The 247,027-nt window shown below is 48.9% G+C and overlaps 3 protein-coding genes, 2 long non-coding RNA genes and 1 pseudogene across 8 annotated transcripts; 2 read left to right on the top strand and 4 right to left on the bottom strand.

Moving 5' to 3' along the window:
- Positions 1-18,230: 18,230 nt before the first annotated feature.
- Positions 18,231-20,962, bottom strand: LOC149350998 (uncharacterized). Its single transcript, XR_016289479.1, has 5 exons — positions 20,676-20,962; positions 19,840-19,987; positions 19,578-19,727; positions 19,296-19,461; positions 18,231-18,927 (listed from the first exon to the last, which is right to left on the bottom strand). It is a non-coding gene; the product is annotated as an uncharacterized LOC149350998 (long non-coding RNA).
- Positions 20,963-28,374: 7,412 nt separating this feature from the next.
- Mcr (macroglobulin complement-related) lies at positions 28,375-219,660 on the bottom strand. 3 transcript variants are annotated; one of them, XM_089580182.1, is made up of 35 exons: positions 219,367-219,660; positions 85,961-86,083; positions 83,292-83,475; positions 82,330-82,498; positions 81,319-81,441; positions 81,168-81,241; positions 81,030-81,069; positions 80,841-80,925; positions 80,618-80,738; positions 80,096-80,320; positions 79,279-79,527; positions 75,273-75,386; positions 73,183-73,245; positions 70,584-70,772; positions 70,079-70,228; positions 69,358-69,498; positions 69,059-69,107; positions 67,477-67,590; positions 67,282-67,387; positions 64,042-64,159; positions 63,830-63,943; positions 61,809-61,925; positions 60,542-60,670; positions 60,291-60,459; positions 58,461-58,649; positions 58,293-58,371; positions 56,004-56,184; positions 55,799-55,891; positions 55,415-55,601; positions 46,012-46,241; positions 45,160-45,321; positions 44,436-44,632; positions 39,531-39,705; positions 39,349-39,454; positions 28,375-30,169 (listed from the first exon to the last, which is right to left on the bottom strand). In XM_089580182.1, exons 2-35 carry the CDS (start codon positions 86,074-86,076, stop codon positions 29,973-29,975), a joined length of 4,755 nt encoding a protein of 1,584 aa, XP_089436308.1. In that variant the 5' UTR covers positions 86,077-86,083; positions 219,367-219,660; the 3' UTR covers positions 28,375-29,972. The 3 variants fall into 3 exon arrangements, with proteins under 3 accessions (XP_089436308.1, XP_089436310.1, XP_089436309.1); XM_089580184.1 differs by lacking the exon at positions 219,367-219,660 and adding an exon at positions 219,151-219,174; XM_089580183.1 differs by lacking the exon at positions 219,367-219,660 and adding an exon at positions 172,708-172,994.
- Positions 185,565-186,266, top strand: LOC149350997 (uncharacterized). Its single transcript, XM_089575586.1, has one exon. It carries the CDS (start codon positions 185,565-185,567, stop codon positions 186,264-186,266), a length of 702 nt encoding a protein of 233 aa, XP_089431712.1.
- A 751-nt stretch (positions 219,661-220,411) lies between the features above and the next one.
- LOC149350995 (uncharacterized) lies at positions 220,412-221,738 on the top strand. The gene is made up of 2 exons (XR_016289478.1): positions 220,412-221,103; positions 221,525-221,738. It is a non-coding gene; the product is annotated as an uncharacterized LOC149350995 (long non-coding RNA).
- Positions 221,739-226,585: 4,847 nt separating this feature from the next.
- Aprt (adenine phosphoribosyltransferase) lies at positions 226,586-234,804 on the bottom strand. 2 transcript variants are annotated; one of them, XM_089580180.1, is made up of 4 exons: positions 234,598-234,804; positions 231,452-231,689; positions 229,303-229,381; positions 226,586-227,468 (listed from the first exon to the last, which is right to left on the bottom strand). In XM_089580180.1, exons 1-4 carry the CDS (start codon positions 234,672-234,674, stop codon positions 227,317-227,319), a joined length of 546 nt encoding a protein of 181 aa, XP_089436306.1. In that variant the 5' UTR covers positions 234,675-234,804; the 3' UTR covers positions 226,586-227,316. The 2 variants fall into 2 exon arrangements, with proteins under 2 accessions (XP_089436306.1, XP_089436307.1); XM_089580181.1 differs by lacking the exon at positions 234,598-234,804 and adding an exon at positions 233,734-234,558.
- A 3,143-nt stretch (positions 234,805-237,947) lies between these two features.
- Positions 237,948-240,065, bottom strand: LOC149350993 (uncharacterized; annotated as a pseudogene).
- Between the last annotated feature and the right edge of the window lie 6,962 nt (positions 240,066-247,027).

Below are 247,027 nucleotides of genomic sequence, written 5' to 3'. Positions count from 1 at the left end.
TAGTAGTAGTAGTAGTAGTAGTAGTAGTAGTAGTAGTAGTAGTAGTAGTAGTAGTAGTAGTAGTAGTAGTAGTAGTAGTAGTAGTAGTAGTAGTAGTAGTAGTAGTAGTAGTAGTAGTAGTAGTAGTAGTAGTAGTAGTAGTAGTAGTAGTAGTAGTAGTAGTAGTAGTAGTAGTAGTAGTAGTAGTAGTAGTAGTAGTAGTAGTAGTAGTAGTAGTAGTAGTAGTAGTAGTAGTAGTAGTAGTAGTAGTAGTAGTAGTAGTAGTAGTAGTAGTAGTAGTAGTAGTAGTAGTAGTAGTACCTTGTAGTAGTAGTAGTAGTAGTAGTAGAGCAAGTAGTAGTGTCGTACCGCGTAGTAGAGTAGTAGTAGACCTTTGTTCTTGGGCGACCAGACCTCACCTTCAGCGGCAAGCCAGTCGAGCCAGGTGGTGATGGATAGAGAAAGTGGGGGGTAGGAACCCGACTGCTGAGCAGCCGGGCAATAGAAGAGGCAGTGGGCCAGGTCCGCATAGATACAGGGGCAGTTGAGACAGGAAGGGTCCGATCGATAGCGATAGAGAAAGAGGCGGGACGGGGTGATGACTGCATTCATCTGGATGTGCCGAAGAAGGCGAGCCTCCGGCACCGTGAGTGATGGATGAGGAGGAGTGCCGAAGAAGGCGAGCCTCCGGCACCGTGAGTGATGGATGAGGAGGAGAATAAAGGCGTTTTCCGAGGCGGAGCTCGCGGTAGACCTCTTTTATGGTGCGACGAAGGGTAAGTCTCCCACCGTCCTCCGAGGGCTTGGGCCAGGTTATAAACGGTGCCCGGAAAAAAGTGTCGCGGGCGAGCTGGTGGGCCATCGCAATGCCGTAAATCCCTGAATGCCCAGGGACCCAGCGGAAGAACACGATGGAAGGCTGCAATGCGGAGACCGCTCGTTCGACCTCCTGTTGGAGAGAAGGGGAGAGGGTGCGTTTCTGTATGTGGGGTATAGCGGCTTGTGAGTCTGAATAGACTGTGTACTCTTGGAGAGAGGGAGGGAGGTTAAATGACTGGAGGGCATGCGCAATGGCGAGGACCTCTAGGGACAATGCGTCCGGAGGGCGTAGATACGGCCCGCTGGTGTGGGTTTAGGGAGCGGGGAGGCGGGGATGGTACAGGGCGTAGCCGCAGAAACCTCAAGGAGCCACGAAGGAGGCATACGTGTAGGCTACACCCTGGGTATCAAAGAGAGGGAAATGGTGCTGCGAGGCCGCATGACGACGGCCGGCGTGCAGGACGGGGGGCATGTTGGTCGGGAGGGGGAGGATACGAAGATTGGGAGCCGGGGTGGGAATAGGAGAGGTAAACGGGGAGATTGGAATGGGCGAGATACCCGCTTGAGTCAATAACCACTGACCCTGACGGGTAAGGGAAAGCCGGACAAGCTGTGAGTCACGATGGAGAGTGAGAAGAGAACGGAGAAGATCGAACAGGCCTGTGGCAAAGAGCTTAGCGGCAGAGGTAGTGATAGGGAGGTTGAGAGCTGCCTTGTAGAGGCCCACAAAGGCAGTCTCGAGAGCGTTAAGTTGAGTCTGAGTGAAAGAAGCGTAGGGTGCAAAGTACAAGACCTTGTTGAAGGCTAGCGCGTGGCAACGCATGAGCCTCGTGGAGACCTGAGCGTCGAGTGACCACGCACCGCAGGAGGTGAGTTACCGAGTGGCAGGTGGTGACAGCGTGGTGGAGGGCTTGCACATTTTTGACCGCATGCAAAGGGAAGCCAAGAAATTTGCACTGCGTGACGACAGGAATGGAAGAGCCAGAAAGGTGGAGAGAGGTGGTGAGCGCTGGTAAGAGGAATGGTTGAGAAGGAGAAGCTCGGATTTCTCGGGAGCAGCAGAGAGGCCAGCGGTGGTGAGAAATGAGTCGATGAGATCTAGGCCACGTTTCAGGGTGTCCTGTACGTGACCGGGAGAACCAGACGAACACCAGAGAGAGGCCCACAAAGCGTCATCGGCGTAAAATGTATGATGCAGGTCGGGAATTTCAGCTAGCTGTGAGGCGAGAGGTGCCATTGCGAGATTGAAAATGGTAGGAGAGAGAACAGCACCTTGAGGAGTGCCACGCGTGAGGTGGTGTGGGTCGGACAGATGGGTTTCTACTCGAAAGCTAGCCACACGTTTAGAAAGGAATGAACGGATGTAAGAGTACATGCGGGAGCCACAGTCCAATTAGGCGAGTTGAGAAAGGATGTGGTCGTAGCAAACACCGTCGAAGGCCTTGCGAACATCGACGGTCACAAGTGCGTGAACTTGAGTGGGAGTAGGTGACAGGAAGGTGTGCTGGAGAATCAGAAACATGTCCCGTGCACAGACGCGGCGTCGGAAGCCAATGAGAGAATGAGGGAAGAATTTCCTCGCCTCAAGAAAATTAGAGAGGCGAGTCAGAGCCATTCGCTCAAGGGTCTTACCAACGCACGACGCCAGGGAGATTGGGCGGAGGTTAGAGAGAGAGGGAGGTTTGCCCGGCTTTGGAATCATAGAAATGAGGGAGGAGGTTCAGGAGCTCGGCAGGCAGCCGCTGTCCCAGGCCTCATTGTAGGTTTGAAGGAGGAATTATTTGGCGCAGTCAGGAAGGTTGAGAAGTGTGGTGTATGTAATGGCATCCTCAATGGGAGCCGAACGTGTAGCATTAGCAGCCAGAGCCGATTCGAGCTCCCGGAGAGTGAAGGGGTGGTCCAGATCGGGGTTAGGTCCGCCCGAGTACACCGGGTAGGAGGGCGGGAGGTAGAGAGAGGCCAGTTGATCAAAATCATCGGAGGGAGTCCCCTGAGTGAGGGTTTTAGCTAGAGCGGGAGCAAGGGCAGGCTTAGTGCCAAGGAAGGATTTAAAGAGAGACCATGCGGATCGCGTGTGCAATGCAGAGTCAAGGCCATCACAAAGAGCACTCCAACGAGAGTGTTCGAGGAAGGCGCAGTGGGCGAAGATCTCGGCCCGCAGAGAAGTGATCCGGGAGGAAAGTTGGTCATTGTGGGATTGGGAGCGAAAGGAGCGTTGAAGACGTTAACGGCGACGCCATAAACGGAGAAGGTGAGGATCTGGGTCTGCGATTGGGTGACGAGAGCGAACGCGACAGCTACTGGACATTTCTGCAGCGCTCACGTATTCTGTCATTAATAAAATACAGAAACGGGATTACCACTAAATATATTACCACGACCATGAGAGAGTGCGGCAATCAATCCAATCCAAGACGAAGCGGCGTCGCGGTGCACATGGTATTTTTTTGACAGGCAGTATGTCAAGCTTGCAGAATCTGAGCGAAGTTAAAAAGGGTATATTGTCAAGGATGAACGAACAAAACTTTTACCCATATGAGTCAACTTCACATAAACGCGGTCGCGACAGCCAAAGTGATGACGAGAGGACGAGAGTAGCGACGATCCCGACGATTTTCGCCGCGCGGTGACAAACATGGCGGCGCCCTTCGAAGCCGGACCCTTCGCTTCGGTAGCTTCGGACTGAATTCTCGTTGTTGCTGCCTTTTTCGGTGCGTTCAGTGGCCATAAAGAGGCATCGGGCTTTCGCTTCGTCTCACCTTGCCTATAAGAAACGTATAAGTGATAATTTTGCTATATATTTTTTTTTAAATTAGTGACGATTCTGCCGCTTCTAGGCTTAATAGGAGAGTCGGTTTGTTTACAATGATGGTTCCCGTCCTGAGAACCAGATGGCGCCACAATAGGCTGAGTTTATTTTTGCGTCTTTCCTAGCTAGCATATGCTGAGCTAAAAGTGGGAATGCGCCTGCGTTTAGCGTACGGAAGCATGCATACGCTTACAGTACGTAGACAGCGCAAATCTATGCTGTTTTCTCACTGTATCTATGTACGCCGCGAGTGGCGACGTGGTGTGCAAAAGTGAGAAACAGCAGCGGCGCAGCGGTACCGCCTCGCCCGGGCGTCAACAGACGAGAACAGGTCCTAGTTTTTGCGGCGAGCGAATCCGCTTCGCTCACCGGATTGTTGGACAAGTGTGAACGCGCCCTTATAGCAGACATAGAGACGGAAATGCCAATGCAAGCGTAGCGACGGCGTCCGTGAGGCCCTTCTTTTTTTCAAAAATGCTTTTAAATAATTATTAAGCAAAGTTGAACTATAAATATTCATGTGATTTGCAGAAAAATCGAGCGGTACGCCTCCTACAGTTTACTAGAACAAAACGTACGTTTCTGTGACATTGGAGCGTACTAACGGTACGTACTATATTCACTTCTGCTTCTGCAAAAGAAAGTCTTCCACCAGCTGCAACAAAAAGAACGCTTGGGGCCGCCACAATGCATTTTTACGCGACTTTCAACACCAAATTAAAATATAAATTCTTGCCTAAACCGCGAGCAGTTCCCTCGTTATTGATGTTATAGAGTGCCAACTACCAGAATATGCCATTATTTATACACTCATCTCCATGAGTACACTGGCCCTTTAAGCCCCATCAATCCAAATCAAAATCGTGGGGGACGCAAATCTACGAGCGTAGCCTCGACTAACGTATGTCCCCTTTTCGATAAGTGCTCAGTTCCGTGTAGACGCTATACATTTTATTTTTTTAGATTAGCGCAGCACGCTGCTAAACAGTTGCTAATGGCGGCAGCTGAGTTTCAGTTCACCACACACACACACACTATATATCGCAGGACGATGTTGTGCATGAAAAACTCTGCGACTTCTGAAGCTGTGCCACGAGGGATCGCCTTGGTCTCGGCGTAGCGAGTCAAATAGTCGGTAGCAACTATGATCCACTTATTGCCGCCCTGCGACAAGGGGAAAGGGCCGAGGAGGTCCATGCCGATCTGGTCGAACGGAGCGCGAGGGGCAGTAACGGGCTTGAGAAAACCCGCCGGCTTAAGTGGGGGCGTTTTCCGGCGCTGGCATTCTCGGCAGCTTTTAACGTATCGTTTGACATCAGCAGAAAGTCCAGGCCAGTAATACATGTTCCGCACTCTGGCGAGCGTACGTGAAAAGCCCAAGTGGCCAGACGTGGGCTCATCGTGGCAGGCGAAAAGAACGTCAGACCGGAGGTCGGCTGGAATGACGAGAAGGCAAGGTCTATCGTTGCCTCTCGAGTTCTTCTTGTACAAGAGACCTTGCCGCAAACAGAAGGAGCCAAGACGTCGAGAGAAGTGGCGAGGTATAGCCGTATCACTACCTTCAAGGGCGTCAATGAGAGGGCGAAGGTCCGAGTCCGCCCTCTGCCGAGTCAGTAGGTCGGAGGCGGTGAGAGTACCAAGGAAGCCGCTGTCGTCATCGGGCGCTGCGTCGGCAGCACCAACTGGTGCACGCGACAGTGTGTCGGCGTCTTCGTGTCTGCGGCCGGACTTGTAGACAATTGTAATGTCAAATTCCTGGAGCCGTAAGCTCCAGCGTGCCAGGCGTCCAGATGGGTCTCGCAAATTTGCCAGCCAGCATAGGCAGTGGTGATCGGTGACCACTTTGAATGGGCGGCCGTAAAGATAAGGGCGAAACTTCATGGTGGCCCACACGACCGCAAGACATTCTTTTTCAGACGTGGAGTAATTGCTCTCGGCGCGGGAGAGAGTACGGCTAGCATAGGCGATAACCCTCTCAAGGCCCTCTTGGTGTTGAACAAGGACCGCGCCAAGACCGATGTTACTGGCGTCGGTGTGGACCTCGGTATCGGCATCTTCGTCGAAGTGCGCAAGAACGGGAGGTGTTTGAAGGCGCTGGCGGAGCGTAGAGAAAGCGGTCTGTTGCTCAGTGGTCCAGACAAAGGAGGTGGTATTCCTGGTGAGGCGCGTCAACGGCTCAGCAATCGTGGAAAAGTCCGCAATAAAGCGCCGATAATACGCACAGAGACCCAGGAAGCGCTGGACAGCTTTCTTGTCGGTCGGAACGGGAAAACGTGCGACGGCGGCAGTCTTTTCGGGGTCCGGCCGCACTCCCTCAGCGCTCACAACGTGACCAAGAAATTTGAGCTCTTCGTAACCGAAATGACACTTCTGGGGCTTCAGGGTAAGGTCTGCCGAGCGGAGGGCTTCGAGGACAGCCCGCAGGCGCTGGAGATGTTGGTCAAATGTTTCCGAAAAAACTACGACGTCGTCCAAGTAAACAAGACAGCTTTGCCACTTGAGGCCTGTGAGGACGGTGTCCATCATCCGTTGGAACGTAGCCGGGGCGGAGCACAAACCGAAAGGAAGCACTTTAAATTCATAGAGGCCATCTGGAGTCACAAAGGCGGTTTTTTTCGCGGTCCCGTTCGTCTACTTCAATTTGCCAATATCCGCTCTTTAAGTCAATGGATGAGAAGTACTTAGCGCGCCGTAATCTATCCAGCGAGTCGTCAATGCGCGGCAACGGGTAGACGTCCTTTTTAGTCACACTGTTCAGTTTGCGATAGTCGACACAAAACCGGAGAGTACCGTCCTTCTTCTTAACAAGGACTACAGGTGAAGACCACGGGCTTTGGGAAGGTTGAACAACGCCATCGTCAAGCATTTCCTGAACCTGAGTTTGGATAACCGCCCGTTCTTTAGCAGAAACACGATAAGGCTGCTGTCGTATAGGGCGAGCGTCGTCATAGGTGATGATGCGGTGCTGCGTGATGGGTGTTTGACGAACCTTCGAGGAGGAAGCGAAGCACGACTTGTATTCCTTAAGCAGCTGTTCCAAAGCCAGGCGTTGCTCCCGAGACAGGTGGCAGTTTATGTCGACGTTTTCAAGGGAAGGTTCGTCAGTGCCGGCTGCCGCGGACGCAAAACAAACGGGAATATCGGTAACAGGTTCGGCAGAAGCGATAGCAGTACCTGCAAAAAGGTGCCGGTACTCATTAGAAAAATTAGTGACCAGGACCGCAGACCGGCCACCACGAAGCGTCAGTAGACTGCGAGCGGCGCAGATGCCTTGAGTATGCAGGAGTGAACGGTTAGCCTCGGCGACTGCTTCTGCGTCATGCAAGTCGTTGCAAGTGACTTCAACCAAAACACTGCTCCGTGGCGGCAACGTGACACTGTCTGCAGAAACACGAAGGGCGGCACTGCGGTGTCAAGTTTCGGCGAGGTGGGTCGCTTTACTGGTCGAAAAGGTGATGATTCGTTGGCGGAGGTCGATGACAGCACCATACTCCCGCAGAAAGTCAATGCCGATAATGAGATCGCGGGAGCAATTGCACAGAACTACACAACTGACGACGAACGTAAATCCCTGAATCTGAACGCGAGCCGTGCAAATAAATACCCTTTGGAGTAACGAGATGACCACCGGCAGTACGGAGATGCACTACAGAACAAGGCGTAAGGACTTTTTTTAGAAGAGTCGCCAATTTATCACTCATAATTGAATAGTCGGCCCCGGTGTCCACTAATGCACTGACTCTGTGACCGTCGAGAAGAACAGGTATGTCCAAGGAAACGCAGCTGTCTCGGTCAGATGACGGTGCTATCTGCTCACGGTCGGAGCGTAGCGGCGGCGGCGGGAGGTCTTCAGCGCAGCGACTCCCAGCGACCTCGCCCCCGAAGGTCGCTGGTCTCAGTTTTCCCGGCGAGGGCTCGGCGAGCGACCCTGTACTAGAGCTGTGCACGGGCTCGGGCCGGCCCGAAAGCCCGTACCCGGCCCGGCCCGCGGGCCGGGCTCGGGCCTTGCGGAAGTCTATTCACCCGGCCCCGGGCCGGGCTCGGGCCACGGTATATTTGTCTCGGACGGGCCGGCCGGGTTTCGCGATCGCGATTGCTCCTGCGTGGCTCCAGCCCCCTTGCTCAGAGCTTGATCTATCACAGTTTTGGAGAAGCAAGGCAGCGACGTACCCAAAGCTTTCTCTTCTTGCCAAGAAAGTGTTAGCCATTCCGGCTACCAGTTCAAGCACCGAGAGAAATTTCAGCGCTGCCGGGTTCATTATCCAGGAGCGCCGCACTTGCCTCAAGCCGTCATCAATGGACGATTTGTTGTTTTTGCATAATAACTTGGAGTGATAACTCTCTACATGTGGCGTGTTTGCATATACTCACTAATTTTCATCTGGACCATGAGAGCCGAGCATTTTAAAAACATTGAAATAAACTGATTTTCCTTCAATTATCTCTTTCTGTTTCGTCGTCACTTCAATTTCAATTTTGCAGGTCAGGCCGTGCCCGGGCCGGGCCTTAACTCGGGCCGGGCCCGGGCGGGCTTAGGTTTCTTGATTGTCGGGCCGGGCCGGGCCTCCGTCAGTAGTGTAGGGCTCGGGCCGGGCGCGGGCTGAAATTTGCGGCCCGTGCACAGCTCTACCCTGTACTGCTCGCGAGGAGCTGTGCGGGTTCGGGGAAGAGCGTCTCGGAGAAGATGAGCGCGGCTGATGCGGCGCACGGGCTGAAAGTCGCTGTTCCGCGAGGAAGTCTTCAATGGCTGGAGGCCGGTGGCCAAACCGGGGTCTGGGCGAATCGGCTCGAAATCCCTGCAGACCGAGGCGTCGATAAGAGCAATTGCGGTAGAGATGGCCTGGTTCTCCGCAGTGAAAACAGAGTGGCCGGTTGCCAGATGTGCGCCAGACATCGGCCTTCCGCAAGTGCGCTCGGCGATCGTCGAAATACGGGACTGGTGGAACTGGGGACAGCGGTGCAGGAGGCGTTACTGGAATCGGCGATGGCGAAGCTGCAGCCGGGCGTCTCGCAACTTCGGCATAGGTAGTCTCCCGGCAGAGGTGGTGTTTCGACGGTAGGACCCCTGAACGCCTGTTGCACCTCCTCGCGAACAAGAGCGGAAATCGAGCCAAGTGCAGACTGCGAAGGGCTGCAAAACTTGAGGACCTCTTCACGCACGATGGTGCGAATCAGTTCGCGCAAATCGTCAGGGTGGCTCCCGGCGGTGGCAAACGATTCGGTGACTGCAGCAGCATGCACGGGCCGGTTGTAAGTCGCAGAACGTTGTTGAAGAACCTTTTCCATCGTCGCGGCCTCGGCAAGGAATGCAGCGACGGTCGATGGCGGGCTGCGCACGAGGCCTGCAAAGAGCTGTTCTTTGACGCCACGCATCAAATGCCGGACTTTCTTTTCTTCTGGCATGGCCGGATCAGCTCTTCTAAAGAGGCGCGTCATGTCCTCGACGTACATCTGAACGCTTTCGTTCGGCAGCTGGATGCGGGATTGTAGCGCACGCTCAGCTCGTTCGCGACGATCAGCGCTTGTGTAGGCCTCCAGCAGCCGACGACGGAACTCATGCCACGAGATTAGAACGTCCTCTCGGTTCTCAAACCAGGTGCGAGCACTATCCTCGAGGCTGAAGTAAACGTTCCGGAGTTTGGCTGCGTCGTCCCATTGGTTAAACGCAACTACGCGTTCAAAGTGAAGGAGCCAGTCCTCCACATCCTCAAAAAGTTCCCCACGGAACGTCTTGGGAATCCGCGGAGTCTGCAAGGTGTAGTGGGATGGCGCGGCAGCAGCGGTTTGCAGAGGAGGAAGAGCGGCTGTCGCCATGGCGCCGCTCTCTAATGGTCCAACCTCCGATGGCAGTTCCTGGATCCTCCGGCTGAAGCGATGTACCGGGGTGTCAAGCGGTACAGGGCTGGCTCGACGGCTGCCTGGAGGGGTCTCTTGCATGGGCTCACGGGTACCCAGCACCTCCACCAGACTGTAACGTACTTGCTGACGAAGGGGGGCTTTATTAGCAGGCACGAAAGGGAAGGCCAGGCAAGCTGGGGCAACAACAGCGACAGACTCCACACGGCGCGAGCTCTACTTCGTCGTCGTCGCCCTACTTCGTATGCGCCACCTGGCAAGACTAGGTGGCAATATATATAAGCAAACAAGGGAAGGGGATGAGGGGCTCGTTATAAATATGACAGAAGCCAACAGCCACAGAAACCAAGGGGCACAGGGGATTTTTTTTAAGTTATTTATTTTGTGGTGTTGATCAATTTAGAATATTACTGAATATGTTATCGTTTAAAGATAACTGATTAGAAAAGCAGAAGAAAAAACAACCACCTGCCGCCGGTGGGATCCGAACCCACGACCTCCGAATTACGCGTCCGGTGCTCTACCTCTGAGCTACGGCGACGGCTGTCAATTCTTCTGCTTTCGGGGGTATTTATGTTTACAAGTAACCTAACCTTGAGAGTGTTCATCAGCGCCACCCGCGTTCACAAGCGGCGGACGTAGAACGTCCTGAGTTACCGCAGGTGTGACGTAGAACGTCATCGAACGGAGAGGGTGGAAGCTGCGTGAGAACCCTCTTATGCTTCCTAAGGCGTCAAGGCTGCCAGAATCGAGGCCCTCGCTAAGCAATTAAGCAAACAAGGGAAGGGGATGAGGGGCTCGTTATAAATATGACAGAAGCCAACAGCCACAGAAACCAAGGGGCACAGGGGATTTTTTTTAAGTTATTTATTTTGTGGTGTTGATCAATTTAGAATTCGGAGGTCGTGGGTTCGGATCCCACCGGCGGCAGGTGGTTGTTTTTTCTTCTGCTTTTCTAATCAGTTATCTTTAAACGATAACATATTCAGTAATATTTAAACTATTAAACTATTTATCAAGCATTCTTTCTCCCATCACTGACTTACTGTCTCACAGTTTGGAGAACGACGACCCAGCACAACATATCCAAACTAATAACAGTACAAAAGCGGGCAATTAGACTCATAGCAAACGTATCGAGGCAGACCCACACACATCCATACTTCATTAAATTTGGCATTCTAAAGTTCACTTCTTTGTTTCCTTTCAGATTGCTATCAATGTACAAAACTGCGGTTTTTACTAACAATGAAACAACTCTCTCACTTCTAAAAATGTCTCGCTATTCAACCGTCTACGATACCCGCTCTCATTTTCCTTGGTCACTGCCTCTTTGTCGGACCAAATACGGTATGCAATCTTTATCTTTTATTCTGTCGAAATACCTAAACATTTTAGAAAATAACAACATATCGCTAAAATGCATCACGGTAAAGAGCTTAAAAACCATTTTGTATCTTTTTGAGGACATTTAATTACAACTTGTTCCGAACTGTGATTAAAGCTGTAACACGTGTGAATTCTGCTGTTGTACACCTGGTTGATGTGATGCTTTTGGTTTTTTGAGTATTTATGACGCTTTTTGTTGTGATTGTGATACTAATGTTTAAGTGCCACTGTAGATATTATATTCATGTTGATACTTTATTTATTGTTTTCGAGTGCCTCACCTGTAGCTGTCTTGTAAACTAACAACTGAGGCAATACGTTGCCTCAGCAGTGTGGGCGCAGGGTGCCTCTCAAGCTGCATTCAAGCAGCTTTTTTCCCTGCGTCCTCTCTCTCCCAGTAATACTTGTACTTGTACCACTGTAATACTTGTAATACTCTAATACTGTAAGTAATACTGGTACCACTGAGAGCGAGAAATAAACTTCAACTTCAACTTCAACAATATTCTAAATTGATCAACACCACAAAATAAATAACTTAAAAAAAATCCCCTGTGCCCCTTGGTTTCTGTGGCTGTTGGCTTCTGTCATATTTATAACGAGCCCCTCATCCCCTTCCCTTGTTTGCTTAATTGCTTAGCGAGGGCCTCGATTCTGGCAGCCTTGACGCCTTAGGAAGCATAAGAGGGTTCTCACGCAGCTTCCACCCTCTCCGTTCGATGACGTTCTACGTCACACCTGCGGTAACTCAGGACGTTCTACGTCCGCCGCTTGTGAACGCGGGCGGCGCTGATGAACACTCTCAAGGTTAGGTTACTTGTAAACATAAATACCCCCGAAAGCAGAATTGACAGCCGTCGCCGTAGCTCAGAGGTAGAGCACCGGACGCGTAATTCGGAGGTCGTGGGTTCGGATCCCACCGGCGGCAGGTGGTTGTTTTTTCTTCTGCTTTTCTAATCAGTTATCTTTAAACGATAACATATTCAGTAATATTCTAAATTGATCAACACCACAAAATAAATAACTTTAAAAAAATCCCCTGTGCCCCTTGGTTTCTGTGGCTGTTGGCTTCTGTCATATATATATATATATATATATATATATATATATATATATATATATATATATATACAGGGTGTTTCACCTAAGACTTTCTGCAATTTTTAAAAATAAGCTATTTGAATTAGATGCGCGCTTTTTCTGGCATAGCATTGTCAGTGGTGTAGTACATCATACTGCAGCTAAGACGTGCTAACTAGCAGGCTTGTTAACCAATATTTAATAGTTAACTTTTAAACTATTACCGTTGGGCTCCTTAATTATTGAGAGGCATGCAGCCCACCGTAAGTAATGTCCATATCCATTTTTAGAATTTCGAGGACGCGATTATCCTCGGCGCTGTGGCCCAACAAATTTCGCCTACATCGCGCCAAAATACATGCGGTATGAGAAGCTTGCAGGCAAAGCAACCTCTCCAGTGAACCTAACTCGTCGAAATAGCCAAAATTTGTTGGGCCACAGCGCCGAGGATAATCCTGTTCTCGAAATTCTAAAAACGGATATGGACATTACTTACGGTCGGCTACATGCCTCTCAATATTTAAGGAGCCCAACAGTAATAGTTTAAAAGTTAACTATGAAATATTGGTTAACAAGCCTGCTAGTTAGCACGTCTTAGCTGCATTATGATGTATTACACCACTGACAATGCTATGACAGAAAAAGCGCGCATCTAATTCAAATAGCTTATTTTTAAAAATTGCAGAAAGTCTTAGGTGCGACACCCTGTGTGTGTGTGTGTGTGTGTGTGTGTGTGTGTGTGTGTGTGTGTGTGTGTGTGTGTGTGTGTGTGTGTGTGTGTGTGTGTGTGTGCGTGCGCGTGCGTGCGTGTGCGTGTGCGCGTGTGTGTGCGTGCGTGTGCGTGTGTGTGTGTGTGTGTGTGTGTGTGTGTGTGTGTGTGTGTGTGTGTGTGTGTGTGTGTGTGTGTGTGTGTGTGTGTGTGTGTGCGCGCGCGCGCGCGCATTTTAGCGGAACTAAAGCCTCGCAGGTGCCATCGTATGGTTGGTCATTGTAAGAAAAATTTGCTCGCGACTCGCGAAGTGCAACCCCGAATAGGTGTCCAACTGCGTCCTTTTTGCGTACGAATCGAAATGCTCAATGTGACGCTGCCCGAAGACACGCGGGTGATAAAAATGTCTGAAAATATTTTTTTTTTCGGTAGTTGTCATCGGCTTACACTTTTTTTCAGAGCCAGGGACTCTGAGCCTTTTTTATCGGGAGGGGGCAAAACCAGGAGGTATTTTTCTATTTATGTTTTTCTATGTATTAGTTAATTATGTACTTTTGTTGACAGGAAGACTTACAGGAAGACACCTTTCCAATCAAAAATCCGCGTTCACACATTGCGTTTGCACTTCCTGCTCTGCCCACAAAAGGGTTAGCGCGAGGGTAGATGCGTCAACCGCCCTCCATTGTATTACTTTTTTGAAAAGAAGAGCACGGCGGTTGTCATCAGCTTTCAAGATCGCGTGTAAAGGGCAATTGTTGAAACAATGGCGCCTTCCCTCCTCGACTTGCTCCTCTGGCTCTGAACACATGAAGGGAAAGCGCGAGATTTGAGGCTCTTACATTTTTCTTTTTGCTTTATTGTGGATAAGCTACAAACCAGTGTTGTTGAGTGGGACACAACTGTGCCTTAGATTCAGTGAAAATTTCGGATTCATTGGAAAGACTGTTAGGGACTCTGTTGGGCCCTTTCGACAACTTCCCTCATAGGCAGATTTAGGGGTATCTAGTAGTAGATTATAATTGAAAAAATACAAAATGAAGCATATGATGTTGCCAGCCGCTGCAATTGCTATTTAATAAGTTAGGCACCCGAGCTGCGGCCGGCGGAAATAAAGGGACAGGGAGAGGACAGCAAGGAGAAGTACGGAGGGGAGCGATAGCGACAAGGGACAGGGGGGAGCGTTACACACTATTACAATATTTGCAAAAATAAAAACCACTTGCTTTCGCTAAAAAATATGCGGGAATGCCACATGTAAAGGAGAAATCTTGGTTGGGAAACATTCTTGTCGAGAGGCTTACTTACAGAATTTTGCGTTTTCCACAGGGGAGAATGTGAGTTCGAATGTTGTGAATTGAGGGAAGCCAGAAAGTTCACATTTTCCTGGAGCAAAATAAACCTAGCACGCACATAGTAAGCCCTTTTGTCTGGGCGAGTTGGTTCATAACAGCAACTATAGGAATAAACTTGCACAAAGGGATTGAAGAAGGAAACACAAGAAACGTGAGGACAGGACAGAGCAGAACGCCTCTCTCGTTTTCTTCGTCAATCCTTCTGCGCAGTTTTATTCCTTTAAACGGATATAGTACGTGCCAATACATTTACAAAAACAAATCTCATCTTTAAGTACTTCTCAGAGGGACGTCATCGAATGAGCTGTAAGGGCTGCTAAGAGCGGCCAAAATTTGCTATTCCACATTTGTCAAGCCGAACTCCTTTATAACAACGTATAATCACAGTTACGCGATTCTCTTCCACCTGTCATGTTTCGCCCTTCGGCAGCCAGCAAATGTGGGCTCCACTCTAATCAACTGCTACATTCTGACAGGTAGTTCAATCGGGAGGAGATAAAAATATGAGCAGTTTCACATCAAGCATGCCTGCAGGCTCTATCGTCGTAACTGTTCATGAGTTGGAGCTTCTTTGACGTCTTTGAAATACCTAACACTTTTGGTTCACACCAGCCTTTGTTGCAGCTGCTTTTGTACGGCGCCATAAGTCTGAACAGGTGGCATGGACATAGTGCACGAAAAACCTCTGCTGTTTTGTCTGGGCCCGTGTGACATTCCCGCCTTTCAAGATTTTACCTCAACACAACCGACTGGGTTGCGTAGCGGTGGGCCGTGCTGACGTGCGGAAAGAGGAGCTAATTACAGCGGCCAAACATACACCATTAAGGGAAGCTAAAAACCTGCTCAACACTGGCTGGGCTGAAGGCTACATCTACGTCTGGTTGTTGGTTGATTCGTTTCAGTCGCTCGTGGCTTGCCTGTGATACCGCAAGCGTAACGAATCCGCAACCCGCTGGTGTGAACATAACATTACATGCGCTGGAGGTTTACGGATTTTCGCGCATTTTATGTCATGAGTCATGTGGTAAGCTCCCCACTTTCAGCCATTGGTCACATAGACGAAGGGGGCATCTCCAAGCACGTTCCTCCATCTCGCTTGCCCACTGGGTGTTCCCCACCGTGAGAGGAAAACGCTTTGTCCGGAAGAACCACATTTGGACTAGCTCGTTTTTATAATTTAGGTGTCTGATCTATCACAAAAGGAAAAGTGCTTTGCGTTTATTCTCAAAAGGGCGCTCCATCTTTCGACAGCACCCTGGCCACCGCTCTCTCACTTCACTGCTCCTCCCCTTGTCTGACCGATTAGCCGAACATTGTTATGTCTATTTACAGCCTCCCACAGTTCAGTGTGCAAAACTGTAGTGCGCACCGATGCTATTTACGAGCGCCACAGGGTCACTGCAGTGCTCGATTGTAAATGCGCTTTTGCATGAATTATAGCTTATGATATAGTGAACAGGCAGTGCCAAGTCAATTTTATTTCCCTTTAGTGTTGAAAAGAGGGCCTTGCGCTACTTAGGAGCCAGCGCAATGCTTTTTTATTTCTTGCCTGCTGTATTTGATCCACAAAAAATAGTTTTGATGTGTGTCCGAGGCTGGTTCTCCTGCCGACGGGTGTAGGAAAAAATGACCCCGGAAGATACGTCCTCGAAAAAAAAAAAAAGTCCCCTGAGCTAGCGCCCACTGAGAAGAAATGTCACCAAGGGAAAAATTACCAAAAGAATGAATTCTTCGGCAACCCACTTGAAAAAAGTTGCCCTCTTTATTGAACTCTTCCTTGACTTTGAAAATAGATGTAAACATGAAGTATTTTGCAGTGCCACATCACACTATGTTCATGTAGTGCAGGTCGTGCCAGGAAAAGCCACACAAAGCACTTCTACCGGTGACTTCGCTGGAGCGCCCACGATGCACTTGCCCTCGGCAACAGCCTTTCCGCCACCATAAGTTTCTCTTTTGTCGACGGCCCACAGTGGGTTGTGGTGGTGTCAGTGATGTACAGGAGGCATTAGACTTAATGGCCGACAGGCATTAGTACGCCTGTCGGCAATTTCTCCGCCTGAGTCACTGATTTAAATGATTGTAGCTCTACCACTGTTCCATAAGACGAGTGTTCTCTAAAAACTTCAAAAGTGATTGTGACACTGATCGACGGCTTAGCTCAGGACCCCACAGGGTGCTAGATGACAGCTATTACGTTTGTCACAGCACCAGCAGGGGGATGAACGCCCGGACTCTGTTTGTTGTTCAATCACTTCTATGCCGATGGGTGTAACCACTGTAGCGTTCAGTGTAGCGCAGTGCATGCCGGTACTGCACATAACGTAAGATAAGCTGGGCACCAGGCCAGGGTAAAGCTTGTGCCCATTATAAAACCGGCAGGTACCCGGTGGCACTGGGTTTCGACCCCCCCACCTCCGGCATGCGAGACGGATGCTCAAATCGCAGGGGTTTACGGGACCTTTGGTGGCACCCGTTTGGGGACGCTTTTTCTTACTTTGAAAATGGAGTCCCTGGACATAGCTACATTCGTTTGCCACAAATTTCGCAAACCCACCGTTTTTGCATTTGTCTGACACACTAACCGGTACATATCCAGATGTTGAATGCGCTGGCTCGTGAGCTCCTGTACACTGAATTTTGCGGCCGGTTTTAATGGCAAGCGTCTCAGCACCGAAATGCAACAAAATGCACCTTTTTTGCCAGGTTCTAAATACATGGCATAAGCGTCTCAAACACCACGGAGCTCCTAAAAAAGGGACAACTGCATCCAGCAACCAATACCCATCGCGCACCATACGTGCTCCGACGCAGTTTCACAAAGACGGTGTGCCCTATTTCGCACCTTTTACGCGCGCTCCTGCAATAAAAAGCAATAAAAACCAACAAATATACGCTTTCTTCCTCGGTTTTTCTCACACCAGGATAATGTGCGTCGACGCCTACAGAAAGTGACTTCCATGAGAAGCAATGACAGAAGCAGCCAAACTTCGCTATAACTAAAAAATTGACATATCTATTGAGGTTGGACTTTTCGGTCTACAGCGGAAAAAAATGGGAGGAGACACTTAAGCCCCGCCTTAAAGGTATGACGCGATAGCTAATGGGTTAATTGGCCATCCTCTACTTCACATTCATAGATCCTGGGAGTCCTCGTACCACTCCTGGTGCCACTGCCCTGCAATGGCAGGTGCTGCCACCGGTGGGGCTTGTGCGATCCAGGTTGCTCTCTCCGAGCAACCTCTCACGACTAATCATGATTTTAACCTGCTGCAGTGGGTAGTTTATACACTATCCGGAGGGCAGGTTAGGTTACATGACCTATGTGGATAACATGACGGGGGGGAAGGCGGAGGGGGCGCCCCCCCCCCCCCCCAAAAGCCTTTGCACATCTTCCCGAACGTCCGTTTTCGGGCTCTCACAGGGCGAGTTGTGATTTTCGACGTAGAAATGGAAAGCTTTTTCGTCTGTGATGAGTCAAGCAGTCCCCCGCTTTGTACGTTCACCGTGTTCGCGGATGTCTTATTTCACACAATTCTACATTCTACGGTTTGGTATTTATACAATTCGTAGTAGTTGTCGAGGTATCATGGTCCTGCCGTCTGTTCGCTTACCTGTAGCTTAACTTGTCGTTTCTATCTGCTGAAAGTGACGAGTTACTACTGCACCTAGCGGAATGAATGCACACTGCGTTGCTGCGAAAGGGCTAGACGTCTTGGCATTCGAAGCAGCGCTACGTAGCAACAATCAAAACTGCAAAACATTCTCGCTAAGTCTACCGTTCGTGCTGCGAGCGCATGAAAGTATTTGTTTGACCGCTCTGTCCTGTAAATAAGGCAGCTATGACGCTTTGCCTTTCTGTTGAAACACCGCCTGTGAAGCTTCAGCAGTTGGCTGACTACAGCCGCTTTCCGCGAATCTTTGTAGCGTTCGTTTGTAGCGTTTCTTTGTTCATGCTTCAAGGCTACCGACACGCCGCTTTATCGCTTCGTTTGTGACGCAAGACGCGCCTAGATTTATCTCGATTGATCGCATCCAGACGGAGCCGATTCTACTTTGTGCCAGAATGTTCTAGTAACTTCTCAAGCTTTACCTCGAATGTTCGCTCAGCTTTAAAAAGAGCACGGCCGACAGCGGCGGGGATTCTGTTCGACGACCGCCCACGAAACACAAAAAGCGCTAATAGACGTCTAAAAAAAGTCTCGAAAAAAAAGCTTGACATCTAGAAGAAGTTTCATCTAAGCAGTTTTTTAGACTTAGACGTTTACTAGCCCTCTATTAGCTCTGCTAACGCTACGCTTGTATACGGCTAGAAAACTTCTGAGGTAGAACTTTTCTAGAATTTTTTTAGACGTTCCTTTTTTTTCCGAAATGGGTGCCTGTAATATCTTACGCATTTCAAGAATGATTTTTAGTGCTGCCTTTAAACCCTCTAAAGCTTTAAAAATGTTATAGTTCATTTTTCTGGTATACACCACTCAAAAATGAACTCAAAGCTGATTTGCAATGACCCGAACAATGAGCCCACATTACAAGGGATGTATGTCTGTAGTAATGAGCCATAAATGCATGTGCTAGCACACTTTTCAGTCACTGCGTTACTCTTTATTGAATCCAGTGCATACACCCACACAAAAAAAAAGGGACCAGGAAATTCATGTTAGAAGCCATGGAGGAGGTAGCTTCACTGGTTTGGCAGACATTACAATGGTAAGCACTTGGATGGCGGGAAAGTGTCGAACAGCAACCAATTGTTAAATCAAAAATTCATTCGGCCCCAGGCCTTGTTCACAACGGATGCGTTGATGATCAAGTTGCTGTGATGTGGACGCCAGTGAAGAGCTCGCTAGGTGTTCCAAACATCGCTTTTCTTGCAAGGAGTATGCCAACTAGACGGTAACAAGGGGAAGTCAAATCCAGTTCTGTTCAGCAGCCTGCAGAAGTGAAAAAATTAGAGTAACCAAAAAGCACAGTCAGTCAGGCGCATGTAGAAGGGCCAATGAGGAGTCGGAAGCAAATAAGACCAGAAAATGGCAAGGAGTGACAGTACAGGCAATAAAATAAGCTAACCAAAAACATATGCATATGATGTCATTACAAGCGGCATTTCAGCAGAGTGCAACGGCTCACCATAAACTCAAGAAGTCAATCACTGTGGAGGCCTTTAACAGATGCAAAATTCAAACAGCATGCATGTACACTGAAAGCCAAGCAGTCAATAGCAAGTGCACTGCCTTACTGTGATGCACACTGAAATCACAGAACCTCCTAAGCTGCATCTTGCAAACAGGCTTTCTCTTACCTGCAAGATGTGGCTGAATCAAAAGTGGTTGATGGTTGACATCTTGCACCGTCGCACGAAAACATAGCAGAGATGCTGCTGTCCTGGTAATACCTGTATCACTTCAGTGTACACCAGACATGGGTTAAATCTTGGACCTTTCCTTGACAGCCACACAGGGGCACATCTGAAAGATAAGACAAATAAAAGTGCGTGTGTATAAGGTTCCTAACACTGCATTGCCAAAGAAGCCCTTTGTAATCTGTACGATGAAGCTCAAACAGTGGGCAAGGGATTACTTACACCACTGCACAAGAGCATTAGTCCAGATTCCCACCTCAGAACTGAAACAATCTCCAGGCCAAGTCGTCTGAACAACCAAGTACAAGGTGCTGCTATTAATTTGCGTGAAACTAGACCAGGTCCTTGCTCCTCCGGCCAACAGTTGGGGTTCTAAAGGACAAACAAATAATGGGGCTTGTGGAATGAACATGAGCAAACAGCCTAGACCTATACAAGAAATCATGTACTGAAAGAAAAGGTGTCAGCTGCAAAGCGTGCTTACCAAAACTTGAGAAGTTGAGCAGGCAAGGAGGTCCTCTGAAAACCTCTGTTGAACAGCCTGTACCCAAAACGAAGTGCACACACTGAAGCAGGGACAACGCCAGCTGTGCACGGCGCAATGGTTTTCCAAAAAATAAAAGCTGCCATGCCTGCAAAGAGCCGTACCGTAGTACTTCACTGCACTGTCAAACAGGCTGCACACATACAGAGCAGCACCACTGAGTAAACTACCTTTGTGCCGGGGCTCTCAATCGTAATGAAATAAAAGCTTGACGCAGTTAAGATAACCAAAAACTGAAGGCACAGCGCACGATGGACAGGACAGGTCCTTCGTGCGCTGTGCCTTCAGTTTTAACAATGTACCGACTAGCCCAAACAAATACCATAGTGAAGATAACCAAAGCGTTTTTAACGCGAGATTCACTGACGGCAATCACAGCAAGGAGAATTGGAGCACACAGGTGGCGAGATGAGAGTCCTTGGCAAGAATAAAACCCTGCCAGAATGCAATAGAGCACAGACTTTAATCAATGTCTAGGAAAAAAATCGCGCCTTATCAACGTACGCTTAAACAAAGCTGGTTGGTTTGAAGCTTTGTCACGTTCACCTTCACCGCCTTGGTAAAGAAAGCAACTCGCATGCGAGAGCAGCCTAGCTGTATCCACTTAACAAAAGCTCAAATAGCACTTTAGTATGTAAAGCACTGGCTGATACTGTTTTGTAATTTGTAAACCAAAGGAGTGACACACTAGCCGACCGTTCAATCAGGCGCGTTAGAGGCTTAGCTAAAGCAAGGCCGACACTATCACCACAGAAAAGAAATGGAAGGTTACTCACTTTTGCGGAAAACGAGGCTCACATCTCAGTGCAACACTGGCAGTAAACGATACTGCAGAAAAAAGGGGAAACTGCGAACTGCAGCGGCGTGAAGTGCCAACCAGCGCGGAAAAAAGTGCGTAGCGAAACGTACAAGGTACGCAGCATCCACTTCGCGCGCGTAGCTATCGCTAGCCTCTGCAACGCTAAATGGCCAAATGAAGTACTAAATTTCTAAACGTAAAAATAAACAAATCATCAAAGAACCAAAAACAAATTGAATCTAATACTTTCATGTAAAACTAAGCACTTGCAGCGATTTCTTTCTGCTTGAAACGGTTAAAACCACTTTGGCAAACTAGCCTGCATCGCCACCGTGCGGAGCGATACCAAGCAGTAAGCTGCGGCGTGACTCAAGAAAGATTACCTCCAAGATACGCCGCCACGAAAGGATAGCACGCGGGTGATCTGCGCGATAAACCGCGCGAGCGAGTACGGCAAAGGCGGCGAAGGCAGCGTGCGCTGCGCCTGTCAATCCGCATGCTGCCGCCAGCTAGCCGAGGCGTAACAGAGGCGTTCGCAACATGAAGCAAATTTTTTCACTCGCGTAACTACCGTCGGCTTTCAGGGCCATTATATGTTACCTAAATCCAGCCTTACGAGTGGCGGGTTAGGTGCACTCGATGTGGAACGTGATTCGGGCTCCGTAGGAGAAAACGCGCTTTCTGTGTTCGAATACTATGAGCGGTCTTTGCACCGGCGCGCCTGCTCTTCGAAACGTCAAGCAGGAGAGCCATCTAATTTATGTTCCGTGATTTACAGCATGTTTAATCCACGGTGGCAACTCTCTGCTGATTGCTGGCGCATCTCCTTGACGTGGTCTCAAGTTCCACGTTAGAAACAAGTCTAGAAAACATCTGACTACAGATGTTTCACAGAAGTTTCACAGCAAACGTCTGACTGCAGCTGTTTAAGAGACGTCGCAGAGGAAACTTCTTCTTGTCGACATCTATGAGACGTTTGAACACAGCGCAAGACGTTTGTAGTCATTTGAAGCTGTTCCGAGACGTTCGTAAGACGTTTTGTGTTTCGTGGGCGCCGAGCACGCTTGTTGCTACGCCGCCGCCGAGTGATTCAGTTCTTTGCGGGCGCAAGTCAGCCCAAAAGAGTTCCGTTTCGAAGACATCCTCGTTGTTTTCCTGTTCGCCGGACATGCAGTGGTTTGGTCTTCGCTTCGTCAGCAAACTGATGAGCACTTGCCAAAGCATTGCAAGAGCTGCCCAGGTTGCTTTCCCTCTTTGAACCGCACGAAGATCTTAGGAAGGGGTAATGATCAATTGGCGAGGGAAATCTTGGAAGCTCATGAAATATCACAGCGCGGTAGTGACACTTACGTGCATTAGCGCGCCATCTATTTATCTAATGGAAAAAGAAATAAACTTTCTAAGACGCACTTAACGTTTGTAAACAGTCTTCATGACCGGTGGCTATTCCTCCCCTTTTCGTCTCTTTTTCTTTTACCGGATTTTTCTAGATTATCACAGTTTTGCCATTCTTTCAAGTTTTCGCATGCGTGTCTTTGCTCGAGAAGGGATGCGTCTTTCGTTTATCGATTTCATTCAGTTGTAAGTTGTAGCCCCGTCCTGTCTTCATCTTTTGTGTGTCCTGTTTAAACGCTACGTTTGTTCGTTCAGATTATGTATGACCAACTGGCGCCCCACAGTGTACTCTGTTAAACTCCATTGGTTCTAGCAACACTGTTTTGTCCTATGACGTCTTCGCGCTTGTACTTGCGAGTTTGGCCTGTGGCGGCGATACCTGTATTTTGGTTCTTGCTCATTTCTACGTTACAAGAGCTTTGTTGTCAGTATGAGTGGCGTTTTTGTAATCAGGAGCTGGTATTCTGTCAATACAAGCCAACTTCAAATTCTCCTCAGTGTCCCTTTAAGTTACAAGACGAGTTTTAACAACGACTACTCTTTGGTCGAAGATGAATTTCGTGTGGCGGGTCCTGAAGAAATGCAAGCTTATCCGACTCTAGTTCCCGCACTCGGACACAGAAAAAAAGACAGCACAGCGCCGAGCCTTACAGCCACGCTATACTCCAAACTTTGATTTGAATTTAACATATTTCAGTTCCATCTCTTAGGGGAAAAAATTAGTGCCTGCGGTGCAAAAGTGACCCTGAAATGAGCTTGCTCGTCACATTCTAAAGCAAATCTGTTGAGGTGGACTTGGTGAGTATTCGAGTCAAATTTAAAATAATTTAAATAAGGCTTTAACGATATGACTCGATAGCATCAATGGGTTAATACTTATATGCAGAATTGGTCATTCTCTACTTCACATTCATAGATCGCTGGGAGTCCTGGTGCAGCAGTGGGTGCCTTGATGTCCACTCATCTGAGACCCAGGGTGCTCTTCCCGAGCCTCTCGCGACCAATCATTTTTTTTAACTTCCACCTGCCACGGTGGGCAGTTTGCTCACAATCCGGAGGGCAGGTTACGAGACGTCACAAGGTCATGTCATCTAGGTGACCCACCTGCCACCTAAGTTGCTTCTCAGGATTTTTCGCTCACGGCCAGCGACGTGTTTGCCATGGCGAAAAAATTGGCAGTGGCTTAGCTCAGCTATGCCAGGATATACATAGCGAGAGGTGCGGTATATCCCTAGTTACGGCATCACCGCATCACCATCATCTCTCGGTCGGAGGCGAGCGGCACCGGCAGCTGTGACGTCATTCGGCTGCTCCTCTCGGTTGGAGGCCAGCTGCGCGGCTGTGACGTCACTCGGCTCCCCGCGCATGCGCACAAGTGGTGCCGAAGGCTCACAGCGAAACGGCGAATGTAGCTCTCGCTAGAAAAAATTCCCTGTGGTTTAACTCTGGTTGACCTAAAGGAATGCGAAAGCACGTTGCTTCTTCCTCGCCTCCGTCTGTCTTCTTGCTCTCTCCTTCCACAGCGAGACTGTTCAGCCGTGTGTTGCGACTGAGAGAAGAATGAAAAGGAAATTGCACGGGCCTGCCAACTGGCTCCAGCCGAGCCACCACCGCTGCCACGTGCAAATAGGGGACCGCAGCTTCGCAGGGGGGCGCTGCAGACGCCACTGAAAAGCGCCCTTTCCGACCGACTCCGCACTTTTGACCGGGCAAACCGGTCTCCCTCCCATTGAGTAGCTGCGCGAGCAGCGCGCTTTCTCCTAAAAAAAAAAGCCAGTTCTGCACGTACTTTGCACGTGTTGGCCAGCCTGCAAATCTCTTTGTGCAGTCGCGAGCTTTTTCCCTCGTGCTTGAACGCTGACGAGCTTCAGAGGATTAGCAAAATGTACAGGGGCGCTAGAAAAAAATGCGGACAGCACGGCGCCCACGCGCTGCGCAGTCGGAATTTATCTTCAATACGTTTTTATCTCGGTAGTAACAAAAAGACGCTAGAGTGGTACATTACTGTATCACGGATGTCTCTAGCGTATTTGTGTTGCGAGCCAAGTATAAGCGTGACGAAAATAAATTCCAACAGCGGAGCGCCTAGGCACTGCGTTGTTTGCATTTCTTTCTGTCGCGGCAGTACGCTCTGAGATGTAGGTTAAAAGAAATAGTGGACAGTGAATTTTTTTTTCGCTGCGCAGACTTGAAACATGAACTGCTAGTGGATCAGGCCCATTACGTGAAGCAGATTGTTGACGAAAAAGCCGGTACCGTAACGGCGAAATGTGTATCGCAAGTAAATGACGAGGTCATTTAAGACGTGGAATTCGAGGTAAATACCATTTTTTTTGGCGCGGCCATCTTCGCAAGATGCTTAATTTCGTTGGGTGGCTGAGCAGTTAGGTGCATGCAGGTTTGTTGGCCAAATAATAAGGATTTTGTTACGTGTTTCGCTGAATAATAAAGGAAATAATTTTTATTTTAACTTAAAATAAACTGGCCTTAAGGCGACACGCGAGGCTGAGGAGAAAAACGAAAACACTCACGAAATGCGCCTACCAGCTCCTTGCTATATACGGCAAAGAGAAAAAATGCTCTAGTTTGGTCAATCGCTACAACGGAGATAAGCGGTTGGTATATTTATTTTAATGCCGATTACAGCGCACGCGCATCCCCGAAACAATTTATTTGCAGAGCCATCGCTGATATGCAAACGCTCATTCATGTGCAAGCAAACATTTTGATTATTTTGTTTTTAGAAATTTTGTACATGTAAAGCAACCTAGAAAATTGAGCCAGGCGTCACAAGTCGGAACATTGAGGCGATCACTGACCTTGCCTCACACGCGTCTGCATAATGCCGCTAGCTGTTGTCAGTCTCCAAAATAAAGAAATGGCAAAAGAAATGAGTTTCGTTAGCGCGAACTTTACTAAACACTGCATGCTTAGTGAATTACAGCAAAAACTGCTCAGAAATAATATTACGCGTGCAACATACCAAACGTGTTTAGCAACAGGAAAAAGCTTACTTCACCCTGCCCATGGCAGTTATCGAGGCCTGCCGTTTCTCGTTCTCATCCATTTCATACCCAACAATTCCGGACAAAAACATTTTTTAATAGGAAAAAGTGTATGAACGCATTTTTTTTTCATATAGTGTAAGATGTCACTATAGCAATCTCCCATCGATAGGCTTGCATTTTTTTTCGTAATAACGTTTTTCCTATCGTCAACTGCTCGATACGAGCGATGAAAAATATTTAAGATTTTGCTGCATATAGAAAGGGTGGACCATTACCTTCAATATTTCCGTTACTGTACGTTACAATTTTCCAATATTAAATTTTTTTCCCCAAAGAATGTAGGACATCTCCAGGAAATCTGTAGAATTCCACGGGCAGTCCTTGGCCGTCGATGTTCAGAGAACTATTGTGACAGCCCCAGACACAACAAGTTTCTCCACTCTTAGAACGTCGCGGAATTCACAGCGAGCGGCAACAACACTTTTGTGCGCCCGCGAGCAGGACGGCGCGTGCTCACAATGAAAGAGAGAGTGTCAGCTGCGCGAGCAGCACGCGCGTACCAGTCGACAGGCTGCTGGCTAAATGCGGTCCGCCGGCGACGTGCCCGGACAGGAACGCCAAAATGACCGGCAGGGGAGAAGTGGCGCTGGTGCAGTGGGAGCAAACTTCAGGTGCGCTTCCCTATAGAGGAGAGTTAAAAGATAAGAGGAAAAAGCGAAAGAAAAGACGCGCGTCGCAGCAACAACCGCGTCCGCCGGAGCGGACGCTGGCTGAAAAAACAGATAAGCCGTAGCCGCGATTCGTCACCTGCCGAAGCGCACCGAGGCATCACCTCCTCTCCCGGAGCGAGCGCTGGCGAGCGGCAACAGCGAGAGGGGGAGGGGGGGTGCGAGCGCGCGCTGTCGCGTTGCTGGGCAAGGGCGCGCCGTCTGCTAGGCGCGGCGGCGGCTCAAGCTATAATCCGCGAAGAAACCCAAAGTAATTTTTATTTCTCTTTTTTGGGAACGCCGTAAGCAATTATTTGATAAAACCGCTACATATCTGTGGTTCAGAGAACATATGGCCGAAATAAAAGCCCGCGCAGCAAGCGAACTATGTTTACTCCTCGTCTGCTGCCGCGGGGGTGAGGCGCCCGACCGTGTGCTCCGGCAGAAAATACACCTTTAGCATACCGTGTTATCGTTAAAAACCGATTCACACGACGGTCCGTTCGCCCGCGGCCCGCGTACCACGTGTTCATGCGGGTAAGTTCTTCGTTGCCTTCGACTCGCACCCGGAAAATCGGCGGTTCGCAAGGGTGCAATCCCGGCAAGCATTGCGCGACCCGTGCTGCGGACAAGCCGCCTTTAGCCGTACACGGTGGCCCATACTATCTGCTCGTGTATGCGCACAGACTCACGCGATGGAGCAGATAATACGGATGATTGCCGCTATTGATGAACTGCTGTCAAGTTCGTCTGATAGCGAAGATGACATGACAGTCGACTTGATGGCCTAAACACTGCGATGAACGACCGAAAATTCGTTTATCGGGTCGTCAGGCGCCTCGCCGATACCGGAGTGAGCGTGTTTACATTGCACTGCTTGGCATATATAGCTGCAGTGTGCATGGCCTTTGACATGTGAAATGTGTGATTATTTGCAGTTCCGAAAGCATTTTCAGGTGAGCAGGAGCGTGTGACCAGTGTTGTGGTTTACAATCAAATGTACGCGCCAGAAGAAACGCACCCTAAAGGCGGCGCTGCATGCACTGGGTGCAGCTTGTCCTCGATGTTGACCCTTGCCGGTGCGCCACCACCGCGGTGCGCAGGGAACCGCGCTGGTTTCGGGGCGCACCTGGTGCGAGGTGATCGAGGACGCAGACTACTAATTTCCTGTTCACAACAACACTTAAACCGGCCTGCTTCATAAACTGGAATGACAACAAACAACGTATCAGCTGAAGGTCAACTACACGTAGCCCAATCGTTCAGTTGATGTGTTAGGAAGAAATTCAGTTATAAAATATTTAGCGGTCGTAGGCGCATAACACATGGTGGTCAGTGTATATTAAAGGAGCACTGACACCCATGCATGTTTTCTGGTTTGTAATGATGCGTAAGGCATTAGTATATATGAATTACTACCTGGAATTCTCCTACAACTGCTATTTATAATTTATAAATTACATTTTATAAACAATTAATAAATATTTATAATTTACAATCAAATTTCTTTCTCGAGACGTTTCGGTTTCGGCATCAACAGCCTAATGAGGACTATGGCTTCGAAGTGTGGTCGTAGGTCATGTGAGGCATGAAAAAACTGCAATATAATCACTGCTTTCACATTCGTTGAAATTCCAGCTCTTGAGGAAGGCTGGCTTCAGCACTGTAGCGAATTAAAACAATGAAGCAGTGAATATAATGGCGTTTTTCTCTGGCGTTTTGAGCCTCTTTCGTGGCTGTCAGTAAAAACGGTAGTAAATGCACAGTTCATGTTTTCCTCTCTCTTGTTTACCCCCACGTAAAAACACAACGTTATCCCATTTGTGTGACACATATCTGCCTTTTGTCTTCTCTCATTTAACAACAATAATCTTTATGATACACCTCTCTTGGGATGTGTGTACAAAATTCTAATATGTTCTAAACATTATTTTGCAGCATAAATCTGTCACGCCCAGCCTTGAAGTAATCACTATAGTGGCACAGCCATCCATACCTTTCCAACCTGGGCGTCGCCATACTGCCAACTCGACTGCTGCATGCAGCTGGCACTACTAACTTGCTTGCACCAGGTGCATACAGCTGTCTAGTGAGCAACTATGGTGATACCCAGGTTGAAAAGGTCTACAGCCCAGCCAATGGGGCACACACGTCTGCTGTACTGTTAACATCCTACAAAAAGGACAGCTGCACTCCATAGCTACCTGACATGTTCCCCTCAAACATGTCAACATATCAACATGTTAACTGCATTCACAAAATAGCCGTTAGTCTATGTTAACAAAAAGATAATACATTTCTTCAAACTTTTTTCATTCACCAGGTTTGTATGTTTATGAAGCAATACAATTTTTTTTCTCACAAAGGCCTTGACTTGTTTTATTGAATAGTTAATAAAAAAACGTTCAACTGCTTCAAATGTGTTATGAATAGATTGGGAAACTACACATATTACTCACAACCTGCTTTCAGAGTCGCAGCATGGCTGCTTCAATACTGGAATGCACACCAATTCCTTATGAAGCAACTCGCACAACTGCAAGTCCCGAGGTTTCACCCAAAGGCATTTACAAGAACATTTTATGTCTAAGTATTTACAGTTTTTGGCAAGACAGCAAGATAAATAGTCCAGAGCAATGTGTTTTGGCCTTAGTAAAAACCACTCTATATTATTGCTCTCACGTTCTTCTTGCAGCACTTGAACGTTGCACACGACATAAAAAAGTGAACTGAATATATGTACCTTGTTCCAGGTGCCGAATACAATGTTAGCAACAGTACGGCAGTGATGCAACGCTTGCTTTCACTGCAATATAGTATGTCATTCAACTTCTTTTTCAGCAAGATGCACTTATCTGACATCAATAACAGGTGAGCAAGTTGGCGGCAGAGTTTTTGTGCCTGGAAGCTTACAACTGTGAAAAAGCTGAGGGCATTGAAAGACTGTCTTTTACAATGAAAGCAGAAAAAAAAAAAAACCTTAAAAAGCCTAGGGATCGTAAAGGGTTATGATTATTTAAGTAGTCTTCTCAGTGTGCCATTTGTTTCATGTTTGCTGGAGAGCTTTGAAAAACTGCTTTCAAACAGCAGTGAATCAGCCATACACTAATCCTTGCAACGGGTTGCTACTAATCTGAATAAAAAGTTACGATTCCTTCAGGTAAGCTCTCAAAGTAATTTTTAACCATATACATACCTTTACAACATATGAGCAGGCCTTGCAGAGTAGTTTAGCAATAAAAAAACTGTGTGTGGCAATAATTTACTTCACATAAAACGTCATACAAATTGGGGGCAGTACATCTGACTTGCCTCCAGTGAACATTTTACCTCTTTAATCACAGTGCCTTCCTGTGACATTCAACTGTTTTCACATGATGAATGAGAACTATTGCTTTCAGATTTTCAGTAAAAAAAAAATATGAAATAGGTGAAGAAAGCTCGCAATAAACAGTATTCATCATCTCTTCTTTCAGATGGGATGTTCGACAACACTGCTGATAGCTCATGATCATACAAAATGCAGCATATGAAAGAATGCGAAAGTAAACAAGCACTCAACACATACACACAACACAACTCTTGCTTAGATATGTCAAACTCTAGATGACTACTACTAGATGTTCATAACAGATGAATACCAAACTAAGAATCAGCTCTGATGATCCAGTGGGAAAATTGCTGCAGCTGAGCTGAAAATGAACTCTTCATTAAATTTATAAACCCAAAAATCATGTGCACTTCTCAATTCGTGCACAAGGCCAAATGAAAGGTGCACACTAAAAACCAGTACTCTAGAAAAATGCACAAAAAGGAAAGGCGCCTAAACTCTGTTGACTGACAGGTGCCTTCTTCCCAGGGCAGCTATGCTGAGCCAGGCAGTAATGCCGTCCTCTGTTGCAATAGCAAAGTGGAACAGCTCCACACCACGATTCAGTGCCGAAAGCAAGCATTGAACCTGCCTCCAAACGGAATGTTCCAGGCAGGTACTGAAAGAAAAATTGGAGGCTGCAGCTCTGCAGAGCCAGCCCAAATAGGGAACATGTAACGTGCTGCACAATTGAGTCTTGACTGAAGCAGACTGCACAGCTGCTGTGGCATTGTCCTCAGAAAAGTTTGTTCTTGTTGTTTGAGAAAATAACTGTCACAGCACCACAACTGCTGCTAGCCTTTGGAGAGGTGCCTCCAGAGCAATATTAGAAGCACAGTCAGGGGCAGCAGTGCTTGCCGTTGGTTCAGGTGCAAAAAAGAGGGCGCTTCGTTGAACACTGGGCAGAACGGGCACTGGTAGGAGCCACAGACGTGACAGATGCTGAGTGCGTACAGGTTGTACACTTCAAACATTGACTCGTTGAACCGCTCTGCAAGCAAAAGATAAAATAGGGCATATCAGATGCAAAAGAATACATAAGGTAAAAAAAAAAAAGCATTTTAAAAAGGAATGGGCATAATGCTTCCATTAAACCCTGAAGACGAATAAAAGTTGGCCTATCTCACCCGGATGTCCCGTTCTAATGACAAAGATGCTACTTTCACTGAAAACAGAGCTTTTATAAGCTAAAAAAGACTAAATAATTAAATACTTGCATTGCTGCCACCCGTCATTTTCACAAGCAACTGTGATGATGTCAAGTGCTTGTTTTGTTTGCAGATTTCTGAGGTGCGACCACACTGCAATCCATTTACATTCGGCAATCATGGAGTCTGACTATTTATATCAGGAGTTTGAACTGAGTGCTGGGAAAGAGTACCACATTTTTGAATGCAAATTTCTCAGCAATTAATGCATCTTTCTTCGTGGAGCAAATGCTAAAGAGCCAAAGGGCTAAACTATCAAATTTTACTGAAAACAGAAATTGGGTGGGACTGCCTTTAGTGTCCCGTTAAAAGATTGGCATATTTCACTAACTTCAAACATGCCTGAGAAACCTCTTGAAAATATGGTGAATGCTGCATAGCTGAGTGGCAAAATTTACAAAAAAGAATACACACAAGTAAAAACCAATCCCTATGAATGCACAAGTGAATATTCAATTTGATTACAACACTGGCAGCCAGCACCTTACATTACTGACAGTTTTTAAGGTAAGAGTTGTCAAGCTGGCATAAGCTGTAATGAGGCTGGGTACTTTCTGCTTTTAACTGAAAAACTCCGATAAACACCTGCAGGTAAAAATATATGGAATTGGTTAAAACTCAAAAACACCAGTCTCTGGGCATGTTAAGGCTAGCTGACGGCCATTTTACCCGATAAACTTTCCTGCTCCCTTCCTTTTCAAATGCAGAAATGCTGAAAGAGTGTACTGGACATGGCCGAGCACCTAAGCGCAGGCAGCAGACTAGATTCTAAGGAAATTTTTTGCCATTAGTAATGAAGTTTACTGCTCGATGCGCGGAGCTATTCTTACTTTATGTATGGCAAATAAAGCTCGAATTCAGCCAAGCTCATGGGCAAAAGAATTGGCCACCTCGGCGAAGAGAACTGGACCGTGGCTCTCATGAAGAACTGCCAGGAATTACGATGGAAGTTCAATACTGTCTATAATTTAGTAGGTCTTGAATAAAAGCCACATGATGGTTTCCTTTCAGGCTCCTGCTGATGTTGTGAAGCATTAGCACTTAATTTTGAAACTACCAGATAGGGGGGGGGGGGCCAAAAGCTCAAAACCCTTGCCTTAGAGAGCAGAAAGTTGGGCTAGTTGGTTGATATGCATACTGAAAAAATTGCACAGAAACACGAGGACTACGCATACAACCTTACGATGAATAAATTAGAGAATACAAAAAACATTTGACCGCCACCAGCCAGTTCTTGAGACATCAGGCAAAATAGCGAATTTATTCCCAATTTGACGCATTAAGAGCGCCGCTAACAAGTGAATAGAAGCTCTACAAGCATTGATAATCGTTCGGATATTGTGGTAAATAAAATGTAACCACGTTCAGTGAGTGCTAAATGCAATTTCTGACAGCTACTATTTCTAAGAGGCAGTAATAAGCAATTCTAGAAAACAAAAACATGAACTCAGTTTTGTGTTTATTTTTGTAATTTAAAACAATATAATGCAACACTTTTTTGATCCCTTAAAATTATGAAGTATTGAGGATTATTCAGGCACATTTTAACAAAATTCGATGTTTTTTTTAAAAACCCAAATCAAAGTTGTTACTTTCCTGACATTTTTGAACTCTGGCCAATTTTGAGGCCATATTGAAAAATATCTGTCAAGTCTAGAGCTGCAGAACTTGCCTAAGGCGAGCAAAAGTAGCTGAAAAATACTGGGAAAAATATTCAGCGGGGAGATCTTTAGGCATCTTGCCCTAAGGCTGCCCTGAAAAGTGCTTTTGCACCGCTTAGCTCCAGAAGCTAAGTTTGCAGTTTTTTACTCAGAAGGTAGCAACAGCAAGAAAATATTTATTTTTTTGTATTGTACAAGTTGCAAAGAGTTTCTGAAAAAATGCTGATGTGCGCAAAAAATTTATTGTGCATGCAGTAAGGCTTCAAACTTGCAACTATGCGAAGTGCCAAAAATGACAATCTACACCTCTTGTGACACGCGATTTTTTTCCGAGAAAGTAACGGCCGCAAGCTAAAGGAAACAAATTTTAGCATCGGACGTGATTATTCGCTTGCTGTCCGTAACAAACGCCGCCAGCTGCTGCAGTTCTCAAAAACGATTAAAAAATATGGTGACCGTGTGCGCTTGGCTTTCGATAAATTGCATATCAATAAGGATACGTATCTGTGGGATGTCGCCAGTGGCCGAGCGGTGCCATTTAGTCTTTCCACGACCGACTGACCGGTTCCAACAGCCACCTCATCTTTTCCAGCGTCTTCATGCTCGTTGAACACTAGTCTTAATTCAGTGAATAGCAGTAGTTTCCTTTTCACTAATATCCGAAGTGTACTTTCAAAATCTGTTGCCCTTTCTTCCCTCGTAGATTCAACGTGCGCTTCACTTCTGATATTAACTGAAACTTGGTTGGACGATACTATACCGGATGCTAACATTCTTCTCAGTGAATCCGAATTTTGCTTTTTTCGTTGTGATAGGAAAAATAGAAAAGGGGGTGGCGTCCTTATTGCTACAAAGAAACAAATATCTGCTGTCCCGATCACTGTCACTACTTTTCTTGAATGTGTTTGGATACGATGCAAAATTGGTATTGCTGATGTTGTTATTGCTGCCTTCTACCGACCGCCAGATATGACTGCCACATTTTCAGGTGAATTTCATAGAATATTGAGTGACTTATACGTGCGTTTTCCTAACTCCATTTTCCTTGTATTTGGTGATTTTAACTTCCCAAACATTGATTGGCCTAATCTTACGGTTAACCCCAGTGACCAGGAAGCCCACATGTTCCTTCATACCTGCTTAGATTTTTCGCTTGTTCAACTTATCACTGATCCTACCCGCCGCTCCGCCACAACGGCAAATATTCTTGATCTTGTCCTAACAAATAACCCTGAGGTTTGTTCCGATATCTTGCATTTACAAGGCCTATCCGATCATAACATCATCACCGGGTACATCACTCGTCCATTCGGTAGAAAGAAAACATCCACTAAGTGAATTCATTGCTACAACCGCGCTAATTTCGATGGGATTAACTCTGCACTGCAATCATTTTCGGAGGACTTCCTAGCTTACTCTTCATCTCGCTCAGTCGAAACAAATTGGAAATCACTTAAAGACACATTGACTAATCTTGTTGACAAATTTGTGCCAGTCATCACCATCAGATATCATAAAAATGCACCATGGTTCACAAATCGCCTTCGTCGTCTTAATAATAAGAAAAAACGCTTGTACCGCCAAGCAGTCAAAATAGGTCTTCCATCATCATGGACAAAGTACAGACATTGCGATCACGAATATCAGTCACTGCTTAAAACAACTCGTCATCATTTCTTCAGTCACGACCTGTCCACCATGTTAACCAATAACTCTCATAGATTCTGGCGCGTCATCAATCCGAGTTACCACCCCGAAATCGTACTAACTAATCCTGATGGTGATCCAGTAACTGAAACTGAGTGTGCACAGCTTCTTAACGACGCATTCGTCTCAGTGTTCACCCATGAAGACACCACTTCCTCGCCCATGTTACAGTCATCTTCCGTCACTTCCATGCCAGAAATTATCATTAATGAATCAGGCATTCTTGCCCTTTTGAATAACCTCAAAGTTACTACTAGCTCTGATCACCTTGGATTTAATAACAAAATACTAAAGAATGCCTCTCTAAACCTCTATCAAGTATTGACATCACTTTTTTCACAATCATTATCATCTGGTACAATTCCTGACGACTGGCATACAGCGAAAGTAATACCCATTTTCAAATCCGGAGACCGCACCATTCCACTTAACTATCGCCCTATCTCATTAACCAGCAACATCTGTAAACTCCTGGAACACATAATTCATACTCAAGTAATTAATTATCTAGAGGAGCACAATATCATTTTCAAATACCAGCACGGTTTTCGCAGGGGTTATTCATGCGACACACAACTCGCTGGATTTACTAACGACATATTTTCCGCAGTAGACGCTGGCCTACAGGTTGACGCAGTATTTTTAGACTATTCTAAAGCTTTTGATCGCGTTCCCCATCACAGGCTCCTAACCAAATTGACAAACTTAAATCTCCATCCCAACGTTATTTCATGGATAAAACAAATCCTCGATAACAGAAAACAATTCACCTCTGTCAACGGCTTTAACTCGTCTTCTGTCCCCGTAACATCTGGAGTCCCCCAGGGAAGTGTACTTGGCCCTCTGCTTTTTTAAATTTTTATTAACGATCTACCCAAGTGTGTATCGTCTCAAATTAGGTTATTCGCGGATGATTGTGTAATATATCGTAATATTACTAATGAAACCGACCGCCATTCACTTCAAACTGATCTTGACGCTGTAACGGCTTGGTGTTCTTCCTGGCTAATGTCTCTAAATGAATCTAAAACAAAGTTAATGTCGTTTACTAACCGTTCCACTGAATTGCTACAACCTACTTCCTCAATAACGATAGAGTTGAACTTACAACAACTTACAAGTACCTAGGAGTTCACTTTCAGTCTGACCTAACTTGGCATTACCATATCAACACAATCTTAGCATTAGCAAATCGCGCACTCGGCCTTCTTAGGCATAATCTCAAACACGCGCCTTCACACTTAAAAAAACTTGCTTACATCACGCTAATCCGCCCGAAAGTTGAGTATGCTTCTGCCATATGGGACCCTCATCAAGCTTACATCATAAACAACCTTGAATCCCTGCAAAACCGCGCTGTTCGCTTCATCTTTTCAGATTATTCACGCTTCACCAGTGTCACAGCATTAAAACAATGTGCCGAGTTGGAACCGCTATCATGTCGATGCCATTTCGCTCGCCTAACCTTGCTTCACAAACTGTATCACCATTCCACCCTCCACGACGACTTCTTTTTGCCACACCCTGCAGTCTTTCCTCGCCGTGACCACGTTAACAAAATAAAACGCATCACATGCCGTTCATTGCTCTACACGAAATCATTCACTCCTCGCACTACAATAGATTGGAATAACTTGCCATCACACATAGCTACTGAGGTTAACCCACAATCGTTTCAGGATTCGCTAAAGCAAACCATGGACTAACAGATTTGGTATTTTTGTTGTATTATGTGCATTTACTGAGTATTTTATTCTGCGTTGTTTGTTGTTATTATTTGTGTACATTACTAGTTTTAATTCATTATTACGTGTATTTTGTTCATATTCCTGTGCCATATTTTTATGCTTGTTTTATTCTTTATGCTTATTTTATGCTTATTTATTTTATGCTTATTTTTATGCTTTTATTGCTCTCATGATTCGGATCTGCGGCCACTACCTGACCTAAGTAGACATATTCCCTTACCACTTCCAGCATCTCGCTACCAAATGTAAATTGCTGTTCCCTTCCGAGACTGTTGAACATTACCTTAGTTTTCTGCATATAAAGTTTTAGACCTGCTCTGCCTGTATAAATCATTGATCACGCTTTGCAGTTCATCGCCTGAGTGACTCAGCAAGGCAATGTCATCAGCGAATCGCAGATTACTAAGGTATTCTCCATTAACTCTTATCCCCAACTGTTCCCAATCCAGGCCTCTGAATACCTTCTGTAAACAGGCGGTGAATAGCATTAGCGAGAGTGTATCTCCCTGCCTGACACCCTTTCTTACTGATATTTTATCACTGACTTTATCAAGGACTATGGTAGCTGTGCACCCGCTACAGATATCTTCCAGTGTTTTTACATAAGGTTCTTTTCCACCCTGATTCTGCAATGCCTGCATGACTGCTGAGGTTTCGACTGAGTCAAATGTTTTCTCGTAGCCTTCAAAGGCTATATATAGGGTTTGGTTACACTGTGTGCATTTCTCTATCACCTGATCAACAGTGTGAATATAATTTATTGTCGAGTACCCTTTACGAAAGCCTGTCTGATCATTAGGCTGACTGAAGTCTAAGGTAGCCGTGCCTCTATTAGCGATTACCTCAGTAAATACCTTAAAGGCAATGTACAGTAAGCTTCTGTAATGTTTCAAGTCCTTGACATCTCCTTTCTTATGGATTAAGATGATGTTAGTGTTCTTCCAAGCTTCTGGTACACTCAAGGTCATAAGGCATTGTGTATACAGGGTGGCTAGTTTTTCCAGCACAATCTCCCCTTCGTCCTTCAACAGATCTGCTGTTACCTCATCCTCAGCAGCTGCCTCCCCCTTTTCATTACTCTTAAAGCTATCTTTACTTCCTCTTTCGTTACTGGCAGGATGTCCCAGTGCTGTGCGCTACAGCCTCTCTCATTAACATCCTGATTAAAGTGGCTACTGTGTAGATTTGTGTAGAACTACTCAGCTAGTTTAACTATCTTATTTATATTGCTAATGACATTGCCCTCCTAGTCTCTTAACGAATACATCTAGTTTTTGCCTACGCCTAGTCTCCTCTTCACTGCTTTCAGGCTACCTCCGTTCTTTAGAGCATGCTCGATTCTCTCCATATTCAATTTCCATATGTCAGCTACCTTGCACTTATTGATTAACTTTGACAGCTCCTCTGCCAGTTCTACTCTGTCTGTGGGGTTAGACGTCTTCATGCTTTGGTGTTTCTTAATCAGATCTTTCATCTCCTGAGACGGCTTCCCGGTATCCTGTCGAACCAACCTAAAACTAGAGGAATTCAGGATGTCATTGCAGAACAGATATTCAGCTTTAACTTAGAATGACGACATTAATGCTCATGTAATGAACGATACTCTCACAGCTATCACTACGGAATGCGCAGTAGAAGCAGCCAGAGGTCAAAACTTGCAGCCATGTAGGGCCAGTATTGTTGTTGCTCCATTGTTTTGAAAGCTACATGCGTACAACTAGCCCATATTGCCCCAGCGTTTTTGAACATATGAGGTACTAACGTTGACTGAGCATTTTCGAACTTGAGTGCTGTCAACAAAAGCATCCTAACACAATCGAGTCTCAACAAGAGCTACAACAACAAACTGCATAACATGTGTACCAATGAAGTAAAAAAATTGAAGCTCTTTGCTTCTATCATCCCCTTTGTAAACTTTCGAGAATTTTTTTTCCCCCAATATATGGGAAACAACCTTTCCCAGTTCCACTTCCCAGTTGGAACCAAATGGGAATTCACTTGGTCCCAGATGGAACCAACTGGGAATAAACCAATTAGACTGGATTTTCACCAGGGATATATTACTAGCATTTGCACTATACAACTAATTGAAAAATAGCAGATGACTAAGTGTGGAATATCGTGCAGTAGCACTAGTTACGGTGGGCCCTTAAGGTCATTACGTGCCGTGAATGCAAAAGTGTCCTTTGACCAAAAGGTCTTTACCATAAAGGCCTTTGGTCTAAAGGACTTTACCCGGAAGGAATTTACCAAGAAGACCTTCACCAAGGCGAAGGCCTGCCAGGTGCGTACACCCGGCAGGTTGCCCACAACCCAGTAGCCAGGTGGGCCGCCTGCGACAAAGCAGGCTTCAGGGACGTATGTATGCCCAAAATCGGAAAGTGAGCCCAGTGGTATCACTACACTAAAACACTGATTCTCCAAAAAGAAATGAATGCCAAAAAGCACCCACTGATTTTTCTCGCAAATAAACACCAGAAAGCCCATGGCCTAGCTGCAACAAGCACCAAGTATCTGACTGCATATACAGTCAAGCCTATTTATAATGAACCTGACGGTCATACAGATTGCATTCACTGTATCAGAGGTTCGCATTAAGCGGACTTCTCATTTTACAGCTGGAAAATACAAAGTCCAATAAAACTGGCATATATTGCTCACAAAAATACACCAGGGTCCTTGCAGTATATTCAGAGTCATTATACTTTATGGAGGAAGAATAACAGAGTTGTGAACAGCATCGCCTCTCTACGGGGTGCAAGTGGCGGGAGCTTTGCATCATCCGCCGAGAGATGGCACAACTTTTTGGTGACTGTGGGGCCATAGGCCATCTCAAAAAGCACACATTAAACGCTGCCTTTCACTGTCACGTTGTGCATTGTTTGCTCAGTTTTTTCTATTGCAATGCATTGTTAATTTGAGGGATGTGCGAAAAGAAGTCCTGTGACAAGAATTTTCGGTTTCATTTCCTAATGCCTTAGACCACTCGACTATCGCTGCAACCTCTCATGCTCCTGCTTAATTTGTTGTCTTCGTCATATTTCATCCGTTAGTTCTGCACTTCAAAATGCCAAAGCCAACGATGCACTGTTCAGGCGGGTGAAGGCAGTGGCCCATCCATCAGCCAAAGGACCTAACAAATAATACCACAGTGCAGCTACCACCAAGTGTGAACCATCCTAGAATGTACTATGCCTTTACTGCAATGCAATGCAATGCATTCAATGCTCACACCTACACTCAACGATGAGAGAGACTACACATTTTTGATGAGCCATGCCATGCTTAGCGCTTGCATATAGGTTTCACTGTAGTGTAAGCCTTATGAGGTGGTCAGAAATGCTATCTCATTGCAACGAGGATCAGTGCAATGATGTTGACAGCAATTTTATTTAACAAAATGCCTCTGTTCAGTACTCCACCAACTCCTGGCAGGTTACCATGCATACCTTGAATATGCAAAGTGTTGGGACGCAAAGGTGGTGTACGTGGTATATGCATTTAACCCAATTTTTAATGTTATAAGAATAGCGGTTTTTGAATACTTGCCATCTAGTGGAATTTACAACACAGTAAAGCTGCTGTGACACATATGAAGAAAGTTTCCATTTCCAGGTGGATTATGGAACCAGAAATCATGTCCAGCTGGAACTTTTCTTGCTTCCAGCTAGAAAAATTCTACTTCCAGCTAGCTCCAGCTGGAATCTTCCACTTCCAGCTCCAGCAGAAATGTCCCTCCAGCTGGAAATTCAGCTGGAAAGTGCTTTTCCACATGGGATGGGTGCTCTGACAGAAGCCTGCCATATCTCCATTTTCATGGGGGATTGACATAATAATGACACTTACCCGGTGCATAATAGTCATAGACACGAATTGAAATAAACCGTGTCATGTTGGCAACAGGATACCAGCGCTGGGCAGTAAAGTTGACACAGATGGGTGATGTATCAAGCTGGAAGCAACAATGAAAACTTAATAAGCACATATCCTGCATCCATAAAATTAAAAGTTTTCGTAACAGTACATACATAGTCAAAGTAGATTTCAGCCTTCTTCTCCTCATAACGAGCTTCCCGGAGGTTTCGCACAGCTCCAGATTGCACATATGCATCCAGAGTCTGCTGCTGAATGTAGTAACCTGATGGCAAATTTACTTCCAGCACTGCCATGCCACTCCGGGGACTTTCATCAGTACGGATCCAGCTGCATTGAACCAGACACATTTGTCAGCAGGAAACATCCTTTTAATGTTTTACATCTGGCATATATGTTCACTGCACAGACACAAAAAAAAAAAGTATCAACATCATCAGCTGCTATAGTTAAACGGGCTCTGAAAGGGGCTCTAATAAAGTTGTGGTATGCTTGTGATGTTAAAGGACATCGCTTCACGAATATCCTCCAGCAAGAATTTTTTTGATGCTCTTTGTAGAAGCAGAGATATCTGTAGTCAAAACTTCAATTTCAGCGTCTTCGTGCCTTTCCCTCTCCTCTCGTCACTTTTTAGATGCTGAAAGGTCGGCGCTCCTCTGCCAGCCCCACCGCCGGGGGCAGAGCTTCTCGACTCACCGAAGCTATGCTGCTTACTGGCCGCGGCCATGGTAACTGCCTGATGTTTGAAAGAATCAAACCTATAGCCAACTCTGAACTGGTATACGCAGGAGCAGTGCGACGGAGGAGGGTGCAAGCACGAAAATGTTGCTGGAAAGGGCTCAGCAACTTTCGCGCGTGATTGCGGGTTCTTTGCTGCACATGTGTAGAAGTGTATTATTTGGCTCAGGTGTTCATGATAACACAATGCAGTATTTGAGCAAGGTGATGTGCTCTCCTCGAAAAGAGTTCCTTCAAGTGTGCTGCAGAACTAAAACCCTTCCTAGTGATCTCCGGCTATCACACCTGTCTTGCACTGGCTGCAGCGGTGTAGTATCACTTATCATTTTTTGGCTGCCTGAAGGGTAAAATGGCTGAGAGCTTCTCTTTGTAATTAAGGAAGGTCATTCATAAAGAAATGTTGCATTCACCAAGCTCCTTGATGAATATGATCTACTTCCAAATAGCCCTTACAAGAATGAGACTGTTAACATGCTCTAACGCAGCCCTGGGTCTATTAAAAAGTGCATAAATGAATGTCTTGCACACAAGAGACAGTGAATTATGAGGGCTGCAATTATTTAAGTCTTTGGCATCACTTCCTTGTGAATAAATAGTACTATGTTACATTTTTCTATGTCTGCGGTGTATCTGAGATCATGAAGAGTTGTGTACACATGACAAAATGATATATCTGCTCTCTTTCAGTAGATAAAGAGTCCCATGATCTTCCCCTGCTGCATTTCCTTTATTCGCTGTTTGTAAAGTTTTTCTTACTTCTTTAGCTACAACCATAACTTATATTTTTTTTAGTGCTGATGCCTCTTAAAACCGCTTCATGGTTGATTTTCCAATAGCTTACTGTATTTACTCACGTAATCTGCACACTTTTTTTTTTCAAAATAGGGCTTAAAAAAAAGGGGTGCGCAAATTACGTGCCCGCTATACCCAGCAAACCAGAAACCTCTTAAAGACGTCTAGCTAGACGTCTCTGAGAGGTTTCTGGTTTGCTGAGTATACATACTGTGTGTTGCCATCTGTATGTCGACCCCCCAACTCGCACCTCTCGCTGACCAGAGAAAAGCTGACTCAAAATATAGGATGCATACCCCCTCTTGCCCCGCCCTATGTTATGTAGTTCCCTGTGGGATGGTGTGATGGCGCGTGCGCAGCTCAAAGCAATAAACGTGCAGCGATACAATCGCAGAGCCAGCAGTCAGAGGCAAATGGAGATAATGGGCGATAAACTTCGCCCTCACATGTGGTCTGGCCACCCAGCTGACCAGTGGCAAAACGAACAGTAAACGGTTTGACAGTTGCAGATTCCTGCGCGCGCCGGCGGTTACCGGAAGTTTGCTCTAACAGTTCCACTGTTTGTCCGGGAAAATGACCGTCAGCACGAGCAAGCCGGGCAAATGGCACTCACACCTTTCACAGCTGAGCGCAGCAAACCGGCTGCGCCGATCTTCCCAAGCCTGCCTTGTGTACACCTGCGTGCACGCTGGTGCTCTGGTGCAGCAGGGAACATATAATGTGCAAGTAAAAGTCTTTTTTTTTTTTAAAACTTGGGTGATAAATTAGGGGTGCGCAAATTAAGTGTGCATGCAAATTACTCATGTAAATACGGTAATTCAGTACAGAATTCCTCAGCTAGCTCAAATACTTTATTCAAGTTTTTACATGCACATCTAGCTTCTTCTGCCTTTCTACAATTTGTGTTTTCTCCTTTCAGGTTTCTTCTCTCCTTCCCTCAATAATCTCCATATTAACTGTTTCCAAACATTGCCTTTTGATCAATTTTGACACTTTTGCTAATTAATTGTTATCCTTGGTGTTCCCCAAAAGAGCTCACAAATATCCTCCTTAACTTCCTGTCACAAAATTCATGTGTCTGCTACAGCCCTCCTCCAAGCTTTCTCTCCTCGTTGCACCCTAATTCTGGAAACGAACATTTTTGGAAGATGGCCACTCAGCATTCGGCGGACAGGACAGGTTTTCTGTCAGTTTGGGGAATGGTACAGTGGGTGCTACATGGGGTCGGAAGCACTCATCGGCAAATGAGAGCTGAGCAGATGGCTTCAGAGAGTTGGTGAGTGAGTATATGTGGTCAGTCGAGAAGTAGTTGAAAAGCACGCCCCCGGCGAAGGCCAGCCATGTCAAATGTACTTATTTTGTGACCCTGAATAGTAAATGCATGGCCCATGCTCACCTATGTCGACACCGCATCCACCCCACAGCAAGCAACTGGAAGCTTGACACTCTTCGGATCGACCATACCATGCTGGAGCTAAGTTGCCGCCACCCCTGCTCTCTCAAACTCTCTTCTTTACCTCATCATATATCTTGTCTTGTACTTTTGTGTTCTTACGCTGTATTGTGCAAGAATTTTGTAAATTATTATCCTGTTTGTCTCTTAGTTTGCAGTTAACTTCTCATGTATGAGATCATCTTTCTGTGCATTGCCTGTATTTTTATTACTTTTATTTTTGCCCATTCCTTGTCATGCAATTGTTCTTAATACCTTTTTTCGCTGCGTGCAGTCCTCAGATCTTTAGCTGCTCACTCTAAAGGAAAGCTATTTTGTTGCTGACTCTGCCATATATGCCTAAAGGCAGCGGTTAATCAGGTGTGGCTGCTATCGCCAGTTGGTTGTCTGAGCCTCCCCTTTGCACGCAGGGTGGTGTTGTTTGTTGCTGCACCCCGTCCAAAACTCAGAACAGTGCAGCAGTAGTGGCACCAATCAACCTCTAGCCCACCATAGTTTGACACTTCCCCACTGCCTACCTGAACTGGACACACGATTATTTTTGTCATGTTGTTTGTTTGCTGCCTCTACAATATACTCATCATTTTGTTTGGGTAAATTAGAACATCTGTTCTCATGCAACAGAATGAACTGTGCCACAGTTTTCCTCACTGCTAACTGGTTGACCTGCTTCTTTCTGACACCTTTCCTTGGCTCTCTTCGCATCAGGATAAACCAAAAACTTATGATCTCAAGGTCGCCCCTGTCCAGCTTGCCCAGTGAATCTATTTCCTGCATGATGCCTATTCTATTAATTTTTAGTTTCTGCGTTCTAACTTCTCCTTGCCTATGAGTTCTTGCATTCTTCCCTTTTGCTATATTGAAACCATGCATCAATATACGAGAAGTGAACATTCCAAAGCTGCACATGGGCTATGAGGCCTGCCATAGTGGACAGCTGCAGATTAATTCAACCACCTGATGACCTTTCACAAGTACTGAAACTGCACAACACATGGGTGCTTTTGCCTACAGAGGCTACAGCGGCCAAATGCTGTGGCCACTGTGCTACTGCAACGGGTCACCAATATAAATTACTGCATTTTTTTTTTTATTAATCACTGGATCAACATTCTTCAAGCCCATCAGCCATTCAGCAAACCCATCAGCCATCTTGACACCATCACTGGGTGTTGGAGGATAGGCCTTCACTGCCTTCCATTTGCATCCCCAGGATGATGACACACATCCTCTTGCTAATGCTGAGGAATTCATTACTGCCCCTTGCTATATCGTTTATCCTCTCCAGTAAACTTCTAAAACTAAAGATGTATCTGCTCTTCAACAGTATAAATTCCTCACCAGTCCTCTTAACCTCGCAAAACCCCATGATGTCAAATTTAACGCCTGCTGGCACTTGAAAAGGCCTAGACGGTTGTGTTCCTTGTGTGCCTATTGACACTACTTCTTCAGCTGGCTAAAAATTTCCAGCCAGCTAAAGAAAGCAGCGAAAAATTTTGAGCCAATCTGTTAGCTGTAGCAAAAAAAATACCAAATGTAACTAGCATTACAAAATGTTTAACATTCACAAAAGAGCTTGCAAGCTGTGCATCATTATGATTTACATTCTCTCTTTTGCTCCAGATGCTGGCTACCACAAGGTTGACAAATATGTTGCCTACATGTCGCAAGCTCCTAACGTATGTCTGTACTTTGCACCACCCTTAAGATGGTCCTTCTGCATTCTGCTGGTGTCTCTTTTCTGCGCATATGCACGATATCACACCCAGTCCTCAAAGGCTCCTTATGAGCACTTGCAAAATGGTTCCCTTAAGACATTTCTTTCATGGCACCTTAGCAAGTACCTAGATATTTTTTCTCAGTAACAGTGAAGGACATTCAACCACTGACTCGGTGCCTAACTTGCTATCCAGCACTAACTTATCAAGGTGCCCAAATTCCTCAGAAAAATGCTAAACATGGCTGCCAGACTAAGACTCAGTCTGTTAAAACTGTTCAGCCACAAACAGTATGTGCCACTTGATGAAACTGCTGAAGGGAGACAATCACATTTGAGTAAAGAAAATGAATAGCTTGCCTTTGGCACGACCTAAATGAAACATGAGAGCTGTTCCTTCCATATGAATACTGTCGTATGTTGAGTGCGAATGCAGGCACTGGTGGAGGCGTGACCAGATGTTTCCATGTGTCAACATTGTACTCCATGTGCAGCTGGACTATGGCCAGTCCTGTTCCTTGAGCTTTCACAATGATCACACCCCATGCGTTGGGAATCTGAAAAGATATGATGAAGCCGAGGCACATTATCTTGTTTGAAATGATATTTCATTACTCTTCTTAAATCTTCAATTCTGAAATACTTTACTGGAATTTTGACGCAAAGCTGCAAGGCAAAAATTTATCAACTGCAAATTTTTGTTTTTTATACTTTTCAGCCATTTGTTTTAAAATATGCCTTTATCTACTTCTACACAACCTCACTAGTAGTCATTCGATGTGCCAGTGCTTATTTTCACTGGCGTCTTGTTCATTTAATAATGACAGAAGTCATAAACATGCAACTGCACTGTTCACAAGCGTGTGTTTCAGACAAGTATAACAGCAATGTTTAAAGTCTCCATGAGCCAAAAGGCCTTTTTCGTAACTCTCTTAAAGGTATGTGGTGAGTTAGCACTTTGACTATGATGGTTATACACACTCATAATCCAGCAGCAGCAGCAATTATAAAAAGTGATACCCACTGCCTATGACACACTAATATCTGGAATAAAAAAATAAATAGTATGTATTTAAAAACTCACAGACAGTGTCTGTAGCTTGGACAAGTTTTCAGGCCCAATGTGAAGCTCCCTGGTGAAACCTGGTGTTGAAGGAGCCTCCACGGTCACTTTGATGTCAGTGACGTCGCGTGAGCGAGAGGTGATCGAGAACTCTAGCAGTGCTTCCATCGCCAGCAGTGTGTCCTGGAGAAAAGCAAAAGCAACATTTGGTACACAGTAAACACAGAATACGGCACGCATGTAGCATAATCTATCCTCAGCATAAGGATATCAGAATGACTACGCCTAAAACTAGCAGTACTTATGAAATGCAAGACATCCAAGATATTCATGTGCGAGCAACAACAACACTCCACTTAATTTAGTTCTATTTGCAAAAACCACAAAGAATGATAGATGATTAGAGCACTACTGTACAGACTGTCACTGGCAGCAACAAAAAGAATGAAATAGGCAGCTGCCGCAGCAATCATGTTTGCAACACAGGGATGGGCATGATCATTGCAATAAGTGAAGCTATGCTGTTGTTATACTCCATGAGTACTGCTAAACCATCTGTTAGAGAAAGAACAATTAGTGCTTTAGAAAAACTGCCTATTGCTGCACAGCTACACAAAAGCTCACCAAAAGAGATAACAATTAAACGCACTGAAAGCTTGCCTACTCTATGCTGACACCTGATGAGTAAATTCACTGTGCCGAATAAACTACCTTGCAGCCAGTGGATGTAGACTGATGAATACTGCCATTATAATTTGCAGCTGTTTCATGCACAAGTTTTATTTTCTGGACTCTATCACACTCTCTGAACCCCCTGAAATGTTCACATGGTGTGCCAATTATAAACAAAAAGTAAGAAATATTGCTCCTTACCTGAGTTGATGCCCATCCACCATATGAGAGGCGCTGTGTATTCAGCCATTCTACAATTTCCTTCTGAACAACTGCCTGGCGTTTCACATGCACCAACAGCCCATAAGCAGTAGTCTCCACATTGGATGCATCATAAATGTAAGGAAGTCGTGGGTGCAGATAAGGTTTGTTGTTTTCAATCACCACTGTTGGGGCTGGCAGATCAGTGCGAGACCAGTACCTCATGCCACCTGCAAATAAAAACCTAGTTAAGAAACACTGCAGAAACAAGAAAGTCACTTCCTGCACCTGTAGATACATTCTCATATGCCTGCGTAACACAGCCACTTTTAATATTGCAGCCTGCTATATTTTTTGTAGTTTCACACCTCTATGGAACTTGGAAGCGGACTGTAGCAGCATTGAAAGAACTGCCTCCTGCTGTGTCCTTTTGCCACACTATTTCTAAGATATAAATTTTATTTTACGCATAAAATACAGTATAACTATGTTGACATGTTCCTGGTTCATGCGTGCAAAATCCTGAACAATCAAAATATCCCTCTGAGTTACACTAATTTTCTTTGAATTAATATGTTCCTGGATAACATGATTTCCTAGTGAAAAAGCTGGTAATTTTGCCAAATTCTGTCCATATGACATGTTTAGCACGTACAATGCGTGCTAACACACAAGTGGGCTGTGCAATGGAGCGCAGCACATGACCAGCAGGAGCACAGCTGTAGTCGGCAACCCCAGCGACTTCTCCACGGTACTCCATCTGGCATACAAATGCCGGTACAAGGAGCGAATAGTCTGAAAACAATGATCCAGGACACTGCTATTTTCATGCAGGCCGTCGCCAGACTGGATGCATTCCCAAGTTTCTTCCGTATTAACGACAACACAAATGCGGATCCTTCCTGAGTCGTATTTTTTAAAGAGCTAAATAGATTTGGATCACGTTTGCCTAGGTAATACCGTGTTTACTGGCGTAATTTGTGCACCTCTAATTTATTACCTGGGTTAATAAAAGAAAGCTTAAACTCTCATATTTTATGCTCCCTGGGGCCGTATTACACACCACTCTCAATACTAAAATGGAACTAAAATGCTCACAGTGCCGCCATATGCAAACTCCTACTGGTCGGCCTTGGCTGGCACACATAATGAATTTTTGCGTCACCAGCGGCTGCTATTTACGTAGTGAACACGGCTGAAGTGATGACGTTGCACAACTAATTATACGGGATGAAACTTGAGAGCAAAAAAGGTAGCCCATAAACCGCTCACAACCTTTGCGAGTGAAAATGGCAGCTGTTCCGCGCGAGCAACGGTGTAGGAGGGTGCATGAAGATGGTTTTGACGTGCGAGATGAGTTGTTTCGATGCTTTAAGGAGACTGCACAATGGCTGTGCGACGACCTCGCCGTTGAACAGGGAGTGTGCAGGTGAGTGCGCTGCCGGTGGAGCGGCAGGTGCTGTGCACGCTGCGCTTCTCCACAACCAGTGGGTTTCAAGGCACCGTAGGAAATGAAGCAAACAATGGCATAGCCCAGCTGACTGTGAGCAAGTGTTTGCGGCAGATGGCAGAGACCATTGTCAACACTAGGTCGCAGAAGGGGGTGTGTTCGCTTTCTGGCGAGACCTGAAAAGAAGGTGGCGGCAAAGGAGGGCTTCCTTCGCTTAAAATTTTGCTGCGGCAGTCTCCCCGGTTTCGTCGGGTGTGTCAATGACACACTCGTCGCCATCAAGGAGCCGTGGGGCAGTGCTGCGAGCAAGTTGCAAGGGGCTGCGCACATGAGTGAGTAAGCCTCAGCCACTGTTTTTGACCGCATGAGTTCGGCAACAAGTGCGGGCCTCGGCAACGACCTCAGATCTGTGGCGCAAACATGCGTATTCTGGCTGTGGACGTGCGCTGACCTGGATCCTTCCACGACACGGTCATCTGGCAGCACTCCGAGGCGGAGGAACGCCTGCTAGACGATGGTGAGTTTTTTCTGGGTAAGCAGTAAAAAAGGCCCTGTCAACCGTCGGGCAATCTCAATCACATATACTGAGCTCCAGCACACCACGATTGCCCGGATCTGCTAAAGCTACAAGAATGAGCCTGGCTAGTTACACTAGTGCAGACACTTTACAGTATGATACAGTGTATTTTCACCCTTTTTTTACCATATAAACACGTGTAAGGGCCACACCCGTGTATGGGCCGCATTCCCTTTTCCCAAAGGAAATGTTTAAAAAAAATAAATCCGTGTAAGGGCCGCACCCCAACTTTCCATGACCCAGGCGGGAATAGCCTTCTAAATGCATGCGCGTGGCCTCCGTGATCAGCTCCGGCTGCGAGCAACAGTGCACTTGATCGCAGAGCGCTTGATCACGGAGGCCACGCACGCACACAGGAGCTTCCAAGTGCCATCATGGATGGCACCCGAGGCCGCGGTCACCATCATCATCGTCAACTTTTTTTCCTCCGCGACCTCCTGCTATCCACATCGCCATCAGTATCGCCAGCTCCGGCCTTGTACAGTGCCTGTACTTTCCGGCTTTGTACAGTGCCTGTGGTCATTACCCGTGTGATGAACATGCATAAAACCAAAAGTGTGGTGCTGAGTTAAGGCACTAAATGTTCGTGATGGTTGTTGATATCAGAAAGTACCACCAGTGCTTTTTTTTTTTTAGTGCAACATACAATCAGTAAGTGCGTTAATTTTTTTAGCCACAGTATTTCACATGACTGTTCTCATTGCAAAAGAAGCAGTGCATATATACAAGCATGCTTTACTTTGATGTACAGTGATCATATGGCATTTTCAAGTGCAATTAGGAAAAAAATTTGGAGTTCAAGGTGCCTGTTTTCTTTCATACAGAGGCTGCCTGTACAATAAGTACTGCATGGTACAGTGTACATAATGCATTTCAGGACTAGAAAACATTTTAGCACATATAAAATGCGTAAATACCAAAGATAAGCTTTTAGCTTAATGGTATATGGCTAGGGATTTTCCTCTGTGCTAAAAGATAACTACAGCAAGAAGAATGCTGTAGAACAATTCATAATAAATATTGTAAGGTGCAGTGGCTACAATGAATGCTGAATGACTAGAAAATCCTCACTGATAGACAAGATGTGTAAACATCACAGATATATCATTGAGCAGATGGTGTGTGAGTAGAGGTTATTTTACAGTAACAAAACATGCAACACCATTACTGGGAATGCTCCACAGCTCGAAGTATGTACAGGCAGCTCCATTATGGAAAAGTTTGAGCACTCAGTGATTGCCGCCACAACTGATGCCTAGCTTGGTTTGCGATAGGGCAAGGCTATGAAGCCTTGTCCATGATGACACGAGACTGTGACACTGCCAAATGGCCCGACAAGCCCCTTATGCTGTCGCATAATCCGTGCAACAAGTACACCTTTAACTGCTTTCAAGCTACTTTTCCTCTTGGTATTTAATATCCTTTTTCAACTTTAAAGCTTGGTCTTTTGTACAGACTGGTTGTTCCCTTTTCTATTGGAGGGGCCTATACATAGCGTGCCTCAGCTAAGATGGACCAAGATGTTTAAAAAAATCTAAGTGTTCTTTTGAGCCGAAAGGAAGTGCATGTTGTTAGAAGCTATGACAAGTATATTATTCCTTTTTGTATTGGAGGGGCCTGTATACAGCGTGCCTCAGCTACGAGGGGCCAAGATTTAAAAAGCCTAAGTGTTCTGAGCTGAAAGAAAGTGCATGTTAGAAGCTATGAGATGTATGTAAAGCTCTTCAAACACTGTCCTCACCAAACCCAGCGATACCAACACGATCACTCTGCCTGCTCTGCAAAATGCAATAACATATTGCACACCACTGCACTGTCTTACCTGTATTGCCACCGCATTACCTCACTGCCCTTGATCACATGCAAACTTGAACATTGCCTCTACACAGTCATTGTGGAAAATTCAGGTTGCTGTTACCAGCAAACCCTCAATCTGCTTAACTTTCTGCCCTGTTGCAATTAGCCTTTACACAAGCCATACAAGCAACCTACTTCTTCCTTGGTTGACCCCTGATAAGTTAGAAGATCAGCAAATGACCTTGGAACATCACAATTTCTGCATCTCGCACAGGCACAAAAAAAAAAAAAAATACCGCAGCAACTGAACATCAACCGAACGGAACAGCCACAACACCAACGGAACACCAAGCGCTTAGCCCGATGTGAGCAGCATCACTTGGTTACAAGGCAGATGAGCGATTGTTGCCACAGTGGCCAGGCGTGTCGGCTCTCATTTCCCGCACTGAGATTGTAAGCTCTGTCTGCTCCCGTCTATCGGCAGTTGCTGCAGTGTGATGATTCATGGTTGTCTGGTATTTTCTAAACAAAAATACACAGAACCAAAAGTCACCCATAGAGCACATTTGTCATCGATAGTAGGCGCCGACCGAGAACAGGGGACTAAAGTTGTCTTTGTCGATTTTCGAGATGAGCACTCCTTGCAAGTCGATCTTCGCAAACCTGCGGCAATCACTCCCTTCAAACAGATTTTTCCGCACACTTCAGACATCCGGTCAGTACCTTGATTCTAGACGACGTGTAAAAAAGCTGCAGAGCCGTGGAATCGGGTGTTTTTCTTTCTGGCCCCCATGTTCACGATGGATGGATAAGGCTGAATCCTTTGAATTGGGCGGCAGTTTGTGCCATCCAGCCGACGCTTTTCCGCCATCAGCGCACCCTCGTGGCAGCAAAAGTGACTGAAGAGCAAACTTAATTGCAAACCTAAGGAAGGTTCTTGTTTTGCTTAGAGTTGTTCAGTTTGAAACACAGCTTGTTAGCAAAATAAAACATTGTTCATTTTATTCACTGCGTCTTTACAGCAAAATGTTAGCCTACGGTTCCTTCTCGTGCAAATAAATGCATCTGGGACGGAGCCCTGCTACTAGCCACTGCAACCTTGCTGCAAATTGGTTGATTCCGCGGTCGGCGTCTCGCGGTGTCGTCATTTTGATGTCACACTCTCAAACTTGAGAGCGATATTGAGAGCAGTACATAATACGGCCACTGCTGCGCCAGACCACCAGTATGCACGTGGGTGTGAGCAATGCCTGGCAGGCTTGGGAAGATTGGTGTGACCACGTTGCTGTGTGCGGCTGAGAGTGCAAGTGGAGAAGGAGTGAATTGCACGCCGTTTATCAGGCTTGCTCATGCTGACGGTTACTTTCCCAAACAAATAAACAGTTGAGAGTAAAAACTTCTGGCAACATTCGGCATGCGCTGGAATCCAAAATTATCATTCATTGTGTTTGCCACTGGTCAGCCAAACCCGCATGCGAGGGTGCCATTTTATCGCCTTTTATCTTCATTTGCCTCTCACTGCTGCTTTGCAATTGTATCGTTGCGCGTTTATTGCTTTGAGCTGCACATGCACTGTCAACCCATCCCACGGGGAACTACGCAATGTGGGCCAGGCTGGGGCAGGAGGGCGTACACACCTTAAATTTAGAGTCAAATTTTTTTTGGTCTGGGAGGGATGCGAGCCGGGGGGGGGTTGGTGGCAATATACAGTATATATTGTGAGTTATGGCCAATTCAGAGTTTTTTAGGATGTGTTCGCAAAATCTTCGTGCAATTTGCACACCCCCTTTTTGAAGCTTCAATTTTTAATAAAAAGTGCACAAATTACGCAAGTAATTATGGTATGTTTCAGCCTGCATTTCTTTTAAGAAATGCATCAACTTGGTTCGATTGCCATTTTTGTAGTCGGCTTGCTTGGAACAGTTGCTTGGAATATGCGTTTGGAATTGTGCCATGCTTGGGCTTAACCCACTGGCTGCCAAAGCCATCAGAGTGATGACCATGGGAAGCAGGCCATACTACCAAAGCTGTCGAAACAACAGCCTGCAGCTTTTAACTGTTTTTATACCCCTCCTAATCCTTAGGTGGCGAGCTATAAGAGATTGCTGATTGGATGCCGGATACTTTTTTTATTATAGACAGTAGCAGATGTTCCACTTTTCCGAAGTATTTTTGTTTGCTCTAGTTGAGTATTTACTTGGCTGCTTTCTGGTGTACAAGCTTACAGCCACATAGCAAATGTGGCCCCTCCAAAAAGGAAATTATGCATGTTCTTTTAGGCAGTGAGGATAACACTGAGTGAAGCAACAAAAGCAACTTTTCAGCACATTCTTCTGATAAGGCAAACAACATCAGTGATGTAAAGCCGCCAAATATTTACCCTGAAGATGCAATGTAACCACAGTAGCAACTTAGCATCCACAACACTCGTGGATATGCTTTCAGAGCACAAATAAACATCTTTTTTCAGTATTCTTAACAATTCTTTTTTTAAATGGATATTTTTGGAGCAGACCAAGCATTTATTGTGTACCCATGCTACAGGTGTAAAACTTTTTCTTCCTGTTTTCAAAATATATTTAGTTAAATTTCAGGATATATTAATTAGCACCCATATTATAAAAATGTAACTGAAGCCTAATTAGTTAAATTCTTATGGGTCGTTAAGGCACTTTCTTTATTTTTTGGTTTCGATAGAAATGGAGCTGCAGCCACAGACCTGCCATCTGCAGCTATGCTAATTATATTGTTGTTGAAGTACATCATCATACAGAAATGTTAAATTTTGTCCAAGCGCCATAATTATGAAGTATAGGTATTCAATGGTATAATATTAATTTAAACTGCACCATAACAACATAATAAAAACTTCCGTAAGGCTAGTCATGTTGGCAAAAGACGCAAAGCTGAGAAAATTGCATTTGAAGTGCATGCGCCAGCCATTCGGAGGTCGTTGTAGAGGCCTCAAAAAAAACAGCGGAATGCGAACATTCCAAAAATGTTTTACAGTAGTGAGTAATACCAGGGGAAGGCGCCCAGCTTTCAAACAAAACCAAGATGGTGGCCATCGAGGACATCATCGTGGGAAGTGAAGGGCGCAAAATCCTGCCACATTTCACTCCGAAATTGCCATTTCTGGGTTTCGTAGGCATGAAATATATATGTATATTCTAATGCTTGGAGGTCAAATTTAGACCTTGGAACTTTTTGGACTGGAACTTCAGAGTGTAGTGATCCCGAATACGCCATTTTTTCGAAGTCGAAATTTTCGCATTTTTTAAGCATTTTTAGACCCGCGTCTCCCCTTAAAGGGACCATGCAAAGAATTAAAAGCCGCTTGTAAATGCTAGAAGTGATGCTCAGAAGCATTGACACCAAGTATGAGTCTTCGGAACTGAGGCGGCAATTTATTATGAATTTTTAAAAATCGTATTTTTTAAAATTCACGGGCCGTTTGGTGTCTTCGTAGGGAGCCATTTTGGAACCAAAATCGGGAAAACAGACGTCACTAGTCCCATGACGTCGGCAGGCCACCACACGCTGTCATTCGCTCGAGCCGCGGCAGCTACGACGTCACGGGCACACTTCCGGTAGCGGTGAAAATCGTCTGCTCGAGCCGCCGCGCGACCCCCTCGGGCAAGCGCGAGCCAGGCATTGCCTTCGCGCGTGTGGTTTCAATTTACCTCTGCCGCCTCTTTCTGTCGGGAGTTCGGGAGCCAAGAAAGCGCAGAGACCGGAGAGACGCTGCCGACGCACACTGCTCCTCGGGAGTGCGACAACCGAAAGTCGTAAACCGAACGTCAGCGAATGACGTATTCATGAGCGGAGCCCAGTCCCGGAGCTGTTTTCTTTATTTTTTTATGGTGCCCCGCGCGTACGAGTTGAGGGGGGAGAGGAGGAGCGTGATTTTTAATCGTCTACAACTTCGTTGTTATTGATGCTAGCTCAAAAATTCTTGCGCTGGGGTGACGAGTGATGGATTGCCTATCTTTACGTAATCTCAATAAATTTATTTCATAGTCCCTTTAAATTGGCACAGAATGCCCAGCAGCTGCCCTCGAAAAATAAAAAACGGAAATCAGTGAGTTATCATTCCGTAACTAACACACAATTAACTGATTTCTGACTCAACAGCTTTTGGAGCCAGTCATATCATCATTATGATCAGCCTAGCTATAGATAATGCAGGACTAAGACCCCCTTTGATCTCCAGTTAACCATGTCCTGCGCCAGCTGTGGCTACACAATGCCCACACATTTCCTAATCTTATCTGCCCACCTGACTACCACCCCCTACTACATTTACATTCTCTTGAAATCCACTTTTTACACTAAGAGACTATCTGTAATCTGTTCTCCATATTATATGCCATATCCTGCCCTGCCCATGTCATTTTAACTTGCATTTCTCTTCTAACCCAACTTGTGTTTCGCTGTCTGTAAGCGTTACCCCTACCATTTTCCTTTCCATAGCTTGCTGTGTTGTCTACTAGTTAATAGCAAGCTTTTTCATTAGCCTCCAAATTTCTAACCTGAAGCTGAGTACCGGCAAGATACAACTATTACACAGCTTTGTCTTGAGAGATGTTGTAATCTGTTCTTCATGACCTGTGAGTACCTGCCCAGTGCACTCATTCTCCTAGCTATTTCGCTCTTATGGTCTCGATCTGTGGTCACTGCTGGCCCTAGGCAGATGCATTCCTTTTCCAGAGTCAATACCTCAGTGCCTATCATAAACTGTTGTTCCATTCAGAGACAGCTAAACATTATGTAATTTAATTTTCTTTATATTAATTTTTAATCTTACTTTTCAGGTGTGAGTGTTCAGACCCTCAATCATTCACTGCAATCCTTCTACAAATTACTTAGCATAGCAATGTCATCAGCAAACTGGGAGTTATGAAGAAGGTCTCAATTCACTTTTATCTAAACCCGTTTTCTTTCCAATTAAGCCCCATGAACACCTCCAGTAAGCATGAAGTGAATAGCAGCGCAGAGGTTGAATCACCTTGCCTGACACTATTCCGGAATAGTATTGAAATCAATTTTACTATGGGGCAATGCTGCCGTTGGTGGCTACTTTGCACCGAATTGGCTACTTTATGACGCCATCTGGCGGTGAAAATTTCAGGTTGGCTCCCTGGCAACTTTGAACTTCTATTTTGGTGCATTTACTAGCCAAGCAACCCTCGCAAACTAGCATCACGAAATAGCATCAAAATTCTCTGCTCCTAGGCAGCCCACTTTTGGATAAATGCAGAACACTAAAAAATACAACCACATAAAAGCTCAACCTCTGCATATGTGTGTGTGGTATGGCCAACTCTCTTGGAGCAGAATGTAAGCAGCTGTGTTCTCAAACAGGCATACCCAAACTGGTTTGAAATGCAATAAGTAACAAGTCTTATAAGACCGAAGCTTCCCATAGTATGAACAGTTTAAGAATATTTATAAATTATATCATGTAGCATTTCCTAGTCTATATGTGAAGGATGGCATGCTGTCAAACTCTGCACAGCAGCACTTGCTTCCGGACCAAAGGCAACGCCCAAGTAAGCATATAACTGAAGCATACGCACTTGTCTCCCTCATCTTTTCGTCAAGGAGGTTGAAGGCCATCTCCCCGTCAGCGCTGTTGACCAGTGTGAGCGCATACGCTACAATGGCCAATTCGTAGGGGTCCTCCAACTTCTGAATGAGGTGCAGCATGCGCTCCAGGTACCGAGCAGCAGCAGCACGAGCTGTGGCTGCACGCGATCCGATCTCCTGCAGTCCAAAACACCCTGGTCATTCACAATACCTCCTCCAAAGTACCAGACCCCAAAAGCAATACATAAAATAGAGCAAAATTACCATCAACTGAGCAACTGAGGCAAGCTTAGAAAACAACCAACACCGAGTAAGACGTTCACATCCTTATGAAAAAAAAAAAAAAAATATAGACAAAGTAATGAACAACTTACACCTCTGATATCCCTAACTTCGGCCAATGTGATGAGCACGTGGGCGGTTAGAGACACATTGCGAAACCGCACCGGGTCTTCTGGCCTCTCAGACTGAAAGAAGTGTGATGGGCATAAAGAAGAGGTCTTGCCATGGTTTATACGTTCTCTCCTCTCGGTATTCGAAAAGCAAAATGAACCTTAAATGAAATTTCGGTGAACTTACCGGAAGAGACATTTTGCGGTCATAAGCATAGAAAGATGTCTCGTGAAAGGAGCCTTCGGGAGACTGTCTGTCTAGCAACCATGAAATGGCCTTTTGAATGACAGTGGGATCGATGTATAAGAACTGCTCCCATTCCTGAAACGTTGCCTTGTGGAACACACGTGCACAAAATGCCGTCAGCCTGCAACAACAAAGGGAAATTACAAGACCAACTTAGATCTTCTACTCTCTAATCAATTACCTTTTAAGCATAAAATTATTACGCTACTAATTTTCCATTGATCAACACCACAAATTAAAAAATAAAAACCAAAAAGAACATATTCCCCTATACGCTCCTTGGTTTCGGTGACTGTTGGCTGGTTGTAGAACTTTGTACTACAAAAACTACCAAAGGCACCTAAATGAGACACCAAGGATGTTCCTTCAATATATCGTTTCTTGGCTAGCTATATATCAGTGATGATGTAACAGCAACAGAGTAGCTATACTTCCAGGTAAAAAAAAGCCTTAACTAGAAATTCATCTAGTATCGGGTGGTACTAGCAAGGTTAATTTGGAGCCACCCACTTTCTTTAACAGGAAATCTACCAGTCTCAGCTAAATTCAATAAACAATTTTAACTAGGGCCTCTTGGTTTCAGTTTTATATCTCCACCCCAGTCAACAAAAACATCGGCATAAAGAATTCTGCATTTGAGTTTGTTGAATCAAAGCACCATCCCTTGTTTTGAAAGATGTTGGCTACCGAAACATAGCTCGTTTCGTTCGAAGCACTATGCTTGGGAACAGCTTTCTGTGGCTATGCAGTGGAAGCTACGAGCCCAAAACACCGGCTTCCACAAGTGTGCTTGTGCACGTTATATTTGCACGCCTCATGTTATTCTTCACATTATATCCTTCATACTATTTACTGGTGCCACCTAGGAACCTTCACTAGAACAACACACCTTAATGCACTCGATGCATCCATGTTTGAGAAAAATGCCTTATATTTTATATTTGTAAAAAGGACTGTTGACATTACAAAACTCGGGAGCCCGGCAAAATACATTGAGTCTGGTACAAAGCTTAGCGGAAAATCGAAAAGAAGAGGGAAATGACGGTGAAACTCCGGTCACTTTTCATCATATTAACTTTTGTGAATGCCTCCTCGATTCACATGATTCTGTCTTCGCACTCGCAAAGGACGGCTCTCTTAAATACAGCATGTGATAAGCGATGATGCCGGCTTCACTCAAAGTGGATGTGCAATGCCCGAGCCCGTGAACGCACGGAAACAGACGGGTCTGCACTGTGCCGAGGCTGTGTTCTGCAGTGAAGTCACAGTAGGGGGCAACCATGACCAGTGCTGTGGCGCTCAACTTCAAAATTTTTTCTTGACTAAAACAAAAAAGATGTCGATAAAAATTGCTGACCAAAATTACAATAGAACGAGATATTAGAGGAACAGTATTTTGCATTTTTTCAGTGAGTATCTCAGTACAATATTTTCATCTGAATACGCAGCACAGTGCACTTCTTTGTAACTTTGGCATTTTTTTTTTCTGAACGTTATTCAGTTTAATTTTTTTCATGCAGTACATGTTATGGCAAGCCAGTGAAAGCTTTATATTGCTCACGAATGTTGCGTGAACTTTCTAAGAAAAGTTCCAAAATGGAGCGTTTTGAGTTAAAAAAACGAACTGAAGAAATGCAAAAACCTTGTGCAGGCCATGTCTTGACATATGATAAAAAAATACAACTCATATACATTGTCTACAAAAAATTTAGAGGGCAAAAAGAAAATAAACATTTTATTATGAATTTTTCACAGAGACCTAGTTTTGCCCAGGTCTGGAAAATTCGAAGGGCTGTCACATGATGGGCAAACTTTTTTCCCGCTAGATATGAAAGGAAATCACTTTTGACGGTTCAATAAAAAGCCATAAATTATGTCAACGAAACCGAAGAGGGTCGAGCGCAAACAATGGAGCGTTTGGCATGGAATGACCCATGAGGTGTTTGTGTTCATATATGTCACAAAGAGGTAATCATGTAAACGATGTGCCATGCAACAGGATACACACACACACACACACACACACTGAAAACCAAGCTGGAATAAATTCTAGGACCAACTTCCATCACGCCTCTTTCTGACCAGCTCAAATGGTACCATTCTAACTGGGAGCCTTTCTGAGTGGGACCAGCTCAAGTGGATTGTTCAAACTGAAAGCAGTGTAAAAACGACTTTCAGTGTGACCATCTGATTTCCTGTTCATTTCTTTTCACCTTGGCTACTACGTACCAAACACTTGGCTGACTGTGCCATCGAAACACCTGGAAGCTTCCATCCTCATTCTGATAAGTCAGCTGCCTTTGGTATCCTGCAAGAAAAGGTTGTTATGTCTTGCGCCATTTCAAACATTAGGTCAGTGACAAACAGTACATATACAAGTGTCAAATAGAAACTTACCCAAGTTCAGATATTTGAATGCCTGTCTTTCCAAATGCATGTCACGTTGGTTTGTCTGTCGTAGATAGTGCACTGTGAACAAATTTGCCCCGAAGCTGAACATGTTTTGTTCCCCACAGTAAAACGGCTTTGACAACAGGCTGCTGGCATTGACAGGCATAGTTGGGAATGCTGGGCCAAACACATCACCTGAAATGTAATCAGTAACATCAATGTACACTGCTCTTCTCAGAAAAAGAGAGAAAGAGGGGGAACAATGCACAAGAGCATGACTCCCTGCGTATGCTACATCGACAAGAGCTTTTTCTAGCTGGGTGGACATGATTCGCTTATCAACATGGGAATATGATATTAATATATGGCAAGTCTGCCATGAAGCAACATCAACTTCAATAACCGCTGATCAGGCGTCACATGGGAGACAATGTACAGATTCTAACATTGTGCATAAACAGTATCTAATGGTATAAATAAAATTTCAATGCATTTTTAATAACTACCTCATATTGCATCAAACAGATGGTAAAGATTTTACACCTGCTGAAAATACTGCAATTATTTAAAGCCATAAATTACAAGCTGAGAGACAAAAGTGTCGAGAAAGATGCTGCCCATTGTTCCAGCTTAATGTGCCCCGATCACAAAAGTTGCAGCACTATTGCATTTTCTAATAATTTGTTTAATTAAAGTTGCAGAACCTTCTTGTCTTGTTGAACACATTACGTCCATGTAGCCTTGTAACATCGCTAAGTGTGTGTATACTCGTTCCAAATGTTTTCTGTCTTCAACGTGCTGTGTACACTTAACTTAGCCCTGTCATATAGTACGAGTGCACACATGCTATATTGTGCATTAAAGCTGAATCAGCAAAACGCCTTCAAAGAAGTAAAAAGACAAGACTGGCAATGTGCCATTCACGTCCGAAACCAAGCGCAAGCTGGCTTCAGCTAGCTGGCTGATGCAAGGCCAAAAGCCACTATAGTTGCCACCGGTTGGTGGCAGCGTGGTGACGAAATTCAGAAAGAAAAACTATGCCGATGGACTGTTTGTCAATTTAATGAAGAGAGCCCTCTGACCATCATGCCTGCTGTTGCGGGAGCAACAGTGGACCACGCAATTAAAGCTTGAGGAGGGATAATTAAACGACTGCTTGCTGAACTGGTCATGCCACAACACGGCCTTCTTGGGGATTTCAGCCGTCTGAATAACCAATGAGAGCCCAAGTCTGACACCATCAACATACACAGGCAATTGCCAGGAACACACAAGCAGTCCGAAGTATCCAGATTCCCGCATTAACGGAGATCAAATGAGCAAGGTTTTACTGTATTGCAATGCTCTGAGGTCTTGAGAAAGGATGCAATAAAAGTGCCTTGAAATGCGAAATAATAAACATGTGGAGTTGCACGATGACAACGCACTGTATTTTTTCTCTCACACCACTTGAACTTCCTGACTAAGCCCCTTGCAAGTATTTTCCATTCGTGAAAAATGAACAACGTTGACAGAAAAAAAAGTTTTGGTGTAAGAGGAAGGATACAGGACACATTCAACAACTTGGTTGAAGATAAATTCAGTGACTACTTCCTATCATTAAAAATTGCAATGAGGCCGTTTTCAATACACATATTCTGAAGACTCTTTCTTGGCTTCTACCTTGTATACAGTAAGCTTGAATACCACTCAGAAAGACCTGCCAGTTTTGCTATGCACACAATAAATGCCCTGTTTTATTAAACGATTTTACAATTTTGGTGTAATTTGAACATAGGTACCAAAACCTCATTCAAGGAAGTAAAGTTAGTCCTTATAAATGCTGGTTGTACTCACCAACCACAGATAAAGTGGCCTTATTACTGCCGAACACATACAAGCGATCTTGTCGGAAAGGCAAGATGGGCGACTCAGTAATGTTTGTGTCGAGGTACTTAATCAAGTAGGCGCCCTGAGTGAGGTCCAGAACCATGGATGTGTGACGGTGTTGAGGAATGCCATCAGGCTGAAAAAAGAGAACAAAAAGCTCAGGGCACTTGCAAACACTCGTACTTGCAGCTATGCTCCAGGTAAAAAGGACCACTCACCTCAACAAGAAGCGAACGTGTCACCATGTCCTTTGCAATCTGCGTCTTGGCAAGAACAGTGACTTCAATTGTTCCAGTGCGTACAGCTACGATAGGCATGTAAACAACAGCAGATTTTCCAGGCTTGATCTGAAATGGGATTTTTGCTTTTAGCCTTATGAAATCAGCTCTACAGTTGCCAAACAGGGCAACTGTTCATGCAGTTGCATCTGTCCACTGAACAAACAGTAGGATAATTTACACACTTCTGAAAGTGGAAATTTGATTAATTTCATAAACTTTCTTACATGATGCACGTTATTATAACCTATAACTGAAATCCCACTTAAAGAATTTTTGCATGACTGCTCCAAATCACTGTACTATCTGATGATCTTATCTCTCTACTTCTCTCTCCCTGGACTGGATACTCACACATGGAATACGACATGTTAAGCAGCTTTCTATGCAGTATCACTTTTTGTGTTATACGCAACACATTCTATGTACATAGGTTTACACTGTTAGCAACAAGACAGCAGGTACTATGCGTGGCAAGTAAAGTTCTTTTAAGGCCCTTCATTTTCAGTCAAAATGCGATTTTTCCCATTATTTGGACCACAAGCACATTTAATGAAAATTAGTTCAAATACAAATGTTGCTTTCTTAAAAATCACTGAATGAAATGTATACAAACCAGAGATACTTTAAACAAACTCTAGAAAGAAAGATATACTTAATTTTTTATGCCTCTAAGCCAGTTCTAGCTCTTAAAATTCATCAAGACATGGGTTTACTTCAAGAAGAGTTGGACTACTAAAAAAAAAAATCAATATTTTTTACTTCTTCCAGGAAAGATAAAATATGCTGTTGTCATGCAAGTATACACGAAGCACATTATTTATTTCACTATCACAAAATATTTTCCTCACTCACTTAATTTCATTTGTAGATACAGAATTTTATGCCACAACATTGTTAGAAGTTGAGTAATGGTAATGTGAGGAACCTTAGCAACTTTTTAGGTTTCTCAGCATTTTGATATGCATCGTACAAAGCGTAAACAAAACATTCAACTTCCAACCCTACACACAGTTTTGCCTTTTTTGATGAGGTTTCCATTATTATTAAGTATACAGAAATTCCTTCCACTCACAGGTGGTGCAACATAACATTTATAGAAACTCAAGTATGCACAGCCCATGCACCTGAGACATTAGCCAACCTCAAGTATACAGCTGCAGTTGCTTTGTGTGGCTCAGGCATGAACGTAGTAAACCTCACTTACAAAAATCAGGTGTTGGTGTTCTCCAGAAGAAGTATCTGGTGCATAGGAATTCACCCGGCCTAGAGGTCCCACCAAGACAAATCTGTAATCCGGGGAGCTAGCCAGTGTGATAAGTACCTGTAAAAGTCATCACATTTTGCTTCAGGACCAAGGCACCAATAGGATAGCATTAACAATGCAGTAGCTTCTGTTCACTTTCACATAACTACTATTAAGTGCAAGCTACACCAGTATCTGCAGGCTTTCCCCAAAAAAGCTGCAGCATTCCTTATAAGATAAAACTTATAAGTTCCACAAACATTTATGTGCATGCCGAAATGAACAGTCTCCAAGGCTTGAAACTGAAAGGTTGTGCACAACGCCACCATGGTTGAGTTCTGCTTTTACTCTTAAGTGCAGATTTAGACCTCCAATTCTTGGAAATGTTAGGTGGAATTATGCTCACAGTGACAGTGTGGTATAGCCAGGTATAGTACTCAAAACATAGCTACGATATATCAGCTCAGTCCATAAAAGTTACCGTTGAAATAATTTTGTTTACACTATAGTTATTCACAAAATGACAGAAAAAGGGATGATGAATATTATTTGTATTACAGTAGTAAAACAGCCCATAAAAAGCTATCGTTCTTGTGCTACCACAACAAAAGAAAAAGAAAAAAAATCTGACACCTCACTGTGCACCCTTATTGTACCATGCAAGCTGCAAAGAGCTCTGGTTTGAAGTTCTAATGCAGTGAAGTCCATTTAATGAAACACATGAACACATGTTCCAGGACTTGTTTTTTTCTGTCCACTGACAACTGTTTTATCAGCCTGGCACAGCATCACTACTAAGCAGAATACACAACCTGAAAGTATGTGCTTAATCAGGTCATAGAAGTATATACCATACCATCTGCGTTGTCACTTCATAAGACACTGCACATTTAAACTAAATTTCTGCCCCAGCTCCAGCTCCTTACACAGTAAGGAAGACTGTTTCTCCTGTTGTTACACACGACTACAAAACATCAGCAGCTCCCGTAGTGCACCACAGTACAGCCCTGAAACAACTTAGCAGGCACATTCAGGAACCTGTACACTCAATTAACACTGAATTCACATTAACTTCTTTTTTGGGCAGAAGGTTCCAATAGATTCTAAGGCGCTATTTACAACCCTGGATATGTCGGTGCTAACTCATCCAGTGAAGCATCCAATAATATTAATGTGCATGGACACAGCATTAGCAATAAAAGCCACAGCTAACCATAAAATTCACCATGATAGCTCTTTGACAAAGTGAAACACACAAGCAAGGCTGTAACCTGTCTTGATAGGTAATTTTCATCAAAAACAGTACTACGGCTCACTTTTTGAACCGAAAAATATGAAATAAATGGTTCGTGCCTTTCATGGCTTTTTAAAAGTATACCATGTGAAAAACTGACAGGCCCGTCATGGTTTATTTATAAACCTTGGAAACAATATGCGCTCCCAGTTAAAAACAAGGAAACGAATCTTCCAAAAACAGTGTTAGAACCACCTGGAAATGCTCCCTGTTAAAAACAAGGAAATGAATCTTCCAAAAGCAGTGTTTAGAACCAACTGAAAATAAACTGCAACCAACTACAATGCAGCTGGTTCCAACTGCGTTTTTTAGGTTCCAACTGGTCCTTTTTGAGGGGTATAAAATGTAATGATCGTATTAATGTGTAAATCTTACATATGCCCTGTACAGGCTCACTCATTCTGACAAGTGGACATACAACCTTCATTACGTCTGTGAAAACAGAGCGGCATATGTTTTATGCCTCGGAACATTCTACTAGCTGAGATACCAGGTATGTGGTGTAAGACTGACAATGACATCTCAACATGATATATAGCCCTTTTGCCAGAATAGATCTTGTATTCATTAAATGTAACACTGTTGTGCTTGTTCTGCATTATTTTTATACTTACTTTTATGACTGACAAGCCAGTTAATGAATGAAGACAGAATAAAAATTTATAACAAATGGTAAAAGTAGCCTTGCCTCAGTTTCATAGAGCCTGTAGTTGAAGACTGTGACACGTATACCAAGCTGCTCTCCAAGACGAATTTTTGTTGGCATTTCTACATTCATGTAGAATGGCTTTGCACTCGAAAACTGAAAAAAAAAGAAAAAAAAGAGATACAGACGCTTGAGCTCATGCTGACAACAGATATGACTTCCAAAAGATGGCTCTCTGAAATGTGGTGGCTCACTGAGATGCTCTTTGACAAAATTCCAAATCCACTGGACTCGTCCATTCCAAATGCACTGATCATCCATTCTGTTGGCACATCAGGAACTGGGATGTTGAAGATGTAGTAACCCAATGGTCTGGGGGGAAAAAAAATAAATAAAAGGATGCATATCAGGGCTATTCAGGACAAACAAATTACAATAGAACCCTGATGATATGTTCCTCACTCCTGTGTTTTCCTGGCTGTTATGCCGTTTTTATCTGGTCCTGGCACAGCTCCCATAGGATACCATGTAATGAACCCCACTATGGAAATGCTCCCTCATGATACGCCGCAACCTAGCACCCCGAACCTGCCCAGGCAACGCGCGCCAACTGTCATTTTGACTCTTGACGAGTGTTGGCCAGGCTTGGCTACAGAAGTGGCTGCAAGAAGCTGCTCGCGAATTGAACAGGCTGTCACTAGATTACCATACGCCTCGTGAACGTTGAACTTATAACCCCTATCCTTGTCATGCTTTGATGGCGTAGCGCAAGCGGAAGGCGCTTCCCCTTGAGGAAACGCTGGATGTACTAAACACAGTCATCAGGCAGCCAGCGCAGCTTATGTGGAGCAGCGCGGAGAGCAGCCTATGACCATTTCAGTACTTGACGCTATGCAGTATGTGGCTGCTGCATGGACTGCAGTGAGCGCAGCGCTGCTTCGCGCATTGTGGCTTTTGCATGGACGGGGAAGTGGAAACTGCTGCGGAAGCTGAAGAGTCAGAAACAGCCTCTTGTGAGCAACAGCTAACTGAGGCTATGAATGCGCTGGGTACCACGGGAGTCACATATGACAACTACGTCGCTGTGGATGTTGCCGTTGTGATTTCGGAGTGCCAAAGCACTGCGGAGATCGTTGTGAACTCAGTCGCGAGTGAAGCCACTGACTGTGATGACGACGAGGAGCACGAACCGCATGATTCCAAGGAGTTGGATGATTCGAGCTTAGGAGAAGCTGTCGCAGCTCTGGAGAAGCTGTCGTGGCTCTGGACCTCCTCTGCAGGTACGTCGCACCTCAAAGCGATACTGACAGCAACGCGGCCTTCCAGGCTATTGAGAAATGCATGGTGCTGTCCAGCGAGCGAAAGAAATGGCAACCCATCTATCTCGATTTTTGAAAGCCCTAAGCTCACTTTGCGGAAATAATTGGTTTTAAGTTTAAGCTGCATTATTTTTGTTCATTTTTGGAGCTTTCCTCACTGTTGCGTTTTCCCAGCTGTTAAGGCTTTTTTTCTCACTCCGGTGAAAAAAATATGAATGGAGTTCCACTGTAATAGGCATGAATAGAAAAAAAGACGTGTAAACTACCTTAAAGCTATTTTAAAGGGGCCCTGAAGCACATTATTGCTGATGGTAAGAAAAAAACATGGAGTGGGCAGAGTACATCATAAGCCACAACAACTCGAGAGAATTTTTTCTCAGTGCCCAAAAGAGGGAATTCAAGCCCTAACAAGGGCTGTTGCAGGAGAGGACATATACTAAACCTCGAAGATACAAACAAAACTATAAGGCACCAAACACAAAAAAAAAGCAACAGAGTTGAAAACAGAAAACACTAGACAAACTGAGTATGTGGGGAACAGTAAGCAAAGAAATAAAGAGGTTATCAATCAGTTACGGTATGCATAAAGCTGTCTATTAGGAGGGAACGCACTGGACCAGGCAATGTATTCCAATGTTCAATGGTACACGGAAAAGAAACTGCATTTAAACACACTAGAGCGAGCAAAGTAAGGTTAGAGATTAAGTCTGTGATGACTTCTTGTTTAAGTTGGTTTGGCACTCATGATGTAACTCTCATTTGAGAATCGGTACAGTGGTCAGACCACACAGTGCAAAAATTTTACCAATTCCAATTGCTGGCGAAAGGCGAGAGTAGTCCATCGTAATCATTTAAGAACAGAAGAGGGTGAAAAATCACGGCGATAGTTATTACTTATGAAGCGAATTTATTTCCTTTGGATAATCCAATTTTCTTAATGTCTGTTAGCTTGTAAGGGTTTCATATAGAAGAACCATAGACAAGAACTTGACAGATTAGGGATTTATATATTAGTAACCTGGTTTTCTTTGGAATGCTCGTTTCAGATATCCTAATTTTTTAGGGCTCTATCATAAATTATATGTTCAGACCATGATAAGCTGGAGGTTAAAATAATTCCTAGGTCCTTATACTCAGATGCCCTTTGAAGAGGTATATCATGAAAAGAGTAACCAAAAATCAATCAGGAGGAACTATTACTGAATGTCATAACTACAGTTTTTCAGAAATAAATATTCATCTGCCAGCTTTCATGCCATCTGTGAAAGCTAGAAAATTATTCATGAATGTGAGAAATCATCTGAAGAGTGAATAATGTCATACAAACACAATCATCAGCATACGTGTGAATGCTCGAGGTGGTGTTGCAAGCCAGGTCATTAATATACAACAGAAATAATAAAGGTCTCAAGACCGAGCCTTGCGGCACACCAGATGCTATAGGGCAACAAAAGACAGGGCGAAAATGTAGTTTACAAACTGTGAACACTGAACACTCACAGAGGAAATTAGAGATCCAAGTCAGTAAAGATGAATTCTTTAGTTAATGAATTTAGCTGAAATTCATCAATTACCTTTCATATCAAAAGATATATGTAACAAGCTTTGAGCAGAATATTTTAGATGCCGCAAAAAACGTAAAAGGTTGGATGCTTGAGAAAGTTTTCTGCTGTTGCAAACATAACGTGAGAAACCCCAAAAGGAGCACTAAATTGTGGCAGCCCATGCACCCTGACAATGACTGATGCTGTGCCAACTTGGATGTGCCATAGCAACAGCTATTGGCCCAGAGTAACCAAGCATAGAATTTTCGAACCCAGTGCGTATGCCGCAGTCAGTTTGATTTTTTCACACCTTCTTTGCAGACTTAAAAAAAAAAGCCTGCAATCAATAATTCAATGTAGGTGCCATCAATGCATCACTGTAGGTGAGAATTATTCTGAAATAAAAAGGAAATCTGTTGCTTTTAATGACGCAGCACATGTGATTCTTTGGGTGCACTGACCTCTGCCAAAAAAAAAAAGACATGTTACTTCTAAACACATTTTTCTGTCTACCCTCATCGATTTCAAAGATTATAAATGTGTTAATGGCAACTGAAGCATAAAAACTTCATTCAGATTTGTCTTCTGTGAGCTCCAGGGCTTAATAAAAGGAAAAACAAATCAAACCAACCCAATGTTGATGTCTTTCCAAAGCCATGAATTGGTATATAGCCGCTGATATCTGTTTGTTCTATACATTTCAAACCTAGGAATGCTGAACCGCTGTTCGTCGTCACCTGCATAAAAAATGAAAATAATTTTATGTCACTAGTGAGGTTATAAGCACAGTGCTTACTAATGCCATATCATGAGACAATGTGCTTACATCTTGTTTCGTCAGAGCCGTCCTCACAGTCAAAGTAGCCATCACACTGTCGCTCAAGGCGGTAGCAAGCACCATCATAGCAAGTGCCGTAACCAGCTGTTAAATTGCAGTCATCTAATTTTGGAAGAGAACAAGAAAAAAAACTCTTAGTGTTGTGTTACAACAAAGTTACCTCTCTCTTTATAATTTAAAAAGAAACCACTGCCGCAGTGGCTCAGTGGTTACAGCGTTCTGCTGCTGACCCGAAAGACGCAGGTCAGACCCCGGCTGCGGCAGTCGAATTTCGATGGAGGCGAAAATCTAGAGGCTTGTGTACTGTGCGATGTCAGTCCACGTTAAAGAAACCCCAGGTGGTCGAAATTTCCGGAAGCCTTCACTATGAAGTCTCTCATAGCCTGAGTCAATTGAGACGTTAAACCCCATAAACCAACCAACCAATCATTTCGCAAAATCCAAAAGCACAGAAAAAAATTCCTTTTGCCATTTAAGAACTTCTCCCCTTCATTTTGACAAAAAGCCATCGCAAATTTAATTTTCAAAGCTAGCCACTGGCGTACTACCTATATGAGGAAAACCACAAACCATTTTCTCAAGTGCTGCAAAACAGAGCCCAATAGAAAAAAAAAAAAAACACTTTATGTACAGCTATGCTGCCTACTTACGATTATATGTAGTAGCAAAAAATTAAAAGATCCTCATTATTCTCTACAGTTTATTAACACCAACTCAGACTTCACACTAAAAAACAGTTAACCCTGGTTATAACAAAGTTGAAGGGGCACTCTAATTTCTTCACTATTACTACCAACAGACATATCAACAGACACGACCTAGGCCTGAGTTGCCTTACACCAGAAGAGCACCACTGGCAAAGGTAGGCCAACATACCAATGAGGCTGATAACCTACAGACAGCAGGCATAAAATTTTGAAAACCTCACTTATATCATGTGCACAAGAAAAGAACATGTGAGAAATTATTGTAGTACAGATAACTGCACCTTGACAGTTATCATGCAGGGCATTGGAGGTATGAACGTCTACATTGTTGACATTTTTCAGCATTTCAAGGCAAACATGCAACACAGTACTGCCTGTTTTGTTCAGTTTGAAACCAAAATGATTTGCAACATTATCCCCTCATCGGGATAAACAGTGTGATGTTAAACATCTCAATCCTGCACTTTGGCTGCAAGACATGCTGCACTGGACGGCTCCAGATTATTCTGACCACCTGGGGATGTTTCATGTGCGCAGACATTGTACACTTAATGGCCATTTTTGCATTTCACCTCCACCAAAATGCATCAGCCACGGGCAAGATTTGATCCTGTGACCTTGGGCTCAGCAGCTGAACACCAAAGCTACTAAGCCACCACGATGAGTACCTACTCATTTAAAGTGATGTGCTTTGAGAAACACACTGGCTCCACTGGGGGCCTTCAAAAGAGTATATTATTTTGCTACACACAAGTTGTACACTATTTCATTGTAACAAAATTTAATTGCACTAGTGTGTAATAAATGTGAAAGATGTACATGCATAGCACAGAAGCAAAGCAAGTAGTTATGGGGTCGCTTACCTCTCATGCGGGTGACGTTAGAATCACTGAAGACCAACAATCCAGTAAACTGAAATCAATACTCAACTGTCAGAACAGAAGAGAAGCTGATCATTGAGAAAACAGAAACCACACATGAAATGCTTGAAAACTAGAATAATGCGCATTCAGTGCATTTCAGTCTTCAGGCCACTGCGACATTCCATCAAAATATGCATGAATGAAGCATCCAAAGGCTTCAAACTCTCAAGCACTCAGTATATACTAAGGCACTTTTATAGACAAGGCCCATAACCAGAAAACTTGGGGATCCAGCTTACCTCAAAAGTTCTGTTTGAGTCGAGGCCATATGTTGATGATGGGAAACATGCATAGCTGTAGATAATACCGTCCCTTGAGAACCACTCCTGAGTTAATGTACCATTGATGATAGTGTCGAACGAATTCATCTTCCTAAGCACCTGAAATATAAACTAGGATTAGTCCTGTAGGCTGTAACGAAAACAACTGCTGTAACAATCAATCCAAATCCCACAAGCTTATAAAAGTAAGTATGCGTAAAGGTTCGCTGATCTACTGAAATCGAGCAGTGAACGATGATGATTTATTTAGGCATCCTCATCTATCATTACATACCGTTTTATGCCCTGAGACAATCAACATCGCATTAAAAAAAAAAAAATGCAAATTCGGCTAGGGATCACTAGGCAATCCTCAGTAGGTCGAACTGCAAACACATGTGCATGATAATTCATGACAAATTAGTTACCTGCTTTCCTTATCACATGAGCACAATGTAAAGCAACATTAAGGCTCGTCTACATGCATCCATATGTGTAAATTCAGCAAAAGTTTCACAAAAATTTTGATTCATGTGTAATCATGCTTCCTATATTACAGGCAGCATCATAAGAGGTTTATTTCAGGAAAAGATGTTTTTCCCCAAAAAAATATATGTCGACATCACAAAATGTTTGATCAAATAGATCTCATGCCCAAGTGCTCTGAACATAAATAAATGGTTCGGTTCAGATATGTTACCTCAGAGTAGCTAATCTCTGTGCCTGCTTGCATTCTGTACAAGGTGATATCAACTGCGGACAATGCCACATATGTTCCTGGATCTCCATAGATAGCCACTTCAATTGTGTCTCCTGTTTTGTCCTTGCGGTTGTTGAGACTCACGTTGAACTGGAATGCAATGCAATCCTGGTCACAAAGGTCTCAACACAGTGCGATCAACAACAAACGATTGATGTGTGCCCAGCCATCTCCCACATAAAAATTAATTGTCAAACAGCATGTGTGTGCCTTTGGCCATCATCTACAGACAAGATTCACAACCAACAATACATTCAAAGACTCAGCTAAGGTAATAAACTGTCATTCGACAGATTTAAGTGAAGATAATTCTCAACTGCATTTACAAGATTATTGTCTTGACACATACATAATATGAGCCTGAAAAGTAGGCTTGGTGCAAGAGAGAACCTTTAAAAACCATTATAACCATTGTAAAGGCATAGTTCTGAAATTCCATGATTACCTTGTCAATGGATATGCCATCTACTGGAAAAGTCAAGCTTTCAGCAACAACCTCACTGCCTCGTGCCAAATCGTAGATAACCACTGTAGCTGTAGGCGCCATCTCAGGGGACAAAGTTACTGCGAAGGTCTTGATGCTCGAAGTCATCTTTTCTTGACCAGAAAGCAAAATGATGCCCTTTGCAATGATCTGTAAGGTGCAATAAACTTTTGTTATTTACAGTCACCAAATCAATCACACATAAAGCATCTGCAGGAGACCCAAACATAAAGTAGCGGGCAAAAAACACACAAAATGGCACTTGGTTAATTTGTACACATTTAAAATTTGTTACAGTTTAAACACTGTCATGGCAAATCCCCGACTTTGTGCTGCCATTGAAATTGATGTATTTGTTTACTGCCTCATCTGTAATGGCTTACATCGCACCAGCTCGTTAATGTGTGCCTTATTAAATCCCTACTGCATACACAGTCAAAGCATCTACCTGACTGGCAATTTCAGTGGCAGTGCAGTACGACCACAAAATTTCTGCCATTCCACATAGCACAGTCGAAGTGGAAAACGGCAATCTGGGCAGCTTCCTTGCAATGTGGACATTGATATGGCATGAAGATATCTGAAATATATCGTGCAGGCTGGGGGCCCTGCCATGAAGCAGCAGCTTATGATTGCAGTCCTATCACAGTTTCTGCCTTAATGACCTTCCCTCCCATGAGGCCCAACTAATCGCACATTCCATGGATCCAAGAAAAGTCCTCGATCCTTCTTTTGACAGTCAGACATCAGCTATTACATTGGGGACTGTGTTGTAGCTATAAGCTATAAGCACCGTTCACACTGCGCTTAGTAGAGACTGTTGCTGGCATGGTCAGTCGTGATATGTGTCCAGCGATTCCTGGACTGTCTTCCATGTGCTTGCTTCAAACATAGAGCATCTCCACATCAAACCCAACACACTGCACAGCACACTGGTTTGGTATGGAATATTAACTGTGTGATTTGTGACGAACGTATGAGGCACTCTTGGTTGGCTGTAGCATGATTCAGGTGAGTTGCAGAACTGGCCAACAAACCAGTGACCCAGTGCAAGAATAAGAAACTATGGTTGCCTTTTACCGCTGCAACTATCATGCACATTTGACACTGCTGCACCACGAGCTGTCTACCAAGCCTGAGCCTTGTCCAATGAAACTGTTGCTGAAAGGCCCCGAAACTGGCAAATAAAAATCACTTTTCATTTTGCGGATAGAAGCAAAACTAATGCATGCACTTTTCCGAGCAATGACCCTCACATAGTTTTTTTTCAGGGTTGAAAGCACAACCAAACTCATTGTTGCTGGTTCAGCCATAATACCTCTTCGTGCATGGACCTTGCACACTCCCATTAACTCCATATTTAACGAGCTTTCACAATAAAAGTTTCACTGAAAAGCTGTATAGGTTAAAGCAGTCATAAAAAAAAAATGCAACTGGTTTCCAACAAGTGTTTGCAAAAGAGTACAAAACGGAAACATTTGGTCTGTATTGATCTGTGTGAATAACACAATGCACCTTTAAATTTTGGCCACGCCGAGATAAATATTACTTTCTTCACAGCTCCTACTGTCCACAAATTTTCCCAGCTGATAGTATGAGGTCACAAATTCCAGAAACAGTTGCACGAGATTCAGGTTTTTTTTTTTTTACAAGTCTCACACAACATCCTTCATCATATGTTCAAAAGTTCTGCAAAATACCTGTAACTTTAATGAAAAAGCTTACATGTGTGTGATGAGCAACCAGCTATGGTATAACCACTAATGACAAAGCACTGCATGTTAATTTGTGGTCACATGTCAAGTAAAGTGTTGATGTGGTACAAGCAGAATCAATGCTCGGCAATGAAATAGTTTGGTGCACACCAAAGACACTACTGTCATCTACCAGTCAGAGGTTATATAATCATAAGAACATTGAAAGTTTTGAATATGAATTCAATACAAACAAGAAGAAAAAATGTCTTAAAATATCAGATACCTGTTCAGATCGAATGAAAAAAATTTCAGAAACAGGCAAATTTTGTTGCCATTTATTCTTGTTTTGGAAATGTGCGTAATCTTTGCAGTCGAAATTAAACAAAACTAGACTGATTCAGCACTTTGCAACAAAAATGTGTCATGTAAAAAAATGTATACTGGTGATGAAAGTTATGTGGTCTCACAAAATGAGTGACAAAATGAAATTTGTGAATTAAACATGACTAGCAACTAAAAATGATATGATGGGTAATAAAGTGTCAATAACTGTGACTTTAAGGATCCAGAAGAAATACCCGAATGATCCGGTGAAGCCTTGTGAGAAGCCTCCATCGCACAAATGGTGAACAGCATATGACGAATGCGCACTTTCAACGTGCTGGCAGAACAACGCGGACGTAAGCGAGGGAAATGCACACTGGCGTCAAAAGGCTGACACTTCTTCTAAAGAGAAAAAAAAATTGACCAGCGACCAGAGACAGTGCACCACTACAGACCTCTGAGCAGCTGCACTGATACTAAACAACTTGTACGTCATTCAGGAACACAATGATGTCTCAAAAGAAGTTATGTCGACTTACCAGGTACGAAAACCATTCAACGTAGTAGTTGGAACGAACGTGAAAGATGATGTATTCGCCAACCTGCAAGTAAAAAAGATCAGTTATTTCTTCAAAACAAACAACCACTACAAGAAGGCATGCCAGTACCTCATTAATGAATAATTATATCTCAATATTTTACAAACGCCTTTTACAATAAACAATACCTTTTGGAGCCACAAAATAATTGCTCATCTTTAAAAATGCTCTAGCTTGCTTCTAAGAGGTAAAACAAAAGCAGGCTCTGCATAGTCCTTGATTAACTGCCACAAGAATGCCATACTTCTAAACAGTGCCAGGAAAAAAAACCATGAACTCTGCAAAATATGTGCAAGACACTTCGTTTTTGAGTGTGATACAGCAGAGGCCCACTTTCACGTTCACCAGTGTGGTGTTTTCACAGGTTCTACGTTTTTGTGAGCCAGTCCCACTCCAGCTCTCACAGAAACCCATGCAAAACAGACTTGGCTGTTACATCGCAACTGTACGTGTCAGCACTCCCACACGATACGAACCGAATGTCATCTCGCGAGAATGCTTTTCCATGCCGGCACTTGACAGCCTACTAAACTTAGCACGCGCAACGGCAACGGCATGCCGCCCAAAGCGGGACGCTACACTCAATCAGTGTTTGACCACACTGTGTCCAGCAGCTTCCGATGTTCTACGCCCATGCCGACGCCATGCACGCTCAGGGGCACCCTCAATTTTGTTGTGGCTGTTGGTGTGGTTCCATTGCCGCTGCGACACGAGTGCGAACAAAGCGCAAAAACGAAACTATGATGCTGCAGACGTCCCGCGAGCAGCGCTGTACGGAAAGTGTTTCGGGCTTTGGCAGGGTGAATGGCCTCGAGCACCAAATGTTTTCACCAGTTAACTTATCGTGGATCACAACCTTAACCATCTACCAACATGTTGCTCGAATTTTGCGGACCCCCTCCTCTCACCCCTGCCCTTCCTTCTGAGCCCAGCTTCAGTGTAATCCAACGCCAAAGCCACAGCCACAGCGGTGCCTGCGCCTAAGTTAAGATCCAACTAAGGAGAAGGAGATGGCTAAGATAATACAGAAGGGACAGAACTGAAGAGCCGATGGTGGGCTTCAGACTTGGCCAGACGCCAACCCGCAACCTGATATGATAAGAAAAAGGAGACAGTGGGAGCCAGAGTTGGCGCGACGCCAGAACCTTCCTTCGCACACCCTGAGTCAGAGTTAAGAGAAGAAGGTTGTGCCCCACGCATGCGTAGTTGGTGACTGGCCAACGACTGGCCAACGAAGAAGAAGCTCTAGCTTGCCACCATGCCCCACAGCGTGAAAGTAATCCTGTTGTGAGCGAAAGCAGTAAAGATAAGAAAGTTGCAAAATATCGCATGTATATACTGTATATGCTTAGCACAGCATATATAGCATCTGTGTTTACTGTATAGCTGCTCCGCATGTGAGCAAAAAAAACACAAGGTGCATAGCATAGCACGCAGTAAACCAGCTACGACAAATAACAATGCCTATTTTATTATTATAACAGTAAGCACCACCCTAGCTGTGCCAGATGGGGTTGCACGGGTGCGAGAAATTTGTTTCCGGCCGTCATCCATTCTTTTTTTCTTGCCGCCTGCAGCTTAAAAAACGCAATATATGGATATCAATTGACGTGTAATGTGGGATTAAAGCAACCGCAGCGAAAACAGCGCAGTATGTGAGCTGCGAATCTTACTGCTCCGCACACGCCCACTCCTCGCTGCAGCCTCCCTAGTTCCGAGAGCTGCTCAGGCAGGAGGAGAGTCATTGCAGGGAGTTTCGGACATTATGCAAAACGACCTCGAGAGCCACAAAGCCTTTCAAATTGCTCCAAAGAAGCGTGTTGTGCATACAGGAAGTAATAAAAGGCAGCAGACAACGATGTACAATTTCTTCACGACCTACAAATTGGCTTTACGTTTCCTGGCCAGTCCAGTTTCCTTCCGTGACCACCTGAACAAGAGAACTACGAGGTTCGAGCCTATGCCTCAAGATAAGAACTTCAGAACGGCAAATTAAATGTGCTGCGAAACACACTGCAGTGAAAACGCACCTTAGGGAACTTAGTGCTTGTTGTGATTTGCAAGTGGTGGTTGGTGGGCGAGTAGGATGAGTAGGCCACAAGGCTTGTCCGGACATGGCCATAGGTGGAATCGTAGAACTCTGCCTGCAAAAAAAATAAAAAAAAATCACCATCTGCCAACTAATTTTTTGTTATTGCAATATAAGCGCGAGTAGCAGTGACTATAACAAAGTAGTTGCTCAGAATTAAGCTCATATGATCAGTAACGAAGACCTTGTCAACATCAAACACCAGGCAGCAAGTGCGATTTTGTAGTACCCAGATCGGTAATTGATTATTTCTATCCCGTCAACCCCGGATATCTGTGGTAGGTCCGAGTAAGGTCCAAATCTCCAGTGCCAGACTGGGATGTACGTAGGGCAGCAAGTGTGATTTTGTAGTACCCAGATCAGTAATTGATTATTTCTATCCCGTCAACCCCGGATATCTGTGGTAGGTCCGAGTAAGGTCCAAATCTCCAGTGCCAGACTGGGATGTACGTAGGGCAGCAAGTGTGATTTTGTAGTACCCAGATCAGTAATTGATTATTTCTATCCCGTCAACCCCGGATATCTGTGGTAGGTCCGAGTAAGGTCCAAATCTCCAGTGCCAGACTGGGATGTACGTAGGGCATCACCACGGACGTCCATATCCGGATATACGCATCGAAGAGTGTATATGTCCGAGGGACATTTGTTACCAGATAGCTGGCGGATGTCCGAGGAGTATCCGTAAATATCTCTCTAGGGATGTGAACTCACGACATGGCATATATATTTTGTTTTTCCTCAGACAAAAAAATTCAATTTTGTAAATGACAAAATTCACATGATCACATTTCTAACAGCAATTAGTTTAATATTCAGGTTAATTAAGATTACTCGAATATGGTGTTGATGCGAAAGAACCTGAATTAGTTAAACTAACTGTGTGTCTTTCTGGCACCAGTGCTCATATTTAACGCCCTTTTCTCCTGCAGCACTCCTCTAAGGTAACTGAGGCATGTAGCCAAGCATGCAATCTTCCATGAAAACAGAACCGACTAAATGCCTACCAGGGACCGCAGCTAACCGCGGCAGAGCGACATGCCTAAAAGTCGATCCAATCCAATTCGTTAGTGAACATTTCCAGCGCAATCGTCTCGTTTTCACCGCGTGGGGCTCCTTTCGGCCTTTCCTTTTGCTGCAGTGTGCGATTTGTTTGTTCTGTGGCTGCTTGGCTGTGCTACAAATGTGATGTGAAACCATCGCACATGAAAAGACCTTCTTTTGTGCCTGAAGCTCTCGTGAAAAAGCTTTGGTGTCGTACTGCACCTGACCCCTTGCTAAGACGCCGATGCTTTGTTGCTTTGGATGAAAGAAGCGGCCTGGGGTTATCACTTGCGAGGTAAGTAACTGGGCTTAAAAATTATTTTGAGGATGTTGCTGTGGGATCAGTGAAGCACATTCACACAATTATACTCTATTGCACAACTTGTTTGCAATGGAGTGGAAGTTGCAAGCACGATGCTATAGCGCCGCAAACGTGTTTGCTCGCGTTTGTGAAAAAAGTTGAGACAGGGTGTAGTTGCATGGTGGAATCTTAAGGAAATTGTACGTAGGTTCATAATTGCGATAAAACAGAATGCGCGAAAAGCTTAGTGTTATAACGGTGTTTGTTTTGCAGTGATTCACGACTGAGTTTTTCTTACTTTCCTATTGCCTAGGCAGTGTGGATGTGGCCCGCCTGCCGAGTGTATTGGTGCTTAAATTATGCCACATCATGGAAAGCGCAGGTAGGTTGAAATGTAATGTAAAAGTTGTGTCTGCTTAGACAGCTTATCAACTCGTTCGTTAGGCTTGCCAAATGGGAGTCTCCAACCATCTACTGCACAGTACTTTGCCCTTTGCAGTAGCATTGTTTAGGAAAACTTAAGCGCATGTGGTGTCCCCTCTCTTGTTGTGTTCTTGTTGCGCCGCCGTTCATTTCATCATGCACCAACTCGCCCCTCAGGCCATTCTTCTGAAAACTTAAGTGTTGAGCTAGATTTGCGAACTTCAGTCACACATTTCTCACTTATTCCCCAATCACTGAGTGCAATGAGGTCATGCAGTGCGTTGGTATAGCTTTGTGAAACGTGTTTATGCCCACAGGGCTCAATGCTAAGCCAGATAGCAGGACCATATATGGCACCCGTAGAGATACATGTTCCTGGATTGTGAGCAGACCTCTCTTCCTCACTCCTGTGCAGCTGTCAGTGCCATGATGCGCGATTCATCAGTGAACCCTGTGGGCAGAGTAGTTTCTACAGAGTGTTTTGCTGCTTCTTTGACAAAATGCAGTATACGTTGCTCTCTCATACTTTATTTTCTTGCCCATGCAGTGTGGATGCGAGTGACCTAAGCTAGCAGCAATAGAGTAGCTGCAGTGCACAGCAGCAGCCTTCAGGTAAGTTTGAACTCTGTGCAAGTTTCCCCCTACACATAATGGATACTTTCTTTTTCTTTGCTCTGTGCACGCAGTGTACATGTACAGTGATGGACAAAAATTTGCGGGATGAGAGTTCGTTGGAAAAATTTATCTGTGTGCTGTTAGCCAAAGCAATTTAATCAAATACCTAGAATCACGAGGGGACATGAATACTCGATCTTACTGAACAAATTTCAGCTGACTGCCTTGCCAGGCAATGTAAAAATAAATATTTTTCTGCAAATCCACATCCCACAAACTTTTATCTGAGTGTACCTTGTGTAGCTTGCAGCTGTCTGGTAAGGATCCCTAATCTCACACTTGAATTTTTTAGGCCTTCAGTATAGATGCGACTACATGTGGGAGTAGTTGTGTCTTGCACTGGAAACGCCTTTTTCATGAACTGGTACAAAGCCCTTTGCAGTAGGATGTTTGTTTTTGCAGTGTTTTTTTGGAGAAGCAAAGTAGTTTGCATTTTAAGAAATATTCTCACCTCCGTTGCTTACGACTTATCAGTTGTTAAAGATGTTAACTTGCTCTCGCAGCTACAGATGACTAACTTACTTGGCACGGAGGAGTTACTGCATAGAAGTGAATGTGGTCTGTCAAATTCACTTGTTTTAATGACATATTCTGAGCTTACTTAGTGTGCACTGTTTTCTGCAGAAAACGTCCCCAGTTTGGCTACAAATTCATCCATCATCTGTACAGTATCCTTCCTGCTGCGCGAACCATCTGTACGGCCAGCTTGAAGAATTTCTCGTGAAGACTGAAGACAGCATTTATGTCATAATAAAATCATCCTGAATTTGATACGCTTTGCCATTTTGGTCGTTGATTGCTTTACAGATTCATGCATATGACACACGGCAAGGTATATGTCCGATTTCAGACACTCTGAGGGTTTTTAATAAGCCCATGAGCACTGCGAGATGTACTAATTTGTGGTTGTAGTTCTGGCTTGCCTCATGACTGTGGAGAAGGCATCACCAGCGAATATCCTCAAAAGATTCGCCGGCGGATATCCAGGATGGATATCTGTCGGCGATCTAAATAATTATATTTGTACCTCCGTCGGAGGTCTGTGCTAGAGCCGGTGGATGTCGGTGGATCTCCCACAGATATCCGTATATCCAATGAAGGACATACTTTGGACGTCTGATGAAAGTAGACTGGTTGATTGGGATACACCAGGATTCCACAGCAGAGATCAGAATAGGACAGAAGTTCTAGAGGACCGTACGTGCTCTCTGCCACGCAGCAGGCTGCCACGCATCAAGTTGCATTGGAAAGGAGAGGCCACCTGATCGAGCGTCCTGGCCCCGACCTCTGACTAGTTATATGAGCGGCAGCTAAAACGTGACACTGAAGCCCGCATACAGAAGAGCACTGCGAGACATAGGTCGCGAGAAAACTCATCCCCCACCAGATGTGGAAGAGAGATATGAAAGAGTCCTTTTCCTGCCCTCCGACCTCTCCCGCTGCACCAACTTACCCAGCTGACAAGAACACCATGGATGGTCGCGGATGGGGAGTGCCCGAGACTCACCTCGAGGCGGATGGCCCGCACGGCGTTCACGGCGGTCGGATCACTGAGGGCAGGCGTCGACTCCAGCATCAGCTCCCAGATGCCTGGCGATCCTGGCACGGCTGTGGCCACCGGCTCGGAAAGCTGGCCACCACCGGCGCCGCCGCTCACGAACGTCACCGACGGCGTCACGCGAAGCATCTCCTCCACGCGCTTGTTGCGGAAGTACTCGGCCGGCAGTGGAGAACCGTCGCTGTACGAGACGCTCACCTGCGTACAGGTACCAGCGCCAGTCAAACATAGACGGGAGCCATTGATGGTTGGCAGTTCCTGTTACTTTTGCGCACAACTTGAAACAGTGAAACAAAAAAATATACACTTTGGATTCCTAACATGGGGGAAAATCGATAGCATGCTTGGGCTTCCCTTTCATACTGGACATCACTGCACACTTCAGCTATAAGCAATAACCAGCTAGGGCATATGCACGTGTTTTTGCTTTAAAACCATGTAAAAAAAAATGTAAAGAAAGCTAGAATCGATGTTGATTCTTGCTTTTTTACACGTCGCCTGTTCTCCTTTGAACACTGCCTTCAAAGCGACACAGTCACACTGCTTTAAATAACCTTAAATACTAGCAGGTCCAGATAACAGACCCAAATGCCATGCAATAACTTTTTCAACGAATTGAAATGGCTTATTCAAGGGGAAAAAGAGAAAGAAACCAGCTACTGGCGAAGCAAGCAATGCCACTTCACTTTAATGAGAGTTTTCTGTGGGGCTTTGCAGTGCTCTTTCGAGGGCCGAGAAGGCTGGCGAGAAAGCAGCAACCACTCACGTAGGCCTTGAAGGGCATTCCGGGACGAAACACTTGAGGAGACGACCCCAAGAAGCGCAGCTGCAGGCTGGAGTTGAACACAATGGACTCGGAGAAGCCCGTCTCGATCAAGTCCAGGAAGCGCTCTCCAACGAGGGCAGTGACCACAACCTTCATGCCTTCAAGGCGCGACACCAGGCGACCCAGCTCGCGCAAGGAGAATGCGAAGTCCCGCACTCCTTCAAACTGGGCGTCAAGAACGGCACAGAAAGAACGCAGTGCTGCAGCAGCTGCCATCGCACTTTCCCATACATCAGCAGCAGCAGTTCGCCTCGCCGCATGAGAGTCTGGCGGCAAAGTACTCACATAGGCAAAAAATAAAATGAATGCCTCGCGCTCTGGGAAGGGCTTCAGTACTGAAAAACTGCGTTTTCTCTACTTGTTGGGAAAACATTTGGGCAATATGACAAAGCTGTTAATACGTTTCTCTCTGTCTTTACAGCGCTAAAAATACTTAGTCGAAAATGGCCAACTTGTACTCACATAGCGATACACTTTCTCGATGTAGCGAGATGAACTGCGGTGAATGTGGTAAGTGGGGTTGATCGGTTCAACAGTAGCGCGAACAGTCAGGTTTCCTATGACTGCAGCACCACTTGTCATGCTGTTTGAAAAGAGAAATACAATGACGATATCCACAATAAGACAAGTGCACTCTCAGATAAGCGAATAAAAGCCTGCGGCGCTACCAGCAGTGGAGACTCACTTGGCTACGACAGTGCCGTAAATGTACTCTTGTGTTGCCATGAAGAATGTGGGCAGTGTGACATTGACTTCAAATCTTGTTTGGTCTGGAAAGACGTATAAATTACAAATCAAGATTTTCAAAATCTGGAATTTCGGAAGCGTCACGTTTGCGCAGATGGGCTTTATGATGGATTTGTGCACTACTCACAGTACTCTTCTACAACGAATGACTTTTCTTCGACTTGGCCCTAAGAAGGAAAGAAAATAAGAAAGCGTTAGGTCACAAGTACTAGCACGATAAAACAGATGTGCCTTTGCACGGCGGTGATGCATTAGCAAAACGCACCTGAGCAATGACTTGAATCGTCCACTTTCCATAATCAGGCTGCGGAGACAATGGGTACTCTAGGCTCACGGCACCTAAAGAAAAGTCGACATTCGTTGATCACCATGCGAGACTTAATCAGATCACAGCAGAGAGCGAAGGCAACACTTACCCAGATTTGTTCGCCTGGAAAGCCAACGCCGAACAACAGTTCGGTTTGGAGTCAGCATGTAAACGTCGACGGCATCTGAGAATGCCTTGAGCTCTGTTGTGACTGGCAGTGCACGAAAATGTACTGAAACCAAAACAATAAACAATACACTGAAAAAGAAACTCATGATGTAAACAAGAAACATATGCTCAAAACAGACCCGTGATACAGTGAAAACACACTCGCCCGATCGTATCTGTTCCCAATGTAGATAACACTGGCTACATCAATTTGCCCATAAATGCGCAGTGCACGCGTTTCCGAACAGCGGCCGCCTGCGAGCCCCTCCAAGACACGACATGATCAATGTGCCGTGCTTCGCGTGCTTTGTTGTAGCACCGCTGGCAAACCTGGAAAATCAACCTCAACCGTTCATTTCAGGATGCACTTGTGGAAATGCGCACCTGACTCAACGTAGACAAAGCGCAACATGTAGCCGCCGGGCTGGAACCTCGGTTGACTCAGGGCAATAAAATAAATAATTTACGCATTCATTCCCATCAAATACGCATTTACGAGGCAAGGGAGACCACAGGGGGAGAAGCGCTGAGTATACTGAGCAATACACGGGAGAGGTGGAGGCATGCATATATGCGCCTCGGCCGGCACTGAAAGTGTGGGCTATATTTGCTGCGAAGTATACGGTGCACATACGCCGCACCAAATTCCATACTTGATGTTCATCGAGCATTTTGACTTCGTTCGGCGCGATATGTTCCTCTTTCCCGCTAATTGCGTTTTACTGATGCCCATTCAGCAGAAGGCAACGACCAACTCCCTTCTTTTGTGATGTCCTGAAGACCTTGAATGAGTACGACTGAATCAGTCTCAGTTCGTGCAATACAGATATCTCATTAGGATGGATGTAACGTTCGGAAACAGCACGGTGCCTAATCAGTGTGCAGCTAAGTTTTCATTGAGAGAATCAGAGGAAAAGAATGCAAGCAAAGAAACTTGACGGTGGCCGCTTACCCGTCTGGCCTTGCTTGTAGAGTGGCCGGTCCGTCTGAATAAATATGGTCATTGAGCGCTGAAAGAATTCGAGTGCAGTCTCGTAGGAAAAGGCGGTGCCGCCCAGGACGCCATTGATGTTCCCTTCAACCCTGAGTCGGTAGCTGCCCGGCACGCTGGTCGGGGGAATCTGCCGAGGAATACGGAGAGCGCCACGGAAGCTCTCAGCAAGAGGATCCTGTCTTCATGACGCCAAATGGTCGAGCGCGTCAAGAGCACACGAGGCAAGCAGAAAGCTCTGACCCTCACCCTTTAACTCCTATATTTCCTTCACAAGAACACAAAGAAAAAAACGAAGAAATGTAATAAGCCAGCTAAACAATGTTGGAAAAAAAACGATTACACAATGAATTAAATGGGCTAGAAGTCTCAAAAAAACACATCTCCATCTACTTCCCTCCCCTCAATTGTCTACTCCCACCTTTGTCACTATCGGACAAGGTGAAAGTAGGAATATTTATTGATCCCCAGTTCGGTAAAAAAATAAAGACCACGACGATGAGTATACAACGAGCTTTATGCCAACAAGAAAGAGTCAATGCGTGGCCAACTGTTCCGAGCACGCGCGACACCCTGGTCACATCAGTTCTTGTGAAAGTTGTTAAGTTTTGATTTCAGCAGCTGGCAAGGTTTGGCTACTTTACTCCACTCCCCTTCGGGGAAAGTATCAGCATGATTCCTGAACATGGCTATTCTGAACTCGGAGGAGACCTAGGAATTAGTTCGGACTATAAGGAGTTGGAGCTTTTTTAAATGCACTTGATGGGAATAAATACCGAGTCCTGATAAAACCGAAGTTCGCATTAAGCGAGGTGGAAATATCGACACTCGACGCACACATGCTGTGGTCAAGCGCTCGGAGAGCAGAGAATGACACAGGCCAAGGAACGGTTGCCGTGTAGATGTGATAGGGGTGTGGGCACCTTGAGGAGGATCTCCTCCGGTATGGGTGCCCTGCACTCGCGGCTGTTCTGCGTGACCTCGACGCCGTTGCGCTGGATCGATGCGAGCACTGTGACAGGCTCCGGCATCTGCAGCAGGAGCGTGACCACCACTCGGAACGTCTGACCCGGCCGCACCAGCCGAGAGGCCACGATCAGGTGAGTCCTGCAGCGCGTGAAAGCCACATAGATCCATCTACTGACGTTGGTTTCCCTCCGGCATGCAGTGTGCCCACCCATGCAGGCGCGAAAGCTACCGAGACAGCTGCATGCTCGCATTCTCACCTTTTTACAGCCTTTACAAAACATGAAACAAACAAACATGCTCATAGCACGACAGTCCAGAATAGTACAAAAACCACGTCGACATATACACAGCAAACCTCTTGACCCTGCGCAGTAGCAGAAATGTGGCAGAATGAGCGGAGGGCAACTTGAGGCATTTACCAATGTTACACACAATTTAATTTTAGTTGGTATTTGGCTGCAAGCGACTGTTAATACAATTTCAGTGATGACTCCATTTGAGGGTGCAAAAAAGGGGCGATCTCCCAGCAACACATCTCCGCCAAGCCCACCTTTGCATGAGCGAGAGGGACAGCCAAACGGCACAGATAGTGCGTTGACATTACGCAATTCTCTTCGGGCTCATTTTACCCTCGGAAGGGAGTAACTAATTTTACCCTCGGGAGGGAGGCGTGTGTGTACATGCATGCACTTCTGCGTGTGCATGTGCGTGCGGGTGTGCAACTTCCCCTCTTGATGCACACTCCGATGGGCATACGTCCGGGCACTCACTGGTAAAAATGCATCTTCACCCACCTGCAGCCGATGTAGACGAGGCGAAGTGCTGTAAATGCCCCACGTATGCTGCCACTTAAACGTTGTATGAAAAAATGCCAACAAGCATAAGCCTTTCGACTCAGACACCAAGAACCCGAAGTGCGGCAGTGAGAGGCAGATATAAGCCGCTGAACACAGAATTCAAGATCCAGCAGTCCGAGAACAGTATGACGAAGCCACCCGCTAGCGTTTCGCATCTATTTTTTTTTTAAACAAATGAATTTCAGCGCATGGGCATAAAAGAAGATCATTTAATCGCAGTCACATTTCACTGCTGTAGCATCTATCTGGGTGTAATCATTATCGCACGCCAGTGAGTGTGTGCGCCTTTGTGTAATCGCTTTGAGCACATGTCACATTTCCCCTTTCTGTAATCGCTATTTATTTATTTTTTTCTGTTAAGAGTCTCTACAGCTGCCACAAGCCCACCCTTCCTTGCTTATTTCCATCATGTGCAACGAAGGACTTCATATTCTAAAGAAAAAAGAAAGGAACTGCACCAATTTCTACATCCTTTATTTTGTAATAATAGTAGTAACATTTGGAGTTTAACGTGTCAAAGCGACATGGGGGTTCTCAGGGACACTGTAGTGGAGGACTCCAAATTAACATAGACCCCCTGAGGTTCTGCAACGTGTGCCGAGATCGCATAGCACACGCGCACTTTTGCGTTTCGCCGCAATCGAAATGCGGCCCCCATCCCCAGAATCGAACCCACAGCCTTGGGATTAGCAGCTGATCACCACAGCCACTGAGTCATCTTGTGGGTTTTATTTAGTATTTGCTGTGAGACAATGAATTCCTCCAAAAGTATATGTTGCATCACGTGATAGGGCCGTTTCACCTATGTTGCATATTTATGGTGCAAGACACAAAGAAAGGGAAGCTGTTTTGACTCTGTGTTTTAAAGCGTGAGAGTAGTGCTAACTACTCGAACTCTAATAAAGACTCTAACAAACTTAAGATTTCACATCAGTCTAGCGTACAATACTTTAGAATTGCCGAAAGCACATTACAGAAACACAATTTAGGTTTCTTTCTAGACACCAGACTTCCTTCAATTTTGCTGTCGCATACACTGGCTGCCATTTACACACTGCCTACCACAGACAGCTTTCGGTGGGAACTCTATGTGCCAGCACATCTCATATTGTGTAAAAAATAAAATAAAAATATGCCCTGTTGCAAAAAAGATGGGGCTGAACCTCGTCCCGAACCAGTTCAGAGCGATTCCTTTCAATCGTTCCAGTTCGAGTTCAGTTCCAAGATCGTTGGTTCTGGTTCTGGCCAAAAATATGGGTTCGGTTCCGGGTTCAGGTTCGGTTCTGGGTTCAGGCTCGGTTCTGGTTCGACACCCTGGATACAAGGGCTGCCACTAGAGGAAGATCGGTCAGAATAAAGAGTAGCGCAGAGTAAAAAGAAGGAAAAAATAAATCAAGGAACGTCCGAAAGGCACCATATATGCATTAAGAAACGCCCTCTATCAGGCAGTACATAAATATGCACCTTTCTTGGTTTGAAACTGAGATCATGCTTGCATGATGAAACGTGGCATATGTAATCCAAGAGTTAAAAAAAATGCACAAACTTATCACAAATCAATATTTTTTTTTGACCCTGCCAACATGAGAAAGGTGCAAGAAATATGGGGTAAAATTGGGAAGTGTTCATCATGCCACAAGTGTAACAAAAAGAAACAGCAGTTTCTAAAAATTGTCCGGCAGCCACAAAACGTGCGAACCAAGAAAAAAGCACGGACTTGGTGGAAAGCTGCACACCGCATGGCAGGGTTGCGCAGGCGCACTCACGGCTGCTGGTGGTGGATGGGCACGCTATCGATCCTGTTGTCCGTGTAGCCAGCATACTGCGCGGATGACAGCGACAGCAGCGCCACCAACAGCGACAGCACCGCAGCTGCCAGCATGGTCGCCCTGCAAAAGAACAAGACGATGTAGGCGGCATTTCAAGACAGGGCCTCACTGCTGCATCATTCATAGGCACAAACTGGAATTCCTGACGAGCCACAAACCTGCACGTGCGAGTGCAAGGTCATGTGCTGAAATGTGACACTTGGTGAAAGTAGCCTTTCTCCTCTCGTTAAACACAGCGGAACCGTGCTGGAGGAAAACAAAAATAAATGCGGTAGCAGCCTGATACGCCATGAGGGCCGGCACAGTAATATCTGCAAGCAATGAACCACTGCCTGTCTCCTAGAGACTGCATGCGTGCCTTCGCTTTCGTCTTGTATGTTAAAGAAGAAAAAAAAAAAGATTGTATAGTCACAATCTTTTACTTTGCAACTTCAAGACTGGGGCCACACCAGCGAAAAAGCAGCCGCAAACTGCTTGAGAGTGCAGGAGGCCCGAACATACTACATCTGCAGTTGGGCAGTGTGAAAGAGCTCAACGCTCCATATATGCTGCCTGACAATTTGTGAGTGCACGAAGTAACCGAAGGAAAAAAAAAAAGGAAAGTCTTAAAAAATGGTAATAAAGCGAGGACCCAGCTAGCAGTGCGTCGCCAATTTCCCTCTGTGCCCATGGCCCTTGCTATAGTTTAAGCATGGCTGACCAGTGACCACCGAGCTAAGGTAAGAGACACATATCATAAGTTACCATGGTTCCTCGCGCCAAATATGTGAAGAGCAAGAGCCCTTGTCCACATATCTCCGCAACTGTTTAGAAAGCCAGGGGTGCTGATGAGATCCACTACGTGGCTCGACAGCAAGCCCATTCAGCCGCAAACTCTTAGCAAATACCATACGTGGCGCGCCGCAAAACTGCTGTTGACTCTTCACGTGGCGCCACGCAAGGCCTTGCAGCGATAGACAAGGACCTTGCGATTAAACCAAGTCATCCACTCCAAGTTTGCAATTTAAAATCTCTCACGAATTTTTCAACCAGCTGGGAACGTTCTTAGCGTAGAGCCTCTTTTTTTTTGGTGGGGGCAGGGGGGCGGAGGGGGGGGGGGGGGGGGGGGGTGTAACGATACGCCAGTGCAGTCTGCTGGGCCCCTTTCTTTTGAGCACGACATATGCCTGGTACATTTTTATTTGCAAGGTACTCTTCTTGAAGCGTTGCAGATACCTAAGCCAGGAAGTATTCGGTACTGATGTAATGTGCCAGCAACAAAGGCCACTTATCCCGGAGAACGTTCTTCAAACACTATCATAGGTCTAAAATCTTACATTGTTTCTTCATTTGCAAGTACTACTGTGTTGTTAAAAGACTGTAGGGCAGCAAATTTCGGCTGTGAATTCTTTATTTGGAATGATGCGCAAGGCACCACTAAACGTGGATCGCACACATCAAGTTGAGGCAACATTGAGATCACTTGTGGGAATCCTGGATTCCCGCCGCTGCCTTTGTGCGGCTGTTGCCTGCGTCCACGTTCTCTTTCCCTTTCTCCTGCCTCAGGCAACGGAGAGGTGGCTGGGTGACTCATCCCTGTCCTTAGGCCACTGCTCCACCCCAACTGCCCAATGGCCTTCACCACTGGTGCATTTTCGAGGGAAGTCGGGACCCGCTTGGACTGCCGCGCACCGGCGACCATCCAAGCTACAGTGAGCTAGAAGTATTCTAGCTCACTGTAGTCGGAGCCCAGAGGCTCCTCCGAGGCAGCGTGAGGTGTGTACGCTACTGCTTGTTCGTGCCAGCCTTTGCTGTTCGGACCAGTGCATACTCGAGCTCGCCAGGACAGGTCCTCTGACCTGCAGCGGCTCGAGCCTGTCCAGTGGGGTCCAGCAACCTCCGACAGGCGTACTTTGCGCTGATTGCCCACTCTCTCTCACAAAAGGCCCAACAGTCGATGCGAGAGAGAGAGAGATCACAGCAATGCTGCAGGGACATCCTCCTGCAGTGGCGTGCTAGCGGCGCGCATTACTCTAAGCGCTTCGTGTGTGCAGTGGAGCCTTGCTCCTCACGCACCTCCGGGAAGGGGTGACTGTTGAATGTGTGTGCATGTGTAACGCTGAAGGACGACATCAATGAACATCTTTTTTGTGAACTTGGAGGCCTGTTTCTTTGTGGCGAGTCGCTCTCCTCTTTTCGAAGGTCGCGCCGCAGCGCTGCCCCAGGGTGCGTGTGGCGATGGTTGATCGGGGCCCTTGACTCAGGCGAAGCCCGAACCCACAGTAGTTGGCGGCCTGTGCCCACTCAGAAATCCACACACTTCATGTTTGCAAAAACACTGAGGTTCAATCATTGTGACTTAGGCTCTTGAGGGCAGGCCAGTGTAAGAGTTAAAAGAGTTAGAGGGAATCAAAACAACGAAGCAGCAATTATATGCCTTACATGACTTTACCGCAGTCATCTGCAAGTCTTCTGCAACGCCGTAGCTACTGTTAGGCCGTTGAAACAAGAACAACATGAGAGGAGAATAACAAACTATTTAGCGGGCACAGGCGATTTCTACGCAGCGATCCATATGTGTGAAAACAAGCAACCCACTCGTTTAGGCAAATAAAAAAATTCAGCACAAACAATTAAGATTGCTTACATGTGGGAATGCAAAAGCATTAGTGTCCATGGGTGCATGGGCACCCCCCTCCTCGAGGAAATGGGGCAGTAACCGTCACATTTCAGTGGACACCTCAAACGTGCCTTAAAGGAAAAGGTAGAGACTGGGGAAGGCATACAATTGAAGGTGCAAATGTCGTCGGTTTGAATCCCTGTTGCAAGTTAGCCTCCTGCTTAACTAGCACATGTATGTTATATACAATGATCAACTCGTATGACACCACCAGGAACACTGTACAACAAACCATTGCATCACAATTTGGGTACAAGTGTTGTGGGGATACCTGATGCCACATTGAGGTTAGCCAGTGGGGAGTAAATATGGACGAATGACATATATATGACTATCCGAAGTGGCGGTGCTCGGCTTGCTGTGTATGTCATACAGCTACTTGATGATGTCACCCATTTTTCTTGCCCTCGCAGGGATTTCCTGTACTATTTGCGAGTACACACCCACAGACACACAAACACATGCCGCCGATTTTTCTCACAATGAGACTAGTAATTCTTTCGCATTAAAATATGCATGCGTGTTGTCTTAGTTTATTCATTTACGATGACTAATACAGCTGCTCGGATGCCCATCACTTCTGATGCATGCACAAACCACATTAAAACCACAGCCAGCGTCTCACCGATCTCCGTTGGCTTGGAGTATATCTAAAACGAAGACACGAGGGGCAAGAACGCCACGGCTCCTCAACGTGGACAGCATTCCGCTAGCGTCGCAGTAGTGATGCAAAATTATCGACAGTACTATCGATACTATCAACAGTTGAGTCACTATCAAACTATTGATGGCAGTATCGATAATACTATCCATAGCCGTATTGATACTACTTGTTATATGTAGTACCATCAATTCTATAAAATCAATCACGCATACCCAAAGCATCCTAAATTTGGTTTACCGAGTGTGTGGTATGGAGGTACTGGTATGAGAAACTGACAGGACTCGCCCGTTTTCGCGGCCTACGCGTTCCCGAGCTCTGCAGACGTTCCCTACGTAAAATTCCTGGATAAAATGTTAGCGTGCGAATGTCCTAGTTGCGAAGCATGTGTGTGAAAAGCATTTCTGCAGCAGTTACGTCAGCAAGACGATGTCTGCAGTGCACAATAGTGTAATGTAAGCCAGCACAATTTGTGCCGTTTGTTCTTTTATCGAATGCAGTTCCAGGTATTTTTCCAAACTGTCCCAGTACTTGTTCTTTCATCGGATGCAGTTTCTGGTGTTTTTCCGAATTGTCCCAGTGCACGTTAAAGAACCATAGCTGGTCGAAATTTACCCGGAGACCTCCACTACGACATCCCTCATTGCTTGAGTCTCTTTGGGACGTTAAGCCTCAAGAGACCGTTAAACCAATCAGGTATTGCAAATGTTTTGTTTATATCGCTGGCCAACAAATGCCTATCAATATTGTTACTATCAATAGTCTTGCTATGGATAGATAGTGTTACTAGCAACACTATCAACAGTCTTGCTATGGATAGATAGTGTTACTAGCAACACTATCAACAGTCTTGCTATGGATAGATAGTGTTACTAGCAACACTATCAACAGTCTTGCTATGGATAGATAGTGTTACTAGCAACACTATCAACAGTCTTGCTATGGATAGATAGTGTTACTAGCAACACTATCAACAGTCTTGCTATGGATAGATAGTGTTACTAGCAACACTATCAACAGTCTTGCTATGGATAGATAGTGTTACTAGCAACACTATCAACAGTCTTGCTATGGATAGATAGTGTTACTAGCAACACTATCAACAGTCTTGCTATGGATAGATAGTGTTACTAGCAACACTATCAACAGTCTTGCTATGGATAGATAGTGTTACTAGCAACACTATCAACAGTCTTGCTATGGATAGATAGTGTTACTAGCAACACTATCAACAGTCTTGCTATGGATAGATAGTGTTACTAGCAACACTATCAACAGTCTTGCTATGGATAGATAGTGTTACTAGCAACACTATCAACAGTCTTGCTATGGATAGATAGTGTTACTAGCAACACTATCAACAGTCTTGCTATGGATAGATAGTGTTACTAGCAACACTATCAACAGTCTTGCTATGGATAGATAGTGTTACTAGCAACACTATCAACAGTCTTGCTATGGATAGATAGTGTTACTAGCAACACTATCAACAGTCTTGCTATGGATAGATAGTGTTACTAGCAACACTATCAACAGTCTTGCTATGGATAGATAGTGTTACTAGCAACACTATCAACAGTCTTGCTATGGATAGATAGTGTTACTAGCAACACTATCAACAGTCTTGCTATGGATAGATAGTGTTACTAGCAACACTATCAACAGTCTTGCTATGGATAGATAGTGTTACTAGCAACACTATCAACAGTCTTGCTATGGATAGATAGTGTTACTAGCAACACTATCAACAGTCTTGCTATGGATAGATAGTGTTACTAGCAACACTATCAACAGTCTTGCTATGGATAGATAGTGTTACTAGCAACACTATCAACAGTCTTGCTATGGATAGATAGTGTTACTAGCAACACTATCAACAGTCTTGCTATGGATAGATAGTGTTACTAGCAACACTATCAACAGTCTTGCTATGGATAGATAGTGTTACTAGCAACACTAGGCGATAGCAGGGCGATAGCAACACCAGGCGATAGTGTTGACACCAGGCGATAGTGTTGACACCAGGCGATAGTGTTGACACCAGGCGATAGTGTTGACACCAGGCGATAGTGTTGACACCAGGCGATAGTGTTGACACCAGGCGATAGTGTTGACACCAGGCGATAGTGTTGACACCAGGCGATAGTGTTGACACCAGGCGATAGTGTTGACACCAGGCGATAGTGTTGACACCAGGCGATAGTGTTGACACCAGGCGATAGTGTTGACACCAGGCGATAGTGTTGACACCAGGCGATAGTGTTGACACCAGGCGATAGTGTTGACACCAGGCGATAGTGTTGACACCAGGCGATAGTGTTGACACCAGGCGATAGTGTTGACACCAGGCGATAGTGTTGACACCAGGCGATAGTGTTGACACCAGGCGATAGTGTTGACACCAGGCGATAGTGTTGACACCAGGCGATAGTGTTGACACCAGGCGATAGTGTTGACACCAGGCGATAGTGTTGACACCAGGCGATAGTGTTGACACCAGGCGATAGTGTTGACACCAGGCGATAGTGTTGACACCAGGCGATAGTGTTGACACCAGGCGATAGTGTTGACACCAGGCGATAGTGTTGACACCAGGCGATAGTGTTGACACCAGGCGATAGTGTTGACACCAGGCGATAGTGTTGACACCAGGCGATAGTGTTGACACCAGGCGATAGTGTTGACACCAGGCGATAGTGTTGACACCAGGCGATAGTGTTGACACCAGGCGATAGTGTTGACACCAGGCGATAGTGTTGACACCAGGCGATAGTGTTGACACCAGGCGATAGTGTTGACACCAGGCGATAGTGTTGACACCAGGCGATAGTGTTGACACCAGGCGATAGTGTTGACACCAGGCGATAGTGTTGACACCAGGCGATAGTGTTGACACCAGGCGATAGTGTTGACACCAGGCGATAGTGTTGACACCAGGCGATAGTGTTGACACCAGGCGATAGTGTTGACACCAGGCGATAGTGTTGACACCAGGCGATAGTGTTGACACCAGGCGATAGTGTTGACACCAGGCGATAGTGTTGACACCAGGCGATAGTGTTGACACCAGGCGATAGTGTTGACACCAGGCGATAGTGTTGACACCAGGCGATAGTGTTGACACCAGGCGATAGTGTTGACACCAGGCGATAGTGTTGACACCAGGCGATAGTGTTGACACCAGGCGATAGTGTTGACACCAGGCGATAGTGTTGACACCAGGCGATAGTGTTGACACCAGGCGATAGTGTTGACACCAGGCGATAGTGTTGACACCAGGCGATAGTGTTGACACCAGGCGATAGTGTTGACACCAGGCGATAGTGTTGACACCAGGCGATAGTGTTGACACCAGGCGATAGTGTTGACACCAGGCGATAGTGTTGACACCAGGCGATAGTGTTGACACCAGGCGATAGTGTTGACACCAGGCGATAGCAACACCAGGCGATAGCAACACCAGGCGATAGCAACACCAGGCGATAGCAACACCAGGCGATAGCAACACCAGGCGATAGCAACACCAGGCGATAGCAACACCAGGCGATAGCAACACCAGGCGATAGCAACACCAGGCGATAGCAACACCAGGCGATAGCAACACCAGGCGATAGCAACACCAGGCGATAGCAACACCAGGCGATAGCAACACCAGGCGATAGCAACACCAGGCGATAGCAACACCAGGCGATAGCAACACCAGGCGATAGCAACACCAGGCGATAGCAACACCAGGCGATAGCAACACCAGGCGATAGCAACACCAGGCGATAGCAACACCAGGCGATAGCAACACCAGGCGATAGCAACACCAGGCGATAGCAACACCAGGCGATAGCAACACCAGGCGATAGCAACACCAGGCGATAGCAACACCAGGCGATAGCAACACCAGGCGATAGCAACACCAGGCGATAGCAACACCAGGCGATAGCAACACCAGGCGATAGCAACACCAGGCGATAGCAACACCAGGCGATAGCAACACCAGGCGATAGCAACACCAGGCGATAGCAACACCAGGCGATAGCAACACCAGGCGATAGCAACACCAGGCGATAGCAACACCAGGCGATAGCAACACCAGGCGATAGCAACACCAGGCGATAGCAACACCAGGCGATAGTCTACTAGCGATAGTCTACTAGCGATAGTCTACTAGCGATAGTCTACTAGCGATAGTCTACTAGCGATAGTGCTGCTATTGATAATTTTTTACACTACCGATAGCTTCAAAACACTATCGATATTATCGATAGTCAATTTTGCGATAGCTTTGCATCACTAGGTCGCAGAGGAATTTGACGCTCAACTAAAAAGTAATCGCTACTGGTAATTATAGCTATGGGCAACCAATTATTTGCATTCTTAAACTTTGCCCACACTGAGCTTAGTACTGAACTGCCGAATAAATATTCCTAGCATATACATTAGCTAGCTACGCTATTAATTACATCATTTTCATAGTACTAGATAAAGAATTTGGCACTAGAAGCTCCTTCCAGTTTTCCCCAATTCTTTTCCTTTATATAATTGATCTTGCAAAGGACGGCGGCACAACGGTACGCATGTTCACGGATGACTTCGTTTTGTACAAAAAATTAATATCCCTGCCGATCAAACAGCTTCAAACCTATGCTCTAAACTGTTCACTGCAATGTGGAGCAAAATGGTGTGACAACTAGCAGATTGCCCTAAACCTAGAAAACAAAAAAAAACTGTCTGCATGAGTGCCACTAGAAAGAAACCACTTAAATTCCAGTGTGCAAATTGAACACAATGCACTAATTAAAATATAACATTCCAAATACCTTGGGCTGATCATTGCCTCTGGTTTGCAACGTTGAATGTGCAGGTGGCATACATTGCCATAACGGCACATTCCACTCTCTTACTCTCTAGCCGTCCCCTTCAACTTGGTCACCAGAAACAAAAATACTGGCCTGCACCTCAATAGTCCGGTTCTGCGCCATAATAGCGGATAATTAGCTGGCTGCCCTCTATCAAACAATACATCGAGCGACGGTCCAATCAGGCCGCGCTACCAGACGGCGCGAGCGTCGTCGCGGCAAGCGCGCCATGTTTGCGGTCGTTTCAGGCCAGCTCGCGCAGTGTCACGGTGCGCCGTGAGGTACCCGGCCTGAACTGTTAGTGATCCGTAACATATTTGTACGTTGTTGAATACGTCAGCGACCACTTATCTTTTTGGAGCGCGTATTGTGCATGAAGTTTGCAGCAGAATTCTTCTGCGCCGTGATATAACCGAGCTGCCTCAACTCGGCAGCAAAACTGGCTGGCTTCGCTGCACGCAAGAATGTACACGACTTGCAGCTTTTAATATCAGTTGATAACTGTCAGCTAGTCATTCAGGGCACATCGTGGATAAACAGCACGATTAATTAACCGAAATTCCAAAACTGCCGCCGCAGAAATTGATAATTCAAGCGCGTGTAGTCCGCGAACTGCTGACGCTTCTCAGACGGTCTTTCAGCAGAAAGGCAAAGCGTCATAGCTGCCTTATTTACACAACAGAACGGTCAAACAAAAATACTGCCATGCGCTCGCAGCACGAACGGCAGACACAGCGAGAATGTTTTGCAGTTTTGATTGTAGCTACGTAGCGCTGCTTCGTATGCACAAGAGGTCTAACGCTTTCGCAGCAACGCAGTGTGCAGCCATTCCGCTAGATTCAGTAGTAACACGTCACTTTCAGGAGATAGAGATGACAAGTTAAGCTACAGCTAAGTGAACAGACCCTTCGAATTACTCACCTCTTCAAAAACGGCACTTCGGCCGTCGCCACCGCGGACGTCGGCACCCACAGCACGGCTCTTGGACTCACCCGCTTGTCAATTAATTGCACCCTCTCATAGGTTTATATCCTTTAAAGGCCCCCTGCCCACCCGCGGCCAGCAGACACTCTCTACCTCACTTTGAGCGAGCCTCCTCTCCTTCCATTCCCTCCTCGAAATTTTTCTCTCCCGCTCCTCGTCGAGTAGGCTCGGCAAGGCAAAATCACCCCTTCCTTCTCCGGTGTAAGCCGGAGGCGTGGTGTCTGTGGAGTGCGTCACAGGGCGACGTCATGGCCCCGCCTTCAATAGAATTCTTTTCTTGGTTTTTGCATTTTCTCCGCACACTGAACGATCGAGAGGCGCGATCGGCTCGACCACCTAGACTTGTTAGCGAGCGCATCCTTTCATACATCTGTTTGTCATTCCCAGTTAACGAGCCACCTTTTCATTTTCTTTTAGGCGTCCCCACCGTTTCACGAGCGGAGGGGCGGAAGTCGGTTGTGTTCGAAACACACGGCGAAGCGCGGACCCGGCAACCGCCCGTTTGCTTTTCTCCATGCGTGTTTGTGTTCTGTGTGTTTGTGTCTTTTCTCCGCTCCAAAGCATATGTCATTCATTGGAGTCAAGGCGTACGCAAGATGCACGAAAGATAAGCGGTATGTGTGCGGAGCGGTAAAGTGGGCGAGCGAGGGAAAGGCTCTGCTGCACTACTAATTAAAACCTTGTTTTGGGGGGCTCGCATAGAAGAAAAGAAACTGAGAAGGGAGCGCGCACGCAGAGCGTCTCGTGACGGGATCACGGCGGGGGGGGGGGGGGGGGGGGGGGGGCGAGCCAACTCCCTCAGTTTTACTGTTTTTTTACTTTTTATGGCTAGGGTTCAAGGCTGTCGCCGCACGCTCCCTCCGCAGTTTTTTTTTTTTTGTTCCTTCATGCGGGTTTGTAGGCATGAGCCAGAACAGAAGGCGCTGCGGAAAGCGTTGTGCAGACGACGCGACGCCAAGGCTACGCCCAACCTTCTCCCGTCAGTCAGAACGATGCACCAATGGAGTGCCTTTAGCGAAAGTAGCCCCCCTTGACGTCAGCGGGGTGCAGAGTAGTGGGCCGGGCCCGTTTTTGAAGGAAGGAAAGAACGAACGGGCTTTGATTTGAATTTTCGCAGCTTTTCGGGGCGCGCATGGCTCTAGTATTTTGCAGAGGTTATCTTCGATGCCTCATCTATGCAGTGGGCTTGTTTTTCAAAAATGTCCGGACCCTGGTCAGTGGCCCTTTAACTCCTTGGCCTGCCAGCAAACCTAAGCCGTGCACAAGGTGGGCCTCGATACCGGTGACTTCAACGCGCGGCAGCAGTCCTGTACGTCTCACCTAATCCTATGGTAGGATACAACTTAAAAAAACAGCAGCTGCTAACACTGGGTCGCGGTCCGCGGCGTTCTCGACCTCCCGGTCGCCACGTCCAACCAGCGACTTCTGACCTTGGGCGTGGTAAACGTTTACGTTACGGGAGCTTCGAGAAGCCCACTTAGTCAACCAATACACGCGTCTTGCACAGACCACGTCCGGTCGCCGCCTCTTGGACCGGCTACACATCAAACATTACCACCATATTGAGGAAAAGGAGAGAGCGCCAGAACCCTGGAGACGCGCCCTCCGGGTCCGACCCCTTCCCCGCAACATGTCCAGAGAAGACCACAGTGGTCGTCGCCAGGCGCGCGCGGAAGCGTTGGCGCGATACTATGGTAACCAACAACATGTGTATTACATGGACGTTGCCGGCCCACACCACAAGGGGGGGGGGGGGGGGGGGGGGGTACACGGCCGGAGTCGTACACAACACAAACACAGTTAACGGGCTCACTTTCAAAGCCTAGAACGCAACACACGCGGAGGAGATTGCCATCGCTCTGGCTCTCACTAATCCCAAGTCGAAACACATCATCACCGACCACGGTGGAAGAAACAGTATATTCTTCCACCGTGTCACCGACTCGCGAGGGGCCTGTCGGAACTACGAGTTGGGCTCAGCTCCGCCGCTTGCCTGGCGCATACTGGAATATAGCTGCCGATGCGAAGATCCAACTCCACGTAACCTGATTTGGGCCCCCGGTCACCAGGGACTCCAAGGAAACGATCAGGCCGCCCGCGCACTCTCTCTCCGGGCTATCTCCCTGTCCTTGGAAGCCTACTCCCAATCAGACAATCGGCCCTTACATTCAAACACATATCACCGATTACTACAAGGAGGAGCACCGACGCTACCCGGCCCCTTGTAAGGACTGGATCGCGCTGACGAGCGCCTCCTCATCAAAATTCTCACTAACACTGTACTGTGCTGGGCGGTACTTAAACATTTCAACACATCCTTTGATGGCACGTGCCAGTTCTGTGGGGAGGTGGTTGACACCTTCCGCATGGTTTGGGCGTGTCAATCAAACCCATCTATCCCCCCCAACCCCAACCCCACCAGAGAGGACTGGGAGGCGACCCTGCTCTGCTGTCAGGACCTAAAGACCCCAAAGGCCTTGGTTCACCGGACGCGGGCGGATTGTTAGGGGAAAGGGCCAATAAGGCCTACCCCAATCACCTCTCTGCAAAAAAAATTTAATGCGCGATAAATGTTTTTCACCACCACAACCACCTGTATTACTCCACTGGCCAATCGCAACTGTAAACGAAATCAGCTTTTTAATGTTTGACTACATAAAACAATCCATGTATCAAAATTCTAGAGCTCATAATTATTTCTCTTGTGATAAGCTTCTTGTTTAGGTAGCAAGAAACGTTAAACCAGCGGACTACTTTTTCGTCGTGGAAGAATTCTGTGCGCGGAGGCTGAATGTGGGCGGAGCTTTACTGCAGACAAGTTGTATACGAGTGGTTATCCTGCAGTACGATCGTCCAAAACGTGCCTTCTTGAAGCGTACTTCGCATTCTGGTGGTACTTACCAAAATGCGATCACCACGGCCCAGATTCGCTCTCGCGAACGCCACGGCCACTGAGCCACCGCGGCGGGTATTGATTCCTGACTTGTGGGATGGCTCGTGAGCCCGTGTAAACGCCACGCTTGTGGAAGCTGTAGCTTCGCGCTCGTAGCATTCTACCGCAGAGTCTCAGAAAGATGTCGTACAAGTACAGCAGCTATCGCATTGTTTCTGGTACCGGCAACCGCGAGCAAATAACTTAGTGTGACGGGCCTCGAGCACGGGCTCGATCCTGCGACATTTTAAAGTCTAGCGTAGTAGCGCACACGAGGACAAAACTGCATAAACGCCACCGTCCGGTCCTGCAGGCCGCGAGGGCCACGTCAGGGGGGGGGGGCATCACTAAGCCCACTAACGTGCAAACCACAAGTAAAAACAGCATGCTTAACTTTCATCGCAGGGCCCCTAGGTAGTGACCCCCGTTTTAGTTTTAATCACGCCAGTAACAAAACAAGCAACAAAGCATTCAGGTATTTAAAAAAAAAAATAAAGAACACGGGTGCATGTCCCTTCAACGGTGAAAATCCACTCGCTGACTGCCTTGCAATCACGCTATTACCTCATCTTCACAAAACGATGTTGCACTCCGCGGATTGCAACAATTCTCATCAGTTCGGTATCGAAGTCGAACCATTCCTCAGAATCCAAGTTCACGTCATCGAACAAAATGTGGCTTATGGAAGCTTCAGCGATGTAGCCGGACCCGGCTTCAAATGCCGCGGGCTCAACGCCTAAACAATCGAAAACGGCGATTGTAGCAAACTGAGGAGAATCCTCAGAAGTGTAACTCCGTATCATGCAGCGTACTGCACTCACAGCTAACTTATCGCAACAGTACTTGCAAGTCAGTACAAGATTATGTCTGCCCGTTCTTCATCTTCATCTTGTTCGAAACAACGACGTTTTTCCAAGTCACTCCACTACACACGACACACTTAAGCATCAGTCTCCATACGCGGTCAGGTTTCGGCATTAAGCCTGCGATGTTATCGAGCTCTGCACACACTTGAAACTGAAACTTCACCATTTCTGAGCACTTCCGCAAATAAAAGACTCAAGGTACTTCCAATAGGTAAGTTTACAGCATCCGGTACGAAGGAAGTGATGACGATGATAGAACCCCAGGGTTATTCACTCATGTCAGTCAAAAAAAAAAAATCTTCAAAAATCTTCCGTTTATTCTTGCCAGTTTTCAGGAAGTAAGAATGGATGGATGGATGATATAAACATTCCCTTCCAACAATAACTGAGGGGCACGTTGGTCAGACATCATTTCTTGTGAAACAGCGCAACGGCACAAGGCCAGAAGACAAGAAAGGACGATACCATGGTGTTTGACGATACACAGCGCTGATCGTCTGGTCTGATCGTCTGGTCTTGTCCTCTGGCCTTGTGCCGTTGCGCTGTTTCACAAGAATTCCCTTCCAACGAGCTGCTTATTAGTGCCATCAAGCCCTCTTTTACAAGGACAATAGCCGTAAAATCGATAAATCTAACAAGAACAAAAATTACAGGGAGCTGTCCCCGGTGTTCCTTAATCGCGTTCCTCTAACCTTGTCTACACTCTCATAATTCATGGTTCGAGTAAGTGTGACACCAAACGTGCACTTCTTAGCACGTCGTATGGTATGGTATGGTATGGTATGGTATGGTATGGTATGGTATGGTATGGTATGGTATGGTATGTGGGATTAACGTCCCGAATCGGACGTTAAATCGCAACATCATGACAATCGGTCGATGCCATTATTGGCTGGAGGGTCTTTTTTGAGGATCTATCGCTTCGTTGTCAGGTTGCATCCAACTATAGCTTAAAATCGATTCTGTGGCTATTTCTGGGTACGGTGATGTTTGTGCGGCAAAAAAAAAGCATTTATTGCTGAAAAAAACTGCACTAAAATTTTCCCGCCACTAGATTCAAATTCTCCATAATCTGACAGGCGGCGACGTCCAAGACAAATTCCGCGAACTGCGCCCGATCACGTGCACTGTTTGCCAGCCATGATTGGCTCGTTACTTCCTCCCTCAGCACTATATTGACGGACAAGAACCGTCGAAATGGGAATCAAGTAGCGTGGCGCCTGCTGCTGAGACACGAGAGCGCGAGGCGTCGCTCGCTTCGCATGTAGTCTAGGGTGCCTCGATGCAACTTCCTTTGGTAAGGTGGTGACATCTCCACGATTTTGAAGCATAGGCTCATTTAGCCACTCATTTATCACAGTCGTTTACCACAGTAGGCAAAGATGGTTGTGCCACCTGTTGATACATATTTTGACAGATGGCTCTCTTGATCGGCGGTCGAAGCGGTTTCGGTTTCACTCGTTTTCGTTGATCCGCCGAGAACCCAGGTTATCCTACGTCATAAAAATGATGTCAAATTCCCTGCGTTGTGTGGGAGGGTTGTAAATGGGGCAAGAAATCGGGCACCAGCCTAGTTATGCCATGCTTCAGGGTTTTTGTCCCTGAACCAAACATCAAACATGTCGAATGAATTGTACTGCACTATATAGTATAATATTGAAAGAAGTAGCGACACCGAAATTTCTGGTGATGCTTTCTTTTTTGCTAATAACGATGCACATAGCCTTGAAAATGACAGAACTGCTGGCGATATGCTCCAACGTGCTTTAATGATGTAGACACACCAAATTTTTCGTAGTGTTTTTACTCTGAAATTATGCGTAAGACATTAGCAAACATGGATCATTATCGGACATGTGTTTCTGCTCAGTAAATAGTTTACAGCTCAGTTCTGCTCCTCTGTTGGTCTCGGCTTCAGCAGTCGAACGGCGGTTGTGCCGTTGCAAATGCGGGATTACGCGAGGTATACATTCTGGCTAGTTGGTAAACATTCATTATGAAAAAACCAGGCGCTAACAAACAACGACACAGAGGGGACACAGCGCTGAGTCAAGTACATGTTGGATGAAAACCCTAGGCAATGTCATTTCCTCAGCATCGATGTGGAGGACCTGTTCTATTCGATGCCGCACAACGTGTAAATGAGGTGCGTCCATTCATGCATCACTGGTGACAATGATGAAAAGCGGTTTATTTAAAGGTGCGGTGTGTCCCTTGAATCCTTCCTAGAGATTCTGTCGTTCTATTATACATTCTGGCTCATGAACTGAAACACCGCATTAAAACACAAAGCAGCAATTACATTGCAGTTTTTTCATGCCTCACGTAATCTCATACCAACTTCAGTGTCGCAACCACCGTTCGCCTACTGAAACCGAAGCTGCAGGCGAGAATAAATTTAATAATAAATTATTTACTGACCGCAGCCGAAGCCTATGTGTGGTGACCTATGTTTAGTAATGTGTTACGCACCATTTCGGAGCAGAAAAAAAGTGTCGGTTTGGGTTTGGCGGGCTGTGACGAGCAGCAACCTTTCACACACAGTCACAGTGGCGCTGTCGTCCGCGCCTGCTTCCGCGCACGCATCGTCTATTCCTTGGCGTTTGCTCACTGCTACGGCAAGCGGAGCCAGAAAAACAATCTGGTTGCTCTATTAGCGAACTTCCAGGTAAGAAAGTAAGTTTCGCGCGGAGGAAATTTGAGAAAGCACGAGTTGTTGCACTGCACTCGAGAAACAATTCTGAGGAGCACATACAATCTTTAGCGGTGAATTTTCCCTATCGCGCCGTGCCCCGCATATACACACGCAGATACCTTTAATATATATATATATATATATATATATATATATATATATATATATATATATATATATATATATATATATAAGATAAAGTCACCAGAACTTGAAAAACATTAGATTTAATTCACGACGTTTCGGCTGGATGACCAGCCTTTTTCGAGTGTATTACAGTATTTGAAACAAACGGATGCTATAAAAGGTGCTTGTTTCAAATACTGTAACACACTCGAAAAAGACTGGTCCTCCAGCCGAAACGTCGTGAATTAAATCTTGTTATGTTTTTCAAGTTCTGGTGACTTTATCTTATATTAATCAATCAGTTGCCAAGAAATAATTTTTGATTATATATATATATATATATATATATATATAGGAATGGTCGAGAACGCCGATTATTTAACTCAGTATTGTAAGGTGCAGTGTGTGAGTTTTGCTGTTGCCCCTATATGAGCGATAGGCGTCTTTGTATCGTAGTGTGTTCGTTTACCGTGGGATTGTAATGCGTACTATACGGCACGCTAACAAATGGGAGACCAGGCATGTTGCAAATATCTCTCCTTGCTCCAATGAATTCTGAGCATATACGATGTAAAATTGTTTCCTGGAGGTTGTCGGGACGCAAGTGAGCAATATACCGCTGCAACAACGCTGTGCGTAACGCGAGAATGCGAAGAAATCTGGGCAACATGCAACCATAAAGGGAGAGGGACAACTCTTCGATTACTGCTCTCAGTGAACATTGATTCTCTGGTGACGTTTGTCCGGCAGCAAAATTCGCATTTATCGGCCAGATTTAAAAATCTTCCAGCCGTCGATTCAAATTCCTGAAGTCCTTACCGAAAGGGACGGGTTGTCATCGTTTTGAAGAGAATAGCGGTGTATCCCGAGGGATTCGGGACCTAAAATGTGGTGGCGACGCAGGCAGTTTTCTTGCAAAATCGGCCGGTGACGGCGACACCTATATTTCGGTTTTGGTCGTTTACAGCTTGTGAAAACCCCGTTTTCGCCGAGACGTGTTTCTTTGCGATTAGAACGCGCTAATCTATATTGATACAGGGCACCTTGAATTTGTCCCCAGTGCCCATTCTGAAGACACCCCGGAACGCCTTTTTACGACGCTGCCATTTCTTTGCGTGCAGGACTTTCCCTCCCTTCCCGGCATCTCTGGCAAAATGGAAGGACACTACGCGCCAGGAGAAACACCCCATGCGCTGCTCTTGACTGATCGGCAACGGGTTTACTCCCGACTGACGTGGAAGTCTGTGTATTCGGATTGCGAGGAGCTACCGAAAAAGGTCCGCGAACGAGTTCAGAGAGGAGAGTTTGGGGGCCCCTCCCAAATTGGCCTCTTTCGTTCCATTGAGGCTAAGCAACGACGGCAGCAGCACCGGCGAAGCCTTGTACGCCAGCAGAGAGCACGTTGGGAGAAAAGAGAAAAAAGTCATTCAAGCACGCCGTCGCAACCAGCGGCTCAACGCAACAAGCTAAGTGCTTCCGGACAGGCAAAACTGTGCCGCCAGGCTAAGCAAGTCCGCAGCGGACGAACATTCCCCCCCCCCCCCCCCCCCACACACATGAAGGAAGTCAGCTGAGGCCGCGCAGCAGTTTAGCGTTCCCGGTAGGCCAAACGACACGCCCATCCGAAATGATGAACCCGCGGAGACGCGTAGGCAAATAACACGTCGTCCCCCCGTATTCATACAGACGCGCGTGCCACCCGCCACGAAGTACGGCGCGGGGGCCAAAGGGGACGCGCGCAATTTACGACATACGCCGGCATAAAGCCAAGTGGGCACACGCGGGCTAAGCGGCGGAGCGCATAAAGGGCACGATCGACGACGGCCCTCGCGACTCGGGCCGCGCCGGCGTCGGCGAGGAGACGCGCGCCGCAGTAAACGTCGTCTCCGCGGCCGGCCCAGAGTTCCGGACGGCGATTTACAGCGCGGAAGGCGGCGCGTCGGGACTTCGCGGGCACGCCGACGTCCCCGCTGCTGCTGCTCCGCCCGCGCAAAGGAGCAAAAAACGCGTAAAACCGGTGCGCGCTATGCCACCGTGCGCGCGTCGAGCCGAAGAGGGCGCGTCGAGCCGGAACAAGACAGCAGAAAAACGACAGAGCGGCCTTTCAATTAAGATAATGCCTCGGTACGCAGCCAGCCAAAGCAATGTCTTCTTGAGAGGGTTGTTTACAATTTCTCGCGGATTTTAAGAGCGCCTTCGACGGACCGGCGGTCGAGATCAATAGATGACAGGCCGCCGGCTGGGGCGGACACCCGTTCGGCGATCATCAAAATGAGGGGACACACATCCCCGTAAAAAGAAAAACAGTAAAAACCTACCAATGTGCCGGACCCTCATCTCCGTGGCCGGACCTCAGCAGTAGGCACCATTCAAGACGAGGAACATTCAATAACTGCTCGCTGCGGGTTTCTGTGCACAAGAAATTAATCACCCGATCTTTCTAGGCTTCCTTCCATGTCCACTCCTGTTGCCTTTTGCGTAACATATGCACGAGGGAAAAGACTTGCATAACTACAGCGCGACGGACGAGAACTCGCCCAACAACCTGTCTTGGAAAAAGACTTGCTATAGTGGATTTCCACCAACTACTGAGCCCTCAAACACGAGGCGGTAACAGAAAGTCAAGCTTAGGGAGGGAGGTACAAGGTTGATAACTAGGGAAAAGATATGCGCTTTGTTTAATGCCCTTTGTTCCCAGATAATGCGCCCTTTTTTTCTGAGTTTCTTAGGAACGATCAGCGCGTGGGTGCGCAAGCACCCATTAAACATCCGCAGACTGATCGAAAAATCCAAAGTTGATAAAAACAATGTATATAAATGAGAACGCATGAGGCACAGGGTCAGCAGCTTAACACACCTGCGTGACATCCGTTAGCATTTAACATAAAACTGGTAGCACAACACAGGGCAAGATTTAAACATACAACTAGTGAAAAAATTATATATATTTTCCCAGCGGCAACTTAGTGTACTGATATGAGTATAGTGTAAGAATACATGGTCTGTTCTGAAAGTAGTAGGACTCATTTTTTTTAACAAAATTTATTCAAGAGAATAGTACAAACGATTAAAATTTTTCAAGGTAGCACCCTTCCGCACCTACACGCTGCTGCCAATGAGTTTCACAGTTTTCGTACGCCTCCAGGAACGCCTGGACCGGAGTGCTGTTATTTAACTCCCTCGTCACGGCCTGTTGAACCACCTCTACCGATCCGTGATGTTTCGCCTTGAGCGTCGATTTTATTCTGGGGAATAGAAAAAAGTCTGGCGGGGCCAAGTCGAGACTGTAGAGGGGCTGAGGCAGTGTTGCCGCCTCGTGCTGGGCAAAAAATTGGGGTCTTCATTCACATGGTGAAGAAGCTCCACCGGTTGGCCTTTTCCTCCTCTGACAACACTCCCCGCACCAATTTCGCGCATGCTTTCCTCATGGATAAGTTTTAGAGCCTTACAGAACTGCCGAGTCCTGGGAGGCACTGCTTCTGAAAGAGGACGAAAAAGAACAACGCACTGTCATCCGTCTCGCCCTGGCCGCTGCCGAGATCCAGGAGATTCCGGTCGACGGTTAAGGGGGAGGACATGGCTGGGACCGAGCTGCGACTCGGATCCGGGTCAACCTTTTGACGGGTGTCAATAAATGTTATTTCTCTCTCTCTCTGACAGGATCTCAAAAACTTGGGTTTGAGGAATGCTCAAGTCATCAGCAATCATTCTGATACTCATTCTACGAACACTGTTAAGTAAATGTTTCACTCGCTACACATTTTCGTTGGTCTTGCTGGCCGAAGGGCGTCTGGAGCGGTCGTCTTCCTCCACTCTTTCCTTAACTTCTCGGAATAGCTTTTGCCACTCAAAAAACATCTGATCTACCCATGGAAGCCTCACCGTAGGCCTCCTTAATCATTTTGTGAGTCTCTTTGCCCGTTTTACCAAGATTTACTCAAAATTTGATCGCGTATCCCTGATCCAGTAAACGCTCGATGATTCTGTGTGACGAGACGTTTCGACAGGGGTTCCCAGTACAAGCGACCTCCTCTCTTCAACGGCCGAGAGCCGACTGCCCATTTTCCTCAGCATTCCCAATATCCCCCTTCAACGATCCTGCACGCGCAGACCACCTCTCATCAGCCCGTTCGCCCAGGAAAAAATCAGTCCTACTACTTTCAGAACAGACCCTGTATATCCTTACACCATGGTCTGTACCGAAGGTACGGCTACAACATCCAGCGCAAACTTCTCACAGTATTTAACTACTTTTCGGAGCTGAAAATTTTGATTTCAGAAAATACGGCGACGGTGGCGTAGTTGCCTCGCATGCGGGAGGTGCGGGGTTCGATCCCCAGTGCCGCCGGGTACCCATCAGTGATACGCGTACAATTGGTACAAGTCTTCCTCTCACTCGGCTTATGTGCGGTGAACTGCATGGGAAATGGGCCCTTGACCGCACCCTGAGTAGACAAAACCACCTTGTGTCATGGCCCTCTTTGGACACAGGTGTCCTTGCGTCATAAAAAATCGTCACTATCGTCATCGCTTCACAAAATGTTGGAACCTTTAAACCCCTCCGTAACGACTCGGGTAACGTGTAATGTAAAACGAATTCTACGCTGATGAGAAGAGACTTTCTCCTCGAAGTTGAGGTGGTTGTTCGCTGTAAGCGGGACTAGCCTTGCGATTACTGCCTTCAATTCCTTCGCCATAGCGACACTTTAGAGAGAAATATATATATATATATATATAAAGCCTTTATTCCTACTTACAAGACACCATCACGACGCTAAAGGGGCTCTCAAAAAAGCACCCAAGAAAGGTGCGGCCATGGTAGCTGCGTGGCGGCTGTAAGAATCGAACCAATATCCACCTCTGAACAGAACTGCGCAGGAGCGCGCGATGGAGGAGCGCACGAACATGAAAAAGTCGCCGGAAAGGACTCGCCAATTGTGGGTTCTCTGTTGCGTGTAGAAGTGCATTATTCGGCTCAGACATTCATGACGAGAGAATGCAGCGATTGAGGGACTTCATGTACTCTCCTCAGAAGGTGTTTCAGAGCCCTTTAAATTAAAGGACACAAAACTGTGCCACGAGTGGCAACTTTCACGTCGATCCTGTACGGCCACAAGGCACGTTGCAGAAGGGTCTGCCAGGGGCTGCTTGTAAGAGAGGCGCTGTAAGCTGCGCAAACAGTTTCACTAAGTCGGTTGCGCGCGGTAAACAAATATCTTCCCACCTCGCCGTTCAAGAAGTGCAAAACGGTGACATGGCAGTGAGAAAGAAAAAAGAGAAAGCAGGCTTTTCATCTCCGAAAAGCGAACGCATATATTTTTAGCTCAGCAGAAGTTACCACAGAAAAGTTGCACATCAATTACCAGGCCAACATATAGAAAGTTGTTTTTATCATCATTTGCACCAAAACAAAGGGCCAGGAAAGAGCTGCCACGGCTTAGTACTGCATGTTCACTACGATAGCGCCATATTGGGCCTAAAGGAAACGCCCGGTAATTATTTTCGTTGACCAAATTAGCCAACAAAACTGATCTGTTTTCATAACCCATTAAAACAAGTTGAATTAACTGACCTTGTTTATTTGCATACTTCCTCTTGTCTTAATTGCAACTGTGTACCAGTTGAATATGCGCATTCGGTCAAATATCTTGGCCTGACCTTCGACAGTGATCTCTCTTGGAAATCGCACCTTTCTTTTGTTTGCCAAAGGCTTCGTGCTGTATCGTGTGTCCTGTATAACATTAGATATTTTATGCCTTTTTCTGTCCGTAAATGTGTTGTACATGCTCTAGCCTATAGTGTACTTAGGTACGGAATTACTGTTTATGGTCACTGCACGGTTCGCTGGCAACATAGGGTGAATTCGCTTTTGCGTTTGCTTCTAAAGAATATTGCTTACGACCTGTCCATTGGTAATGACATTGATATTTTTAGAAGACTAAAGCTTCCAAGTTTTAACTCTTTATTAACAGAAACTATTGTGCTAAAACACTTCTGGTACAGTCAGTTCACCGTTCCATATGTCCCTGCTCGGGATTTAAGACCAAAATACCGCTACTGCATTCCTCGCTCCTCAACCCGGTACGGTAAGCGCACACGTCATTACTATGTACCTGCCTGTTTCAATAGCTTGCCTCCTACTGTACTCCGCATGAAAACTAAATACACCCTGAAAAAAACTTTGCGGTATGTCTCCGTGTTGCTTCCTGCCCCGTAGTTATTTCAGCTATTTACTGTATTAATTTCAAATCACTGTAATCTTTCTTGATGTTGTAATAGTTATATATTTGTTTCATTCTGTTTGGTGACCATTTTCTTTTTTTGCAAAGTTCATTGCAACGTCTCTATTTTCCTTTGTTTTGCCAATGTTAGCTGTCTGCCAGGCGCTGCCACTCAAGCCCTTTGAGGCTTTGGTAGGCCTGATTTATGTTGTCTGGCAATTGACGTGAATAAAAGTTCTATCTATCTATCTATCTATCTATCTATCTATGCAAGAGCGGATAAGCTTGCAGTTTCCGTGCCATATAGTGCGCGCCCGCCTTGCCTGCGAGGTGCTTCGCATCGCGGAATCCCGTTACCGGCCCAAGAGACCGTGTTAATAAAGCGCTGAAAGCTTCCGAACAGTGCAGATTGCTTTTCATGGAGGCTTTCCTTCTGTATGGCCGGTGCTGGAGACGGAGGGGCCCTTGAGTTGACTGACTCGTTCAGCCCCGCAGGTCCCGGCTCCGAAGGACGGTGTCGAACTCCGTTATGGAGGAAACTGTACAGTAGGTTTATTTGTACATATCGTATTCTTCGTACGCTTCGTATTCCCCAGATCCCTGACTGGGGAATAAAGTTCGGAGAACGATGTCCAATCAGGTGGGCAGATGTGGACACTGGTGGTACCACCCACGCCAGGGGGCGATGCTGATGCTTTCTCTCAGCTCGGTCGATGGAAAGGGGGTAGAGACAGAGTCATCAAACAATGATGCGTCAATTTGACCACTGCGGCAAGTTTTCTGTCCGTTGCCTCCGTGGTTCCCGCAGTTTCCCAGCAGGTGAATGAATGTCCTCGTACTCCGCCGCCGGATGTCCGAAACACGAGACCTCTGTCGAGGGCACAGCCGTCTTTCAATTAACAGCAACAGCTTGACCTTTCGCAGCATCACCCCGTCCGGCAGACTCGGCCACTTGACGCCGTCGCCGTTGCTTCCGCCGCTGCTGCCGCCGTCGCCAGTCCTCGCCGCATCTTTGCTTCACGATGACGCACGTCTGGTAGTAATTCCTCACAGGCCCGTGTTCTCCGATCTTAACACCGGACAGCTGAGCAGTCGAAGTTCCATCGCAAAAGACAAGCGGCTCTTCGCCTGATAAGTACGCACAGATGGGGGAGGATCGCTCAGTAAAAACAGTGTCCCTTGCTTGGACACACACACACGCACACACACACACGCACACACACACACACACACACACACACACACGCGCGCGCGCGCGCACGCACGCACGCACGCACGCACGCACAAAGCGCGAACTTGACTGCGGCCAACAAATCGCCGAATGAGGAACACTGCGATTAAAATACACCTAAGCATGTTGCACAACCGCGTGCCGGATACTCGCTGCACAGCCATTTGGGTCATCCAAGGCAGACGCGGGACCGCCAACTGGGTGAAATTCTGTTCAGCGCAATAATGTACGGCCAACACATTCAGTATGCAACGCGACGCGAAGCGGCGTCTGTCACACAAGAGGGGAGTCATGTATCCGGCCACAGCCTTTTTTCGAAGGCACCATGCAACCTTGTACCAAATGCGTCATTCCTCCCACTAATATACTTTCCAGCGTCCACTCAATCCGCCCTCGGGAGACACGAATGCTCGAGTGAAATTTTCCGCGATACAAATACGTCGTCGTATATTCTCGACAGAGACGGACGTCGCAATTCGGACTACGCTCAGCGGTGGCAGCAGAGCACCAAGCATCACGTGCGCAGCACACGCCGCCGCAGCAGGCAGACGATGGGCGAGCGTGGAAGCAGTCGGCTGTCCCGCACGTAATCGCTCGATACCGGAAATCGATAGCGTTCGCTTTGACATTAACCACCCCCGGCATGAGCCGCGCAGTCGGTGGCGATATTCGCAGTCCCTGTCACGTCCGCTGCATGGGCACGGGTAGACATATGCGCGCAGTGGGGAGTGTGCATACGCAAGTAAAACCGGCAGGTCCGATACGTGGCGGGAACGGCGTGGAAAGGGGACGTACAAAGCAGCGGCATAAGCTCATTCTGGCCGAATACCTCCGACATGGAGCTCGATTACACGCCAAAAAGAGGGACAGAAAAATTAGTGGCGATTACACCTTTGGTATAATGCAGATGATAAGCGTCATACTACTCAGCACCGTTTAGTTACGGACGGTACGTGAAAAAGTGATTTACCTTCCCCTCTCATTGCTATCTCTCCCTTCGTCCCCCTTCCCACGTGTAGAGTAGCATATATTCCTGCCTTTCCGTTCACCATTCTCTCTTTTGCTTTTGCAATCATTGCATTTGCTTCGAGTGCTGCTGCCACTTACGAGTGTGTGGCTGCAGCGCATTTATGGGGAAGATGCCCGATAGCTTTCGTCCCGTGCTCGACCCCCCGCACGTTTGTGGCGCATGCGTGCAGCGTGCGTTCCGTCCCGGCTGCATCCCTTGGGGCGAATGATGTGCTGGATGGGGCACGTCGTCGCCGGCGGCTTTATCACAAATGCGGCTACTGCTGCTGAGCAGGCATCCAGGATGCCGCGCCATGCAATAATTTCAGGATGTAATCTGGAGCGGCGTTTCCAGGTGTCTGCGCCAAGTCATTTCTCGACTTTTGGCGAGGGACGTGTGCGGTGGCGGCATGCCTGGCCTCGCATGGTGGCTGATGTCATGAAAAGAAGTCATACCCTCGTTCGCTACATCCGGATACCCACAGCTCGGCCGACGAAACCTCGAGCGTGATTGTGGACAGCTTCGTTCCCGGGGGTTGTCCGAATGGGCCCGGACCCAGATCAGATCTATCTCCCTAGTATGCGCGCCGGGTTGAAATCCTTCTACAATTTTGTGAGCGGTGGATGAAACTCTGCCTCTCGCAAAGTACGGCCGATTTGGAGTCGCATCCCTTCCCTAAGGTACGTGCGCAGATATTCTCCGATCTACACAGTCCGTACTGTAAATTCTGCGGAGACCTAGCAAGCCGAGATCACATATTATGGGACTGACCGGAGGATCCCCCTCCTACAGATCTCGTGGCTTTGACCTCACTCAAAACATAGGAAGGTGTGCTGCTCAGCTCGGACCCGACCACACAAGTGAAGGATGCCGAGCCAGCCGAAGAGGTCACCGCCAGCCACCAACTGACGGTCATTTGGCACAACTGACTGCCCACTAACCTCACCCTTTTTTCCAACGAATGAAAGTTTTTTCACTCATTCACTCACTCAAGGAGTGTGGCGCCGTGTTCATGCGGCCGCACGCCTCACCTGACGACCAAGTTAGCACGAGGCGGGCGAAAACCGTTATGTGCACGGGGTGGTCACGTAGTCACGGATGCTGTTTTGCAGTCCGCAGTAATATGATTTTATACCCCATTTTAGAGCCTTTCGAAGATCCAACGGGACTCGTTTCAATGCCTGGCCGCTCACGGAAAGACGACTCTGGTTAAGAGGCCCCGAAGTAACCCTTCATTTGTTACCACGAGCTTTATTTTTTTTTTTTTCAACCGGTGCTTGCGAGCCCTTGCAGTGCTTGCATTACCGAAGACCCGAACTATGCCGTGTAGTACGAGCGTCGCCGCGCCTACGACATCAGACGACGAAATAACTGTCCAGGCACGCAAACATTGCGTACGGCGGAACGAGAGGTTAAAATAACGTACGCAAGTTGGTCCTCCGATATTCATAGTCTCTGGGCGACTGGGTCCGACGGCCTGCCGCGTTTTTATTCGCCCCGGCGGCATCCAACTTTGCGAAACAACGTTCCAGGACCGCGGCCTCTCTCGCACAGACCGGCGCGTAAGGATAGCCAGGCTCCCCCCCGCGCGCAGCCGTTTATAGAGGCACTCGAGCGTACACGTGTCCGGAGGCTGCTCGCTCGGGAAAACTGCCACGTCCAGTCGGCGCAGGCCCTTCTTGGACGATACTCGGCGGGGCATACAGCAGATTGCAGGCCGGAATGCGCCCACACTGCGTGCTGCCGCCGACTCGTTGTGACCGTTTATTTGCGTCACTGCTCTCACGGAAAAGACTGTGCGTCACCGGCGCGGTCACCTCTTCCGTACAAAGAATCCTGACAACTCAGTGGCGCGGAAAGCCAACACCGCCTTCCCTCCCCCCCTCTTAGGCGCCTGCATGAAGCCAGAACCAACTTTTAAGCACTACGAGGGGTGCTCCGAGAGTTTTAGCCCCTGGGCTGTTACCTTCAGGTTAAGACATTAAAGGTGCGCTGAAGAGGAATCTGAACTTGTCTTTTTGCCGCGGGAACTCGATCTACACGTTCCGAGCTTTCTTAGAAACTGCGATTTACTGCCCTGTGTGGCCGATTTCCCCAATTAAATCAAATTAACGTCCGGCTCCCGCCTTTTTTTTTTGAATTCCGCCTCGTACGGTGGGCGGAGTCGACCAACGCGTGGAGCGCCTTTCACCCAGTCCCGTGGCGGCTTGCCGCTCTGCCATCGGCGGAGTAATACGTAGTAGTCCGTAGTAGCAAATAGTCCGCGCGTATTTTTATTTCTTCGGGCTTATTTTGCGGCTATATTATCTGCGAATGAAACTATTTATTCATGGAAACCTAAAAAACAAAATAAAGCGAAAGCAAAGCCTCTCCCTCTCGGTGGACACCTGAACCCCGCTGTGAAAGAAAGGATGCAGCAGGAAGTGGAAGGCGACAGAGGAAGAGGCGCCTTGCATTCTGAAGGGCCCCGGTGTAATTTCGATCACCTACACTCTCGAGTGAAAGTCCTGTCCTATTTCCAGGAGCCCATCATATTTCGACGCTGACCCTCCATGCTGCGAAGCACTTCCGTCACCGGTCTCTGCATACCGTGGTATTGAAAAATGAGGACGGCTGTTTCTCCCTCCACACCGTACAGCCTTACACCCACCGCCATCATATTTTTGAATCTCTCAAAATAAAGAAACGCGCTTCATGAAGGATACGCGGCTCGTATCCGACGAAGAGGTCACAAATGCCTTTAGTGTCACGAACAGTCAACCTCCCTTTCTGAGACGGGACGCGTGCCAAGTGAAGTGCATCGTTGAGAAAGAAGAACGGTGTTGGTGGCGACCGTTATCAAAAATCGATTTACTCTTGGGAGATAGGGGATTCAACTCACATGTGAATGTCGCATCTTTCACTTCTATCACTCAATAAAGGAATAAGACCCGAGGAGGCAAGACTTATTCAACATTGTATCATTCTTGTAGAATATCATCAGCAAGGGGCAAACGGGACGCATATATGAGGTGGGAACGAGCCTGGCGTACGCATGCAGACAGTGGAATCTGATAAGCGTGGCTCACTAGCGAGGAGCGCAAGATGAGGCTCCAGACGGCAGCGAATCCCCTCTCGCGTCCGTTTTGCACCCAGCAGACTCATTTGTTCGGCGAAAAGCGGCCGCGAGGGCCGCCAGTCACAGCCGGCAGAGGACCAGCGCCTGCCTCGACGAGCGACCGGCGGCGGCCCATTCAGCGGTCCGCTGCCGGCCGACCGATAGCCCCTATCGCGATTTCTCCGTCCCCTCGGCGGCCTTCACCCGCCTCGCCCACAAAGAGCCCGCGCGCAGCGCTCCACTGGCCCGTGGCGGCCATTGTGACGGGCTGCATAACACCGCAAGACAGGGTTACGTAACCTGTCCACAGGACGGCACGCCCGCAGAGGGGAGAGGGGGTAGAGGTGGGCGCTGGATGACGACGGCAGCCAGCCCTGCAGTGTCAGTGTATGCAGTGGCGCTTGAACGTGTAATTGGATTCACCTTCGAACAGGCAGCCTTTTCACACTGCACGTTCAGTCGCCAGCGAACAATGGCCTTATTGGAGAGCGCGCTACCTCGTCGACGAGACAAAGCGCCGGGCTGCGGCGTGGAAAAGGGGGAGAGAAAGGAAGCGACGGGTTGGGGAGCTTTTCCATCTCGGTTGCGCTTCGAGCGAATGGAAAGCAAACAGCCGGGATATTTTTGTGCTTGCCAGAGAGCACTTTGCACGCGCAGTGAAATGTTTGACAACAGGAAAAACAGGGTGTGCACACCGCAAGCGTACCGCGCGGTACAATTTACAGCAGGCGCTTAATCGACAATAAGTGGTGTGGTCACGCTTGACATCGCGGCAGGTGCAGCGTGCGAGCCTTTTTTCCACGCGAACAGATGAGCTAAAGCTCGTCCTTCCCCTTAAGCCTCGTGCCGGCAAGGAGCCCCAATCGATTCACTGCAAGTGCCTTCTCTCCACGCTCCATGGCCGACTTCGCTTCGAGACCACTTGATGTGCGTCCTGCGGAGTGCCACATTCCTCCGGCCCTTGCCTTCTCCAAAGACGCGTCCCCACCACCTTTCAACTCAGCTGCGTGAACCTGTCTGAATCCCCGCAAGAACACGGTGGCTAAATTAGGTGTACAGCGCGCGTGGACGCGTCTCAGTGGGTACACGAACCATGTCAGGCGCCCTGTCCCCAATGTCGCTCGTGGTCCGACGCGAGATGAGGACGCAGTGAAACCACATTATACAAGTTCGTTTCGCTTCGAAGAAGAACAAAGAACTAAAGGCTCAATGCGCGTACTATGAAATATGTAGATGGCGCGGGCTGAGGCTAATCTAGAGGCACTAACGAGTTAAGAGCCTCATGCCATCAACGCCTGAACAGCGTGACTGCACCAGAATCAAACTGAGCCGCAGGCCAACGAATCAAGCAGTTTGAACTGCGCCAACGCACATTGAGCGCTTCTTGCGGCGTCACGCACACGACACATAAGGCTGCCCGAGGAATACAGGCAGATCGCGGGCTGAACAGCGACTCGCGTAAACGGGAAAACGGGTCGGCCGCGCGTCTACAGGGGAGTCTGCGGGGAGCGTGTCGCGGCGACATAACAAGCCGTCATCGCGGACAATGCGCGCGGGCGCAGCTGCCGACAGGGGCGACCGTAAAAGAAGCATGGCAGCAGCCGGCTCCCGAGGCACGGCAAATCCTGAGCGATAACTCGCAACTGTCAAAACAGGATCGCGCCAGCGGGGATGGATCCCTGCAGCAGCGGGTCGTCTCGGACGCGGCATCCCACCCCGCACCACGATGCGCCTGATCGCCGACGCCAGCGAAATCGATTTGCCATCGCCAGGGATTTTCGGTCGGGTTTAACACGGCCCGCTAAAAAATTTCTGACGTCTGCCGTGGAGGCGCAAAGCGAAAAAAGAAAAGGCCCCGGCTCCTTCCCAGGGAGAAAAAATACCTTTCCGCTCCCATTACATCGATTGCCCATCAACTCCAGGCCCCAAGCACTGGCGCTGTCAACTCGCGTACCGAGGTTTTTCTCCCGCTTTTCCTCCGCCGGCGACCGAAGCAGGCTTCCGCGGGCATCTCGAGCACGTTCCACCGCTCCAGTGAGCCAAGTCCGGTACACCTCAGGGCTATCGACAACTCGGGAGGCGCGGACAGCGGCCGGGATTACCACGCGCTGGTCGAGGCGCGCGTAGGCGGCCGGAAGAAAAACGCCTGCTGCGCCGTGCGCGCCGCGGCAGCAGTTTTCGGGAGGAAGAAAAACCGAAGATGGCCGAGCAGCTGGTGCCAAGGAAAAGGCTTATGCAGCCCACCCTTCCGGAGAAAAAAGAAAGCGAGCAACCAACCGACCAAGCACCCGCAGCGAGCAACCAACCGACCAAGCACCCGCAGAAGCCGCGAGTGTGTGCAAAGCTCTTTCCCCGGCACTGGCTTGGACAAACTGGCGAGGAATCAAAGTGCACACAGGGCTTTCGCGCGCGCACGCCCGGGGTCCCCCGAACTGGCCTCGGGACCTCTTAACTTGTCGGCCTGGTCGGCGGAGTGTGTTTGCACTGCATTTAGAAACCGGATCCCGCTGGAAGGAGCGGAAACGAACCGGACTTGTAGCGAGGCGGCCAATGCGACGTAAACAGGTTACGAAGAGTAACCGAAAGCGGGCTTTTATGCTGCTGGTCTTGCGCCGCTGCCGCTACTGCTGCTGCGCTGGCCAAAAAAGAGCCCTTCCCGACAGCGGTCGGACACGCGGTCTGCGCAGCGGCAGAGGCGCGTTTTCTGGACCACAGCCACGCCTCGGTTGGGATGATGTGGTGCGGAATGCGGCCACTGCACTGAGCCATCTGCATAACGAGGGGAACCTCGCCGGGTGGAGGCATGCACTACACAGCGCTCTAACAACAAACAAGGTGACACGCAAAAAAGCGCGGCCCGCCGTGAACGCTGCATTAGTACGACGGGGAGAAGCTATGGAAACTGCGTAACATTTCAAAAAGCGGTGCCTCTCACAGGTGGAACGAAATCCTGAACGCATGCGTACAGACGGCACTCTATCCAGGCGTCCGGGACGCCCGGCCGGGGCGGGCAGAGCCAGACGCTTGTTCGCGGATGTAAATGCCCTCGCTTCGCGTGTCCTCCCCACGAGCGACGGCAAGACGGCGACTGCTGTGCTCGTTTATCGTCGTTATTTTCCGTTTTGCGCCGCAACTCGGCGCCTGTCTTCCGCTGACGCTGCTCCGACGGCGGCCCATAATGGGCGCCCACTTCGGCGCGCGACACTCCGGGGTTCCGAGGCCGGCCGCTTGGGGGACGGTCGCCACAGCTTTGGGGCGCAAGCGGAGGGTCGACGCTAAGTGGCGAAGCGGTCAGCCTCAGCGAGCGAGCGCAACCACACGCGCCGGCGAGCCCCGCTATCTGTCTCGCAGAAGCTGGTTACGCGGCTTAGACATGCGTTGGGCGAATAACGAGATTAGTTCCGCACCCGGGTGTCCAACCTTTGCGAGACACGTAGATATCCAGCGCAACCTCTGCCTCGTGTGAAGAACTGAACATAATGAAAGCAGGACTCAGAGCGGCGTGTGCTGTCCCTTCACGTTCTAGCTTGTCCTCCTTTGCACTGTTTTCGCGCAGCACCGCAAGATAGTGATGAACAACCTATCCAAGCCTGAAAGCTGCGCCATGAGCACAAGAGGGACTTCGCTGCGTGGGCTTCAGATTATACAGCTCGGCGGCTATCACTGGCTATGGCGCCTCGCTGCCCAGCGCTAGTTCGAGGGCTTTATTTCCGGCCTCGACGACCGCATTCCGGTGGCGGAGAAATGCAGGCAGGCGCCGGCTCACTCTCGGCATGGTGCGCGTTAAAAAAGACACCATGTGTTCGAAAGTAATCCAAAACCCGTCACAACAGCGAGTCTTGCAGCTCTGATGCAGAGCCATGGACAATACATTAAGGGGGGGCATGTGGGTTCGCAGGAATAAAAACAGAAAACTATTTCTGAGAGTACAGCGAACCAGTTCCAGCCAGGAAGCATAACGGGTCAACATGCGACACGTGCTGGAACGAACACCAGGTGATTGAGAATCGAGAGAAACCAAAAAAAACAAAAAAAACAAGCCGGCACCCCGTACTCTTTTACCTGGCTGCAACTGCCTTGCCACAAAGAAACGCAACAATTCGTCTTTAAGACCGGATTAATTTCAGTCACCTGCACGAAGCCTTCACCGTGCACTCAAATCTCCAAACGGAGGCGCCCTTGCCCTTCATCGAAATATATACAGCCCCGGCGGCCAGGCACTGAGCCCTTTACCTCGGGATGAGCAGCAAGACGCCGAGCATAACGCATAACGCGACGCTCATTCGAGGAAGATGCCCGCTCAGGGCCGACACTCTAGCCCGCGACCACTCGCGTCCCGCTCGAAGCGATTTAAAACGGGGCAAACTACCCAAGCGGTGAAGTACACACGCTGCCAAGCCCAGCTCCGGTGCCTCCGCGTTATTAACCCAATTCGCGGGGAGAAGCGACATGTGCGGCCGCCTCGCGCGAAATCGACGAGGCAGAGTTCGCGGTACAAGAGAAATTCACTCATCTGCGTAATGGTGCTCGCGTTATGCTGGCATTCGCGCGCGCTTGAGTGGTTTATAATTACGGGCAGCGCACGCCTTAACGACTCTCCCTGAGACGCCGTCGGCTTGATGTTTAAAAACGTCCGCGCGCCACCAGCGTCCGCAACGTGTATAGCATACAAAGGGGGACGACGTTAACGAGCTTTCTGATTCTCAAGAAAATCAACGGACGCAATAACGCTCGCATAAACGGCGATGCGGATTATTTTGAAGCACGCTTTACGCCCGAAGCTTTGATGTTGTTGTTAACCGAAACTTCTCCACGAAGAAAAATGGCCAGCCGTTTAAAAGCATCGAAACGGCGCGTGTCGGAGCTTCGAACAGAGCGTGAATTATTCCATAGCTGGACGAGTGCGCGAAGGCCGCACATACTGAACAAGTCGATTAACCCTGAAGGGGTGCAGCAGCGCATTCAATTTATGCTTCCGCAAAACGATCGAGCAAATCACTCGAGTGCAGAGCCAGAAGTGCGCATATAAGCCGCAAACAGCGAGCGCCAGGCACGCCCGGATTGTGATCGCCGGTTTTGCACGCGGGAAAGTTCGGCGCACTATACAACTCCCGTGGATGTCGCTCGCAGTATACCTGCATGCTGAAAGGAGGCCGGCAGGACGCTTTTTCCCAAGTGAACATGACTCGGATTCAAGCGTGCTGCCTTCGACGGCACATGACCGGCGAGTCATACGTACACCGTGCCTACGCTCCACGCCGCAGAACCATCCAACGAGCAGCTTTTCGCAGAAATACTGAACTTCTCGTAATTATTCGACGGTGCTGTGCCTGCGAGCGCATTTCAAGAAGCGACACGTGAGAGGCCGATGTTTCAGTCGTACCAGGGAGTTGGACAGTCAAAGCAAGGGAGACATGAGAAGGAGCGGCCGAGGTATACTAGACCGCACGCTACACTTGTCGCGCAAAAGTACTGTAATTTCCGGTGTGCAGTCTGCGGACTACACGTGTACAAAATTTTGTGCTGTGCGGACTATCTAGAGGTGCGGACTAAGTACAGTACTATGCAGTAATAGTGTTTTCAGAATCGCCTATTTTTGCATGCCATTTCTTGCGCGCCTATTGTTGCGGCATGCCCATCGTAATACTCCTTATCCCGAGGTTTCTTTTTAAGGTCATACTTGCGCTCTGTTAACGTTTCTGGCCACCGTGGCAGTTTGATGGTCCTAAGCCCGATTACTGCAGCTATCTCCATTCGAAGAATATCACGCGCCTTCAGCCTACAAGCCACACTGAAAAAGAAAGCACGTTCCTGGTCATTTGCGCCTGACCTCACAAGGCTGCCCATAGCCCTGACGACATCCCGATCGGCCAACGCAGTGTGCTACCGATCGAGTGTTTTTCGCATTGCATAGGTACAGTGGTTGTGAAGTCGGTGCTATAGAGACTTGTGCTCCCAAGGAAGAAAATTAAACCCAAGAAGGCAGCGAAGACGAAACTGTCGTCGATATAGGAATGATAGGCCTTGTTTACCTCAACAGCCTGAATAATGATGCTCATGACGGGTTAATTTCCGTACCGATTGAAAGAAAATGCGCACTCCCCAAGCAAACAGGAAAGAAACACACTGACGTTTCGGCGCCCGCTTGTATTAGCAGACTCTACATCTGGACCCTGCGGACAAATGTAAGGGGCACGGACAATCTAGGAATAGAATAATTCTTTTTTTTTTTTAAACCACAACTGGGCACCAAATCCAGTCCGGAAATTACGGTAAGCGCAAAAGAGCCTAAAACATCAAGCAGCATGCAAAAAGGACAACATAGCAAATAACCTCAGAACGAAAAGAAAGAGCCGCAACAGTTGTCGCGTAATGCCTAACAAGGTTACCGCACTGCAAGGAAAGCGGCACCACTGTTTAAGAATGGCGCCAAGAAAAGCGAAACGTCCCGCAACGCAGATCAGAATTCAAACTTTAGCGCCTTTCAAACCGGGCTACAGCGCGCGCACGCACGCCCACGCACAGACGCGCAACGCGCCTCACTCATTTCGCAGCAAACGGGAGGAAAAATTAGCGCAGCCCTCTCGCTGTTTACCCGCGCGGTAAGGCGACGCGTCGTTTCGAGGAGACAGCGTGTTCCCGCCTGTCATCCATTTTCCCGCAGCTGGACGCGCGCATAAATGCGAGGCTGCATTAATGCGCGGGAAACCTGACGGACGGCGGAAGAGGCGACGCAGCCGCCTGCAGCCGAAGCCAAGCGATGAGCGCACTTGGTGATCGATTTCTCAACTCGCCCCGTCCTCTTCGCCTTACATATGCTGCGTTGGCAACAATTTTCAGACCCCCCCTCTCACCAGCGTCTCACTGCCTGCCCCTTCCTCGGGAGATTTTTTTTCCCTCTCTTTGCCTATTTTTAGGCAACGCAGAAGCGCGCTCGTAGATAACCTGCTTCCATCCTATCGCTTTATCAGCTCCATCCATCTTACAGAGAGGCGCGAGAAACACGCAGCGACGAGCCCGCTTGGTTAGTATCGCCGGGGCGTCTCCGAGATGCGCTCGCCGGGTTTCTCTACTTCCTTACACGCCCTTCCCATCCTAGAAGCGCCGACTTTCACCGCGCGATATTTGTCTCAGGCGGCCAGGGATCCGGGCGTCGCGGAGCGGCCCCCACAGCCCAGTGTGCAGGCGAGTTCACTGCCAGCGCGGAATGCAACGCGCGCTCCCCACGCCGCTCGAAGCAGCAGCCTCAACGAAAATCGAAAAAGAAGCGTCTCCGCACGCGCGAGAGTCAGCTCGCGGCATCCCACGCTCAAAAGACGGTGCGCGAAAAAAATATAAAAAACTGCCCGAGCGGTGAGGCAAACACGATTAGATTACGATGGCGCAGCTTTGACCAAACAGGGCCACGGCACAGGGTGTTTCGCTCTACTGAAGGTGGAGTAAAATACCCATTTCCTTTCCAAGCATTTCACCCTGAAAAGCCAAGAGCCAGGCCAGGGGAAAACGCGTACCCACTACAAAACCAGTGGGTACTCGGCGGTACTGGGAATCAACCACCCCCTCCACCCGCATATACAAGGCGGATGTGTGCTCAAACCACTAGATCACCGCTGCGGTGGTCAATTAAATCAGCTCACTGAAAAGCCTGGAAGCATGAACTAAGGGACGCGATTCTTCAACCGCTAGAACGAATACCAGCTGACAATATAAGGAGGTCACGCATTTTTTTTTTTTTTTCGTGATCCCACATCCCGTAAACTTCTGTTCACGACTGTACAGTCGGTTCCAGTTACCGTGTAGGGAGCAAAGATTTGCCGGGCTAGTTGGTTCATACTGATGACAGGGGTAACTGCATGCGCGAAAGGGTTAGGACAACATGAAGGAACACACACAAGTGTCGCGTGTGTTCCTACGTGTTGTGCAAACCATTTCGCGCAGCTACACCCTTTATGCGTAGGAAGAGTTGCGGAGAAGATCCTAACTGTAGTAGCGTTCCCGCGGGCTGCACTTGAACTCAGGGCCACTGCCGGTTCAAGCAGAGAACCGAGAGTTGCCCATTTTAGCAGGCCCGAGCAAGAGTAGCGCAACGCTTGGCCCGAGCCACGCCGCCGACTGGCCGCAGGCGCCGCGTGGTCCAGCGACGCAGCGCAACACGCCGACCCATTTCAAGCGCCGAGCAAATAAAGGCCCCCGAGCCCTAATCACCCGCAGCGCAGAGGCCGCGTCCGGCGCAGGCCCGCGGCTCGGGCCGGGGCCAGCCGCCGCGGTCCCCGTGAAAAATGGAACCAACCGGAAGGACGTGCGCGTCAAAGCGGCGTAGCACGCGCCGCAACCAGCGCGATGCCCCGAGAAGCACCAAACAGGGCTCGGCCGCAAAAACAATAAAATTACCACCGGCGCCAGTGCGACCGGGTAATAAGTCCGCGCGACACGACAAAAAACGTTTAATAAATAGGGGAGAGCGCAGTCAAAAACGGACAGGAACGGCCTTCAAGGAGTAACGAAAGCAGCCCCTGCGCCTCTACAAGTTCGCAGAACACAAGTCTCCCCTCGTCTCTTCTCCGACGGCATGCAAAACGAGTTACGACGACGATTCAAAAGCTCAAGCAGGGAAAGCGGAACAAGAAACGCCAGTGCAGAGCAATCTCTTCCATTTTTTTGACATATTTCTGGAGCAGCGAAGAGTCGGCCTTTTTCCTTCCCTTCCGTCAAGAGAGCCCCCCCGCAGCCAGCCGGCCGCGGGGACCCTGACAGGCTGCACTCTCGGCGTGTAACACAATGCAGCGGGCCGCCGATCCGGGACGCGCGCTTCTTTCGGGGCGTCTCTCGGCGCTGCGCCGGCAGTCGTCTCTACGCTGCGAGGCGGGAAAAATATTACCTCCCCCGCGCACTCAGTCAAAGAGCGCCGCTGTTGCTCCCAAGAAAAAGGAAGGAACGCCGACATTTCATGAAATTCTCGCGGACGCTGGCAAGCCGGGGTGAGAGAAACTTAAATGTCATTTTACACAAGAAGAAGCAACGCGAATAGCCGTGAAGAAACCATGCTGCATCTTGCAACGGGCAGAAGAGAATGCGCAGCAGGCATCTGCCGTCAAAAATGCCATCACCCTTGCGCACTTTAGCGGGGGAACACGTACTCCTACAATAAACAAGGATATTACGCTCGTTCAGGACGACGAAATATGTTATCGTGAAATTTCTCAAATATGAGGCAGTCGAAAGTTACAGAGTATGACGACATTTTATAAATATGCTATGCGGGAAAGCCTACTAAAAAGAGCTTTCTAACGCGCATTTTTGACGTTCGATAATCAGAATCAAATTGCCGATTAGGAAAATTTAAAAAACTGAGCTCACATTCGATGTTGACGCCCTTAAATTGCTCAGTTTAATCTTGCCCACAAAATTTGAAAAATAAGAAAGTTTATTAGATAATTTCAGTAAATTAATCGTCTAATTTTCGAGCTCTATCATGCACAAAACATCCGCCTTGCTGAAAAATCTCCCTGTGCAGACTGCACCGACGTATCTCTCACAGATTTTAGAATAAAAACGTGTTAAGTATGCACAGCACGGTATTTTTCTTCTACGCCTACGCTCCGTAAGAAGAAGATATAGCAACTAACAATCGATACTCAATGCTGAAAATATATTACAGCTGCCTGATTTTAAATTTTTCATGTACAGGTCTCGTATAATGGTTACAGTGCGTACAGTCAGCAGCAAAATTTCACGGGATGCGGGTTAGCGAGAAAAGAAAAAATCTATATCGGCGCAGACACGCCAGCCAGCCGCCTGAAATACCTGCATGGTGGTACCTGAGGGGACGCGCATATGTTCCATCCTCTGGTATCAATAACAGGCGACTGAGTCGCCAGGCAGCGCTACAATAAATTTGTTTTCGAGCGGCCGCATCCCGCAAACTTTTGCAGCCGACTGTACAATATGCCCGACCCCTAACCTTAAAGTACACGAGGGGTCACGTGAGTCTCCAATGCCGCGTTCACGAGCCAGGTGCAGCTATCCCGTCAGTGTCGCTTCAGGTTCAACTACATCTCGGCGCACGTCGTCCGGCAGGAAGCCGCGACGCGCGTCCGTTGAGCCCATGCAGCAGCTCACGGCCGTCGCGCGCTTTTTCCCGCGGATTCACGTTACTGTTTCCCGCACTTCGACACGCATGGCACGACAGCTGAGAGAGACGCCGTCGCTTTCCGAGGCTGGGAACGATGCTCGGACCTCCCTCTGCCGTCGGTGTCAGCAAGCCGCAGGTGCGCTCCCGAGAGACATACCAGAGACCACACAACCCTGAGAAAAGCTACAAGAAAATTTGCCCGCGATTTTCGCAAAGCAGCCGTAGCTACCATTAGGGTTTTTAATCCCTTCACAGAATGAGTTTCGAAAGTAATGCATTTCTAAAGCGACTCGGGCAGCCCGCATTTCTGCTCTCCGCAGACCCTTTGCGTATTGCCTGATATCGCTGAGCGGCAAAGGAATTGGAAAACCTGCAGATGCTGGAGAGCCCCTCTGCCACCATGAAGTAGCGATAAGCAAAGACCGTAAACATGTGTCGAGAACATAGCCGCTTGTACCGACGCAAGAAAGCACAGATTTTCGGGCTTAGTACAAAAACGACCCGTGTTCTGATATTTCGTTCCACGATAAAACAGGTGCATCAGATTAAGCCGCAGCCTTGTACTACAGCGTCCTCGTATGGCTTAAATATATCCGCAGGTCACAATTAATTTTGTACTGCCATTTGCAATGACCGCCAAGTTCTTGGCACACACCGAGCAATTTCTAAAGAGAGTGCTTATGGGTGAATTCACATGACTAACGGGCACATTTCAAGTGCGAACATCACTGAACACGACTGTCTTAATAATGACCGTCCTTATATAGCTAATATGGCGCCCTGTTTAGCCATAGTGGGGATGACACAACGATTTCATTCAAATTAAATTTCATTCAGTTCCTTCTCGCCAATCGTATCCGTCACGAGACCGCACTTCCACCACAACTACACTCTTAAAAAAAAGTTAGGAAAAAGTTAGTAAATGGGTAGCAAAAAGGTAGTAACTGCAGCAGTTACTAACTCTGACTTCGTTTTACTACTTTTTGCTGACTATACTTACTACCCTCTTCAAAGTATAGTTAGTAAAAGTAGCCCTTGCTACCTTTTTACTAACTGTGGTCGCCAGTTACTACCTAGTTTGTAACCGTTCCTTTTACCCCAAAATAGAGTCAAAATAATGTCAAAGAATGTAAGTGACGCAGACTGTCATGCCAATAAATTGGTTTTGTAATTAAACATTTCTGCAGGGGCATGCGGTTAGGTAGATTAAGCTGTTTCGACAATATCAACTTCATAATTAAAGCTAGTATCTTAGCTCAACCGGCACGAGCAACTAGGCCGTAAATGCAAGCCTGATTTACGGAGTATATAAGCCTGAGAAAGATTTCTCTACATGTGCACGCGCTGTGCGCGAGTGCGCGAGTGTGACTCTTCCTGATTTGTGATGCTTTGTGATTTGTGCTAAGGTTGTTGATGCCATAATCTCGCATAATTTCTACATGTAATGCGCGGTAAGCTTAAGCCTAACTGTGTGATTTACTGCCAGCATGCTTTGATAGCTCTGTCTGGGTTACGGAATTAGTCAAATTGACTGTGAAGCTTTTTTATTTTTCGAGTACGCACAAATTTGACAAGCCACGCCAGCACACCGTACGAAGAACCTAGCAGCATATGCGAGTTTCTATTCATTTTCTTATTAAATACTACTAGCTTCCCGTTACTAACTGCGGGTAGCAGCCGTTATTAACTCAATGGGTTAGTAACTGTTACTAACCTCCCCGTTACTAACTGCAGTTACTAACAGGGTAGTAACATATGTGACAACCAGTTAGTACCCCAAAGTTAGTAAGTACTACTACCTTTTTTCTAAGAGTGTAGGATTAGCCAACCTGGCAGAAGGACGGTATAGGAACGGAATAAAAAAAAAGATGGGGGGGGGACAAAATTCTCACACTGCGATAAATGTCATTGTCCCACTGTCTCGAAACGACAAGACTGAAGCAATCAAAATAGGCGCACAAATCGCGGTTGGTCCGAGAAAAAAAAGTGCGCAGAAAAGTTGACGCTGCTGCTTCTAGCTTATCACCGCCAACCAAAATTAGAAGTTAGAAGTGACGCCACCACTCCGTGTGACGTCACCAAATGACAAGCGGCTTTCAATTTTGCAAGTCATCTGGTCATGTGACTTGGTGTGACGTCACCACTCTGACATGTGACTTCCAATTTTTACGTCACCTTGTGACGCGACTTTGGCTTCTTCTATTTTTTTTATTTTCCCCCAAATTAACTCTTAGCATTGACTAATTATGACATGACGTCATCATTCTTCATCACGACATATTACTGCACTCATTAATTTATTACACTCATACAGTGTAACTCATCTGGTGTGACGTCATCGTGCGGACAGGTTTTGCCGACATGACCTCGGCACTGAGCTATATAACTCTTTCGCATAAATAACTTGCTTTCTTGCAATGCAAGCAGAATGACAACTGCTTCGCACTGACTGACATTAAGATAACGACGCGCAAAACAGCGCTTGTATTCTTGCTCATTTACACGCTATACAAGGGTTTTCACGGTAGACGGTACTGATTATAAATTCTCTCCCAACGTACGCCCATTATGTACTCCGTAAACGACCGCGCGTGCTCTGTAAACGAAGCCGATAGCTCCATTATTAGCCTCCGTTTGGAGGGCACACTTGAGGACGTGAAAAAAACAACAGTTTAGCTTTCACCTTCACAGGCATGATCTCCAGCCGGCGGCTAATAATAGGGCTATCGGCTTCGTTTACTGAGCACGCGGTCCAGAGACATTTGTCCCCGACTGTATCACTCCACTTGCTCGAGGGACGTTTCCGAACACAAACCAACTAATTACTTATTTCGTGCCTCCTGGTTGCACACTCTAAAAAAAAAATTAATATCGGTTTGTCTGATTTAGCAGGTACACCATCGATAAAACTGCGAGAGGCAGTCGTGCAATCTAGAAAAAAAAAAGTAATTAACCTATAGGCTGGTCACTGAAGCAGCCCTGGCCTAAGACGCCTCGACTCAGCGGCACGCCATTCACAGGGATATGGACCCGCTGGCGAAACAAATGAAATCAGGACAGACGCCCTGGTGCAGTGCTCTCTGCGCAGGCTCGGATTTAAGTAGGCACTGATCCGATGGAACATTTGCAGCGTTCCACTTCGAAGCCAACCGAGTGCGCCTCGGTAAGAAGACCAATATTCATAAGCCCATACAAACGATTTTTTGCGAGGGCTTCCTTGATCGCCTCCCTCATTCAACGCAGGCCAACACTTGAGCCTTTCCCTTCAACACTCGAGCCTTCCACAGGAATCTCTTGGTCAATTTTCGCCACGACTGCCTCTCGCAGTTTTATCGATGGTGTACCTGCTAAATCAGACAAACCGATATTAATTTTTTTTTTTTAGAGTGTGCAACCAGGAGGCACGAAATAAGTAATTAGTTGGTTTGTGTTCGGAAACGTCCCTCAAGCAAGCGGAGTGATACAGTCGGGGACAAATGTCTCTGGACCGCGTGCTCAGTAAACGAAGCCGATAGCCCTATTATTAGCCGCCGGCTGGAGATCACGCCTGTGAAGGTGAAAGCTATACTGTTGTTTTTTTCACGTCCTCAAGTGTGCCCTCTAAACGGAGGCTAATAATGGAGCTATCGAAAGCCAGCACGGCGTCATTTACGATTAACAGCTGATTTGCTCGGCTAGCGAAATCGGCGTCGTTCAATTCGAGTTACTTGCCCTACACGAACCAAAATTCAGCCTGCAAGCTGATTACGTCGCTGAATACACCTTGCGATCGAAACCAGGGGGATGTAGACACTCTTTAGAAGAAATATTCAGCCTTCGGTGTCTGCAAAGCACTGAGCCCCCTTTGCGCGGTAAATAGTGCGCCCATTGAGCCAGACAGCAAAAGCCGGAGCAGCAAATTCGGGCAGCACCCAGACCAGGCCCGAGGGCGGGCTTTCGCCCGTACAGGGTCGTCCACTCCTAGCTATAACACTCGAGAGGTGTGGCTGCGCTCTTGGGATCGCCAGTGCGGCATCCGACACAGCCATGCACCCAAGCAAAGTGGCACAGGCGTGGGTGTTTCTCGCCGCCTGCCCGTCCACTTTGATGCACACATTGTCCGCCCGCGAAGCCATGCCGCTCGCGTGTGCAGGCTAGAAGTGGCGACGAGCGTGTCCATGGGCTCCAACTAACGGCTTTCCGCAGGGGCAGCGGACAGCACTCAAGAACATCACTTTCCGCGCTGGCTGAATACGCGAGGCATATCCGCGGCGGCCTTCCCTAGACTCGCCGGCGAAACCCAATGGGCTTCGGCGCCAAGAGGAAGGCGTATCAAAATGCCATTAGCAGGAAAGAGTGGCCGGCTTTTCGAGCGGCCGCCAGAGAGAGACCGCGGAGACGCTTCGGAGGGGCCGAGCGCGGCGATGGGACGACGCGCCCGCGAGGAGAGAGCAGCCCCGGCGCAAGGACGGACGAGCGAGGAGCAGGTAGATAATCCCGCGAAGGGGAAGGACGGTCAGTTAGTCGGGCGGTGCCGCACGCGTGTGGCGTACAAATAACGCCAACCTCCCGGCGGTGGCCCGTCCAGCGTTTAATGGGTGCTCAGTTTGACGAGCGCAGCGTCGCACAATGGAGCCCGATCGGCGCTGGGACAAAAGCGCCCGGAAAAAGCGGGAAAAGTAGGGAGAAAGCGGGCGCCCCTGGGCCGATTGGGCGCCGGCCTTCCGGCTACCGCGGCACGCGACTGCGAGGACGCCGGGCCGACCGCGGGAACCGGGCCAAGCAGCGCCCAGTGCCGCCCGCACAAGGGGCCACAACGCACGACGACAAAGCGCGCGCGCGCCTGTGCGTCCCCCGCGACCGTTTCTGCAGAGCGCATCAGTTCAGTGACCGAAGCCGATCGGGAGTGATGCGCGCGGAAACGATGCCGGCACAAAAGGGATGTGCCCGCATTGTGCGCTGCACGTCACTTGAGACGCCCCTCCTCCGCCGGTGGCGCGCCTCGAACATGCGAGCGAGTCGGCATGATCAGTGCGACGACCCAAATGGCACCGCGTTCGGGGGACGCGTGCCCAGAAACGCGAGTTGCCATGTGCCGGAAAATATGAACGCGGACGCCGATTAGAAGATACGAGGCGGCTCAGTGGAAACGAGGGCACATGTGGCACTCTGCACATGCGCCTCGGAGCAGTAGCCCACGAATACCCTCGATCACCGCACCTTTCTCTGTTTATTCGTTAATTACATGCACGGCACACTTTTTCTCACATATTTAATGTGAAACAGCCACAACCTAGTGTAAACCAGCGACTGCAAAACGGACCTCTGTGGTAAAGTAGTGAAATACGAGTGCTTCTACACATTCGAAGGGACAATAATATCGCAAAACTGTACTCTCCTTCCGCAAGGAATGCAAAACACTCATGTTTCCTGCTCTATAGGGATAAATAAAAGGCAATACCAGAAATCTCGCACCTAAAATTCCTGAGCCTCGGCCTCAAGAGTCAAATACAAGGGATTCCACACGCGCGCGCGCACGCTTTCTCTCTGCACAAGCCGAAAGTTTCGTATGCGATCCAACCAAACTAGTCAAATTCACTGCAGCCACAAAAGAACACACTGCACCGTCCTCCAGTAGTAGTAAGGGTTTTATAATAATAATAATAATAATAATAATAAAAGGAAGGAAGGGAAAGATTTTTGCTAGCCCCGGCATCTGCCCGCCATAGCTGCGGGAAGCACCTGAGCTGGGGCAGCGGAAATGAAGGGATAGAAGGCAGGCGGTAGAAATCAGTTACCAGGTGCTCGCAGAAATGGCTCGGCGCTTGGATTTCGCAGTGCGAAGCTGTGTTAAAGCTGTTGTTTGAGTAAACTTGCTTTCTTCGTTTGGCGTATATATGCGACACACGGATAGAGAAAAGTATAGAGAGTATCCGCAAAAGTCCGTAAATACTTTACAAGTACAAAATGACCTGAAAAAAAAAAACTATACACGGACATTGCTTAAAAATTTCATGCCGCTGGGTTAAGATGCTCCTCGACTTTTCAGAGTTTCCACTGGTTAACCACCGCCTTTCTTTCGCCACGCTCCCCAGCTTTTCCCAGACAAGATTTGAAGGGCGGATAAGAAAACAGCCAGTAATGACGCGGCGGTTTGTAAAACAGGGCCACAAGTTTAATTCCGACCCCCCAAAAAAAATAAACCAAAGAAAGCACCGACAGTATTGCAGCAAGCACTCGACGAGACTCGAGTAGCTCGCCTTTCCCTTCTCCGGCCGCGGCTGACCCGATGAAACGAACGGCTCCGCTCAACGTGACCCGCCTTTGGAGTAACGCGCCCGCGAGAAAAAGACCGCGCTCCCTGTCGGCAACATGCTCGATGAAACAGTAATGGACGAGGCATGCTGCAGCAACGAAATGCGCCCCACGCACGTAACCGGCGATCGGTGTCGCTCACGGGGTGATAAAAACCTCCGGTCCCGCCGGGCGCAAGTCACCGAGCGCTTGAGTGGCGCGTCGCTAAGCAGGCACATAACCGGTGCACATCTTCCGCCAGAAGTGGCCACGTGCATGGGCGTCCGGAGGGGGGGGGGGGGGGGGGGGGCAAGGGGGGGCGGCTGCACCCCCCTGGAAAATCACTCACTCGAAGCGTGCGTGATGGCCGCACGCCAGGGGCGGTGGTGCGCTCAGCCAAAAGGGTAAAAGCAGCCCCGCTTCCACGCTTTGGGTCACATCTGCGAAATGCAGCGTCCGGGCACGCGTCTTTACGCCGTTTTCAAACCACGCCATCGTTAGCTCTGTTGAAGGGCGACCTGTTGCAGACATACAGCGGCACCGGCGAGCATGTGTTTCGAGCCGTCTTGAGATGGGTGTCTGTTTCTTTGATCTCTAGAGAGATAGCGACACGGAGGCAGACAGTGCACAGGGCATCTTCAGGGGAAGGACAAATCAGCCGTGTCCACCCCCGCTTTGTCGGGCTGCTCAGGGGCAAGCGGGCGATGAGTTGGCGCCGCCGCCGCTCGCTGTCTCCTCCGATCCGCGGGAGAGCGCAGTTCGGTAGAAGCGCCGCATTCAGAATCTTCGGCAAAGGGGATTAGCTGCTTTTGTTCACGGCGACGCAGTCTCCAGAGGCGCCCCCACATTCCTTGCGCCTTCTCCCAAAACCAGCGTCTTTGGTCAACGCAGCCCGATGGCGCCTGCCTGGCTCGCCTGTCACCTCTGGCTGGGCCTCAAACCACAACAGCGCCCGTGTACTGTGCGATGTCAGTGCATGGTAAAGAGACCCAGGTGGTCGACATTATCCGGAACTCTGTACTACTTTGTCCCTCATAGCCTGAGTCGTTTTGGGGCACTGAACCCCATAAAAACACACAAAACAAATTTTCCGACCGGAATGGCGAGTGTCCCTTCCCCTTGGAAGTCGCGCGGAAGTAAACCCTTGCACGTGTGCTTCGGTGTTTTAGTGGCCGGTTGTCAACGAAGCTGAGAACAACCACGACAGCAGACGAGAAAACGACGAGCGGCGAGCAGTGTGTGTGCGGTTGCTCGACTGTGCGGATGCGCGAGCAAGATGGAGCGAGGTGTATGAAGCTGCGAGCGTGCATTTATCTTGTAAATAAGTTTTCGTTGTATATATAGTAATCTTTTGTTTTCAACGTACCCGTTCAACCGTTTTTCCAATCAATGTGTGTGATGAGTGTGCACCGAGAGCGTGTAATGAAGTACAGAAATGAATTTATCACCCGTGTAATCACGCAATTCGCCCAGAAAAATCCGAGGCGTCTACAGTTGCTGTTCAAGGAAGACTGACTGAGTGACAGTAGTTGCGTGTTTGGGACGATATTGTGCTGTGTGCTGGTCATCAATCCGGGTGAGTCGAGAACCCGTATGCAGCAAGACTGAGCACTTTTCTCCACGAAGTGACAGTATCTTTTTGCATTTTTTATTAATTTTAATTGTTTCTTCGTTGATAAACTCCAATGTATCTCTCCTAGCCACGCTTTAATTTGCTGTTTGTAATTTTTATTTCATGTGTGTATTTCACTTATTTTTTATTTATATATACATAAATAAATTCATACCGCAAATAGTGCCTTTTTGCTACGAACATACCCCCCCCCCCCCCCCCCCCCCCCCTCCGGCGCCAACAACCAATGGGGCCCCCCCCTGCAAAAAATTCTGCGGACGCCCTTGGCCACGTGTAGGTGCTATACAGGGTGTTTCACCTAAGACTTCACACAATTTTTAAAAGTAGGCTTTTTGAGTTACAAGCGCCCTTTTTTCCGCATAGCACTGTCAGCTGTGTACTACATCAGAATACAGCTAAGACATTCTAACTAGCAGGCTGGTTATCTAATATTGAATGGTAAATTTTTTTTTGCCTTTTATTGTTGGGCTTTTGAATTATTGAGAGGCGTGTAGTCCACCGTAAGCAATATCCAGTTGTTTTTAGAAGTTCGAAAGCGCGGTTACCCTCGGCGTTGTGGCCGAACAAAGTTTGGCTGCATCGCGTCAAAATGCATGCTCTTTCGAGAAGCCTGCAGGCAAAGCAACCCCTCCAGTGCACGAAACTCGTCGAAATAGCCAACATTTATTGAGACAAAGCGCCGAGGGTAACCACGTGCTCGAAATTCTAAACACTGATATGGTTATTTCTTACCGTGGGCTACACGCCTCTGAACAACTAAAAAGCCTAACAAAAATAGTTAAAAAGTTAACTATTCAATATCAGTTCCCCAGCCTGCTAGTTAGCACGTCTTAGCTGCATTCTGATGTACTACACTGCCGAAAATGATATGCCGAAAAAATAGCGCTCTTCTAACTCAAAAAGCGCATTTTTAAAAACTGTGTAAAGTCTTAGGTGAAGCACCCTGTATATTGGGCATTTTCAGTTTCCGTTCAACGGGGTTCAACGAGACTGGGCATAACGATAACGGCACCATTTTCAATGAGGGGTCTGGTGTGTGAAGAGAGAGCTGTGCCGTCCCGCGCCCACGGTTCAGATTACGGGGTCAGAAAACATGGCGCCCATGCTGTGATCCTGTTCAATGACTTCTGCACTTCCACGAAGACTGCCTCTGCTGGATCTATTGTGCTACAAGCAGGAGATAAACGTTTTTTGACGATATTCGCCAAGCCTATAGCGTGAAACGGTCCTGGGTTGTGCCACAAATGTAATTGGGAGAGGGATAAAGTGGTTTGAAGGTTTCAACGTGTAGAAAAAAAAAAAACAATGTATGGGCATTAGCCTGGGTGACTGGATAGTTTGCGTTGCGACCCGAAGGCTATAGACAACTCGTCAAATAACATTTCCAATTGGCGATAGGGAAAAGAGTGATTACCCAGGCCTGGAATCAATCAGAATGCAGATTTCAGTTTTACTGCGTCCGATGAAACAAGGCAATACGCATTGGAATACGCACGTTGTATACTGGATGTGGTAGAATGCATGTCCCATTCGGGTACAGTCGACCGCTTTACGCGATTCAAAATCACAGAAACGAGCCCAGGGCCAACCTTCTTTTGGAACGGCTGGAAAGCATGATGGAGAATAAACCTTATTTTGGATCACATTTGGGTATTTTCCACAGACCTAAAAAATGCCATCCGCGCTAAAAAGTCGGGCCTCCGCGGCAGCGCCCAAATCGCGTGTGGCCTAATCGGTTTGGAATTGCATACTAGCTTACTAGCTGGAGCTTACATACTAGCTCAAACACACGAATAAAAAAAAAATCAAGCCGCACGGTGGGGACAGGCCCGCCAATCAGCTGCTGCGGCGCGAAACGCGTTGACGAAAGCAGAGAGCCGGCTCCCACGATGGATGGTGACGTGTGGAGCGACCAACAACCGCTACCGACGCATGCGTTGTTCCAGCGTGAATGATGGACAGGAAGGCTGACAAAATGCACGAAAAGATCTGTACCTGCCTATTACGCGTCGCGTCAAACGCATAACCACGCAAACACTGGTCATCAAAAGCGCATCATCTCTGGCTTAGGGAGCCGACCGGGCTAGTGGGCGCCCGCTCAGTATATATATTATATCGCATTTATTTATTTCAACGTGTTGGCCGGAGCAGATCGATTGTGTTCGCCAGAAAAAAAAAAATAATGCGCCGCCCATCCGTCTGGGAAGGGCTGAGGGTTTGCGACTCAAACAAACTACCAAGGTTAGGCAATTCTAGCAGTACATGTATAGCGCGGCCCTGAATGCCTACGGCGTTCGGCTATGCGGCCACATTCTGATGGAGGCGAGATGCAAGCTTATGTCAGTGCACGTTACAAAGAACCCCAGGTAGACCTCCACTACGACGTCTTTCAACGCTCGTGCGCGGCTTTGGCACGTTAAATCACTCCCACCATAGAGTTTGAGGACGGCCGGCTCTGGTGACGCCGAGACAACAGAAACAAAATCTCCAGAAAATGTCGGTATTTTATAGCGCGCCAGCACTAGAGCCCCCAGTTGCCGATGTTTATATCCGGTCCCTATGCGATCTTGGGTGGCAGGTGGGCCACCTAGGTCACGTGACTTTGTGACGGCGTCACAACTGCCCACTGGACAGTGAGCAAACTGCCCACCGGTGGCAGCACCCGCCATCGCAGGGCAGTGGAGCATCGCTTGACCGCTGCACCACTGCGAGGACTCCCAGCGATGCAAACAAAAGAATGACCAATGAGAGAATGAAAAAGCCAAGTGCTAGCGCAACCAATTCGCATTTGGCCTAACCACGCTCATTTTGTGCGTGCGTGCGTGCGTGCGCATCTTCCCTATCCTTTAAAATTTGGCGATCCAAGAGAGAGGTGAAAGACAAGCAGGCGTCTGCAGATTGGCCCCCTGGTCCCAACACCGTCCGCCTACCGAGCGGCGCACTGCTCGACCGCACTAGGGCGCCGGCCAACACGAGCCGGGCACACCGACCGCCGCGCATAAAACAGGGCGATACAAACAAGGCAATTATTTAGGCCGGATTAGACAGCGACCAGCGAGAGGAGGAGTTCCCTAAACCTGGCGGCCGCCATCAATCTGGCACTTGACGAAACTTGGGCGGCCGATAAAGCGATCGGAGAAAAATGGAGCCGGCCCAAGACGCCCTCCTCGAGCGCCGCGATAAGGCCGAGGCGCACCGTTTCATTATCCGTTATCCTCGGCGAGGCGCGCACCGCGCCATCGATTTGCGGACGCGCGGACGGCAGCGAACCATTTAATGAGAGCCCGGTGGTGCCTTCCTTCGCACAGCGTGTGCACACACGCTTTGGCAAGTCAAGAGCCAACTTGGTGGAATCGATGCGCCGGGCGACACGCCTCGCACCGGCCGGGGTTGCGGGCTGCACAGGCCAGCCAGAGTTCGGAAGTGAAGCCTCGAGTCTACTCAGAGGCCCCGATGTCCGAGAAGAATCTCGGCGTTCGTTTATTTCTCATCCCTGGCAGTGAACTTCGGACGGCTTCTCCCTTCTTCCGATGTTCATCCCCCACTTGTGGGCGAGCTGAGTGTGGTTTATCGAAGGACCTTAGGTTGATCGAGCATGCAGAGCCGCCTTTGCCCATGTTTTCAACCTACTCGCCGTTTCCCCGCGTTAGCTCATTGCGAGCCTGGCATGCCATTTTTTTGTAGTTTATTATTTGGTTGTACAGTTGAACGAATCACACCAGTTCATCGCTGTCTTGGAAAGAGCTCCATGGCTCCGATCATAAAGGCGCAAGCAAATAAAGGCGCTGTCGACTAAGGCTTTCACGCAGCTGTCCTTGCGACATCGAAGTGTAACTCAAGTGCGCCAGTGCTCTGTCTCTCCCTCAGCTGTAGGATGTCATCGTTTTTCTGCTCCCATTGCAACTGTCTTGCTCGCGTTTTATTTGACACTGACTGTACACGCGCACAGCGATGACAGATGCGTTGCAGTGGAGTGTCCACTGCTTTCACGAACGCCCTCTTGTAAGAGGTTCATTTATGGGCAAGTTACACATCATCCCATGGTATGTTGCCCTTGCCTAATGAAGTGCATCACGAGTCAAAGCAGCTTTTATGCAGTCACAGAAGCAAAAATTGACAATGCCAGCAGAGGACATGGCAACAAGGTGTTCCGAATTCAGTTCGATAACAACCGAATAGCCCAAAACAGTGCGAAGTAGTGCCACACCATGCTCTTTAAATTAGGTGTCGAGAGTCGCAAGAAATGACAACAGGTCGCTGTTCGAGCCCAACTTCTGACTAGCGGACAAGCAGTAATACGCATTGAGGCTTCGCCTCAACACCCCTCCCCCGCCCCTAAAATAATAAGAACAAGAAATAACCCCTCTTTTCGCATCCTACTCAATGGCGACATAAATCTAAAGGCGCGACACAAGAGACGATTTTACAAGAGGGCTAGAACATCCACAAGGATTACACCCCACCTTAAAACTCGTACACGCTGAGAAGCTGGCCATTCTGCTGCCCTCACTTGCTGCCTCTAAAAGATCTAGCACAGCCCAATCCACCTACAAGAACGTCCAGCGTTTCAGTCTATGAAGAATAAGGCGACTTCATGACAGCCCAGCGTTCACAGCACGAAGGACGGACTCTGCAGGACGCACTGCATCTCTATTTTCGGTATTCCGAGTCACGGACAGAGCGCGAGGATTTTGAAGCACTAGTCCAAACCTTATTTGCACACGTCGGAGAGAATGCGCTGCTTCGTGCACGTCCCGCTCACCCAACGGTTGTCATTCACGCGCCAACGACTGAAACATGCCACTGAACAGCTAACGCCCAGTAAACCTGGCCGAAACATCAAGGAACGCACGGCACGCTCGCGGAGCTGAGGTCCCTCCACCCAAACTGCAACGACCAAGCAGCACAGACTAAACAGAGGACCCGTGTCACGCAACAGTCGACGATTGTCGCCGAACAGCCGCGCCGACTGGATGCGCAAACTCGGCCACGCTCGACGGCGCAAAGCCGAGAATAGCCATTTTCAGCTCCGACGCTGCTCGGGGGCCGCAGACGCGGGGCCGCAGTCGAGCTGCGGCCGCGCGCACGCCGGTTTAAATAAAGAAGTGGCGCACACGACGGCGAAGCGCGCGACGCTATCGAGAGAGAAGCGAGACCAGTGTATACATATACCACGGATGCCGACTGCACAACAGCCGTGACACGGGGTGGGGGGTTTGAAAAAAGAATAAGAAATGCGGACTAGGCGCGCACTATCTGATCGGTACGCGCCGAAGGAATCCCGCCCAGGCGCGCTTCGCCTATACAGCGAGGCCACCCCCTCCCTCATGTTTTTTTTTTTTTATTTCTCGCCTTTCCCTTTCGCAAACAACGCACGACGTGCGCACTCCAGCCGTAGAAAAAAACGCATCAACTTTTGGACGGCCCGGGGTGCGCCCTCTATTCGAAAGGAATCCTGCCAGATCACGCGACACGCGCCGACCGTGTTTGCGAAAAGGCAGCGGCGAGCACCATCACCGCAGCACGGCGGGTGCACATGCGGCTGCTGCATGGCAGAAGGAACTGCAGACTGCGGCCTGGGTCCTTTGCAAATACAATCGAGAAGCCACGGCTCAGACGAAGGGCTCAGCTATGTCAGCCCCCTCATGACACTGCCAAGGCGCTAATGGCTCGAGTCCGCTCCAGCCACACTGGCCTATGTACTATCGAAAGAGGGTGTAACAGGCACAGAACAACCCGCCGCAGTGTCTGGAACCGTCTGCTGAACAGGTTGCGAAATAATCATTTACAGGAAGAAGCAGTAACTGCGAACAGCGACAAAAAAAGAAAGAAAAAGGTTTTCCTCAGCAGGCAGCTTATCTTTAAAACATACCTTTATACATGCGTTCTCCAAAGCTAAGGAAGCAAAACAATAACAAAGGGGAGGAGCATAAACAAGCTGAGGCTCGATGAGATTAAGAAAAAATGGCTCAAAAGCCATCCATCAGATCACTGCGGCTACTGCCCACGTCAGCATGCTAAACAGACGCTAGCGGTCGTGCATTCTTTTCATCCTTGTCTCGTTGGGAGCGGCTCACATCAAACCAGCGAGCGAACATTGGGAAGCCATTTTCCTGCGCTCGATTGTTCATTGTGGCGACGTGAAGACTGACGAAGAGCGGACAGGCGACGCGTGATCCTCGACCCAACTGCGTGCATCGCGCTCAAGCCGCGTCAGAGTCGGGCGTCGCCAGCTGCGGAACGGGTAGCGCGCCGATGACCGCCTCGGAAATCGGAAGATTCTGGCACGTCAAACCTACATCCGGGCTGTCGAACGAACGTGGAAGTCTCAGCTCACGGGCGTTTTTGAGTTTCGCTTCATGCCATCGGAATGTGGCCGCCATCCAAAGCGTGAATTTGTGTTCAGCGTCGGAAGCAGACATGGCCCTGATCGGGAAACAAAGGATATCGACTGCCACTGGATGATGCGTGGGGGAAGGCAGGACCGAAGGCCTTACGCGACAGCAGCCCGAAAATTGAATGATGCCGCACTGCCAAGTCTGCCTGCAGCAGAGCAGCCGGGCGCCTAACCACATGATCGCATTTGAAGCGGACGCCGCGTTGGTCCTGAAGGCGGTTGGGTCGCTCATCGTAGTCAATTCGGCGCGACCGGCACGTCGTCTCATTAACGTTCCGCATGTTCACGGCCTTCCTGTCGATGCAGCCCGCCGGCAAATACACAAAACGCTGGGACCGCAGCAGAGCGCAGCTCCATCCGCAGGCTGCGATTCCCTACGTTAAACGAGGTGCGCAACGAAAATAAAGAGAACATGCAAAGGGCATAAATGCCCCCGAGCGTTAACGCAAACCGGCACGTAGCCACACAGCACTTCCGGAACGGAAGCGGAGGGATGAGCGGAAGTACGCTACCGCGATCGATATCCGGTCGCATCCGAAGCGAACCGGAACGAATCAGCCAATCGGAGGAAACGACCGCACGGCAGAAACTCGCAATAAAAGGCCGCACCCGGGGGATAAAGAAGCTACAGCGAGGGCATTCGCCCAGCGCAGCGTAGCCGATGCCACTTGACACGCGACTGCAATGACCACTATAACTACGAGCAGAAATTAATGCCGACGACCTCTCGACGAGCCCCGCGGTATTGAAACGCTTGTAAGTGCGCAATTAGGCCCTGTCCCCACGCGCTGAACAAACCGACAACTGATCTCTGAGGACTCCAATTTGTTTTTAGCGCAACGGAGAGCTGGGTACATCAAGGTGCCGGATCTCGCAATACTTGTGTCCCAGACATGCGATTCCAGTGCTGGAAGAAACAATTTATCGGTGAGCGCGATAGCGATCGCACGCTGGGAAAAATGAAAAACCCAGAAAAAAAAGGCGGTCCCTGCCGAGAGGACGCAACAGTAGAACAATGCGATCTGAATTTTGGCGCACGACTTCACGACTTTTTTTTTTATGCTAATCACCCACACGCTTGCCCGCCTTGTTACGCATGAGTGCATGCAAGCGCACTTATCCGTGTTATGACGGCTTGCGCGCCGTTCTACTTGTCGACGCGACGGCAGCGGCGTTTTTCAACACGCAACAACACGAAGCCCTCTTCACATGGGAAGGCGCACTGACGCGGGTATGAACAGTACAAAGAGATGGCGAAACACTCACACACACAAAAAAATATAATAATAATAATAATAATAATAATAAATACGTACAAAAATGTAAAGGTTCTTGAACGACAAAGATTCATTAAAATATTTGTCCTCTACTTGATAATTACAAGGCCTTTACGTTTTTCATATCAGCGGCATGCACTGCTTTGCTGGTTTCGGACTGATATATATAGTTCTAGACTCCGTGTGATATTTTCTTTACTTATTAAATACGCAAAAACATGGAAGCATTGGTATCAGTTATGCCTGCCACGATTTTTAAGACATACGAATGCGTTCTTTTATTTAGAACAATACAAATTTCCCTTGTGTAGACAGTGCGTAGCGTTATCTAATACACAATGGCAATGTCAATATGGCAATGCAGTTGTTATTCTTGAGTTTGATCCCTCCACAAATTCTATAAGGAGGCCGCGCTGCAACATGAGCCCCCTCCCCCCCCCGACACCCCCGAACAAACAAACGCACGCACGCACACGCACACACACGCACACACACACACACACAGTTGTTGGTCCCTTGAAGAGGAATATTGAATGACAGCCCGAACGTTTGTGAGATATGAAGCAATACCAGAAATCTCGATCTGCGGTTAAAAAGAAACTGATTACGAGATTTCAAATCTTAATAGGCGGGCCCCTGCTCACACTAAGGGAAGCTGCTTTCAACTGTAACGTTACGCGCCCGACTCCCAACGGACGCTGATCTCTCCACTGCTGGCTCCTCCATCCTACATCGAGGATGGACACTGAGACAGTCGCCTCGCCGTCCACCACCTCAACCCAGTGCACCCGAAGTAGCGGCAGAGGTTCTTGAATCAACGAAACCAAATCACACCTCGTGCGCGAAAAACGCGTCACTGTAACATACGAATGACGACAGTGAGATTAAAATGGGATACCGGGGTTCGACTACAATCGCATGCGGGCGAAATCAATGCTCAGTCGAATGGGTGACGTTGACCTCCGTGATTTTAATTTTTATGTTCCCGTTAATAAAATATTCCGCCACATTCTTTGCATCCACTTTCTAACTATTCCTTTCTATGCGCGGCTCCTCTGCAGGCAGAAATAATGCGTGTAAAAAAAATAGAAATCTCCTCCTTGAAGCGCGCTTCGCCCCTACAGGTGACTCATTGAGGTAAAGCCAGCAACAGCACATTACAGCACTGCATGCAACCCAGGAGTAAATACAACTAAACTTCGCATTCATAGTTACTATGAGCTTCTGCTTCGTGCTGCAGCCCCCCATTGGCTCTCTGATAGGACACGGCACGAAATCACCCGAGGAAGCTTCCACTTTCCGCTTGGAGAGTATATCGACAAAATCAAAGCCGAAATTGAGAGCAGTATAAGTTTCAATCCTTAGTGTTATGCTTCCTCGCCAGGGAGGCTACACTTTATATTATAAGAGCACTAATTAGAAACATAAGTGAGGAACTAGGGGCGGCATCCTGATGCTGCGAGGCCAGATGACGCCAAAGTGAGGGACCGCGGAAGTTATGATAAAGTTGTACTGTTTTTTTTTTCTTTTCTCATTTACGTATGTACGTGCGTGCGCGCGAGACTGAACTTTGTTTTCTCCGGAAGGCCAGTGACCAAACTACACATTTATTTTGTATTCTTGAAGCAAATGTTACACATTTGCGCAATTTGTAATCCAAAACAACTTTCTTCTTTTTGCGTTGCCGAAGTGACCGAATTTCTTTTGGTCGAGTTCATATCTAGGATCGCTGCAGTCATGACGACAACGAGACCACTTTTGAACTAGCTTTCCTGACAACCAAGCAAACATGGGAGGATTTAAAGATGAAAGTAAAGACAAGCGAAGCACCGTTAAGACAAAATTTAGACCGCGCCAATTTTCAACCAAGACGCGAACCACGAGAGTTATCGGGCACAAGGGGGAGAGAACTCCAAAAAGTAACCTCCTCGGCGCTAAAGAGCGACGTCGCGCACGTTAAAAAGCGTCTTAGAAAGAGGGAAGCCCGAAAACGCAGCGGGCGCACACGCCAAATGGCGACCATTATGCGTAACAAAAACTGGGATGCGTGTCCACCAGGCTCTCGCTTAATTAAACCCCAGAGACCGGCATGAGCCAGAGCGCTCGTTCTTGCAGCACTGAGCGGCCGTCTCCACAAAGCAGCGAGCGGGACACAGCGCAGCCACAGGAAATCCGCGGCGGCATTCTTAGGGCTGGCTGCCGGCGGGAGGGACCGGCTACGCCGCAAACGGACCGCGCCGAGTCCCGACCGTTCCTCCCCGGAGAGGCACAACGGGTCGAGTTGAGCGAGACGCGTGCCAGCCGCCCGACGACCGCGGGTCCCAATCTGCACCACGTGTAGCGCTAATTACGCGGGAGCCCAAATTAGCCCGGAAGGGAAGCGCTCCCGGCCGGGAACTGGGGAGAGGGGGCGCCCCTCTCGGACAGCAGCACGCGGGGGCACAAGTCGCGATGCCGCCACTGGTGGGGGAACTGCCGGCGAAAACAAGGAAACCGCAGAGACTGCGCGGCGGCGATTACTGGTGCGCGGCAGCGAACAGACAACCGCCGCAATTGTGCGACGTCAGCGACACGGCCGCACCGTGGCAGCCACGCAGGCGTGCCCCGCGAAAGACAAATGCGGCGCACGCACGCGGCCGATGCGTTCGCCATCCCCCGTCGTCCGCGCCGCCGCAGCGAGCGACTGAACAGAAGGCCCCGGCAGCACTCAACGAAATGCGTGACACCTACGCGGCACGCGTCGGTAAGAAAAGCGAACGTTTCCTTTAACCCCCAAGGGCGGTCGATTAATTGTCTTCTCTATTTACATATTAGCCTTCACCGGGAGAACAAAATAAAAGTGTGTGTGTGTGTGGGGGGGGGGGGGGGGGGGGGGCTCCTTGAGGCAAAGCGCCACAGACAGGGTGGTTTCATTTCAAAGACAGAGAAAATAAAGTACCAGAATGGGATTGACACCTCTTTGTCGGCACTTAGCCGCCGTCGGCAGCTGGCTAGCGCTCGCCGTGAGCTTGTTTGTCGGTTACGCTCGCTCGGGCGCGGGCTTGATGTCACCCGCGTGGCAGCGCCCGTCGCGTTTGCTGCCGGTCCGCTGCCTGCTGTGTGAACAGTCGGGCGAGCCACTTTTGAGGCGAAAAGCAAGAACTTCAAACAGTGGGGAAGGCTGCCGACTTTACACGGACGCTGCAGCACAGATAAACGGCGCAGCTGCCATCCGGTCGCGCAGCGGGGGAGTAGGCAGGGTGGCCGCTTTTAACGGGTCACTTGTTTACCGGCTCGCGTGAGCCCCAGTGTCCCCGCAATGGCACCGTCGTGACCGCCGGCGAAACGCCAAGTCGAGGAGAAACACACGACCGTGGCGCATTCAGGGCGCGCGCGACGGTCGGGAGTGAAGGGAGGGGAGGGGGCGCTCTTGCAGAGTCTTGCGCGCGCGCCACATCTGCATGTCGATTCCGAGACCCGTACTCGCGCAGCTGTTTTCCTGAAATAGACGCCGTCCCCGCACCGACACCCCTTCTTTCCTGATCGCTTTTTATCGCCCCCCCTCGCGCGACGCCTCGCACCGCCCCGGAGCGGAGGCGACGCGACGAAGACGAATGCAGTGACACAAGAAGCTGTTTTATATGCGCGTGTATTTCGTGCTCGCCAAATACGCCTCAGCTTCCCCGCGTGCAGCGCGCACGGCCACCCTCTCCCGTCGGGGTCCCTTCCCTCCGCCACGTCTTCCTCGCTTCTGCCTCGCGTCATCTCTTATGTACCGAAGCGTCTGCGGCAGCGGGAGGCGCATTCCTATTCACCGGTGTACAGCACCCAGCGAGACGGAAGGGAGGGGGCACGGCTGCCGGAGGCTCCAACGAGAGGGGCGACGCGGAGCAGCCCAACTGTACGCTATTAATGGCGCGGCCCACCAACGGCAAAGACGACACGAGGCTGCAATATGCACCTACGGGGTTCGCTTCCACAGCGCGCAAAATTCACCCGAAAATGAGTTTCCCGCTCGCTCTTTCTTTTTCACCTTCCGTGGTTCACCACTTCGACCTTCTGACGTGCATTAGTCAACTGGAGAGGCACTGAAGGGACCGCAAGAAGGCACACATACAGACAGAGTTTCTCCAAGTGTACACTCGCTCCCTTTAAGAAAGCTAAGCACGTTGCGCGGATTTCCCCTGAACAGCTGTGCTGATCGTTCGAACAGTACAGACTCAGGCAATCCAACCTGAAATGACGCAGCGTTCGCCAAATCAGCAGCGGCTCCGCGCAGCCACGAGAACACTAACCACCAAACGAGGCGAAGCGCTTCTCCGCTCTCTTGCCGGTGTTTCTCTTGCTACCTTGTTTTCTCTCGAGAGCTGCTGGGCACAGTCAATGGCTAAACACCGTAGCTCCGTCATTTCGGGTTAGGTTGTCCAAGACTGCAAGTGCAGAGGTACAACAATATTATAGATCACTGCCTAAAACGCATCAACGCTTTGACTGCGGGTCTTATGTGGAGCATACACTTGCATCGGAAAAGTAGCAATTGTTCCCGTAAGTTCACAGCTTATACTTCATATGTTGAACCTATGCTATGCAAAAATTCAGGGGGCACTTTGACTGTCTAAAGTGCGTAGAGGCGAAAGCGTTTTCCGCACCACTTTGACTGCTTCTGTGGCACTGGTGGCACCACATGTAATTGAGTACTAATTACTAAGTGATGACAAATCACTAATTAATAGTTAATTACTGATGAATACCTGACCACTAGTTAACTGCTTATTAATGACGCTTAAGCTTCGCTTTTAGGAGTGGAACGCGACAGCGTGTTGTAGCGCTGCCAGGGAGTCCACGGAACGCCACCACCCGTTCGGCGCGATGCCGTGCCGTTTGAAGGCAACGGTTTTTGAGGAAAGGAAATGGCGCAGTAATTCTGTGTCATCTCGGTGGACATCTTAACCGCACCGTAGAGGAAGGGAGGAAGTGGGAGTGAAAGAAGAAAGACAAAGATGGCCCGTAATGAAGAAAATGAAAATTGTATTTGAGGAAAGGAAATTACTCAGTAACTGTCTCACATATCTCGGTGGACACCCGTCAAAATTCAGGGGGGGAGTGCACTTATTTGACCTAAAGTGCGGTCAGTGATGTGTGGTTAAGATGTTAAGCTTCGCCTCTAAGAGTGGAACGCGACAGCGTCTTGCAACGCTGCCACGGAGTCCATAGAACGCCATCGCTCATTCGGTTCTACGCCTCGCTCGTCGGTAAATTGGTTTTTGAGGAAAGGAAATGTATCTGTCTCTCATATCTCGGTGGACACCTACACCTCGCCGGAAGGGAAGGGAGGAGGATGGCAGTGAGCGAAGACACCGTATTCACTAGACGCGCTTTTGTTCATTCCAAACCATCGAGCTGGCATGGCGGAGCGGATAGCATGCTCGTCTCGCACTCCGAAGACCGGGGTTCGATTCCCGAGCTCGACCAATTTCCTACTCGGTTTTATTTATTTAGATAGCCCGAGTAGAAAAGTTAATTAGGCTAATTGGGTAATTAAGCAATTAACTAAGCTCAGACCCACTTACTTGGAGCATCACTATATGATCCCTTCAATTGGTCGCATGGTTACTAGCCAAAGTACAATTGGCCCCCTTTGAAATTGGCGCACTGTGACGTCACGACCGTTTCGACCAACTGAAAAGCGTGACATTTCTGTCGACAACTGCTGCTTACAACTATGAGACATTAAAGGCTTTCGCCTTAAAATAAGTCGCCAAGCACGCCACCCGATACTTCTAGTAATTCAGCCTGACGTGATGCTACGCCTGCCACACCATCGCTTTGGTGCCTATATGCACGGCGTGCGACGGCCTGTAGCAACGCCCGAGAGTTGAGGATTTATCTCGTGGTATCGGGAAAGAAAAGCTGAGTAAGTGCAATTGGCGGCGGTTCTCCGCTTAATTTCCGGCAAGCCTCCTCCACTAAACCAAAGTAGACACTGGAGGTGGCCTTTACAGAGGCGATGAAAAACGCAAACAGAGCGGAGCCTATGCGCTCGGCTGTTCGCATTTCTTTTCATCACGCTTTTATGTTGATGGTATACCAAAAAGATGCTAAAGCCGTAAATCATACATTCGTAAATCATGTTCGTCTCTTGTGTCCTCGTCTTTTGCTGCGCTACAGTGTATTGGTGGTTTGGTTTATGGGGTTTAACGTCCCAAAGCGACTAAGGCTATGAGAGACGCCGTAGTGGAGGGCTCCGGAAATTTCGACCACCTGGGGTTCTTTAACGTGCACTGACATCGCACAGTACACGGGCCTCTAGAATTTCTCCTCCAAAGAAATTCTAGTCGCCGCGGCCGGGATCGAACCCGCGTCTTTTGGGTCAGCAGCCGAGCACCACAGCCGCTGAGCCATCGCGGCGGCCTACAGTGTATTGGTTCTAACGTCTTTTTCTTACCACACAGGTCCACGCGCGATGAAAATAAATTCGAACAGTGGAGCGCATTGGCACCGCGTTGTTCGCACATATTTTCATCGCGATCGCACAAGCATATGCGAGGTCAAAGGCCACACTCGTGAGCAGCACCTTGAAGGAAATTTTTCCACACGAATCTCGCAAAATGGGCTACGGTCGGGTAGCAAATGCATCCAACCCTTTCCGCCTACAGAAGTTGTTCTGCCCATGTAAGATAACTGACCACTTTATTCGTGCCTGTCCAAGCGTTAGACCTGCAAGGCTGCCCACTCCTTCCAACACAGAAAAGCAGCGTTTCCCGCTTGTGTCGGGCAGCAGATTCCCGCTTGCGTCGGGAGAACAAATTTTTAGGCCGCAGTAACAGCTCCGCCTCCCGCACAAAGCATATGTTACGCAAATGAGCGAGCGAGCGCTGCGCTGCGACCTTGTTTGAGAAACAGCTCGAGAAACGCTGGCTGCATGCGTGGTGATAAAACATTGCGGATCACGCGTGCACGGCCCCCTCGAGCTGCCAAGCGGACATGTCGCCGCTTGTATGTAGTGACAGTAAGACGCAGGCTCTGTCGCCTCGTGCACCCTCCGTGCCCGTGCCATCGGTTAGGCATTTCAACCCTGTCGCTAAAACGCTCATTAAGCTTTACTCGTAAGACAGTCGCAATCACTTTTTGAGCGAGTGCAGCTTCGTACCTCAATTTTAACGTCGCGTCGTGCCTGCACCCCTTCCTTCCGCCTCACATGACGGTAGCCGAGATACGAGATCATAACGTCCTCCTAATACGAAATTCTCGCTACACTCTGTAGTCCGAAGAGAGAGAGAGAAAAAAAAATGGCGCCAAATTTTTCCACTCATACGTTGCTTTAGTTCAGCCGTAAGTATATGTGAGAGGATTTTCACAGGAAAGGTCAAGAAGAAACATAGGAAATCAGCGAACAGCAAACGGAAAAAGAAACACTGAAGATTAAAAAAAAAAGACTAGCTATAGTAGGCTACGTTCAGTTAAAAGCACTTGGCGAGAGCCATGCTGTCCCTCCATTTTCTTCCTTTGTGTCTTCCTTGGCTATTGGTACTATTGGCTTGGCTTGTGGATTTCTACAAGTCCTAGTAACGGCTCGCGCCGTAAAAAAATAAAAAATCCACAAATGAGACGAAGTCACAGCACGCGTTTAACTCTGTCCTTACCACGGGAAAACAGGCAGTTTTGGGGTGATGTGAGTAAAAAAATAATTAACCAATAAATCATAAATTTTGCTTTACTGCGGCTCGTCACTGTGTTATTAATGGGTCACTTTTAATTGCAAAAACAAAAATACCGAGTATCTACTGCATGCGAAGAAAAATATTTCATTGGAAAAAATTTTAGAATCAAACGAAAATTCGAAAAGATATTAACAGTACACTCAGTGATTTCCTCTCTCCCTTTTCTGTCCATCCCTCCGTTGCCCTTCCCACGTGTAGGGTAGCATAGTGGGCGTCGGATAGTTAACCTCCCTGCCTTTCCGTTTACCTCTCTCTCTCATGCACGCTAAATAATCCGATCAGTAAAAAAAAAAAAAAAAAAAACAGCTGCCCGCGCGAGGCACTTTGGGCTACCTCGCAGTGCAACGCCCGGGTCGACGCCGGGCCGTCTTGGAGAGAACTCGATGCGCTACACTGCAGGTGGCAATGAATCGTTCAGAACAAACCCGGTGCCTTCAGAGAGGCTTGGAAAGGGGCGAATATCCATGGCAAAGGCGAAAACCAAAGTTGCAGACGGGAGCCCGTCGATAGTCCGGGCTAGGTGGAACAGACATCTCTGTCCGAGCCAAAATCAGACGAAAGCTGTAGCTTGCATATACACAGTCAAGTTTCGATGCTGCGGAATCGTGAGAACACCGCAGTAGCACAGCTGGGTAGGCGCAAGACGAGGATGCCACCATGCATGGACGCAGTGCTGCACTCGGTGCTCTCGGTGATCGCTCCGCACTGACCAGTTTCAGGAGAATACTCCCGAAAATGGCTGACAAAAACGCCGAATCCGAAACTCAAGTTCTGCAACTTACTGCATGCTGTTACTTGCCCAGAGGCCGCCCGCGCCATCGTTCAAATTAATCGATTTGTACAGGGGCGGTAACGAAAGAGTAGGGATGGCGCAGGAGGCAAGGAACTTTTAAGGCCGGCAGAAAGGCAGCGAAATCGTGCAAACGCGCGCCGAAAGCGTAAACAAAAGCATGGCTACAGCGCGCGCAACGCTGCCACGTTTTTCGCGTCGTGGGTGAGGGGGTCGGGGGATCCCCGTGCGTTACGTACACGGTCACGGGACAACAGAAGCGAGATATCACCCCTAACTGAAAATTGGAGGGTGACGATGGGGGAGGGAGCAACGCGGCTAGTGCTCAGAAATTTCCGCGTTCGCGCCAGTATGTGGTTGCAGGCGAAGTGACCCAGACTGTTTTCACCCGTTTGTTTCGTGTAAATAGAAAGGATAAACGGCCACGGCCTCAGAGAAGCGACCGCAAAATAGCGCAATGCTGCAATCCCAGAGCGCTCCCGTATTGCTGGCGTGGACCGCTCCATGGATGTGTCTCTTGAGGGTTCAGGAACGCCAGCGCATATACTGCCCGTGGAAGATGTGAAGGCGTTGCTGAGACTACTCGTGCACCACACTGCAAGACGACTAAATTAGGCGGGCGCATGAGAATCACACGTCGCTGCTAACGCACTCAGCGTCCAATCATTGCGCATTCCATGTGCACTTATGTGGCATGGTGTGCTTATATACGTACTTTGCAATCAGTAGTATAGTTCCGTTTTTTTTTTTTATCTGATTTGTGCATCGATACTAAGCACTGCATAAGCACTGTGAATAACGGCTGCGGGTATAAATTGCGCGAGAAGCAGTAGCATTTAATAGGCTGCATATCTTTTAGCTTGTGCTCCTGTTCCTCTGCGCAGGCACTAAAAATAAACAATAAACGAGGCAACAACGGACTTCAATTCCTAAAAAGCGCTGCTATAGGGGTAGAGGAGGTAATGTAGAAAATGCAGTAATCGGAACAGTAAGGGAAAATTCGGGAAATGACCACGTAAAGGAGTGAAAAAAGTAGTGAAAAAAGAAGAAAATTGTCAATCTGAAAGGAAGAGTGAAAAAGGAACGCCTCCAGCGCGGTGGAGACGTAGACGACAATAAATTAGAAAAAAGACCCTCAAGTGACGGCGCACAAGCTCAGTAAACGACTCGAAATATCGCGAGGATGACGCACAAGATCATTATGTCAAAGAGACGTGCGAGCCCATTTGAGTAGTGTACACTGAGTGATGAACCACACGCACCTCCGGTACCCCACGCACAAGTTACCTTCGGTACCTTTCTGCCATACCTCTTCGCCGAGAGTGCCACAAGGCCTCACCCCACGCTTCCAAGCCAGTCGATTAGCAGCGGTAGGGAATCACAAAGCGTGGAAGCAGCAGCAAGACGGTGACGGCCACGATGCTCCGTCGGGTGAATGGTTGCGGAGTCGAAAAATAAATAACAAAATAGAAATCACGCAGCTGACCGGGGCTTTCATTCCCGAACGCCATTACAAGTTGGCCCAACGAATTCCATCAAAATGGCGCGAGGCAGAAAAAGAAACGCCGCGAATTTCTCCCGTAAGGGCGCTCTAGGAAGAAAGCGTCGAACCGCGGGATCCACAATTTCATTCAACGGCGCCTCCAATCTGTCTACGCGCAGCTTCCCCTCACCCTCCCGGCGGGAGGGGTGCAGAGCGACAAAACAGTGGGCCCTGGTAGAGGCCCCGCTAGATGGGGGGTGGGCACCTTTTGAGACGGAACAACGGTCCGCAGGGCTGAGCGGGGCCCCGACGCGTCAACGAAGCCCTTCCAGCTGAGCGGCCGGTAGCGCAGCCTGCGGCAGCTGTGCCAGCTGGCCGCGGCCGGCGTCACAAAAGCCGGCGCTACAAAGCGGCGACAAGCGCGGGCAGGCTGCCGTTGGAGAGCGCGAGCCGCGTGCAGTGCCCCTCCCCCCTACCCCGGTCACGATCGGATCTGCTCCGGGAGACCGATGACCGGCGCCACCTTGGGCGCTGAGCCAGAGCTTCAAGGGGGGAGGGGGGGGGGGGGGGGGGGCTAACTAAATATTTGCTGTGCTGTCAGGGCGGCCGCACTGAGAAAGAAAGCAATCCCACAACGGTCACGCAAAAAAAAAAAAGACAAATAAAGAACATGGTGAGAAATCTGTTTTCAACGGCAAAGGCCAGTTTTGCACGATTCAGAATAACTGCTTGAAAACAGAGCTATTTCAGAGTACCAAGCTGCCTCTCAACCTCGCAAAAAGGATGTTCACGAGGGCTAGTTGGTACACGACTGAAAGCAAACATCGCTAGTTAAACGGGGTACTGAGAAGGACAGATAGCTGGGCGAGTTGGTTACGATCCATGGTACAAAACAGCGCAGAAAAACGAGGGCGGAACTAAGAAGATACCACGAGCGCTGCAGGGATAACGCAACGCTGTGCCTGCCTTGTGTTTCGGCGTCCCGTTAGTAACTAGCGCTGTTCGCATTCGCTATCCCTTAGGGCCTTAATGGACTTCAACTCAGCGTGTGCCATGCGCCACAAAAAGCACAGAAAGATGTATACCAGGTCTTTGGATACCCTCGAAAGTATGTGCACTATTCCGAAATGTTTTCACGCAAGTTGTGACCGCAAGTTGCGCTGTGCGTAACTACTATTAACGAAGCTTTTTCCTACGCAATTAGCAGTTTAGTATGGAAACCAAGAAGTGTACAGCATGCTAGCCAAAGCTAAAATCGAAATCCACGTTTAAGCTTTTACCACTATGTCTTTATTTTATTATGTGCCACAAGCATACTAATGGTGAAACTACACTCAAAATTACTCTACAAATTGAATGACATCAGTTTCAAGCCTAGTCGACCACTGGTTTTGAAGAAAAAAGTGGTAGACATCTGTACCGCTGACTTCGTGACGAGCCCTTAAATGTGGTGTATATATGTGTTAATGCCCTTTGACCAAGCAGGTTTGCCCTAAAGTGATCACTTTCAAAGTGACGCCGAGTTTAAATGGCTGTACCGCAACATGCATACCAAGGGAACGCACTGAAAGTGTGCGAACGTTCAAATCTCCGTCGGTCCCGGCTGGAAAAGCGGGAAATATGAGAAGAAAAAAGATTTCTACCGCCGACGACGAGTGATCAGCGCTAGTTGGTTTTTGATATGACTGACACATTAGAGAGATTTAGTTTAGCGATAGCGTACAAGCGTAGACGTATACAAGATTACTGGACGCCTCCTACGCACGCGCAGTGGAAGGGCCAGGTGGGGACACCGCCCGTGCGCAGCCGGTGCACGGTAATCCGGCATACGTTTGCGCTAGTACGTCTAGGTTGTGCTAAATCTCTCCAATGGTGACGCCACGCATGACTGTCGTTGCCACTGAACTGCAGCCTACGAATGATTGGGGCGGACTCGTGGCTCAAGGGAAGTTCTATAGTACACTGCATCAATGTCCGGGTGAGCGCATCCGGTTCAAATTCGGTTTCCATGGTTCGCATACGCCGGAGGATGGAGACCAAATAGTCGCCTCTAGAGCCGGCAGCTTTGTATTTATGTATATAGTTCTCTTTTTGCTGTGAAATGCGGTATACGGACGCCACGACGACGACTACGCGACGCCGGGGGAACTAGGCAAGCGCTGCAAAAAATAAGTACCGGAGCCGTGGCGAACATTACCTTTCGTCCTATGGACTCGTGAACCCCAAACCAGAGCAGCCCGAGGCGCATTCGCACTGAGTACAACGTTTATTTCCCCTCTTCGAATAGCACAATAAGAAGTTCCAAGCTGTAGGCCATCCTGCTTGCTATAACCCCTCCGAGTCGCCCAACGGACTCATACCGCCAGCTGTTATAAACAAGATGACCTCTGACAGGAACGCGTAATATGGGGGGGGGGGGTGACGTTGTGCAGTGTGGCCATGAGCACTCTTGAGTGTCGTGAATAACTGCACTGCACGGTAACCTTTTCTTCAGCACAGACAGTACTTGCGCTCTTGCGCTTATTTTGCGTAGGTTATAACAGCTAAGACGAGCCAGGCGAACCCAAACCGGAAACCCACCAAGGATCGACACCCGCACTAGGTGAGATAAGATTACCCAAGGCTGAGAGACAACGAATGAGAGAGAGAGAGAAAGAAAACAGCTGACTGGAGCGGACAAGATGAAAGAAGTACGGCGGGCAAGCCGAGTGCCACACGAGGCATGCAGCTGGGCGCGGCGGCGGCACCTAACACACGCCGGGCAGCGAACAGCCACAAGCGCATCAAGAGGGCTCAGCACGGGACACGCGCAACCAAGATGCCGCCGCAAGACAGCGATCAACGCATGCACGAACCCCCTGCACGGCATGAATCAGACTCGTCAGTCCCACCAGCCTGCGCAGCTGACGAGCCGCTCCAGGCGTATACATACACGGCCAGATTCACGCCGAACGCGATTGCGATCTCCTCCCCTGCCCCGGCCGCACTCGCGCCCGATGGCGGGGAGCAGAAACATTGTCGCAATCGCGCACCACGCAGCTCCGCTGTGTGACGCCACCGCACAATGGACGTCACCATGAAATAAAGCGAAACAAGCGAGGTTTTACTCCGAATGAACAAAGTGTGAGATGTAGCGAAGCTCTCGTCACAGACCCGTGATAGGAGAAGTACAGGCGCGGACAGAAGTAAACGGAGCACGCAACTGTCTTCGAATATTTTTCACGCGTCACCTAATTGAAATTTCCAGCAGTGGTGCGCGCATGCTGGTAGCGAAGGTTGGTGGGCTCTCTTCTAGACAGACAACGCTTCTTCGTTTCCATTGGAGAAGGCGTGATTGCACTTCGAACGCAATGGCGTGCTCCGCTTACTTATGGCCACGTACTCTAACGCTCAGTGTGAGCTACACCGCGCTAGCGCCTACCCGGGCGCTTTCGCAGTGTAGCTCACACTGAGCGCGGTTGTACTTACCTAAAACCTTCAACTATAACAATAAAATCCCGTGCAAAGTGATCAATCTTTCTTCGCCTAGTAGATCCTGTCTGAAAAGTGACCACGGCGAAAAAAGATGCAACGATAGCTACAGACACAGTCTCACCAGCGACAGCTGGTTTCAGGTAAACAGGGGAGAAGGCACTTTCACCTACGTTAGTCTTTTGCAGATTTTTTTTTTTTCGAAAACGTAGTCGCGTCAGATATCGTCAGCGCGACGAGAGTACACCACACACCCGCCGTGCAGCGTTTCACGCTCAGGGCGTCTGCTTTCCTCTCATACTTTCGCTTTTATTTTTTGCGTCTAATAAAGAGTGAGACAGAAAGCTTAACCGCGAGGCACCGCCGCAGAGGAACGAGCGACCGTCGCACTGACACAGTGCCATTTGCGAAATCACACGACGAAGGAAGCCAGCGCGCATCTATGCTAGCTTTGACCGAGGCGCGCAAAAGGGGCCGCAACAGCGCCGAGCGCAGCGTCGCCACTGCGCGGCCGACGAACCTGAGAGCGGGGGCGTGCGGCGTTCAACCTGCGCAGCCACTTCACGCCAGATACCCGGAAAAGGCCGCGCTCACGCAGAACCGCCGCCACGCAACTGGCTGCGTGCGGCGGCCGAACCCGCAGGTGCGTGAGCGCGGCCCCAGCTGCGAGCCCATCCGCCAGAAACAATGGCCGCTTGCCGCCTGGGAGCGGGACGGCAATTAATATGCGCGGATTTACGCGCACTGGGGGACGCCGTACGCATTGGACGCATTAATTCTATACAACTGTCCGGACTGCATGACATTCGCATAACGCTCCCTAAACACGGCCGTGTGTTTTGTCGCCATTCCACTGCTACTACAGGACGCCTAGCAGCTGCTGTACTACCTTGGAGGGCCGAAAGGGCCCGAGTGTCACTTACCGACTGGATGTAAACGCGTAAAATACGCCGATATGAAGCATTCCGAACACACGACTCAAACATCCAACTTGCGTCGGCAGAGCCTGAAGATGGGGCCGACGCTGAGCTTATTATACACTGTCGCGCCATAGAAAGCCCATTCTCTCTGCGAGCATCGCTGTAGGGTGAAACTGCACCCAGGGTTCTACGCAGCAAAAGGCTCGGGCATTTCCGGCCCAAGTCCGGCCGAGGAAGCGCGCGCGAGTGCAAACAGAAAAGCGGTCGGCCAAACAGATGAGAGACCTCTCAAGTTGCATTGCGGGCGTTTCCTGGGGTTGCAATGCGCGTGTTTGCGCGAGTACGTTTCCAGACATGCTGCAACCGAGCAGTCCATTAGCGTCATTAAGGGAAGCTAGTAGCGATACGAATTGTTACTTCACCAATAATCTTAACCTTGGAGTGACCATTTTTCCAACTAGTCAGTCAGCGTCATGTAAAAAAAAAAAAGAAACAACGACTACGTATGTTAGTATCAGATGTCACAGGCTCGTCGCCTTTTCCAAAACAGGAAAAAGAAGGGTGTGAGCGAGGGAGAGAGACGAACAGGAGATGCCGCAAACGGAGCTCGAAGAATGTCGGTAGCCGTCCCAAGCAGCCGAGACACAGAGCATTCCACGCCTCCGTCGGCTGCTTCGCCGCTAGGCTACACGATCGATGAGGATAAAGGAAGTACAAGCGAAAGTGGCAACAAAGCACTGTCACGGAGAAGCTCGTCGCGAAAGGCGCCGGTCAAAACTATGCGATGGGCTGACACAAGCGTGTCAAAGGGCGCCAGCGATGTCTTCCGTCGACGCCGATGGTTTCTCGCGGAGAAGCACCACGCTTCTCCCAGGCGGTACGTGCGAAATGGGGGAAAAAAAATGTGAAAGAAATAGCGGCGCTCCTTTCTTCCGTGGTTTAGTAGACGAGGCCTATGTAGAGGTGGTACACGGTCCGTGATTGCAGATTAGGATCTGAGTGATGTAGTGGGAACACTTCACGTGGATTTAGGAGAGATTAAAACAAGAGACAAACGACAACTAAGCACACATGTAGGCAGGCAGCTAGTACATATGTGGTCCAATTTTGCTCATGGTTGTGATAAATTAACTCATTTTTCCTTTACTACTTCGCGTGCGTGCGTTTCCGCGTGTATCGTACAGGGACTTATTTTTGTTCATTTCAATCGTCCTAACACAACATTTGTCTTCTCTGGTGTCTGTTTCGTGCCGATTTCTTGGAATATTTGCGTTTGTACATATGACTACAGCTGGTGTTTACACTGAACAGTTCACACCACTCGATCAGACTGGTCCCTTTTGATGCACCCCACGCGACTGCGTGCTTTAATATACCCGTCGTCTAGGTCTGCGTGCATACCCAATCAGTCCCAATTTCCACTTGAACGCGGCAGGCACAGAAACGACCAGCATTCGGACGGCCAGCTCTAAGTGCACTAACGCGCTCCGATCACGTGGGTACGTATCGTGAGTGTGCGCAAACATAAGTGCCAACAAAACTGTGTACTGGCCGAAGAGGCCAACGGGCCCGTCATGCTCGCCGCCTGCAGCCATTCGTCAGTGCACGGGTTATATAGACGGCCAAACAAGGGCGGTTCTCCGAGAAGCGATCGGTAACGGTGAAGTGCTGGGCCAGTTGCTGGGCGCAGCAACTATACGGCCCAGCACTTCACGTTGCATCAAGTGCAGTGACAGCGTGTGCATGTTTCTTGCATTCTTGTCCCGCGTATTCTTTGAGCCGACGCTTCCTTCAGTGTCAGCCGAGAACTGCGCAGAGACGAGAAGACGGCCCGCACATGCACGGCGCAGCGGATGACCTCGCCAGCCGCCCATCAGGTTTCCCCGCCAGCGGCCACAGAACAAATGGCGAGAGACGCGCGCGAAGAATCGCGAGTCGACAAAGCGCGAGGCGCGCCAAGTTTCGGACCGAATCATCGGCTCCATCTTAATGAACATCCGAAAGATGCGGACGCGAGGTGAAACGGCCCGGATAAGATTTATGCTCTCCGGAGGACAGAAACAAGTAGGTCGTTCAATTTCTCCGTCGTGAAAACGGCGCGCTCTCCCCAAGAACACAACCAGAAAGAAGAGCATAAACCCGATGCGGAAGAGGCGAAAGGGGGAAGGAAAGACAGAACGGCAGCTCCCACGAAAAAAAAGAAGAGCGGAGAGAACCGAGAATGGAACTGAAAAGCGCGTGTGCGCAGTGAGCCGCACAGACGCACGCATGCAATTGGCTGCGCCCAGCATGGCTGCTTCCGAGCGTGGCACGCACAGACCCGGGAATAAAACGACCACGACAGCAAAAAGGATCGGCGACCACGGCCTAGCGGGCGAGGAAAATGATGACGACGCGCCATAAGCGGAGCATATACGAACGGCCACGAGTGGGACGAAAAGCGAGCGACGCGACTGCGCGTCGCCGCCCCGACGACGACGTCGGCTGCGGGCGGCCGCCGGCGCGTGTGTCGCGGCTCGGATGCGCGCGGGACCCCTGCGCGAGCTGGAAACGTGGCCGCGCCCCTCTCGCCTCGTTCGGCTCTCTCCCGAATTTCGGACATTGGTCATGAGCAAAACGTGCGACGGTTTTCCCGAAGTTTCGACGGCGCGAGTACCGCGGCGTTCTGTCGGCGCGGGCAGTCGGTGGCCTTTGCAGATGATCTGTGTTGCCCTGCTCAGGATATACGACGGCCTATTATCAATAGCGCGAAGCACGACCACCTCCTCGCGGCGCAGCTGGTGCGGTCTACACGCAAGGGGCGTCACAAGTTCCTGAAGGCTCCCAATCATTATAGGAACGAGTTAACACCTCTGAACGGATATCATTCTGATGCAGAAGCGACTGTCACGTCTGTGTTGCGAACACCGCAGAGAGCAGAACATTGCTCCGTTGACCAGGAGCGAGAAGTCTCCGCGCCAAGACTATCGACGTGGGGGCAGCTGAGCAGACCGACGTCTCGCTTCCGGAGTACGCGAAGACCTCCGCCGAGCCAGTCTCCTCGCCATGGCTGCAGGGGCAGCCGTAAACGGGAGGGCATCCCGCACCCCCGGCAGAACAGCGAAAAAGAAAACGCGCGATAACAACCGACCTGCAGTAACCGGCAATAAAACAAAAGAAAAAACAACGACGTGCCAGATGAAAAGCGCGCAGGGGGCTGCCTCGAGATCGGCACCGCCGAGCGCGGGGAAATAAACGAGCTGGGGAGCGCGCAAATCGGCCAATCAAAACGTAGCAACGTCGTCGACGTCGCGAGAGCGACGCTTCCAAACCGCCACTTTTCTTCGCTAGGACCGGTGTCCCCACCCTCTCGGCGAGCTCGCGCCCGAGCGGAGGAGCTGCTGCAACGCGACTTACTTACCCGGAGAGGGGACCTGGCCGATGACGAAGACGAAAAATGCAACGCAGTCGCGGTCGTTTCTTGCTGCTTGCGCTCGCGACTGCTCTCCGCCCCTGCGCCGCATCACCGCGCCTCCCTCCCCCGACTCGTAACCCCCACCCCGCAAGCCCGCTCCCCGCCGCGGTGGGACCTTTTGTTCTACGGGGCGAGGAGCGGTTGTATGTTGCAACGGCTGCAATCTTTGTTCGCTGGAAATCTGCGCAGGCAATCTCCAGTGGCCACAATTCGAGCGGATTGCGAATTCCATTTGCAGGCCCCGCCACAAGCAGAATGCCCCAGCGGAGTCTTCCTCCTCGTCTTCTCTGTCTTGAGTGCACTTTGCCGCCACGAGTCGTGTCGTGACCCGCGCAAGAGCGGCGCACCAATCCCTCGTTTTACGTTGTGAGCGACACTGCACTGGACATGCCCAGTGCACTCCAGAAAGCGGATGGAACTGGTCGCGGTTTTGCCACTGCGGAGCATTAAACAATTCTGAGACACCTTTCGTCGACGACGACGCTTTCTCTTCGTCGGTTCGAGGCTTTCCAACTCCGATGATACTGTTGTGTCCCCTTATCGCTTTTGTGTGTGTGCGCCCCCGCACCCTCCTCCTAACGACCACTCGCATCCTCCTCCTAACGACTACTTGCCCTTCGTCGCACGCTGTCGCCAGATTCCCCCCCACGGTGCGCCCCCGCACCCTCCTCCTGTTCTGGGAAACCACTCCCTCCCGTGGACGCTGTCCGCTCCCTCCTTTCTTCGGGCGGCCAGTTCGGCTCCTGCCTCGGTCGACGCTGGTCGCACCCTCATCGGCTTTAAATAAACGAAGTCTTAAAATACCGTGTGCGTCTTTCGCTGCATTCAACACAGCGACCGGACACGACAGTGGCGACGAGAAAGTGGATTCGACCCGCGCTACGCAACGCTATTGACAAGCCATGGCTACGCGAGGGTTTCCCAATCAGATACCAGAATTCAACGGCTCATCGTGGTCATCGTGGGTTGGACGCCTTCAGTTCTACTTTGAAGCTAACAACATCACAGACCCAGCCTTGAAGAGGGCCAACCTGCTGACGCTGTGCGGGGAGCAGACCTACGATACTGTCTGCGCCCTTATTCAGCCAAGCACACCAGCGTCAGTGTCTTACGACGACATCGTAAAAGCGCTGCAAAAGCACTACGACCCAAGGCCATCCGAGGTCTACAGCCGGGCTCGCTTCCAACGACGAGATCAACTGGGAGGAGAAACTGTGAGCGCCTACGTAGCCGCGCTCAAGAAGCTCGCTGCCGACTGCAATTTTGGAACGCTGTCGACAACAGCTACCGGGCAGGAGGGAGACGCAGCTTCTTCTGCTAACACCACCATGCTTCCCTTGGACGTGATGTTACGCGACAGATTTGTGTGCGGACTGAGTGACGAGTCACTGCAGCAGCGCCTGTTCGCTGAGAAGGACCTCACATTCAGCAAAGCTTACGACATCGCCGTTCGAGCGGAGAGCGCCGGTCACCAGCAGAGAGGGATTCGCCGGAACACCGAGCCGGTACACCAGACAAGCAACCAGGTGCGCAAGCCTTCTGTTGTTGTAAAATCGGTCAAAAAGGCACAACGCTGCTGGCGGTGTGACGACCAACACAACCCCCAGGGATGTCGATTCCAGTCAGCCACGTGTAATTTTTGCCACAAGCGAGGGCATATCGAAAGAGCATGCATTACGAAACGGAGACTTGCCAAGATAAAGTCACCTTCCCAGCCTAATCACAGCGTCAACGCCTCAGAGAATACGCCGCTATCTGATCTCCATGGAACAACATCAGCAACACCATCTGTGTTGTACGACCTGAACACCATGAATCTCGGCACGCGACCGAAGATTTTTACAGAAGTAAGCGTACATCACCAGCTGATTAAGTTCGAGGTGGACTCCGGCGCAGCCTGTACTCTGATCAGTGAGGACACGTTCCGAACTTCATGGCCATCTGACGCACCCGCCCTGCAACAAGACGACACGCACCTGCGAACGTGGTCAGGACAGAATCTGCCACTATTGGGCTCTGCCAACGTGCAGGTTAACTACAACGGCCAGACCCATACGCTACCTCTGCTTGTTGTGAAGGGCACAGGATCAAGCCTTCTAGGGAGAAACTGGTTTTCTCCACTAGGCGTGATGAAATGGAGTAAACATCAAAACGCCGATGCGCTAAGCCGTCTGCCACTAGACGCAACTGTTGACGAACCATTTCCACCAGGAGACGTTCTGATGTTCGAAGCACTGCCAGAACCTCCGCTTACAGCAGGCACAGTTGCAGCATCTACGCAGAAGTGCGCAGCTCTCCGGCTAGTTTACACAGCTGTTCAACAAGGCAACGTGCATAAACTCAAAGGGGACAACTTCGACGCTTACCGCAGGCGAGCTACAGAGTTGAGCACCCATCGCGGCTGCATCATATTTGGGTCCCGAGTTGTGATGCCGAGAGAACTACGCGCACAAGCTATGTCTCTCATCCACGCCGGACATCGGGGCATCGTTGCAATGAAAAAGTGTGCCAGAAGCTACATGTGGTGGCCTGGCATTGACAACGACATCGAAACAGTGGTGCGAGAATGCAAGCCTTGCCAGAGCAGCCGGAGCGCCCCGCCGAAAGCTCCTGTCCCAGAATGGGAAAAGCCAGACACACCATGGCACACACTGCACATTGATTTTGCAGGACCAATTGAGGGCTGCACTTTCCTTGTGGTCGTAGATGCCTACACAAAGTGGCTTGAGATAAGGCAAATGGGACAGACGACTTCGGCAGCAGTCATTGACAACCTCCGATCACTATTTGCAACGTTCGGCCTGCCGCGCAAGGTAGTGTCGGACAACGGAACACCGTTTGTGTCTGCGGAGATCCTCAAGTTTTATCGCGACAACGGGATCTCATCAGTTACATCGGCCCCCTACCACCCAGCGACAAACGGACAAGCCGAGCGCTACGTAGCCGAGCTAAAACGCGCCCTTGAAAGAGATCAGACAGGCTCGCTGCAGCGCCGCCTTGCGCGCTTTCTCTTCAAGCAGCACACGACGGTTCAGAGCACAACAGGCGAGACCCCCTCGAAAATGATGTTCGAGCGTGAAATGCGAACCCAGCTCACAGCCATCCTCCCCGAGCCAAAGGCAGAGACGTTCCGGGAAGAAAAAGCAATTCCGCGCTGCGGCACGCTTAATGAGGGGCAGCGCGTCCTCGCCCGACAGTTTCTGAAAAAGCCACGCTGGGAGGAAGCTACAATTGTCAGACGCATAGGCCTGCGCTCTTGGCTCGTCAACATACATGGCACAGTAGCACGCCGACATCTCAACCAGCTGCGTAGATTTACGACGCCGTCTGAGAGCTGTCCGCCAGCGGAGAGAACACGTGCACCATCTTCCCACATAGCCTGGCACCTCTTCCCGGAAGAAGAGACTTCGCCCAGGACAGACCTAGGAGACACAGCGAACAACAGCCAGCCTACAAGTGTTTCTCCCCCGAGCGCACAAAGCCAGCGCGCCTCCACGCGTGAGCGCCGACCCCCTGCACGATACCAGGCAACTTTCTAAGGGGGAAGGAAGTGTTGTGTCCCCTTATCGCTTTTGTGTGTGTGCGCCCCCGCACCCTCCTCCTAACGACCACTCGCATCCTCCTCCTAACGACTACTTGCCCTTCGTCGCACGCTGTCGCCAGATTCCCCCCCACGGTGCGCCCCCGCACCCTCCTCCTGTTCTGGGAAGCCACTCCCTCCCGTGGACGCTGTCCGCTCCCTCCTTTCTTCGGGCGGCCAGTTCGGCTCCTGCCTCGGTCGACGCTGGTCGCACCCTCATCGGCTTTAAATAAACGAAGTCTTAAAATACCGTGTGCGTCTTTCGCTGCATTCAACACAGCGACCGGACACGACAGATACTTTCTGGATTTTGGTCGCGTGCCGCGACGTATCACGACCACTTGAGCACGAGTAATGCTCCTATCTGGCGCCGAACCTTAATCGCCGTCAGGCTGCGCGTAATCATGCGTCGCTTCGAAGATGCGCTCCCGTACGCGCTTCCTTGCCTGCTCGGGCAAGAAAGATGCCATTTCACCCTCAGTGACGCAACAGGGGCTAAGCTGACACAAATAGGCGCCACGAAAGGCAGCGGAGGACTGAAGGGAGCACGCCCCTTCGAAAGAAGCGCGGCACTAAAGCACCCGCGGTCAGCTTGTGACGGGGCTTTTTCGCCGTCGAGTTGGCTCCGTGCACTGGAACAATAAGGCAAAGAAGTGACGGTGAGGTAACTTCAGGAGAAAGCGAAACATCCGTGCTCAATGCTGCACCCCTCAAAACTCGCGCAACGGCGGTACGGACAAGCATCCACCCGCCGAAGACTAGCCATGAATGAGCTGAAACGCGCCCATACACACATTAGCCGCCGTGCTCTCCCAACAATGAAAAGCACGGTAAGTCGCGCCTCCGGCACTTGTGATGATAACGCGTCAGTGAGGCTGGAAACACTCGAGCGGGTCGACGAGCCCCGCAAAATCGACGATCCGCGACGAGGCGTGATCAGATCGAAGTGAAATTTAATTAACACCCCCGCGCCTCCGCCATATAGCCCCCACTCTATAGCTGGGCCCAGGACGGGCGCGAGAATTAATTTTTTTTTTCCGCACGCACCGCCATCGTTGCCGTTGTCTCGTTTTTAGCCTTTATAGGAGCAGAGAGAAGATACACGAGATCGCGCGCGAGATCCCCGCGCGCTGACGCACGGAGAGCCAATCTCGCAATTGAATACGCGTACGCCGTCGCGTGTTGGATCTGAGCGAGGCGTGTAACCAGTTTAGATCGGAGGCCAGCGTCGATTTTCCTGGAGATAGAGCCGAGCACTGCCGCTACCACAGCCGCGCCCGTCTGCGTTTCACGCGGCTGGAAACGTACCAGGAGCGCTCGCATGACGTCATACCAGACATATTTAGGTAGCAGTGACAATGTAGCAGTGCCAAGAAGGTTCAAACAAGAATGCAGCGCCCAATCAGCGCCAACGCGACATTGACAGATCACGTAGTTAAAAGGCAACACGAGAACGCGCACGCACGCACACTCGACGAGCACGACGCCGGCTATAGGTATACTGGTTTCTCACATTCTACCCTTAATCAAAGTTCGTTAAGATTCAACGTTAGAAAACAGTTTCACTGTGACAGCATTAAAAGGCGCATGGGGGGAATGAGTCGTCGGTCATAAAATTCGCCCACTGGCTGGAAGGAAGTCACGCCACCAGATGGGGAGTGACGTCATTTCCTGCAAAAGCGTCAACAGCTTTTAACGCTATCGCGTGGCCGGCACAATGTAATCAGGCGTCCCTGTGAACCTTCTGTACACGAAATGCTCAAAGAAGCAGTCTATGGAACCGCAGAAAACAACGCCAGTGCAGCCCGATTCTCATCCATCAGCGCAGGCCATTATGTCTCTGTTTCGATGTTATCAGAGACGCGGTCATAGCATCGCAGACGGCTCGACTGCAACAGACCACCGTAAGAGCCATTCTTCAAAGTATCGGCGCTCCAGGAGACAAACAAGATCTTCGACGAAACACTTCCCTTCCTGCGAACATAAAAGGACAGATCACAGTGGCTCCGCTCGCAATCACATGCATCCAAAAATCCACAAAGGCAGAAGCGCTGCTAGGGTCGCTCGTCTACGCCGGCGCCTAAAGTCAGATCACGAAGTAGTCTAAGTAGATGTTGCAGCATACCTTGAACCCAGCATCTACGTCGCGGTCGCGCCCGACCACAACTAGCAACTACTGACGAGTGCTTCACTCCGGGCTGAGGATCCAGCCGCGGCGGAATCCACCGCCATTGCACTCGCCACAAAGCATTGTGATCTTGCGGACAAATCCGCCCATATAATGCCTGATTCGAAGCAAGCCGGTCAGTATCATATATACGATAGGACAAGTTGCGAAAAAGGACGGCGGGCCTTTCACCAACTCAACACTGCTCCGACAGCATTTCGTTGACCCCGGAACATGGAGGGTTTGAAGGCAATGAGACTGCAAACGGTCTAACTAACAAGCTAACAAACAGAGCGGATCCTTACCCGTGCCTCACCACATACGAAGCCACATTCTGGAGGCGAATACTGACCAACACCTTCCCTATCATGTACTTGTACAGCCCCATGCACCCTTCCAAATACCCCCACCTGTCCCTGGTGCAGCGGTTATGCCCTGTTTTGCCCGGGAAGCCCTCCAGCCTAAGTGGATTAAAACAGGAACTCTTGTCCGCCGTCGCCACGGCAGCGGCGACAGCAAGCCTCCCCTGAAAGGAGCCAGCGCAGCTCTGCCAGTGCACCCTAATCTGCACGACAAAGATAGTTACCAAGGCCAGTCGTAATGGACCTTCAAGAGAGGACCCGGGGGTCAGCTGAGTCCAGTCACCCTGTTTGGCCGCGGCATCCGTCGTCAAAGGAGAAGTTCCCGGCGAGCGGTTTCCCTACCCCGCGCGGCCTTGTGCGTGGCCTTGGACTTGCGGCCGTACTCTGATGAAGAACAAAGTGCGAGTGTCAAAGTGAACTTTTCAGCACGCGCCTTCCTTGGCAGGCCCGGCCTCCATCTATAGGGATTAAAAGGGAAGGAAAACCCTATGAAACTCGGCAGCCAGTGCGGCCGAGAAGCTCCCTCTCACAGAGACTCCCTTCTCCTAAGATGTTCCCTTTTGCTGAGAGACACTCTCAGCTGCTCCTTACGTGTACATAATGTAAATAGTTGCATAAAGTTTCCTTCGTCTTCCTCATAACCACGTATCCGACTACCTCGCCCCTTCTCCGCGGCCCGACCACGCCATCTGTATCCCAACAACCCCCGCTATTCCACATTTCGTGCAGTTGCGTGAGAACATCGCAGACATCGTACGAGCGATGGGAAGCAGCCCTGCCCAGCAATGGCCTGGAGGACCAACGTCAGACCATCCGACGGGTCCAGACATCAGCGCCAGCCATGGGAGTCCTGAACTAAGGAGTCCGCTATAACCTGACTCGTCCAACGTTTTTTTTTTTTTTTTTTACAATAAAATTTTATTTTTCTCTCAACTTCTATCCGTTTCTTGAACAGCTCGAAAGCCGAATGGACTACGCGGCACTCAGTGAGGCCCCCGAGAACGCGCCAACAAAATTCCCGACCATTGCAATTTATACTGCCAAGCGCTCGCAATATGGACACAGCAGCCTCCGTTCCTTCACTCGCTGTCATGTTTCGGCAAAGGTGCATCCAACGGAAGCAGCTAAGCGGCGACACCGGCCTCCGGGATATTCTGAATAGCACAAGCCCGGCGGTGAGACATGCTCGATGGACGATAGCCGTCTCGAAGGTCGCGGGGTCCGAGAGGGAGGGAGCCGAGGTCTCTCGGTCGCCGGCGGACATCGCGCACGACAATGTCCAAAATGGGAAGCCCAAGGAGCACCATTAGAGGCAACCTTTCCCTTCGGATGGGCCAGCCGCAGGGGCAGCATTATACCGCGGCGCTAAATAAGAGACCAAGATATCTCCGGGCACCGTGTTTGGGCAACCGTGCTGCTGCTGCTGCAGAGAAATAATAACAAACGACCACCGGCGACTAAAGAGCGAGCCAGAAGAGGAGATCGCTTAAACGGAGATCGAGGGGGCGCCCAGGGGAAGGAAAAGGAGGACGAGGAATTAAACTCCGGGAGGAGGCTACGCGGCGGCGCTAGCCTAAGGGGTCACCCGAAATGTAAAGAACTCCAGAGATCAATTCCTTTTAATCTTGCAAATGGACGTCGAAGGTTCCTCCTCACCGCCTCGGTCGAGTACTAAGCGAGAAGCCGGAGATAAATAAATAAAAAAAAAAGAGAGGCAGACAGACAGGAAGAATCAGCACGCAAAACGGCCGAGCGCCGGCAAGAAAAGGAGATATACATTCGCAGAAACGGTCAAATAATGGACGCCTGCACTTACTCTCGCCTTTCGACAAAACTTTTCCCGCGATATCATCAAGTTAGTTGAGGGCTGTTCCCTTCTTTCCTTTTCACTACGCCGCCCCACAGCGATGAAGTAGCTATCGGTTTCCTCCTCCCCAACCCTGGAGATGGGGACAGAACGGCACTTCTTCTCCGCCGCGCAAAGGGAGAGAGGGGAGACAGTTTGGCGATGCGCACGCACAAAATAAACGCCGGCGCGGGAGAAAGGTGAAAGAAGAAGGTGGGGGAGGCGGCCGAGAGAAAGGCGGTCTGATCGTGCGGCCCCGCTAAGATAGCGCTAACGACCTCCTTTCTGCGTGCATCGTAATGACCGCTTCATTGCTGCAACCCCCCGTCCCATTCCTCCCGCTGCCGCCTACTAGCAGTGGGCGCGAATTAAAGCGCCGTTTGTCCGGAGACGGATTGTACGGCAAGCCCGGCGACGCCCGCGGCAGCCGCCGCATCCTCGGCCGCGTGAACACCAGCGGCAGGCCCGAGGGAGCCCCGACGGACCCCGCTGCCGCATCGCCTGGCGAGGCCGCTTCCACGCCCCGCAGAAGGGATGCGCTCGGCTTAACGACAACGGGAGCAAAGTTGCCAACACCGCATTACCATAAGCGCAGCACGAGAAGTACGACATGTGCGCGCCAGCCAGTGATTTTCGCAAACAGGCTAAATGCAGTCGCGGGCCTGACGGGTTGAATCAGCTGACAGTCGATAAATATAAACGTTAACCACTGCAATGCAATGCGCCTGTTTCGTAACGACACCATTCGGCTACTGTTGCTTTTTGTACGGTGCCAATTTGGCGCCCGACACTACACTGCCGCGAAGGGCTGTAACGTTTGCTTCTGTGCTTGCTTGTTGGTGCTCGAAGCCGTCGACGCGCGGCTTTATTACTTTGTTTTGTGATGCAAGATGCGACGATATCTATCTGGAATGATAGCAGTCACGCACAACTGCTTCCACGTAAGTCTAGACTGTTGTTGCTTTTCGCCCTTTACATTGAAAGTTCTTTGACAGCTTCAAACCATGTTGTTATCGCGGACGCGGACTTGTTCAATTCTGTAGCGGCGCAAGTCAGCCCAATAAACAGTTCGTTTCACTGCCACGTGAGACTGCTCGCCTGTTGTCCACGGCGTTGACACCACCACATAAAGATACTCAGTAGCAATTGACCGTAAACTAAGGATGTGCTAATAGCGAAATTTTCGAACACGAATTGAATACGAATATGAACAAAGAAAAATGGCTTCGAATATCGAATCTATTCATTAAAAAAAAACATTTCAGGAAAAGATAAAAAGGCAAATGTTGTTGCCCTATCTTTGTTAGATTTTTTTAATAGTGTATGATCTTTCCAACTGAAATAAAAACTAAATTGAATAAGCACCACACACACAAAAAAAGACATGATGTGCGCAAAAATGTACACCACTTGATTAGACAGCATAACAGCATGGAACCAGCAACGCGGTTGTGCAAAATGAAATCCACGAAATGAGACATGACTAGCAGCTAAAAATAACATGATGACTAGCTTATTCGTCAATTGGCGTCCGACACCGGCGCGGAGCTGGGTTCGGACGACAGCAGCCGTCGCCGCCGGCAAGCGGTGACGCTCAGAAACCGAAACTAAGCGGCCAGGCTATTTTTTGGCCTGGCGACAGGTGCCCTCATCCTGTCGTCACGGTCGCCGTTAAAGAGGTGCGCGGGTTACAATGCACAGTGCAACAGGCGGGATTATTACCCGATCGCTTGCTCTGTTCTGAGCCCTCGACTGGCTGCTTGAGGAGCCTCATGCAAAGTTCTGCAAGTGGGATTTCCCGCATATCATATTTGACCAAACGAAATGGCGGACCTCACGCTGGGAGAGTTATGAGTGGAAGGCTAGGAGATAGGAGAGCTAGGAGAGGAGAGGCAACAGGACGAATGCCACAGGTGTGGGAGTTTACACATTATCACCAGCGCGATTTCTCGTTATTATTGTGCGAAGCAAGTGGTCAGCCGTCGTGTTCACATCAGGTGTCATATGCAGGAAAGCCCAAATGCGAAATGTCGCACGCGGTCAACACTAGCAGCGTCCGAATGCGATGGGTCCATGCGATAAACGTCGGAGAAGAAAGCGAAGGGGAAGCATTTGCATGGTTTTCCTGGCGCTTTAAAACTCGATCATCGGATAATCAGCCGGGATATTGTGGTTTCGCCATGGTCGAATTTACGAAAGTCGTCGCGGTATATGATCGCTAGCGAATATTCTAAAATTCTCGAATGTCAATTTCTCGAACACAGATATGAACCGATTCGTATTTACAATTTCGAATATTCGATATATTCGCACACCCCTACTCTAAGCCTTACTCTGAACTTGGAACTGCTTCATTCGCCTGCGTTTTAACGACGCTTATTGCAACGTTGGACACCAGCGCTCCAAGTTGTGATGCACATGCTTCTTTAACTTTCTTCCTAAATAAAACATACACCCTTTCGCCACAAAAATTCACTATCATCATCATCAGATAAAACATTAGTCCCACCTATAAGTTAGAATACACTTTTTACCTCTAGCACTCCAACCTTTCACAGTAAAGTCATCATTAGAAACGCAGCAAATCAACTCTAAGCAATCCCTTCTTATTTACAATCATGGAAGTACCATGCACTCACGAACTGCAACTTTTCCTCATTGCTTCCCTCAACGAGAAAAAAACAACAAAAAACCTCAGCTGTGCTTGTTTTGAAAAATTTCCCACTAATCGCTCTGAATCAAAGTCCATCACTCGTCCCTTCATCGCTCCATCCCACGAAGAGCGGTAGCTGACAGTCACGTTTATATTCCTCGACACCACATGCTCGTAATGTGTGGACCCATGTGGCACTGTGTATACCTCAGCTTTGCTAGTTTCAGAAAAGTTTCCGCCACAAACCCTAATCCAACTTTCATCACTAGCCCGTTTTACGCATCACATACTCATAAATCGATTGTAGTCGACAATGATGCTATTTCTCCATACCACCAGGTAGTTTTGTGCGTAGCCTTTAACGCCAGACATCGTACTGATCGTAGATCAAGATCTCTTCGGCGCACCACTTTCTGCGCTATGCTCGCGTTCACCTCTGCATCGTTCATTTTTCTGTTATCTTTTTAGCATTCGAGCAGTTTCATCCCTCTCAGCCCTTTCAAAATGCTTTTGCGATTGAGGACTGAAAGTGAAAATTAATGAAACGAAATTTAAGGGGCGCTCAAACATCCTTCTCTGCTATTCCCTGCATTCTTGATTTTTTTTTCTAATCACCTGCACCTTTTTTTTTCTCTCTCATCTGTTCTGTCACACAGTAATGGCCGCTACTGGCCGGTTTCGTTACCCCTCTGCATACCCCTGTTGCAACCCTATAACGGCCGGTATCGTTACGAACGAGACAGGGCGCGTTCACGAGCGCACGTCACCACGAAATTACATTAACTTACATTATATTACATTAAATTACATAACTATTTGCCAAGCAACAGCAGCGTTGCACGCTGCAGGTGCAACGACGAGAAGAGAGGGACAGTCCGCAGAAGAGGAAACGGCATCCAGCGATCGGGCACAGCGCCACACGGGGTCCCTTCATTTAAGGGTACGCGCGCTGGAAGCTCCAGGAAGGGCTGCTTCATGCGTGTGCCACCGATCGTGCAGGCATCGCGCGAAGAGAAACAAGAAACCACCCGAAATGCTGCTGCTCGATCGAAACAGCGACGCGGAGCAGGCAGAGAAAGAAAAACAGAAGGTGGCAGCCCGCCACGATCAGTTTCTATTATGACGCTGACATCTACCACGAGACCTATCCGGTTTGTACAGCATAAGTGAGCGTTCTGTGAGTGATATATCTGCTCATGGAACACATAATACTGCATTATCTAAGAGATCCCTTCTGTGCAGTTTCGACCGTGAAAGATTTTGCGATTTCTAAATTTTCTGTGACCTGACTTTTTTTTTTTTTTTGGGGGGGGGGCAGCAAAATGGCGCCAAAATTATGAGGATGCAATTTTTTTTTTTTTGATGGGGGTTAATAAACTATAACTAAGCCTATATTCCTTTTCAGCGAGTACATTTCAGACATGCGCAGTTTGTACATGTTAGCGGTTTTAATTCGCAGTTGCTTGCACAAAGAACTCGTCTCCGTCGGCGCAGGTTATTTTAGCGCGCGCTGGACTTCTTTCCATGCTCAAGAAAATGTCGTTTTACGTTAGGTTTTTTAGCCCACAATAAATACAGCCGAGTCTCGTTAATAAGGAAACTTAGTTCCCGTGCACAGCTGTCTATAAGCGAGTCGTCGGTAATAACGAATCGTGACGAAAAAAAAAACAATTCTCAGGAAAGAGTTATGGTCAGCTAGATCTACTTACGTCCATAGTGGTGGACACCGCAAGGGAAACTAGACAAAATCTTGGGAGCTTCAAGTGTATTATCCTAACCGCCATTATCTCCAAACCAATGTGGTTCAGTTTTGAGCGCCTGAGTATTCTATGAGACGCGTGATGTCGTCCACTGGCGTGATCACATATCGCCAACTGCTCACATCCTACGACCTGGTAGTACATATTACGTACCCAGTCGACAGGGAGCTGCTGAATGTGGCTTTCAAGGTAGCACAAGCTGCAGAGACTTTTCTTCACAACTATTCGAGCAATACGGCAATTGGTAAGGCGCGTGAGAGGGCACCTTGAAATTGTAAAGCCTGAAAGCACATTCAAAAAGAATTACAACTTCCCCACTGCGTTCCACTCCTGTCCTGCTCTCAGAATGCGGGCGTTTGCCCATGTATGTCACACTGCTTCTGTTCCTCTGTCGTTGTGCCTTGCGCTGCATATGCACCACCACCGCAAAGGAAAGATTTGGTTGGGGCAGTTGAAATTTTGTTCTCATCGTTGTCCATATTAACGCGACACAAAAATACACGGACCCCAATGGGCTCAGAGTGCTTTCACCTATTCATTGTCCAGACGACGAGTGTCCGCATTAACGAGACGTAAATACATTGAAGTTTGGACCCCAGAAAAACTTCACATTTCGAGCCGCCCATAGTCACGCGGGTCGTATTAACGGGGCACGACTATATTCTGTTTCTGAGGCCACATACCCCCTTGTTCGGGGACGGGTGGCGTCAAAAACACAAAGAAATGGTCTGCGGTTGGCCACCCATGGAAACCACAGACCAAATATCCCACCTCCCATACAAAAATTTTTTAGACAGTCTATAGAGTATCCATAGAGAGTCTATAAAGTCTATAGACTCTCTATAAACAAATACTAGAGAACAGTCTACAGATTTATGGCCATACACTTTTAGTAGCTTTTATCTATAGACAGTCTATAGACTATGAATAGACAAAAAGCTATATCATTGGAAGGCAATAGAGTCTATATGAAGTCTACAGACTGTCTACAGGCTTTTTTTACAAGGGCTGAAAAATGACGAGTGTTTTTTTGCAATTTCCCGGCCTCTTGATGACAGAACAATTTCAGAGCGGTGTCTAAGTCGTGGATTTCGTCACCTATGAGCTCAACACTGCCAAGACTAACTTCATAAGTTAACCTGGCATAACTGTGCCGACAGAAGACCGCAGCGCCGTATACTGTCTGGCCTTTTTTCGTCCGCCGTCGTTTTGAGCTGCTGCGATTACGTCAAGTACGAATCAACGCGCCCAAAGTTTCCGTTCTTCGGTCGTAAGGGGACTTAATCAGCTGATAATACAAAAATGCTATCAAAATTACAAACAACTTCAAGTGAAATGTGGTTTAGAACCACCGCTGCGCATGCGGGAGGCGCGGGGTTCGATCCCCACTGCCGCCGGCCGGGTACCCACCGGTTTTTCTAAGCTTTCCCATGAACTGGTGCTTAAATTTACTGCTAAACTGTTCCCTCCAAACACGGAAAGGATGCGTTTTGTCGACAAATGCATTCACTCTTCCCTAACTGACAGCAACACCTGGCTAAGGGCAAAGCTGTCTGTCATCACTTCTGTTCTTTCTCTTCGAGCACACGTTGCGGTTTTGAAGAATGATGATGAATTTGTATGGCGCAAGGGCATCTGCGGCCAAAGAGTGCCCTGGCACAAGGTGTTTTTCTTCTGCTCAAGGTGGGGTCGAAGACCCATTTCCCAAGCATTTCACCCTGAAGTCGAGCACCGGGCAGGGGAAAGCTTGTACTGATTGTATCACCGGTGGGTACCCGGCGGCACTGAGGATCGAACCCAGTTCCTTTTGAAGAATAGTAAAGCACCGCTCGTCACGCTAGCGCGCTGTGTGATTAGCCTGCGAGAGGAAATAATACATCGGCATCGGATACATCTCGAGAGGGCAAAAGGGCAGTCGCTGCTGGAACGCTCAGCCCAAATGACGTGATCAGTCGCTTACGCAACTGCAAACTGTAACAAGCACAACACAGGAGCTCCAAACGGAAAAAAACAACTTCTGGCTATGTCGAGCAGACGCTGCGCGCTCCGAGCCTTCATTTAACCGCGCTGAAAGGTGTGCTCCCGCCGATCTCGAGTGAGGACGGCGGTGAGCGAGACGAACAAAAAGTGAGCCGCAATCCAGCCAGACAGCGTGTTCAGGGCCTCCTTTTTGGTCAGCTCTGAAAGTGTACCAGGACAGGTTTACTATTTCCCAGCTACGTGTGAGAGGCAAACAAGAAACAAGAAAGAAGGGCTACGACAGCGCAGAGGTATACGAAATAAGCTTGCTTACATCGCTTGAACCCATGATATGCTAAAAAAAAAAAAAGGAAATTCGCTCCAAAACAACGCGGTGTTTCACAGCGGTCCTGCACCCCGCTCAAACGCCTCTAAAACAGTGTCACGCGCAATATCGAACAATCTGTCCAACGCTACACGCAGCACATGTGGCGCGCCGAGCCGTCTGCAACAGCCGGACAGACGTGCCACGAGCCTCCCCGTCAGTAAGCTCTGGCTGCCACACGCCTCACAGCCGCTAGCTGCGCGTTTCCGAAATGGAAAGAGGGGGGGGGGGGGGGGGGTGCTACTGCCTGTCTGTTGTCCACCCGAGGAGAGGCTTGCTGCGAGGCGCGCCATAGGCAATGAAGTAGGCAGGTACAAGATGACGCTCATACCTGCGGGCCAAACCCACACTGAGGTATAGGGTATACGGAAGTCGGCCAGGACAACGAGGCGGTGGCTCACGTTGCTACCGGGACTGCGCGTTGAGGACGGGGTTCAACCACTCGCAAAGACTGGGGTGGGGACAAGATAGAGAAGAAGCAAGCTTTTACAGGAGATCATGCAGCCAAATTGGTTGGTAATAGTCACCGCTTTTACAGGAGATCATGCAGCCAAATTGGTTGGTAATAGTCACCGCTTTTACAGGAGATCATGCAGCCAAATTGGTTGGTAATAGTCACCGCTTTTACAGGAGATCATGCAGCCAAATTGGTTGGTAATAGTCACCGGGATATACATCAGATATCGGGAACCAGATGACAAAAGTTCGGCCAAGCGGAAATACGCACTGAAGAGATTCCAGTGCATACCCACCGACAAAAGGATGCATAAGGAAACTGCGCGTACAAAACGTGCAACTATGGTATTCAGCGGATATCAGCGCGCAGGCACCCGAACAAAAACAGCGCGGCAAACGATCCTACGACAGCTCAAGGCATACACTGCCCAGCGAGTGCTAAGGGCGAAACGAGTCGCATCACGGCAAACCGTGCCGCGACTGCATTCGGCGTGAAAACGACACTAGCAGAAAAAGGGGTTCGCGTGTCCTGACAGGTGGACCGAATGGAGCGGCGAGCTACTGCTGCTTCGCGTAGCCGCACCGCTCGTTCTTCGACTCGAGGCGTCGTCGACGGACGTCGCTTCGAATCGAGGTCATCGGCGGGGCAACTCACCTCAGCTGATCAGGCTCACGGTGCGAGCATGACGCGGGCTGGCGGAGTCCGCCAGGCACGTGGAAGGCCGCGCAGCCGCTGGCAGCCGAAAAGCGCGAGGGTCAGCGCGTGGCGCCGGGGCCCAGAGCCGGCATCCGCGGCCCCGGCCGCCTGCAGAGGCAATCGGCAACCGGTAGCGGGCCGTCAAGTCGCCGTCGCGAGCGAGCGCTCGTCTTTCCCGCGCGCGCCGAGACCGACAACGCGGGCCGCCGACCGACGCCGTGGGGAAGGGCGGCACAGCTGGCGGCACGCGCCGCCCGGCGTCTGCCCCTCCGCGCCGCCAGAGGCCCCGGCGCGCCATCTGGGGCGCCGTCCGCGAAGAGCAGCGGGAGTAGTCTCCTCCCGCGCAGCCCTTTCGCGCCGCAGCACGATCCACAGTTGCGCCTCTCGCCCGCTCTCTTCCCGACAGGAGAACCCGCGTTTCCGCAAGGCTTCAGACTTCCTGCTCCGGACGCTCCATGAAACGACGGTTACTGCCCAAACATACACTGCCCGTGAAATGCCGCTGTCGAGCGAGCAGTCTCAATGGCTGTCAAGCCGTGTACGAATCCTAGTCGAGCAGGATTCGCAAAGCTGCAGTTCGGCATTGGTTTGCAGTGCGTGATTTGTTTGGCAAACGAATCGTGTCACATCGTCACGGTCGTATTGAGCAGCCCCGAGGGGGCCTTACTGATTTTAATTACGAAAAGGGTTGAACAATCACGGAGGCAGGCTGATCATCCAACATGTGTTCAACATTGGCCGTACGAAAAAAGAAAAAATGCGCCCGGTCAAGCCGTGGCTTGACGCGGTCAATTCAGCAAGAAGCTGCCATAGGGACCTAGTCTTGGTATCTGCTTTGGCTGTTGGGATTCTGCGTTCGACGAGTTAATGCGTCTGCGATATTAAATGCACGTGGCTTCTTTCGCTCTTTTTCTTCTTCTCACGACAGGATAGATTATACTGACCCTTATCCAGGACGATATCTCGCCTTGAGTATCGTGTGATTCAGCTGTATAAATCTCAACTACACAGTGGCACTACATTTTTAACTGCCCTTGCTAATCTGCGAGAAAATACCGTTCTCCATAATACAAGACACTATGAATACTGGTATGTACCTTGTCCACGCACAAATTACGGGCTTCAAACACTAAGATATGCATTAGCGTCATTCCTGAACAGATAATTTCACTAATCCATCCATTCTCTCCGTTTCATACAACAGTATCAGAAATATGTTCCTACGAAACAATGAATAGTACCAACCATAAAATATACAAAGTGCCCACGTGATGTCATTAATCTGCTATCCTTTGCCTGTGTGTAACAGTACAGAGACCATACTGGTGATCTATTATGAAGATATTGTACATAATTTGTTATTCATGTATTCCTTGTTTTTGTTTTTACTGTTATCTGCCACCGCCGTGTCGAATCGCTACGGGAGATGGGAGCTTTGTCATTCCGTGGGCGCGGCTTTTCTTTCTTTCTCGTCAGCCATTGTACGTACTGACTGAAATAAACGGAACTGAACTGGACCTGAACTGAAGGCCATTCACAATGAAAATTTTCGTCCCCTTAAAAAACGTTCTTCTAGTATTATGTATGTCAACACAGAGTCAGCAAGAGATGGTATTCGTAAGAGAAGTTACTGCGTCAGGAATCACTCGCAAAAACGTAGTTTTCAAACCGAAACTTCAGAAATAGCGGTCATTACGAAATGCCGGAAATAACGCACAAATGAGAAAACACGGGACCACTCGGCACTGTAGTTGTAGCGTTTCAGAGGAACGGGCACGCGTTACAAGTGTGAACTGTGAGCGACGCGAACGCCGATCGCAAGAATTCACAGCACTGCGAACGAACACACACGAGTGGGGACTACGTTTGATTCACTTCTTTCGCCTTCCTGGCACCCACGAGACATGGTGCTGCGCCGTGTCTCGCCGATAATAGAAGGACGAAAACAACTTTTGCGACAACTGCCTTTTTCGGCCGGAACTGCCACAGACTATGATAAGGATTTTCGATTCATTCTGACCAAATCAGGCAAGGACACCGCCAGAACGCCACGTGGCAGAAAAGGAATCGCCATATGCCGCACAGCGTTGAGGCTACTTCGGAAAAGCACGCTGTGTAAGCGTCTCTTTCCCTTTTTCATTATGCCTAATGGCAAACAGCTCGAATAAAAAAAAAAGCGTTTCGTGTGCGGTGTGCGCGTCCGTGCCCCCGACGTCTACGCTGTCTATTTCCCTTTTACGCACCCCCACGTCTCTCCCCCAGAGCAAGGTAGACAACACAACCTTCCCGTTAACCTCCCTGCCTTTACTCCACCGCTTCTCTGTCTGCGCGGTAATCGCGCCTAAAATTCCAAAACACTTTACCGTAGCACAGCAGTAGAAACCACCAATCTGCACTTTCGCCTTTCGCAGTGCTGGCATTCTCCCTCGGTTTCGCTTCACCGGGCTTCACACATACGCAGCTGAAATCCGGGGAGTGCGGCTAGAAGTGCTTTCGCACGAATAAAATAAATATGGCCGCGCTTGGATTTAGAAACCGCGGCGGAGCGAACAGGTCAGCTTCGCTGGCCACTGCGCGAGAGCACTATATGCTATCGCCGCAGCCGATCACGTCACCTGTTCAATTGCCACTCTCTCGCGCTGTGCATTGCATTCTTCGTCAACTTCCATACGTGCAGAATGGATCCAGAACCCACCGCTATCGCAGTCCCCTCTTAAAGGGACACTGAGGAGAGCTCTATTAATATTTTTTTTAGAGCAAAATCCGATAGTTCGGCATTTCATGGCTTTGTTGCCACTTTTGCCGGCAGCGAAAGATGCATTTATTTCTAAGAAATTTGGATTCGAAGTTGAAAAAGTTTTTTCCCGCCGCTGTTTCAAACTTGCGACTCTCTTATGACAAACAGGACTAAGTGACGTGAAACATGACGGGCACATGACGTAACGCAGACTCCGTGATTTCTGGCGGCTAGCGGTGCGGCCTAGCAGCAGCCGAAATGAAAGCTACCGCCGGCCGCACGTTAAAGGCATCTATCGGCTATTGCGGCGTCGCTACCGTCGCTTCGTTTACGTTTGCACCGGTTTTGCTAGCGTTATATGGATCCCGTTCTCGAAGTCGTCAACGAAGCTCTCGCAAATAGACACCTTTGGCATACCGTGTACCTTATTACCGTTAGCAGAGTACCGGGAGCCCGCCTGCCGCCGGTGAGCAGGCGCTGATTGGTCCCGATGCTGCAGGCGCGCGCGTAGCTGCCGGGTACGTGGCACCATCTGGCGACGTCAAGGAGATTTGCGCATGCATTGGCTGCGCGCGGGCTCCCGGAACTCATGTACCGGTAACGGAAACACGGTATGCTAAAAGTGTCTAATAACTTCGGGCTGCACTTCAGCGACCTCAGCCCCACAGAGCGTCAAGTAGTTCGAAGTCGACTGGCACAAACGGGAACGTTTCGCCGGGCAAGCGTACGAAGACTCAAGGTGCTCTTTACACTGCAAACTGCCTTGTACGATCACCGAAAATCGTGCCATCATAGTTTTTCATCGACCGTGGCGATCATCTGACCAACCTTAACAGGCTCCTTCAAAAGTTAACTAGCATTTGGAGCTGCACTTGGAGTTCCTCCGCTGTTCCGCGCTTGTAAATCGAGGCGCGTCAAAACCACGCGGGCATGCAGAACGCATAGACGCGAAGCGCCACGATATACCGAAACTCATCTGGCCGCCTATGGCGCCGCTAAGTATTGATTTTCTTCGCTCACAACATTCAGGTTGTCTTTTGTCGGTCTTCCTTGTGTGACAAAAGCGCACTATTGGTTTCAAAACAAAACTTACTTCAGTATTCAACCGCGCAACCTTGGTTTGTCAGCCTCAGTGATTCCTGGGTGGCTTCTCCTGTCCCAGTGTTGCTAGAACCATTGGTTCTAGCAACACTGTCTTGTCCTATGACGTCATCACACTTGTACTTGCGAGTTTGGCCTGTGGCGGCGATACCTGTATTTTGGTTCTTGCTCTTTTCTACGTTACAAGAGCTTTGCTGTCAGTATGAGTGGCATTTTTGTAATCAGGAGCGGGTAATTTATTGATACAAGCCAACTTCAATTTCTCCTCAGTGTCCCTTTAAGGTGTGTTAAGCGGTCCCAGAACATTATAGTCCGCTACCATTGAGGCGCCCAATCTTCGTCGATCTTTGACTGAAACCTCACCTTGAAACCCTATAGCCTCGAACCGAAAGTGAAATGAAACGCGAAGTGTTAGCACACATACTTATCATTTCGCCAAGTAAGCTAAATCGACTGTATTTTTTTTTTCTTGCTCTAAGTACCCTCCCTTTAACCTTGCGCAAATTAGGGACTGTCAGGCAGCGCTCGAGCACGGCCGGTTGATAAGCAGCCGCGGCTCGCGTGTCTGCGTCCCTTCGTGTTCCCTCCAGCTGAACACTGTTGCCGGGGTCTCACTCGATTTCGCCCAAGCAGTCATCCGCCACGCACACGCGGGTCTCTGTGCCAGCAGCGAAGAAAATGCCAGGGCGCCATCCGCGTTCCTTCGTTTGCGTAGTCTCTGCACTTCAATTAACCACCTCGCAACGCCCTCTTGGTTCTCAGCCAATGCCTACGCCAGTTCGAGAAGATGCGAAAGCAGCGTCCGACCTGCAGCGGCGAACTAGACGCCGGCGCATCGGATCCCTCTTCCTGTCACCGACGCCGCGCGGTGGTGTCATGGCACACTCGGCGAGAACACGCCCGCATCTCGCGGCCGCCGATACGCGCTCTAGCTGCATCGCAAGCGTGCCGTGTGGTCTCCTCGCCAGGCGGCGTCTCCCTCCCGACTGGCGTCTCAATCGCCGCCCTCTCGCCAATGGAGGACAATGAAGAGGCCGAAACCCCGCACGGCGGGGGTACCTCACCGAACAGCCTTGACGAGAGCCACTTTGGCGGGGGAACGCGGGCAGCCCTGCCCGCAGTCTATCCCGAAGTGCCGATGAACCGCAACTGAGCTACGCCACTGCCAGGCCGACGCGTCAACAGAAAACGCACATTTTTCTTCTTTTCCGCCGATGAGCGAGACCCCGCGAATGGGAAATGAAACGGCGCGCCCCGTCTCGGAGCGGCTGCAATTCTCCGGGGGCCTGCGTCGGCAAGCACTGTCTGGCTTTGTGCTCGCGCTGTGCCTCTTAACACTGCGCTGTCCCCGCAAATACAAAGGCCGGAGAAGGAAAAAGAAAGCAACGAATAAAAGGCAAAAAATACGGCGCTCCGCATAATGCTCAGCGTAGTGGAATACTCGCGAGCATATCAGCCGGCATGCATACGCCGTGAGTCTCTGGTTAGGCAAGTATAAGCTGATTAGCAACGGGCGAGCACACAGACCGCGAGACAAAGGCAAACAGGAGAGCGAGCGAAATGAGTGAACCATATGACTCTAAAAATGAGACGCTCAAATCAGGGACTCTACAACCGGCAGATTAAAAGGACAACCACGCCAACCCTCGAAGTTATGACTGTTGTTTCATTCTTCCTCTCAACGCTTCATTCGTTTGCTTTTCTAAAAGCAGCAACGCGCACGGCGCAGTAATTACTGTAGTATTTGAGTCCGAAAGGAAACAAAATTGTCTACGCGGGAGCATCGGATGGGAAATCTTCGGTTTAATTTCGACGGTAGCCGGTGTGTTCTCTGTCCCCGTCTGCACGGAGCACGCTTTGGAAACACGGAGCCGGGCGTCCCCCTTTGACGCGCGCAAAGATCTCGGTACGCGTGCGCCCCAGACTACATGACGCGTGATGTACGGTGACGCCTGGCGCACTTTATGCGCCCCGGAGTCCGCGGGCAGCGAGGAGACATCGTGAAGTATGCACAGAGTCCTTGCACAGGCAATGCCGGCAGAGACAAAGGGGCGACCGTGCCTCCGGATCTTTTCCCTGCTCGAATCTTTCTCCGAACAAGGAGGAAAACGGACGCGGTAAAAAAAAGAAAAAAGGACGACAAAGATCGAGAGAGAGCCATAAAGCGGATGCCGCTCACGACAGCGCCACGAACAGACCGCACGGCGGGTGCGGAAAGAACGCAGAGGTGGAATATTCGTCGCTAACACACAACCCTGCGGAGAGACAAGGAAAAGAAAAAGAAAAAAGGGGGGCGAACGCCACTCACGAACCGGTTTTCCTGAGCCGTTCTTCGTCGCATGTGCGGAGAAGAACCTCTATAACCTTGTTGGCTGCGCGTTTTTCGTCCTTTTTTTTTTTGCTTTCTACCTTTAACGCCAGGCCTGTATTTCGTCATGTCACAGCCACGACTGGCAAACACGCCGCCCCCCCCCCCCCCCCCCCCCTCTTCCACCCATGGGACAGAAACCGCACATAGCTCAGAGCTGAGCCAAGGTGAAAAGGCAGCTGAGCTGGTCTCGCGCCGAGCGGTTCTCCGGCTCGCCGCTGTTTGCGGAGCGGCCCACGACGCGGGAAACGCACTCCGGGAAAAGGGTGCGTTTGTCTGGCGAATATTTAACGACCCGGACTGGGTCAAAATAAATATGACCCGCGGGACTGGCGGGGTATAATCATACCGCCGACGGCATTTACACGTTCCTCCCGTTGGAAGCCGACTCTGGACTAGGAGTCTCGCGTTAATAAAGTTTAATCTCTGCTTCTTTCTCTCCTGCTGGAACGAGACAGCGAGCGCTTACACGCCGTGCTTTAAAATGCAGTGGAGAGAGAGAGAGAAACAGAAAGGCCTTTGGAAAAAAAAGTAAACGCGCCAAATCCTCACTTATCGTCGCTGCCCAACACGCACAATTTGTGCGGCGTCACAAATCCTCGCTGATCCCGTCGGCCATTACGCGTGTCCCCACATAATTGCAACGCGCGCGAGCGTCTACTTCCTCTGAGCGACTGCGGCGACCCTAATCGTAATAGGGACCCATTCGGAATTCACTGAGCTCGCGAGGAGATGCTGGTGAAAAACGAATCAAGAAGGGAAAAGCGAAACGTTCGGAAGTCCAACCGCTATGAAAACGAGAAAATGAAAAAAAAAAGGGGGGGGGGGGTGGGGGGGAATGGCGGACTGCGAGATTCACGAAAGCGATAAGCGGACGCTAGACTGCGCTGCACGTGGCCGAGGCTGTCCGCGCCAGCACGCAGATCTGGACGTTGCGGACCAAACAACTGCTGCGACGTTGAAATAACGGTGTCCTCCTTTTTGCCGTCGCAAAAAGCCCCGACGGAACGAAGGGGTCGCCGACTTGATGAGGAAATCGTCCCGAAGACCAGCGAGTAGTCGCGGCGCGCGTTGCGCAACCGCCGCACCGCGACTCGTGCCCCCATCCCCCGAGTGCAGCGTCCGTCACGGCGACCGTCCTCGCGCGCGCGCGTCGGCGCACCCTTCGGGGCAGCCGTTCTCCACGTTGACCACGCGAGGCTTCCGACACGCTCGCTGTCGCCGCGTGCAGATCAATGGCTGGAGCGGAGACACCAGACGTCGGGCCCTGTTTGTGCTCGGCCGGCCGCTGTCAGCTCGGTGCGTCGCGCGCGGGCCTGTGTGCACACCGTCCTCGACGTGACGGGTTCACAGGGGCGTCCCGCTCGAGAGGCCGATTTATTGAGCGGCGCCGCCGTCCGGGGCCCCGCGCCTTGGCCGAGACGCTCCAGGCGCGTAAACGAAAACGGATGATGTATTTTTCCGTCGTCGTCACAGCCGTCCCGCCACCACGCCCTTCCCCCCGGCGCCGCCGCGTGGCAGGAATGCGACGAGTTTCACGCAGCGCCCCGCAGAGCGGCGACTCATCGCGACGACGGGCGAAGCGGCCGGGGCGGCTGACAGCCGTCGATGGGCACGACGCCACAGGGGCGGAAGTGAAGGCCGGACAGTGCGATGCGAACCCGCGGGGCGAGTAGCTAAACTGAGTGACCCGTGTCGTCGACCCGTCATACGGCGGGGTGCCCGCTGTCGCGCCTGACGAGCGAATGCGCTCTTGGCAAGTCGAGCGCGGACAGATGCAAGTCCGCCAGCTTTACGCGCCACGATCACGAATACGGTTCGTGATGCCCAACGCAGTGCGACGATATCTCGGACACGGCGAATAGCGCAAATGCCGAACACAATGACGTATAGTACAAAACTCCCGCCAATAAACACACTGAAAGCCTACTTACTTGGGTGCCAGGCAATTCTCTCGTAAAACTATTATTAACATACAATCCACGACCTAGGCAGATGATATCATCGTCTGCAATCGAAGTACAGCACCTACAAGACTAGCAACGAATGCACCGCGTAAACCAAATCGGCTGAAGGAATGGAAAGCCACCATGCTGGACAAGCCCGGCGGAAAATAAATGGGGAACATATTGCAAGTACTGAACCAAAGTTTACTCCGCAAGCATACGATTGAGAAGTACGTTTTTCTCCGCTTTTCTGAACATATTTCATCCGGTCAAATAATAATTAGCCACAAGGCATTTTCAGCCTCAACGCAGAAACGACAACAAAATTCCTTCTAGTGAGCAGATTGAGAGTTCTCTCTCATACTGATTTTACCAATATGATATCATCTTCCCCGATAGATATGACGGAATCTGTCCCTGGTGTGGCGGAATTTCAAAAACATGCCATGTAACATGGGGCTGATTCGGGCTCATTAATTAAAAGACTATACAGCAAAGAACATGGAAAGCTTTGCCAATTGGCATGCAGCCCAAAATGAGAGAGGAGGAGAGATTCCGTTGCTCACGGCTGTCTAGCCAGCTGAACCCGAGAAACGCAAAGGAAATGCGACTGCTTTGGCAGCTCGATGTAATGCAATCTCAGTGTCGTTACTCCTACGGTAAGTGACGCGTCTAACGCGATAGAACAAAAGAGGCTTTTTACGGCAGCGCGTGCAGAAAACGACTGCCCATCTTTTAGTTTAGTTTATGAAATTTTCGTGCACGGTGTCGATATGTTATACACTCGTGTACACTGCAGCTAAGGACATGCTAAGCAGAAGATTTGAAAGTCAGGCGACAAGGACGGAACCATCACACAGAGCTCCTCTATACTTGCCGTCTAAATAAACTGCAGTGAAACATCCAAAATATATTTCCACCGCAGAGAGCATCTAATGAAACGATAAGAAAAATAACTGGCCGCCACCTTCGGCACGCACGTAAGTTGGCCGTGTGTTTGTGCAGCAAGCAGCGTGACGCCAGCAACAGGACGAGTGGCGTTTTTCCAGTGTCCTCCTCCCCGAGGCAGCTGCCGCGTCCCCGGGGAAGGCAGGCCCCGGAGGGTGCGCGACCCGCAGGCGACCCCGCGCGATGAGCGGCCGATTGAGCGGCGGCGACTCGTGCCATCTGCGGGGCCGCGTCGTAGGCCGGGGCGCCCCGCACAATGTCACGGACTTCCGGCGCCAACCCCTCGTCTCCGACGAGAATAGCGCGGGGCCCATGGGCGAACCGCGATTCACGTAACGCGCCCCGAGGCGCCGGCCCAGCATTGCTCCACGCGCTCGCTACCTGATGCACCGTTAAACATCCCGATGAGAGCGAAACCGCCGCCGGAAGGGGTGCCGCGTGAAAGGCGGCGTGCAGGGCGGTATGGACCTGCTCCTGGGCGTCCCTGCCCCGACCTCGTTTTCCCTCTCCCACGCCACCGGATTTGGAAGGAATTAATGGCTGCCTAACGTCCCCAGCACAGCAATCACTTTTTTAGCGACCTCTGCCTTCGCAAAGTGATTATTATAACATACAAAACACACACAACCTAAAAAAAAAAATCGCATCTCGTTTAAGCAGCACCCTGTGCACCTAAGCAGGTCGTAGAAGACAGCTCCAGGGTCCTGGAAGACCGCCTTTTTCAGTAGATTCACGAAAGAAAGCTGGCAATCGCTGTTCTGGTAACACGTACTGTCTGGGGAAGAAACCGAATACACTGTAAGCTTTTACATTCACCGAGCTGCGCCAGTACCACTGTCCACAGGCCACTCGTGCACGAGCGCCCGCATCGGTGGCACCACGTAGCCATAAATTTCCCTGTAGCCTCGGCCTCAACAGGGACACCAGAAAATTCTGCAGCGGTCTCTTCTCGGTGGAGTCGCCGAAGAGGTCGCGCTCAAGCGAGTGTGACCAACGCGGCCGGAGGGCGGCCCACTCTCTATCCGCACATCCTCCTTCGTTCGCAATGACAGCTTTGTTTCGTTGTCCCTTTCCTTTTGTTTTCAGTCCCAGCCGCGGCAGTCGGATGGAGAAAAAGAAAAAAAGGGCGGATCGGACGAAATTCTTGTCCCGCGAAAGGCGCCCCACTCCGACTTATCGGCCTCCCTCTGCCGCCGCCTCCGTCGCTTTCTTGTGTTTCGCGCCCGGCGTTGTGTCGCTGTCCCGGGGCTCCGGTCTCGCGCCCTTGGCGTGCCCGCGCGGAAAGGGCGTGCCGCGCTCGTCCCCATATCGGCCGCCGTAAGCAGATGTGACGGCAGCCGCATTCCCCTGATTGCGCCGCTCTCCGGGTCCACGGCGACCACCGTCGCCTCTCATGAAGCTCGCTGTGTGGCAGGTGGCCCGCCGAGAAAGCCACTTCACACGGAGGGGGAATAGTTACCGGCGACGTCTGGGGGCGAACCCTCTCCGACACCCCGTTTTATTTTCTTCCTTCCTTACTTGGGATGGTCGCGTCCAATTCTGCCTGAAACGGCGCTGAAGAACGTAATACAACTTGCGAGAAGGAAATCGAGGTCTGTTAGGCGGCAGTTTCACCTGGTTTATCTCGAAGGAAAGAACGAAAGGGCAAACGGACGCGCCACACACGTTGCATCAACAGAGACGGACTGCAGGTGAAAACCAATTTCCTTCGCTCTCGGACGCTTCCGTCATGGCAACAGGCGAAGCTCGATGTGCAGGCCCTGAGGCACAATGTTCGATCAGATAGAAAGAAAACAAAAACCGAAAAAAAATGGCATCCCTGTCGCCCACCTTGCGAATTACCAGCAAGCACAAAGGACTGCCAAGTATGAGCAACGAAGGTATACCGAAATTCAGTCACCAGAAGCGCCCGAAGGAGGTCATTACGAGTTCGTGAGCGCGGCTTGGTTCTACGCCCAGGAGGTAAGCAGGTGGTCTTGAACGAAAAACACCTGGAAAGTGACAGTTTGGCGAGAAGTTTCGATCCATCTTTTTTGAAAACCACTTGTAAGAGCGACACTTTTTCTTTTTTTTTTTTGAAGACAAAATGCAGTTGGCAGCTCACAGCGTGCAAGTACGTAGCCCGTGGCAAAATAACGGGCAATACGATGCCGGTGAGGTATACTGCTGACAGGGCTTGCTCAATGGAGTGCCGAGTGCGCAGCTGAATCGAGCAGGGAATGCGCACTACACTAGCGCTAAGCTGCCAAGCTGCGGTGGTACAGCGAACCTCAGCGTCGCGAAGTGCGCGGCTGTGTCGAAATTCCTTGGAGAAGTAAAGCTACCCTGCGCGCGCTATCGCCCCTGCCAGATCTTATTAAGACGCCCTTAAATGAAGGTGTTTTTTTGACAACAGAGTTCACTCTCTCTCTCTCCACCTCCTGCAGGTACGGCCTTACATGCACATCACTAAGCAGCATGCATCAGCCTTCGCTCATTCATGCCGGAAAACAATGGAACAGCAAAGAAAGGTTTGGGGAAGGGCGTGAAGCATCGACAGAAGAGAAGAAACCTATATCGACTGATTCAAGTTCATTGTAGTACAAACACAAGCTCGAGAACATCCCTCTGGGCCACTCAGAGGAGAACTTCGGCGGAGATAGGTATAGTCGGGAGTTACCTAGTTAATAAAAGCAGTTTCCCGTGGTCCATCTTACTCGGAAACTTCCAGGAGCTAAAAACATCCGCAAAAAAAAAAAAAAAAAAAAAAAACAGGGGACGCTTAATTAGGTTAGGAATGCGTTAGCGTTGAATTCTGGGGTCCGCTCGACCTGCTTCTCCGGCATTGCTGCTCTCCGCGTACAATGAGCCTGTGCAGCCGCCGATACTCTACCGTCAGCGACATACTTCCGTGGTCGCCCCTGCGCTTGCGGAGATTTTCCACCATCGTAGACACACACACGACGTTGGTTCTGGCTCCATTCCAACCTGACACACGGAGCTGTCTAGACACGTCTGCACACGACGAAGCGCACCTGCCAACTGACTTCGAGCCCGCCATCGCGTTCGGCCAGGTCACGTGAACACTGCATCTGCCAATTAACTACCACTCGTCTATTGCCAGTGCACCTGCCAACTATCTCAGCCAAGTCACGTGTTCTCATGACATTTCACACCCCGTCGACCAATCAGCGAATTTTACGACAGACGACGCCGGACGCCGCCTGGTTTTCTCTCCGATGGCAGTTTCAATGCTACCGCATTAAAAAAAAAACATTACTTGGAGCTCTAGCAACAGGAGCTGCGTGAAGCGGGCACCATTCAGTCACCACAGGAGGGAAGGAGTTGACCATAAAATATAGGGTTGGTTCGACTTGAAAACAGCCATGCAAGAAAGTCCATCCACCTTCGGCACAAATGCTGAACGCACAGTTCACTGCCCGGCGGCATCTTTGTCACCAAGAAGATTTCTCCCTTTTTCCGTTCAGCAAAAGATGACGACGTTTTAATTAACAACCACCGCGCGCAGATCTTCTTCGTCGAAGCCTTACTCGAAGCACCAGCAACAGCAGCAGCAACCACGCACGCGCCCACCAGAACGATGGCGCCCAGTCACGCGCCAACGGGCTGAAAGGACGGTTCCAAATCCTCGGACCCCTGGGTGAAAAGCTTACAGGTGCAGCGGGCCTGAAGCCTCGGCTGAGTCCCGCTCTCAGGTCGCAAACAGCAGAAGGCCATGGAGGCGCCCTCTCCGCACGGTGGAGGGATGATGCCACCGCCGCCTCCGGGACAAGGCGGAGGGATGCCTCCACCGCAGTTCGCAGTGCCTCCGCCTCCGCAGGCTGGAGGGATGTCGCCCTATGGAGGGCCGCCCCAGCCGCCGCCGCCGCCGCCACCGATGCAGATACAGCCGACGATGCAGCCGACGACGCCGCCGCCACCGCCTCCCCCAGCGGCGCCTCCAGCGGCGCCTCCGGCCGAGTGGCAGCAGCAGCAGCAGTCCGCGCCGAACAGCAAGAAGCTCAGCGTGGGCGGCGGCTCGGTGCGGCTCCAGCTGAACCGCGACTACTACCGGTCGCCGCCGGGCATGATGACCATCCTAGAGGTGCTCTGCTCGTGCGCCATCGTCACGGCGCTCAGCATGCGAGGCTTCATCTTCGACGTGTTCTTCTTCATCTGCAACCTGGGCTTCACGTACGCGCTCGTGGGCGCCATGTTCTTCGTGAACGGTCTGCTGGGCTCGCGGGCCGGCCGAGACCTGCCGCTGCTGGTGGCCGTGCAATACTACGGCCTGGGCTTCATCATGTTCCTGGCCGCCGGCATCGCCGGCCTGGTCAAGTCGCAGCGGGACATACTCGCCATCCTGGTCGGCACGCTGGCCGTGGTGGTGGCCATCGCGCTCTTCGTGCACGCCGTCTACGCGGTGCGCACCTCGTGACTGTGTCGGCCCGCGCACGGCCTGCCGACGTCTAGGGCAAAAGGTCGCTCGGCAGCACTGAGGCTGCTCTACATAGGTGGGCAACAAAGCAGCTACAGATTAAAGCTACGATCAGATGGTCGCAGAGTCCCTTCCTGCGCTTCATCGCGCCAGCCTCCCAGGGGTGCGAGGAGGGCGCGATGACCAGCAGCTCGGCCGCCACGCACACGCCGTGGCACCGGGCGGGAAGCGGGGCGAGCACGTACACGCGAGAAACCGTGTTGACATTCGGTGCGCGCGCGGCGAAGACCATTTGGGCCGACTGCCATTCATCGTGCGCCGCACGCGCTGCCGCGCACGGCCGCCGAGATGAACGTCGCCGCTGAATGGGTCCTCGAGCCGCCAAGATACGCGCGGCTGGCGTCAAGCGGCGGCATACAAACCGAGACCATTTCTCAAGTGCAGAGGCACGAGCCGCAAAGGCGATTTGGAAAACGAAATTTGCCCGCTCGATTCGGGCGCCTAAGCGTAACGGCGGCAGATCGATACGCGCCCACTGGTCTCCACCGCTCAAGGGCCGCCGCGAAACCGAACGCGCGCGTCTTTTGTGCTGTTGCCACTTCTCGCTTTTCTCGAGAGCCCTTTTCTCTCCATTTGCCAGACACGCGGAGCCAATGTATGCAACTGCTGCATTCCGCGCTGCTCGTGTGACAGGAAACACGGCGCGGCCGCGGCCGAGCGTGCGTACTCGCTGGAAATGATTCCTCGCGTCCCGCGGCCACTATTCGCATTAAATCGGACGCCTCCGAGAGCGAACGAAGAAAGGAGCCAACGCGCCTGCCGAACTGAGCCGTCATTGAAAACAAACGATGAGGGTACACAAGCAGTGCACAGATATATCTTGAAAAGGAAATGCTCCATCGCCTCAACGAAATTTTTATGCCGAAGACATTCAAGTAGACTGCTTCCTACGAGGCATCGCACATGACGGTACACGGGAAGCCGTGCTGAAAGGCCCTGTGTCGCTGAGAAGAAAAATAATGCCTGGATATTACCGTGTCGTACACTTTGCACGTACCAGCTCTTCGTTTCGTCCAGCATTTCTGGGCGCACGACGATAGTCCTAGATAGTACATAAACACCGGAACGTCGCTGATGCGAACCTCCGGCTTATTGGCATCGACGCTTTGGTTCCGTCAGCACCGAGTGTACTAATCCGGCTTCCCTTAATTAAATTCTGTATAATTCAAGGCAATAATTTTCAGTCCCCTTAGAGTTCAAATCATCAAGATTCGACTGCATCAATGTGAGGCCGTCAGGTGCATTACAACACGCGTAGCGCGCAGCAGACAGAATTATTAGCGCACCGAACGAATCGCTACACCCTGCAGCTGCTAAATGAGCCGTAAGCCACCGCAAAGCGCCGTGGCAGGCGAGGGTGAAGAACCTCGCGTCAGCCAGACTAGCGCGACTACCAAGCCGTATACGCTGGGGAAACCTCGTCAGCCGTCTCAGCAACACCCTGAAAGTCGCATCAACCACACTACAACCTGTCTTGCAAGCACGTGTACAATCGAAGCGCAACGTTGCCCGTATATACATCGAGTGCTTAGGCAGCAAACATACGCTTTTGCTTCGTATCAATCGAAAGACGAGCGCGCGTGTAAAGCTGAAACGTGTGATGGAAGGGAGCAAGGAGGCTACAGAAGAGGAAAGCGCACCGCCCCGCACTGATGCCGCTGGTGCCGGGATGAACGGGGAGCCTGCGGGAAACGCGACGGTGTGCGACGCCGCCACAGCCGCCGCTCCCGTCGGACGCCGCCCGGAAGCAAACACGAGCAGCCGCAGTGCGCCGCGCAGCATCGTGTAACGGGATGCGGCTAATGGAAGAACCTGATCGACACTTGTGATTAACTGCATGCGCCTGCCCGCGCACCTCTTCGACGCCGTGCACGCGTCGCTGCGTTCCCCTCTCCCACACAGCTCTCTCCCTGCCGCCTTCAATCCCTCAGGCTCACTTTTTTTTTTTCCTTTTCAAGTGCATGCATATATGTGATACGCAAAGAGAGCGCGGTCTTCCTGCTTTTGCAAGCTGCCCACACAGTATACGCAGTCCCTGGAGTCGACCGCAAAGAAAAGCCTGCGCGACAGAGAGACACCAGGAACCGGCTTTTGAACGGCGTGTCACTGATCGCGAAGAGGTGCACCTATTGCTGTTTTTTTTTTCTAAACTTAGGCCATCTTTCTGTGCCGGCATGACTTACTTGCCATCACTGAAAACATAATTCCGCCATTTCCCAGTTCTACGAACGCTCACCTAACCTAACCTAACCTAACTTAACCTAACCTAACCTAACCTAACCTAACCTAACCTAACCTAACCTAACCTAACCTAACCTAACCTAGCAGTCTGAGGCTAAGTCAATGAATAAGAACCATAGCTTCTCCCGCACCATTATTGTATCGAGGGTCACATCAAGACAGTCAGGTGAGGCCTAAATACGTTTTAATACCCGATAGGCCGAGACAGGGTACGCCTAGAGCCGAAGAAGAGGTTAGACTGAGGTGAAAGAGGACCACCTCACCGCACAGGACTAGAAACATTTAAAAAAAAATGTTTCAAGTGTTTACGCTCTAATGCGTAATGCGCGAAACTCAGCGAAAGCTCAAAGGGAATTGAATTATTACAGGCCCGCCTCGTAGTCTGTGAAATGATCTGTCGCAAAACGTTCGATCCCAACTCTCCAAACTTGAGCCAGTTCCGCAATGCGTGGCCTTCGGTGCCATGTGCATCTCGGGTGCCTCTGGCTGCGCTGCCAGCTGTATTCATGGGGTATACGCTGAGGCACCGCCGGGCTTGGCTCCGCATACCAGCGTTCGCTGTAAAGCACGCGACACTGTCGTGTGTCCCATAACTCGCGCCTGAGTACAAGTCACACCTATACTGTAAGCGGCCATTTTTCTGCAAAACCACCCCACTTCCTCCTGCCAGCCAGTGCGATCAGCTAGTGGGAGCAGTCGCTCAACCGACAGCATCACCAGTGGATGGCAGCATGATCATCTTCATTTAGAGCCGCCGTCGTGGCTCTCGGCTGCTGGCCCGAAAGACGCGGGTTCGATCTCGGCTGCGGCGACGTCACACTTCGGTGGAAGCGAAATGCTAGGGGCCTATGCGATGCCAGTGCACGTTAAAGAGCCCCAGGTGGTCTCTATTATCCGGAGCCCTCCACTACGGCGTCTTTCATAGCCTGAGTTTTGATACGTTAAACCCCTACAAACCAAACCATCTTCTTATATAGAATTCAGCGCAAAAAAAAAAAAAACGCTCGTGAACGTCTCTGTGTCCCTTACTTCGTCCCTTGTCCTTTTTTTTTTTTTTGCACTGAATTCTACATAACATGCTTTATCAACTAGCCCGGCAGCTTGCTCTCCCAAACCATCTTCAGTTAGCGCATGTGAATGTTTTGCGTTACAATAACAACACAGCTTCAGATTTTTTTTTTTTTCTCGGTAACGGCGATGCGACGAAGAGGTGAGACCATAACCACACAGCGTTCCCGCGTCAACGAGCGCCGGCGATATCAGAGCCCCCGATAACCCCCATCGCAAGGCAACTGACAAATGGCAACGTTCCATTCGGGGAACTGTCCCTCTTTCGTTAATTTTGCGGAGTCAAATTTGGCGAAAAGGAAATTTTTGCGAAGTTTTAGAAAATTTTGAGAACAGAAATTGGCTCCCTTTTGCCACAAGCATTGGCAGTGTTTTCAAGCTGCTGCAGAGAAAAAGTGCCCGAAATGAATTTCCGGGTCTAACGGAAGGAATTTTCGGTTAGGACCTGGAGCATGACTGCTGGCAAAACCGACTGTTGAGTCACGGTGACATGCAGTGTTCGAGTAAATTCGCAACTTAAAGACTTTATTATAAAAGCTACGGAACAAAGCCCATGAAATCTCACGGAGCCTCTACTTTTCAATAACGTTTTCTTCGTCTTTTCCTCTTCTTGTTCAGATATGTTTAAGAGAAATAAAAAAAAAACGGACTTTGGAGTGAGCTGTCATAAACCACCAACAGAAACGTTATCCCGCGAACCTCGTTAATAATAATAATAATAATAATAATAATAATAATAATAATAATAATAATAATAATAATAATAATATGATGATGATGATGATACGTATTAAACAGCGCGAAAAAGACAAACAAGCACAACAACAGGAGCGGTGACTTTCAACTGAAGATTTATTACCAAAGACGACATTTATGCACTTTCCCGCAAAACTAAACACATACAAAAAAAAGTCTGTAAATGTCGTCTCTGGTTATCCTGCAGTTGAAAGTCAGCGCTCGTGTTGTTGTGCTTGTTTCAGTCTTCTGTTTCGCGCTGTTTAATATAGATAACAACCAACTCGCCCAGCTTTCTGTTCTTCTAAACGATGATGATGATAGTGAATTTTTATGGCGCAATGGCATCTGCGGCCAAAGACCGCCATGGCACAAGGTATTTTCGTTTGCTCAAGGTAGGGTCAAAGACCCATTTCCCAAGCATTTCATTCACCCTGATTAAGCCGAGCACCAGGCCTGAAGAAGCGTGTACCCACTGTATTACCGGTGGGTACCCGGCAGCACTGGGAATCGAACCCCACACCTCCCGCAAGCGACGTAGGCGTTCAAACCACTATAGGCCACCGCTGCGGTCTCGCTAATAATATCGCCACACCATATGCGCCGTTGGCTCCGAACTTACACGTGTGTGTTTCGGCAGAAAAAGGATTTAGAAAGAAATCCCGGCTAATGTTCCAGAAAATGTGGCACATCGTGTGCCGACCGGACTTGCCCCAGCACGCTATGCAGCGCCGACAGGAGAGGAAGAACCTCGGAGACAAAGAGACTGCGCCGACAGCGCTGCACAAAATTAGCCAAGCGACAGAGAGGGAATCAGCAACTAAATATAAATGAAAACAAAAATTACACACCGCAAAGCATTAGGCAAAACACAGGAGTGTATTCAAATGCAGGGGTCGTCTTCCTCTTCTAAGCTGACCCGCAGCGACGCGACCAAAATTAAAACGAGCGTGCCGCAGTCTCGACCGTCTCGAGGCATTCACTCGTTTCGCGAAGACGCGACCGCATGCTTTGTGCTTTGCCGCGGAGGGCGATTAAGCCCGCAATGACCCTCTGAAACAACAAAACAACCTGCCTCGTCGGCTACGCCTACATACATGTCTGGGACATATAAAACATCAGATGCTATCCTTGCCTCGTGTAATCTTGATGGACCAGCGAGGCAGAGCCAAATAATAATGACAATAATAGAAGCGGGAAAGAGGGGAGGAGGAAAGGCCAGTCGGCTACATCTGCAATCAGGGGACATCATCAGCCGAAGACGCAACGCGCACCGCGGAAAGCGCGCGCTTCGAAAGTCAGAGGAAGTCCGGTTTCGGAAGTACCGCATACTTATTCCCATACATACAAAACAGGCGGGGAACACTGGTCTGCGGCACGGGAGAACGGGCCGCGCTGGCGGAGCTCTCGGCGACGACGACAGGCGACCTTCGAAGCGCGCAGCTCCAGAGTGAAGGGAACGCCGGGGGCGCAAAATCGCGTCAACGGGCGCAAATTTGTCCTCCCACTCCTGTTCCGACGGCGGGTGCAGGGGCGCAGCGAACAAGAAAAGGAAGAGGCCACCTCTGTATACATTAGACCCCCTCCCGGAACATTCTCCTGCAGAAACATTTTCTCCTCTCCAGCGGCAGCGTAAACAGCGACCGCCACAACACGGAAGACGGCGGGAAAAGGCGCAGTCTGGCTGACCACGGGGGAATTCGACCCGTCGTCCCCTTTCTTCGCTTCCGCTTTAAAAATGAGACAGCGTCGCGATGCCTCGCTCCCAGCGCGGCGCAGCGGTAACAAGTAGAGCAGCAGTAGGGCCACGAACACACCGACGTGTCGCTCCCGACGACACCTTCCCGGACGCACGCCTACACTCTGGAGAGCATCTCTAACCCAGCTCCCCCCCCCCTTTTCCCCGAACCCCTGAGAGTTGCTGGAGTCCCTCTCTTCGGGGCCGGCGCTGACAACTTGTCTGCTGTCCTATACCGATGGTTGTATCACCCCACTCCGCTTCCTCCTAGCTGCCGCCAGCTCCCGATTTATGTTGTTGCACGAAACGCTTACTTATCCGTTCAGTTATTTATTTATTTATTTTTTGCCAGCACAGATCGAAAAACCTTCTTGCTCACCGCAGTGCGCATGCTCGGAGCAGAGTTTCCCTCCAGTAAGACAAGGACAAGCCGCACCCGGCCTCTAAGCGGACACAAATTCGCAACGCATGGACCGCCGTCGGCCCGTTCTGAGCTGCCTCGGCAAAGCTTGATGCGGACTCTACAGTCTGCGTCCAAAACGCCTTTGTTTGCAACGAGTACCGCGATGCTTGGGCTGCGATGTGGGAGCTGCACAGGTTGCGCATAATTTATTCCTCCGCAGATCCAGTGAGCCGGCAAACAAAAAGTAGAGCCGGAGGATGAGCAAGATATTATATAAAGAAAGAATAATGCACCAAAAATAGCGCCATCAAGTGGAGAACAGTATAAGGACGGTGAAAGTTATCCCGCTGGGGGCACACCTTAAGAGAGCCAGAGTCTCTCTTCTCCTGATTCTTATCCCTCTGGGCATCCCTTTACTAGTCTGACTATGCTTATAAGAACGTCCATGAACTAACGACGTTGTGCTGCCTTTGCGTCTATCTTTATGCTCTCAAACAACCAAAAATTTGTTTTAACTAGAGATAGCGTTAAGCTCAGGGTATACGCTGCATTTTTTTGTTTGCTCAGGAAAGTGAGCCGAGGGCAGTGAACACTGTGTGCGCACCGGCAATTGAATGCGTTCCAATAGGTGCGGAAAGATTAAAGCAAGCATCGCTCTCTGCTTCATTTCACTCATTCAGCGAGACTGTCCCGCACTCTCCTTTTCTGCCCTGAGGCAACACTGAACGCTTTGCGAAAGGAACACCTGGTGCATTTTTTTAATTAACGGCTTTCCTGTGCAGAACTGGTTACTCACCGAGCCGGCGTCGAAACGTCCTTAATTAAAAATGAGTTTTTTTTTCCCTTTCACATGGATTAATTCGGACGGTGGCCCAATGCAAAGTACTGAATAACCCCTACCTAGACAGATGATTTAATTTAAAACAGACAGGAGCGTATTAATGGGCAGAACGCAGTCTTCGTGGGCGCCTAACTGAAAAAGACGATGGCTCGAGTAAACAGAGCAGACATCCGGCACAGTACTGCAGTCACAAGAGCGTGTTCGTAGCTGCTCTTTGTCCGACAAAGCTGAATGTTAATTTCTCTAAGATCACTTCTTGGCTGCCGTCACATGAGAGCTGTAAGTTCGCGCCAAAACGAAATCAACGAAGACTTCCTTAGACCTTCCGCTCGGATGATATATTTTTATGAACTCAGAAGATGACGACAATGACCGGCATAACATCCATCATGACGTTGTTGTTCTATCAAAGGCTACAACAACAAAAACGACAACGACAAGTGGGCCCGGCCTAACCTGCAGCAGCCCTTTTCTAAACTCACCTTCCCCGGACTTCCGTCGAGTGGAACCGCCATCTCCCCGATATTGCAGGCGTCGAATATTACCTATATTTTCGCGATGCACTAGCGGGCTTGTATATTCTGGAGAAAGTTGAATTTATGCACATTCACTGTATTGCATTATTCATTACTTTTTATCACATGTAACGCACTAAATGTAACATCATCAGTAACCTCTGTATTTATTTATTTATTTATTTACAACCAATAAGTGAATAAATAAATAAAAATGTTGACAAGAGCTGCAAAACTTGGCGAGGTTCCAGAACACGCACCACGAAAATATCATCGCGTAAACGCGAATCTAACTGTAGCATCACAGAATGAGCAGCATAAAAGGACGCGTGCAATATCGCAACTCCGAAGGCATCTGGGCACCGCTCAACAACAAGAGGTTGCCAGCACGTAATGTTCCCATGCGCACTATAGCCGTGCCTGCTAATTGTGAGCACATGTCTAGCGCGGCCTAACAGCCAACTCGCCGAGCGCACCATCTCCGTGAGAATGGCGCGAATAAAGAACCGCCGCTTCCCGAGCGGGGGCGAAGCAGACGCGAGCATTCCCGGAATGGCGGCGGCCGCGTCCAGGAAGGGGACTCCTTTCGCTTTCGGCGTCCGACCGGAGGCCAGGTGCCGGCGCACGTAAGTGGGTGCCCCGGAACTCACGATCCGGATGGGAAGGCAAAGTGTTTTATCCCTCCGTGACGACGCCAAGCGAATTCCGTTCATTCCCGTCGGAGGGCCTGGTCGCGCAACATGGCCCCAAGGTCGGCCATCAATGGCCAGAGGGCGCGCCATTCTGCCGCCGCCGCGATCGTAATTGCGGCCAAAGCGCCGGCCGAAACACCTGCTGACTCCCGCTCACGACCGGCACCGGGGAGGTCGTTCGTTCCACTCGGCCGGGGGGAAGCGTGCCCGCTCCGAGACCCGCCCCCGACGGCCCGTTCCCACGAGTGCATGATGCGCGCAGACGCCGACGCCGCCGGAGCGCCCTTTCGCGAACAAACACCGATGCCACCCGAGTCGAATGAACGGCTTCGAACGGCCCCGTCTCCAGAGATAATTACGGGAACGACACACGCGGGGGACAAGCGCGATTAACGGCGCACAGCCCTTCGCTTTCCGAAATCACGGCTCGGAACAGCAGCAGCAGCGCTGGTACTGCACCACCGCCTGGCGCTGGCAGGCCAGTCATCGCTCGCCGGCCGCCCTCACCTGACGTAACGGTGCTCCATTTGTCATCGCCGGCGCGACCGTCGCGCGGCGGAGCCCCCGCACGCGAGACCGCGCGGGGCCCGGTAGCAACCCCCGCGACGGGAATCACGGCGGGAGGAACCCGGCTCGAGTCATCCATTCCGGCATGGCGGTGCCCTCCTGACAACTCATTCGCGCTTATTATCAAACGAGCCCGTCGGAAGTTATCTACGCCGGGCAGAAATGGGCAGCAGCTGCGGGGAGCCGACGTTTTTCATTTCTCAAATCCGGCTGAGTGCGCGCGCGGACTTGCCTCGCCCAGACCCCCCTCTCTCGCCGACCTCGTCGGGATGACGGAGGCGCGGGACGATCCCCTCCCCGCTGGGCGCCTTATCGTGCCCGCTAATTGGAACACGGAGTGTATCCCCTGCCGTTCGGCTGCATGCGTCTCCGCAATGCGAAACAAGCCGAGTACGACCCAGGGACGACGCAGCGCTCTCTGAAAACACGGTCAATAATATCCAACCCGTCTTCTCTGCATCGCGAGCGATTGCTTTCAAGATATTTCTCTATTTTGGTTTTTCTTCATTTCCTACAAGCTGAATCGAATGAATCTTTCAAAGAGTAGGCCTTGGTTCGTGTTCCTCTTCGTGTCCTTGCATGAATGACGCGCCTTTCTTCTCCCGACTGTTTGATCCTGGAAATGTTGTTACATTTCAAGGAGGAAGATGAAAAAAAAAAAGAAACATTCGTAACGTCCTCCCTATACAAAAACGCCACGGAAAAAGGCGCCACAGAGTTGTCTGGATCCACATGGGCTGCTTCCACAATTCTGCGCCCCTCCTCCAACAAGGCGGTGTCGCTAAAATTTTCGCCGAAGGAGGCTACCAGCCTTCTCCGTGGGCAGTTCATGCATAAGCTATCCATCACGGTAGTACGTGCTGGGGGGATTGGGGCCGTGCTTCGTGCCACAACTGGCTCCTCTCATCCGCGGCTATGTCCTCGATAAGGCATTAGGCTTTCGCTTGCGACACACGATGGCAACGGTGATGCCGTCCACCCCGCAGGAAGACCGCACGCGGTCATCGGTGCATGCGTCAGATAGCAGGTACAATGGAAAGCGCTTATTTATTAAGTGTATTAAGTGGCGTTGACTTCGATAGCGAGATTATGCTCCACGTATCGAGTTACCAATATAAAATATGATTATAACGAACTGGAAAACTCGCATATTACACTCAGTCAGTCACTTAGTTAGTTAGTTAGTTAGTTAGTTAGTTAGTTAGTTAGTTGTTTTTGTCCGGCGCCATGCTTCTTTTCTGTACAATCTGACACGAACTGAAGATTATCGCGTTCAATTCGGGCAAATAGGACCAATAAATTTTTCCTCGCGTGACGGTCGCTTAGTCTGCAATAGATATGACTGTGCAGGATGGAGGAATTATTCAGGTAGCATATATGATCACCTTGAAATCGCGTCAGAGTGTAAGGGTGATCCATTCTCAGGGTGCACCACGCAAGTGTGTTGCCGCGCTCTTCAGAGCGCCAGAGGGTCCTTCCCGGCCGCGCATCTAACCCCCGTATTCACAAATGTTCCTTTCCTTAAAGCGTTAAGTGGGCCTTCGGCAAGGACGGCCTAAGTTGAAACGTAAGATAAGGCTGAAGTCAGCCTCAAAAACCAACCTTACGCGATTTTAAGGGCGCCTTACGAAAAGGGGCTCCTATCCGAAAATGTTGGTGATATGGGAGCGAGGCTACTCGCGTTTTTATGTTGGAATCATCTGGAGATACACGTATAATTTATTCCTACGACAAAAAGTGAATAAAAATTTCTCCTAGCACGCTTGCAAGTAAGCATCAGAGATTTTAGGCAAACAATTTCCGATTTTGACATTTTTTCTTCTTTTGCAGGCCACCCTGTAGTGTAGCCGTCACAATAATGTGCTTGTTGATTTCACGTCGCCCGCCTCTTTTGCGAGTGTTTGCTTCTCGACGTCGGTTCGACAATCATGTTCGACAATCGAGTTACAATCCGGGAAGCTGTCGGCTGCGACACGTTTACAAGGTCTCTGGACGCTGACCAATTCCGAAGCGCCCTCAGCTGCGGCATCGATGAAAAACAGTTAGGCTTAGCGACGACTACGGCAGCCAGGGAGAAACGTTTGCCGGGGGGCAGCGCAGTTCGTCGCTCGGCAGTTCGTCGCTCGGCGTGTCCGCGGGCGGCGTCGTTGCCGAAAGCTCGACTGTCTCGCTGATTGGTTCAGCGGCTTGCGTCTCGCAGTCGCAAGGCTGGAAAATCGAGCAGCGAGCAACTTGCCTGCGCGTCGTCCGCCACTTCTTTCGTGAACGGTAGGGACAGACTCACTGGCTCTCCGAAGACCGCGGCCGCATACTCGCGTGTTCACGGAGAGTGGACCATCCTGTACATACGCTTTGGTTTTGGTTTTACATTACGGCCTTCGTACTACCTCCTTTTTGTTTCGCCGAGACGGCGTCTGTCAACGCGGAGATCGCGCCTCGCGCAACTCCTGTCGCACTCGAACACGAAGCTAGCGGGGCGTCCGCTCCGGCGGCGCGCCTAGTTTCCGCGGCTCGCCGCTGCGGCGCTGGCGTCCCGCTCCCGAGGCAGCACTAGCATTCCAATCGCAAAATGGGAGGTGGCAAATCTACGCGCTCCGTATGCGATCCGACGGAGCGGTCTCGATCTGCCATTGGAATTCAGCATCACTGAAGTCGTCATCGTAGCACGCCGCCATGTTGAATTGTGGTAAGGAGCAGTTTAAGGTGCCTGGGTTGGCACCTTAAATGGCTCCCTTTACCTGAATTTTAAGTTGGGCTAAAGGGGACCGTTAAGGGTAAGGTCTGTTTCTGAAACGCGTTAAGGAGCAGAAAAGTGAAGGGGCGCTAAAGATAAGGGCAAGTGTGGTTTGTGAATACGGGGGTAAGACAAGTGGCAGAAGACGCCAAGCACCGCCTCCCGGTTCTTCTGCACCGGGGTCAACGTGCTTCGATGCGCGTCCGTGTCGAACGCACCTGTAGGCGCTCCGAAGAGCGCGGCCACAAACTCGCGTGTTGCACCCTGGGAATGGATCACCCTGTACAGGTTGAGGGCCTGGAACCAGCATCGGCAGCATTCACTTGCCTATGGATGAATTTATACTCGGCAGCCTTGATCGTGGCCTGCACCACTATGCAAGGTTTTTTTTTTTTTTTCAAGCGCGAGTTACATGATCGCGCATATTCCCAGTAACCTGGCAGGCGGATGGGAAGTGATCACTACAGGACCTCAAAGTTTTTTTCGCAAACGGTCTGGTTTATGGGTTTTAACGTCCCAAAACGACTCAGACTATGAGGGACACGGTATTTAGTGGAGAGCTCCGGAAATTTCGACCACATGGGGTTCTTTAACGTGCACTGACATCGCATAGCACACGGGCCTCTGGCATTTCGCCTCCACCGAAATGCGACCGCCGCGGCCGGGATCGAACCCGCGTCTTTCGGGTCAACAGTCGAGCACCATAACCACCGAGCCACCATAACCTTTTCGCAAACGTTTCGCAAAGCTCGCAAAAAGTTTTTTTTTTTTTTCCTTCTCATGGTCTATACTGAAAGTAGGCTTAAGCGCAATTTCGATCAAAAAAATTCCTAAACTTGGCTGCCTTCTCAGGCCTTGAAAGAACCTCGTCTTTTTGTTTCATTTGTATTTTTTTCCAAAATATACTTCCGAGCTATTATTCCATTTCATTTTTACCTGAACAGTTTTCAGCCCGACATAACGCAGCTGGATTCCTTCCTTTCTTTTTTCCTCTCGGCGTCTTTCCGAGAGGTCAGGGGTCCCTGGCCAGTGTGAGAAGCAGACGACGCGCGAGCAGCAAGTGTCTCCGCTCTTCACGGGAATATATCTGCTAACCGGGACGCCAGCACACAGAACCGCTGTATACTGCGCTGGATATCCGAAGCATTTCACTGTACCCCGCTATGGCTCTATTTACGATCCCACCCTATGCAATTCGCTCTTTGAACCCTTCAAGAGCAATTAAGTAAAAATACAAAAGAGCAGCAGCATGATAACATGCCAAACTAATCTTTGACCAGTACACTGTACAACGTTCCGCTAGACATAGGCAGTTGCAGGCAACGGCAGTGTTACGGCTCAACTTGAGACCCGCGATGATCACGGTGGCGGATTCAGCAGCGGAAGGTCGTTTGACCCCACGATGACCCCACCAAAAAGGATGACTAGCTGGGAAGTGGCCGATGGAGCTCTTCCCCCGCTCGGCTCGGTGCGAACGACCTTCCCTTTGGTCCCCGCAAGAAGCGACCGACGATGGACAGACGGCACGGGAAGAAAGGATTAACCGCGTCTGAGAGGAACCGGAACGAATCGGAGGAAGCCGGCGCAGATGCGGCCGCGGCGCCAGCCCGCCTACGCCACAACTGTGTTCGATGGACACGTGCTGCTTGCAGTAATGTTGCACCGCAGTGCGAAAGAGGTGCAGACTTGCGTTTCCTCCTCGCCAATTCCCACGCGTGGACTCTGCACCAGGTGCCGCCGTGCTGTGCTGTGCCGATCTGTGCGTCGTGCTGAATTGCCGCCTGGAAGGGGCGGAGCCTTAGGGTATTTAACCAGCGCCCGAAGTGAAAACGAACGCTCTGGGCCTTGGGTAAAAGGCTCATCCAGTCGCTCGACGTCATGAACTCTTGAATTTTTGATCCTTTGCTTTTTCTAAATCTTCAGTATGTAAATAAGTGTCTTAAAAAGTGCCATTAAACCCGTTTGTTTTCCGTTTCCCAAGTCCAACTCCGAAGCTTCAGACTGTTCCTCGTCCCGGACGAGCCCCAGGGAGACGCAACAACTGGTCACGCTACCCGACTTATGATAGGCAGCTACAGAAAAAAAAAAGGACCGAGCTACAGCTAAAAAAAAAAAAAAAAACGTTGACATGCGACAGCGAACATATTCAACGGCGCCGATTGCAACGTATTACACCCGGAGCCGCAAGCATTCTGACTTTTCAGGAACTCCAAGCGGTTCTGTACAAGTCCGAACACGCACTGACACAGATCAGGCTCAATAAAATAAACAAGCAGCGAAAAGTCCCAAGCGCGCGAGAAACAGTTAAAAAGAGGGAGAAAAACTCCCGCGGCGAAAGTTGCTTCCTTTTCAAGTGCTCGCTCTGCGACAGCGGTGGCTCGGAATGCTCATCAGGGCGTGGAGAACTGTCTGCCTCCTTTTGTGGCGGCCGCCCGCCAAAGCCCGGAGCCATCAGTCAACGGCGCAGGCTTTCATCGATTTGCAAAACGTCGAGAGAAACGCTAATGTCTTCTGCACTCTGCTTCTTCTCGCGCCGCCGCTGTATTTCTAGCTTTTTTTTTTTTACCTTTCTCGGTGAAAAACGAAGTTGTGTTATTCCTACGACGTCCTTTCGCGTTTAACTGTTGCGCAACGACAGAGCTGACGCATTGTCAATCGATATATATATATATGCCCCAATTTGCAGACGAATCAATTCGCTAGCCATTCGCATTCGCTTCTCGAAGCATTGTGACCGCACTTGTTGAAGGAATCGCGGCAACTTATGTGCGATGTGAGCGCGCGTTCAAGAATCCAAGGGCCCACGTGCAGCTTCGGGACGTTAAACCCCACAACCATAAACAAGTGGTGCTTGTTTACATATTTTCTATTTACTCCCTCAAGAAAGAACACACATACAAGTACGCCGCAAAGACAGAACACAGATTCAAACAGAATTAAACATTATAAGACCACAGAAATGACGCAACAACAAACAAAACAAGATGTAATGGCCTATTTTTTTACGGGAATCCCTCAAGGTGAATTACATTTTTTATAAGATAAGGGAAAGCTGCAGCTGTCCGTTGTAGGCGTATGGCTGCGCTTGGGTGGATGCTAATGATGCTCCCTTATTGCAAAAGAGAGATAATATTTCTAAAACTTCTTACAAACGTCAAAAGAACAAGTGTTCCGAATTTGTTAGAACCAGGATTAGTGGCGATACCTGACGCTGTGTAGGTTATTCTGTTCGGCTACGGTGCGAGGATGAATGACCGGCGAAAAGGGAAAAAAAGAGAGCGTGATGCGTTTCGTCACGCAGCAGTGGTCGCGTCGTGGAGTGATGACAGCGGGTGATTCCAAAAAAAAAAAGTATCACGAAACGAAGCCTGACTTTACCGCTCGCCGAGTAGCGATAGGCGAGCGGTTTTTGGACGTTGCGATAAGTCCTCCCGTTCGGCTTATCTTTCAACGCGTCAACAGTTCGGAAAAGTGAAGTGCAAAGGCCGCCTTCGCTAAGAAGCAGATTCTATCTGAGGATGGATTACAGCGCGGCGTAGGCTGGTCTGTGCACGTGCGATGGGCACATGCTCAAGGTTACGCTTGGGGAGGCAAAGCGAGTGGTTAGCGCATGCGAGAATACGATCAACGTGGGCGTGTAATGCTCGGCCAGGATTAAATGCACAAATACTTGTAAGAGCATCCTTGACTCCCCCCCTCTATCCAAACTATACTTTGCGCTCAAACGGCCCTTCGACATTGCGTCCACCGCGCGCCAGCTAACGCGACTGGACCGTCCGAACACCTTTTATACACAGCGCCAATTTCTTGAGGGCGCCTGTTCATACGGTGCTCCCTCCTTTTTTTTTCTATCTCTTCCTCCTTTCCCTGCCTTCAATCCAAGGCATCAAACCAGGTGCTAATCTGCTTAAACGTCCCTGCCTTCCTATTATTTTATTATTTATTATATCTGGCTGGCATCTGCCAAACGAAACGGTCAGCGAACCCTGGATCATCAAGCCATCGACTTCGTTCAGCGCTTAATAGTGTGCTGCCTATAGAGTGACTTCCCCCTTTTTGGTTTGGTTTGGTTTATTAGGGTTTAACGTCCCAAAGCGACTGAGGCTATGAGAGACGCCGTAGTGAAGGGCTCTGGAAATTTCGACCACCTGGGGTTCTTTAACGTGCACTGACATCGAACAGCAAACGGGCCTCTAGAATTTCGCCTTCATCGAAATTCAGCCGCCGCGGCCGGGATCGAACCCGCGTCTTTCGGGTCAGCAGCCGAGCGCCGTAACCACTGAGCCACCGCGGCGGGGCTCCCCCTTTCTCCCTTCCTCTCTCTAGCGGCATCAGCCAAGATGAGTATCACACATTAGCTGCATCTAATTCAGATTGAAGAGTACCGTAATAAATGGGTTGCTTTGGTTTATGGGGGTTTAACGCCCCAAAGCGACTCAAGCTATCAGGGACGCCGCAGAGAAGGGCTCCGGAAATTTCGACCTTCTGGAGTTCTAGAACGAGCCTCTAGAATTTCGCCTTCACCGAAGTTCGACTGCCGCGGCCGGGATCGAACTCGCGTCTTTCGCGTCAGCACCCGGGCGCCATTACCACTGAGCCACCACGGCGGCCCAGTACCCGAAGAAATGTCACGATAGATTACACAGTCGTCACAAAACAGTCTCACATTCCAAGAGGCGGAATTCGGTAGATCGATATAATACAAACTAGAAGAAGCAAAGAACCGAGTACACTATACTCTGTGGCGCCAGGATGCGATGTGTCCGACGGATGAGCTGCAATTATTCTAATTATTAACAGAAGTATATACTTGGTACGCTTTCCTTGTTGTTGAAGTCAAGCGTCTCATCTAAAGAACTGCTGAATGAATAGTTGAGTGGAAGCGAAAGAGTGACGCTGTGCCAATACACCTCTGTGTACACCTCTTGAATAAATCGTCGCAGAATATGCAGATGACGCGCATGCTCCCCTCTTTAGGCTGAGTCACAGCTGCAATGGCTGGCGGCCGACATGTCACGAGGATACAGGCGCACGACAGCATTCGCATACTCTACTTTGGAGCCTCCAACATTCGCCGCACTGCCATGCGCTGTGGAGAAGCTGAATTGTAAGGTGACACACGCAGGTTTGAGGGCGGCACTGTGATATGCGGTCGCGGAACCGTCGACTCCCATTACGTTTTCCCTAATGCTGCCAGAAGCGGGCGAGCTAAAATTTTAGTGAGACCACAAACACGGCGCGAAAAACAGGAAGCCCACAGATGCAATCTTGGGGCGCTTGAATATCATTCCAAAAATTCTATCGCTTCCAAGCGCTAAATAGCGAAGCGGCAGCACTTCGAAGTCAAGAAAAAAAAAAAAAGCACGACCGCGCGACCACCCACACTCCCGCTGCCGGAATACGGCGGCGCACGCGCAGAGCTCGGTGCCAGTAGCTCGTAAACTACGAAAGAAGCGGACGCTACGCGCGGTGAGCCGGCCGTCACGGTCTTCGAGGAATGCGAGCTCACCTCGACGGCAAAGTGCGCAGGCGCCCTTTGCATTGCCATCCTTCGAGCGTGCGCCTGCATGCCCCGTGCGAAGCGAAGTGTTTCAACGCGTGGGCGAAGCTTCCTGAGGCACGCCCCTGACACGAGCGGTGTGCGACCCCGGCGGGTTTTCTCCCCCGCTCATGCTACACCACTCGCAGCTCAGCCAAACAACGATGACTCACAACGATTTGCAACGTCAAAGGAGGCGCACTCTGCGGAAGCAACGCGAATAGCGTGCAGTTATCTACCTTCCCCATCGCCGCTTTCTTACCCACTCCGCCCCTAGGGGATCTGGAATCACAATCCGCGCAAACGCCTCGCGTCGTACCAGCTGCCACAGCCGAAGCTCGGCAGAAAAGTGTAAAAGCAAGCGCGCCCTCTGATGAAGACTCGTCGACGACAGCCTAACGGCAAACACCCCTGCGCGTCGCCTCGCAGACCACTGCAGGACAGCTTTAAGGCGCCTAATTTAAAGTGGCGAAAGAAGAATGACCCTTAGCAAACATAAGCCAGGATGAAGAAACTGCTCCTTCCTCTTTCTCAGCGAGCAACTATGCGCGGAAGACATGCGCATTCTCCCGCTTTTCGCGAGGAGGCGCGTCTACGCAGCACTGCCCAAAGCCAGCACTTCACAAGGGGCGGCTACTCGCACTCGTCAGCTGGGCCTCGTGGCGAACGTAAACAGGCCGGGCGGCAGCGCGGGGCAGCAGCAACAAAGCGGCGGCGGCAGCGACCTCGCGTCTCTCGTGCCGGGGCACCCGTGCGGGAATCGATTCCTCGGCCGATCACGTTCTGGCGAGGTGCGAAGCAGCACGACGAGGTGCATCCTGCGGGGCCGCGTCGCATTTCCGGAGGGACCTCGACATCGGACACGCCGACTCAGCCGGCGAGGAGGATACACCCACACACGACGCCGCATCCAGGCCACGTCGGCACGCGCGTCGCCCCGCGAACAACCCGCCACGTGGACACGCCGGGTTAACGCAGCGCCACGCGAAACGCTTGCGCAAGCCGCGCGGCTCCGGGTTCGGCCGCCCCCAGCGACGGCGGCCAGTCTACGGCGGCAAGGGTCAGACGCCGCCCGGCAAGGGCAGGAATGCGCGACACCCGGCAGGAAGCGGCTTCCGGAGAGGGCTCGCCGCCGACGGCACCCCCGCTGGGAGAAACACCAGACGCTCCGCTCCGCTGCGCCTCCCACGTCACTCGAATGTCGGCGGGCTACTGCGATCGGGAGCACCCTCTGCTCAAGTATGCATGCAAAGCGGGTGCGGATACCCGAGACACCGACACGCGCAACGAGGCTTCTGCTCAGAAGATGCCCGTGATGCCTTGCACCTCCGCTCGAGCAGTGAATGAGAGGCGAAGCTTCGGCCTAACTGCGGAAGAAGAGGTGAGGTGTGCGGAGTATGACCCTAGGTCCGACAATGACAGCCTCCAACAAGGGCAGCACAGCGTAGTGCAGATCGAGTCACCAACCGGACAAAGCCAGTCGCCGCAAGTAGCAACGAAGCGTTCTGCAACGCAAACGTGTGAGCCGAAGAAAAGTAAAGTGAGGGGACGCTTATTTCGGTGCCGATTACTGCTCACAATTTTACTGTATAATCAGCTCCAAGTGACAGAAGCCTCGCTTATAGTCTGCGCACGAAAGTCGGCGGTCTGCAAGCAACTCGCTCAAAGCTGATATTTGCTCCGAATACGCTCACACGATTAAGTGCGTTATTTCTGATTTCTGTTCTAAGCTTCACATCATCCCTATCCTTAGAAATACAATACGCCTAAGCCAAAAACAACAATGGGTGACAGACGGCGCTATCCGGAATACTGTGTCTAAAGCTCTCCACTTGCATCAGACGAACTTCTTCCGCTCACACGATTACATCGGGCTGAGCTCGTTATTGGCTGCATTTAAATGCCCGAAAACGAGCACACGGCTGGGAGCTAGCCGCTTTTGCCAAGCACGCCTGTTCTGGTGCGCAAACGCCAGCCGAATCGGTGCCAGACGGCTGCTGACAGCGGGCGGTGCTTCCCCAGGGCATGCACCGTGGGACTCCCCGTCCTCCAAAGGTCCTGACTTACGCGGACAGTCATGCGGCGGAATACCGCCCTCTTGGCAATACACCGCCCGACTGCAGTGATCCCATCTACGTCTCCGAGGCTTAGTCTCAAATCTCCCCGCTATCCGGGGAGCGCGACATAGGAACGACGCAAAGGAGGCGTGTCGAATGGAAGAACACACACCGGAACTACAGTGCAGGTCTGGCTCAGCTGGTTGCCTCGTTCGCTTCTCGGCGGGAGAACACGCGGCGTTGTTTTCTTATTCCGTCGATCGAACGCCCGTTCCTTCGACAAGAGACGCGGAAGAGGCCCGACGACAAAAGAACGCATTGCAAGAAGCCGCGCTATACGCGTGCTGTCTGCAGTGCAGGGGCGGACTTCACAAAAGACCGAGCCGCCTCCCTCCCTCCCTTTCTTTCTTTCTTTCTTTCTTTCTTTCTTTCTTTCTTTCTTTCTTTCTTTCTTTCTTTCTCTCTTTCTTTCTTTCTTTCTTTCTCGGACAGACAACGGGACAATGAGAAGCATCCGAGAACTGAAAACAACAATCCCGAAGACCAGTTTCTGCACGATCCGCAGCATCCGTCGTGCGAAGAAGTCGCCCTGGAATGGGAACAACCGTAACAAAGCGAGGATGGCCCGGAGATGCAAGGGTTTTTTGGGTTCGAAGGAGAAAACATTCCTAATGGGACATCCGCGAACGCTTTAGTGAGCGGCTAGCTCTCTCCCCGCACTGAACGAGCACACGGTTTCTCGCAGGGCTATAAGCGGATCCTCTACCCAATACTACGAAGCTCAGTCTCAGTTCGCACACCTGTCGGAGATGTGAAAGGCATTGGGAGAGGGCACTGACTCGAGTGAATGTGGCACAGGAACTAATAGACACGCGTAACACCGGCACGGCTTTTCCAAGGACGACATTATCTCCGCGCTGACGCACGTGGTGGTGCGTCATTCCAACGTCACGTAATTGAGCGCCAAGGCACGTGCGCCGCGTAAATAAACGCTCCAAGCAAAGCGACGTCCGTGTCTGCAATGCAAAGGAGCGCCAGTGAGGCATCGGCTCGAAGATCGACTTTTTTATTGCACTCATCGACTAGGCCGGGAGTCAAGCTCCCCTGATATACTGATGCCGGTCTTGTGCTTTGAGTTTTGTTCCACACGCGCACTGGTCTGTCCGCATCCGCGATTCAGACGTTTTCATAAATTTCCCGCCGCCCCTCCCATTCCTTAAGCAAGCGCAGCTAGCAGCGTCGTCGTATCGACAATATGCGCGCGGAAAAGAAGAGCGGAATGAGCTGCCGGCTCCCGGTCGGGCCGCTCGCAATTTGTCCGCAACTATTTATAACGGAACCGAAGGCGGAGGCCCACTCAGCTGCCACGCGGAGGCAACGGAGGAGCAGCAATTAATTGCGCAAGCTGCTCTCGCTAATTATTTCCTCGCGGTGAACAGCAACGAAATGCGGAGGGGGAGCAACACGCCTGGCCGTCATGCGCGGAGGCAGCCGGAAAAAGCGGCAGACCGATCGCTCCTCGGCAGAGGCGGAAAACCGACAGGCTGTTAATTAAAGCCGCAAATTACCGCCGCCAGCGACGAAAACGGTAGCGGCGCGCTGGCCAAAGAAGAGCAACGCGAACGCCGTGGCCACCTGTGCGCGCACGCCGGGCCCGAGGAGGAGGAGGAAGACGCGCACTGCACGAGCGCATAGACCCTCGTTAACGCACTGCGTGCTCGGGCTCGCGTGCACGAAGACGGCGCCACCCTCGGCCCGTCCAAATCGAGGCCCCATACAGACGCTGACACGCGGCTCTGAGAAGCTTCGTTCCGTAGAGTGTGGACACTCTCCTGCAAGCAGTGACAGCGCGAAAGAGCGTGCGGAGGCCTATACTGATAGAGATACACATACAAGCAGAACAATGCCCCCCCCCCCCTAGCTTCCCTCTTTTAGCGAATACTTCTAGCCTATATGTACTAATAGGTTACTGCGCCTCCTGTCTCCCTTGTGCTTGTCTTTTGTTGGGCTAACTATTACCTATTTTATTCGTTTTAAAGACGTACCGACCCATTGCTTTCATTATTCCGTATTTTATGCGTGAAATGTGACTGATGTGGCCTTGACAGCTTGGAACTAAATTAATGGTATGTGGGGCTTAGCGTTGCGGGGACTGGGCTTCTTGGGCGACCCGAGTTCGCGCCCGCTGCTGCCGTTTCGTTCGTTAGTGAGACCCCCCGTGGGGTGTCCGCGAGAGGAATGCGGGCATCCGCGCTGCTTGCCCTCCCTTCCAAGGGAAGCTCTTTCGAGAACCACAGTAAATCACCCTCCCCTCCGTTCTTCCCGCTTCCACCTCAAGTCCCCATCGGGTCACTCCGAGTGACATTTGGGGAAGGCGTTGTTTCGGCGAGATGCCGCGAGCAGGAAATGAATGGGGAGAGCCAACACCCTGTGTTGGGAGAGCGCCACCGATTCGGGCAGCAGAGGTGCGTAGAGTGGGCTCCCGGGTGCCCAGGCCTTTGCCGGGGGACCAAGAACGCGGGTGGTTTAAGCGCGCACCTAATATACATGCTTGAGTCGAGGCCCGAAGCTCCGAAGTCCTGTCGACCGCCTGTGCGGCGTTGACGCGCTCCGGATTCGGGAGGGCCTGATTTGACCGGTTCTCCGTCATCACCGGCCATTGTCGGTGACGACGGGCGACCTGCGTCGTCGATATGTGCCCCGCGCATTCCGCATTCTCCCTCCTGTTGTGTCTCGCGCAACTTGACTCTTTGGTTAGCCGTGCGGCCCTTAGCTGTGCTGTCACGCGCGTATGTAGTCTTTGCTCTGCGCGCGCACCTCCGTGGGCCCGCTTTCGGGTGCTGCGGCTGGGCTATAAGCCGTACTGAGGTCTGGGGATCAGTGCAGTGTTCTGTAAGGCAGCTTACTGCATAATAATAAACACTTGTGCTCTCAAATAACTGCGCTCTTCTTCCTTCGGAGCGAGAGCGCAGGCGCGCGGCGAACGCTGGCTGTGGCTCTGGCCCGAACCGAACGTGGCTGGTTCCACTTTTTTTTTTTTGCCCTCTAATAATCCACCTACCTGAATAATTCCTCGACTGCCGGTAGTCCGCACGCGCACCAAGAATTTGCTTTTTGTGAGAACGGCCACGAAACATCCAATATGAATGTAAAAAACAAAAGAAAAGAACGTTCGGGGGCCGAACTCTATACGCTACAGGCTTGGTTCGATGCCTTTCCGTTCATCAACCTGCAGTGCGAACCTTCCATTTCTGGTCTCTTAACGCCTCCGCCTTTCAGAGACGCGCCGCGCATCTTCCAAGCACACCTTTAGCACTCCACTAATGCGCAGTAAGCTCCTATGCGTCAACGATCGCATGCGTGTGAACAAAGGCATCCTGACAAAAAGCGAGAAAAGCCGCAGGACGATGTATGGCTACAGGAAAGAGGGAGGGCGCGGGGTCAGCCGGAACATCGTGGAACAAAACAACGCTCATATCCATGCGGGGTCCCTTTGGAGTCGCCGCCGGCGCTCTGCCGCGTTATGCCACCGCGATGGGTCCGGGCCCAGCGCGAGAGGAGGCGGAACGGAGTGCACAACCGCGGTTGCATCAGGGCGCGCAAACACGCGACGGGTGAGCCGCACGTCCGAGATTCCCGCAGCTGCGCCAATCGGTGCCGAGCAATCGGCGGAGGGGAGAACGCCGCCTATTAACGGTCTCGCATGGGCGACCCGGGGCTCCGCGCGTTCTTCGTGAATATGGATGCGCCGGTAGTTCCCCCACGCGGGGCATTCACCCTCCGGGTGCATTTCGACGCCACACCACCCCGCGACCCATCGGTGCGCGCTTCCCAGACGCCGACCTGCAGCCGGCATGACGGCTGACGAGCGACCGGTGCTGCATGCCGCCGCAGATATATCCACACACCCCGTCTCCCCTCCTCAACTCCCCGAGCGCCCAAACTGATAGCGAGTGCCGACGAGCCTGTTCGTCAATAATCGCGTGATATTTACGTGTCAATGCCGAGGGAGCGGAGGTATGGTGCAGAGTTGCGGGTTAATTTCTTCCGCCTGGAGTGCTCCAACGTGCACCGAGACCTTAGTAAACGGCCGTTTTTGCATTTCGCCTCGATCGAAACGCGGTCGCCGAGGCCGGCTTCGACCCCTCCGCCGGGTACGCTTCTTGCTGTTCACCTTAACTGATAAGGGAACATTACTAGCCACAACTAACGAGACCAATGGAGCTGTCTGAAAGAGTATACTATGCGGGGAAATGATGAGCTGTGAGGTTCTCCACGGGTAGCGGACCAATCTGAGAACCGATGAAAACAGTACCAAAAGCGTACAAGTCGAATTCCAACTGGATCCCAACGAGGAGAATAATAAATTAGCGCCGAGAAAAGAAACAAAATACTGCAGTTTCGGAGCACGTAACCATTCACTTCTGTATCATAGAAGCCATAATTCGGACCGAACACTGGCGCAGCGCTCAACCAGAGCCACCTACACGGCACGAATCGCAATCGAACTCTGCGGTTCGCTTCGCACCTCTGCTTGCAGTATACGAACAGCGCATGCATGAAATCGCGTATACACGGAGCAAAGACGCGCGGATTCGCTGCTGGCACCATGTACGAGACGAGGCAAAGAGTGAAATGTATTCGCGCGTCCTACGCTATGGTTAACGTATGCGCAAATAAAAGGGCGAAAGAAAAGGTTTCAAAGCTATAGTATATATATCGTCGGATTACACTCTGCGCGACGTGCGAAAGTTTAGACGCAGGACCTGGGTATTCGTATTCACTGCACACAGGGTTGAATCAAGAGGCTTCAGCAACAATCATTTCTAAAAAGAAAGGTTTCCACTCCTTGAAATTAGGACCTCTCGCTACGCCGCTAAGCCTTTGCACCACTTTGAGCGTGCGTAAGTTTTTACTTTTTTTATTTTTCAGCACAAAAAAAAAAAAACAATGAAGCAAGCCTACGGCGACACACACAAGGAGCTCAAAACAGCCACAATTACAGAAAACAGCCCGCAAAGGAAACTTGGCTCTACAATCACCTTGCTTGCGCATTTTGTTTCCGTAAAGCCCAAAGGGAAGCTGAGACTTCGAAGCCTTTCAAACGCACTAGAGTGTCGACAGACTGGACGGCAACCGCTTAACGCCGCTGGCAAAAAAAAAAAAAAAGCCCGCCTCAAAAATTCAGCCGCGGTTCCTCGTAATGAGAACGGCTCGACGTCTACCGCGGAGACCAGCGCGAAAGAGAGCGAGGGCAGAGACGAGTGCCGGCTTACCGCAGGAGTGACGGAAATGAGACCGAACGTGATAACGCGGGAGGGCGTTCCGCCACGGACCGCCCAGACATTTCTGACGCCTCCGAGTGGCCACGGCATCACGTCTCTTTACGACGTCAACTCTCTCCGTCCGGGAATCTCCGAGAAGACTCCCAGTCGTTCACAGAGCGTCAACTTCATAACACACACAAGCGAAGGAAAAACGCGCCTAACCACGACGTATACACGAAAACAACTTTTTCCTCGGAGGAACGTTCCTCAAGGTGGCAAACACCAAGCAGGAACTCTGCGTCTGATCCCCTCTCCCGAGTCTGCCACGCCTGTAATTCCGTTAAAGCTGCTCGAGAAATAAGTAGACGATGCTGGCACCACGATCCAGCATCTTCTCTCAGGTACTACCGCGAAGGAAAGAAACGCGAACAGAGCGGAGCCTACGCGCTCCCCTGTTCGAATTTCTTTTCATCGCGCTTTTCCCTGGGTGGTAAGAGAAAGACGTTAGAGTCGTCATATATAGAATGCATCACGGACGACTCTATAGCGTCTTTTTGCTACCACCGAAGTAAAAGCGTTATGAAAAGAAATGCGAACAGCGGAGCGCCTAGGCTCCGCTCTGTTCGCGTTTCCTTGCATCGACCCTGGACGTTGCACGAACTAAAAAAGAAAAGAAAAGCCGGTTGAAAGGGCTATGCAGCGAAATGCGCTTCGCCATGCCGAGTCGCGACAGTTCTCCGCCTGGCGTTTTTTGCAAGAGGCCTCAAGGGCAGTGCGCCCAGGAGGTGGCCGCCAAAGCAGGGCCGAACCGAGGTGAACTTGACTGTTTTGATTCCATGGTAGCATCGGAAACAGTTAAGGGGTGAGCACTGGCTAGTCCCCTGGGCATTGATGTACAGCTCATGATCACAGTCCACGTGAAAACACACAACATATACCCAGCACTGACACACGCTGACACATCGGTTCTGTCGACGCTGAGGGGAAAAGTCACTATTGCTTGGTTGGTTTATTGGGGTTTGATGTCCCAAAGCGACTCAGGCTATGAGGGACGCCGTAGTGGAGGGCTCCGGAAATTTCGACCACCTGGGGTTCTTTAACGTGCACGGACATCGCACAGCACACGGGCCTCTAGAATTTCGCCTCCATCGAAATTCGACCGCCACGGCCGGGATCGAACCTGCGTCTTTCGGGTCAGCAGCCGAGCAGCATAACCACCCAGCCACCGCAGCAGCCCCTTCCGCATGCAGGGAGCGGCCGTTTTAAATTAAATATCGTAACTGCAGCGCGCTGAGTGGCGAGGGGCGAGGACAAGGTCGGCGCGTCCGTGGAATCAGCTTCGGACGCTGTCCGTGGCTTTGGGGCCAAATGGGCTGCGATTCCGACGGCACCGTCGCACGGTACAGCAGGCGGCGGCGAGGAGGTTTTCCACGGTCACAAAAGGCCGAAGACCCCTGTGTCACGAAAAACGGACGTGCTCAAGGGCGCTCGCAATTAAATTTAGCGGCGTGAAAGTTGAGCCGACACGGGTCGCCTCAAAAGGTTCCACACTTGCTATGCAGTGTACGCGAAACCGCGTGCCCTGCGTCTTTCCGGAGGTATGGGGTCTACCGGGTCTGGCTCTGGCCAGCCTCTCAGGCCCCGCCCGTTTGCATGTACCTTCCCATGTGCACTTTGACATGAAGAAATCGGGTGAGAGCACGAACGGTGCAGCTCCGCCAAACTACCGAAGGTACTAAATGGAGCCAGAAACAAATAAATGAAAAGTGAGCGCTGAGTCTCGGCCTCGGACGCTTCCGAACCGCATTTTCTTAACTGCCCTGTATCTCGCCTTCCGTCCCTAATGAACCATGTTTGTTAAGACGTTCGAAGTTGACTACACCCAAACCGTCAACGTGTCGCCGGGCGAGAGTACGAAGACACAAGGTGCTCTTCATGCTGTGAACTCGTGGCATCATTGTTCTTAATCGATGGCGACTATCATTCGACCAACCTTAACAGGCCACCTTCGAAAGTTAATAAAGGAAAGACGCAGTAACTGTTTCACTTATTGGTGGACGCTCGAATCGCGCCGTGAGAGAGAAAATGAAGAAGGAAGCGAAAGAGAGAAAGAAGCGCCGTAGTGCAAGGCGTCTGTTGGGTTTTAACTCCATCAAAACGACCCATACTGAACCCGCGTCATCGGGTATTGTTAGGTGGTTAAATGGTGTTGTAGAGAACAGGAGATCATCCTGAGGGCAGACAAAGGAAGACGGGTGAAGCGGACGAAACGGGCCTCCCATGCCGGATGCGACAACACAACGCCCGACCGAGCCAAGGTCAAGGGCAGTGTGGTGCTCTTTGCCACTCCCCCTTTCTCTCGCACAAGACGCGCTCAAAAGGCGAAAACCACAAATGCACGAACCGCGCGCACGGCCCTTCCCCGGTCACAAAGGAAGTTAGCATCGCGCGCTTTAGGGCTGACCAGAGCGTCGCAGACCACTTGTAGTCACTCGCCGGCATCCAAACTCGATTCCCCGATATGACGGCAGCGAACAGCGAGCATTCAAGTCGCACACACGCAGCAGTGAGACAGCCTCTCACGGCAAATAGTAAATTGTGGGGTTTAACGTCCCGCAGCGACACACGAGCTCTGGATTAATTTAGATCACCTCCATGGGGTTCTCCAGCATGCGCTACATCGCACAACACACGGGCGCGTTTTGCATTTCGCCTCCATCGCAATGCGGCCGCCGCGGCCTGGATACCTCTCATAGTGGTCATAAACAAGAACGAAAAAAAAATCACACACGTCGGCACTGCCAGAGTCTACCTGCGGCTAGACGAGACCGCTTGGCAAAAAAAAAAAAAAAAAAAGCACTGAACGCAGCGACGCCCGGTAACTGAGGGCGTTGGAGTCCACAGCATGAGAACAGGTCGGCTCCACAGCGGGACTTTACACGCCCTGCTCTGTCACATTTCTTCCTCACTGCGCGAAAGAACGAATCCTCTAGACACGAGTGTGGCGACCGCAGCCACGACCGCCGCTCACAGCGAGGCGAGCCACCGAAGCGTGCGATAAGCGACGAAGAATGCATGCGCATGCCAACGACGCACTCACGGCTGCAAAGTCCGGACAGCGCGCGCTTTAAATTACGCAAATAAATTCGGGCGTTCGCGACCAACTACAGCTCGCGAAGCGCGGAGAAGTAGCGTCGCTTTTAAAAAGCGGGGGCAGGCCGGCAGCTCTTCCAACCGCGCATGACGACAGGAGGAAGTGCGCACGCCGACGGCGGCGGCAGCAGCACTTTGATTCCGCGTGAAGCAGGGCCGGCAGCACGCGTCGATCACTGCAGCTTCCGACGCGCGAGACGCCGTTTGTTATGGAACAATCGGGCTGCGGGAGGAAGCATCGAGGCTAGCGAGCGCACCGAAGCCACACGGTGCCAAGCCTCGCATGCCACGCGGCCGAAGGCAGTGACCGCACGGCGTGAGTGCAGGGATCCCGCTGCTCGAGTTACTCGAGAGCTCCTTACCGTCCGCGCAAAGTAAACGTAGGCGGGAGCTGACGTCACGCAGCCCTAGGGAACCGGGGCACGTAGAAATGCCTCTGCATTTGCTTTCTGTCGCACGCCAGTATAGTATAAGCAGCCGCTACTACTGAGGAGTACGCCTGGCTAGCCTGCCTTTCTTTCTCGCCTTCTCCTCCTAGATATTTATTTATTTATTTATTTATTTATTTATTTATTTATTTATTTATTTATTTATTTATTATCAATACCTCAAATGCCCCAGGAATGGGGTATTACATGAGGGATGGGCTGAATGTGTCACTAATGGAAGATTGGATGGCTATGCACAACTGTTGTGCAGTTCCTTGTGGGGCAAACAGCAAGAACGGCTGACAGAACGATGCTCAAGGCACTGCGTCACTGGTACAACGAATGCTACCCGGCATTTGTGGTGGCTGTGGTTACGGCACTCGGCTGCTGACCCGAAAGACGCGGGTTCGATTCCGGCCGCGGAGGTCAAATTTCGATGTAGCCGAAATTCTAGAGGCCCGTGTACTCTGCGATGTCAGTGCACGTTAAAGAAACCCAGGTGGTCGAAATTTCCGGAGAAATTCACTACTTAACTTCATTAGCGCGCTACTCAAGGGAACGAACAATACTGGACGCAAAACCCACGCACACAGACAGGGCGCATGAGTAGCGCACTAATGAAGTTAAATATGAACCAAATAGGCCCATTTGCAGCTTTAATTCTCTTCACTACGGCGTCCCTCCATAGCCCGAGTCGCTTTGGGGCGTTAAACCGGTTCGAAATGGATGGTCACAAGCACACTATATGCTTAGCACATTATAAAAAAAATGCCTCGCTCCCCGCAAATGCGACCAATCCTTTCTCAAACGCGGGGCACATGAGAGCAGCTCCGAAAGGGCTGACAGCGCGGCGTACGGTGCACACTTCCGCAGCCAGCGCTGACCTCTTCATTCAGAGGGCCACCCGGAGACCCGAGATCTCGTCTGAGTCGAGGACGATTCGGCGGCCGAGAGAACACGACTCGCGACACGGAGGCGGGGGCAGCGAGCGAAAGGGGGAGGGAGTCCGAGCAGCGCGAGTATAATTAATGGCGGGGGCCGACCGGCTGCACTGTGGACGCGATCGCGCCCTACCTCCTCCGGCCCTTTATTGGGTTTACCGACGTTATCGACAGCCAAGGACTCGGCGAGAACGATTAATCGATTCGCCCACCTTTATCTCCTCGTCGTCGGCGCCCGCGCTCAAAAACCGGCGATCCCGACGATTTCGGCAAACTAACGAGCCGCCACAGGCACCGCTCCTCGCTCCCCCGGCACGCGCAAACGCACGCCGACAGGCCCTGCCAGTGCACCTCCGATCCCAAGAAAGCGCGCCGTGCGCCCGGTCACTTGCCGCTTCTCAGGGCCGCCGGAAGCGAGAGCGGGAGACGTGCAATTTGAGGATCCCGCAGCCCCAGAGTCGCCTCGTGCAGAAGTCGGGAACGTAGAGACGCGGACGGCCAACGGTGTACGAAGAACGGATGCTGATACTAAAATTGGCTTTTGAGGAAAGGAAATGGCCCAGTAGATTGACGCCTCAACCATGTCTTAACGGAAGGCGGTAAAGAGTCTGGGACATTACTGAAGGTGAGCAAATGTCGTCGGTTCGAATCCCTCTCGCAAGCTAGCCTCCAACTTTACCACATGTAGGCTACATATGCAACGAGAAATCGTATGACATCACACGGAACGCTGTAGGACAAACTGTTGCGCGTAATTTTGGTATGAATGTAGTCAGGAAAACTGGCGCCACATTGACATCAGCCAGTGGGGGTATTATATAGACGAACGACATGCATAATTTCCTGAAGTGGCGGTGCTGAGCTTGCTGCGTGCGACCTACGCAGCAAACGTACGCCCCCAACGAAAGCCGAGCGCCAGGCCGGGGGACGCTTGTACCCTTTTTACCGGTGGGTGTCCGGCGGTGGGTTTCGAACCAACCACCTCCCGCAGCCGAGACGGGCGCTCAAACCACTACTAGGGTGATGACGTCACCCTGTTTTTCTTCCCGTCGCTGGAATTTTCTGTACCATCTGCGAGTACACACACTAACAAATTAATACACGCTGCCAGCTTTTCTTCCAGGGCCGCGGCAGAGAATTCCTCCACGACAAAAAAAGTATTCTTTGTTATACTTTTAATCACAAGAAAAAAAATTCTAGGCTCTAAATAAAACTTTCATACCTGGCTTGTTTAATATAGTCAAACATTAAAAAGCTGACTTCGTTTACTGTTGTGATTGACCAGCGAGGTAATACAGGACGCCATGGACCAGTGTTAACTGCTGTTTTTTTTTTTTTAAATTCTGCGCCACTATAGTAATGTCTGTACAAGAGCTGCAGCAAAATATGTCGTAGTCAATCGATCCTTTCGTTCGTGTTCAGACCACGAAACGGCGGGCCTGCTTCTTTCTCCCCTTCACCCCCCCCCCTCCCCCCCACTCTTTACACTTCGATCACCCCTTCCCTCTCAAGCGTGGTTCAGGTGACCACGAAGAGTACCACCGTTACGACTTCCCTTTCTTTGCAACTTCTCCAAGCAATTCACTGTATTATGACATCGTCGCTTTCAATCCGCACCCTAACTCTCCTTTTATTTTTCCTTTCCCCCTTCTCCAGTGTGGAGTAGCAGGCCAGGGTCAACTTAACGCCGGCCCACCTCTCTATCTTTCCTTTCATTAAACTGCTTTTTTTCTCTCTCTCTTTTTCTCCGTTCTGCCTACGGGAAACGTTGAAATGGTCGGCCATTTTGGTTACGCGAGCAACAGACTGCGTGAAAGAGTAGCGTGATATCAGCCGGGCCTCGGTACGCGCTAACACTGCGCATAGGGTCACACTACCCTAATTATCGCACATTTCCACTGCAGAAGCGCCGAATGGCAGAGTTTGTCTTAACGCGAAAAGTGCGCAATTTTGCTATTTCTATAAAAAAAAGTTTTCTATTTCACCATGCATGAGGTGAGAAACGCGACCGAAACGGAGCAGTCGGCGAAAGAAACTTGAGGCCCGGTCAACAGACCCTGAACGGTCACCATCTCCACGGCCGCGGGAGCCACCTTTTCACTCATCTCCTTCTCTACATAAATAACGTCATTAGCCAACTTACCCAGCGCCGCCGCCCAGTGTGAATAGGCACGCTACCCGCATCTGCATCTCTTAAAACGCCTGTTAGATGCACACCAGGTGAAAATATTTTGCTCCGATGACCGGGCGAGGCCTTTAGCAGACCATTTTCATCGAATCGCAAAGCTTTACTTCATAATTAACTGATTCGAGCGTATCCGTCTGTATCACGTGGATAATCGATGCGAATCAAAGGAGCGACCACTTATGAACCGCCTAAACTTTTTCTGTCTCGGTCTAGTACGAGTAACCATGGAGTTTCTTTAATACTAAACTGTAGCAATGAAATCAGACAGTCCACCAACAAGGACTTATGCTTTAGCCCCTTTGAGACAATTGCAACCAAGTTTTCAGTAGTACCAATCAGTACATTAGTAATTATCGCAATAATATACAGCCACGAGGCAACTGTCATGCACTGTTAATACATACGCTTACACGAATGCTGGTTTCTGTGCGAACATACCAGTAACGTTCACACCAAAGCGGTAAGAACCTGTGGTCAGACACTGCGTCGCGGACGCCTTGAAAAAAGGTCGCAAATGATGGCGAAAAGAATAAACAAGTCGCCATACCCGAGAGGGACGAGACAGTCAAGCGAGAGCTCCTAGCAAGGAGTTCAGCAATACCGGCGTACTCACTCTTCAAGAAAGGCACATAGCTACATATCGCTTTCTGACAGCCAAAGGCGCTCTCGGCACCCTCCATACGCCTCTTACAAATGCGCCCTGCATGATAAAACGGAACACTGCCGAAGTGAAAACTTTCGGCTGTTCAATAAAGGCAGAACAAAGAGGTAAGGCAGAACAAAGAGGTAAGGCCTGGCTCATCACTCAGAAGTGAGCGGTGAGTGAAAAGCAATTCCGACACCGGGAGCTGGACCGCATTCAGCATATTTGTAATAAAGCTGATTATGAAAGTGACAGTGGGCTGACGTCATGTATTTGCTGCAGTTCGCCTGGCCTTTATACACAGCCCGAGACAGGAGATTAGTCCACTGTATGAGGTATGCATAATGCCAGATCGAACGGTAACTGCTGTGGTACGAGTACGGCCAATGGCAGGGCGGCGTCACGCTTGGAATGTTCTTGCTTGAACCGCCGACAGCACGCGAATCTCAGCGAGGATGCGCGAATAGTCATGCCCGTGGCATCTGGCGCGCCAGTCCGCGAGACCTTGGTGCCGTTTGAATCATGCGCTCGCGGATGCCCCTTCCTTCGCACTACCTATGCCCGACCGAGCGTCGCGGACGACGACGCGGCCCGCGCGCGCGCGCTGCGAATTCGTTAATAGCGTGCGTCCGACGGCGACAACGTTGGCGCGCGATTCGAAGCGCCTTCGACATATTGGTCTTCCTCCCCGTGAGACGACACCTGCCAACTACGGTTTCCCGAAGAGTCCAGTAGCGCTGCAATAAACAGGACGCGTCCTTTGCTCTCTCATTTTCCTTCTGCCTCCCATGAAACACGCGCGTGTACAGCACTTGGCTAGGCGCCACTTTCGGCACTTTTTTGACACAAAGAAAAAATAGTTTCGGATTCGCCATCTTACTGAACAAAAACCAACCCCCACCCGCTTTGCAGCTTACATGCAATGATAAGGCAACATCACTACACCCGAGAACGGCATCTACGCAACTTATACAAGCCCCAAATACATTCAGTGTGCTCAGCTGGATTCGCAGCAACCCTTTCAGAATTTCCACACGACGCGACCTACCAATCATAAAAAGCAGCAAAGCTCACCAACAACTGAAGGCGCTCGAGTGGAGCGAATCGGACAATTTGCGTATAGCGAGGCGTCTTTTGGAACCACCGCCCTGGCGAATCCAGAGTCATGAGGCTCAGAAACAGGTACGCAGAAAAAAAAACGAGTGTCCCGGTTTTTTTTTCTGCCTGCCTCCGCTAGTCGGCATCAAATAACTCGCAGTGCGCCAGGATGACAGATGTCGACGAACTCACCTAGCGACGTTCAAGACAGCAATCAAATGGTAGCTGTGTCAGTCGGTTTTCACTCGGCGCCGGTTTGAAGGCACTGGCTCACCACGTTGGAAATCCTGGCATCGGTTCGGTAACGCATGCAACCACCACAGTCAGAACAGCAACTATCGCTCAACCAAGGTTCAAAACTTCAGTGCGCTTTTGAAGCGCGTTTACGAGTCCCCCCCCAAAAGCACAACACTTTACCGCGCCGATGTATCTCCACTCCACTGAATCTGCCAACACCGCTTTGTCGTGGTAAAAGTTGTTTCACACTTTGCCGCGCAGGTAACTTGGCTCGCGCTGCAGCAGCGGCACCTGCGCAAACCGGTTTCGACTTTTTGTGTGTTTGTGGCTCCCTCTTGTGAGTTTGTAGCACACCAAACTGCAAGAACTCTTGCACTACTTTGTACACCAAAAATAACTATAGCAAACACTACATCAGTAAATTGGAAATTAATAATGGCGCAAGATAAAGACAAGCGCAAGTGACTTGAAGGGCGGGTTCTAACAGAATCAGCAATGGACGACCAGCAATCGGTTGGTCAAGTCACCGCCAGTCGCCGCCAGCGTCGTCTGTCGGTTGTCGTCGTCCGCTCGAAGTGTCTGCCGTTGAAAAGAATAGATTGCTGAAAAGTTGGCAGAGTTGCGCAAATAAAGCATGGAAGCGCTGCTACAGTACCCTGCAGCGCATATGGCTGAGCCAGGCAGAGTAGACGTGATACTATGCTTGCAGTGGCAACTTTTTTTTTTTTTGCATATGGTTTATGTAGTTTGCAGTTGGGAGTTTTCTGCTTACTGCAACTGTTGGGCTGCAAAAAGATGCAAATAATAGGGACAGAAGCACAAGGGGAAAAGCTGTGAAAGTCGGCCAATTTTAAACTAGAGGCATGCTTACTGCTGATTATTCCCATAAATTTTCTTATGCAACCAAATACTCAATTGTGCAACCAAGCATTTCATGTTGGTGAGGTTTCTGCAAGTTGTATTTGCAAACCAGCTGAAATGTTCATTTGTAAACTGTCACAGCAATTGTTTTATGGTGTAAATTTAAGTATTAGCCTGTGGCAGTTTCTAATTAAAAAAACATGTGCTTTGTTCTGGAAGATGTAGCAGCTGCATTGCTTAACACGTATGTGGCTAACCTCTTCAGCTGTTGCTCAGCATGTGTAAGAGTTTCATTAACAAGCCGCATCTACCCGTTAACATAGCTGTCATATTAATGGGGCACTATCACAGATCCAGCATGTGGTTATTTTTTGTTTGTATACTGCGCTTGGCAAGTATGCCAATGAGTTCTGAAGTCGTAATATATAAACTTAGTCCCGGTATTTGAGGGAATGCCCCAAGGCAGAAAGGCAAAATAGATTAGTCAGAAGAATCCATCCAGGGGCAGCCTACAAACAAAAGCTGTATAGCTTTCGCAAAAACTTCATAGTTGGAGAAAAATTTGTCGTGGTCCAGGGATTGATGCATGAATTAGCAGAGCAAATGCTCCAGACAGGCGGTGGTGGTTCTGGGTTCGACAACTACGCCTGGGTGGATACACTAGGGTGGATGCTAATGAGTAATTACCCCCTTATTAGAATACTTAACCAGTTCCAGAAATTCCTGCTTCAGGCCAATGGTCTTGGCATCCAGAGGTGATTTCTACCTGTGCATGGAAGGTAGCAAACATGGTTTGCTGTTTCCTCAGTGGTTCGTCAGATATTTTTCTAGGTATACTATTAGTTTCCATACATATTTTTGATCTATGTTCTTGCACTGTCCTTTCCTGTGATTTTTTTTTTAGACGTGTTTTCTGCTTAATAAGAATATAATGAATGTTTCTATTAGGAAGTTGTGTTGCACAATCATTTGCACTGTGATCATTATATTGTTTATGTATGTGCATGTATGTGCCCCTTGCTGTTGTGTTCGAGTGGTGCTTAGGGCCCAGTCAGGCAGATTGATTTTCGCCTTTTGCCCTCTGCACCAAGGCACTGTGTTGTCTAAATTTTCTTGAATAATAAAAAAAAAATATGCAGCTTGCACTCTATTCCCTTATGCTTGGCAAATGAATACAGAAAACAGTGCCTCCAAGTTATGTAGCTGTTCTCCATTCATGACGTTGATGACACGAATTCCATCTCTTTCCCAGGAACGATGACAAGACAGCAGCAGACTCTAAAGTCACTGGTGGCTCAGTGCTACACTTGGTCCTGGCTTTATGTGGTAGGGTGTGCAGTGCACTCCACCAGTAGGATGCCCAAGTTTCCAATGTTCTGTACTGCACACTAGTGTGGTACAAAACAGCCGGGTTCAGGGATTGTATATTAAATAAATTGCTTCATTAAAACTTTGATGGAAGCTGTCGCACGAAGTGACATGAGTCATATCACTGCAATTGTCTACATTAAAAAGTTCATTTCCGAATTAAGTAGCGTGGCTCTCTTGGCATTTCCCCTGTAGTGATTGAATATCCAGAACATGGCTCTGGGTGCACCGTGCAAGTTGCACAAGTTTGTGAAGAATTTTGGATGCACCGAGTCTCAATGGATAGCTTAGAACACTACTGTAATCAGTGGTACAAGAGTGTACTTGCTACACATGCATTGCTTGTGATGTGCAGCAGATATGACGTTCAAGGTAGTTCTTTTGATTCAGAAGGAATGTAGTTTAACCATACTCAATTCTCGATATTTGACTGAACAGGAAAGACCCCTCCCTGCAGTACCTTTGCTAGGTGGGCAATCCCCCTTTTCAGTCTAAGGAAGGCGGAGAGCAGCACAGAGAAGTAACGACAAGTTTCTCTACATAGCACTCGTCTATGTGAAGGAGCTTGCGAAAGCTGTAGTAGAATGCTTCAGCATGCTTTTTTTTCTTGTCCTTTAATCTTTAGTCACAAGCCTCCCTTCCCTTTCCTTTTAATGACTGAGGGTGGCAGATATACTTTCCTCGGAAGCAGAGATGGTGAAGGTTTCTGCAGAGCACATATTTTGCACCAGTTTAGGTTTCCAACTGCCAAGGAATAGCCTTAGTGAGCCCAAAGTCCACCCTTCCAAGACAGCAAGGAGTGCACGGGGTTTATGTGCGTGTGAGTGGTGAAGAAAAGCTAAGGACACCCAAAGAGTACGAAGTAACAGGCAGGAACTGGAGGGCAGCTTCATGAGCAACATTGTGCAGATGTGCAATTCCAGAAGAGGGCAAATACGGGCTGGTTGGTACATGTTTTACAAATTGGAAAAACAGCGCAATCAAAGACGAGACACAAGAGAAGGACAAAACACCAGATGTGCAACTTGGTGCTTAGACTGCAAATAAGTTTTTGTAAATATGTTAATTTATTTGTGGATTCTCTGTTGTTACAGTCATTAGTTAAATTAGTTTGGCCATCTTGACAGACCTAAAACACTGAAAAGTTTAGAGCCACAAAGTAAAAAAATTGCATTCTGGAAAGTGCACAAGATGCAAACCAAGCATAGCCTTGACAGAAAAACCCAACTAGGTGCTGTTTCTGAAAGGCAGGAGGCAAATTTTAATGACCCTTAACGTGATTATTAAACAGTAAAGTAATTTTACTGAGGTGGATGGCTTGTTTCTCTTGAAATTCACATATATCTAAATTTCTATTTGCAGAAAAATGTTATAAATGACACACACAAAAGCATTTGCTGTTAAATGCTTTAGCTCAAAAGCAAGGAAGGATGGTAAAATAAAGCGCTCATTATGACATGTACGTATAGGTATACAATAGTCATTAACAATTAATGAGAGTTGGATTCTTTCATATGTGTTTAGTTGCACGTTATACAGCTCAGAAGAGTGTGCTGTCGGTCAAGTTAGCTTTGCATGATATCAAATGAAGTGGGCGCAAAACCTAGACAAGGACCGAGAAGAAACACATACGACAGACAAGCGCTTGCCAGTCGTCGTATGTGTTTCTTCTCGGTCCTTGTCTAAGTTTTGCACCCACTTCATTAATATCATGTTGTACAGCTTTATAGTGCCACATTGTACTGGCCTCCTACTGGTCGTCTTCCCATCCATGCCCCACACCTTTGCCCGAGACTTTCCCTTGAACAGTTGTCGGCTGTAACAGCCTGGTTCACATCATGGCCATCATCTACCCATGACATTTTTGAAGATGGTGAGTGCTCATATTCAGAACCTGTAACCATCTGTCTGTAAGCCCACCCTTCACAAATTAGCCCAAAAGGGGTCTTCAAGGTAAATAAAATGAAACTTTGGGCATGGAGAAACCTCTACCTCTGCCAAAAGCCTGTCAAGACCACCATGGCCTGAATTTTTTATTTTTCAGGCATGTGCAAGCAAGCAGGATGAAAGGAAACATTAAGTTGTGAATAAAGTTTTGAACTTGAAAAGGCATCAAAGGGCTCATGCATCTGAAAGAAAAATTAAATACGCTGCCCACTAACATATGGAGAGTAATCACAGTCTGCATGCCAAGAAGCGCTTGCCTTTCATACTGCTTTGAGCAGTTCATGGATGCTTTGTATGGAATGTGGCCATCTCTGGGTTTCCCACAATAACCTTATGTAGCTAAGATCCTTATTCATCGGCACTTTTGCATTGAGCAAACTATTTTGTCCGGAACTCAAATTTAACCTGCTTCTTGTCAAAAAGTTTGTTACGCTCCGGTGGCTATAAGGTTCTCATGAATGTAATTCAGAAAAATTTTTTGTAGGACTTGCTAATAGCAGAATTCAGTCGATCACAACCACCATTTCACTGTGCTTCCTTCACACACACTGTGCTTCCTTCCCACACAGAGTAACTAGCCTTAGCAAACATTTCTACTCCTTGTGGAGAGGTACAAGTAAAATATGAAGTATGTGTCTTGTAAGCGATCTGTGCCATACCAGATTTGCACCAACACCCGTCGCCTGGAGATGGCTATCACAACAGCACACTACACATTGCACTGTGGTAAAGCTTGATAATACTTGCTGCAATAAGGGAGTAATTACTCATTGACGTCCACCCGAGCACAGCCATACGGCCACAAAGGAAAGTAATTACTCATTGACGTCCACCCGAGCGCAGCCATACAGCTAGAAAGGAAAGCTTTCCTTAGTAGCCATATGGCTGCGCTCGGGTGGACGTCAATGAGTAATTACTCCCTTATTACAAATCTACTCCACCTTGGGGGATTCCCCTAAACATTTGACCGGCACAGTTCCCACTTCGAGTTACTGATCAATTCGCCCTCGCCCTACCATAAGCTTGCCGTCCCGGTTAGCTCAACTGGTAGAGCGACTGCTCCGGTGAAGCGGTGGTCCTGGGTTCAAACCCCGGACCAGGACGAATTTTTCTTTAACTACGAAGTTTCTGAGAAAGCTGTATAGCTTTCCTTTGTAGCCGTATGGCTGCACTCGGGTGGACGTCAATGAGTAATTACTTCCTTATTACAAATCTACTCCACCTTGGGGGATTCCCCTAAACATTTGACCAATACTTGCTGTACTGGCTCAGTGGCTATGGCATTAGATTACTGAAACCAAAATTGTGGAATGGAATGCCAGCCATAGTGGCTGTCATCATGACAAGTGGCTACTGCCAATGGTAGAATGGCGAAAGATTGAATCTGAAAAAGAACTGTTACAAATTGCAGCACCTGGATTCCAAACTGCATTAACATTTTCTGAAGCTGAAAACCCGGTGCAACACTGTTTTTCAGTTCCTTTGAATTGATTCTGGATTCTGTCAAATCATGCTTCTCAAGCGCCACCGATTTCATTGTGTTCACTGCAGTGTTCATATTCCTGTAGGTGTTATGCATACCTACATGCTTTCTCACCAAGTTTTCAGTTCTGTTTTCAGGTTTGCGTTTTGTGTTACGAGCACTGCTTGTTTTTTGTGTTCATCCTCAGTCTGCGTTTCTAGTGCATTTTATGTGCAGCATTGGACGTTACAGATTTCTCCTATGTAATGCTCTGCTGGGTGCTTATGATGTCACAAAAAAATATCACGGTCATGAACGTACCCTTGACTTCCACAGTGCTACTCCGAATTGGGAAGAGAATTGTGGGGAATTCTCGTGCATTTGCTGCAATATGCACATGCTACTGCAGAGAAACCAAGAATTTTTTTTTTTTTCCTGCTATATAATGTTTGTGCTATCGGCAGGAAAAGTAAATGGACCACGAAAACTAATTTTAAATTTTATTTCTTAGAACCAGGCATAGTGGTAACTGTTTACTCCATCGGTAGACGCTAAGCACAGTAGATCGCACTTGTCATGCTTGTCATTTCCTGAATTCATGAGATAAGCTGTCCAGGAATAAAACCTTAAAGTAACTTTCACAGTCCATTCACTCTTATAGACATTTTTTACATAGATGGCTTGCCCTGACGTCATTCAAGCTGCCATGTTGAATGACACAACTATGGCATGAAACTGAATGTTTTTGTAACCAGCATGTCACTGCCACCACAGTGAATGCCGAGTGTTACTTCATCGTGGTGTCTACATCATCACATGCAAACCACCACCTACTGATTGCCTAGAGATAAATGTAAGCTTCCAGAGGCCTACATTTAGGACAGAGCTTTGTTATACATACTAGGTTGTAAAGATATCAAAAGTTGCTGCAGTATTAAAAGTAGACATGTATAACACTGCAGCGTTTTGTGGTTGGTTGGTTTGGTTTGTGGGGTTTAATGACCTACAGCCGCACATGGGCGACGATGCCATAGTAGAAGGCTCTGGATTAATTTAGACTAGCTGGGGTTCTTTAACGCACACTGACATTGCACGTCAGGAGTGTTTTTCATTTCACCTCTATCGAAACGCAGTCACCAAAGCCAGGATTTGATCTCAAGTCCTTGGGCTCAGCAGTCGAATGCCATAGCCACCAAGCCATCGCAGTGGGTCTACACTCCTTCGTATTTTGGCTCGTGAGGTGGTATTCAAGAAAGTTATTTCAACTCTTTTCGGCAAAGCTAGTAGTGACAGCTGAATAATCCCAACATTAGAGTGTTTAGCACAATGCGTTCCACACAGTGCTACTACAGTTCACTACTAACCAAGCATGTGGCATGGCACACACACAAGCACACCTGGCACAACACACATGCAGCTGGCACCAAACAAAAGCAAGTCACAGAAGCACACATCATGGAACGTGCTGCGTGTAATGCACTTTGCTTCAGTGCTCACAATGTGACTCCTTGAACACATGAAAATGACTGATAAGAGTATGCTGTAATCATACGATTTATTTTAACAAATGTACACTAAAATACACACTATCTTCATAGAAAAGAAAACACGTATTGAAAACGAAGTGGTTAGTAGCCACAAATATATGCTGCCTGTCTCGTGTTTTAAACCTTTTCAAAGTATGAATGGTGCATCAGTAAATACCGAGGAGGGGAACAAACATCATTACTGTTGGTTCTCTGCATTCAAGCTCTTGGAATTTTTTTTTCTCTCAGAATTCACAATCCCTGCATATTTCCATAACCAAGCAGAATTCTGAGGCCACTTGAAAGGCACCTTTATGTTTGGTTTTATTACTCTACAGCATTTATGCAATGAAGATGTGCTTCTAGCCTGACACGGGGCCCGAAGTTTACTCTTAATGTCCTAGGGTGTGATGTTGAACATAAGCACACTTCCGACACATGCTCAAAAAAATAGATCTAAAGCTGAAACTTAACAAACGCCACTTCTTTTCACAACTTACACAAGCTTACAACACCTACCTACAGGAATGCTTGTCCTTTTGCAACTACTTACAAGTTAGAAACTGGACCCCAGATGGCCTCATTTCAAATTAGAAGGCAACAGCTGTAGCTTTAAAATGTTCAATAAACAGCCTCTGAATATCAGCGTGCATAAGCTGCTTCTTCAAACAAGTAGCATGCTAAACATTTATCCCCTATAAGTGCAGTTAAGCTCACTGTAGAATTATAGTAAAACAACTGCTAAACTTTTGGTTCACAGAAACTGAGTAGAGATAAAACGGGGGCATCCAGCTTCTGACGGCCCTGCAGCTCTTCGAGTTCCACAACAACAAGGCAAAGGGCTACATTGCCTCCTGCAGCTCGAATTAAACTGATCGCAGCTTGCAAGCTCCCTGAAAAATATAACACATGCAACTTTGTCAAAATCCACTTCCTGGTAAAACAAAGTTTGGCCAATGTGCAACCACATTTTAAATAATGTCACAAGCATGAGCAGTACAAACGCCACCTTCAGCCTGTTTCCATTCATCAACATTTCCTGCTTTAGCTGCACATATAATCCTACCTTTTGCTCTGCAACAGCTACTTTAGTTAAAGCAACAGTGAAAACTTGATTCTAGCACACTGCTGAATGATATCTTGAAAATTTGTTTAGCACTCTTCAGAGTGCAAATGGCTGCTGGTAATATACAGTCTTTGTCAAAAGTAACCAGGCTGCATGTTTTTCTTCTAAGCCGTATATTAAAGCTATTATGCCAGCCCTCAAGCTCTACATCTCTGTATGGTAATAACAACCCCTTTTCTCACCTTCAAATAACTTTTTGACCTTTAGGGAAGACGTGCGGGCTCTGTTATACAAATGAGAAGCAAACCATGGAGCCTGGTTACTTTTGACAAAGACTGTACATGGGGAGTAACACGACTGCATGCTCAAGCAACGAGCATGTCTAGTCCTGAGCATATCTGAGCATGTCCAACTTGGAGCAATGTCAGAAGATCTTTTCTGGTTCTTGTAGACTTCTATCTATATGTGCGATGTCCTTTGTGCGAAAGAAACCCTGCAATGTATCCAGTTCGGCAACGGCACTGTCGACCTTTTTCGTACATGGAAGTGTCTGTAAATGTCTGTGTGTTTCGTTTTTAATATATATTTTTTTTTTCATCCTTAGTGGTTTGGATGCTGTGTTTCCTCATATAATGCGCTTTTTATGCAGAATTAAAAAGAAAAAAACGTATTAATGCGGTGCTACTGTATACGCCAGACACGGCATTCTTATTCTACACTTGAAAATTCAGTGCATTTTTTGTGGCACTTACTTCCAAACTTCTAGCATTTTTGGTAACTTTTTCTTTCCACTTCACAGTCCATCCTTTGCTTACTATTGTGCTGATAGTAACAGGCTTTTCGTTCTCTCTTTCTTTCAGCCAAGCCGCCGCGGTGGCTCAGCGGTTATGGTGCTCGGCTGCTGGCCCGAAAGACGCGGGTTCGATCCCGGCCGCGGCGGCTAGAATTTCTTTGGAGGAGAAATTCTAGAGGCCCGTGTACTGTGCGATGTCAGTGCACGTTAAAGAACCCCAGGTGGTCGAAATTTCCGGAGCCCTCCACTACGGCGTCTCTCATAGCCTTAGTCGCTTTGGGACGTTAAACCCCATAAACCAAACCATCTTTCTTTCAGCTGTCTAATTGTTTGCTTTAGTCTTTCGGTTTATGGGGGCTAGAGTTCTTTAACATGCACTGACATCGCACAGTACACAGAATTTCACCTCCATCGAAATTCGACTGCTGCGGCCAGGATCGAATCCGCATCTTTTGGGTCAGCAGCCGAGTGTCATAACCCCTTTAGTCCATCATGCTTCCAGTCTTTTTTTTTTTTTCATGTCACTTTCGTTTTACAGCAAATATTAGCACTCACTAACTTTTAAAACACTAAAAAGCACTTAAAATCATGACACCTTAAAATGCTCACCTGCAGGAAGTGTATTTACTTCAATGCCATTTTAAAATTCATTAAAAGCAGGTATCTTCAGACAGCTGTGAGCACTTTCATGCTATGCGTAGTCAGCACATGAAGGTCAATGGACGGGCCTAGCTCATGTAAAACTGGCAAAATTTACTGGATGACTATACACTCAATACAGTATTTACCAAAGCTGCCATGCAATGCACAAAAGAAGCTGCTAACCATTCTTACATGTAACCACAGTATGAAATAAGCAGCTACTTACCACCTGTGGCCAAGAGGTCATCAATAAGAACAATGTTTTTGCCGGGAGACACACTTTCTAGCTGGACTTCTAGTTTGTCCTTTGGAAAGAGAATAACAAAAGGAGAGTCATTTGCAAACTAGGACAGCACTGTGTTAGTACTTACAGTGTTTGAGTTCTCATCATGCAATCACACAATGCACAGCTAGTAGTAACTAGTTAAAATATCAGTTCAAATATTTACAAGAACAAAGCCTTGGCAAATGAATACTAAGGCACAGTACAACACTACCCTAATAAATAGCTCTGCAAATTTTGTTACACCACTTTGAAGAAATATAAGTGCCACGCCTTATTGAATCCCTGTGTTTGTAATGGGAAAAATTTAAAAAAAAAGCCCTGATGCCCCCCCCCCAAAGCAACTGCCAGGCCTAAATCCAAGTTCTTAGCATTACCTTCAGACAGGATGCAGCCTATGGCTATGGCTTCTTAGACATCGGTTGTTCAGTCGTAATAACTATATATTATAAAATATTTAGTTTTACACGCTTCCAGTCTCCATGAAGACACTCACATGGATTGCAAGGCTTCAAGAAGTCCGGCAGTAGAGTTCTGTAGTTTCACCCACGTGGCAGTAGAATTCTTCACTGAATGTACTTCTTGAAAATGTTGATAACATGCAGTTCTCTTCCCAAAGTGTTAATTTATACCACTAATTCTACAAATTTTGATGAGCGGGATGAGAACATTGCTACCATGGGGCAGTATGATAACCAAGCTGAATATGTGCTAAGGAATTGCACTATGTGAAAAACAATACCAAATGAAGGAGTCATGCATGAATATGCTCCTGCCATGCACAAATACGTGTGGGTACTCAATGCAGGTGAACACTAGACTGAATGTTGGCACTGCTAGCAAAATATGCGCTTTTGACATGCAGAAGTAAATGTAGGTGGATGAGCTGGCAAGGTTACATGTTTAACTAGAAGTGCAAAAAACACACAAGCGGAGCAAGAGGAAAGTAGATACAACAGACACTGTACTCGCAACTAAGTTTTACTGACAGAAATGGAAAAAAAATACCATGCAGAAACAATATTGAGCAAAAAGAAAAAAAAATGAGAAAAAAACCTTAAAAACGGACCATCCATTCATATCCACTGCACAGTCAGGGCACGGTTACTATTTCAATGTGTAGCGACTGCTTGTTCTGAGCATCATAAGTGCAAGAAAAAACAAGTGCATCAATAAATTTTCAATCCTTCTAAAAACAAGGAATATTAATATCTTAAGTTTAAAAAGACTAGCCATTCGGCATCAAAAGGCAACTAACTGCTCTGTACCTGCACCATGTGTGTTTGAATGTTTCATCTAACTCGTTTGTTTTTCCACATTTTTTTCTTTCCACCCAATAAGGTATAAGTTGTTCCCATATGATAGGTACATTTACTTTTGGTCAAAAACTGAGCGCTGAGTCAGCTGAAGGCACGATTCGATTCACCTTTCTTTCGCTCCACTAATGCATTTTTTGTTCTGCCAGTTAGGCGATGCCTGTGAGACACCAGCAAGACTCCATGCAGCGATATCTGGCATCAAAACAAACTGATGTGGACAGCTTTTCCAGTGCAGTGGGGTGGATGTTTCACACTGATGCCGTTTTCTGCTGGAGTAATGAACTTCTAGTTCCATTTAGGAAAAACTCTACTTACTGAAGCAGCATTTTTAAGTGACTCTGCTCATAAGGAAACTCATAAGCATTTCACTCAGCCCACGCTATGTTACTGCAACAAAGCTCTACTGTACCAAACTTTTATGCTAACATTAAAAAGTAGAAAAAGCAATGTAGGAAAACACTTCTTACTTTGCTCTGTTTCAGGTGTGACTCATTTCACCATCATTTAAGCAAAATATAATTCAGTAAAGAGCATTTACTATCAGGAAGCCCAATATTGTACTTATTTAGCTCGCCTTCAGTTAAAGCAATCTCAGCTTTGGCCCTGCACTTTCTTTTTTGTTCCCATATGCTGTTACCATACTTCACAATACAAAGATCATAACACCCAACCTTATCTGTGTGAAACCCCAGCCAACAAGAGAAGCACGAGTCATAAAACTACAATGCTATGCTCAAACGAGTTCACCAGTAGGTTAAACATGTGCCAAGTACCTTTCCATACTCCAAATCGTAAGCCTGAGACTTGACATTGCCAGGCAGCTTTCCTGCCTTCCGAATGGGCACAAATGGCACATTCAGAGCCAGTGCCAGAGGAGGACCCAAAAGAAAGCCTCGTGCTTCAATGCCAGCAACCGTGTGGACATTGGGCACAGACTTGCGCACATGCTCAGCAAACAAATCCACCACCTTGCGAAAGACATCAGGCTTGCGAAATATTGGCATTATGTCCCTGCATGGTGGATAGAGAAAGAACTTGTTAATGGTGCCATGACGTCCCCTCAGACAAAGTGGACTTTTATTCATGATGTGCTCCAAAATGTCACTGTAGCTACATATACAATATTCCGTTCTTTACAACCTGTGTTGGACTGCCCCGTCCTTTAAGTTCATCTTAGTTTGTCAAACTGTAAATATCAATTAGGCCAGCACCAAGTTTTTAAAGACATGCACGCACATTCTGACACAATTTATTTGTTACAATTATTTGAAGAACACTGCGAGCTTTGGCTTAATGCATTATGCAGGAGAGCACAGTAAACAAGAACAATCAAGCAGGATACAGTATGAAGAAAAAGCAGTGTAGGAAAATTGCTGGAAAAAAAAAGGAGTGGATGATGACACATGCACTCTATATATGAATCAGATAAAAAAAGGAAAGGCCAGAAATGGAGATATTTAAGCACTGCGCAGAAAGTTTCCCAACAATAAGCTATGGTCGAGCAGACTGGGAAATGACTGGATTAACATGCATCCCCCAGTGTCTGAACTAAGTGAGTGGATAATGAACCAAATTCATGGACATTCACGGACAAAGCTTCTCTTAATTTCTGCCATACTCCCAGTAGCAACAATGCAAAATGGCAGCAAGCTCAGCCATTAAATGCCATGAAAAAAAGAAGGAAGTTTCATCAATTAAAGAAAATAAATGTTGGAAATGCCTCCAGGACTAAATGTCGTACCGTCATTAAACAGGACTGGGTGTTTTAGATATCAGCTAATATGCACTGCAAAACTGTGTGCACAGCAGCTGTAATATTTTTCACTTAAGCCATAGCAATGGTCATCTTTCAAAATGCCGCAAGGTTTTTTTTAAATTATAAGACAAGGAAAAGCGATCCTGCATTCTGTGATGGCTCATGCCAACCTGAATAGCGCTCACTTTGGTGAGCAGATGAGCACAGGAGTGCTTGGCAATGGTGTACAATGGCAATGTCGACGCCCTTTTACCTCCGAGGAAGTGCCCCACAATGCAAAAACAAATATATAAATTAAATAAATAAATAAAAAAGCAAGAAATATCTTCATAAGCAGCAGTTGCGAAAGCAGAATTGCCTCCAAGTGAATGTAACAGGCTAAATCTGGCGATGACAACCCTTTCAAAGCGGGTGCGTTAGAGAAGAAAGGTGGGCTAGTTGGTCGTTGTAACTAGAATGCATATTGTCAGCATGTTTCAACAAGGCGCAGGACAGAGTAAGGGACACACACAAGACAAAAAGACAAACGCAGGAGGAACACACACAGGGCAAATGCAGGATGAAACATTCAGCCTACGTGTGCCCCTTACTCCCTCTCCTGCGTTTTGCTAAAACGCGCTGACAGTATGCCTTCAAAGCTGGCATCCGCAATGCATTGGCTAGAGCACTGGATGAGAGTGACAGTCTGTTAACAGCATGTAACCTTAAATAAACACAACAATTTTCTTTCCCATACACAGGATATCAATCTTGTGTAGAGAATTCAAGCAGGGTGCTCCGCAGCAAAATATGCAGAGATGATGCCAAGGCGGAAGTGCAGCCACGCAGGCCCACAAAATTAAGCCTGGCACAGCAGCGAGTGTCTAAAATGGAAAAAATTTTAGCGTGAAGTAGATGTGGGCAAAAAAAAAGAAGGCACAGACAGGTGCTGGCATCAAACTTGCACCGACTTCCATGTTCTTTCACTTTCCTTATGTCCGCATTAGATCTATGCTGAAATTTATTCATCTAGTGACTAATATTGCTTTTTGATTTTGTTTTTTCTTGTCTAGCTGCACACAATTGAAGTGCTCCACAGAAGACTGAAAACCACTGAAAATGCTTGCTACTATACAAAACACGCATGTTTGTCACAGTTCTTGAACCCCCCCAAAAAATCCTGCACGCTTCTTTGGATGAGGTTGCTTCCAAAAAATGCCCAATGCGGAGGAAGAGGCAGTTGTGCCTCAACTTATACTTTTTGCAATCCACGAACACATCACGCAACATGGTGCAGCAACTATTTGCCAGCAGGCTGACCTGACAAGGTCGCTCTTTGGCTGACATCCTCAATCGAGTGGCTTTCGTGAGCGATTTTCATCAGCTTACATGTTTGCACACTGCTGCTTCAGCTTTCGAAATATCGATGGAAAATTGTAGTAACCGGTGCAACGTCGATCGCTGCAAGGCGATAACAAACGCAGATCAAAACCTTCGATTTGTCACCCCGTACACTGGCCTTTTGCCCTATGTTCCCTCATGCCACGATCCTAGGTGGAGATGCATGCGAAAGAAGTCTTATCAAGCGTTGCAAATGGCGTAGAAATTATGCCTTAGGACCGAGTCTCGACTTGCACGATTTATCCAGACAGCATCGCAAATAATACTAGCCTCGCAGCTACTCGCTAAAGTGTTCTGTAGAGACAGCAGAGCGGACTGAAAGCACTTTCGCGAGTTTTACGAGCTTCTCATTACGAATGACCACGCGTGCAGCCAAGGTCAGGAATAAGGGCCTCGCCCTGGAGTTTGGCCACACGACGAAATTCATAGCCTGCGTCCAAAAAAAAAAAAAAAGAGGGAAAGACGGTAACCGCGAACAACAGCGACTTCAGGCAACAGGTTCGCACAAACAAGGCGAGCGCCATTATGAAACGAAATTTTAAACATTTGACCTTTATTCTGACCAAGTCACCTTAATTATACCATGCATGCGAGAAAACGAAACGTAGTTCTCTTCTGACCACACTTTCCAAGTGTAGGTATCGTTCATTAGGTTCAGCGACTGTCGAAACATATTTTGAGCAATCGCCCACCTTTGAGCAAACGTTTCCCGTTGAACACCTAATTGTTGCACTATGGTAAAACTACGCGGACAGCAAGACATTTGACAATTCGTACACTTACTGAAACAGGATACCCTTTTTAGGAAAATCAGGGTACGCTTTCAACTCGGCACGGATTTCCTCAACTCTGGAATCCATGAGTAGCCCTTTTCAACGTCACCCTACAACTCAACTTTAAAAAAGAAACGTTAACACGAGGTGAACAGACCAAGCGCACACGAACCGCGGAACGAGATAGCAGACGTACTCAACCCAACCTCGCGCCTACCACAACATCGTCCAAAGTTAGCGGGCTAGAAACGCGCCACAGAGATGGCCTTGTTAAACGTATATATCGCAAATGGACCTGAATATTCTGTGACGGACTGACTGCATCGCTTGTGCGAGAAAGAATCTCGCTGTCATTTTTTTTTTTTTTTGCCGCATTCTAGTCAAATTTATTGATCACCCGTTACACAAGGGCCTAGACATAAGCGTAATCGTCATCGTCGTCATTTTGTTTTTAATTTGTTTCTTTTTGTGTACTTTTTTGGGTATAATGGACGCCGTAGTGGAGGCATGGTTTTCTTCCTCCATGAGTGGAGGGCTCAGGATTAATTTAACCTGAGGATCTTTAACGTGCGCGCCTTTTAAGTTCCGCCGTCGCTGAAACGAAACCTCCGCTACCGTGATTGAACCGGGCCGCGTCCTCCGGCTCGATGGCCTAACGCGCCAGCCACTGAACCACCGCGGCGGGTCTATGAAGGAAGGAAAAATTCATAAAAAGAGTGAGGAAAGGACCTATTTCATGACTTATTCTCCTGAGAGCACTGACATCGTGGCGCATGGGTAGCGCGCGCGAGGTTGTCAAGTTAAAGCCCCTAGTGTTACAGTGGCTTGCGTCGCGCGGGATTTCTCTTTGTTTTATATTTCGCGGGCTTCCTTGCTCAAGCTAAAAACAAAATGGTTAGGTAAAATAAAAATTTCTGAACTGACCAGACCATACCTGCGCCAGTCATTTCATTATAGGTCAAGGCTCATATGACAGCAAAGATTGGAAAGTAAGTTATATACCGGGTGTTTCAGCGAACACTTTCAAAAATTTTTATAGACAAGCTTTTTGGGATAAAAATATGCCTTTTGCGGCACAGTATTACCAGTGTTGGCGGACACCAGAAAACAGGTGAATCGTCTTAAGTAGTAAGTTGGTTAACCAATTTTTAATAATTAACTTCTTAACTAGCTGACTTAGGCGCCTAGTTGCAATCAGAGATTTGTAGCCGGTCTTTAGTAATAGCCATATCAGTTTTTAGAAATTAGAAAATGCGATTAGCGTTGGAGCTGTGGCTTGACGAAATTTGGCTTTTTCGACTAGTTACGTGCACTGGTGGGGTTGCTTTGCCTGCATGCTTTCAAAAGCCCACGGTGCAGCCAGATTTTGTCGAGTCACAGCAGCTAAGGTAACCGCGTTTTCGAAATTCTAAAAACTGATATGGCTATTAGTAACGACCGGCTACAAATCTCTAACTGCTACTAGGGGCCTAAGTCAGCTAGTTAAGAAATTAATTATTAAAAATTGGTTAACCAACTTACTACTTAAGACGATTCACCTGTTTTCTGGTGTCCGCCAACACTGGTAATACTGTGCCGCAAAAGCCATATTTTTATCCCAAAAAGCCTGTCTATGAAAATTTTTGAAAGTGTTCGCTGAAACACCCGGTATACTATATCCGGCTTGCTGGGTTATAGTTTAGACTACATGCACTAATTGTAACGTACCGATTGTGGCGTACGCGAAATTGGCTATCCCAACAATCGATACAATATAAGTACATGTAGTTTTAAACTATAACCCAGTAAGCCTGTCTTCTCTATCGTTTCGAAAATTTCACCGCGCTTTTTTGTAAGAATCACTAACATGATTTCTAAAACCTGAAACGAAGAAAAATAAAACGTCGGCAGATTTACACAAAGGCTGGAAATAAAAGGAGAAACCCGTGACCTCACACCAAGAGTCAGTCCAGAGCTGGGCACTCATTTCCAAGGCTACCCAATAGCAATGGGAAACACAGTGCTAAGTCTGTCTACCCTGGTAACCTTTACGTGTAAAGAAAGTTTCCAGCTTCCCCAACTACAAAAGGACTCTAAGCCGTTCAGAATATTTTTTTTCTTTCTTTCTCTTTCCCGCCTCCCTGAAGAGATGAGTGATGTTTCTGGTTTGCAATATTTTCCTTAATTTTCATACTGTATGTACGCAGTTCTTTGTAGACTATAACTGCACCGCATTGTCTAAAACGATGTGTAAAAATGGCTCTCAGCCAGTTTCTCTCTCTCACACTTTATTTCCCTCTTCACCTGTGCTCGAATCACTGGAGACCCTCCTCGATGGAGCGAGGCAAAATAAGTGTTTTTTTTTTCTTCTTAAGCGATGGTGATTGCCTCAGGGCATAAAATGATATGTAATGATAGATGAGGATGCCTAAATAAATGAGAAAAAGGGTCGCTGATCTAATGAAATCGAGCAGTGTTCTTCGATCGTGCCAAGTGGGAAACTCTGGTTCGAAACCTAACTCGCAGAGTGACGCAGATAGGAGCGCCGACTCAAGCCTCCACGCCAACGTGATGCGCCGAGCGTTGCCACCCTAGCGTTGCGCTGCTCTCTCCCTCCCCTTCCATGCGCTCGCCTACGCGCCTTTGAGCACACTTTCTTCCCCCGACTGCCGAGTTTCGATGGAGGCGAAATGCAAAAAGCACCAGTGTGCTGTGCCGATGAAAGTGCGCTTTAAAGATCCCCAGGTGGTCGAAACTATTCCGTAGCCCTCCACTATGGCACCTTTCTCCCCCTTTCTTCTTTCTCTTCCTCCTCTAGCCCTTCCCTAACGGCGCGGTTAAGGTGTCGACCGAGATGTGACAGTGTGTGACGTTACTGCGCCATTTCCTTTCCTCAAAAAGCAATTTCCGTCAACCTCCTTGCAGGCAAGACTGGCGTGCCTCGACGTCAACGGCAAAGCCTTCATGGGCAACGTAAGGATTTGGCCTAGGTGGAATTGTTCGTTGTGAACAACTGCGCTGTTTGAATGCCCAAGACACGAAAGGAACACGACACACACGAAGCGCTATCGCCAACCCCGTTCGGTGCGCCTCGTTGGTAGCGCCGCCCATCCCGTGCCGCCGTTGAGGACGGCTGCTCACACGCTATGCGGGAGAAGAATCGTGGAAATTTTGGCTATAGCTTGGTTAAAGCCTCGCAGAGCGGTATTTTTCTTCTTTGGTGAGTAAATAGCTCTTATCAATCCAGGTTGGGACTGTGCAAAAAAAAAAAAAGAAAGGAGATAGAGATATTGACGAGCCGTTCTCCAGAGATGTGAAGCGAAGCTCGCCTCACTCACAATTAATGCCTTGAAACGCGTAGGGAATTGTGTGAACGAGGTATATGTGGTGTTCGCGGGTCCCGGCAAGTAAGACGCGATAGAACACTGCGTAGCACTTTATTGGGCAACAGCTGAGATGCGTTCTCCCGGCGGCGCTCATGCAGGTGCTCGCTTTTGTAGAGCCCCTGGTGACGTCACTTGGCGCGTCATCACGCGTCTCACTCAGCTCACCCAGAACGCCGGCGCCGCGTCTCACTCGCCTTACACAGAACGCCGGCACGTGTCTCACTCGGCTCGCCCAGAACGCCGGCACGCGTCGCTTCCTCCACCGCAATTTGGAGAGTCACGATGGCTGGTATCGGCCAGGCGGCTTCTTGACTCACTGAGGGTACCGCCTCGTAGGGCTGTTTCTGCTGACCACGGGTGCAGGGCTAGTTGCGGAGACAGCGGTTGATGAGGGTGGCGGACAATCTGAAAGTTCTGAATAACAGATGTCGGTCTCCTCCCCCACCGCAAATGGTGACGGCGTGTTCGCAGCTGAGGCTCGTAGCAAATGGTCCTTGTGTCGCCTCCACGTGCAGGATCCGTTGGGTGTCTGCACCTTGACCTCGTACGACACTGGCCCGGTGCGCTGCACGATAGTTGCTTTGAGCCATCTTGGTCCGCTCCTGAAATTGCGCACCAAAACCTGTTCAGCTTGTGCAAACGGCAGATCTCGTCCCAGTCCAAGCGCAAAGTTTCGAGCCATTCGCGTCCTAGAAGAGCTGGTCCGCTGTAGTCTACGACGTACAACGGAAGGTCACCGACTTGATCCTTGTACCTTACGGCTGCTTTCAAAACGCCGCAGGGCTGGATAACTTCTCCTGTGTACGTATTCAGTCGCAGTTCTGTCGGGTCGAGTCTTAAAGGCGGTCTAAGTCTCTAGAACTGCTGTCTTGATATTACAGACACCGTAGCTCCTGTGTCTAACTCCATTCGCAAAGGTACACCTTGAATTTCGACATCGACGCTGATGGGACGCCGGGTTTTTTGAGACAGCGTCTCGGTGTTTCCCGTGTCGTCACTTTCAAGAGTGCGGATCCACTTCCATGAACTCGTTGGATACTGCTTGGTACCACGGCAGGCACGCAGAACATGGCCTTTCTTGCCGCAGTTAGTGCACTTATCTGCTATGTGCGGACAGGCGCGGTAAAAATGCTTGTCAAAGCCGCAGCGATAACACTCGAAAGAATGCTTTCTTTTGGCTGCGTCTTCAGCGCTCATTTTGTAGAAGTCATCGGCAGCTTCTCTATCGTGCGGTTCCTGAACATTTTTCTTACTTCTTCCAAAGCAAGTGCGCGCTCAACGGCTTTTTGGAATGTCAGCGTTTTGTCTTCTGAAAATAAGTATTGCTGAATGTCGGTGCGGAATAAACCGCACACAAACCTGTCACGAAGTGATTCGTCCAAAAAGGTACCGAATTCACAGGTCTGAGCTAGTTTTCTGAGCTCGGCTACGTACTGTGCGATGCTTTCATGTTGCAGCTGACATCTTCTGTGAAATTTTGCTCGCTCTCCGATCACAGACACTCTCGGGGTGAAGTGATTGCGAAGCAATTCAGTTAGCTCCTTGAACGTCTTTTCTGACGGCTTATCTGGTGCGGTCAGAGATTTCAAGAGGCTGTATGACTTCGGCCCAATGACGCTTAGCAAAGCATGCACCTTGAGGTCTTCTGGAACTTTGTTCACCGCGAAAAAGGAAATTAGGCGTTCTTCGTAAGATAGCCAGTCACTCACAGTTTCGTCGAAGGCTTCTACTTGACCAATCTGACTGGAGGCTGCCATCTCAGACGTCTTGTCGCCTTTCGTCGTAAGTGCGGTTGAATCCAGCGTTGCTCTTCAGACTATTGCCTCGGTACTTCGTTGTCTAGCTTCAGCGCTTCTTTTCTGCGTCTTGCCTTGCTTCCACCATCCTCGTCACCAGTTGTGTTCGCGGGTCCCGGCAAGTAAGAAGCGATAAGAACACTGCGTAGCACTTTATTGGGCAACAGCTGAGATGCGTTCTCCCGGCGGCGCTCATGCAGGTGCTCGCTTTTGTAGAGCCACTGGTGACGTCACTTGGCGCGTCATCACGCGTCTCACTCAGCTCACCCAGAACGCCGGCACGCGTCTCACTCGGCTCGCCCAGAACGCCGGCACGCGTCAGTATACCAGGTGTTTCAGGGAAGAATAAGCAATTTTCAAAAATAGGCTTTTAGGAGTAAAAATATGGCTTTTGCGGCATAGTATTACCAGCGTTGGCGGACATCGGAAAGCGGTGAATTTTCTTGTAGTAAGCTGGTTAACTAATTTCTGATAATTAACTTTTTAACTATCACAGCTAGGCAAGTGGCTGCACTGAGAGATTTGTAGCCGGTCGTTAGAAATAGCAATATCAGTATTTATAATTTCGAAAACGCGATTATCTTCGGCTCTATGGCTCGACAAAATTTGACTACACCCTGCCAAAATACATGCGCTTTCAGAAAGCATGCAGGCAAAGCAACCTTTCCAGTGCACGCAAGTAGTTGCAAAAGCCAAATTTTGTCGAGCCACGGTGCCAAGGGTAATCACGTTTTCTAAATTATAAAAACTGATGCGGCTATTACTAACGACCGGCTACAAATCTCTAATTCCGACTACGCACCTAACACTGATAGTTAAAAAGTTAGTTATTAAAAATGAGTTAACCTGAGCTTGCTACTTAAAGCGATTCACCGGTTTTCTGGTGTCCGCCAACACTAGTAATACTATGGTGGAAAAGCCGTATTTTTACCTCAAAAAACCTATTCTTGAGAATTACTTAGGCTTCCCTGAAGCACGTAGTATAAGGTTTCTTAACGCGTCTGTAATAGCGACAGAAGTTGTTTTATTTGTTCGGTGTGTGAAGGGTCTCCAATTCACAGTAAAAGGGTCGCCGCTGCACCGTGTCATATTGCAGATGTATGAAGCCCATGTGCAGGAATTGAATGGCCATGGGCGATATGTTTTTAGAATTCTTGTACGGTAAAATGTGAAACAATGCACCGATAGTCACCTTTGATTTAGAATCGGCTTCTTTGGGATACAGCGTAAGAGAATAGAATAAGGCAGCACTCAAGGGCTTGCTGACAAAAGTGAAGACTTTGATAGAAAAAAAAAGCAAATCTCTTCCATGAGCGCCATTGGTGCTGTATTCTCTTCAAATGCTCACTTTTATTTCTGTAGCCTGCGTGCGCATAAAAATCTTTGCGTTGAAGGAAAGTTTCACGATGATGTAGAACCCACTATCACTGCAACGCTATACGGGGACAGAGGGGCAGCGCTAGTGCGGGGACCTGAACCCCGGTGGCTTAGTGGTTAAGGCGCTCGTCTACCGAGCCGGAGTAGCCGGGTTCGAACCCGGCTGCGGCGGCCGCGTTTCGATGGAGGCGAAACGGAAAAGACGCCCGTGTGCTGGGTGATGTCAGTGTACGTTAAAGATCCCCAAGTAGTCGAATTTATCCTGGAGACCTCCACTGCGGCATCTCTTTATTCTTTCACTCCCACTTTCCTCTCTTCCCTTACAGCGCGGTTCAGGTGTCCATCGAGATATGTGAGACAGATACTGCGCTATTTCCTTTCCTCAAAAACCAATTTACCAATTTACTTCTTGTTAAGCGCAGGCTTCGAAGGAAACGAGCAGATAGCTCCCGACAACGGCTCGTCACCCTGTTGCGACAACCACGTGCCGTAGCGTTTGTTTTGCAGAACTTTTACAACAAAAATTCGTTCCGCTGGAATCCTGTTGAAGCCAGACGCCACGCTTGAACTCGGTGGGGACTCAAAATGTGATCGAATCATGCAGGGTTGGAATTAACGGGAGGCTTTCTGATACCCTCGATGGTGACGGCACCGACGCGTCAGTTCAAACAAAGCGGCTCTTCGAATTAAGGGAGTTGGAATAAACAATAGTTCGCTGTAATGTAAATACTGGGGTGCCGAGGACTCCATCCAGTTTTTTTTTTCCTGAGCAAAAATCGATTGTATGGCGCTTTCTGGCTATGCTGATGCTTCTTCGACAGTAAGATTCCCATTTATTGTAAGAAAGTTGGATTTAAAAATAAAACATTTATTCCAGCCATTCGATTCGAACTCGTGAAGTGAAGGCCGAGAAGGATTTCGTGATGGTCACTGGAAGTGAATGGCGGTGTAACCTAGCCTCAGGGATCCGCGTTTCAAGCTGTCGTGACGTCAACGCAGTTTGCGGGGACCGGTGGCGGCCATACGTGTATTATTTTTTTTTTGCCTCTTCTAGATCATAAAAGCTTCTTGCTCAGTGAGAGAAGCCATTTAGTCACGTGGTAATCTATCGTGGTGATCTATCGGTGCAGACCAAATAATTTTTTCTCAGGGTCACTTCAGCTTGTTTTTTTTTTATTTTTTCAGCCACCTTGCTTGAATTGATGCGTTATTTGCACGACTGTACTGAGACTGTATGCGCTCCACATGTCCGCGTGAAGGGCGCGCAGAACGTGTCGGCAGAATGTGACCATGGAACAGCCAGTCCGGGTACCAGAAACGTCTTCATTGCGCATCTTTGGCAGGTAATTTACGTTGAAAATATAAAAATTGAACCCAAAAAGCACTGCTTGACTGCGTAGTAACAAGCATCAGTCGTGCGCAAATATAGTAAAGCTCTAAGTTTTCCTTTGGACCACATTTCACAGTCCCACTGGCCTCTTGCTAGCTCCTTCTTACTTTTTCTTAAAGCTCGCGTTCATGTGCGCCGTCACACATTGAAACCGGCAGTTTAAATTCTTTGAAATCGCGCCAGCGTCTTATTGTTTCTTGACTACGGCCTGCAGTACATACAACACATTACAGAGCAGTTATGAAATACGAAGACAGCCTCATCCAAAGCCCCACATTCGATCATTCACTAGGTAACTAAGCTGACTGTGGGCCAATGCAGCAATCGTTTAACCGGAAAGTTAGCCTGCCAGTCTGCAGTTTTAAAAGATAATTTTGCAGTAATTTTTGTTTGCGACTGTGCAGTCATCGGTGCACAAAAGGAACGCATCGTAGACAGGGAAAGGCTTCCACCTGGCCACTCGCCTCCACGCATCCACTGTAGGGGAGAGGAGCGACACCTTGACGCAGTGTGGTGAACGCTGAAGGCGGCAGTCAGGCTCCGCCGTTGGTAAGTGGCGCCATAGGTCTGCGTCGGGAATAACCACTGGCGCAGGGGCGCAGGGTACTAATGCAGTTCGAATGTGTCGACTTGGCACGCCAATAAAATTCCTGAGGCTCCCCACTGAGTCACATTTAAATAGACATCACAAAGGCCGCCGTTGAAGTAAATTTACTCCCGCTCGTGACTCGCAAAGCTCTTCGAGAAGTACTCATCGAAAGTATCATCCAAGACCCCGCGTATTAGCAGGTCTATTACGCCACTTTAGCGGTAGTCAAAAGATGACTCCGGCGTACGTTCTTAACTTAACCAGTTACGGCAATCAGCACTACATCAAGAGCTTATTCTTACTGATGTTCACATAAATTCCACTTATTTGATGGCGACGTTGATAAGGCGACAAGACATGCACATCGTTGCCCAGCCTTATTGTGGTTCTGGCCATAGCTGTTGGTAATCACCATTCGTTCCACCCCCAACATATGCTCTATATAAAGGAGATGTCACCTTGGTTTCTGAACATTGTCGTTAATTACATACGCGCTTGGTTTGGCTGTCCCAATGACCCAATTTCTAGAATTAAAAAAAAAACGGGAAATGTTCTTGATCTGTGTGCAAAGTAAGGCGTCTTGCCTGCGTTCCGGCTGGACGAATTGTACGCGTCCAGCAGGCGACTCGCTGTAATATACCAGTGCACAAATAAAGTTCCTCACGCACACTGAATACTGCAGAAATTTGCATTCTGCCACGATGAACGAGGGAAAATCCGGTGCGACTTTCATCCCGCGTTAAGACTGCACTTTAGTTTGACGGGTTTGCCGGGGCCCGTTCAAGGTGCGGATGCTGGATCACGGTACAGCGTTCAATCCGTGCTGGAAAGCTCAGCTGCAAATTTCTAATGCTTGATATGTATGCGAGGAGATTTTTGTAAGCATTTACAGATTTGTATTTTTTAAAGTGTGAGAGATACGTCGGTACCAAGTGTATACGGATCGTACAGTAAGGTGGACATATATGTGCCTGATATGGATTAATAATTAGACGATTGACTAACTAAAATTAACGAACCAGCTTTTTTATTTTTGATTCTAGGGAGAAGTTTATATTGCGAAATTGAAGGCCGTCAACATCGAAGGTGAGCTCTGTTTTTTAATTTTCTTAATCGAGAATGGGGTTGTACTTATCGGATGTAGTAGTAATTGGTTTTAATAAAAACATAATAAATGGAAGGAAAAGATTTTGCTAGCCCTGGCATCTGCTATCGCTGCTGGAAGCACCTGAGCTGGGGCAGCGGAAATAAAGGATATAAAAATACACATTTATTGAAAACTCGTCTAGTTGGCTTTCCCGCATTGCGTCCTTATAAAGTGTCGTCGTTCGCACTTCTTATATCAAATACAGACGCCATTTTGTATTTGATGACGTAAAAGAATTTTACTTGATTTCTGCGGTAATATCACGTGCAGCGATGTCTTTTTATGAATATGCGATGCGAAAAAAACAACTCACCGAGCATTCAAATGCGTATTTTTGATGTTCGATACTTCGAACCACAATGCCGATTTAAAAAAAAAAAAAGAACTTTAAAAACTGGGCTCTCCTTCGATGTTGACGACTTTCAATTTCGGAATATGATCTTGCCCCACGAAATCTAAAATTAAAAAGTTGATCATGTTAATTTTAGTAATTAATCGTGCAATTTTCGAGTTCTATACTTACATAACGCCCGTCTTGCAGTACAATCCACCTACTTAGATAGCAGCGACGTGCCTATCGCAGTTTTAAAAATAAATTTATATAACCGTTAACATAAGCACCCTGTGTACTGTTGACATGCTGAGCGTGCCGCCACGAGCGAAATACCGTGCGCTGCATTCAGCTGCTAGCTGTGGCGACGCACTCTTCTGCGGACAGTGTTTCGAATCAAGTCGTGCCGGCTATGGCGCATGTAATAACGCCCTCTGCAAGCGACGCAGCGGTGTTTTTGCTCAGCTCCCGCAAGCCTGTCTCTTGGAGGCCGGCTGAATTTTGGTGGCCTCCGATGCAGCTTCATCGTGGCCCCGTTTGAGCCTCCAGGCGAGGGAGTGAGTGAAAACATGCTTGTTGTTGAGTTGTCTTTGCTGCGGTTCACGGGTCAGGATAGAGGCGTGAAAGAGAGAGTGCATGGAAGGCTGCTACTGCTTTATTGTTTCGTGCCTGGCTGAAGGTGAAGCGAGGGATTGGGTTGCCGTCTCGACCATTTTGAGTCGCCTAGCAGGTGTTGCCCCTGGAGGTGCTGCCGGTCGTGGAGAAGCGTGACGAAAGGCCGCTAGGTTCCGAAGGCGTGCTCGAGAGGAACGGACATAGGTGCCAGGCAGGCCAATGGGACGGAAGCGTGTCACTACGCTGAATGATGGATAGGGCCGTGGTTCATGTTTCATGGCACCGAAGACTGCAAAACCAGGGTCTGCCCTGATCCTGCAGAGAAAGTATGGGCCAAAGACGGGCGACGATGTTCTTCCATAGCGGAAACGGCGGAAAAGTGCTGGCGTCAGGAGAGTTCCGTCCTGGGTATGTCGTATGCCAACAGCGTCCCTGCGAGGGAACCCTCAGGATGGGATGAAGGGCCCTGAAAGAGTTTTCACTGTGGCTATAAGTTAGGCAGCACGTTGAACTTTCGCAAGCTTTAGCTCGTGGGAGAGGCTGTATGTGGCGTGGGAAGCCGGGAGCGCGGGTAAGGGAAGCGGACTTGGGCGTAAAGTTGTACGCGCGCTGTGCAAAACAAAGGAATGTGCTGACCTGGCGGGCTCGCATTGGCTCGGAGCTGTCGCGCCAGCGCCGTGTGAGTGATTGATTCTTGTTTGGAAGGACGTACTAGGGGGATTAGGTGGTTGAAATTATAGGGGAAACGCAGCCCATTAACTGCCTCCTTGCGTATAGGAGTCGCCGCAACTAGGCTGTGCTAGACAAGGGGAATGAAGAATAGAAGAGAGCGACAAAAAAAAAAAAAGCGTGCGCCGAGCAGGCTGCAGCTCCTCTAGTGGTGCGTCTCCTCCTCCCCCGTGAACCTCACTATATCGATGGGCTGATGTCTTATTTCCAAACTCCGTGCGTTGGCGACCGTCACGAAATCGACGCCACGCTGCAGAGACGCCACAAGCTAATCCAAGAAGGGTCGGCCCTTGCGGAACCGCGTCGTTTGCTCATTTGCCTGAGAGGTTCGCTGGCACATACAGATGTTGTTGCCAGGTTTTGGTCTAAACGTGTCACATGTATGTTTGTACGCGAACGAGATAGAAGAGTGGCAAGGCCTTATTCCGTGAGTTTTGTGGTGTCAAGAATGGCAAGACAGTATAGGATGTTTCCACACCGTAGTGGAACACTTGCAGGACCACGGAAGCGCAGTTCTTGTTGGGAACTCAGTATTTAGACGAAATAGATCATTTGCCTAGCCTAGAACGGCCTATGTATACACGCGGCGCTGTTATGAAACATGGCTGAGAACATATGACTTAGGGGCACAATTCAAATGCAAAGACTTCTCTTGCATTACTATCTCTCTAACTGTAGGCCTCATTACGGCATGCGTGGGCGGTGATATGATTCTTTGTTAGCCATGGAGAGTGGGAGAAATTTGATGTAATGATTTTTTTCACATTCCATTCCGGAGGGGAGAGGTGGGGGTGTGCATGGCCGCCACCTAACAGTTACCGCTTTTGTGGATCAGAAGCGTTTCATTTTGGGCGAGTTGGTTCTTCATACTTTTGGAAATATTTGCTCACACACAAGACAGGGCATGAAAGGGGGCACACACAGAAGCAAACTGGAATTGGATTTTATTGTGTTTTCAAGAAATATATATGCTTACACAATTGGGATGATCATTCAGATGTGACAAATAAAACAACTTCAATGCTACACGTGCCGAAAACCAAACGCGACTCTGACACACCAGTTCCCCATCGCAGAACTTCAATTCTTGATCCAGTAAAT

This window comes from Amblyomma mixtum, chromosome 3 (genome assembly GCF_055824585.1).
Source record: "Amblyomma mixtum isolate Tamu chromosome 3, ASM5582458v1, whole genome shotgun sequence".
In the NCBI taxonomy this organism is placed as follows: domain Eukaryota; kingdom Metazoa; phylum Arthropoda; class Arachnida; order Ixodida; family Ixodidae; genus Amblyomma; species Amblyomma mixtum.
This window is presented reverse-complemented; position numbering and strand designations above follow the sequence as displayed.

Coding starts and splice junctions, on each gene's coding strand:
- LOC149350997 (XM_089575586.1), top strand. CDS start 185,565: ATGGAGGCGCCCTCTCCGCACGGTGGAGGGATGATGCCACCGCCGCCT.
- Aprt (XM_089580180.1), bottom strand. CDS start 234,674: ATGGATTCCAGAGTTGAGGAAATCCGTGCCGAGTTGAAAGCGTACCCT. Junction 231,690..234,597: donor AAAAAGGGTATCCTGTTTCA/GTAAGTGTACGA, acceptor TCCACCATGCAG/GGACATAATGCCAATATTTC. Junction 227,469..229,302: donor TGACCTCTTGGCCACAGGTG/GTAAGTAGCTGC, acceptor TATATTTTTCAG/GGAGCTTGCAAGCTGCGATC.
- Mcr (XM_089580182.1), bottom strand. CDS start 86,076: ATGCTGGCAGCTGCGGTGCTGTCGCTGTTGGTGGCGCTGCTGTCGCTG. Junction 70,773..73,182: donor TTGAATGGTTTTCGTACCTG/GTAAGTCGACAT, acceptor TGCACCTTACAG/ATCATTGCAAAGGGCATCAT. Junction 64,160..67,281: donor TGGAAAGACATCAACATTGG/GTTGGTTTGATT, acceptor TTTTCCCCCCAG/ACCATTGGGTTACTACATCT.